Source organism: Lycorma delicatula, chromosome 3, assembly GCF_047948215.1.
Source record: "Lycorma delicatula isolate Av1 chromosome 3, ASM4794821v1, whole genome shotgun sequence".
In the NCBI taxonomy this organism is placed as follows: Eukaryota; Metazoa; Arthropoda; class Insecta; order Hemiptera; family Fulgoridae; genus Lycorma; species Lycorma delicatula.
The window spans coordinates 186,051,117-186,339,474 of NC_134457.1; the positions used below are offsets into that span (position 1 = coordinate 186,051,117).

General features: G+C 30.6%; 6 protein-coding genes across 7 annotated transcripts in view; 3 read left to right on the forward strand and 3 right to left on the reverse strand.

Annotated features, from left to right (window-relative positions):
- Nucleotides 1–11,638: 11,638 nt before the first annotated feature.
- Nucleotides 11,639–114,024, reverse strand: Polr3A (RNA polymerase III subunit A). The gene is made up of 27 exons (XM_075361195.1): nt 113,883–114,024; nt 90,115–90,250; nt 86,067–86,216; nt 82,119–82,371; nt 80,146–80,386; nt 78,972–79,149; nt 74,719–74,856; nt 69,386–69,583; nt 68,996–69,120; nt 66,151–66,262; nt 65,812–66,009; nt 58,665–58,800; nt 53,185–53,434; nt 50,620–50,819; nt 48,071–48,184; nt 47,716–47,873; nt 42,814–42,922; nt 38,319–38,487; nt 36,267–36,424; nt 31,036–31,153; nt 28,141–28,270; nt 25,251–25,369; nt 24,859–25,006; nt 17,480–17,664; nt 16,014–16,182; nt 14,851–14,985; nt 11,639–12,044 (listed from the first exon to the last, which is right to left on the reverse strand). Exons 1-27 carry the CDS (start codon nt 113,924–113,926, stop codon nt 11,979–11,981), a joined length of 4,137 nt encoding a protein of 1,378 aa, XP_075217310.1. The 5' UTR covers nt 113,927–114,024; the 3' UTR covers nt 11,639–11,978.
- A 10,108-nt stretch (nt 114,025–124,132) lies between these two features.
- CtsB (Cathepsin B) lies at nt 124,133–144,780 on the forward strand. The gene is made up of 7 exons (XM_075361196.1): nt 124,133–124,291; nt 125,596–125,760; nt 128,797–129,009; nt 131,657–131,857; nt 134,718–134,862; nt 139,306–139,422; nt 144,138–144,780. The coding sequence occupies exons 2-7, from the start codon at nt 125,602–125,604 to the stop codon at nt 144,338–144,340; spliced, it is 1,038 nt and encodes a 345-aa protein (XP_075217311.1). The 5' UTR covers nt 124,133–124,291; nt 125,596–125,601; the 3' UTR covers nt 144,341–144,780.
- A 5,006-nt stretch (nt 144,781–149,786) lies between these two features.
- nompB (intraflagellar transport protein 88-like protein nompB) lies at nt 149,787–195,323 on the reverse strand. The gene is made up of 16 exons (XM_075359058.1): nt 195,164–195,323; nt 191,061–191,108; nt 188,126–188,310; nt 187,024–187,219; nt 183,577–183,794; nt 180,787–180,896; nt 177,545–177,663; nt 167,962–168,109; nt 166,563–166,759; nt 164,250–164,436; nt 162,164–162,311; nt 160,068–160,179; nt 158,743–158,977; nt 155,081–155,206; nt 151,457–151,657; nt 149,787–149,928 (listed from the first exon to the last, which is right to left on the reverse strand). Exons 1-16 carry the CDS (start codon nt 195,314–195,316, stop codon nt 149,801–149,803), a joined length of 2,511 nt encoding a protein of 836 aa, XP_075215173.1. The 5' UTR covers nt 195,317–195,323; the 3' UTR covers nt 149,787–149,800.
- A 649-nt stretch (nt 195,324–195,972) lies between these two features.
- eIF1A (eukaryotic translation initiation factor 1A) lies at nt 195,973–221,250 on the forward strand. The gene is made up of 6 exons (XM_075361197.1): nt 195,973–196,110; nt 205,218–205,301; nt 205,486–205,589; nt 209,966–210,098; nt 215,883–215,986; nt 219,894–221,250. The coding sequence occupies exons 1-6, from the start codon at nt 196,095–196,097 to the stop codon at nt 219,897–219,899; spliced, it is 447 nt and encodes a 148-aa protein (XP_075217312.1). The 5' UTR covers nt 195,973–196,094; the 3' UTR covers nt 219,900–221,250.
- Nucleotides 221,251–234,722: 13,472 nt separating this feature from the next.
- On the reverse strand, nt 234,723–273,367 carry ash2 (Set1/Ash2 histone methyltransferase complex subunit ash2). 2 transcript variants are annotated; one of them, XM_075361198.1, is made up of 11 exons: nt 273,287–273,351; nt 272,526–272,831; nt 266,606–266,784; nt 262,204–262,376; nt 255,317–255,488; nt 254,663–254,871; nt 246,166–246,343; nt 242,754–242,898; nt 242,484–242,619; nt 240,024–240,281; nt 234,723–234,974 (listed from the first exon to the last, which is right to left on the reverse strand). In XM_075361198.1, the coding sequence occupies exons 1-11, from the start codon at nt 273,301–273,303 to the stop codon at nt 234,870–234,872; spliced, it is 1,878 nt and encodes a 625-aa protein (XP_075217313.1). In that variant the 5' UTR covers nt 273,304–273,351; the 3' UTR covers nt 234,723–234,869. The 2 variants fall into 2 exon arrangements, with proteins under 2 accessions (XP_075217313.1, XP_075217314.1); XM_075361199.1 differs by having other exon boundaries at nt 234,724–234,974; nt 273,276–273,367.
- Nucleotides 273,368–273,570: 203 nt separating this feature from the next.
- The window catches only part of LOC142322288 (protein DOP1 homolog), a 236,467-nt gene continuing 221,679 nt past the window's right edge, over nt 273,571–288,358 (forward strand). Inside the window, exons 1-2 of the mRNA XM_075361200.1 lie at nt 273,571–273,728; nt 283,211–283,301. Of these exons, the coding sequence (XP_075217315.1) occupies nt 273,673–273,728; nt 283,211–283,301 (147 nt within the window). The 5' untranslated portion in view covers nt 273,571–273,672. The remainder of the gene's footprint in view (nt 273,729–283,210; nt 283,302–288,358) is intronic.

A 288,358-nucleotide genomic window follows, 5' to 3' on the forward strand; every position in this document is an offset into this window, starting at 1 on the left:
TTATTATTTATAAGCACATAGGATCGCTTTAGTCACTCCATTATCCATGTCTCCTCAGTGGGATTGTTTGGGACTTGTGGTCCTACCAGTACTTTTTCATACATTTCAATCTTTGTGCCCTTTCTAGTATTGAAAATGTTCGTGTTGTGATTTTTCAAGTCAAGATTGTACTTTACTAGCCATTTCAGAATTCTTGAATCTTGCATCCTCATGATATGTCCAAAGAATCCTAGTCTACTCTTATGCATGGTGATGTAGAGTACATTATGCAGAGTACAATGAGGTGACTTACATTATATTTCTCAATGAAGTTTACAGTGCCATTGCAATTTGTTGTTTCGGCACTACTGTCAATGTGTACTTGTACAAAATCAATGTCCAGGAGGAGAAAATTCAACTCAAATAAGAGTATTCTTGTGGAATTTTTTCCTATTTAAACATTCCTTAAGTGAATCAAACAGATGGCTATCTAACGGTACTAAATATAGGCTACAGGGAAGTAGGATCATTTTGCTTGAGCTCTAGTATTATTTCATTAGTTAAAATGATAAGACTGAGGAGCCATAGTCCTGCTTGAAACAAAAAAGACTACAGAACTTCCTCTTGGAGCAAATTATAGTAGTTACATTTCCTTTTTAATCAAAGTAGTTTGTTATAAAAAAGATTCCAGGTATGATATATCCTGTGAATCCCAAAAGATATTTTTCATTATTTTCCTGGTGAAATTAAGTGAGACAATAAATTTAATTTTTTAAGCATATGTTTTTATTGAAATAATTTTACTCAACCTTATGTTACTTAATTCTAGTATGAAATATATTCTTTAGCTTTAATAATATTATTTTTTTATTTGTTCTGCCACTGATTTCAGAAAATTACAAAAGATATTTTTCACATATGATACCACACTTTTTAATTAACTGCTATTTGATTTAGCACTCCATTTTGGTAAGGCATATCTCAATATATTCCATAAATTGTCAATTCAGTTTAAAGCTGGAAAATTTCCAGGTCAATGAAGTTGTTTTCTTGCATAAAAGTTTTGAATTGTGGTTATAGTGCATGATTGCATTAAAAAGTGCCCCCACAGCTCTCACAAGCATTTGGCCAAATAGTATAATTTTTCTTATAATTACAGGCCCACTAATGTGAAATAACCCCCAAAACATATTTTTTAGAGGGTACTTAATAGTCTACTGAAGATGTTCGCCTCTCACTGGATTATCATTACTACATCAGTCAATAATTGTTTTCAATTCTTGTACTAAAAAGTGTGATTCATCATAAAATATTACTACTATAATCACTACAACTTCAGGATTTTGATTTCTGACCCAAAAAAATGTTTTTCTTTATTGCAGGTGCTAGTAACTGTTTTTTCATTGGCTTTCTGGCCTTTTGCCCTGCTTCAATAAGCCTATTCCATATTACTGGTGAATCATTGTTAACACCAGTAGCAAATAAATCTCTCTAAAGGTGCCTTACTTGACCTCTAAGGATGAATTTTACTATTCTTAGTAGAATTTTAGCCATCCTAAGAATTATTTTATGTTTTTGTCCACACTTGTTTTTTCCTTTTAGAGAAAATGTTCGTATATCACTTGTGTTCATAAACCGCCTGCATCAGTAATGCCTCTTGCATACATAAATAGAATGGCCACTAAAAGCAAAAATTTTTGTTTTGTTTGATGGAAATAGTAACTATTTCTAAACACAAATCATAAAAATCAAACCATAAACACATACATCTTCAAAACTTGCCCTGAACTGTGACATAGTAGATGTTATATGAAAAGGTCAAGCAAGACAGTCAAGGTCAATCTCCTACAGTATCCCAAAAAGTTAAAACTTGTTTCAGACAACCATCCTCTGTAAAATTAAAATTTAATGAAAAAATTGACTTGTCCCAATTAATTTGCAACCCATTGAAAATATCATTAAATATGGGTTATTTTATAGAGTCCAAAAGTTAGTTTCTATCTTTTACTTTTTTTTTAATTGTAGATCTTATTTTATAATGTAGCTGCTAATGAGACTTTATAATTTGGCAGAACTTAAGAGCAGCTAGCTAGGTTTACTAAGTGAAATTTAAAATTATCTCTTACTATTGTTTTTACACCCAACATTTAAAGTTTTTAATTCACATATTTTCAGTTTCATAAAGTTTTTGCATCATTAAGATATTGATCTTTTTATTTTTTCTTCCTATCTTAAAAAATTGTATGCTGTTCAGTAAACCAATGGCAGACATACCTTATAATAGTAGCATAAAATATATACAAAGGGCTTTTATAGATGAAAATTATAGCTGTATTTTCATGATGTCTTTATCTTATTGAGGAGTCCTGGATAAGGATTACTGAAAACTACAATAATCAATTACACTGAGAGAAATTATTATCTGTATATAATATTGTACTTATAATATGATACAGAACATTTTTTAACAATGTCTAGAGCTTTAAAAGTCAGGATCTAATTGGTAAAAAAAAGTGCCACTTCTGTAAATACTTTTTATGAGTAAATGTAATTTAAAAATTACTTCTGCTATATTGTTGACATTTTTAAAAAATTCATTTCAGAAAACCAATATTGAGTTGGCAGTTAATTAGATAAATTAAATGTAATATTAAAAAAATTTACCTTAAATTATTATTTTTATATAATTAAGGATTCAATGATGTTATATAAAGTAGTGAAACCCTTAAAATAGCTATCTGGAATACAATTATTGAAAACTTTCCAAGAATTTGCGACTTTTTAACCATAAATTTACTATGTGGTAAACTAACCAAATAATTTGTTTTATCACTGCAACTTTTAAGTCTACAAACATGAAGTCTAGATATAGCACTGTTTAGAATAACACAATAAAAATGTATGTATTAAGATCTATTACACTAATATAAAATGTTTTTAATCTCTTACGAAATTATTTCTTAACAATTTGTTTGTTTTAACTGTTTTAACCTAATAACAGAAGTAATTAACGAATAAAGAACAACTTACTTTGAAAAGGGTTGTCAATGAAAGAGATGAGTTCTCACAAATATGAGATCTCAATACACACATTCCATCTTCAGTTATTTGAATAATGATACTAATCTTGATGTCAGCTGATTTAACTTACTTAAAAAAAAACACCATAAGTCTGCAGTAATAAAAAAACTTGCATAGTTCATTTACAGTTAACAGCAAATTTTTGAATATGTTATATTTTGATAACCATATGTTAACAATAGTTATTTTAACTGGCTCATCAAATTAATTTCAGGTCGGAAAACCCTTAATATCTTCAAGAAATTGAACAACAGCACATTTTTTATTGTCATACACCTAATTTCCCAGCAGTTTTATTTTTTAATTATTAAACGTGGTCTCATCAACTTATTAAATTTCAAAACCTATTTTTCAGTGCCAATTACTAAAAATCACAATTTGTAAGTAATTTTTCAATGTCTTACATTTTAAAAATGATGTTCTGTTTTACAGTATAAAATACTGAAGAATTGGCTGTTAATTAGACATAAATTAAATGTAATATTAAAAAAATTTACCTTAAAATATTTTTGTATTAATATTTTTTACTTTTGCCCAATGAATTTAGGTGTGAGTAGCAGGATGACAACTAATTATCACAACTGTTACATATAAGAACTACCTGAAGTTTGAGATTAAGTATTAGTTTTTCTTATATTCATTTAAAATAAATCATTTTGCACATCTTCAGTGTTTTGAATATGATATCAGAGTTGATGATCTTCATCATATGATGATCCTCTTTTACTGACTACTTGAAAAACTAATTGTTGCCATTTGAAAACAGATAACAGATAAACGACACTCATATGTCATTTCTTGACTACTCTAAATTTTCATTATCTTTTTAATACTTTCCTCTGATCTCCAATTTTGTAATTTTCTACAAGCTGTTATTTTTTATTTTCTTCCATTCAGAAACCAAGTAATTCCAAATGTAATATTCAAACTTATTCTACAATCTTTAAAATCAACCAATTCACTCAATTTGGTTTTCCAGAATTCAACAACAATAAAACACTTTTATGAAACATCCAAATCATGAAAAGTCTGATGCATAATCAATTTATGGAAATCAACTGCTGCTTTTCAAACCTCCCCTAAGATTTATTTTACTAACGATTTATTTAAACTAATGTAAGTTTTCACTTATTTCAGTTTTTGTGACTGATTTTAAAATCAACTTCACAGACAGTCCTAACATGGACTTTGGCAACATACATAATAATTTTTTTTTTCATATGTCTATTTCAAAACAGATGTGATATAAAGATAGTTTAAACATACAACTTTTAAAATGCAATATAAAAAGATGTAGACAGCTACATTTTATGTTATAAAATGTAGTTCTCTGCATTTTCATATAACAATGGTGGAGGCGCCTTCCTTGGTAAAATATTCCGAAGGTAAAGTAGTCCCCCATTCGGATCTCCGGGTGGGGACTACAAAGGAAGGAATCACCAGAAAATTAAAAAATAACATTCTACAAGTCAGACAGTGGAATGTTAGAAGTCTAAAAAAAGGTTGGTAGGTTAGAAAATTTAAAGAGGGAAATGGATAGGATAAATTTAGATGTAGTAGGAATCAGCGAGGTTCGGTGAGAAGAGGAAAACGACTTTTGGTCAGATGATTTTAGATTAATTAACTCAGCTTCAAATAATAGGCAGGCAGAAGTAGGTTTCGTAATGAACAAGAAGATAGGGAAGAGAGTAGAGTATTTCAAAATGCATAGCGATAGAGTCATTGTAATAAGGATAAAATCGAAACCTAACCTAATCTGAATATAACTATTGTTAACGTCTATATGCCTACAAGTGCCCATGATGATGATGATGTAGAGTGTGTATACGAAGAAACTGACAAAGCAATTAAACACATAAAAGAAGATGAAAATTTAATAATAGTTGGAGATTGGAATGTAAGCACTGGAAAAGGCAAGGAAGGAAATATAATGGGTGAATATGGGCTGGGCAAAAGAAATGAAAGAGGGGGCCGACTTATAGAATATTGTACGAATTATAATTTAGTAATTGCCAACACCCAGTTTAAAAATCATAATAAGGATGAGTTATTTAATTTTACTAATCTACAGGAACTGGTTTAATGAACATGATTTTGGCCACAGGTGTTTTATCTTGTTTCATGTTCTTTAATTTCTCAGAATGAATTCCCGTGATTTTCCACGTGAGACATGGAAAATCAGATAATTTGGATTTAAAAATAGTCTAGCCCATGGCCCTAATGACTAATGTAGAGAGTAGTTTGTGCTGAAGAACTTCAAAAATCGTCAATATGTTTCAAAAATATAGGATGAAGGTTCCTAATATATTGCCATTATATGATGGAAGAATCATTAACTGTATTCCACATAATGTCTTACAATCTGCCATAATCTTTCATAAGCACATGAAAAATAATTTTATTCAGAAAAATTATTATTTTTTAATGTCTGTTAATAACTTTCCGGATAGGATAAATGTAGATGTAGTAGGAATTAGTGAGGTTCGGTAGGAAGAGGAAGGCGACATTTGGTCAGGTGATTTTAGATTAATTAACTCAGCTTCAAATAATGGGCAGGCAGGAGTAGGTTCCATAATGAACAAGAAGATAGGGAAGGGAGTACAGTATTTCAAAACGCGTAGCGATAGAATCATTATAATAAGGATAAAATCAAAAACCTAAACCGACAACGATTGTTAACGTCTATATGCCTACAAACACCCATGATGATGATGAGATAGAGTGTGTATACGAAGAGATTGATGAAGCAATTAAACACGTAAAAGGAGATGAAAATTTAATAATAGTTGGAGATTGGAATGCAAGCATTGGAAAAGGCAAGGAAGGAAATATAGTGGGTGAATACGGGCTGGGCAAAAGGAATGAAAGAGGGGACCGACTTATAGAGTTTTGCACGAAGTATATATAATTTAGTAATTCCCAACACCCATTTTAAAAATCATAATAGAAGAATATACACTTGGAAAAAGCCAGGCGATACTGCAAGGTATCAGATAGATTATATCATGGTTAAGCAAAGATTTAGAAATCAACTTGTTGACTGCAAAACTTACCCTGGAGCAGACATTGATAGCGACCATAATTTGGTGATAATGAAATGTAGATTGGGGTTTAAAAACCTGAAGAAAAGGTGTCAGATGAATCGGTGGAATTTAGAGAAGCTTGAGGAAGAGGAGGTAAAGAAGATTTTTGAGGAGGACATCGCAAGAGGTCATCGCAAAAAGATAAGGTAGAAAATGTAGAAGAAGAATGGGAGAATGTTAAAAAGGAAATTCTTAAATCAGCAGAAGCAAACTTAGGAGGAATAAAGAGAACTAGTAGAAAACCTTGGGTTTCAGACGATATATTGCAGCTGATGGATGAACGTAGAAAATATAAGAATGCTAGTGATGAAGAAAGTAAAAGGAACTATCGGCAATTAAGAAATGCTATAAAACAAAAGGAAGTGCAAACTGGTGAAAGAAGAGTGGATTAAAGAAAAGTGTTCAGAAGTGGAAAGAGAAATGAACATTGGTAAAATAGACGGAGCATACAGGAAAGTTAAGGAAAATTTCGGGGTACATAAATTAAAATCTAATAATGTGTTAAACAAAGATGGTACACCAATATGTAATACGAAAGGTAAAGTCGATAGATGGGTGGAATATATTGAAGAGTTATACGGAGGAAATGAATTAGAAAATGGTGTTATAGAGGAAGAAGAGGAAGTTGAGGAGGATGAAATGGGAGAAACAATACTGAGATCTGAATTTAAGAGAGCATTAAAAGATTTGAATGGCAGAAAGGCTCCTGGAATAGACGGAATACCTGTAGAATTACTGCGCAGTGCAGGTGAGGAAGCTATTGATAGATTACACAAACTGGTGTGTAATATTTATGAAAAAGGGGAAGTCCTGTCAGACTTCAAAAAGTGTTATAGTGTGAAGAATACAGAACAATTAACTTAACTAGCCATGCATAAAAAATCTTAACTAGAATTCTGTACAGAAAAATTGGGAGGAGAGTGGAAGAAGTGTTAGGAGAAGACAAATTTGGTTTCAGGAAAAGTATAGGGAGATGGGAAGCAATTTTAGGGCTCAGATTAATAGTAGAAGGAAGATTAAAGAAAAACAGGCCAACATACGTGGCATTTATCGACCTAGAAAAGGCATTTGATAACATAGACTGGAATAAAATGTTCAGCATTTTAAAAAAATTTGGGATTCAAGTATAAAGATAGAAGAATGATTGCTAACATTTACAGGAACCAAACAGCAACAGTAATAATTGAAGAACATAAGAAAGGGAGTCTGACAAGGATGTTCCCTACCCCTGTTACTTTTTAATCTTTACATAGAACTAGCAGTTAATGATGTTAAAGAACAATTTAGATCCAGAGTAACATTACAAGGTGAAAAGATAAAGATTCTACAATTTGCTGATGATATAGTAATTCTAGCTGAGAGTAAAAAGGATTTAGAAGGAACAATGAATGGCATGGATGAAGTCCTATGCAAGAACTACTGCATGAAAATAAACAATAACAAAACGAAAGTAATGAAATGTATTAGAAATAATGAAGATGGATCACTGAATGTAAAAATAGGAAGAGAAAAGATTATGATGGTAGAAGAATTTTGTTATTTGGGAAGTAGAATTACTGAAGATGGATGAAGTAGGAGCAAAGTAAAATGCTGAATAGCATAGGCGAAATGAGCCTTCAGTCAGAAGTGTCAGGAAAAGATTTTTGAAAGTATATGTTTGGAGCATAGCCTTATATGGAAGTAAAACTTGGACGATTGGAGTACCTGAGAAGAAAAGATTAGAAGATTTTGAAATGTGGTGCTATAGGAGAATGTTAAAAATCAGAAGGATGGATAAAGTGACAAATGAAGAGGTGCTGTGGCAAATCGAAGAAAAAAGAAGCATTTGGAAAAATATAGTTAAAAGAAGAGACACACATATAGGCTACATATTAAAACATCCTGGAATAGTCGCTTTAATATTGGAGGGACAGGTAGAAGGAAAAAATGTGTAGCCAGGCAAGGTTTGGAATATTAAAACAAATTGTTAGGGATGTAGGATGTACAGAGTATACCAAAATGAAACGACTAGCATTAGATAGGAAATCTTGGAGATCTGTATAACACCAGTCAAATGACTGAAGAAAAAAAATAAAAAGCAACTATAAATTAAATTGTTTCTCTAAACAAATCTAAGATTCTATGGAATAAAATCTTTTCACTTCAAAAAATCATAAACTCACTATAAAATAATATTTCACACTAAAAATGTGTAGCAACACCTAAAAAAAAAATTTTATTAAACTACATTCAGTTAAACCTATACAAAAAATGAATTACAACACAAAATGAATTATTCTATCGATAAAGATTTGAAAATTGTCATAATCAACAAAATGATTATTACAACTGGCATTAAAAAATAAATTAGTTCCAGTCAATACAACATACAAATTGGTTTAGCAAGTTTATCCCATTTTGCAATTGTTGGCACATCAGACACAAATCATACGTTTCATCAATTTGCAATTGCAATGCTGCAGAAATATGGAAAAAGACTTTGCACTTATTTTCCAGCCACTCAAAGAGTATTATTTAAAAATATACAAAACAATTTGGGATCCAAAATTTTACTTGCCAATGCTAGTAAACGATGTCTTTAAAACTACTGAACAGACTTCAATATTCAAAAATATTGATACAAAGAGAGAAATCTAAAGATTAAAAATTATTCGTCATGCTATTGAAACTCTTCATTTATCAGTTAATGATGAAAGCTTTGATTATTACTCTTAATAAGAAATTAAAAGCTTAATAAAATTAAAAGGTTAATTAGAATTAAGTTATTCTTATCAAAATGACAAAGAAAAAATGACAGGGCTGTTAGTGAGTTCTTGAATTACTTCACATCAGTATGGTTAGGATTCATTATTACTGGTATGAAGGTGCATCTAAATATACACTTTCTATAAACAATGGACAAATAAACAATGAATATAAAAATCTAATATTGCACAAAAAAAATTATTTTTGTGCAATATTAGAGCCAGCCAAATATGACGTGAAAAGCAATTAACCTAAATAAAAGTCAAAGTCATAAGAACAAGGGAATCTAAATTATTTTATCTCTAAATTGGCTTAATGTAAACCATTATTTTCAAAAGAAGTTACAAATTTCATATACTCTTTTTTTTTACTGTAAACTGTTTAAAAAAAAAGATTACTGATGCAAAATCGCTTGCTCTTAAATAAATTTATTGTAAATGAACCTTTTTTTTATAAACCTCGCATAATAATGCGCTTACTGGCTGAATGAAGGAACATAGAATTGCTGATTTGGAGGAATGTGCCACTTGATTGGTAATGATGAGTGAAGAAATCAAGATTTAGAAATAATGTAGTAGGAGCTTGTTGTAGAATCCAAATTATTTTTCATGCAATTTATTACCAATATTTCCTATACCCCTTATTAACTATATTCATGTACAAATTATTAGAGAGGGGTTTTTATTTTTAATCATCAGGAGATCTACTGGAATAAGATACTCCTCATAGTTCTTCATAATGAATCATTTTATATCCCTATCTTCTTTAATCTTAATTTAGTTAATAACATCCTTCTTTTATATCTGTATATTTATTTATTTATGAAGGGAAAGTTTTATTTATTTAAAATGGAGAAATTTACAGAATTAGGACTTTTCAGATGCATAGCATTTGACATTTTTCATCTAAAACTTATTTAATTCCAAGAAGATAAAAGAAGATTTTTTCACTGATTTGCAATAAAATATATGTAAAGATAAATAACAAAAAAAACTGGTAATAAAGAATAAAAATGGTTATGACTACACAGCACAGATATAAATATACACGCACACAGAGAATATCATGTTGTGGCTTTTATATTATGCTATTAACATAAGGATCTCAAGAAAGTAATAAACACTTATGCATAACACTTAACAGCAAATATCCCACTGGTAGTGCCAAATCAGTAGGTAGGTCTGCTGTTGTATGTTATATCAGTGAGATTCAAGTTTTGTGACAGTGTTTCTGTTTTCCTGAACATTTACAACTTGTGAAAAATAGAAAATCCTCCCAATGTAAAATTTAAAGAGTGATCATACATTTACAAGTGATGTAAGGGATGTAAGGTATGGGATGCGTCTCAAGAAACCTCTCCCATGTAAATGTCAACCACACATTCACGAAGTGTAGCTACAGCTTGCTACATGGTGCATCCTGTTCTCATAGAAGCGGCTCTGGCGACCGAGTGGCCATCGGTATAAATGACTTCCAACTCCCTTCTGCTAAGTTGCCAATCAGAGGCTGCCAAGTGCCAATAGCCTCTGATGAGGGTGGATGAGCGGGTAGAAGAAAGGACACTCTATTGCCCTGGGGGTGAGAAATTGCCCCTGAAGGTGGATGAATCACCAGATCAATAGCATTGGAATGGAATGGGAAACTACTGCATTAAAGATTATTAAGGATATCCTTAGTCGATCATGGTACGGGATGGACCTTTTTGTAAAAAATTCCAGAGGTAAAGCTTCCCCTTATTCGTATCTGTGGGAGAGGAATACAACAAGGTTTCATGCTAATGAAGAAGTAATAAAGTATGGACACAGAAAGGATAACTGAGCAGACAGGACTGAAAAAATGAAAAAGAAAACAGGAAGTATGATAATAAGAATAGGAACATGGAATGTACTGACACTACTACAAAAGATTACGCTTGAAAAAGTAAAACAAGAAATGATTAGAAATAAATTAGACATATTTGAAATGAGATGGGGAGGAAGTGGAGAAATTGTTGAGTGAGGACTTCCACTTGTACTACTCGAGTGCCGAAAGTAGTGGGAGGAATGGAGTTGGTGTATTAATAAAAAAGAAACTAGTAGGAAAAGTAATTAAAGTGGAATATGTTATGATCAACTGATGATGACAAGGATAGAATATAAAGATCTTTTAATAATTTAATTATATATGCCAACATCACAGTATACTGAAGAAGAAGCTGATGAGTATTATGGAAAGCTGGAAAATATACTAGAGAAAGAAAGTAAAAAGGCATTTGTATTGATGATGGGAGGGTGGAATGCTGTGGTTGGTGAGGGACAAGAAGGCAAGATAATAGGAAAATATAGTTTAGGTAATAGAAACAAAAGAGAACATTTGGATGGGAAATTTACAATCACCCACTATATAGTCCAGACTTAGCTCCTTCTCACTACCATTTGTTTGGGAAATTGAAAGAATTTTTAAGTGGTAAGCAATTCACAGGTGACAATGGACTTAAAATTGCTGTTATCAGTGGCTAAATGGACTGGCAGCAGAAGAATATGATGAGGATATACTGGAGCTGGTGTACTACTACATTCATGTGGTGATTATATAGAGAAGTAGTATAAGGTATGTAGTTCAAGAGAAATAAAAAATATTTATAAAGTTTTCAGAATAAACTTTTTACAATGAAACTGTCTTTATTTTAGAGATGACTTGTCAGGGTACTGCAATGCAGGTAGAATTTTCTTCCTGTAATGTTCCAAAAACCAGGGAGTTGATTAATGTGATATGTGCAACTTTCTTTATTTGCTTTAAAATATCTACAAAAATCTTTACAAAATCATCTGATCTGTAGAAAGCTAAACAATGCAATTTCTTAACTGAATTTGTATGAATATGCATATCCTGTACTATTCCATCACTATTTACTCTACTCCCTTTTTTGTGCTGTTACCATCATTCATAATACTTTAAATTAATGAAAAATAATAAATAAATATAAAACATATCATTTACTTCCACTCAGTAATGCCAGCATGTACAAATTATTTATTAGAACTAATAAACAATCTATATTAAACTTAAATCAGGAATCAGCCTTAAATTCAAAACTTTTCTTGCTGACAGTTACTCATGATATAATGGATTATCAAACAGAAGTGATCTTGACTGTAGTCGGTTACTGCGGTCTGTTGTAATCTTAATTAAGGAATAATGGCTATGTAAAAATAATAAATTTAAGTTAAAATTACAAATTAAAAAAAACCCTTTGAAAATAAACCTGTATTGAAGGTGCTACCCAAACATTTCTGAAATTGTAATTACCTCTACATTGCTGTTATCAACTTCTTCAGCTAGTGCTGCTACTATACCTCTTGAATCTCTTTCACTGCATCAAATCATTCACTTTGAGGTTCACTTTGGAAATTAGAGAAAGCCACATAAGGCTAGGTCAATACGGTAAACAGAATGAGGAGGGTTAGGAGTGACAGATGCATCTCTCTGAGTTTATGAATATGATATTCTAAGGATCAAAGCCTTTTCCACAATAAATTACTCTGACAAACTTTATGGTCAAGTCTTACATGATACACCTAAAGCTTCATAATCACTGTAAATTGATTTGTCAACAATCTTCAAAAATCTTTTCACAATCTTTGTTAACACTTCCATTGTTGATGCTAGTTGAAGGATGTGCAAAAGAGTCAATACCTCTATTGAATATTTGCATCTTTTTGAAATACTTAAACTGTTACAAGTCTGAGTTTGAACAACCAAAAGCTTGATTCAAAATTTTGTATCATTGCCACTATTTTTCTGAGTTTAAAAATACAAAAAAAACAGGACATTTTAATTACAGGAATTATTGAGTAGTACCTTATATATTAACTGATAAAACACTGATGAGTGTTTATGTTTTACAGTATATCACTATCTGAAACAAGTAACAACATTTTTACCTCTGAATTTCCACACACTGCACTGTCATATCAGTGAATTCATAAAATTAATTTTACTGTTTAAGTCATATACCATATGGTAAATGCCAAAGGCTGGTTAAGTTTAGTATAATGAATATAAAACAGTACTTATCAACTTTACTTTTAGTACAGTAATTTACTTTTCAAAGTACTAAATATTATAGAAGGAAAACTTGGATAAATTAAGAAAATTATGATCTATTCTGAAAATTCTAATGATATGAAGTTTAACACCCCATAGACAAGAATAAAGAAAGAAAACCAAAGTAAAAGAAAAAAGGTCTTCTTGAAGGACTGCACTCGCTGTGTTCCATAATGTTGTTAATTGACATGCTTGATCGACCTGAGGTAAACCAATGTAAATACAAGGGTTATTCTTTTTTCAAGGTCCAATCGGTCACAAAATTAAAACCACAGTGAAAATAACAAATTTTTTATTTGTAACAAGTACTTACCATACATATTTCTCTACATAGTTGCCACTCCGATTTAGACATTTGTCGTAGTGTGGTACCAACTTTCCAATACCCTCGTCGTAGAATGGAGCTGCCTCTGTTTTCAGCCATGTTTCTACGCTGGTCTGCGCTCGTTGTCTGTGCCAAAATGTTGTCCTCCTAGCCAGCATTTCATTTGAGCAAAGAGGTGAAAATCAGATGGAGCCAAGTCTGGGCTGTATGGTGGGTGATCAAACAATTCCCAACGAAAATGCTGCAGGAGCTTCTTTGTTACAGCTACAGTGTGTGGCTGAGCATTGTCATGGAGAAAGACAATGCCTGATGACAACATTCCTCTCCACTTATCCTGAATTGCCCTTCGTAGACGTTGAAGAGCCACGCAGTATGCAGCTGCAGTGATGGTCGTGCCACGTTCCATGAATTCCATCAAGAGAACTCCATTCCGATCCCAGAACACAGTAACCATACACTTTCTGTTGGAGAAGGTTTGCTTGAACTTCTTTGGTTTACTGGGAGAATGAGAATGCATCCACTGTTTGGACTGTTCTTTTGTTTCTTCAGTTTCGAAATGGACCCATGTCTCATCCCCTGTGACAATTTTGTTCAAAAAATCTTCTCCTTCATTGTGGTAACGCTGGAGAAACATTAGGGAGGCGTCCATTCTCATTGTTTTGTGATGGTCAGATCACAAAACAATGGCATCTTGGGAACCCATCTCACACACAGTTTGCGGTACTGAAGTCTCTCACTCACAATGGTGTAGAGAGCTGACCTTGAAATTTCAGGAAACGAATCACTCAATACAGAAATTGTGAACCAACGATTTTCTCGAATTGCCTCATCCACTTGCTCAACGAGATCATTGGTTGACACTCGCTCCTTCCCTGACCGCCTGCATCATGAACATCTGTACGTCCTGCTTTAAAGTTCTGCACCATTGTCGCACTTTGCTATCACTCATTGAAGTTTCACCGTACAGATTACTTATTCGTCGATGAATCAGCTGCATTACACCCCTCAGCCTAAAGAAATCGAATTACCGCATGCACTTCACACTTGGCGGGAGATTCTATTGTTGTCGATATGTTTATGTGCTAGCTGCGTGTTCAGAACTAGACGAAGTGACGCGGCGTGATTGAAGGCCATACTAGAGACGCTGCACAACATATATGCGCTTGGTTCATCTGATTTTTGCGTGGGTTTTTATTTCGCAACCGATCGGACCTTGAAAAAAAATAACCCTCGTATGTTGCACATGACACAAACTTTTCTTGAATGCTTCTTTTAACATTTTGTAAGCTGATTTTTTTTTAAACAAATACAAAATTAAATCGTGTAACGTTGATCAATATTTTTTTTCCATGGTAGGCAATTACCAGACACATGTTATGCACTGACCACAGTCACTCAATGACTACAACAATCAACTTGAAATTGGCATGAGAAGTTGAAAATACATTATAACTATCTTTGTTTATCTGTCTATACTGCTACTCAAATACTATTAAATAATAATTTATATATATATAAACAGTAAAAATAATAATAGATAATGAAAGGATATTTATGAAGCAATTTGAAAAGACCAGTTCCAATTGACATAGGAATCCCTAGAATAATAGATTCAGAAACTCCAGAAACTTCATCAGTTTGTCCATAGTACGCAGCATCAAATAAGTGATCAGCAGTCTTTTCAAACTGAAACATTAAAAATATAAATAAGAACAATCAGAAGTTAATAAAAAATGAACTTAATACAATGAATACCTAATTCAGCCAAAACAGTTAAAAAACAGAACATCTACTCTAAAAAAAAAAAAATCTAATCACATACTAATAAGAATACAACAATCTCATGCAATTAAATAACAAATATTATTTCAGTTCAGAAATTTAATTACAAATTAAACAATTTCATGATGATGCTATTACAATAATTGAAAAACTAACAAAATTAAATTACAAATGCTGGAAGAGAATCAAGGTGCAACCATGTCAAGAATATAAACATCTTGTTTGTCTTGGGAACCTGTAATTGATAATGACATTTTCAATGGCATTATTAATGTAAATGGTGATAGCAATGATAGCGTTTTAAGTGATGATTGTGATTTAAATAGCAGTGATTAAACAAGTGATGATGAGTTATTAGGAATTAAAACATTATGATTTGATTTGATAAGTAGTAGTTCGATCAATGTTCATACATAGTACAAAACTTCCTGCACTACTTCTCCTCCATTGTTCTTTCTCCTACATTAATCACTTTCCCTTGAAATTTATTGTGGTTTGCAACAAGCTTTATAAACAATTGGTTATGGCATCCATACACAACTTAAGGGAATATTGACATTTTTTTATAACATTAAGATATAATGCCTTTTGGGCCACATAGCAAAATTAAATTTATCCACTTTATACTTGGGAAGTAGGCTAAATACATGAAAGGTAGAATAATAAATAAATTATAACACATAACAAAAAGGAATGGCTAGGGAATAGCATCAAACCAGTCATAACTGACAACCAAAATAATACTTAACATTGAAACAGTTACTTTATTTTATAAGAAAATATATGTTGAAGAAAATATAATATCTCTGAGGTCATATCATTAAAGAAAAATAACAAACAAATGAAGAAAATGAAATAAAACCAATTATCATTAGATTACTATAATCATTTATAAAACACATGGATTTTGAGAATAAATTGATTTTACTTACAGATGCAAGGTTAAGAACTGATTCTTTCATTTTGGCAAGTCCATGTCGGGTAATACCAAGAACCTCTCCTCTACTGGTCATTAAATCAGCAACTAACATTGAATGTCTATGATCTATGCTCATACCATGACTTTCCATAACAACTTTAATTTCCTTCATTATTGTTTGCCTTATAAAAAAAAGGAATAAATACATAAGTACATATCATAGTGAAATACATTTATTTATGTAATTATTTATCCTTTCAATAACTACAAGCTTAAATCTAATTACAGCCACTTTATGTTTTTATGGTGGTGATGACATAAATCTACATTCTGTATTAGTCTAAACTGCTAATTCTTTCTGGAAAAAATTCAAAGCATTACTAGCTCTTGAATATGATTAACATTTGGACAGTACAAGAGTATCTTGTATAATATAAATATATTAAAAAATAAAGATATAAATATCCACTTTTAGTAGTTCCTTATATGCTGTCTTCACATTTATTTTCACACTTTTCTATCTGCAAAGGCATCATTTCATTTTCATATTTTCTATACCTAAAATAACAATTGATTATTGCAAAGCTTAATTTGGTTTATTTTCATGTTATAAAATTCATTTTTATAAGCATTTCAATTTGGCATTAACTGGTAGAAAAAAATTAGAATTCATTTTATTTTTAATGATAATTAAAAATGTTGTTTACTGAATGTAACAGATAATAACTTTAAAAAAAACACTTATATCACCCAACAAACTATAAACAGCTGCACATGCAGGTATGATACACATATCCATCAATATCAATAAATATGATTTGTACATCCTTAATAAAACTTAAATATTTCAAAATACAAGGGGCATCCAGAAAGTAACTTACATTTTGAAATAAAAAAACCTACCAAATTAAAAAAAAGAAATTTTATTATATACATTTGAAAGGGACAATCTTAAAGTATTTTTCTACATAGTCGCCATTTAAATTGAGACACGTATCATAACAATGCACAAGCTTTTCAATTCCTTCTCTGTAGAAATGTTGTGTAGAAACATTTTGATGCCAAGATGGCTCTATCCCCACCCATCTCCATGCTAGGCACAAATGTAAATTACTTTCTGGACCGCCCTTGCAAATTGTTAAATATGATTTCTATTTAAATTTCTGCAACTGTTTATTTCTGAATAACGCATATTTGAAATTGTCAATCTATGTAAATGTTAAATGTTTTTTTTTAAATTTTAAAACAAAAACAAAGATGGAAAAAAATAATAAACCTATCAATGCATGATTGCATTGTCCCCTGTGCAATGTGCAGTGTAGGTGTGTGTGTAGCTACATATCAGGCAATAGGTTGTTGATAATATAATGGATGCCAGCTGACAGGTCCAATTAACAAATTTAACAAAACACTTGAAAATAATTGAAAGCTGTCAACAAACTTCAAAATTAAAAAAAAAAATATATAAATAGAAATTACCGAGCAGCTTCAATTCCTAATGTATGAAATACTTGATAAGTATTATTAGACCAAGTTCGTGTGCCTTTTACTCCTGGTGTTGCAATTACTTCTCTCAAATTGTCACCTTCAACAAGAAGTTTATACCGCTTTTCATCGCCCACCTCTTTTTCATGAATTACAGCACGATTTACAGAAGGAATTCCCTGAAAATTTCAAAGTTATATACATCAGCCAAATTACTTTCTTTACAAAGAATTAATCTTTCTGTACCTAAGTATTCTAAACATTTCATAGGAGAAAAAAAGAGTAAGTACAGAGCATTAATATTTCTACACACAAGTTCAACATATAAAGTTTAATTATTACATGACAGTCTCATTTTAGGTTAATAGGTAGAATAGAATGTTCAAAATATTTTACACTTAGATGAAATATACTTACAAGAAAATCAGGTTTTGTTCAAGTAAGTGACTTTTAGTAATTTCTATATAGTTGTTCTAGATCCTTAACAATTTTTTTTTTTTAGTCGTATTCAAATACTTGATAAGCATTACGAGGGAATATCCGATTTATAACAAAAACAAGAAATGGAGTGGAATTAAAATTTTAAAATAACAAACTCAAAATAGAATTACAACTCGTGTAAGTAAACAAAGGGATCAGTGATAAAACAGTTAAAATAATTGTGAGTGAAATAATTTTAAAAAATTGCAATAAGAAACAAAGAGATAAAGGAAGAAAGTAAAAGAAGAGAAAGTAATCGATGTAATAAGTATACATCAATAAGTAAAATAATCAATAAAATAATTAATGAGTCTGTTCTGTATGTGGTATACATATATTTTAATAGACTGAAAATTAACAAATACTATAAAAATTGAATGACATCAATACACAATTTATGATGATACACACAAAGTTTGTGTGGAATACAGCTGGTTGTAGAGATCACATGTTCAATCAGCTTCAAGAGGATTTTGTGGAGTGGAAGTGAATGCACATGCAAAACACATTCACATGCACATATGCAACACTTTTCCCACCAAAATTAAAGATATAACATATTTAAGTTTGATTCCTACATCATTTATTTATTTATTTCAAAGGGTTATTACTAGTAAAACAATGTTATTAAGTTTATTGATCTATTGAATTCATCACTGAAAACATAACTAAAACTTATAATAAAGAAATATTTAATCCGGCATACAAACCGAATAACTACATAATAAAATATTTAAAAAACAATAAAAAAAAAACAAAATAAGCATCTGTAAGGAATTTATAATTAATTAAATGTAATGAATATGATGCTATTTATACAGCGAAAACAAATAACTACTTTAAAACCAGATTTCTTGAACATTATCATAATTACAAAAATAAATTAGGTTTATCTAATGTGGCAGACTAATAAACAACAAACATTCTATTTCTGATATTAACACAAATTTAGAAATATTAGAATTTAATAAAGATGAAAAAATTAAATATACTAGAAAAAATACTAAGAATAATATATAAATACAAACAAATTTCAATTTGATAACAATCAGACCGTTTGAGAGAGATGTTCTAATAAAAATTGCATCAGATAGCAGCACTCATGTAAAGTAACATGCAATTATTATTAACTTAGTATTTTTATTTTTATTATGCAATAATGGAATTGTTTCAATCATAACTGAGGATGCACGATCCCATGAAAGTACTTTCATGAAAAATTGAAGTAAGATATGTCTTACCTCAATATTCTGTACTAGGTGGTTTATTTAATTAGAATTTTAGGTAATTGTGAGCCTGAACGTCCTCTCAACCTTAATCTTTTTCAAATTGAAGTATGTTGAAAAATAAAATATATAATTAATAAAAATTCAAGTTTCAAAAGTCAGAAGAGTGATATTACCTAAATATTCTTCCTCAGAATCTGTAATGTCAGTAGCGTTGTTATCAGCTGTTTTGGGCAACTCCATCACATAGTCAGGACACAATGAAGCAAGACTGGAACATAAATAATGAACTCGGGTCTTGTAGTGCCTTTATTTTCTTTTGAAAAAGAACTCTGCGAGATGCCCGTGCAAATGATGCTTAGGCGCTCTCTGTCCTCCCATGTCTGGCAGGCAAACACAACCTGCTCTGGAGTATCCAGTTCCCCACAGAATAAACAGAAGGGGTCATCATCTGCCCTCTTTCATGTATGCAGGTATACCTGGAATATGCTGTGGCCAGACAGGAACTGGTTCAAGCAATAGGAGACCTCACCAAACCTACGGCTGACCTATGGCTTCACCCACCAGATCAGCCAGTGTATCCACTGCCAGGTGAAGGACCGATCCCATCGAGTCTGCCAATCGTGAAACAATCGATCCAGCATCTCAGTCTAACAGTTCCTTGGAGAAGTCCAATTCTCATGGCAGCAAGCTGCTGAAATGGAGGAACCCCAACAACAAGCAACACCGCTTTGGTTGAAACGGAAGAAAACGCAGATACTATGCAAAGAGCAATCCTTCTCTGTACACTCTCAAGCATGCGTTGATTCTCATCACACATCATCGCTTGCGACCAAATCACAACACCATACAAAAGTATCGAGTTTATCACATGACCATAGTGTCTACTTGAGTCTCAAGGGCCGGCCACATTACCCAGTAGACTACTCAAGGCAGTGACCACTGCTCCTGCTTTTTCTGATGCTTCCCTGATGTGCAGAGTGAAGGAGTGGCGGTGATCCAAGCACACTCTTAAATATCTCGCTGCCTCCACCTGAGCTATGAGAATGTCACCAACCTTAATCTGTAGCAGAGGTAAGGGACGCCTACCAGCCAGCAGCTGAACATCCGGAGAGTCTTGCTTCATGGCCCATTGGAAGGATCTCCTGGTTGCCTACGCCTCCTACCTGAGGTAAGCAATCTTAGTAGTCCATCAGTAGGTGTGACATGAAGGGTTGCATGAAACCAAATCATCATCTGCCGTCGCACAATCATCTTGGATCATGGCCACCGTGGCCATGATAGCTGAGCTTGAATCATTTCCCCAAACTGGATACAGCCACGTTTGGATACAATTTTCCTTCCCGGTCACAAGATTCCCGTGGAATATCGCATTGCAAACTCAACGAATAGGTGAGCCTTGCAGAACTGAACACATGTGTCCTAACCCCCAGCACCTAAAGCACCATTCTTCCGGGTCTCAAATTCAGGCAATGTACCCAGCCTATCTTCACCCGTTGTGCAATTAGTTGTTTAGCTACCCCAAAAAATTTTTTTTTTATGTCGTGATGATGGTGGCATTTTGCGTCCTACCAAACGCAGGGCAGAGGAAGATCTTCAAGATCTTATATATTTAAGACAGTAAATGGGCTCTCTCAATTTCAGATCCAACAGAAATTCCGGCCTACTACCACAGATGACCGACTTCAGGGCTGCAGCCTTCTCGGGGCCTCTCATCCATATACACATTTCACCTTCGCTGTCTTGCCATAAGGACAGGATGTCTCAAACTTCCTGATTCGCCAATGACTGCTTGACTTGCTTCACTAAGTCAGCATATGACTGTCCGGCAGATTGAACAACTGTGCTGTTTTCCACCTCAGCTGGCGTACATCGCACCGGACAGGCGACAGCATCACGTCTTCCAGTCGTAACCTGCTGTTGCATCATCTTGACTCCAGAGCCCAACTGGTTAAATAAATACAGGACCAGTCTCTCAATACATCGAACCCGAAAAAAGACAGGCTTGGCTGTTTCTCGACCAATGTCTCTCAGTGGCCTTAGAGTTTTTTGAGACTCACCGCTTCTCCAGCTTTGGCATTATAAAATTTAGTGAAGTGCCATGAAGACGGCTGAGCCACCCCTTGGTGGTTCAGCCAGAAACTGGGAAACTGTCCTCCACGATGTCTCCGGCAGCAGCTCCAAAGCACATCCCATGACCGCCATCAGACGTGGAAGTAGAAAGATCCAAGAATTGGCACATATCCATTGCAGTTGTTGACTTCTCAGCTACCTGGATCACCTGAGCCATCATATCATTTGGCCAGGCCATACTCACTGCCTCTATTAACTCCTCATCAGAAAGTGATCAGGACAAAATGTCCTCTTCAATCCATGGTCCCTCAGGGGGGGGGGGGAGTCCCAATCCTAACCCATGAGGGAGCAGGAGCACCCTCTTTCACTGCAGAAGTCTCCAATAGGGGCGGTGTCCAGGCCACACCCGACAGCCGTCTCTCCATCAGCAACATCTGTTCCAAGGCAATTTTGATGCCCTACTTCATGTTTGGGCATTCCTGTACCAGGCCATATACTTTTTCCACTGCACCAAATAGTTCCCAAAGGGCCATAACAGCACCAGGACCTCCCAACACCGGGGCTCCTCTTCTTGTGATACCTGAAGGTCCATGTCCTCTGCCTCCCAGCACCCTGTCCATCCAGCAGGAGTAGCACTATACACCTGGAGTTTCTGTTTTGGAACGGTCAACAGTGGAGTCTGCAAATTTGATCGTTTATTATGTAATTTCAGCTCTCTCACAAAGCCCTCCTACATACCCACCTCACTAGTGGCCGGGGTTGTGCCAGACCACGTGACAAACCGGCCTTCTCAGCATGCGGATGGCTATCTGCTACCTCTCCAATCTAACCTACCCTTTCTGACAACTACTATCTGTACTATATGTTTGTACTAGTTTGTGATTGTCCATCATATTCCAATATAAGAGATTTTAAGTTGAGGGTGTTCAGGCTCACAATTACCAAATTTTAATATATATATATATATATATATTTTTTTTTTCACAACTTTTATATATAAATGGATAATTATATATATATTTCCAGCAACTCAGTACACTGGAAAAATCTATGACTGAATGGGTGAACAACAAATGAAATATATCATCCTTACTACAGATATTAATTATTTTAGCAACCACTTATTTACACTAGATTCTCATATATAAAATATCATTCATTCAAGAACTCCATTAATACAACTTCATTAAAAAACTGTTATAATTTAAGAGAAATGGTATTTAACTGTATTTATAGTAAACACACTTGACAATTGTACCAAACACATGTAAACACAGCTGTATATAAAAAATGTAGACATAAGATGCATTGTCATATAGATTATACAGCAGAACCAATAGTGATAGCTAAGAAACTGTATCAAACATTTGGTTTGATATAGTATTTGCTGTACATGTATTTTAATCTAACATATGTTTTCTTTCATTGATTTGTTGAGTTTAATGCCTCTTCTAAACTTGTTGATAATCTTATACAACCATGAACTTTTGATGCTTACTAATCTATTTAAAATTCAGTTAAAGATTTTCTTAACTATGTAGGCAGACTAGTCTTTGAATGCTCTGATATGCTCAATTATTTTGTCAAAGTATAGGTCTTATAAAAGTTTAATATTTAATCTAGAATCAAATTATCAAGACATAAGACTTATTATTTTTTTAAGTGATTCTGCATATGAACAAATCATTTAAGACAAAAATGAAAATTTTCAGCTTTTTAGGTTTCCCAGATTCTAGATTATGGGGTGTAAAAAATTATGTAATATAGTAAATTGCAATCATCTTAATGAATCATCCCAGTACAAGTTTAAAGGAAGAAAGGTAATGCTCTAAAATACATTAATGAAGTATGAATAAAAATATAAAATAAAAAAGTAGTAAAATCAAATTATATATATATATATATATATATATATATATCATATATATATATATATATATATATATCATTATATATATATATATATATATATATATATATATATATATATTAGCTGTAATTAAAGCAAAAAGCAGATCCTTGCAATTGATAAATAAATACAAAATTATCAGAAATGCTTATTTAACAGAGTAAGTTACTTTCTGGATTATATAATCTTGGTTTGGCATTATTTTAGTTTTTTCCTTAATTTCGTTTTGTTTTATTTCTTTACATGAATTGTAAAATTCAGTTTATTTTTTTTTGTTTTGTATTAATAATTAACAATAATTTTTAAAATTTGAGAATAACTTATCCACTTTATTTACTAAACTGATTATTTTTTTACTTTAATAGATCATTTTTTTTTATTACAACTGTAGCTGTTTGTTAAATCCATTCCAATCATTTTATGATTTCAAGTTGAAGTATTTTATTTAATTTAGGCTGAGATTGTTTGTTTGTTTTTGTTTCATTATTATTTTTTCTAGTAAATCTGTAATGTTGTTAAATCTTTTATGTTCAGAAAACTCCTGCATGCTGATTGCAGTACAGACATAAATTTCTCTGCTAATTTTATACACAGTAACTTTTTCTTTCAGTGAACAATTTTTATACAGTGGCTTTGTTTTACTACAATAAAGAAGTTATTTTTATTATCATTTCTCAATTTATGATACACTATTAAAAAAGAAATAATAAATATTTTACAGCATAATGCAGCCAATTAAATTAATAAGAAAATTTAAAAAATAGCCAATTAAATAATTTTTTATTTATTTTATGATAATAATACATAGAAAAATTTGAATGTTAAATGAATATGTTGAAACTATGGAGAATTATATTGATTGAATATAATTATATGTAACATAAGGAATTCACTTATTTAAGAAATAGTTTAAATGATTTCTATTTTAGTTGAGTAGGATGGTTCATTTTCCATTCTACTTGCTTTTCTAACAATAATATCTGCACACTAATCAGTTTTTAGTCTATTTATTACATAAACTTAGAAATCGTGTCACATTATAAATAATGTGATAAATGAAAAACTTACATGTGGTTGTAAGCTTTCAACCTAGTTACATCAAATTTTGATAACAACATTCCTATGGAAAGTTATTAACAGACATTAAAAAATAATAATTTTTCTGAATAAAATTATTTTTCATGTGCTCTATTAGATTATGGCAGATTGTAAGACATTATGTGAAATACAGTTAATGATTCTTCCATCATATAATGGCAGTATATTAGTACCTTCATCCTATATTTTTGAAACATATCGACGATTTTTGAAGTTCTTCAGCACAAACTACTCTCTATATAGTCATTAGGGCCCTGGGCTAGACAATTTTTAAATCCAAATTATCTGATTTTCCATGTCTCACATGGAAAATCACGGGAATTATCATTCTGAGAAATTAAAGAACATGAAACAAGATAAAACGCCTGTGGCCAAAATCATGTTCATTAAACCAGTTCCTGTAGATTAGTAAATTAAATAACTCCTTCGGAATTTGTTTAATATGACAGGTAAAACAGGCTGTCAAAAAAACTATAGTGTGGATGATGTATTGTAATTTCTGAATGAACTAATAACCTAATAATTATTGTATGTAGATGTACTGTACCTTGGTTACAATTCTATGGATATATTACAATTATACACACCTTTATAACAACATCAGGCAAAGTCTCTTTTAAATGCTCAATCTGTGAATCAATACTTCCTTTGACAGCAGATGGTTTGACAGTTAGCACTCCTTGACTCTGCACTTCTACCTGGGCCGGTTTTAGATGCAACTTTGAAGTACAAATACTGTGGAAAAGATGCTGAATTACTAACTGGAATTACAAATCTATTAAAGTTAAATTAATCAATAACATTTAAAGCACTGATTAATTGGGAATAAAAAACCCTCTAACTCACAAAAAAATCTGCCATTACTATAATTAAGCGTTATTATAATGTTTATTTTTTTATAAAAGTAGAATTACTTTATTGCTAGCAATAAAAAAATTAACACTGTAATCACAGTTAAAAAAAAAAGATATTGACTTGCCTGTATCTAATAGATTCGGCATCAACTTCAAGTTTCAGTAGTCTAATTCTTTCAATATCAAGTTTAATAATTATCAAACTTTCATATGGTAGATGTGCACATTCTAAATATTCAGTGACCTAAGGCAAACAAAAAATAAATTACAAAATAAAATGTCACTATTAGAACAATTTTCACATTTGTATAAAATAAGTTCAATATTCTTCAATAAAAAAATTTCTGGTAGAATAAGAAATTTTTGCATTAGCAATAAATTGTATCAAAGCACAGTACAGTAGTCATCTCTTATTGATAGTACATACCAAGGCCTGCTACAGACATGTGAAACCATGGACAACAGTAAATCTTATACAGATGTTTTCCTTTTTTATATACTTGAAAAATAAAAATAAAATACAGCTGATTTCCAATAATCCACGTATTACTTACATCAATTTTCTGCATATGTTTTTGAACAAAGTTTAAAATGCAGAAATAAACTTTTTTCAGAATTACTGAAAAAATTAAATTAAAATCAAAACGAATTACTTTTCAACAACTTTATAATATCTTTAATTTTAATAAATTAGTACTTATAAATTTCATGATGTAAACCAGAATTAGATTTTAAAGAAAATTGGGCTGAAGTACAGGAAAAGAAGACATTTACAATCTGCTCAAAAAGCAGATAGCAATGATGAGAATAGAAAGTGAAGAAAAATGGAATCTGAATCAGAAATGATTCAGATTCCTGCTGCTTTTCAACTTGTATGCAGAAGAATCAATAAAAGTACTGAAACAGATTTGAAACTAGATAAAAAACTGTTCAAGAAAAAAGAATAAAAATTTTGATATTCGCTGATGATAGTTTTCTTGAAAAATGAATAAGAAAAAATCCTGAATGAACAGATTTAATGCTAGGAAAGAAATTCAATTTCAAAGTAAACCAAAGGTAATGAAATATGATAGAAAAGATGATAATAAAAGGAGAACATTTAGATAATAGATGTTGTATAATTTTGTATTTAGGAAGTAAAATCACAAAAGAAGGTAAAGATAGATAGCAGAGATTTAGCTTTTATATAAGAAAACTGTCTGCTAATATTTAAAGTAGATCTATAGATTAGAAAGATTTTTTTAATATACGTGAGAGAATCTCTGTAGTCTATTTTCATTATAGGGTAAAATTGAGCTTAAAACTTTCACTTGTTTCCTTAATCTTGGGTAGGTAAAGGATTTCTTCAGTAAACATATTTTTAATCTGAAAGTACTTTCTATAAAATTTATTTTACTCTTTCTACCACATGTAGTCATGATATACAGAGTAGTTTTTCTATGAAGTTTAAAAGGCTTATTTTAAAAGTTTTTGATGAACCTTCACAGAAAACTAAAGCCATTTCACGGTTCTTAAATACGAGTGCAAATTTCTTTTAGATCTGTTTGGCTACAATTAATTATTTCATAAATAAATAATTGAAAATTATCATTCACTAATTGTAGATATTTAAATGTTTGTCAAAATTTTTTGCATCTCCTTACTGTTACCAGGTATCTAATGGCTTTTGTCTGTAGCCTAAAAGCTATTATTAAATTTTGTTTAGATGATGGTTCCCAAAAGAATATTGAGTATTGCAGAGATGAATTATCAAAACATACTGCTCTGATAAATTTATCATCAGTAAGCCTAGATATTAATCTTAGATCACATATATTTGAACTTTTAGTTTTGATAACGATCCTATATTGGAGGAACATCTACTGTATTGGAATAAGCTGCAAAGCATAAGCATTATGCTTTTGTGGCTCCAATGGCCTCTCAAGTAAGTTGCTTAAAGGTAAACGCTGCACAATCTAATGCTACAGTTGGTTATTCCAAAAGAAAATATAAACAAGCATTACACCTTAAAACTTTGCTAATGATAACTATTCTGCAATAAAATTACCAATATTGACAACATTGTTCTATTATTTCTCACACATACATAAGTATGTGACATTTTGTCACATACTTTTAAAATTATTATTATTTATAAGTAATCGTAAATTTATAGTATATTAATATTTATATTTATAAGTAATTTACTTAGAAATTTATAAATAAATTATTATTTAAAGTTATTAGTATTTAAATAACTTTTAAAGTTATTTATTTATAAGTTAGATTAATTTTTGATTAATAAATTACACAGTATGAGATGTTGCCTAGCAGATAATTCTCCAAAAGTATATATATATATAACATTTATATAAGCAGTGAATCTTATTAATGATGCATCATCAACATAAAATATTCCTCTACACTGTTCAGTCACTGATAGTAGCATATTTATATGTATTAAAAACAGAACGCTTCAATTGGAGTATTGAACGCTTCAATACTCCAGCTAACATCTCAATAAAAAATGGATAGATAATTCCTTATCAATGCCAATCTTAGTTTATCTCTTTCTTATGTCGTATAAAAAACAATGAATAAAAGTACTTCAGAAAAATATGCTTTTGTAGTATAGTACACTTTAGATGCCGTCTGCTATAGCGAATCAACATTTAGTAGTGATTAACAAAGAAAGGTGTAAAAAAAAATCAATCTGTAGAACCACTAGTCTACAAGTTATTGAAAATGATATAATACTAAACAAATAAAAGACATTGGCGTCAGGGCAACTTAACTATAAAATGCTGATGTATAAATTTGTGCACATTAAAGTAAATTGGAAAAATCCATAAAACATACCTTATATATATTATTTTATCCCATATTGTACTACAAATTAGACTGCACCTCAATGTAGCATGCATCAATTGCAACTAACCATCAGCACAGATTCATGATAAATAAAGTTATTTAGAAATAAACATTTATCTAAAAGTTATCAAATTTATAACATAAAGAAATTATTAATCAAATTACCTCTCCAAGAGTTGTTTTCTCAATTCGTCCTTTGACTCTTCTGGCAAATTCAGGGTCAGTATCATTTTCAAGATGTGCTGTGATTATAGGTGTACTAATTGTTTTACTTGCATTGATTATTTCTTTTATCCTATATAAAAATAATCAATTTTTAGTAACTCAATAAAAGCATAAGAATTTGTTCAGTACATACACAAGGAGAACTTATTAGATGAAAAATAAAACATGCTGAAATTGCACAATATGCTTACAGAAACACATGTGATCACACACAACAAACATAAGTAAATGCCATTCATTCACTTTCATATGTTTATTGTAATTAGACTCACTGTAGGTGATTAGTAACCAGTACTATTTAATTTCAATAACATCATTAATGTTAATAGAAAAGGTTATGTCAAACAAAAGAGCTTTATCAAAATCAAGTTACACGTAAAATTCAGATACAAGAAATGGTAACAAATCACAAAACAGTGTACAGGTAAATTTCAAAGAGCACAATGAAAGCAAACACCAACACATTATTTTTTTATCCAAACTAAAGGTCACCATCAATGAAGTCATCAGAGTAACTAATAAACTCAGAAAATTATACACAATGCAAAAATTTATATTTAAAAAAATGTATATACACCTTCAGTTTCAAATAATTGACCAAATAGAATCACTTAATATATCAACTTAATTAAAACATATTAAAAGAACATCTGATTAAAAACATATGCAACTAAAAATCAAATACCTAAAGAACCATATTATATGTTTTAAAAAACAAAATTACAATGTATAAAAAAGAATTCTTTCTTATAAGTATAATTAAAATTGTTTGAAGGTAAGTAAAAAAAAAGTTAAATAAGACTCTCATGTTTTTTATGAGTGAAACAATTTTAACCATTAGATTTATGATTACAAAAAGGAATATGTAATTTTACAAAAGGAGGTCAAATGTAATTTCATAAGCTTTAAATAAAATAAGTGGGTAACCATAAAAAAAATATATAGTCTAATTTTCTGCAATGAGTTAAATGCAAGAGTTGAAATCTTTCATTTTTAGACAAGAATTGAATTTCATCGTTACAACTTTTGTGATGAAAATTTTAATTTAAAAAAAACATTATATACAGAGTGATTTAGTTGGAAAGGAAATCAATAATTTGGTAACTGATTCTAGAGCTTGAAATAAGTAAAAAGGTTATATGTCTGAAAACGCTTTGTTATAAAGTTACATCTAGAGAAAGATTTTGCCCGAATTCAGTATCTTATGTGAAATTAAACTTTGAAATCAATTGCTTTGTAAGCTTTGAAATTAATTTGAATACTACTTATTGCTGTCATAAAATTGTGGTTACTTGTTAATAATAAATGTTAGATGTTTTTGGCATAATTTTGACTGTTACAAGATAATTTTGAGAATAAAGTTATGATATGTTTGTTGTACTCTAAACTGTACCTACACTTTTCCAATCAAATCTGAATTTAATAAAGTGAAATTTCGATTTGAATTGTTTGTTTTGAAATAATGCTGCATCTCTTCACTCATGTAGAATATGCTGATATGATTTTTGTATATGGCTTTTGCAATGGAAGTGCTCCAGCTGCAATGTAAGAATACGGATGTTAAGTATCCTCGACAAGTAGTTCCAAATCGTAAAATATTTTTCAGAATTTTTAATCATTTTCGTGAGAATGGTACACTTCCCAGTATTCATGTTTCATATTAACATTAATCAGTACATGGTGATGAAAGGGAAAACATTCTTCAGGTGGTACAGCTTAGTCCTATAATGAGCACGTAAAGAATTTCTACACAACTCAACATTCCAAAAAGTACAGTATGGAGGACATGAGATGTGCACGAACTGCATCCTTATCATGCTCAACACCTTCAAAGCAAAGTTCAACACCTTCAGCTTGGTGACGAAGCCAGAAAACTGCAGTTTGTCAATTGGTAAACAATAATTACATTTAATTCTGTTATTATTATTTTTGAACAAATCTACTTTTACCCATACAGATACATTTCCTTTTTTCAAACTGTAGAATTGGTTCAGAGTGTTTTAACCAGCAAATTTTTCTGTTTTATGTTGAATATCATGAAAACTACAGGATATACTTCTGAGACTGGTTTTATTGACTTTTCAGGTCAAAAAATATAAGAAACCGTCAAGTTTATCCCTTACATAATGCCTTAAAAATTTCAGTGTTACCTCATTTCACTAGAGGAACTGAAATCAAGGCGAAATTTAAAAAAAAACAGTCAGCTGACAGCATAAAACAGTCAGTGATAAACACTTCATAAAAATAATGCACAATTTCAAAAAAAAAAATAAAAACATTTTCAGTTAGGAAAGTTCTACCTTATTAAAATTTATTTTTTATTATGAACAGTTATAGTTCATTGATTAAAGTGTGCCATAAAAAGCCCATTACAAAAAAAAAAATTAAGAGTTTAAGTCACACTGAAGGAAATTTCATCTATTTGAATGACTCATTACTTGATCCATTGTTTTGTGATGTAACTCATTGTTTTACACATTTGAGTAGGTACTAAAACTTTATTTTTACAACAGCATGTAGTTAAACCAACAACATTATAGAAAATTTTTATGAAATATAGACTTTAGCTATAGAAAATCAGATATAAACAAATAAGTTTACTAAAACAATACTAAAAAATGTATACTAACGAGTATGTTATATATTAAAATTATAATGATACAACACAACTTTAGGCAGCAATAACTTTAAAAATAATATAAGACTATTTTGAAAATGTAATCTGATTTAGCATGAAAAAATACTACATAAAACATCCACTTCTTTTCAGTTCCAAGTGTGTTTATGATTGTTAATAAAATACAGCATATAAAAGGAGTATTGAATTTAAAATACCTTGGTACACCTTGAGTTATGTTCATAGAAGCAACACCAGCAAAATGGAAAGTTTTTAATGTCATTTGTGTACCAGGTTCCCCAATACTCTGTGCTGCCAAGGCTCCAACAGCTGTCCCTGAAATATGAAAAAAAATTTACCTCACACTCAACACAAGGAAACTTATTTATTCTTTTAGTAAACTGCAAGATCAAATCAAATTATATTTTTAATTTTTTTTTAAGATCAAGATTAATTTTTCATCAAGTGGAAAATCCACAGCTTGGCCACAATTTGAACAAAATACCTTCTAGATAAAAAATATAAAGATCACTCCCCTTCCAAAGAAGTCAACAGAATTCTCTTATCTTGAAATAAAACTAATTTTAGGTAAATATTGAAGGATAGAACAGTAGAACTATCGGCAAATAAGTTGGCACAAAAAACTACTAGCACTGACCAAATATTTGGCATGGTACTAGGCCGACTGAAAACATTGTCAGTTTAATGTAGATGATATTTATAATCAAAAATACATACAATGCTATTTAATTAAAACTAGTTTAGTATCCCAATTAATATTGTTATATTAAAATACTTTAAATGATTATTTTTTCCACCCACTTTAATGCTGTAGCTCGCAAATTCCAAAGTCACTGTTGTCAGTATATTCTAAAGATCTCATGTCCGATTCTGAATTCACATTTATCACAAAATTGTCAATGTGCACAACATATAAATGTTCATCTTCAATGTATTTTTTTTCAACACTGACAACACGCTTGCAGAGATTGTTTCACTCAGCTTCAGACACTTTATGAAATTCCTCTTCTGCTAACTTAAGAATGTCTGACATGTTAAAAGTTGCATTTCTCTTAGCTATTTGCCCCTTCACTTAACTTCAAATCATTTCAATGGCATTTAAGTCAAGGTGATAAGGTGGCAGCCGTAGAACTTTATGACCATCATTTTCAAAAATGTCATCTATTAGAAATTTGTTTTTATTTTTATTTTTATCATATAACTCAGTCTTTGTCACGGTGGAGAACAGTTAATTTGTTGTTTGGCTAACCATTTTATCATTGCTTTTTAAAGACTTAGAATTTGGCTGCTTTTGTAGCAGAATGATATGATAAGATGCGTTATCTAATACAATGACCGACCGAGGTGGCAAGTTGGGAATACACTTCTCCTATAACCATTTCGTGTATTTTTTGGAATCCATCGATTAGTGACAATCTCCTTTCTTATTTGACTCATACATAAGTAAAGCATTGTTAATGAATCCTTTATTACAGCCAGCATGAACAATTATTAATAGTTAGCTCTTGAGATACTGGGTTTTCAGTCCCTCATGAAGGTTTGTTGTGTTTACCCATGATTTTGGTGTCTTTGATCTGTGTACACAATCGGTCTTTCTTCTTTGTGAAACAGGTTAATTTGATGAAGAAATTTCATTCTTTATATTTTAATGTCATGTCATTCTATCAGCATTATCCAGATGTATTCTGTTTTTTTTTTTCTATCTAAATCCCACTTTACATTAATATCTCCTTAAGATGTTTCATTCCTTTTGAAATTAATTTCACTTTCACAGGCTTTTTGCATAATTCTCTTCACAGTATGAATGCATTTTTCAGTTACGAAAAATGTATTTATTAAATGCCTTAAAAACATCTGTGTCAAACAAATCTAAATTGCACACAGCACTGGGTGATTTACAAGTTTTCTCGGCAAAACAAACACAGATGGCTTCTCAGTTTCATTTGATTTCCCTTCTGCTATAATTTTTTGGATCGTTCATTTTCATTTTAATGCTTTTTTCACTTGAACAACCATATTCAGCACTTCAGTTTTCCTCATTATTCTAGTTCCAGCATTGCTTTGTAAAAATAAATTATAAACATTGAATACAATTTCCAGTGGCTGACTATGAACTACTGTACCTTTTCCTCCTAACATAAGAATTTCAAAAAACAATAACTGTATTGAAAAATTAAAAATTTAAATGACTGAATTATGACAAAGACTTAAATGAAAACAACACACAACAAATAATAAAAATAAATCACTAACTGCTATTCACCTCATTAAGTAAAATATACACTGCACTAAATGTTTTTATAATAAACACTTCTAGAACATAATTATGAGGCATATTTATAAAGTAGGGGCTGTCAGCTTATATTTAAATATTGTGGGTCTTAACACAGTTTCATGCATGCAAGGCCATCTATCAGCTAATTAAAAATTCACTGCAGTTGTTGTTTTAATTTAGTAGTCATTTGCCTGCTGGTGAATGCAGATCGCTATGTCCGTGACAATTGTTTCTCCCTCCAGTTGTGAAGTGTGTGCTGTGATTCGATTTTTGTGTGCAAAAGGATCTTCAGCTGCTGAAATTCATTGGCAGTTGTGCCTAGTATATGGACCTACAGTAATGAGTGAAGGAAAAGTTAGACAATGGTGTTGAGACTTTAAAAATGGCTACACAAATGTGTATGATGAAGAGTGAAGTGGCAGACCAGTATTCAGACTGACAAAATCATTGAACTGAAAGCTGCTATGTGATTGGTGATTGAAGATTAGTGCTCTTGCTGAATTTCTGCATGTTGGACGCACTTCTATCTACAAGTCTGTCACAGAAAAGCTCGGATATCACAAATTGTGTGCAAGGTGGGTACCAAAAAATGCTCACCAATCAACACAAAGAGCAAAGAATGTGCAGTGGACAAGCGTTTTTGGACCACTATCGACAAGATAGAGACGAATTGTTTTCCCAGATTGTTACAGGCGACAAGACGTGGATATCCTACACAAATGCAGAATCAAAATAACAGTCAATGCAGTGGCAGCATTCAAGTTCCCCAAAATTGAAAAAGCTTAAGCAATCTCTGTACTTGAGTCAAAAAATGTTGGCTACCATTTTTGAGGACAAAAAGAGCATAATTTTACTTGATTTCATGGAACGTGGATCAGCAATTACAGCTGATGTGTACTGCAAAATGTTTACCAAACTGAGATGTGCAATCCAAAATTGGCGATGCTGCAAACTGTCCAGCATAATCCACTCCTACAACAATGCACATCCTCACACCGCTGCCTTAACCAAGAAGGAGATTCAAAATTTTCATTGGGTACTTTTTCTGACTACCAATTATGTGGAAAAGTGAAGTAAATATGAAGTAAACTAAAACTGTAAGTAAAACCTTTTCTCACGAGTTAATTTTTTTAATGACCAAATGGTCCTTACTTTATGAATATGCCTCGTACAAGTGATGTGTGACATATAATTCTTCACAGCACAATGATTAGAGTAGATTAAAAATAAGTAAATGAAATTCTTAGAATTGCGTGTTGTGTTTACAATTCATAAATACCCCATTAGTCATGTATGAGGTCTACTATTATTAGTTGCTGTACAACAGCCAGTAGGCCTAGATCACATCAATATATAATTTAGAGTCAAAGTTAAGTATTATATATGCTACAGCAAGTTTATCAAACCTACTTTTTATATATTACTATATCACAATATACAATTGGAAAATGACAACATTTTTAGTTTGCTTGTAACAGAGGCCGATGCATGCAAAATGCTAGTACACAGGGTTTTCAGTACCTGCACCAACATATGTGCTGATACATTTACAGTGTTTAATTTTTCTAATCGTTCAAGATCTTTCTTGCAAAAAACATTAAAGAAGAACTTCCAACTATTCTAAGTACAGAAGATTTTTCTACTTTATATATTAATCATTAATCATAAATTAAAACAAAAATTAATTAACTATGAAAATCCCCCTCCATTAAGTGAGTGCAGAACTCATCAATTATTTTCAATTATAATGTTTTCTAATAATTATTTTTATAAGGGTACAAAATCTTTTAAAAATAAATTTGGCTGCAAGAAGGATGTATGATGTACCAACCAGTGTGTCAAAGAATAATGCTATTCAGCTTGCACTTTGCCTGAGTCACTAATCTTTTTTTTAGGACAGAGATTTATCACAAAGTCTTGAAAATTACAGATAATTCCTAAATATAAGAAAAAAGAATCAAAAAATTATTCCAACAATTATTGACTAGTCTATTTGTAACCTACGAAATTAATTCAAACAGAGGTGATTTATAACAAATTTATGAATTTTTCCAAATTATAAATTATTTCACTTCCTGTCAGTATGACACAGATCGCAGCAAGTTATCGGGATAGCTTTAAATGATTTCTTTAGGTAGACTGTTTACTTCTTTGGGTGCATAAGTGTCATGAAGGCATTCTGTAACCTGTACAGTGAATTTAATTATGCAGATATATAGATTATCATGGATTGCTATTTTTCACAATACTTTGAACTGAACTGGTTTATATCCTATTTATCTGATGGTAAGCAGAAAGCTTGTGAAAAATGGTGCAAGACATTTCTCAGTTTGGAAAAACCGCAATTACAGAGTGCTAGAGAAATTTATAATAGACCCAATGTTCTTCTTAATAATAATTTCATTCACATTTGGCTTAGAAGTCCATTTATAATTTACATATGGAATTACTGTGTGGGGTAGTTCTTCTGGGAGTAAGAGAGAAATGTCCAAAATAAATAATTTATATAATAAGTAATTAGTTTAATAGAATATTACATAAATTACTATTATCATTAAAAAAACAACATTGCCGAGTCTAATCATACCAGAAGTTTTAACCTGCATTAATAATAACGATGATGATGATTTAAAAGAAATACTATAATTTAAATATAGCATCAGGAAATTAAACCTTATAGAGCAAAAACGTACAATGATTTCATCTGAAAGAAGCCATAGGAGAAATACCCATATAAGTAATACTATAGGTAGGGGTCAGCTTGCCAGAAGTCTTGAGGCCATTGAATTCTTCAAAATTTAAAAGGTGTATATAACAAGTGTTTTCAGGTAAAATAAAATAAATTTACAACTTTTGAAAAATTATCCAGATTTTTAATCAGTTTTTGTTAAAATAATAATAATAATGTATATCTATTTTAAGTTATTTGTATCCATGTTCATTTTAAGATAATCACACAAAATCTACCAATTCTGTCACAACTTAATTTGCAAAAGAAATATAATTACATAAATAAAATAATAGCTTAATCTTTATACATTTCCCACTACAAATCTTGGAATTTCAGTGCCACTGATTTCATATAAAAATTTATTAAAAAGCCATAAAAGGGAAAACAATCAAAAGATAAAATTACCTGATTAAGATAATTACCTGGTTCTATTTTAGCATGCATGTATTTATCACGACATGTATGGAAAAATTGTATCAACTGCGATATTGTCACCCTTTCCAATTCTTTAATAACTGGTATATCACCTCTACCTTCTGTTAACCATGCTATCTTTCTTGCAACACCTTCCATAAATTTTCTATAAAATATTTATAAAAAAAAATTTTTAATTATTGTAAACATATAAAAAACAATATAACAATTAAAGCTATTAAAAAATGTTAATATTAAAAAAAAATATCTTAATATTACATATTAATTCAATATGCTATGTTGTTGAAAGTTTTAAGAAAACAAAAAAAAAGTCTAAAAATAAAAATTAATAACTACCAACAGTTTATTAATCCTTAACATGATGGACTTCAAAGGTGGCAAATTAAGGTAGTGTAGGTTAAAAACCAGCTTATAGATAAAAAAACAAGAAAAGAAATTCTAAAGAAGCAATGTGACCAGACTGCTAATGAGAATGGCTAACATGTACAGACAAAATCAGTGACTGTCATATAAAGAAATTATAAGAGAGTCTATCATAAAAATTCTCTAAGTGACAAAGCACACATCACTGGTGTGAACAGTTTTTGGAAACCAAAAGCATTTTGAAAAGACAGTCACCAGGTAGGCCTAAAACAAATACTGAGAACACAAAGAATTTGACTCTTTTTCCAAGAAATTCCAAAAATATCAGCATAGTGTTAGTCATCAACTAAAAATTCCTAAAACAGCTGTCCATGATGTTCATAAATGACTGAAACTTCTTGCTCCATGAATTAAACCTAACAATCATCCACAAAGAGTTCAATTTGTAAAAACCATGAAATGAAAAACCAAGTTAAGAATTCATTTTTACTGATGAAAGCTATCTGCAGAGCATTCTATTTTCTACTGAAGCAACAATTCATGTTTATGGGAGTTGTGAATCACCGTAATTGTGGAGTATGCGATTCAGAAAATCAATATAAATTGGTGGAATTAATCCACAAGTACCTGAAAGTAAATGTCTGGTGTGATATCATACACAATCAAATTTTTGGGCCATATTGTTTTCCATAACAGACTATTATGGACATAGTATACTCGGACATGTTAGACAACTTTAGATTGAAAATATGGAGGGCCAATTTTCCAACAGGATAGAGCCCCTCCAAATCATGTGAAATTGTGCGGATTGTGCTCAACAACAGGTTCTCAGATGGCTGGGTAGGCAGAGAAGCTCCGATCACTTGGCTACCACAAAGTCCTGACTTGACGCTGACAGATGTTTTCTTTTGAGACCACATAAAAAACATCTTATATCAGCAAAAAATATAGTCAATTGACTATCTGTTCTAAAGAAGAATGTAGAAGCAATTCCTGCAGATATGCTCACCAGAGTGTAAAAAGAGATGGTTTATTAATTTGACATCTGCAGGGCTGTAAACATGTTAATATTGAGTTACATTAAAAGTTGAAAAAATTTTAGACTTTGTACTTTCATATAATAAAACACATAGATCGGTAATGTACATGTGTCTAAAACATAATAAATTTAATTTAAAACCATAAAGCTTTATTTGGATATCCAGTATTTCTTCATTTAAAGAATATTCTGCTTAAAGTTATGTGGAAAAAACTTACAATGGCATTTTTTCTTTTATTCAAAAGAAAAAAAATTATTAAAATTTGATCTGGTTAATGGAGAGGAAATCTTGAATTATACTAAACCAAATTTTACATACAGACCAAGTGAATAACTTCCTCCTTTCATGGAAGTTTGTTAAAAAATGTTCAAAGCAAAATAATTATTCAAAGTTAAAATAAAATATTAAATGATAGTTAATGTTTATTAAAAATAATTTTCCAAATATAATACTACAAATAATTGTACCAAAAATTATTAAACAAAGATGAAAAATACCCATAAATTAGCAATCTAACAATATTTATGATTTCAGAAACTTTCTTTTTTTACTCAACAAACACAACAAATAACTTCAAAATATCAGAGATTTAACAGTAATAAATAATTACTGAAACAAATTAAACAACGAACTTACTTTAACTGATCCCGAAATTCTTGGCTACAACAATCAAAGTCGTCTGATTTATATAACTCATTGGTAGCATGTAGTACTTCACTACCTGATAAAGGTGGTTCATCTCTGCTAGGATAACGTGCTCTTACATTTTCCCACACTCGTTTTAATTCAACCGGACATCCATTACCTAGTTAAAACAAGTAAAACTACAAACATTTTCAAATTTTTAGTCAACTTTCAGATAGTAATGGTTCATGTTTAAGTAAATCTGATTGTTATGTTTTATAGTGAGTTAAATACGAATTTTCTTTAAATGACTCTAGTAAATATACATGGTCCTAACCTTATCAATCTTAGATTTTTAGAGCTCTTAAAACATTCATTGTTTTAGCAAATTTCCAAAGAATTTGGAAATTGCTACTGTGCCTGGTCATGTTTTATATATATATATATATATATATATATATATATGTGTGTGTGTGTGTGTGTGTGTGTGTGTGTGTGTGTACAGGATTCTTTAATCGCCCTACCATACGCAAATCTTAACTGATTTTGACGAACTTGGTGGGGAGATGTAAACCTATTGGGAATAGAGCCTTACTGATCTTCAAATGAATCAGTTCACCGGAACCAGATTTAGCCAAAAACAGGGGTTTTGGGTACATTTTCAGCTTTTTTTGTTCTTCTGGGCACATTTTTAACAGATTTTGATGAAACTTGGTAGAATGATGTAAACCTAGTAGAAATACAACCCTGTTGATTTTCAAACAAATTGGTTCACAGAAACCAAATTTAGAGGCAAAAAATGCGGTTTTTGAGTACACTTTCAAGGTTAACTAAAACTCGAAAATCTGCCTTTCTGACACTCTTACTGCGACAGGTTTTTTTACCTACATTTCTGTTAAAAGGATATTTATTTCTTTAAGGTCACATACACCCAAGTTTCTTTATCAAACAACTGAAAATTTTAATAAAATTTTTTATTAGTTAAATTTAATATGACAAATTTAATTTTAATTTAAAATTTAATTCTATATTTTTAAGAACTGCTGTCCATCTACTCTACAACCTGTTCTTATATATATATAATTTTTATAAACAAGAAAATTATATATATTAGAAGAAAGGAAGAATACTCATTTACACAAACTTATAACTGTAGGTATTGCACATCTTGTCTGTGTTGCATTAGCATATATCAGACATGGACAACCTTTTCTAGGACGTGAGCCAAATTATCATTCAGTCTCCAAGTCAAGGGCTGGACCACATTATTAAATGTGAATTATGAAATAAATAATCATTAAAACAAATGTTTACTTCATATTTCAATTATTTTTAATATAATGCTCTGGTAAAAAACTATACATAAATTTTATAATATAATTAACGGCATAATTTAATTAAAGATGGCCTTGTAATTAAATTACGACTATCATTATTGATAATAATATTACTTAAGGATAATTGTACAGAATTTTCAAGGTTTTTATCCATTATTCTTATCTGAATTTTTTATTTATGTTATTTCATCCTTGAAAACAACTGTTCACACATATATGTGCTGCCAAAAAGACAAAAGATTTTTCTTGAAAGACATATAAATTTGTATATTTTTCTTCCACTTCCATCAAATAAAATTTATGAAAATTCTTCAAAGCAATGTTGTTAAATTGTGATTTTAGGAAATTCTTTACGGAAAAAAGCTACACCCTCACATTTTCTGCCCTCAGTTTGATACACACATCTTTCAGACGTATCGATGTATCCGTGAAAGGGCAAATCATCCTGGGGATGGAGGTGACACATTATTAAAGGATTTACTTCCTTTATAAGGATTTCAATATCCTCACAGTGGGAATGGAGACCGCAAACATTCAACTGAATAGTATTTGTAGCCATAGCAAAAACATATTTCCTTTTATATATAGAAATTCTGTGAGCATACTATTTATCAAATACATTCCAGTTTTTCTTTTTTGTTTTTAAGATCTTTAAGAAGTGCTTCACTTCTTCAGGCGGTTCATTTACCACCATAACCTCATAGAAATCTCATGATGGCGTAGAGGATCTGGAAGCCGGGAGAATGGTGGTGCCATTCTAGGCGATGATGTTTTATTAGATCCCTTCACAGGGATCTTGGTTGTTTGCTGCGTAATTGGTGCAGCAGGTGGTGCACCAATGACTGTGGTAGTGTAATGACTGTCATTGAGTTAGATATACCACCATCAGTTTTTATGGTAGAAGTTACCTTCTTAGTGGAGTTCAATGCTGTAATTTCAGCTGATAAGGTCTTTACTTGTTCTGACAAGACTTGGACCAATTTGGTCACTTCTTTACATGATGTGCACTTGTTTTACTTTTGTACATTGTTGGAAAGAGCCTGAACAAAGCTAACATTGGGCTGCACAGGATTCCTCATGTTGAGGGATTTTCTGTATTCCTGATGAGCCACAGGAAATAACACTTTCTGTTCAGTAATAATTCTTATTATCGCCTGTTCTTCCTTATAAATGGACATTCTCAAGATCTTGCCAAGTGAGAATGTTACAATTAACACATTTTTCAACTTCAGTACATGCGCTGCCATCATGTCCTGCACAACTGCAATGTGTAAAAACCTGTTCCTTAATGCAATCAATTTTAGTGCAGCCAAAACCCTAACACTGAAAGCAGCATCTGGTATTTGGTTTGTACGATCACATACGGACAGAGAGGTAGCCTATTTTTATTCATTCAGGGAGGACAGTCCCTGAATACTACAATCAGTGAAGATTCAGAACGTTAGACCAGAAAACATTATAATGAATGTGTTGGTATATCAGCACCATTCTCCTTCCTCATTATCCTCTGAAAAGAAGTGACTGACTGCAGGGACAGTTCCTCTCCTATCTCTGATGGTTTAATACCAGCAAAGTCACAACAAAAGATAACCCCCTTGAAATTTAACTATTGTCCCTGGAATTTAAGTATTCCAGGTATGGTTCCTCCACCACCACCACCACCACCACTACCTCGCTCATCCCTATGGATCTAAGGGCCAGCAGCTTCGTACTGTTCATCATCAGTAACCTCAATGAATAAGGCAGCACTCCTAAGTGTTTTTAACTGATTTTGCAGATCCATACACTGACACTTAGTTATTAAGAAAGGTGAAACCTTTGTTAACAATTTACCTTCTTTCTTATACTTCACAACCGTAAAACATATTATTGATGTTTTAGCATTCACTATGTTATTTCTCTTATCATCATCACCAAACACATCCTCAACTGACAATGTCAATCAAAGTCCCTTTAAACTACCAGGTTTGCTGGTTTTTTCAACTGGACCAACAACCATCAAAGAAGTTTTTAAAGGAACAGACATATTGGTTCCTTGACTATATATGACTACATAAGACTATATATATATATATATATATATAATATAGTGAATATATATATATATATATATATAGTGAAAAGATTCACTATATATATATATATATATATATATATATATATATATATATATATATATAGTGTAAAGTGTTCTGCAGCTCTGTGTGTAGTGGAAGAAAATCTGCAGATGTCAACCCTGAAACATGCCACTACACTAGACAAAGTGACAAAGAGACCATGGAGGGAGAAAACATGGTGAGTTCTGCACAGATTATATGACATCAACTAAATGTGAGTTAGAATACACCACCATAAATTAGACAAACTTCACTGAAAAAGATTCAAAAGAAGTAGGGAGCCAGATTCAGCCAACACTGTAGGAAGTTACCAAAAACATACTGGCAACTTTTATACATAATAGCTGGTGGTAGCATGGATGAAACCAGCCTTCAAGATAAAATATAATATAATCTTTCTTTCACTCACCATCAATATATTTTACTGCTAGTAGCTGTATCTACTAATATACAAAACAAACTGCTAAACCAGCTGTTTAGAGAAATAGTCTTGTCTATTTTTAAACCTAATGTCATTACTGATATAAAATTTTGCCATGACAAAAAAAAATTTTATATGTTCTGTCATAAATGGCAATAAGTGAATTCTAATTAATTATTTATTATTATGAATATATAAACTTCCATAAAGAGAAACATGTATTAATTGTACTACATATAATTTGCTCTTTATTAAATTTGGATGGGTAAACTTAATTAAAGAATTTTTTTTTGACCATTTAAATAGCATGCCTGCATATGTTTGTTCATGCACTGTAAAACAAAGAGAATCTCACATACATTAATTTTATAATTGCTATTCAAAGAGATTGGAAGTACAGATTTCCATATCTATCACAAGTAATCCCTTACTCAGCTGATAATATTACTATCATAATTACGTTTCTTCTAAATAAAAAACATAATCTCAGGAAGAGGAAAAAATTGTAAAATATAATATTTTAAAATTTAGAATAAAATGAACGGTCTTAAAATTTTATGACAGTGGTTTCTAAGAACTATCTAAAAATTCAAACCTACAAACCTTAACTAAACCTAGACTAAATTACAAACCTTCCATATAAGTTGGGTCAAGTCCATCTCCTCCATACAAAAACTGGACAATATCACCGCAAGAATTACGAACAGTCACATCATAATTAAGACATAGATCTTCTAAAGACTAAATGAATAACAGAAACATTAATTAATATGAATAAATTTAATACTAACAAATCAAAAAATGGTCAGAACAATAATGACAGAGTAAAACTAAAAATAGAATACGTAAATAACATATAGTAAGCTCAAAAATTATATTTTAAAAAAATCTTTGCTTATAAGATCATAAAATAACAAACAAATTTATAAAACAAAAGCAACTAGAAGTTAAGTTATGTGTTTTAAAAAAAAAATACAAAAGAATTTCTTCAAACAAGCATATTACATGCCATAATCTTAACAGTTGTTAAGAAATCCAACAAGAGAACCAATTACTTCTGAATATGGCATTCTTGAGAAAATGGTTATCAAAGAATAAAAATCACGTAAAGAGTAAAAAATCTTGTTTCTCATATTCAGTGAGAAACAAGATTAACAAGCCAAATATGGAGTGTTTATAAAAGAACTCCTTGGTTCCAAAAAATCATAAAGAAATAATGGAATCAGTTAAAAGAACTGGTTTTCATATTTATGTTCATTATATTAATAAGTTTTTCATCACAAATATTTCTTGTGGTTGACACCACTATGTGACATTCACTTTGTATCAGGTTAGCAGTCTTATTCTCAGACATGACAACATTGAAGGAAGTTCAATGCGTGATTTGGCTTACTGATACAAGATCAGTTATCACAGTTCAACATATTATCGATGTGAAATGGCATTGCTATGCCTACAAATAAAACAATACTCCAGTGGTTTATTCATTTTAAGGAAATAAAGTGTCTTAAAGGGGAAGTCATCAGGCCTCCCCTTTAAGACACTGCCCATCTGAACAAAATGTGGAATGGATTCAAGCATCTTGCACACATTGCCAGAAAGTAATTAGCAGGACACAGTAGAGTTAAGAATTACTAAATCTGCAGTGTACAAAGTGGTGTACAAATTATTGTAAACTGAAGCAGTCACATTCAGTTGTTCTTTTGCTGCGAGCGTATCATATGGTGCAGATAAAATATTTTATTTTACATGTCCTGTGTAATTCATTCAATAGCGATTTAATTATGATTTTATGAAAAACATTAACTATAGTGTAAAAGGCACACATTATCGGGTAGTTAGAGAATGGTGAAACTAATAAGAACATTACGCTAAAATTATGTGTGAAAAAATTAAGAAAAATTTTGAAACAAATTCTATGAAATCAAAACAATTATGCCCAAGCCAATATATGATGTACACCAAGCACTGTTAAAATGGTTTAAATACCAGAGGACTAGTAATATCCCTATTACTGGCCCTATGTTGCAAGCTAAGGTGAACAATTTTCTGAAAAATTTGGTAAAGTACATGAAATGGTAATTTGGTATATATGAAATGTATCCAAGCTGAAATAACTTCAACTTGGATACAATGGTTTCATCAGCGTCATGATATTGTGTCAGGGAGAATAAATAGTGAGACCACAGCACTTCCAACTGATGTATCAGAAAACTGGCTAGAAACAAAGTGGTCAAAATTAAAAGAGGGCTATTCAGATGAAAAAATCTATAAAGCTGATATGCTGATGAATCCAGTCTTTTTTTTTAAACTGATGCCAGAAAGAATCCTTTGGTTTAATGGTGATTTGTTCAGGTGGAAAATTATCAGAAGAAAGACTAACAGTACTTACTGCTACAAATATGACTGGAACTGACAACAAAAAACTTCTAGTTTTTAGTGCTTTAAAAAGCAATAAATCTCGATGTTTTAAAAATTTGAAATCACTTCTGTTATATACAAAAGTAACAAGAAAGCTTGGATGACAAGTGATATCTTTACATCTTGGTTACAAAAATGGGACCATCAATAAAAGATTGAAAATTACAAAATACTACTACTCACTGGTAACTGTCCGGCTCATCCATACACTGAAAATCTTTTGTATATAATGCTAGCGTTCTTACCACTAAAAACAACAGCAGTCTTACAACCCTTACATCAAGGCATGATCACGTCGGTAAAACTCCACTACAAAAAACACTTAATTTTACAAATGATACAGAATTTGGATCAAAAAACGGAAACATAAATAACTATTCTGGATGCTATAATTATGTTAAAGATATGGAAAGTTTCTCTGCTGACTGTAAAATTGCTTTTCACAAAGGATTTTTACCACAGGCTGATGAAATTACTGGCATTGCATGCAAAGAAGAATCTTTAGCAGAATGGAGCAATAATCTGCAAAACCAATCGTAGTCAAATGCATTGTTCAAAGTTATCAAGAGATTGACAAAGATTTAGAAACACATGAAACTGTAACAGATGATGATGTAGTAGTTTCAGTACTAGCAGAAATAGATGGGGATGTAAGTAATGACAAAAAACATAATGATAGCGACAACAATGAAGACATCAACCCGCCAAATCTTCCAGAAGTTTTAGTGGCAATGAAAATCATTTGTCAATTTCTCAGTTTTACAGTATTTACTAATGAAGAAACAAAGAGTGTTTGTTTTGATCTACAAAAGAACCTTCAAAATATGCATTAACACAAAATGTTTGAAACAAATCAAAATAACATACTTATTGCAGAAAAAAAATTTTTACAATTTTTTTCTATCTTCTTTTAATCTACCATATTTGTATTTATTATTAGTATTTTTGTTCTTTTATATTATTTTACTGTGGAAATAAATTATTATTATTATTTTTAATTTTGATTATTATTATTACTGCATTATTATTACCTGTATTATTACTTATTATTATTACCTGTATAGGTGGCATATTAAAATAGTACCACTAAGCTACATTGGTTATTATGACCTTAAATAATCAGTCCCTTGGAGATCATTATAAACAACATTTACTATATTTGAAATCTGGAAGTTTATTTTTATAAACACTGTACTGTTGCATATCAGGTTCCCAAGCCCTGATATTCTGCCTACTAATGGACCTTCACTCAGTATAGATTCTGACTGAATTTGTAATTAAATCATCACTGAGAAACTAATGCATACCTTTCTTTGGTAATAATGCATGACATATAAAAAGGTTCCTTTCAACAGGGAAATCTTCTCAGACCAGTACACAGTAACAAAGTTTAGATTTAAATTTTAGAGTTAGAAATACCAGAAACTAACATCATAGCAAACAGATATTTATACTATTACCAAACTAAATTGAATTTAAGAGAATTATATAAAATATTTAAGATGTTGAATACATTTTTTAGACTTAATAAAGTAAATAAAATGGTCTAGAATAGGTACACCATACCATAAAAACAATAATGACTATGAATATAAACAATACTTCTACAAAATGTCTTATTAAAGTTAAAAAAGAAGAGAAATGGTAAATATTATTATACTTCAAAGTTTAATGGCAATGAAGTGGTTTAACAACAACAATAACAATAATAATAACAAATGCAATTTGACAATTAACACCCCAGACTGAGATCATTAAAAATCAGACAAAATAAATAAAAAATATTAACACATCATTTGAAATCTCCTTAAAATTTGCTCAAACAGATGATATCAATAAATCTCATCCTTTTCACTACCACTTTTGTTTTAGAAATAAAAACAAAGTTGGCCAATGCTAAAATCTGGGAAGTAGGATGGATGATATAACATACAGATTCCTTGTTTTACATTAGTGCATTTTGCCATGTAAAAGAAACCAGACCAATTTTCCCAAAACCTAGGCTTAACATAGTGAACTGGAGTAGTCAACTACATATTCACTTTTTTTAAATTTATTATTTAATCTGATTCTCCAGACAAATCTACCTTTGACATAAAAAGAAGCAATCAGCATTGTTGTCGCTTATGACATCTGCAATCTCGATTTCTGAGCTTTCAATCTCTTCAGATCTGATGAAGTTCCACTTCGACATTTTGTAGTAAATTCATACATCAAGTAACTTTAACAACCTTAACAATCCAGTTTAGAAGATTTCTATCATCCCTCACCATTTTTATGAATTCAACTGATAAGAAAGCACAATAATTTCTTCAGTATTAACAAAAGAGGAACAAAACATTGATACATTTTTTTTATTTTTTTCAAATTTTTGGCTGAAATCTTGCATACTGTGTCTCTATTAATCTGTGTCATACTTCCTAACTCCCAACTCTCAAATTTGATCTTTAGTCAAAAGTTTTAATCAAGTTCTGCTGATCTTTATGTTTGGGAAGTTGAAGAATAGTTTTCCGTTCACCAACTGTATCAAAATTTCATTTTTTCAACTGCTTATACAGTTGTTCTCAATAAACAGTCTTCACTAAGTATAATTTAAAATTTTTCAAATCTTTTTATAGATATTTTCCTAATTTTATACAAAATCAATTTGTTTCCCTTTTATCAATTTTTAAACTAAAATACACATCAAAAACAAATCTCATCCAAACAATTTTCTCAACTGTGTAAACCACACTAACACCTATAAAACTTGCTCAACTTATAAAAGAAAATTCTCTGACAATTAGTAACGATTGATCTCAAACTAATAGCATCAAAAATAAAACTGTCAATAATTATATTTCCAGTTTTACAAAATGGTTTATTCATATACTGCACCTATTAAAAAACATTACTGAACAAATAAAATGACCATGTTGATAAGCAGTACAAACAAAACGGAACTTTAAAATGATTAAATATTGAACAATTCTCTTCTCAAATTTTAAAGTAAATTGATTAATTTTTAACAATTTACATTTATAAAAATGAAATTAAAAGAGAACATAATCTTCATAAAAAAGTTTTGTTTAACTAAAATATATTTTTTGCAAGAAAGAAAAAATAAACCATACTTTTATCAGTCGTCGCTGCATATATCCAGTTTCTGCAGTTTTAACAGCAGTATCCACTAGACCTTCACGCCCTCCCATAGTGTGGAAGAAAAATTCAGTTGGTGTTAACCCTGAATAGAAACTGTTTTCAACAAATCCTTTAGCAGCAGGAACTTTTGCTACAAAATAGAAAACTAGATCATTAAACTGACCAAAAAAAAGTTAATATATTAGTAATAAACAAGAAAATAGAAAATAAAAATACATGGTAGTAAAGAAAATGATAATATTAATAAGTTGGTTATGTTCATGTTATTATAACATGACAATATATTTTAAAGCAATAAATCTAAGAAACTAGTCATCATTAACTTACAGTGTCGTTCAAAGTGTGGCAATGCTCTGTCTTCAAAACCATCCGGTACACGTTTACCACTAATAGCTTGTTGGCCAACACAAGCAATCATCTGAGAGATATTAATAAACGATCCTAAACAGAAATACTTTTACTTAATATAAACTTTGTGCATAATGTAATTAGATATTTTTAATAATATAAAATGTACCATATATAATCAGGAATTATTGAAAATAGCAAATAAAGAAGCTTGTTTCATTCAACAATGACTTTCTTAAATACACTGTTGCAGTACATCACAGTGTACTATACAACAGTTTTTACAGTGTATTACAACAATTTTTCAAAATGAAGAATTATGGACATGGTTGCATACAATTTTTTTATTTTATTTTATATGAATTTCTCACTGCAGTAACAGAGTTCAGTTTAATTTTAAATATTTACAGTAAATAACATGGTTGCTTAAAATTCAATATGTAATCCTAAATCATCATTCTGGTCAATACAATATTTGTACAGCTAAAATGGAATTTTATTCCATCTATATTTATCTTTAATTGATTAATATTCTTTATAAACATTTACAGTATATAAAACAAGATTATATTTATTTTATTAATACATTTACAAGTAATTACGATGAAGGTAACAACAGAACAGGCATCAGCCCAGATATATCTTCTTAACATTAAACAAATACACAGGTTTTCTCTAATTTACCACAGAAAAAAAAATATATAAAAACAAATAGATAGAAAAACAAGAATGAATTAAGAGAATAAATGAAAATATAAAAAAAAAAAAAAAAAAAACGGGAAAAACCAGCTACATCAGTATTTCTGAACACCCATGTCTGTACTTAAACTATCATTAAACTTCAATAGTCCTGTCAATTACTGAACAATTTAAGAGTCCTTTATATTGCATCTTTACTATACAATATTTTTTTATCACGATTTTGTAAAATGAATTATCAATGTACAGAAGATTTTTTAGTGCAGTTTATATTTTGGTAAGTTTAAAATCTGACATAAATAAAGAACACATTCAATGTTTATTCCTGTTATGTATTAACCTCATTTTTACATTTACATTTATCAATTAAAGGTTAATTTGACATCATTTCATTGTTCTTTTATTTTTTAATTTATTTTTTTGTCATCAATCATTTGATTGTATTAAGGTCTGGTGTTTTTCTCTATTTCTTTTTTTTTCTTAAAACCTACAGTCTTAGTTATCTATTTTAAACATTAAAATTTTTGTCTTCCTCCACAATGTTTACATTCTAAACATCCCTCTATTACTAAATTAAGTAAACTTTATCAAGCTAGTTTGTATTTTTTACTATATTCTGCTAAACATTTCTCTTCACCTACTCATCTTAAGACCTCTTCATTTCTAATTTTACCTATCCAATTAATCCTCAACATCTTTCAGTAACATAACATTTCATAGGTCTCTAATCTTTTCTTTCTGTTTCTCATATTGTCTAAGTCCCTCTATTATCAAGCAATATACTCCACAAATATTTTTTTAGAATATGTTACTAATTCTTAGATCTACATTAGGTACTAGCAACTTCTTTTTTTACTAATAATTTTTTTTTTCATAAAAGGTCTTCTTTACTGTAACAATTGCCATTGAGTTACACCTTACTTTGTCCTACTTTTGAAATTTTTAATACCTAGGCAACAAAATTCTGCACCTTCTGGTGTATTATATTACCTATGTCAATAATCACTCTTTAATAATGTTATAGAATTCTTCTTGTTCTTTCAACTTTCTTTATGTCTTGGAACATAATGCACATTAAATTTCAAACATCTGTTTCATGTTTATTATTTTGCACTTCACAATATTATTGAAGTGCATTAACTAGGAGTGAGGTACAAATGGAGTAACATCTAAAGTACTCCAATGGTAGTGCCATAACTGTAATGATTGTAAATAACTGGATATGAAGTACAAGTCACAATAAAGAAATGACATGTTCAACAACTACAATAAACCCAAGCAATCCATTTAAGTATTATAATAATAGTACACACTGTACAGTATACAAGAGATTGCACAACCTACATGTATTAACATATATTGAAAATTCTTTTACTAAAAATAACAAAATTTCAGCATTTCCAGAGCAAGTTACCTCCAAACATGAAAAATTAGTTCACTACAATCTATAATTAAAAACACAAAATAAACGATTAGAAATTATCTCTAAAATGACATATAAGCATTAACAACAAAAAGGATAGAATAAATGAATGAATACAGTGAAATGTAGGTAGAAATAATAAAAAAAATAAAAGCCCAGTGAAAGTCCACGAATAACTATTGAGATGAGATGAGTATGCATATAAAAATCAAATATTGCATTTACGTACTGAAAACCCACGATAAATCAAAATACCACACTGTTCAAGAACCGTAATAATTAAATAAATATTATAAGATATCTAAAAAACACAAAAATGTTATTAAATTTTTTTTTAAATATAATAAATTTTTTATAAAACGTTTCAATAAGAAGAAAAAGATGTATAATAATTTTAAAATATTACCTTTGGATCCACTCAGGGCCATAATAAGTGGGCTGTTACATGGATGTAGTTCTTTTAAACACGCTTTACCAGCATGATCTCTAATAACAGACAATTCTTTTAATATCACAGCTTCCAGAGTTTCTTCTCCACTACAACCAGGTTGGCAAACTAATCTACCATCCGCAAGTTCTTGAATATATTGGTCACATTTAGAATATCTGTACATAATTCATATCATTAATTTAACAATTATAACAAGGTGCACTAAAATATTAAAATGAGCAATTAAATTAAAAAAAAAAACAATTTTAATTAAAAGAATACCTTACCTTTACAAAACCAATAAAGAAAACCAACTTATATATGTTACATTAAACATACAATGTCATTTGTATATATTTTATTTAAACTTTTAAACCTACCAATCCCAGTGTTTACACATTTATGGTTAGACAAAAGTAACAATTCACTTTCACTTACACTTACACTAGCCGCAAAAGAAAAAAGCATATCTTCAAATCACCTATGCAGGTAATCAATTTTTTTATTCAATAGAATCTTCTGAAAAAATCTGAATATAGCAAAAAAACTTACAATGGAGCAGTGAAAAGAACTTCCCCAATAAAATTAAAAAAATCTTCAAAATCAGTCCATTTAGCGAAAAAGTTTGAATATACGTAAACAAATTTTGTAATAAAATTAAATCCATACATCATTATATCTGCATTATGAATCTGAACTTTTTGTTTTGTTATTTCAATTTTAATTATATTTAAACCACTCAAATTATTTAACAATCTTAACTTCTTAGTGGTCTAAATAATTAACTCTAGATATATTAGTCCATACTGTTTTCAATCTAAGTCAGATTAAATCAAAACCAGCTCTTTTAATTTTACTTATTATAGAAATTACAGTCATTATTCATCACTTAGTCACACTTCTTTGATTTGAATAAAAAGAATTTTTTTCAAAGTCAGAATGAATGTGAATACAAAAAAGGCTTACTTTTTGCATTTTTAGGCTGAAATTTAGTAAAGATTTTATTTTTTTACGAGTTTATATTTACATATTTACTCCCAAAAAAATAACAATGTTAATTTCTAACAAACCTGGATTATTTTTGAGTAATGCAACACAATACCTTGGTTTATAAAAAGGACCTCAACATGCTTCTCCTTTCTAAAAAAATACCAACTCATTTAAAAGATCTTCCTTAATAATTTATATAATACAAGATTTTCTTTTATAAAGCCAATATTATTACTACATAGTGAATTTTTAAATAATACTAATCATTAAAAGAATAAGGGTTATACCTTACCCTGTATTTCATATCACAGATTATTGGGTAATCATTCCTAACCAAGAGAAAAGATGAGGAAAATCTACCTCTTACACCGTTTTTAAAAATTTTTTCTACCTCTTTGAAAAAATCTCCCGTCTTAGCAAAATTCATTTCCCACATAATTGTCAATTCTCCTTTCTTAACAAATGAAAAACATATGTAGTAAAACTAACCAGCCAGTTTTTGTTTAGAAGCGTCATACTGTGCTCAATAGGATCATGTGCACCTCAAGTTCACAGTTATCAGGTGATCCAATTATTTAATAATTGGATCACATCAAATTTACCCATCGCAGCCTAAAATAAATATTAACTTTTTCCAACAGTCACATGTATTCCCTTGACCCATTCCTAGAATTTTTTCTATAATTCAAATAGGTAAAAATTTAAACCTTTTTCATTTTATAAATTGTAACAACCTCAAATTACAAATTGTTTTTTCTCCAACCACCACCCATTTCAAAATGAAAGAACTTTGTTTGTCCTAATTGCAAACAAAATTTGATCATTCCACAAAAATGGTATCATCTAAACACCCAAATATTTATTCTATGGACAACAGAAATACTAATATTATAATTATGGAAATGCTGTCTATCAATTAGCAATAGTAAGTCTACTTGAGAAACCAATCAGCAATAGTTTTTATCAATATTAAAAGTTAGGTATTTACAAGTTATTCAATGTTTTAATTTTTTTAAAACACAGTATTTTATAATTTTGATTATTATCTACCGACATAAACACTATGATCATCTATAAACATATTATCTTAAGCAAATGAATATATATTTTTATCAATTCTAACAATATCTGCTGTAATTAAGATAACAGGTTTTAAAAAAAAAAATTATTTAAAAATATAAAAAACATTCCAGAAAAAAATTAGATTTCATTTAGTCATCTTATAAATTACTTTAATACAATGTAAAATCCATGATAGCATCATTTTACAAACAAACCAACACAAAAGTTTCCATGCAGTAGCAAAATACTGCAAAAAACAAGGATACACCATATAGGGAGTTTTTGTGTTTATAAAAAGAAAAAATATTTTAACATAAACTAACAGAAAAAATGCAGTTTTTTTAACGATGTGTATATCACTAGGATGTAAATGAATTATCCAGGATTATCATCACTGAACAGGATTATACTGAATTAAGGAAAAAAGAAAGGGATTTTTAAAAAATTGTAACAAAGGGAATTAAAACATTAAAAATTGTAATAACTTACCCAGTATTTAGTAATTTTTGTTTAGCTCTTAGAAGCCCAATACCAGGAGTGACATCTCCAATACCAATACTGAATCCTCGATTCATTAGGTAGTAAGAAGCTAATCTACCTAAACGCCACATTGAAGTAGTGGCTGCTGTTTCACCCCAATCTCTCAATAGAACATAAAATATATTATTCTTGCCACCAGAACCTAATGTTGATTTATCCATTGCACCAGCCAACAATTCTGAATTTCTGATAACTACAACTGAAAAAAAACCTCATTAGTCTTTCTAATATTGCCGGGCATAAAATATAAAAGGTAAAAAAACAACCCAATGTTTCCTTCACCAAATAAATTATTAGTATAGGTTTAACCATTAGAATTTGTTTTAATCAATATAAAATACACTATTATTTGTTTTAACTAAACTTAGCAAAGAACAAATCAAAGATAGTTGCAGAATCTCTTTCATGTATTGCTACTATGGTCAACCCTATATATATGGAGGCTGCTTGGCTGCACCACCTACAGTCAAATACTCTAAATGATCTGTGGTTGTACTCAAAGTTTAGGGAGAAAAATACCACCATCAATTTTTTGAGATCACACAACAGAAATCTGAGTTCACCTGCAGGTAACTAAGAGTTGACAACATGCTTAAATTTAAGTAAAAGTAAAATTTAAGGAGGGGCAGGGAAAGTCGTAGGACTCCTACTTCTACTCCATTGTATTGGGCCCATCCTTACTACTTTTCACTGACATTTGATAAACTATAAAAAAATTTGTAGAAAACAAAGTACATGTAGATAATTATGTAAATGATTTCAAAATAATATTAGAATATTCTCCGTACTCCTAATTTTCTACATCACATATATCCTACTATTTACCAAAATAAGAAACCAGAAAAAATTTTAATTAATAGGGACTAAAACAAATTCCTGAATTTTAAAAATTTGCATTTTTTATTATCCTCTAAATCATGGACTGTGTTGGTTGCAATCATTATATAAAATTAGCTTAATAAATAATCAAAAGTTGCAAGAAACATAATGGTTTTTTTGGTAGCGGAACCCATTTTTCTATTTAAATACGACTTTTGTGAAGATGACAAGTATACTGAGTAGGTGAAGCACAAGTTGTCGGAAGTTTCCAAATATTTCTGTTCCTCACCACAATACAGTTGAAACTATATAAAAGATTTTGTGCAACAGGCTTTATTGAAGACTGTGATCAAAGTAGAAGACCACCTAAACTAAATGAACAGAAGCTGCTTGATATTTCAGATGTTACAGGCAAAAGTCCATCGAAGTCAATGCATAAGTAACCACAGCAGCAAGATATCAGACTTTCTTACAGATTTATAAATCAGTAAGAAAAGAACTGAAGATTCTCCCCTGCAAAGCAATGAGTGTTCAATAACTGAAACCTACAGATCATGCCAAAAGACTAAATTATTGTCAATGGTTTAATCATATTATTGGCCAAAATTTCATAGATATTCTCGACAATAAGTTTTTTACAGATGAAGGATGGTTTTACCTGGGAGGGTATGTTAATTCACAAAATACACAGCTGTATCAACAACCAACCCCAATGAATTACATAATCATTACACAAAGCGAAAATTGAAGTCTGGTCAGTGTGAGTAGAACGTGCATTGTAGGTCCAATATTTTTTGAAAATATAGTTAATAATAATGATCGTTATTGTAGTGTTTTAACAAACTTCAATAGTCAGTTAACAGAAGTGGAAATCAAGGTTTGTTCCAACAAGATGGTAGGTACCACAGCATACACAGTTAACATATCAATGACTTTTTTACAAAATGTCTTTGGTGAACAAATCATTTCGAGGGGTTAGTGGTCTGCACAATCTAACTTCCTCAGATTACTTTCTACAGGGAGGGCAGAGAAACAACAGCATATCGCAAGAGACCGTGCATGACTAACTAAAAACCACAATAACAGCATATTCCAGTACATCAACTGGTTAAGTGTTTGAAAATAAATTGCAACGGGTGCACTGATGCATTGATGTTGGAGGAAGTCATTTTCAACACCTTTTATAAACTATTCTAGTTATTGTAATATCTGTTTCTAAGAAAAATGAAATAAAAATACAATAAAATAATTAAGAAACTTTTGTCATTACACTACCATAATTTCAGTGCACAGCAATTTTCCAAACATACTGTATTTCTCAAGTATATCCATTTTTGTATCATTATTACAAATCTCCATATCTCTAAATTATTTTTGCAATCTGTAATACTATGTTTGCATTCTAACAGATGGTTAGCTAATATATGGATGCACCTCTTTTTTTGTTTTTGTACACTGTGTAACGTTCTGTAAATCTTTTTTTAAATGATTTATTGGTTTTAACTATTTACCTATATAAATATTATTACAACTGTTAATTTAAAATTTTGTTTATTTAATTCCTCTCTTTTCTTTTTGATTGGACCATCTAATGATCACGTTGCACAGCTTTAGACTTCTTTTTCCTTTTCCAAAATTGTTTCATTCATTCACAGTGTTTTTCTCTTCTCTCTTTACTCCATTTTAGTTTTTAATTTTTGGCTTTTCTGGAAATTTAGACTCATCTATTACTTTTCTAAATGTGTTTTCTATTTTCAATTATTTCTTCTGAGACATTTAATATTTTTAAATCCTTGTCAACTTAAGTATGTAACTACTTAGTTAGTCTGTTTCTCATCCATTCTGTATAGAAGTCCATAAACTTTAAGTCTTCTTTTTCTTATTGTAGTTTCTATTATTTCCAAATTTCTGTAAATTTCTTCTGAGCTTTTAAGCCTGTATTACCCATTGACGATTTTAGAAGGCTGTGAATTTTTCTTAATATTTATTTTTCTTAATTCCTCTCTATTATTTTTATTTATATTTTTATTTATTATATTTATTTATTTTTTTAAATATTTTATAATGTGATTTTTTTATTTATAAACCTTTTTATATTTATTTTATCATAAACAACAATAATTTTTTTTCTATTATTTTATTTGTGTAATTGTATTTTAGGTATAAACTCTAAGTAATCTTTGTTATTTTTTTGTTGTATTTTGGTATAAATATCTTTGTATTTTTTATTCTGCCTTTTTATAAATTTTTCTATAATATCGCCATTGAAACCATTAAATATAGCTGTCTGTTTTATTTCATATATTTCTTTTTTGAGGTTATTTTTATTGTGTTTTGTATAAGGAATAATTAATTATTATTTAGAGCAATTACTGCTCTAAATATAATGTCTTTATATGTAATAATTTTTTGCGACCGTAGGTGGTTACTCGTAGAATTTAAATCTATTGTAATACTATTTGTTGTGGGTTTTTTTATAAATTGATGTTTCTATTATGTTGTTTATGTTTATTTCAATTTCAATATCTAAAAGGTGTAATTTTCTACTTTGTATGTAAATGTTAAATTTTTATTGTAATTGTTAAGTTTAATTAAAATGATCATGTTCACTATTTGTAGTTGAGTTATATATGACACAATCATTTACATATCTTATCCACAATTTTTGGTGTGTATTTAATACACCATGAATTACTTTATTTTCAAAATCTTATATAAATATCTCAAATGTAATAGTAGATATAGGTAATCTCATTGGAAGCCTTCTGTTTGTAAATAAAAGTCATTTTCATACTCAAAATAATCTTGATGATAAATATTTCTTATAATAGTAATTAATGCATTGGTATATCGTGGGGGTTCATTTAATTCATTATTTCATTTGTCTTGTCAATTGGTATATTAGGGAACTTGTTAGTAATATAAATTACCATTTTTGTGTTCCAATTACCTTAAATAGAATTTAATTTATTTATGTGTTTGTAACCATTTCTTATCTTAGGGTGCACTTACACTGTAAGAAGAGCATGATACAGATCTTTATCAATGTATCTTCAGTAGTTTTTGCTGGGCACCGATGAATCAATCAGTCAGTCAGGACATGTTCTTTTATATATATATTTAATCACACCCTAAGTTCAATTACTATCTATATAGTACTACTATTTAATGAATAGCTTTTATAAAAATTGACCTGTGAATTTATATTAATAAAAAATATTAATCAAAACGAAAAGTTATCAATCTGATCTATTAGATTATATATAAATATATTTATATTGAGGGAAATTTTCTATAAGCATTTAGACAAATTACTAACAAACAGTCCAGCTGAAAAAAAGAAGAGTGAACCAAATAGTACACAAAGTAATGAAAACAAAAAAAAAATTACAATTTGAAAATATAATTTCAGATCTTTTCAAAACCTGGCAAAAATTTTGAAAAGATAAATCTCGATAAATTTTCTAAATTATAATGAATTTCCTTTCTCAGCAGTGTTGCAGATTGTGCTGATTACAGCACAATTTAAAATCAGCATCACTAAAAATTAATACTGAAGCTCATTTTAAATTCATTTCTCTTAATAAAAATAAAAATTGAAAAATTGAGTTATATTAAACATATCATTTTTAACAAATTAAAACTATATATTGTCTTTGTGATCTAGGAATTTAATAGAAAATGTCAAAGTTTAAGATTAATTATATTTTAATAAATTAATTTAAGTTTCTTCTGCTGGATAATTAAAAAAAACCAAATAGACTATTGATAATAAAATGTATATAACTAATTATTAATAATTCTTAGTTATTATTACCAATAATATGAACAGAGTAATAATAATTAACTACTAATATAATTTAGTATTTATACTTTGACCATGTGGTTAATTACTTTATAATTTTTTTTCCATTTATGTTTATAAATTCTACTTGTTTTATATTATTTGGCAATTATGGAAGCCTTTCCTTGAGAGATCTGGGCAACTTTAAATGTCTTACAATATTATAATTTTTTAAATGACTGTTATAGCATTTTTTTGGAGGATATTTTGTGCTTAAGCTTGATGTATTTAATTTAATGGATAATATAATAAATTAATCTCTTAATAATTGCTATTAATGTAATAACAAAAGATGTTAAGGTGTATTACTTAAGGTGTCCCTTTTAATAAATTGAAAATACAATCAGAATAAAAATATTAGATACATGAAAGAGAAATCCATAAAAGAAAGAATTTTATGTTTAATAAAATAAAAGAAGTGGTTTAAAAATTGTTGAAAACACATATATCTAATTAAACAATAATTTCACATTATTTATAAATTACCAACACTGTATGCTGTAGATTTAATAGAAGTATATAAAACTGTTGCTCAGTCAACAGAAGTATATATAAATCTTGCTCAGTCAAATCCTATTTTAATAAAAATAGTTTCTCTATTCAAATAAATAGTACAATGGTTTAAAAATAGCACCATATGATGGCACACTGGACTGAAAGTGATAATTTATTTAAAAAATTAATAAAAATTATTTACTAATAAATATATCACTAAAAGTGAAAATGTTATATAGTAAAGTAATTAATGAAGAAATAAATTACTTACAGGAATCACGTACACATAGTTCTTCATTTGAGGTATAGGCCCTGCCTTTAGTGCGAAGATTTGCTTTAATAGGGCATGTTTTATTAGGCTTAATTAATAGACCAAAAACTTGTTTTCCAGTCCAGAGTACACGAGGCTGAACATAAATAATAAAATAAAAATAGTTATAAATATTATGCACAGACTTCTCCACATAATTTAAACTAAACACTGTGAAAAAGTAATTGTACTCATAAGGTAACAGACTTTTTTCCACTATTTAATCTTTTCAATATTACTTTTGTATCAAGTGACACTGATACACATACTTAATTACACGGCAAAATTTCATTGTTACATACTATTTTTTCCATTTCAATAGTCAACTAATTTCCTTTTCAACTGCCTACTTTAGATCTAAAAATCCATTCCAGTATATTTCAGAAATTATGAATCTTTTTATTTACAAAAAGATAATGTTACTACTATTCCTGTCCTAATCATCATCACTTTCCACGAACTATCAAAATTATCACAATTATGCACTTCAGCATTTATTAAAAACTAAGTAGTTAAAATTAACTACTCAAGGCATCCAAATAACACCAAGAAATAAAAATGGAATACAACTCGAATGACCTTCCTTAATGGTTTACATAACTTGTCAACCTTAAGTAACACAATTCAGGTAATATGATATTCTTCACTGTACTTGTTGACATTAAAATAAAAATATTGTCATAAATTCATTTTAAAGCCAATAAAATATAACAAATGACCTGCCTTATGGATTAGGATCCCTAGCTAGGATTAGGATCCCAGTTGCGGATAAGGGAATGGTCATCAGTGTTGGTTAGCTACAAATAAGACCCAAATAAGACTTGCAGACAGGCAGCAGACAAGGCCTGAAGTGAGGTTGGGTACTATCAAGGAGGAGGGGTTAGAGGAGACCATACAAAATGGATAGTAGGATGTGTAAATTTACTAATAGAAATGTCTGCCAAGGCATTTACATTGTTGGCATCCTGACAGAGGCCAAAGTGATAACTGTGTTATGTTATGAAGTTTAGAGGGTCTAAAAGATGGCCTCCAGCAAAGCCATCCGAGCCCCTGATGGGCAGGAATGGAGGGAATGGTGTGGTCACCGGATCGTCACAAGGGGGTGTTGTTGTTTTCCTCTACAGGGATTACGTTGTCAAGGGAGGTCAAGTCCAACTAAAATTTGCCAAAGTGTCTTGTGACATGGTGAGTATCAGTCACCAGTAAGTACGCTGACTCATCCCTTACGGCGGTGGTGGAAGGACTTGGAGAATGGTAGTGCATAGACAAAAACAGCTGTCAGTAGCTTAGAAATGGCTTTGAGATGAAGCGATCTCATTGTAAGAAGAGTTAAGTAGAAAGAAAAATAAGAGTACAGTTATGATTCAAAGGAAGAACATGGGAAAAGGTATTATTGAAGTGAATGGAAAAATACTTAAAGAAATCAAGGATTTTGTGTATTTGGGGACTGAGACAGAGAAGAACAGAAGACAAGTTCCATTTTTATTAGTTGGAAGTGAGTAGGAGAATAAGACAAGCCAGTGAGTTTTTTCAAGCAGTAAGGGGCTTGATATGGATAAAGATGTCAACAACAAATGTAAGAAAGTGATACTCAAAACATATTATGAACCAACCCTAACATATGGAGTAGACACATTGGTGTTGATAAGTAAGGTGAAAATCGAGAATCAAGGCTATGGAGATGAAATTGTTACGAAGTATGACGATTGGAAAAACAACAAAGAATAAACTGAGGAATGAAGTAGTTAGGTCAACTGTCGGGATGAGTGATACCTAAAAGGGTCGAAAGAAACAGATTGAGGTGGTTTGAACATGTAATGAAAATGTAAAATTCTGTTCAGTTTTGCTGCTCAGAGAGCAGCAAAGATGGAGTATGTAGAATTGCAGCATGGGAGGCAGCACAGAGAGAGACCACAGAAAAAATGGATGGATAAGATGAAGGAAGATAAAGGGAAGACAGTAGAAGATGTACCATTGGTGTAGCTAGAGGAAGTCTAGAAGGATAAACAAAAATGGAGGTTGTTTCTGAGAAGCCCTACTCAACTTGAATTGGATAAAGAGAAGAAGAAAGTATAGCAAATAACGATATAAAACTTATTCTTTAACTAAATTTTCTGTAATTAAATTATTATTATGATGTGAAAACAGTTTCTTATTTTCTTTAACAGCAAAAGTCGTGCAGATCTTCAATTTATATTTTGTAGTTGTAGTATATTTTGTGTTTTGTAGTATGTGATTTATATTTTGTAGTTGTGTATATAACAACTACAAAATATAAATCACAAACATATTTATTTCTATTCAGTTAAATTCAGCAAAAAATTGTTAATTTAGGAAACTGTGTACTCAAAGAACAAAATGAGCTGAAGCACTGCCTTGCTGTACTTAAACGTGTTCCACGACACCCTTTTCTTGAAGTTCAGGAATTAATAGTTATTAATTCCTGAACCTTTCCAACATTTAGAAAGTGCATGCTTCTCTGCAGTTGTGATTCTACCTCAGTAGACTGAAAGTCTTTCAGTTGACATACATAATTATTTCTAACATGAACAGTCCTGCCACTGTGAAAATATTTGGTTATTTAAACTTCTCCCTACAGCTCTCTTCTGGAATTCAGACCTCCCAAGATTTTTTAAACTCTCTTTTGATGATCAATATGAATTACCAGTTTATCATTGATGGATATCTCTAAACTAGAAGGCCAGATGAAAAGTGACATAAAAGAGTTGCTGATGTGCTACCTCCATCATATTTGTGAAACCAATTCTCCTGATTCTTCCCATTACATACATTTCCATATTTATATATGAAATTATGTTTTACACAGTCATTGACATGGGGTGTCCACATTACCTTCATCAATGAAAATGCCAATGCTGGCATCAGTGAATTCTAAATCAGACATTGTTCCAAGTTGTTTCTTTCTGCCAAACAACATTTTCCAGAATGATCAGAGCAAGTGAAAATGTTCAGTCATTAAAAATTTACTGTTATAATTTCTTCTAAAAGAAATAATGAAATTACAATGTAAAAATAGGAGTGTCTTTTCCTGTGACATGTAAATCATAAACAAATTTTTTCTATTAATTTAAATTCATTGGAATCTGTCTGTCTACATGTTCAAAGTATAAATATACATGGGCATTCATGAATGTGTGTATGTGTGTGTGTACATGTGCACGCACACACACACAACATATATATTTAGTAAGATATTTGAAATTCTCTAGTAACTAGATTTAACAATGACTTCAAAAGTTGTTATAGTGAACTGATTACTAAGAAATTAGTTCCCACAATCAAATTAAGATGTATAAAATTGAGGAAAATTTATTTGAGTTGTTGCCAGAGATATTTTTGAGCCACAGTTCTGGGTTCAATATTTTTAAATGAAAGAATAAATAAACACTGAACATACATAAATGTAAACTAGTTTTAATAACTATATGTGTGTGTGTATGTGTAAAACACACACATAATAAATTTAGTAACAGGAGAAAAAAATAATTAAGCTTTTTCTTATAATTAATTTCAATAACAGGGAGTATGGAACATTTATATATATATATATATATATATATATATATATATATATATATAGCCCCATTAAAAAATAAAACTGTTACTCATACAGTAATATCAAAAATGACCTACTTGACACGGATTGAGTCGTAAAGGAAATATTTCCATTACGTTCCATAACACGGGAGGAAAATAATGTAACTGTTTCATGTAGTGACCTAGATTACTTCAGTATTTGTATATTCAATATCACAGGAAGATAATAAGTCATTGAGAAATAAAAACTTGCATGCAAGAACCAGAATACCTCAATTCACCCAACAGCAAGCACTTCAGTGATCACCCTAACAGCCAAACCTGACAGTGTAGAGACAAAGATACCAAACCATTCCAAATAACCAAATGTTATCTAATTAAGACTATACCACACTATTGTATTTTCATGTTGTAAACGCAGCTTCTAATCACGCAACTTGAAAATCCACCCCACAGCTGGCTACACGTGCATGTTTTTTTAATGCGAGCTCAGTCGTTTGTTTGGGCTCTTCAGTACAACAGGAATCCATTTTCAATAAATAAAAATTCTTTTAACATGTTAAGTGCATTATTAATTGTTCACTGATGACATTGTCAACATCAAAGAACATACTGAGTACATCCTATTATAAGCCACAGATCAGTAAAGGGAAAATTTACACTTCTACACAGTAAGCTGAAAGGAAACCCAGACAAATTTTTTAAGTATTACAGAATGACCATATCTTCATTTGAAACACTACTATCTACGGTTGAAGATGCAATTAGAAAAAATGATACTGTAATGCAGGACTATATAAGTGCAGAAGAAAAGCTAGCAACATAGTAAATTTTTTAATTAATTTTTTACAACATAGTATTTTTACAATGGTTTATTTTTCATAAAATTACAATGATCAGTTAATTTTAAAGATTAAGAAAGAACAAAACTGAATCTTCATACAACTGTCTATCTGCTGTTGATAATGCCCTCGACATGGCCGATGACAATGACAGGGTGCTGTTAACAGGGGCTGGAGTTGATGTGCAAGAACTATCACGTGAATTAGGATTTGGATTACTGTACATTTGAATAAATTGTATGATTTGAATTTGAAGCTAAAGTTTGTCACTTGGTTTCATCTTTTTTATACAAGGCAAGTGTTACATCACCTAAATTAGGTAAAAATGTTTACCAACAAACTTTAAACTTGCCATAGCCTATGGCAAGTTCCTAACACTCTGTCTGGACAACCAATGTCCTATGTTTTTTTTTTTTATATAGCTGACAAGCTTTTGCTATGTGTGAAAATGTCATGGGGCCATATCTTGCAAGGAACAAGGAATTAACTTGGCAGCAAAGAGTATATTATAGGCTGTCTAGAGCACGGCGTTGCATTGAATGTGGATTTGACATATTAGCAAATAAATGGCGCATTGTTCATCAACCAATCAACATTAGTATTGATATGGCTGACATCATTATCCAAACATGATGTATGCTTCACAATTTTGTAAGACACTGAAATGGTTACAATTTTGAAGACAATCTGTGAAGTATTCCTGCAATTGGAACAAGAGGAAGCAATATTGGAGTTGAAACAAAGGACAGTTTTAAAAGTTACTTCTGTTCTCCTCCAGGAGAACAGAATTGGACAAAATTGTTCTTGGGCCATTGCAGCTAGGAACTTTATTGGTACAAGTACACAGTACAAGCTAATAACTAGTAAAAGCAATAATTTTGTATCAATTTTTTTTTAATTGTGTACTAGTAAGTTTATGATACTGGTAAGTGTAGTGATAGTTAATGCCCTCTAGTAAATTATAACTTAACCCACTGGTTTGGTCTAGTGGTCTTCCCAAATCAGCTGATTTGGAAGTCGAAGAGTTCCAGCGTTCAAGTCTTAGTAAAGCCAGTACACAGATTTGAATACACAGATTTTTACACAGATTTGAATACTAGACCGTGGGGATACCAGTGTTCTTTGGTGATTGGGTTTCAATTAACCACACATCTCAGAAATGATCGAACTGAGACTGTACAAGACTACACTTAATTTACACTCATACATAACATCCTCATTCATCCTCTGAAGTATTATCTGAAAGGTAATTACCAGAGGCCAAACAGGAAAAAGAAAGGCTAAGTAGGTTATAACTATCACCTACTTACAACTTAGTTGTATAAATTGTAACTTAAAAATAAAATTCAATTTGTTATCACTAGTTATCAACATTAGATCTTGTATTTTCATCCACTGGTCCCATTTTTCACCAATAGCATTCTTAGTTACAGCCATCTAAGCATCTCTTTTTAGTTTACAGATTTTGAAATCATCATGCCTTGTATCGTAAAGATATGGATATTTTTCAATTTCAAAAATGATAAGCTCACTATCCAAGAGTATGATATAATTATTTTAAATATCAAAAACTGAAGAAAAGAACACAAATTTAGGAAAAATAGAAACAGTGATCTGCAAAAGTGTTTTCACACGCATGGCCACTCACTGAGCTTGAAAACTAGCTTGATAAATAGGTCTGGTTACATTCGCCAGTGGGCAACCTTGAGAACGCAACAGTCAAGATCTACGCGAGTGGGAAAACAATCTGCTTCTGATCACATCAATGCTACAGCAGCCATTCTATATTTTGAGTTTGTTTTCACACTGCGTTTTGGTTTGAAAAACTCTCATGTGGCCGTAGCCTTAAACAAGATGAGAATTGATAATGTACAAAACATGTTGTTATAAAGGACTTTATATAAAACATTGTAATGAATTTTGTTTGAACATCACTGTGAAACATGAAATAAATTAAATATATCAGATTATTATTAACTATTTCTTAAATAAAAATGTTTTTTTAAATATTTTATTATATATCTTTATTTGTAAAAAAAAAAACATTTTATAGTAATTAAAATACTATAATAATTATAATTCAAATTTCTAAATAAGACTGAAGTGCTACCACTTCAACCATCTCTATCGTGTGGACGTCCTTTTACCTTCAGTTCAATTCCAGTCAAACAACATTTTTCAATGCTATAAAATTTTCATTTCATATTCCACATAAAAGTTTTCAAATTATGTGGTGAATTAATAATTAAAAAAATAAGGCAAGATACTAGTTGGCATAACAAACTCATGAAATTAATTCGTAAAATGACAATTAACAATGCACGACTGATTTTTACAGAGGCACCTTGAATTCAGGCTCATAATCCATGATGAATTCAAGTTGCTATACATCATTATAAACTGATATGTAATATTCTGAAAAATAACAAATGTTAATATCTTTATAAGTAATCAGTTATCTTCATAAGTATTTAAAAATTAGTATTCAGTTACAGTTCTTATTTTACATTTTAAATGCTATGACAGTGTGTGCTGTGAAAGTAAAGACTTACAGAAAGAAAATATGACACAACATACTCTCTATACCAAACTTTTACTACATTCATAGAATCATAATCATGAAGCAAAGTGAAAGAATATTATACTTACAAAAATTTCAAAAAAGTTTAAGAACAAAAATGTTTCTCTCTGCTAAAAAACATACAAACCTTTAAAATAGTAGGTGGTGGAAGATCAACATTCATATGGATATCATCGCCAGCTAGTAATGTAGCAACTAAATTCATGACTTCAAATTTATCAAGAAAATTATCTTTCTGAGTCAAAAGGTAAGCACCAGTAATAAAATCCTGAGTAGCTGCAATCAGTAGTTCACCATTACGTGGTGTTACCAAGTTTGACTTGTTCTATAAAACGAAACATCAAAAGAAATATAAGCCACTTCATATAACTTAACTAGACAATATATATTAAAAAGAAAACTAATTCTCACCTCAATTTTAACAAAATTACTGATAAAAAATGTATGTTCATAATAGATGACTTACCCCCATTAAAACAAGAGCTTCTGCTCGTGCCTCTTCAGTCTGAGGTAAATGAAGATTCATTTCATCACCATCAAAATCAGCATTATAAGGTGTGCAAACACATTCATTAAATCTAAATAAACAGAAAAATTAGACAGTTTGTAGAGAAAAATTCAAAACATATTTTTTTATTAATTAATTAAACATTATTTATTTTAAGTTATTCCCTCTCTAAGTAATAAGTATTCAACCATTCATGGTTGAATTGTTGAATGGTTGAAGTATTTTAAGATTCTACCAGAAAATCTAAGAAATGATTTTAAAGTCTGAGATTCAATGAAAGGAAAATCCTGATATTCATCTCCCCATGGTACAGAGAGGGCAACAATTGTATATGTTAGTAAATACAAGTGGCTAAGAAATGAAGGGATCAAGTTACTGCTGGTATAACCCCTGGAGGGGACTTTCCCCATTACAAGTGCCAATGGCCTCTTCATAGGGTGGATGAGTGCAGGACACTCTATTGTCCTAGGGGTGGGAAACAGTCCCCTAAAGTGGAGGAACTTTTTAAGGAAGTCATTGGCATTAGAATATAAAGGAAATGGAAAATCACTGTATTAAAGATCCTAGTGATAGCTCCTTGCATTACACTATGATGCTGGCTTCTTCTGTGAAATGTTCTGGTAACAAAATAGCTTCCAATTTAGATCTCTGGGAGAAGCAATAGAAGAAGTTAAAGGACTACTTGCAAATAGGAACATGAAATGTCAAAGCTTTGTTACAGAGCGGAAAGTTAGAGAATCTTAAGAGGGAAATGAAGATAAATAAAATGTATATATTAGGACTGAGTAAGAAAGGTGGGAAGGACAGCATGAAATGACAAGTACGAAATTATCATACTATTTTTTGGAAGAAAGGAAAAAACAGAGTGGAAATAATTATGAGGAATAAAGTACCAAAATGGGTGTAGAAAGTATGTTACATAAATAGTAGATTAATATCGTTAATGATCAGAATGTTACTAAATAATTAGCAACAGTAAAATTTAGCAACCCACACCACTAAAATATTATTAAGAGTCCTAAAATGGAGGTTGGTAAGAATAATGATAAAGAATGCAGGGGAGGAATGGTTTGGTTTCAGGAAAAGGAAAGGAACTAGAGGTACCATTGGACTACTAAGGATGGTTGGAGAAAGGTATTTACAGAAAAGAGGAATAAATCTGTGTTTCATAGATTTAGAGAAGGCATTTGATAGAGTCAAATGGAAAAAATTATGGAGATTCTTAAAGAGAAAAAAGTAAAATAGAAAGATGGAAGTTTAAGTAAAGAACTGTACATGAGACAAACAGCAGCAATGAAAGTAAATAGAATATGACTAACTGAATGGGTTTATATCGAGGAGTTAGGTAAAGATACTACCTCTCACCAACTGTTCAATATTTACATTGAATATATGATAACAAATATATTACAAAAAAAGAGAAGAATGAATAAGTATTGAAGGACAAAAAATAAGCTATATAAGGTTTGCTGACGATATGGCAATTCTCTCTGATGCCACACCCCTGCGCTTCAAAGATTGTTAGCAGTCTTGGAGGAAGGAATGAAAAGAGTATGGAATGAAACTAAATATAAGAAAAATTAAAGTAATGGAAGTAAACAACATAAAGGATTTAGTGGTAAGGTATAAGGTAAATAAAGGAAGAAAGTAAAAATTTACAAGTAACTGGGCACTATGGTGACAGAGGATTAGAATGCAATGGGAAAAAAAGATAGGATAGCGATGGCAAAATAAGCCTTCAGAAAGAAGAGGTATTTACTATGTAGTTAAAGTCTGGACATAGAGTTAAGGAAGATGTTAGCCAAATGTTAAGTATGGAGTGTCTTGCTTTACAGGCGTGAAATCTGGATGTAAGAAGGAGAGGACTGATTGAGGCTTTTGAGATGTGGATATGGACAAGAATGGAGAAAATAAGATGTATGAATAAAATGAGGAATCCAGAATTAAAAATCAGGAATAAGGAAGAAAGAGCACTTTTATGAGTACACAAAAGAGAAGGAAACTGGTTAGGACATATGGGTAGAGGAAGTAGGATCTTGACAACTGCATTGAAAGGGTCAGGTAGAAGGAGAAAGGAAATGAGGAAGAAGGACAAAGTCAATACATGACGTGAAGATTGGAAACTACACAAAGATGGAGAAGGTTTGGGACAGAAACAGATGGAGACAGAGCTGGAAAAAGAAACTTGCCACCAGGCAGAACTTCATGAATATGATTATGTTTTTCATCAACAATAAATAATGTAAAATTTCAAAAACTGCAGAAAAAAGAAAAAATATATTAAAAAGCAAACTGATAAAATATAAATAGTTTTAGACACAACATTTTAATAACAAACCATTCTGAACATTCTGATTCTTACAATGGTCATTTGGTCAATCAATACAGAAATACCTTACGACAACAGTGATATATTCACAGAATGGGAGAGAGTTCCATACATATCTAACCATAACAGAAAACATGCTAAACCTTAAAATCTCACATTTATGAAGTATTGCCATTATATGAAGGGCAGAATATTATATAGAATATTCATAATATTACTAAATATAATAGCAAAGTAGAAGTTTTAATCAAATCACACAGTTATTTTAGGTGATACACAAACAAGATTATATAAATTAATTAGATTTTTGTATTGGACTTGTCTATTCCTTTTTTTACCAATGAAGTAAAGCATAGCTACCCATTTATGACATGACCTACACAATGTATAATTATACAGCCATCTGAATAAAACATTTAGTATTTAAATAAATTTTCACATAAACTACATTTAGCATTTAAAAATAATTTTTACCTGAATGTTCGATGCTCTAAAACCTTAGCTCGATGAGACATAATGCTAAGTTTATGGAGACTTGGCTGTCTATTAAACAAAACTACATCATCATCCCTAAGATGTCTTTCAACTATATCACCCTCCTAAAACAGGAATAGATTACATACAACATATACAACTTATAAAACATCAATTACATAACATATATACCATATATTACATAACAATTATATAACATAAAAGTGAAATTTAACAAAAAGTGAAATTAAAAAATGGTAACTAAATATAAATTTATAATTACAGAATAAAATAAAATTTAAAAATTAATTTATTTAGAGCTACAATATATTTATTGACCACAAATAAACAATAAATTAATGAATATATAAATAAGGAATACAATATTACTTTTAATTCCTGTGCAATTTTGTTTCTATTTCCATAACGTAAGAATGTCTTTAATTTTGAACCCTTGCGCTCCACAAAATTAGCACCTGGATGAACATCTGGTCCATTTATAACTAACTTTTTCATTAATTCTTTGTTAGCAGGATGAACTCGTTCAGGAAATGTTAGGATTTTGGCAACATGAACTGGAACACCAACCTATAACACAAATAAAATTACTGACAGCTGAGTTCACTTTTTAAAAATAAGAAGTATATAAAAAACAAATAATTAAAAATTAATTTAAATAACTTAAGGTGTACCAGATGATATCTGAACATCTGATATACAATCCTCTTTGAACAATGTAAGAAGTATAATTGAGAATTCTTTTACTTGAAGTAATTAAGTTAAAAAGAAAGAAAGCAAACAAATTTGTAATTACTTCTATGAAAAAAAATGTTTATTACTCATCATGAAGACACATCCAACCTAAAAACACGTGTATCTAAATAACCTCTAGACAGTTCAACCATATTATACAGCAGGAGGTTTTAAGCGATAGATTGGGAAAAAAGTGACCTCTATGTTTATAAAATACTCAATATCTTACTACTAAAAGCACTGATATCTGATAAATTATTAAAAATTTATAGAAAATGAAGTACATGATAATTATGTAAATGGTTTCAAAACAATATTAGAATATTTTTCCTACTCCTAATTTTCTATAGCACATTCATCTTACTATTTACCAAAAAAGAAACAAGCAAAGATTATAGTTTATTGGGACTAAACAAAACTTCCTGAATTTAAAAAATTCGAATCATTTTATTATCCTCTAAACCATGGCCTGTGTTGGTCACAATCATTACATTAACATTACTGTAATTCGTAACCTTTAATATAATAAAACACAAAATTAGTACAACATTTATAAGTACATTTTTTAGCACTTCGATTTAAACTTCTGTAAAAAAAAATAAAATAACACTGATATTAATAAAATAAATACAGATATAAAAAAAATTAAATTATTTATACAGAATTAATAAAATACTTAACTTAAATTACCCATTAATTATCTTCCTTTACAACCGGTTTACAAATGATTATGTAAAATATTTTATATTTGTATTCCAAAATAAATATGTTAATTTACTCAAAAACTTATCCCATTTTTCTCTCTAGTTACTGCCCAGAAACATTTGAATTACTAAATTAAAAGAAAGAGATACTGTTCTGCAATCACTAAATGGTGGTCCAGATGTTCATAAAGAAAAGACAAAGTGAGCAAAAGAGATCTATCTTGACATGAGGAAAACCAAATAAATATCCACTTCTATTCAATTAAGATTACTCATAAGAATAAAGTGTTTTTGTACAGAAATATAAAAAGGAAGTATATTATATTTTAAACTTCTGAGTTTATAAAATACTACATTAACTAACTGATAAATGATTTATATGAAAGAGTATTTGAAGCGCTTCTTGAAAAAACACTCATGGCTGGTGTTTGTACCTTTTGTTGGAATGGCCTCTATTTTGCTGGCTGGCAGCAGCTATTAATGCCAATAAACACAATGTATTAATATTATCAATAGTATAAAATAAGTTTTATATGGAACAGGATTAGGAACAAGACTAGGAAGAACGGGAGTAATGCATAGCACATAATCACTATGTCAAATATATTAAAATAATTATTACCAATATGAAAATATAAATAGGTAGATGGAAATATAGAAAGGTAACAGAGTTTAAACAAGAGAAATGAGATATGAAAAGAAGAAAGATATCCTTAATATTGTTATCACTATTATTGCACTAAAAGGCAAGATAGGAAAATTGTAAACATAGAAAACTTAGGTGTAGCTGAAGTGAAATGGATGAATACTCAAAGAATATCTTTTATTTCTACTTATTAAAAAAGAAGGAAAAGAATTGTACAAGTTATTTTGAGTGATGGGAAAGAGGCCAAAAATAAAAACTGTACTCTTCTTACAGCCTCAAACATTGTAATTAAGAGATGAGTAACATCAATGATAGAGAAGTTAAGAATTGAATTCAATAACAAATTAAGAAATTTATACAAGTTTATGCACAAACTGGTAACAAAGAAGGCTAAGAGGAGTTATTACCAACAGCAGTATTATGTTTAGCTTAAATTTCAACAGACAAAATAACTGATAAATAACATTAAAATCAAATATGGAAATAAAAATGAGTATATTCTCATTTTTATTTATATCTTATTTTTATCTTCAGCAAAAATAATAATTTTGCTATAGGAAATACACTACGAAGAAAAACTTGCAAAGACTACCAGATATATCTAGAGAAAAAAACAAAGATTATTTCAATGAAAAAAGAAAGGGAAAGGAAGTTACTAGACATATTTAGACCTTTTGACAGAATTACTGTGTTGTGATAGCAAACATCAAATAGGATGAAGTAAACTATATACTTTCACAGAGAGGTGTAAAAGAAAGATGAAAACTTTTAATCTAATAAGAATAGTGTAAACGTAAACTTCATGAAATTAAACAAGTATTACAACCAGCATCTGTAGAACTGCAACATGAATGTGATGAATTTCTAGAGATTTATTAATTATACAGAAAATGTATGAGGAAAATAAGTAGAAATAAAAGATAAAGGCAAAACCCAAGGTAAATAAATGAATTCATGAATGTTTATTAAAACAACAAAATACATGATATATATGCATTTTGTATGTATATTACTTACTTAAATATATGTAGAATTACATAAAATACAGGTAATATTATAGAAAAAGAAACTCTCCTGTAATTAACCCATTTAGAATAGGTGATATGTAAAACAATTATGACTAAAAAAACCCTAAAATAAAATAGAATTTCAATATAACATCAAAAAAAGCTATCAAATAAAATTGTTAATTTTAAGAAAAATAACAGACAAGGGCAGGCAGTCATTTTTAAAACAGAATTTATTGATATCCTACAAGTGCATCAATAAACTGTTGTAAACTGACAACTGCTCTTGTAAATTAAACTTATTAATTACACAACAGCAATCAAAAATAAGTGAAGAAGGCTGTAGGAGAAATGATGCAAAAGTGGAAAAGAATGCATCTACTACGGTGGTTTGAAAAGTCTATGCAAAAATAAAAACCGCTTAATTTTTCAAGATAAATATTTTTATTTCTCAATGTAGTTCCCTTTTAAGCTTACACATTTCATCCAATGCTGCTCCAGTTTGTTGATTCCTTTCAAATAATAGTATTCCAACTCTGTAAAATAGGCATTTGCTCATGCAATCACCTCATTTGAATAAAATCTTTTTCCTGCCAATCATTTTTTCATGTTGGAGAACAAATAATAGTCCAAAGTAGTTTAGTCTGGAGAACAGGGGGCAGAACACGTTTAAACCCTAATTCTATCAATTTTGCAACCACAACTGCAGAGGATTGAGCAAGTGCATTATTGCGATGGAAAAGAACATCTTTGTGGGCGAATCGTTTATGTTTTTCTTGCACTACGATTTTCAAATGGTCCAATAATGATGCATAGTATTTGCTTGTAATCGTTGAACCTTATTCTAAATAGTCAATGAGGATTAACCCTTTTAAATCCGAAAAGACAGTTGCTGTAATTTTTGTGGTGAAAGGAAAGGCCTTTTCACCTTCTTTGGTGCAGATTCCAAGCTGGCAACCCATCAATTGGATTGTTCCTCGGCCTCAGTCATGTAGTAGTGTATTCATGCTTCATCTTTACAGTGATGAAATGATGCTAAAAATCCCATGAATTTCGCTGAAACAGCAACAAACTGCTCATGGAATACCTCACACAATTTCATTGACAGTCGATTGTGACCAAATCATAAGGACCAGATGATAGTGCACTCATCTTCCGAATAGCTTTTTCATGTTCAAGCATTGATGCAAAATATTATGCACCTTTGCAATCGAGAAGCTCACAGAACTAGCAATTTCATCCCCTTTCACTCTTCTGTCATCCAACACCATATCATGAGCTTTATCAAAATTTTCTGGTAGTGACTTCAAAACAGCGTCCAGAATGATCGACATCACTTGTACTCATATGACACTTTGAAAATGTTGAAACCACTTATTAACTGTTTTAATCAAAAGTACAGATTCACCATAACATTTAACAAGTTTTTCTTTAGTCTCCTGAGGCAATTCATAAAATAATATTTAATCAACTCATAAAACTCTCAACTATTTTTTAAAAATCATTCAACTTTCTCGATTCAAACAGGGGCCAAATACACAGAAGTTAACCAATTTGGTGTGCATTCTTCCAAAAGATGCTACTAACTGAAAATCCCCTCAATATGCACCGGTAGTGCAATATCTTGGACTTTGCACAGACTTTTCAAATTACCCTTATACAGGCAGTACATTCAGTAACTACTGAATTCCTATTGAATTTGCATCCTAACATCTCTTTCAAATACTAACTAAGATAATAAAGATATAACTAAAGATAATAAGATAACTAAGATATAGTAATTCATGCAGAAGAAAATAAAGCAGACTTGCACAATTAAATTTTTAAGAAGTTTGTTAGAGAAACCAAGAAGATAAAGTCAGAAATACAGATGAAAAGAGAAGACAGGAATAGAAAATATCAATGAATGGACAGAAACATCCAGATTTAGATGCATTTGACTATATTCAAAGAACAATGGAAGAAAGCAGCAAAAAATAATATTTTGGGATTAATTAATGAGGAAATGTTCAACAGTTACAGCAAAGTAAAGTTCTAAGGACAGGTAAAGAAAAGTACAATGAGGTGGATAGATAACATTAACATTAAAGTAGTGTTAAATCACAAAATGTGAAACAACAGAAGATGATCAGATTTGACAAGAAACTGATTTTGGAAAGTTAAAGAATAAAAAAGGGAAAGATTTATTCATGCAAAAATTATTGTAAAATGCAGTGGTGCAAATCTATAAATTTAAGAATTCAAATGAATATTTGAGAGTATGCTAATTCAGTAGAAAAGAAAATTAAAGTGAAGTTAATCTTATTTAAACAAACAAAGATGTAATTAAGCAGGTATTCTGTAAAATACTCAAACATTATTGATTATTTCATAATTTTAAATCTCAACTTTTATTTGGATTTTTCTAACATATCTAACACATTTATTTATTGTTCACAGCTAACTTATTTTGTATAACAATCCAAAAATTTACCAAAGATAGAATTTGAAACAAAAAACCTGATCCCCAGGTCTTAAAATATTTAAAGAATGATCTAATCACTGTCTTTATTTTAAAGCAATAATAAAATTAAAGCTATAATACAGTAAATAACAATATTATTACAATAATACCTGTTCAATACGTAGGTTTGGATCCGGAGATATAACAGTACGACTAGAAAAATCTACTCTCTTTCCTGAGAGATTACCACGAAAACGACCCTGCTTTCCCTTAAGTCTTTGTACCAAACCTCTGCTGGATTTTTTAGGCTGAAACAAAGGTGTTAATACTGCATAAAAAAATTTAAAAAAACCTAAATACTCATTAGATTACTAGTTCATTCAATTCTTCTCACATTTTCAAACCTTAGATTGGTTTACAAGTCGTCCACTCTGATAGTTCCTTTGCTTTCTTTATTATCTTTTAGCGAGATACTGAAGAAATTTATGAATTCCTTTATGAAGAAGAGCTAATTACCAAATGGTAGAAGAACTACATTGAAAAACTTTATGATGAAACTTTAAATTTGAATTGTAGATACACAAAGAGGTAAATGGGAATTCAATTATAAGAGATGAAATTAATAAAGCCTTGAGAAGTTGGAGGATAAAAAAGTCCCAGAAGGTTCTTGGAATATTAGCAGATTTCATTAAAGTATGAAGGAGAAAAGATGAAGATAATACTATGGGCTAAGATCAAGACATCTACGGCCTGGGTAAAGTGCTCTAACACATTGAGTAAAGTATCATTGTTACAATCCCTAAGAGAAGTAATATAACTCAATGCAAACAATAATAGAATTTCACCTTAACTACTTCTATTTTAAAGATATTAACAACCATTCTACACAACAGCATTAAAAATAAAATAATCTTTTAGTATAATAATATTATAGTAAATAATCTTTTAAAAATAAAATAAACTTTTAGTTTCACAACTGATGTCATCCATAATTTATTTAATGTATTCTAATCTCATCCTTAAATTTTTGTTTTTTTTTGCCTTTAATTCTTTCTTCCATCATTATCATAAACAATTCTTCATGTTGTAGTTTTCAACAAGTTCAACCTTTCAGATAACTTTACTTTTCCATAAAGATATCCTGCTGCTACCCATCCTGCTCCACTTCATCATTTTAAATCATATCTGTCCATAAAAACTTACATTTCTGAATCTTCAGATCTTCAAAAAAACTAACATTTTTTTGTGAGTGAATCGTTGACAGAAAATCGTTAAAAAAAACACATTTCAAAACTTAAGACCTATCAATCTGTAAGACCGACGATCAAAGATTCACATCAATATAGAGAGATATTCCAGAGGAAACTGTTTACAAACCCCTTCCTTGTTTGAAGACTGGTTCCATGTGATGCAAGTATTTGATACATCTTATTAAATGCTGTTTTAACCTGATTAAGTTTGTTTCTTATGGCTCCTTATTCCCATTGTCTTTGTGATTTTATTTTTCAAGTTTTGTATTTTACTTACTGACGTGTCTGCTATCTTCGGGAGATGTTTAAATTTGGAACTAACTTAATTTCTTCTAGATACCATTACTTTTGTTTTAATAATATTTACCTTCACATTTTATTCTTCACTCAACATCTTTCTGATCAATTTATAAAATTATTCACATCTTATTAATTTTCTGCCATCATAGCAATACCATTGGCAAAGCAAAACAAATTTATTCTTTCTTTCTGTGTTGGTATCTCTTCATTAAGATTTTTCAGTAACTTTCTCAAGATCATCTTTATATACACATTAAACAGTGCTAGTGAAAGATTGCAATCTTGAGTAACCACTTTCTAATTTTTGCTTCTTCTTGAGATATACCACATCTTTTAACTGTTTTCTCACTTCTGTAAAGTTCCCATTTTAATTTATGAACATGGTACATAATTCCCAATTTCTTCAGTATCTCAAACTATTTCTTCCACAATATATTATCAAAATTATTCTTAATGTCAACAAAAGCAAGATGTTTCCATATTCTTTACTACTCTCTTCTCTATTATAAGTCCTAAATCTAAAACTACCTCCCTTACTCCTTTTTTTCTTAAATCCAAATTAGTCTTGAGTTAAGATATTCTCAATTTTTACTTTCAATCTTGTTTAGAATGGCTGTTAATACCTTTAAAACAAAAGTTGTTAAGCTGAGAGTCTGGTATTGCCCACATCAAGTTATATTACTTCACTTAGAGATTGGAACAATTATACCTTACCCAAAGTCTTAGAGCACTTTACCCAGGCTGTAGATGTCTTGAACTGGCCTAAGCAGTACTTCCTTCATCTTTTCTCCTCCAAACTTTAATAAATTCTACTAGTATTCCATGAACCTGGGACTTTTTTGTCCTCAAATTTCTTAAGGCGTTATCAAATTCATCTCTTAAAATTGAATCCCCATTTTCCCTTTTGGGTACCTGAAATTTAAGTATAATTAAGTATTATCAGAAGTTTTTCAATATGATTTTCTACCTTTTGGTAATTAGCTCTTCTTCATAAAGAATTTCATCAACCTTGCCCCCTTTGATATATTTTCTGGACTCAATAAATTATGTAAACTTCTCCTTGCCTGTTTTGCTTTTTTTATCAATTTCATTTTTCAGGGCTCTGCATTTTTTTATTTTTTTATCACTGAATTATTATTATTTACTTTTATCATTGAATTTTTATCATTTAATTATCTTGAAGAGCTATTACCATCTTTCCACTATCATCACAAAGACTTTCTGTAAACCATACTTTTTTATTTTCAGGCTTCTTTCTAAAAGTTGTTTCTTTAGTACCTCACTGTGTACTCTTTTTAATAATTACCCATTCTTCATTCTTTACAACATTCCCATTTCCTCTTGCTTGTTATCAACATTTTCTTCCCAACATTTCATTACAATTTCTTCTTCACTTAACTTGCTGACTTGCCATGTCTTTGTATTCTTTTTTGAAGGTTTTTAACTTCAAAAAGCCAAAAGCAGATTATGATCACAATCAATGCTAGCTCCTAGATAACATGAATGTATTTACACTGGTTTCTAAATTATCTCTCATCAGAATATATTCAATCTTCTCTTATCGCTTGGCATTTTTAAAGTGCAACTTCATCCTGGGTGATGTTCAATGTAAGCAATGATAAATAGTATTTTCTTTAAACAAAAATGATCTAATCTATTTCCTCTTTTTCTATTAATCTCTTTTTCACAAAGCTTCTAGGTATTTCACTATCCTTCACTTCTCCAACAATTTTATCAATATCTCCCATTATTATTATTATTATTAAGTTCTTCACCTTTTATACCTGTAATTAAATTTTCCTTTTCCTCATTATGTTCTCTACTTCTTCAACATCATAACCTGAAGTGGGTACAAACATTTATTAGGATTTCTCTTTCACTACGTTGTTTGTGTCCTTTAAGTCATTTCCCTATATGTCTGTTCAACTTAAACGATGATTAGCAATCATAAGTAATTGGTAATTATCAGTAATGGTTACAAATTACTTATAAATAAATAAATATACATATGTCAAAAATAAAAAAAAAAATACAAATAATTATAAAAATGATGGGTAATGACACTGTTACTATACAATATCTTACAATCAAAAGATATCTTACAATATCTATACAATAAAAATGAATGTTTGTCTGTCCCATATGCGTTCCTATACCACCCATCTGATTGCGATGAAACTTTGGTGAGTTGTGTGCATGCCAGCAAAGGTTTCTGAATTAGTTTGCACCCACTAGGTGGCGCTAGGGTAGAGATATTTAAAAAAATTATATTTATAATCCGATTTGCGAAAGATATTTACAAAACAAACAAATAATATACATACACATTTTCTTCTTCTATGTATATAAAAGGTAATGTTCATATATATGTCCACTGTAAGCTAAAAAACTACTGGACCAATTTATGTGCGGGGAAAATGGGAGAAAGGGGAAAGAGAAAAGGTGAGAGGAAAGGGGTGAGGAAAGGGGGAGGGGAAAAGGGTAAAGGGGCACAGAAACGTGGAAAGAGGAGAAAGGGAAAACTGAAAAGCAAAAGGAAGAAAAGGAAAGAGGAAAAGGGGGAAATGATGAAACAAATATGGAAATAGGGAACAGGGAAACAGAGAAATAGGAAAATAGGGAAAAGAGAAATAGGGTAAAAGTGAAAGATTAAATTTTGTGAAATCCTGTAATGTTTTTATGTTCAAATTTTCAATTGTGTTAATTTAATCTATATCAAATCTAGCAACAGCAAAGAATTGCCAGGTAGCTAGTATGCAATAAATAACAAGCAATATATATATATATATATATATAAAATCAGTGAAATTCTGTTGATGCTCAGCATATTACATGGTGGAAATTATATAATAAATTTTATAATTAAAGCAAACCTGCATGTTGAGAGGGATGCCAGATGTTTCACTGTTTATATATAGAGCACAATGAAGTTGCAAGAATTCCCAGTCTTCATTCATCATTTGTGCTTTTGCACCAGATAATCTATGTTTCATTATAACATCATTAATAAAGACTATTTCAGACAATTTCATTGTGAGATCATCTTCATTCCTGAAAAAAAATTAAATTGTAATAACATGAAAAAAATCAAAGGAAATATAAAACTTCAGCATTTATAAAATTACACTTTACTACACAAACAGAATACTTATTTATATACATAAAAAAAAATGAAACCAAACTAAAAATTTTAAGATCTATCAGAAGAACATGTATGAATATGTATGTAGTTTTTCACTTGACACACCTTTAAATTTTTGTAAAGTAGGGGCTCTCTTTCACTAAGAATGTATAATTTTATTCTGAGCCATATCTTAAATCTAGCTTGATAACAAAAGAATAGCTTCAATCATCATCTTTATAAAGACCTTAATAAATCAATAATTTAGAATATCAGATAGTATCCCAGGAAAAAACCTGGCAACAATCAAATGTTAAAGCAATCAAATAAGATATACTAACTGACTTTCATATTTTCACAATTCATATTTTCACAATGCAGTCCTTAATCAATACTTCTTGAACATCAAGAAATACTCAATCCCAACACTTGATTGAAGTGGAATTTAAATATTTGATGCCACCAGATACGCAAACATTTTTGAACTGTTAGTTTTAAAAATAGTTTAAAATAGATATATCACCACTGTTTAAAATCCAAAATATCATCACTAAAAATGTTCTTTAAAATATTTTAAGTTACAGCAATTTTTACTTTGTTTAAATTACCAGTGCAAACCTCAAGCAAATTGCTGCTTAACATACTAAGAAAAAACATGCAGTGATACACTGATATCAGCCATTGCTACAACTAATAACTGCCACAATACAACTTCAGGAACTTAATTACAGTACTTATATTAGGTGTAGAACTTTAGCACCTTATACATAAACAATAATACTATTCATCCATTATTAAAAAAAACTAGTACACACACACACACGCGCGCGCGCACACACACACACACACACACACACACACCAAATATGGTATAAAATTTAATTATAATAAATATATAGTAGAGGAAATAAATATTGATAACTTACGTTCCAGATTTTAAATCAGATATAACAGAAGGACGAATGCAGATGGGTGGAACTGGAATGCGTGTAAGCATTAAATCAGCAGGTAAAGAAACAGCTGGATTCATTAAAAGTAATGGAATATCTGAAGAAGGAATTGCCTCTAATAATCTTAATACTTCTTGTGGATTCAGTATCATCGACAAACCATGTTTACGACTACTTTCTAATTCAGGGTTGTGTTTAATAACTTCATCATATTCAGCTAAATAAAAAGAGTTTAATGGGATCTAATTACAATCAGCATAACTTATAGCAACCAGCATTATTCATTCAGCAAAATTCATTAATATAATATTTGTACACACACAACAACAATAATAATATAAATGCAAATTGAATTAGTAACCAGTGATACTTCATCCTCCAAATACTAGTTCTTAACTATTACCAGGAATGAAATCAGTAACCAAAATTCTGAAAATCATTATAAATAGGTCTTTTTTTGTTCATATTTTCTACTCTGATTTCTGTTCCATGAAATCACTTCCTGAAAGCATCAAAAGCAAATACATCTCACAAAAAAAAATTTTTGAAAGAGGAATGTAAAATCTACATTTGAAATTTCAAAAGATTTCCTATTTAAAATACCACTTGCTTTATTTAATTTTCATCACTGAGATGTTCGGCTAAAATTCTTAAAACAATTATAAGTTCTTTGAAAGTTAATCATGAATATTTTTCCTTAAACAAGTTCAGAGCCCTATTCAAAATTTAAAAATAAAGTCTTATTCTAAAGTGCCAGAAAGTTTAATGGGTTTAAATTTTTTTCTCAAAGTTTATCACTAAATGCATTCTAAGCAAGTAAATGCTAAAAAAAATCTCTTCTTGTTCAAGAGAAGGATGATATCTGTCTTGATTATTATGTATTGAGAAACGGATAAATATGAAAAAAAAAATTCTTAAAGAATAAAAAACAAAACATATAAGATGGTACATGAAAATCTTTTAAAATATTATATAAATCAACTGTAAAAAATAAGAGACAATAAAATTTTCTAACACTTATCCAATATTTACCAAACTAATGGCCAGATAATGATAAATAAAAGTTAAAAGATGAGTATTAAATTTCATTCACGAACTCATGTACCTTCAACAGATTGTAACTTAGTTTGCAACACAAAATTTTACTACATAAAAATTAATTCAATAAAATATCACTCACTTTAGAACAAATTCCTTAATTTTTAAAAACATTATGCTTATCTCAAGTGATTATTTTTCTCCTCAACTTACTATTATGCAAAAACTATTTAACATAATAAAACTATAAAAGTGTTTCCTAATTAAAAAACAAAAAAATAATCACTCAGAATGAGATTTCACTTTATCTAAGTAATGTAAAATGTCAGAAGTGAATTATGAAAATTTAAATTTACATTATATACATATTTTTTTAAAGGTGCCCAACAGGAGAATACAACAAACTAGCAGAATATATGAAGTGGAAAACTAAGCATTTGTAATGCACAGCATATACTGAACATATATTACTGGAAATTTCTACAAACAATTTCTTATTCTGTAAAGACTACATAAACAATTAAAAGAGAAAATAACTCATCTGACTGACCCATATGATGAACTTTATAATTAATATTCACTAAATCATAAAGAAATTTATAAAAAAAAAATGCACTGTAATGCAACTTGAATGGCTCTGAATGCTAAATAGCAATAATAAAGCATTCTTAACATTTTAGCTCAGCTACAATCTGTGGAACAGAATGCCCACTACATGTTCATAGCATAGTACAAAACAATCCTGTCAACATTTTCAGCCATAACACTAAACATATAACTGCTAGATTATTAATTGACCCCCTTCGTTCTTTTAGATAATTTTAAGTGTTAACAGGAGATTAATTTATTTTATAAGTGCAACCATTCAATAATTCTTAATTTAACACATTTCTTGATAACGTAATACATACCTAACTTTTCTTGAATAACACTTTCAGGTTTCTTTGTCCTATACTTATCATGCATTATTTTTAATAAACCACATTTTTTAACTACACCATTTATATCTCCACAAGCTGGACAAATTGAAACCTTTTTTGCCTTCTCTTGTATTTGTTTACACAATGCCTTTCGACTTAAATATGATAAATTTGGATTTCTAATCTTTTGGAAAAATGAAGCTTTTAGGCTTTCAGGTAAAAGAACTCTTGCGCAAAGTGGATTCTAAAATAAAAAAATATAAATATTAGGTCTTTACTTTTACTTCAACAATACATAATTACTTTTTCATAAAAATAAAAAAAAGTATGAAATTTGTATTTTAATCTGTGAATAAAAAATTACTTTGCACAAAACAAAAATAATACTTTATGAAAACACTATCATAATAAACTAACATAATATAACATTAAATATAAAAAATTAACAAAAAAAATCCACAAAATTTAAAAGTAGAAAGATAAAACAGTAAGAAAAAGCTTACTTTTAATATACTGTCTTCAGTTCAATTACAAGCAGCAAATCAATTTGAAGTTTTAATAACATTTAATTTTAAAAAAACACAGTGTCATACAAATAAAGATTTTTTTTTTTAAAACTCATATAAATAAATGAGATTAGTATAATTTTATTTTTATTATGAATGTCTTGGACATGCTTCACAAGTATATCAAAAAGGAAGACAAAATAAACAAAATGGTTAATAAAAAATGAAAACATCTTGCTGAGAATTGAATCCTAGACCAGTTAATCCAGAACTACTATACTATCTGGACACCTAATCCTTTAATGTACATTTTTAGTTTCCCAAGTAAGAGAATAAATTATAAAAAATTATATAATTTAACTAACAGCAAGAACAGATCCCATTGGAATGGTAAAAGGGTAAGAACAGTATTTTCTGCCTCAAAGAAAAATACAGAAATTTTAATGTATGGGAAATAACTGCAATAAAAATCTTCATGTTTATCCTTAAAATCAGTAGTAGAAATCAATAATCTCTAGTACAAAATTTCTAAAATATATTCTTCATATCATATATTTGATATGGTTTATAAGCAATTTATATTAGAAAAAAAGAAAAACTGAAAATATGAAAAAAAGAGCTGACATTGACAAAATATGGAAAATTAGAAAAACAGATAAATATGCGTAGGATGAGACTGCAACCATCTGACAGGAGCATTAGACATGCAATGATCAGAAAATAAAGATTGCTGTGAAGAGAACAAAGAATAATTCCTGAAAAAAGATTATTTAGGCATATCCAGGAAATGAGGAATTGTTGCAATACTTAACAAAAAGTTAAAGGGGTCAGCTCAATTAAGAATTATAATGTTCAGTAAATACAAAATTGGATGTAACATCTTAGTGCAGTGTCAAACCAACAGCTGTGGTAAATTAGTAGTGTCACCAAGAAGGTAACAAGGATATTTGACTGGTGCACTAAAGAAGTGAAGTTCTGATGTCAGTGTGCAGAGTCGACAACATTTTCACCCAACACTAAACCCTCCCTTCTTCACTCCACTCATCATCCTCAAAAGTAACAGATAAATCACCAACTGGAAAATTACTATATACTATGTACTATGATTGTAATGTAAAGTTTTAACATATATAACTTGCTGATTTTTAATAATCTTAATAACTATTATAATTAAAATATACAGATTTAGTAGCAAATATGTCTAATTTGTTGTATTCACATAAAGACTAAACAAACCTTACTGCAAAAAATAAAATTTTTAAGAATGTATAGTTTTCCTAAAGGAAACATGTCAAAAATTTGGATTAAAAATAGTAATAAGTTATACAATCATTACTACCAGTTTTAGAAAAACTTTTATTGTGTTAAGATATTGTACCAAGAAAATTTCACTTCAGCAAGCTTTTCAACCCTCAATAGTAAGAATGCTGTTCATCAAATTTTTAGAAAACATTTACCATAAAGTACATGAGCGTAAATTTCTGTTCAAATTTATAAAATTTTCTGTAATTTATATCTGGAAATCAGGGACAAAACTCGGGAACAATTAAGTTCTGCCAACTCTTAGATGTCATGAAATATCTGTTCTGTATTAATTAATTAATTTTATTTTTGTATTTATATCCATTATATATTTTCAATCAATTTCTTTTTATTACTTCCTGAATCTGCAAACTATTCGTAATCTTTTTTATCTGTTCTCTGATTGTCTGACAATTGTCACCATTTTCATTTCTGTCCTCGCCTAGTTTTTTCATTCTATGTATAATTTTCATCTGACTTTCATAACTTGTTTCATCATGGAATGTCTTTTAAACTTTTCCCTTCTACTTTTACATTATAATTTTTTAATATTCTTTTGAATCTTAATGCTTGTCATTTTAAACATCCATTGAATTTTCAGAATTTTTCTGTAGTACTATATGGTTTGTTGTTCCTTTATCTATATTTTCACAGCCAAATAATTGCTAGATCGACAAAAGATCTTAAGTAAGTAAATTTGCCTTTCATTGAAGTATGTGAATTTTTTGAAGTTATTTTTAATAAATGATGCTTTTGCCTTATTTATGTTGTTTACAGATATCACTAAAATATTTTATATCTTCGGCAATATCTATCAACTCTAAATAGTATATTGACATTACTGAAAATAATATGCTAAACTACAACTTAATAAACATCATTCATAATTATATTTATAAATAAATTTAGCACAAATAGCACCAACCTAATACATAATAACCATTAGAGTATTACATGTATTATTTTATTATAAAGTAAATAATAAGGAACTTGGCGTATGTTTCATATGCCAAATAGTCTTAAGGGAATTTCTAATAGTAATCTCTTTTTTGAGTATAATTAATTTTTAATATTATACTTTATTTTTCTAAATATATGTATATATTTATTTATTTTTTTAATTAAATGTGAGAAGCACTGTAGTATATGCTTTATAAACCAATAAAATAATGAAAACACAAGATTTCACACAATTTTGTAATTGTAATTTCTTATTATTTTAAATCATGTTAAATTATATGTTTTTATGAAAATAGATATGTAATGTTGATAACATGTTAAATAAAGAAAAGCATTAAAATAACAGTAATAATAATTTTAACAATAAAAACTCTTGCACAGTTCTGTGCAAGAAAACAGACTGTTTTCAACACCTTCAATATTATGCAATCAGAAACACACTGAATTTCAGGGTACAATGCACTACATATGTTCAATTAACAAGTTGGACCCTAAATACAAGCATGAAATTTAAACTCTCTCACCAATGTGATTCATAAGTGCAAAAGAAAAGTTCACCAACACAAAGTCAATTTTTCTAAGTTTTCTTTGTTTTATTTAACTTATCTTATACCACTTTGTTTAAAACTAAATCCTCTACAAGTTCTGTTAAAAAGTTTTATGTGTTTATTACCGAAAAGTTATTGTATGTCAAACATTGAAAAAACAGAATTTTATCCCAATTCATTGGTTTTCACCTAAAATTTCTCAAAAACTACTGCAAATACACATCTGGGAACTATTTTATTCAATTTTTCAGGTAAAATCAATAAGAAATCACTAAATCTGTCCCTTAATTAAAGTCCTAAAAATTTCAATACAACCTCATTTCACCAGGGTAGCTGAAATCCAAGTGAAATCGTTCACTACTGTAACTTGCAAACAAAGCATTTTATAACATATGTTTATATGTACTTTTTCCATTATTTTCAGAGAAGAATAAGTTATGAAAGTCCCAGAAGAACTTTATGATATACTCTGTATATGTACACATTTCAATCTCTCAAAATGATTAATGCCTAATAATAATGACAAAGATATTAAACAAAATAATCAGAAAAATTAACATTTTTCATTCAGTCAGCTATTCATATACTGTATACTGTATACTGTATAGAGAAAAATGTATTACCTTACAGATAGTCTGCAAAACATTTAATACAGAACGGAAGTAACCAACATGAAACACTGGTAACTCGAGATCAATATAACCATAATGACCAATGCAGTCATTCATTCCTTTACCACAAGACTGGCAATTTGCATCTTTTTGATTAGTTCCCTAAAACAAAATATAATCACACAGATGTATATATATATATATATATATATATATAAAATATATAGAAAGAAAGTACAAAATGTAGACAAAGACCTGAGGCCAATAATCTAAAACCAGTCCACCTCATTGTGATCCTGCCAACTGCTGATTTAATTTTATACAGAACTGTTTAATTTTAATGGTTATTACACAATTAAGAATCTGATTTTTACTTATGTTGTTTTCAGTAAAGAATAATCTAAAGATTATAATAATAGAAAAACAATAAAATCAAACTTGGACAGAATAAATACAATTAAAAAACAAATAAATAGGTTACAGTAGAGTAAATAGGTTAGCGTAAATACAATACATAATCTATATATTAAATTTGCGACATGTTAACAATACAGCAACAGAAATAATAACATTATGCATTTTTAAAATAAAAATGGAAATGAAAAAATCATTCTAACCATGTTAATGCACTCCATGTTTTACTAAAGGAACTTTTTCTTCTAATTTTTTAAAATAGATTTAATTTTTACAATCATTCAAAAATAATACAGATTATGTGTTTCAGTAAAATTTGAATTTCTCACTTAAATAGCTAGATTAAAATATACTTGAATGTCACTTGATCTCTCACTTAAAATAATCAGAAAAAATCATAATTAAAATCTTAACTGGTGTTGAGTAAATATCACTTTTCTTGAAATTAATATTAACCCCCCCCCCATACTCAAATATTAAAATAACTATATCATTATTCTAGTCTTATATTAAAATTTTTTATTTATTTATTTCATTACATTCGCATATGACACCATTTATTTTTTATTTTTTGAAAATAACAGGTGAAATAAATATAAAAGCACTAATGAAATATGTTATAAAAATATAAAGGATAAAAAAAAGATAAAGCATTTTGAAAAAGTAATTTTTCAATTTCTGGAACTACTTTACAGTTTTTACACGACTGCCCAAAAAGAAGTGTAATGTTTTTAGTGTGTATGTATGTATGTATAAATGTATGTATGCATGTTTGTTCCACTGTAGCAGCTCAACGACCAAACCGATTTAGATGTATGGCCCTGTGTTGGAACCCTTATAGTACAGGGAATGTTGTAGCTATATATATGTTTAATTGTAACTACAAGGCCAAGAAAAAAAAATCATATATACGATTATAAATGGATAGTATTTTCAGTATCGGTTTATTTGTATAGAAAATGGTTGTGTTTTAAGATCTGCTACGATATTGAATGAATGAATTACGGTAGTAAAATCTATTAACTTATTTTATAACTATAATTACTGTTGTTATTTATTGTTTAAAAACATTTAAGAAAAAAATGATATGATTTTTTGACAGGTTCGATTATGTAATATTTGATTATGTAAGTATGTTCTTTTTACTTTTCTTTTCTGTTTTTTAGCCTCCGGAACCACCGTAAGATATTACTTCAGAGGATGAATGAGGATGACATGTACGACTGTAAATGAAGTGTAGTCTTTTAGTCTCAGGTCAACCGTTCCGGAGATGTGTGGTTAATTGAAACCCAACCACCAAAGAACACCAATATCCACAATCTAGTTTTCAAATTTGTATAAAAGTAACTTTTTCAAGTCGTTTTGAATACTTGCTTGAGATGCTTCATTCTGAACGATTCAGAAATCTCATATCTCATACGCCTAACTAGTGTTTTTACATGACTGCCCAAAAAGTATTTATTGTGTGTAAGTATGTATATTTGTTCCATGTAACAACTCAACGACTGAACCAAGAGTCACCCAAATGCTCTACAATTATCCTATATTAAAGAGCAGTTTTTTTTGACAGTTGTGTTTTTAAAATTTTAATATTTATCTCTTGATCTTAAATAAAATTATTAACTGGTATTGTAATCTAATCCATTTGAAATTTTTATTTTGGAGAATAAGCATTCAAACATATTTAATATTAAATCTGATTGTTTCCGTGTTAAAGGTTAAACTAAAGATGCTAGAGAATCACTATGAATAAACTGATAATCACAACATAATTAAATAATTTAAAAATAATTCTATTAAGCAAGGATACAGATTGTCTCTCCAATGTTCCAAAAAACTTTAGAAGCATTAGAAGTAAAGCTAATGCTTATTTGTCAATTATAATCATCACCTGAACAAACCACTGTGCATATTCAAAGTATACAACAATATTCAAAATATTTATAAATTAAATACTGATATTACTTTAGAAAATTTTAAGTATCTTTGAAGTACAACTTCTCTAACTCATCCTACGATAATTTTTTCACTCTGATAGTTGTATGCATTCCTGATGCCTATGATCTAGCTCTCCCTGCATTCTGTAAGTGTATTAATTTCTAATACTTTTATGTTTAATTTGTAAAAAGTGTACATGTATTTTTCTACTTACTACATCAGTCTTGGCTAGAATCATTTTCTTCCTTCTTTGTTACACTTTTCTTTGTTTCTGCATCAGCGTATTTAGTTATATTACCTACTTCTCAAAATGTTTACATGTGTTTCCCACATTGCTAAAAGAAATTTTCTTTCTAATATTTATTTCAACCAAAGTATTAATATTTATTTTCAAGGCAAATCTGTTACCTATTTATAACAATAGTCTTTTGTACTTGTTTTGTTAGCAAAGATTTTCTATAATTAATAATTTTCTGTCTTAAGTTTCTTCTCCATTAAAATGTATCATTTTTAAAAAAATTTGTTTTATAGTAAATCTCTTCTCCACAACCTTGGCACAAATTTTCTTTTGCTTTTAATCTTTCTGCACGAAATTTCTTTATATTTCTCTTCTGTTCTCCACATCTATCTTTATCAAGTAATATTTATCATATTGTTTACTCAATGAAAATTTTACACTTGGGGGACAAATCTGGACTTTAGGAAGGGTGGTTGAGGATTTCCCATTGCATTTTTTCCAATCTATCCCTTGTAAAATCACGGTGTGTGACCTGGTATTGTCATGGAGAAGGATGACATCTCTGATGAGCAACCCTGTCTTTTGTTTTGATAGGCAGCTTTTGTTGATTGTAGGAGCTGGCAATAGTAAGCCGCATTCACCATTCGTTAATTGTGAAGAAAATCAATGAGTAAAACTTCCCTAGAGTCAAAAAAAATTGTTGCAAGAACTTTTCTGGCCGACAGACAGATTTTTGCCTTCACTGGCCAGAGCCTTGATCCTTCCTTCACTACTCCTTACTTGCCATTTTTGACTCCACAGTGCAATAATGAACCCATGTCTCATCACATGGGATAATACACTTCAAAAAATCGTCCCCTTCTTGCCAAAATTGTTTCAAAAGTCTCTCACAGATCTCAAACCTGACCTGTTTTTGATTTTCAGTCAACAACCACAGAACCCATCAAGCACTAATTTTTCTAAAGTCAAGATGAAGAACAGTGATAATGGATTGAGCACTCCCATAGCTGATAAACACTTCTGATGCGATTTCTTCAACAGTGAACCAGCGATCACCTTTTATAAGCTTTCGAACAGCACAGATGTCAACTGTGAGACTTGACCTTGGGCGTCAATTATGACTTTCATTTTCTGCACTTTCTCACTCATCCTTAAACTGTCTGATCCACATATACACTCGGTTCTGGAGCAGTGTAGCAACCCCAAACTGTACCTTTAAATGAATCAGAATTTTGATAGGTTTAATGCCTTCATTAGTTAAAAACTTTATGATTATATGATATGCAACAGACGACAGATGACATGGCTATACTGACAACAGAACAGAGCAGAGCAAGCTGGTTCCCCCTCTGAACACACTGAACATTAATCCCCCACTCTGCCATCCAGCTCAGAACTGCTTGCTGTGTAGAATAACAAAATTACTGTTTAAATTTGATTCACCCTTGTAGTAAGAAAAAGTGATTTTACCATTCGTCGATCCAAAACACCAAATGGAACAGGTGTTCTCTGCAAATCTTGAGAGTATAAATTCTTGGCAACCACATGTAGGTGAGCCTGTTGCTGCATTTGATGGGCTCCATCCACCCCAAAGTTGACATGGGATCTGAAAAAAAACAAAAAACAAACAACAATTTTATAACACATGAAAGATCACACCATGATTTATTTGTTGGTTAGTTAAAGATGTGCACTACATATCTATTCCAATTAGAAATTTCAGTTATATTTTTGGTAATATGAGGAAAAGAGTAAAATAGTTTCCCCAATTTTTAACTACCTAGAAAAAAATAAAGGAAGGAATTCTTCATCCAATTTGTGTTCCGAAAGCTTGGGAAATGACTAAAATCACTTTTAACTCCAACTACGTAATAAAATCATACATTTCTAAAATGGTTTAAATATTAAAATTAAAATCATCACGGAATAATTCAATCATCTAGTATATAAACACATAATAATAATAATAACAATACTGGATTTACAAAAAAAAAAAAAAAAAAAAATGTTATTTAAATTTGTTGTATCTGTTGAGGTGTACATAGAATGTTTATTTAAAGCAAGAATCAATCAGCAATAAATAAATTTTAATAAAACCTTAACACAATGGTGTTATTTTAAAACGAAATTGCTCTAAAACGTACAAAATAATTTTTCAGTATTTATAAGATAATTAAATAATTTTCAACGTTTGTAAAAAGAAAACCATTGTGCACTCATAAAATATTACTTTTAGTAATTACGTTAGGTTATAGTAACAAATCCATTTTGTTATTAACAAAATCATTTCACTGCCATAACAAACCCTTAGTTACTGAAATACATGATTTTTTATCCATATATAAACAAAGAAATAAGTTTTCACAATGTCCACCATATTTGATTTAGAACAACATTAAATATGCTACATTATACTGTCATCAGAACCAAAGCTATGTGCAAAATATCAACTTTATTTAAGTATATCAAATTTCAATTACTAAATTTGACCTATACAGGATTTTGAACATAAGAAAACCATTAAAAAATATACAGTCTTTTAGTTGGGTACGTGGCCATAGACTGATTCCATATCTTTTTAATTGATAATACCACTAACAACTATGGCAACTCCTGAACAGGAAGCATTCAATGTTTTGCAGCTTGCTAAATGTGAATCTTTAGTTATAGTTTAATAAGTGTTATGTAGAAAGTTCAATTGTGATCCTCCAAGTGACAATAATATTCGTCAATGGCATAATCAGTTTGAATGGGCAGGTGTCTTAGTAAAGGGAAAAGTATAGGTCAAACAATGTTGTCTGAAGAAAAAGTTCAATTGTCAAGAAGCCTTTCCTGCATGGTCCTAAAAAATATGTTAAGTAGGCAAGCTAGTGGCATTGCTAGCAATAATAGGAATACCAGTGATGACAATGTAGAATGTTTTAAGAAAGTGATTGTGTCCATACAGTTTAAAGCTGCTACAAGCTATGAAGCTGATTACTGACTATGCTATGTGTCCCAAGATCATAATTGAAATGTTACTGCATGAAGATAACAACGTTCTTGATCGTATTTTGTTTAGTGATGAGTCAACATTTCATCCAAGTGTAAAATTTAATATACATATGTCCATATCAGAGGGTCAGAAAATCCCTATAAACTCTTACAATCCAAAAGGGACTCTATAAATTTAATGTTCTATGTTCAATATTGTGACAGCAAGTTTACTGTCATTCTTTTTCACTAAAACAAGCCTAACAGGAGCTTCTTATAAAGATATACTGCATACATGGCGCTTTCATTAAATGCAAGATGGACCAGAAAATTTTATATCAATACCTCCTCACTGGCATAACTCTGTATGGGATTGGTTGAATGACAATTTCCCCAACAACTGGACTGGTCGCCCTGATGACAGACTTGTTTGTGGTGGCCTCCAAGGTCATCTAGTATGACCCCATGGGATATTTTTCCTTTGAAGTTATTTAAGGATCTTGTTTATGCATCTCTGAAACTGTAAAAATTTTTAAAAACAACTTCACTTTTTTTTTCCAAACTGAAAGTAAGATAAATTGGCATTTTTCAATTCACCTCCATTCAGGAAAAGTTTGACTGCCAAACATAGAGAGAGCCAATGGCAACCTAAGAACTGTTTAATAGATCAGGAATAACATCTCTAGATAAGAATCAGCTGTTACATTTCCATCAAGAAATCATATCTCACCCATTTTATTTGTATTCCTACACCAAACATGAACCCCAGATGTATTAAATACCTTCTCAATAATTACGAGAGGATCCCACTGGATAATAAACACAGTTACAGTGGTTTATTAAGTCATTTAACTGTGATGCTTGATTATCAGATCATATGACTGTGCCAAAAAATGCGGGTCTGTGCACAAATGAATAATAAATTTCTCAAAAAATTCCCACTTCTGTTAAAATAATCTTCAAACAGTGCATAAAGTAATCTTGATTGAAACTCAATTCCTCATAAATTTTTCTGGATACTTCCAGCCTAATGGAAGCATTTTGATTAATGTTTGACAGCCCTTTAGTAATGACCCGGCAACAAGTTGTTTGTTTTCTCAAATTCAACTACAAAGAGGCTAAAAAATTTCTCTCTATATAAATAAATATGAATTTTTTATCATTAGTTTAATCAATAATTTTACACATAAGATTTACTTTAAATTCCATCTGTATCTGATCCTCAATTGTCTACCAACAGTTTTATCAGTTGCCAAGTGAATTTAGAAATTCTGATCCATGTTGAAGGATCAGTTGTAAAACGAGTCTCTGACAGCAGTTTTCAGCTCATATAAATAACATACACCCAACATACATTCAGTTTTCAGCTCTGTTCAGGTTTCAGTTCAGTTTTCAGCTCATCAACACTCCTTAGTTGCAATTTTTTTATTATTATGCCCCAAGGGACTTGTTAAAGTTGTTAAATCTGGACTTCTAGGTAGCCACTGTATTTCAGAGGCTCTACCGATCCCCACCCTTCAAATTATTAACATAAAAGTTCACATCTAATTAAGCAAAATGAGCTGGAGCTTCATCTCGCAAATGATGACAGTTAATTCCACACCAATCGACCAACAAAGAGTAATGAAATAATTTCAAGTATGTTAAGGTATGAAATGCTGTTAACAGTTCCTTTAAAAGAGAATGGTCCTACCAAATATTTTTCAGATACTGGTGCCCACATCATTACATGTGGTCTGTGGTTTCCTCGTAGAAACTGGTATTTTCTTTACAACAAAGATACACGTTTTGAGATCAATTACTGAGTTAAATGGCACACTTGTCCGAGAAGAAACTGGTTTTCGTGATGAACATTGGGAAAATGCTTTATAAGAGCTTTGCAATAAGTTTTCCGTAAAGCCATGTCCTGGTCAGAAGATAAGATCCGATCGGTCGCAAAATAAAAACCCGCGCAAAAATCAGATGACCTTTGCGCATATGTGTTGCGCAGTGTCTCTAGTATTGCCTTCAATCATTCCACATCACTTTTTTAGTTCTGAACACGCAGCTAGCACATAAACATGTCTACAACAATAGCATCTCCTGCCCAAGTGTGAAGTGCGAGCGGTAATTCGATTTCTTCGGGCCATAAGTAATGTGTAAGGTGAAACTTCAATGAGTGAAAGCAAAGTGCGACAATGGTGCAGGAACTTTAAAGCAGGACGTGCAGATGTTCATGATGCAGGCGATCAAGGAAGAAAGCGAGTGTCAACCCATGATCTTCGAGCGAGTGGATGAGGCAATTCGAGAAAATCGTCGGTTCATTTCTCCAGCGCTACCACAATGTAGGAGAAGATTTTTTGAACAAAATTGTCACAGGGGACAAGACAGGGTCCATTTCGAAACTGAAGAAACAAAAGAACAATCCAAACAGTGGATGCATTCTCATTCTCCCAGTAAACCAAAGAAGTTCAAGCGAACCTTCTCCAACAGAAAGTGTATGGCTACTGTGTTCTGGGACCGGAATGGAGTTCTCTTGGTGGAATTCATGGAACGTGGCACGACCATCACTGCAGCCTCATACTGCGTGACTCTTCAACGTCTACGAAGGCAATTCAGAATAATCGGAGAGGAATGTTGTCATCAGGCATTGTCTTTCTCCATGGCAATGCTCGACCGCACATTACAGCTGTAACAAAGAAGCTCCTGCAGCGTTTTCGTTGGGAAGTGTTTGATCACCCACCATACAGCGCGGACTTGGCTCCATCCGATTTTCACGCCGGCTAGGAGGACAACATTTTGGCACAACATCGAGCTGCAGACCAGCGTAGAAACATGGCTGAAAACACAGGCGGCTCCGTTCTATGACGAGGGTATTGGAAAGTTGTTACCACGCTACGACAAATGTCTAAATCGGAGTGGGGACTATGTATAGAAATAGCGTAACTATGTAGGTACTTGTCACAAATCAATTTTTTTTTTTTATTTTCACTGTGGTTTTAATTTTGTGACCGATCGGACCTTGAAAAAAAATAACCTTCGTAATTTTCGATTGATAATAAATAAATACGCATAGTTATATCAACTGATCAATAACTACAAAACCAAAATTTCTCTCCTGTTACTGTCACAGAATTTAAATCTCATAAGAAAAAACGTCTTTTAGCTCAATATGTATCTCAAAGCAGTGGTAAGGAAGAATAAGAACATCTTGAAATTGACCTCAAGTCCTTGGACTGTAGTTATATTAACAACAATCTCACTGAATGTGAACAATACTCCACAAAATATTACAAATGATAGTATTATTAAAAATAGTATTATTTTTAAATGCTATTATTTTAATACTGATAGTATTATTAAAAATAATACTGAACAAAAGTTAAAAAAACTTTGTGGTGTGTTGCAAGCACAAAATACAAATACAAGTCAAAAATTTATTTGCTAGAGCAAGGCAAAACATGAAAGAAACATAAGATATTTGGGGAGAACAAATCACAAAAAATTTAAAGAACTAAAGAGTAATGATGAGAAAAAGTGCATAAAAATTATAACTCAATGTCCTATCAAAAAATAATGAACAATTTCTTACATATTATTTATAGAATTTGCTTACATTTATATAATTATAATTTTTTAACTTTTATAAGTAAAATTGAGTTATTTTTTAATTTACTTAAAATTACTTTTATTTTTCTTGACTCTTTTTAGACTCAAGAAAAAATCCAGATTCTTAATATTTCCAGAACTTAAAATTACACAAATAAAAAATGTATATTTCATATCAGAGCTTTGCTCACTGAAACTTTTTAATTTGGTACTGCAGTCAATTAAGTTACATTTAAAAACAAAAATGTAAATTTGCCAATTTTTACAACTAAACTTATTTATAATGCTTGCTACTCTTTTTGGTGAAATTACATTGGAACAAATTTAAAAAATTACAAACTTTGCAATCATTACACCCATACAACCAGGAATAACTACTAATAAGGACCATATCCACAAATAAATAATTTAATTGGAGGTTATTATTAGGATTTCTGGAAATGTTATCATCAATGATATAATTTTTATCTTGCAGATGAATTTTTTTAGAACACACTTACCCTAACACATTAATTGTAATAATGCAGGTTTAACAACAGATTGTCCTACTTGTTATACTGCCTGAATAATCCAGCTTTAGTAACTGAACTATATTAGTTAATGAAGAATCCAAAACGTAATAGAAACTGATCATAATTAAACTAACAAATAGTAATGGTAAATAATATCTACTAAAGAGATTGAATATTAGGAAAAAATATTCTTACTTAAATTACATAAATATAATTATATTATCTATGTAATAAACGTAATTTTAAGTAAAGTAATTGTTAGTAAAATAACAATAACATAATTAATAATCACTAAGAAAAGACATTAACCTTATTCTTTTCTTACTCTCTCACAGTTCTTAAATCCTTCAAATTTCTTTTCATCACAATCTGAAGAGCCTAAATATTGAAAACATCACTATTTTTTCTGGGTTTTACTTATTTATTTTTTTAATAACTATTAAAAAAAAAAATAAATAATAAAAATATTAATTAATACTATAAATACTTAAAAATCTTCCTTCAAAAAGTTTTTTTTTTTCAACAGGTAAAAATGGAAGACTTTTTTGGAATAATAAAATACTCTCAAACCATTATTTTGTGAATGTAAATAAGAATAATTCTTATGTAAAATAACAATAAAACGATTTTCTGATAATACTACCAATTCTAAAGTTTGCATTTTTTGTAATAACAAAATATGATTAACATAATCAAAAGTTTTAGCTGCAACTAAAAAAAAACTATGCGGAAGGTGAAGTTTTAATTGCAAAGAACAACTTTTATTTTTCTAGAAACCACACTGAGAATAAAAGATGTTATCAAAGAAATTTATTATTGATTTTAGAAAAATTTTTTAATTTTTTTACCAAAATTTTAGAAACTTTTTAAGAAACACTAATGCGCAATACTTATTTAAATCAAGACTCTCTTTTTTTTAACAGGGAATTAACAATTGTGCTTGATAAGAGATGGTAAATGGCATAGATTCATTCATAATATTAGTTGAGAACTGGGCAATAATCCTGGAACATCCATTACTTTTGAAGGAAAATCAACCCATTCCATCTGAATTCTTATTTTTTACAATTAATAACTCTGTTAATTAAGTAATTATTAATTTCTTCCAAACTTGATTTGTATCTCAGTAGGGTAAAAAATGAAACTGATTTTGACCACTGAAACAAATAATTAGCCTTTCCATAACTATGAGAAATTTTTCTTAAATCAATATTAAAATTACAGTGTAACATACCAATCCTCAGCAACCAGAGACTAGCCAAGTACAAATTAAACTATAGTCAAGAGAATGATAAACTGATCCAAAAAATTGAATTTATGCAAAAAAGGACAAAACTTAGTGACCTCCCAGAATTAGTTACATGAGGCTACACCAGTTACATATTCAATTTAACTGGACTCAACAACTCCAAAAATATTTGGAAAATTAAAATTAAATTAAATTATTAGGATATAAAGAAGATTAAAGATAATTATAATAGCAGTGTAGGAAAAAGAGATAAAGCACTTAACACAGACATAAGACACTTAACCAAGCACATACGCACTTAACTAAAACATAAAATAGTATTTGTAAAGTCCTCTGTAGCAAAAAATTAGTACTTTAAGAAACAGTGAAGGTCATCTGGTGTTAAGAAACTTATAAATAAACAAAAAGTTAACAATTGTGACTTTCAGGAAAATATATCAATCAGCTTAGCTATGGGCATGCTCATCAAAATTTCATGAGTGTGATAATATTATTCCATTTCCTTTAAAATATCCTGCCTTAAGGCTATTCATCTGTACAGTCTGAAATTCAGAAAAATTTTCTAAAATGAATATCATGAGTGCTTTAATATTTCTAGATTGCATGCAAATAATTAATGGCTCATAAAAGTATCCTATTTATTATCTACCATAAATTTATCTTTTTTAAATTTATGATGTTTCTACATTTATAATATTGTCAGTTTGAAATTCAGAATAAGGAATCTTAGTATGAATATCATGAGTGCTTTAATATTTGTAGATTAGATACAAATATAGAAAATATACATAACGATAGAATCCTTGAAATAAGGATAAAATCAAAACCTAAACCGACAACGATTGTTAACGTCTATATGCCTACAAGCGCCCATGATGATGATGAGGTAGAATGTGTACATGAAGAGATTGATGAAGCAATTAAACACGTAAAAGGAGATGAAAATTTAATAATAGTTGGAGATTGGAATGCAAGCATTGGTAAAGGCAAGGAAGGAAATATAGTGGGTGAATACGAGCTGGGCAAAAGGAATGAAAGAGGGGACCGACTTACAGAGTTTTGCACAAAGTATAATTTAGTAATTGCCAACACCCAATTTAAAAATCATAATAGAAGAATATACACTTGGAAAAAGCCAGGAGAAACTGCAAGGTATCAGATAGATTATATCATGGTTAAGCAAAGATTTAGAAATCAACTCGTTGACTGCAAAACTTACCCTGGAGCAGACATTGATAGCGACCATAATTTGGTAATAATGAAATGTAGATTGGGGTTTAAAAACCTGAAGAAAAGGTGTCAGATGAATCGGTGGAATTTAGAGAAGCTTGAGGAAGAGGAGGTAAAGAAGATTTTTGAGGAGGACATCGCAAGAGGTCTGAGTAAAAAAGATAAGGAAGAAAATATAGAAGAAGAATGGGAGAATGTTAAAAAGGAAATTCTTAAATCAGCAGAAGCAAACTTAGGCGGAATAAAGAGAACTGGTAGAAAACCTTGGGTTTCAGACGATATATTGCAGCTGATGGATGAACGTAGAAAATATAAGAATGCTAGTGATGAAGAAAGTAAAAGGAACTATCGACAATTAAGAAATGCTATAAACAGGAAGTGCAAACTAGCGAAATTAGAGTGGATTAAAGAAAAGTGTTCAGAAGTGGAAAGAGAAATGAACATTGGTAAAATAGACGGAGCACACAGGAAAGTTAAGGAAAATTTTCGGGTACATAAATTAAAATCTAATAATATGTTAAACAAGGATGGTACACCAATATATAACTCGAAAGGTAAAGTCGATAGATGGGTGGAATATATTGAAGAGTTATACTGAGGAAATGAATTAGAAAATGGTGTTATAGAGGAAGAAGAGGAAGTTGAGGAGGATGAAATGGGAGAAACAATACTGAGATCTGAATTTAAGAGAGCATTAAAAGATTTAAATGGCAGAAAGGCTCCTGGAATAGACGGAATACCTGTAGAATTACTGCGCAGTGCAGGTGAGGAAGCGATTGATAGATTATACAAACTGGTGTGTAATATTTATGAAAAAGGGGAATTTCCATCAGACTTCAAAAAAAGTGTTACAGTAATGATACCAAAGAAAGCAGGGCCAGATAAATGTGAAGAATATAGAACAATTAGTTTAACTAGTCATGCATCTAAAATCTTAACTATAATTCTATACAGAAGAATTGAGAGGAGAGTGGAGGAAGTGTTAGGAGAAGACCAATTTGGTTTCAGGAAAAGTATAGGGACAAGGGAAGCAATTTTAGGCCTCAGATTATTAGTAGAAGGAAGATTAAAGAAAAACAAACCAACATATTTGGCGTTTATAGACCTAGAAAAGGTATTCGATAACGTAGACTGGAATAAAATGTTCAGCATTTTAAAAAAATTAGGGTTCAAATACATAGATAGAAGAACAATTGCTAACATGTACAGGAACCAAACAGCAACAGTAACAACTGAAGAACATAAGAAAGAAGCCGTAATAAGAAAGGGAGTCCGACAAGGATGTTCCCTATCTCCGTTACTTTTTAATCTTTACATGGAACTAGCAGTTAATGATGTTAAAGAACAATTTAGATTCGGAGTAACAGTACAAGGTGAAAAGATAAAGATGCTACGATTTGCTGATGATATAGTAATTCTAGCCGAGAGTAAAAAGGATTTAGAAGAAACAGTGAACGGCATAGATGAAGTCCTACGCAAGAACTATCGCATGAAAATAAACAAGAACAAAACAAAAGTAATGAAATGTAGTAGTAATAACAAAGATGGACCGCTGAATGTGAAAATAGGAGGAGAAAAGATTATGGAAGTAGAAGAATTTTGTTATTTGGGAAGTAGAATTACTAAAGATGGATGAAGCAGGAGCGATGTAAAATGCCAAATAGCACAAGCTAAACGAGCCTTCAGTAAGAAATATAATTTGTTTACATCAAAAATTAATTTAAATGTCAGGAAAAGATTTTTGAAAGTGTATGTTTGGAGTGTCGCTTTATATGGAAGTGAAACTTGGACAATCAGAGTATCTGAGAAGAAAAGATTAGAAGCTTTTGAAATGTGGTGCTATAGGAGAATGTTAAAAATCAGATGGGTGGATAAAGTGACAAATGAAGAGGTATTGCGGCAAATAGATGAAGAAAGAAGCATTTGGAAAAATATAGTTAAAAGAAGAGACAGACTTATAGGCCACATACTAAGGCATCCTGGAATAGTCACTTTAATATTGGAAGGACAGGTAGAAGGGAAAAATTGTGTAGGCAGGCCACGTTTGGAATATGTAAAACAAATTGTTAGGGATGTAGGATTTAGAGGGTATACTGAAATGAAACGACTAGCACTAGATAGAGAATCTTGGAGAGCTGCATCAAACCAGTCAAATGACTGAAGACAAAAAAAATGATTAGATACAGTTAATGGCCGGTAAAAGTACACTATTTATTATCTCTTATAAATTTTTTCTTTTTTATATTTATGACGTCTCTAGATTTACATCATTGACAGTGTGGTGAATGTTTTTGATTTTTGCTTAACTTTAAAAATATTAATATGTAAAATGATTATAACAGACAGAGATGTTCACATGACAGAAATGAATTACCATTTATTTAATTACTCTTGCAAATTTGATTTTTGTTTATTATTCTGTATTTGTCATTTAATATATTTTGACATTCTTAATAGCGTTCTACTTTTTATTTTATTTGTTAGTATTTAATGGTTATTAAAACTACATTATTTATTATCTCGCAAAGATTTGTTTGTTTTTTTTATATATTTATGACATCTCTAAAATTTATATCATTAACAGTGTGGTGAATGTTTTGATTTTTGTTTAACTTTAAAAATATCAATATGTAATATGATTATAACAGACAGAGATGTTGACATGACAGAAATGAATTAGCATTTATTTAATTACTCTTGCAAATCTGATTTTTGTTTATTATTCTGAATTTGTCATTTAATATATTTTGACATTCTTAATAGTGTTCTACTTTTTATTTCATTTGTTAGTAAATAAAGTTATAAAGACTATCAGTAGTGTATGTTTAGTTTTTATTAATTAATTTTAATGATGTTGCATTTTAACTGATGATGATGAACTATTTTTCTCCAACAATAGTTTTTCTTATTAATAGTGTTAATGAGGCTATCTATGGAAATTCCTAGTTATCCTGATTTTTTTTTCTTTTTCTATTCCTAATGTGTACATCAAAATCTGTTCAAGTTGTAGACAATAACAACCCCTTGGCCCCAAAAAATGTGCTGTTACATAAACTCAGGGCAAGCATTCCTGGGATTTGTGGTTAATTGAACCTCAACCACCACATAGCAGTAGCCCACAATCAAGTACTAATTTCTGAACATAAGTAAATAACCTTTACTATGATTGAACCTCAAAACCTTTAACTACAAAAATCCACTGTTAAACAGCTGATCTGCAATGATGATTTTACCACTAGACAACCAGTGGGTTACCTTTATAAATAAAAATTTGATGTGGACAACATATGACTTCCTTGTATGCCTGTTAAATTACATAAACATATTTTTATTTTTTTTTTTTTTTGAATCGGAGCTTAATAATTATTAACAAATCAATACAATAAAATTTAAAAAAAAGTTAAAAAAAAAGGAGATGAGTTGGATTTGAACTGATGTGCCTTCTTCTTGTAAATTCAAATATTTCATTAAGATTTTATTTAGCTATAACTCTGGAACCAATGAAAATAAGTACCACTTACAATATATTGTTGAAAAGCTCTCAATGGGGGCTTATTTACTGCAGTTAAAAAAAAACACTTTTGGTCCAGCTGATTGCAATCAAAAGGGAATGCACAACTAGATGTTACAACAGTCCTAAATCCAAAATTTCAACATCCTACAGTTAATCGTTTTTGAGTTATGCGAGATGCATGAACATACATACCGATGTCATGCCAAAACTAGTCAAAATGAATTAGTGTCATGGATGGTGAAAATGGATATTTCCATTGAAATCTGAAAACCAAAATTTTTTGCGATCACAATACTTTCTTTACTTCATACAAGGAAGTAAAAACAGAATTTTTCCTATTTTCCTTTTATTTTATTTACTGACAGTATTCTTCTCAGGAGATTATAAGCCTAAAATGAGTTTGACAGCTGATGTTGTCTAGTCTCATGTCCAATTCACTATTGAAATATGGTCTCTAATTAAAATCCAATGTTAAAGTATATCTTTAACATTTTATGGTCTAATCCAATTATTTATGTAAGTAAATTAAAAGCTCTCAGATTCACTCACCACTTATTCTCCCATTCTCGAGTTAGAAGTTGAAATTTAGGATAATTAATTCCAAGATGTCTTGCAAAATTAATTCCAGGGAAAACAAGTAAACATGATTTAAATTAGCAAACCCTTAAGTGGTTAAATGAAATGATTGAAAAGAAGTGCCAAGCTACAACACAGTTCTCACATTTTAAACTAGAAGAAATGTGACCAGTATTTCTTTGTCTTCTCCTCATCAAGGAGAAGACAAAGAAAAACCTCATCATTAATTCTCCCACTTTCTGAATAACAAAGAATATGAAATATGTAATAGTTATTCCAAATAGATTCTTTAAGGTAAAAAAAAATTAGTTTGAGTTATGGCTCCCTATAGGTTAAATTAAACAGGAACAGAGAAAAGGTATCAAGATCAGAAGGGCTGAAAATGCTTCTTTTTTTTTTATTTGCACATATTAACAAGGGAAGCCTTATACTGCTATAATAATTCCATAAATAAGTGGGATTACAGGGTTTATCAGTAAAAAAATTATCCTCCCAGATTTTTATAATTTTCAAGTTGTAATTCCCTCCTCCTAACTGCTAAAAATTTTATCAGAGAATACAAATGTATTTATTTTGTTGGTAGTTTGTACAATAATGGGGATTGATTTAAATTCCTGAAAAAACTGGATCAGTGGTTAGAGATAAGTGGGGTCCTATGTCTTAACCGTAAACTTTATGAAAATTTTATTTGTGTTGGTTTTTAACTAACAAAAAATAACAATGATGGAACTACCTTAGGAAAGAGTAACAACAATTTTTTTTATAGAACCACCAACAATTGGAATTTTATACATTTTCAAACTCTTTTCTGTTTCATATTTCAAAACTTTAATATTTTTCTCTAAATGAAGTTGTAAGGTAAGTATTATTTTCATCCCTTATCTAGGGAATTACAGATCACTTTTTAAAAAAATTATAGAATATTAAATTTAATTTTTTTTTTGCTATTATTCTGCTGCAAATTTCCAAAATTTTTTATCCTATGCTTTCATCTTAATCTCTTGAAGAACATCACTGACAGTTTGTTTTATGTACTGTGGTCAGCTTTTTTCTCTTTGGTTTTTTCCTTCTATCAATCCTTTAATAATGATCTTTTCATTGTATCATAAAATGTGACCAGTTTACAATCTCTTCTTTTAGTTAATGTTTTCCAAAAAAAAACTGCATCATATGTCCTTAAAAGTAACTCTTCCCTGGAAATTTAATCTGTCTATCAAACTTCCATCATCCATCTAATACCATCACACTTTGAAAGATTCTAGTTTACCTTTACTGGTGCTCCAATGTCCATCTTTCATTTTCATCAGCATCACACTCCTCAACATAAAAGGGTTATTTTTTTTCAAGGTCCGATCGATCACGAAATTAAAACCCACAGTGAAAATAAAAAAAATTTTATTTGTAGCAAGTACTTTACATAGTTACGCTATTTCTCTACATAGTCGCCACTCCAATTTAGACATTTGTCATAGCGTGGTAACAACTTTCCAATACCTTCGTCACAGAACGGAGCCGCCTGTGTTTTCAGCCATGTTTCTATGCTGGTCTGCAGCTCGATGTCTGTGCCAAAATGTTGTCCTCCTAGCCAGCATTTCATGTGAGCAAAGAAGTGAAAATCGGATGGAGCCAAGTCCAGGCTGTATGGTGGGTGATCAAACACTTCCCAATGAAAACGCTGCAGGAGCTTCTTTATTACAGCTGCAGTGTGCGGCCGAGCATAGTCATGGAGAAAGACAATGTCTGATGACAACATTCCTCTCCGCTTATTCTGAATTGCCCTTCGTAGACGTTGAAGAGTCATACAGTATGAGGCTGTAGTGATGGTCGTGCCATGTCCATGAATTCCACCAAGAGAACTCCATTCCGGTCCCAGAACACAGTAGCCATACACTTTCTGTTGGAGTAGATTCGCTTGAACTTCTTTGGTTTACTGGGAGAATGAGAATGCACCCACTGTTTGGATTGTTCTTTTGTTTCTTCAGTTTCAAAATGGACCCTGTCTTGTCCCCTGTGGCAATTTTGTTCAAAAAATCTTCTCCTACATTGTGGTAGCGCTGGAGAAATGTTAGGGAGGCGTCCATTCTCATTGTTTTGTGATGGTCGGACAGCATCTTGGGAACCCATCTCACACACACCTAAAAGGTGATACGATTATTACTACACAGTTCTGGGAAAAAGCTAGTAGTAATAAGAAAACTGATATGCGATACAACTTAAGTCAAAAAAGATCTTTATGAGGAGAAAAGTGCTCAACGAAGATGAACTTCCCTGAATGAAACTACTCAACAATAATACAGTTTTATTGTCGAGATGATTTAATAAAACATCCTAAACTCAAGCGAATGTTCTTCCTTCCAGAAGAGATATATAATAATAACAGTCAAAGAAGTATTCACCTTGGAGTTTCCAGAAATCAAAATAAAACAATCAAAGTTCCAAAACTTAGTCCAAAATATGTTCTTTTGTGTTCACAGATGCCTCACAATGTACATTGTCAAAGGAAATGAATTAGAAAATGGTGTTATAGAGGAAGTTGAGGAGGATGAAATGGGAGAAACAATACTGAGATCTGAATTTAAGAGAGCATTAAAAGATTTGAATGGCAGAAAGGCTCCTGGAATAGACGGAATATTTTGAAAGTATATGTTTGGAGTGTCGCTTTATATGGAAGTGAAACTTTGACAATCAGAGTATCTGAGAAGAAAAGATTAGAAGCTTTTGAAATGTGGTGCTACAGGAGAATGTTAAAAATCAGATGGGTGGATAAAGTGACAAATGAAGAGGTATTGCGGCAAATAGATGAAGAAAGAAGCATTTGGAAAAATATAGTTAAAAGAAGAGACAGACTTATAGGCCACATACTAAGGCATCCTGGAATAGTCACTTTAATATTGGAAGGACAGGTAGAAGGGAAAAATTGTGTAGGCAGGCCACGTTTGGAATATGTAAAACAAATTGTTAGGGATGTAGGATGTAGGGGGTATACCAAAATGAAATGACTAGCACTAGATAGGGAATCTTGGAGAGCTGCATCAAACCAGTCAAATGACTGAAGACAAAAAAAAAAGAGGGAAATTATGCTGATTAAGGAGTTCCAGCACTTCGGAAAATTAACTGTGTTTTCAGATGGCTGCGCGGCTCAATTTAAAAATAAATTCACTCTAATCTTGCTTAATGCATTCCAATTTTAGTGTGGAAGGAGATGCTGTTACTGTAGATATTTCTTTGCCACATCACATGGAAAGGGGACAGTAGATGGAATTGGTGGGTGCATAAAGATATTGGTATGGAATGGAGTAAGGACACGGAAATTTACTGTGAGTTCTGCTGAAGATTTCTTTGAATGTGCTAAGTCTGTTGAAAGAGTTCAAGTTGTTTTTATATCATCAGAGAAAGTAACTGAAGGAAGGGAAATGCTGTAAACGAGGTGGGAAAATGTAAGGCCAATCCCAACTTTGCAGTCAAAGCATATGTTTAAAGTGAAGGACTCTGACAGTTTACTTGTTGGACAAACTAGTTTGAGGAGTAGCTCAAAACTTGAGAGATACCAAGTTTTCAAAAGCAAGATGGATATCAATACAGATTCAGATACTGAATCTGGAGATTCAAATGCTAGATCTGAAGATTCAGATATTACATCTGGAGATTTAGATACTGAATCTGGTACAAAACTGAATTCTAATGAAAACTAGGTATGGAGAGCCTAATACATTTGACACATGCAAATTAGAACTCAATGACTTTGTTCTGGTTGAATTTGCAGGTAAGAGGTCAAAGAAATACTTTATTAGCCAAATTGAAGGTAAAGAAACTGATGATTATCAAACAAATTTCTTACGGAAGAAAAGAGATTCTTGGATTTTCTTCTTTCCACAACAAAAGGACAGCAGTCTTGTGTATGCAACTGATATTAGTATGAAGCTATTGAAGCCATCATTAGCAGGTGGCACATTAAGAGCTGCTTCCACCATAGCATTCTGTATGGATTTATCACAATATAATGTAGATTGAAGTTTCTATAGTTTTTATACTATATCTGTGTTATATTTCACAAAAATAAATATAATTATACCTAATTGGTGATTTTTATTCACTTAATGAAACATATTAATAAATAACTCTCAGCAACTCCTGAAAATAACAAACATTGTTGTTAAAAATTGGAGTGTCACACCTGTAATTAAAAACCTCTTTTATTTACAGAAAGTTAGTTAATATTCTTGCCATGGAACATGATCACTGTAGAATGATTTTTCACATTATTACCAGTTAACAGATTAAAGTCTATTAAATTTACACATTTTTACAACAGTAAGAATGCAAGTGGAGTGAGCTGTACATTTTTTGTCATACACAAGAACAAAACAGTGCACTTAGGATATCAGGACAATTTAAAAGAAAACTTTTTAAAAAATAAGAGAATATATACTGCTATATTTATAGTATTGACATCTCATGTTCTTCAAAGTTCTGAATATTGTTACGTGTGTTGTTTAATTCTAAAGAGGGCAAATCCTTGTGAAAGTGTCACACCCATGACAATGAATTCATCCCATAGTATTCTTCCCTACCTGTTAATTTTATATAATAACCACATCATCTGTGAAACAGAGCACCTCCATTTTAACTGTGAATATTAATTTCTACCCTGACTTTAGCCGTGTGTCTAGTGCAACTCCTAAATAAATAATTCTTTAGTCTCATTTAGTGCCTTGTTTATCCAGTATTTCACACATTTTCTTTAAAAAATATGTTTCATTTAAATACCCCAAAACTATCATTAAGAAGTTTTTAACTACTTTTTTTTTTTAATATCTTAGCACAGTTTTGTGTATGTATATAAGTTATTTCTTAACGAAAAATAATTTTTTATTAGACATACATTAATATGCTGTGGGGCTTCCTTCTGCTACAGTTGACGCTGTAAATAAATCCGCTAACCCTGTGAATGATGTTTTGACTGCAGCCTCCAATAATGTGGCTCAGAAAACTGTTTGGACTGTTGTTGGCTCTGAGAAGCGTAAAGGCCCCAAAGTAAAGTCTTTTCTTGAGGGTTCCATTGCTCCGTCTAACCCTAAGAAAAGGGTGAGATCTCGAAATGCTGTTTTTGGGAAAGGCAACGTATGCTGCGATTTGGTTAAGCCCAAGACTAAAGCTCTTTTTGTTTCGAGGTTTAACTCTTCCACCGGGGTTGGTGATATCACCAAGTTGCTAGGGAAACACAACTTTCAACATCTTCAGTGTATTCGTCTGAAGACTAGGTACGATTCGTATAGCTCGTTTCGATTGAAGTTTGTGCTTCGGATTTTGACAGCTTAGTTCGTCCTGAGGTCTGGCCTGTTGGTACGCTGTTGGCTCCATTTTATGATCCGTTGAGGCCTGATGCAGTGTTTGTAGAAAGAGGTTCACGGGAGGATGGATTGCAGCTCGGTAGCGATGGATAAATTGAGGATGATCTACCAAAATGTTCGTGGTTTGAGGACTAAGTAGGATGAAATTTTCGCTTGATTGATTTTCACTTCGATGTGATTGCCTTGACTGATACTTGGCTTAGCGATGAACACTGTAATGTCAATCTGTTCCCAGACTGTTACCATATTTTTCGGGCTGACCGGGATTATGCTGCTTCTTTACTTCAGCGTGGTGGTGGTTCGGCTATTCTTGTAAAATCAAGCATTAGGTGTACGAGGAGGAAGGACCTTGAGACATTTCCTGAAGCTGTGTGGGTTGAGCTAATTCGACCAGGCATGAAGAATTTGTTGGTTTGTGTTATGTATGTTGCTCCGTTTTTGGCTTCAAGTCTCCTCGACCAATTTTGATTTTCTGTATAGGCATGTAGATATTTTAGGCGATTTTAATGTATCTGGAGTGTGCTGGTCTACTAGAAGTCTTCCTGCAAATATTGGGTTTTATGCTAAATGTAAGGCACGATTGGTTTTTGATTTTGTTGACATGATGAACTTGGACGTTTTTACACACGAAACAACGGATCCTCCTTCTGCAATAATGGTTTGGATTTAATGTTGACTAACTGCAGGATTTTCACTAGAGATGCTGAGGCTCTTGTTTGCCCTGATAAGTTCCATCCTCCATTTGAAATTGGGTTCCTTGAAGTCGCAGCCGTTGATGTGGCGGAAACGAGCCTGGTTTTTCGCTATGATCGTGGTGACTATCGTGCGTTGTATGACGATGTGAGGTTTGTTGATTGGTGTAATATTCTCTTAACCGTCGATTTGGAAGAATCGGTTCTGGGTTTACAGAAAATAATTACTGCAGCGATTGATAAACATGTTCCTGCCTTTCGTCCTAAGTCAACCAAATTTCCACCTTGGTTCAATAGGAACATTGTTAATATTCTCAAGAGGAAGAAGGCTGCGCATCGCAGGTTTAGATCTTCTGGTCTGTCGGATGATTATTTCTTATTTTCTCGGCTGCGTAGAGATGTTAAGTATGCGATAGCAGATGCCAGAGTGGTTTGGGCTCGAAAGTGTGAATCTGACCTTTGTTCTAATCCGAGGAATTTTTGGAAATATATTTCTCGACAGAAGTGTAACTATGTGAGGACTCCAGCCCCTATTGTCGATGGAGGGACTATTTCTGATCCTCGGTTGAGTTGTCAGCATTTTGGTGAATATTTTCAATCAGTATACCAGGACTTTCCTACGCAGACTACGTCTGGTATCTCCTGTATCACCAACCATCAGATTCTTGACATTCTGATGGTTTCATCTTCTGACGTATCCAGTGCTATAAACATTCTTAACGCGGATTCCTGCGCTTGTTATCAAAGGTTTAAATGAGATTGTTTCTCCTATCCTGGCTTCCCTGTTTAATTGGAGCTTGTCGTCTTCTTCTTTTCCTTCCTTATGGAAACACGCAGTTATTACTCCTATACCTAAGCCTGGTGTCCCATCTCTGGATAATTTCAGGCCTATTTCTATCCTCGGTACCTCTTCCAAAGTCTTCGAGAGGATTCTATTTGAACATATTTATGACCATGTTCTCCCGATGTTATCGTCATTTCAGCATGGATTTATTAAAGGTCGTTCATCAGCTTCTAATTTGGCCGCCTTTTTGCAGGATTCAGTTAATGCAATTGAGCATAGGGGTCAAGTAGATGTGACATATTTTGATTTTACCAAAGCTTTTGACAAGATGCCCCATCATTTGTTGTTATCAAAAACCAAGAGCTTCGGCTTCAGCGATCGTTTTAATGATTGGCTGTCCTCTTATCTTCGTGACAGGCGTTTTCGGTGCGTTTTGGTGGACAGATGTCTGAGGAATCCTTCTTGGCTAAGTCTGGAGTGCCCCAAGGCTCTGTTTTGGGTCCCCTTCTTTTTATTATTTTTATAAATGATATCGGGGATCTTTTGACGTGCAATTTTCAGATGTTTGCGGATGACGTCAAAATATATTGTCCGATCAGGAATAGTATGGATCACTTGTTGCTACATTTGAATATTAACAAGGTTGTTGAGTGGGCTGACCGCAATTGTATGCCCTTAAATTTTCGAAAGACCAAACATTTGACTTTGTCTCGTAAGACGTCGAGCTCTGTTTTCAGCTATAGGATTGGTACGCACGCTATTGTCGCTGAGACATTGGTTGAAGACCTCGGGATTTTATTTGATACGAAGTTGTATTTTCACGAATATGTTGCTTGGATTGTCAATAAAGCACACCGGGACCTTGGTCTTGTCCTTTGGATTTGTGGACGGTTTAACAATATTTCCAATTGTAACCTGCTGTACAAATCTTTGGTGAGGAGTCGCTTGGAGTACTCGACCGTGGTGTGGAATAGTACACGAGTTTTTGCCTCTGATCTGGTTGAGGGTGTTCAGAATAGGTTCTTGAACTGGATGCGTTTTAAGTTTAGAGATTGTTTTGTTGGCGCTAGTAGAGAGGATATGTTGAGGTGATTAGACCTTTCCAGGTTATCTGATAGAAGAATGTACTTTAACTTGGTTTTCTTTTATAAAGCTCTGCACAATAAACTTCCAACGCGTTACCATGTTGTCTTGCGAAACCAGGCCAGGTCAGTGAGGTCTTTTAGGCAATTTGTGACACCAGTTGGTTCCACCATGTCTCCGATTGAGCGGTGTATCAGTGTTGCAGTGGAGTTCCAGGATAAGCTAAGCTTTTGGGAAGATGAGACGTCCTTCATTAAACATTTGAGAGGGTTACGTGGCGATGGATTATTGTCCTTGGTATACTGCTCACTTTCATGATTTTAAAATTATTGTTTTTTAACGATTATTGCTTATAACTTGTTTTATTTGGAATGCATTAGTAATATTGTGTTTTTGTATGTTTTCATCTATGTGTTTTTATTATCACTCCATAGCTACCGTTTTTAGAGTTCTAATTATAATTTTTTTGTATTTGACTGTATAATTGTTATTATTATTGTTTTGAATATTGTATTTTTAATTTATATATGGGTTGTTGACTTGTGGCTGTTCTTTTGTGATTTTATGTCATATTGTGCAACATACAAAGGTTTTGTGTAACTGTTCTGTTGCACAAACAAAGCAAATAAACAAAAAATAATACTATAATCACTATACATTAAATATTACATATAGATACTTATTCTATATTACATTAAATGTTTGTTGGGTAAAATTAACAAAAATAAAATGACACACAGCTAGTATTTGCCAAAAGAAATTGGACTTTAATTAAAGAAAAAACAACTTAACCTTTTGTTAAATCATAACCTACAATTTATACAAGGAATATCGGCTGAAATTAACATATCAGTTATAATAATACATGACAAATACATAAATATACATTTTCAAATAATCATTTTGAAAAGCTACAAAGCCTGAAAACAAAAGAACATAAAACACCTTTTTTACAATTATAAACTTATAAGCATAACATCAACAAACATAGTGTAACTGGAAATCTGTTGCATTACTGACATATTCTGTAATAGTGAAAATTAGTAATGAACAAATGTCATTAACTTAGAAAAATAACTACTGTAAATCTTATCATTGGCACTAGCCTTTTCTGAATTATGAACATCAACATACTTAGCATTAAATAATTAAAACATGTAATTCTAGTTTATTGTAGAAAAAAGGCCATGATAATATTCCAGTACAAAAAGAGTTAATTACAATATAATCAAATTGAAATGAGTAATCATATAAATAGAGTTCATTTTAGTAATTAAGCTATCTTGAAAATATTTAAGTTTCTTGTGAATTCTGAGCTACTATTTAATTACAAGTCGATTTGATAATAACAATAGTTGGCATTAATAGCACATAAACATGTTACATATGAAAAATAATAACATAACCTTTATCTAAGCCACCTTACGTGACTACACTTGAATGAAGAAATTGCTTTTTAGACCAATCTTGAATTTCAAATTCATAAAGTACAATTAGTTGTGCATTTCACTAATTTTACTAATGACATAACTGTTTAATATAATAAATGATGAATAATTTGAACTTGCCTTAATCACACATAAATATTTGTAAAAAATGATCTCGTGAAATTGAAGTAGACATAAATACATACAGTTTATCCTTGGTGTAGTCTACAATGGCGTATCAAGAAAAACAGAGGTATAACTTTGTTAGCGTAAGTTGAACAAGACGGAGCATCACAGATTGTAATAAGCAGTTTGGAAGATCTTGATTCGATAAATTTGGCTGGTTTGTAGTAACTGAACCACTTTCAACAGAGTACAAGACGATATGGAGACGGAGTATTACCACAGTTATGAGTGCACAAAGGCGACGAGAATAGCCAAGCTATACGAGAGAGAGAGAGAGAAACGTGACCAAGCCACAGGTCCACACACCATGAGAATCTTTCCTGGACTGAAGAAATAGTGGCGTGATGAGAAGAGGGGGAAACAAAGTAGGCAATAGACCGAAGAGAATGTGTGTAGGCAACAAGAGGTAGTGTGCTGGTATTGGTAAGATAAAGAAATTAGCATTAACGGGAAGTTTGGGTACGAAAGAACATATCAACGACTAATTTTATAAGCAAGCAGACCATTAAAAGTTACATAAGATTGATAAATAAATTGCTGAATACAAACAAGTAGAGGAAATGACGTGATCGCAGACAAAGAAAATTAGACTTCTAGGAACTTTGACAACATTAAAATTAGAGATTAACAAAAACAGTTAAGACTAATGTGGTTAAATAGAAATTGCTTTTATGAAACATTGCGACAACAGCAGATAAAATAATAACAAAAACATTATTGGAATAAAACAACTTTACGCATTGGCGTAAACAATGTTCATTCTAAAAACATGAGTGCAAGGCTTTACATATTACATTATATGTTCACTCTGGGAAGTGCAGGACTTTATAAAATTATATACTGAATAAAGCATACAACTGAAACAAACAATTCCTAGGTCTACTATTCTATGAATATCCTGCATAATGCTTACATTATGACTAATACTATACTCTTAATTTTTACATATATATAAATTTTTATAAGTTTATAATTATAAATTTTTATTCAACAAATCAATCTAAAGCAGGTTCTATTATTATTTTCATCTCATTTTTACTAATTTATACCTTGTTAAATTTAAAGAATGAAGTGTAACAGTACTCCAGTTTCACATTGGCAGGGGTTTGAATTTTAAACTCAATGCAATGCTAGAAAGGTAAGCAAAATCATTGTCAAATTCTAATTTAATGTAAGAAAAACTACATACATAATATAAATAATTTTTTTTAGAAATAAATTAAAAATATTGTATAATTTTGTATTGGATAATAACTGTTTCTGATAACTTTACTGATGGGAAAAACAAATAAAAACTGGTAAACCGTGGTTTTTTCCTTATTTTGATTTATCATATGTCCATATTAATTTGACTAATCTTAACATTATTTATTTTATATTTTGTTCGGCAATTAAAATTATACTGACCACAAAAAGCTATAATCCCAGTATTTTAACTCAGCAGTCATTTCACTAACTAAGTCCCTTGTACAGCTTATCCAAGATGGTGTTGTTATTTGAACTCCAATGACATAAGAACACTCGTGACATGGCAATTCAAATCCAGTAAAACATAACTATCCTTTCACTGAATTTTGCAGCATTGTAACAGCTATAATAACTGTTGATCATTTTGAAGCCCCTGTTCTTACTGTCCTTCAAAATTCAATGAAAAAAGAATCTAATCGTTTTAAACAAATCTTGATTTCTTATTGGCTAGTTTCTTATTGGCAAACTCACACTAGTTTACAGTTCAGTATGTACATATAAAATCATCTTACTAGCTCTATGCATTTAATTATACATCTTCCAGATTAGAATACACAATTGGTGTATATCCAATATAATAATAATAAATAGGTGAGAGAGAAGAGTACAACTACTAGGAAGATCACACGAATAGTGCATATTTGATATAACAGTAATAAATAGATGACAGAAAAGAGAGAGGAACTGTACCAGCACAACAAATACTCTTCAAGGGAAAGTGTGTCTCCTATTAGCTAACTTAGCAGCAGAAAAAAAGGTTATATTTTATTTTACATGAAAAAATAAATAACGCCATTACAGCTAAAATACGTATATTTAACTCACATCTTTCTGGCAACATCAGTTTCTCTGTACTGCTCTTTAACCATGTTCAAAATTTCAATTCTACTTCATTAATCTGTATTTTACACTTTAATAACAGCATTCTTTACTACACAACACAGCATAACCTTACTTTTAAGTTTTGTATATCTTCAACGAAGCGTTCATTCGTATAGTAACCATACGTTTATGTTATCCAGCCGCATGAACGCAATCTATGCTATGCACCATTAATAACAACGTGATGAAAAAGTGCTTAATACCTTCTAATATTAATTTGATATCTGAATGTAATATTCAATGATCTAATTAATGGTGGATTGAACGAATCAGTAACAAGAAGATGGTATTTACACCTTTGCCTTATTACCGGTATTCCTATGGATTCCGAAGCCCTGAGCTAAATTTAAAGTTTAAGCTAGTGCATAAATCAGATGGAAAAGTTGAAATTGACGTTATATTCAGTATACAAATAAGTACTTATATATTTACGATGCGTGCTACATGATTTTTTACTAAGTATAGTATAAGTACTTATTACTAAACGCGGCGCGCCAATTCTCCTCCCTTGCACTTTCCTTCTTCTCCTTTATCAATCACTTCCCATTCAAACTTATGTGGTTTGCAACAAGTTCTACTTTCATATGAAAACTGAAGAAATTAGTTGACAAACTTGTTGTTTTGGTAAAATGAATTAGTACATATTCTCGTGTTACAGATTGTAGTAGTTCATATTTGGTTCCAGTCTCTTTATGTCAGGTTTTTTGTTAATCAGGTTATTATAAATATGTGACGTGTTTCAAGCTGCACCACAACATCAACCTGCAAAATTTACACAAAATATTGATTTAAACTAGAATGATTTTGAAAAATTTTAAAAATACAAATACAAAATCACATAAAAGCAACATTCTAAATGAAAAAATAAGTTTTAAAACATTCACTCTTTTCAAATACATCATAAACACCAAAAATCATTCAAACCTAGATCAATAATTCAAATACGTGTACGTATGAGTAATATCCATAGCTTATGGAGGCATTCTATGAAGAAGCTAAACAAAGAATAAAAGCTAGCTCAAAACTGGTAAAAAATTTTTAAAATTTTTTGCTGAAAATAAAGAGTATATGATGTATTCAAATATTTAAAAAAATAATTTTTTTAAATCTTTCTAAAAGTGAAAACTACGTTTATCTTTTTTTTAAATTTGGGAAAATTAAGTCGGTGGTAATTACCTTTAATTTGGCTATGGCCAAAATAACATTAATTCAATTTTAAAATTTTCTATTTAACAATAATGGGCTTCCTGTGAGGGACTGCGTGTGAAGTTAGAGTGGTAAAGTGATGCGAGCACCTCGTGCAAGGCTAAACTAATCCATCATTAACGGGTAACAAACGGGGTGTCCCTGAATCGCTGTTTTGGGAAGTGCAATGGAGTTCACTTATAATATCTCTACAAACAATCGTCCGATTTTCAGAATTCAAACGCGGTATATCTGTCAGTACGTTAAAAGCTAACGTTTGCATGCATCAGATACACTATTGATCTAACAGATCACGTTTATTCGGAAATGTTGTTATATCTTCACAACCAATCTTACGATTTTCAAAATTGAATATTTATTTTCTAAGGTATTTGCTAGTATAATACAAAACCACGATGGAACCAAACCAAAACAAAAATTAAATGATATATTTAGAAAAATCGAGTGGCCTGCGCTACGTCGAGACCAGCGAGCTGCCACAAATGTTATAGAGTTTGAAGACAGTACAGTTAGAGGTAATCCTCTTAGTACTGAATTAAGGATCCGTCCCACTATTGTCGAATTTGAGGTTTTACGGGGACAGGGCAAAGTGGAACGGCATATACTACCACTAATATTGTTCTGGGCTGTGAAGGTGCATAAACTACAAGAGACACCCTAGATAGAGCTGCCGTAGATCTGAGCACTCACATCTTTGTCAATGACCTGCCCTACGTAGTAGCACGTGGAACAATTAGAGAGTTTAGTCAATATTTGTTTGGATCCCAGTAAATTGTATCATTCGCATGATAAATTGTCTCTCAAGGAGCTTAATCGCTTGATAAATCTGTAAGTTTAGTGGTGTATTGATTCGATCAGCTGTTATTTTGGGATTAAGTAGCTAATATAAGTAGTTGTGTGATTTTTTGTGAAATTTTGGTATTTATTATAAGGATTGTGATTTTAAGTTAGAGATTGAATCATTTAATGTGTAAGATTGTTTGAATTTTATTTTATTTTTGTTAATTATATAGTGTAAGGCGTAGGCTAGACTGCATAACATAGTAATGAAAGCCTTGCTATGGATCAGCTTTAGGCCGTTCCAAATAACAACCAATGAGCAAACAGCAGCTGCGAAACTGTAAATGTAAACAACAACAGAAAGCGTGGATTATTAAATTGTTCCAAAAGAGATCCACGGAAGTTATTGCAAAGGAAGTTGATAAGAGATGAGATCATAGAAAATATGAGTGGTTCCTCGAGGAGTAGTAGTGATTCTGATATTACAGACTCTATTACGGTCAATCTGCCATGGCTAATGGTACTGGTATTACGCACTTTAACAGTAACTAACACAATTCTAGAAAATGATATATCTCTTTCAAATCGATTTCATCATCTACCGATGGAGAAGACCAACTTTATTGTTCTACAAAGGAAGAAATTAAACCTCCTTCAATAGTATTATATGGTACTTCGGAAATTATACGAAGCTATATGAGTTGTTGGAATTGGTAGTGGACAAAACAGAATACAATGTAGAAATAATAAACAATAAACAACCTCGACTGTTGTCAAATTATATTGAGAGCTACAAGAAAATAACTCATGTGGTCCGCAAAAATAACCTAACAGGCCATACCTTCACAAGACGTGATGAGAGGGCGTTTCGAATGATATTAAAGAATCTTCACCATTCAATCCCAGTTACAGTTTTGTAGAAGGAGATTGAAAATCAGGGGCACAAAGTTCAGAGCAACGTAAACGCTTGCCACCTAGTAACAAAACAGCCGTTGGCTACTTTTTTCGTAAACCTGGAACCTAGGGATAATAATAGGGATGTGTTCGGAATAAAGTACTTAGCTAACTGTTGTGTTAGATTTAAAACCCAAAGAAAACTCCATGATTAGTACAACATAAGAGGTGTCGGCAATGCGATCACACTAAAAATAATTGCACGAGACCATACCGCTGTGTAAAATGTGCAGGACAAGGATCGCGACTGTCAGAAGACAGATAAAAGTACTCCGACAATTTGTGCTTTAAGCCTTGAGGATCATCCTGCAAATTATAAAGGTTGCAGTGTTTATAAAGAGGTCCTAGAAAGAAAAGAGGAAAAAGGGATGAGTTATGCTCCGAAAAATACCCTTATGAGATCTCAGGATCCGAGACACAAATCGTACAACCTAGACCATGGTGATTTCCCGTCTTTAGGACAGAGGACAACTAGAAATACGAATAATAGTAACTATGACACTCCCAAGTATCATTTCAATCCTCATCCCCGATCCTTCGCTGAAGCAGTGATGGAAAACGATCATAAGAATTCAATTACACACGATAAATTTGAAAAGCTAGCCAGTAACATTGAGTTCTTGATTCCACAGATTGGAAACCTGCTAGGTTTGTTACCAAAGGTATCTTCTGAATTTTTTTGTTAAGGGATTACGTGAAAATAGCAGAATGGAATATCAATAGTGTAATGAACCGAAGGAAAAAACTGGAGACGCTGATCTTCTATGAACTGTTAGATGTCATCCTTATATTGGAAACTCATTTTACTAACAGAAACTATTTAAATATTAGAGGCTGTTCAGTGTGGCTAAATTAGAACATTAGAGGCCGTTCACAACCAATCATCCAGATGGCAGGGCCCGCGGTAATCAGTGATCTTTGTGAATATTTTAGTTCACTTAGGTACTGATTCATTGCGGGAGATGACGAACTCGAAGAATGTAGGGCATTTTCGTGTACGCGAAAATGCCCTACATTCTTCGAAAGTGTCTATCAAAAGGATGCAACTACACGTTATCTCTTGGGTTCAACCGACCTATTGGCATTCAGATCCAACGAATTTTATGTCAAGATTTTTATGTCAGTTCGCGAGTATTGCCTTTTAACACTGTGTGAAAAACAACTACGATTTCACGTCGGATCACTCGCCTGTACTTCTGACAATTAGTATAATGATTGTGAGAAAAGAGGGATCTCTTTTCCTTTACAAAATTGGAAAGGACTGTGTGCAGTATCGTAGTTGGATTGAGGAGAAGCTATCTTTCGATGAAGCGCTGATGATGTGAATGTAGTTACAAGATGCTTAACCGCTTTCATGAAAGAGGCGGCGTAGCGCTCTACATCGTTGGAGGTAAACGGAATGCAACATGGCGCGGACTATCTCAGGGGATTAGGGACCTAGTTATATCAAAGAAAAAGTTTAGAAGGAATTGGAAATAGTTTGAGAGGTCTGAGGACAGGGCGGCAATTAACAGGACGGCCCGCAGATTGAAGGTACTAATAAATATGCATAGGAATGAATCATTTAAAGAATATGTTGAAAGTCTATCTCCTCTGAAGAGAGATGATCATTCTTTGTAGAAGGTGACGAAAAATTCAAGCGATCACCGATCACATTCCTACCGTTAAAAACGACTAATGGTTGGGACTGTAACGACAGCCAAAAGGCTGAGATGTCTGCTAAGCACTTAGGCAAGGTTTTCCTGCCACATGGAAGGAGGTATTGAGGAGGAGATTAGTGACTTCATAAATAGCCTGATCCCTTTATATTTTCCTTTGAGGCCCTTCTAGAACATGGAGATAACACAAGAAGTGAAGAGGATTGAGAACATAACGAGACGTTCCAAGGTTTGAATGCATTAAGCATAGGATGATATTTGCACTACCATCTAGAGCTATTTCTTACATACAGGAACTATTTAATGCAATCTTAGGACAACTCACTACCCATCAGAATGGAAAATATTGAAGATAACTATGATTTTGAAACCTGGCAAACCTTTGCATGAGGTATCTTCATACAGGTCTATAAGTCAACTACCAATTTTATTTAAAATGTTTGAGAAACTGTTCCGCGCAAATTATGGCCAGTGTTAGAAAGCGAAGGAGTGATACCTGACCATCAATTCGGCTTTAGAGGTGATCATACAACAGTGGAACAACCCCATAGAGTTACTAGTGTTATCGTCAAATGTTAGGAGAGAAAAGGTATTGCTCGGCGTCTTTTTTGGATGTAGAACAAGCATTTGACAAAGTTTGATTGTCTGGTCTTCTTTGCAAATTTAAATCGTGCCTGCCACAACCTTATTACTTAATCCTACGCAGCTATCTGAATAATCGCTTCTTACGAGTTAACTACATTCAAGAGATGTCAAAGTTTTTCGACAAAAACTCTGGAGTTCCTTAGGGCTCAGTTCTGGGACTGGTTTTATTCCTGGTCTACGCTGCTGATCTACCTAAACCAGACAGTGTTGCAGTTGCGTCAGATGCAGAAAGTGGCAGTCTTGGCAGGTAACAATAGCCCGAATATAGTCTCAGAGAAATTATAATCTCTACTGGATCCTATCAGTGTTTGGGGTAAATGGAGAATAAAAATAAATTCGACAAAGTCCAGTCACGTAACATTCACAATGGGAAGAAAAGATTGTCCTGAAGTTAATTTAAATGGTCAGGTCAAGTTAATTTAAAAGGGACGTGTTACCTTATGTCAGTAAGGTAAGATACATGGGCTTTTACCTTGATCGCCGTTTAACTTGGAAAGTTAAACGGTCATGCAAGGAAGAAAAGCAAGTTCCTTGACATTAAGTTAAAAAATATGTACTGGATATTGGGTAAGAGATCTCACCTTTCTTTATCCAACAAGATTCAAAGTATGATTCAAATATGTAAAGATTCAAATATGATTTACTAGGCGTTTTTGAAGCCGGTATGAACTTACTGGAGCACAAACATAACAACAATGTGGAGATCGTTCAATGGTTCCAGATTAAAATACTAATCTGGAACCATTACCTGGGAACATAACCCAGGCGCCGTGGTTTGCGAGGAATACTAAACTACACAATTGCATAGGTATTCCATAAGTTCGAGAAGTTAAACGCGTATCGAGATATGTGTCCAGATAGGGGAAGTATGTTAATCATCTAGCTTTGAATTTACTTGACTACAATGAGGATGTTAGGAGGCGTTATTGTGCTGTATTAAAGAGCTCTGAATAGTAATTATTCTATATTAAAGGCCCACCGACTACATTTAAATATTTTCACTGAAGGACAAAATTTTCTTATCGATGTAAGATCTGGTGGTAACTTAATCATTAGACAACCTTAATGCCTGCTATTTCTGCAATATAAAAATATATTTGAACAAATTAAAACTGCCTGAAAGATGATTTGATCACCTATTATTTAATTTAATTAAATACTGCATAACAATCTTTATTCTTTTATTTCCATATCCTGTTTTTTTTTTTTCAGTTCAATTTACTGTAGTTTTTTAGTCGAATTTATTTTTTGGCAGTAGCGTTTTTTAATTTTTATATTTGTTTTATTATTACATTTATTTATAATGTGGCAGCAATTCATATGCTTGGAAGGTAACGCCCAATTATCAAGTATTATATTATAATTGTGTACTTATACTAATAGTATTATACTACTAGTATTCTTAGGAACATGCGCATTTGTATTGTTAAATTGTTATTAAAAATTATTTTAATTAATTATCTAATCATATTTATCTGTAATTCTGTTACATAATTTAAAAAGTTCAAATTTTTATGACTTAATTATAACGTTTTTTTTTTTTTTTTGTCTTCAGTCATTTGACTGGTTTGATGTAGCTCTCCAAGATTCCCTATCTAGTGCTAGTCGTTTCATTTCAGTATACCCTCTACATCCTACATCCCTTATAATTTGTTTTACATATTCCAAACGTGGCCTGCCTACACAATTTTTTCCTTCTACCTGTCCTTCCAATATTAAAGCGACTATTCCAGGATGCCTTAGTATGTGGCCTATAAAAGTCTGTCTCTTCTTTTAACTATATTCTTCTTTCTTCATCTATTTGCCGCAATACCTCTTCATTTGTCACTTTATCCACCCATCTGATTTTTAACATTCTCCTATAGCACCACATTTCAAAAGCTTCTAATCTTTTCTTCTCATTTACTCTGATTGTCCAAGTTTCACTTCTTGTCTGTAAGGCCTATAAGTCTGTCTCTTCTTTTAACTATATTTTTCCAAATGCTTCTTTCTTCATCTATTTGCCGCAATACCTCTTCATTTCTCACTTTATCCACCCATCTGATTTTTAATATTCTCCTATAGCACCACATTTCAAAAGCTTCTAATCTTTTCTTCTCAGATACTCCGATTGTCCAAGTTTCACTTCCATATAAAGCGACACTCCAAACATACACTTTCAAAAATCTTTTCCTGACATTTAAATTAATTTTTGATGTAAACAAATTATATTTCTTACTGAAGGCTCGTTTAGCTTGTGCTATTCGGCATTTTATATCGCTCCTGCTTCGTCCATCTTTAGTAATTCTACTTCCCAAATAACAAAATTCTTCTACCTCCATAATCTTTTCTCCTCCCATTTTCACATTCAGTGGTCCATCTTTGTTATTTCTACTACATTTCATTACTTTTGTTTTGTTCTTGTTGATTTTCATGCAATAGTTCTTGCGTAGGACTTCATCTATGCCGTTCACTGTTTCTTCTAAATCCTTTTTACTCTCGGCTAGAATTACTATATCATCAGCAAATCGTAGCATCTTTATCTTTTCACCTTGTACCGTTACTCCGAATCTAAATTGTTCTTTAACATTATTAACTGCTAGTTCCATGTAAAGATTAAAAGTAACGGAGATAGGGAACATCCTTGTCGGACTCCCTTTCTTATTACGGCTTCTTTCTTATGTTCTTCAATTGTTACTGTTGCTGTTTGGTTCCTGTACATGTTAGCAATTGTTCTTCTATCTCTGTATTTGAACCCTAATTTTTTTAAAATGCTGAACATTTTATTCCAGTCTACGTTATGGAATGCCTTTTCTAGGTCTATAAACGCCAAGTATGTTGGTTTGTTTTTCTTTAATCTTCCTTCTACTATTAATCTGAGGCCTAAAATTGCTTCCCTTGTCCCTGTAGTTTTCCTGAAACCAGATTGGTCTTCTCGTAACACTTCTTCCACTCTCCTCTCAATTCTTCTGTATAGAATTCTAGTTAAGATTTTTGATGCATGACTAGTTAAGCTAATTGTTCTGTATTCTTCACATTTATCTGCCCCTGCTTTCTTTGGTATCATTACTATAACACTTTTTTTGAAGTCTGACGGAAATTCCCCTTTTTCATAAATATTACACACCAGTTTGTATAAACTACCAATCGCTTCCTCACCTGCACTGCGCAGTAATTCTACAGGTATTCCGTCTATTCCAGGAGCCTTTCTGCCATTTAAATCTTTTAATGCTCTCTTAAATTCAGATCTCAGTATTGTTTCTCCCATTTCATCCTCCTCAACTTCCTCTATAACACCATTTTCTAATTCATTTCCTCCGTATAACTCTTCAATATATTCCACCCATCTATCGACTTTACCTTTCGTATTATATATTGGTGTACCATCTTTGTTTAACACATTATTAGATTTTAATTTATGTACCCCAAAATTTTCCTTAACTTTCCTGTATGCTCCGTCTATTTTACCAATGTTCATTTCTCTTTCCACTTCTGAACACTTTTCTTTAATCCACTCTTCTTTCGCTAGTTTGCACTTCCTGTTTATAGCATTTCTTAATTGTCGATAGTTCCTTTTACTTTCTTCATCACTACCATTCTTATATTTTCTACGTTCAAAACCCAAGGTTTTCAACGTCTGAAACCCAAGGTTTTCTACCAGTTCTCTTTATTCCGCCTAAGTTTGCTTCTGCTGATTTAAGAATTTTCTTTTTAACATTCTCCTATTCTTCTTCTACGTTTTCTACCTTATCTTTTTTACTCAGACCTCTTGCGATGTCCTCCTCAAAAATCTTCTTTACTTCCTCTTCCTCAAGCTTCTCTAAATTCCACCGATTCATCTGACACCTTTTCTTCAGGTTTTTAAACCCCAATCTACATTTCATTATCACCAAATTATGGTCGCTATCAATGTCTGCTCCAGGGTAAGTTTTGCAGTCAACGAGTTGATTTCTAAATCTTTGCTTAACCATGATATAATCTATCTGATACCTTGCAGTTTCTCCTGGCTTTTTCCAAGTGTATATTCTTCTATTATGATTTTTAAATTGGGTGTTGGCAATTACTAAATTATACTTTGTGCAAAACTCTATAAGTCGGTCCCCTCTTTCATTCCTTTTGCCCAGCTCGTATTCACCCACTATATTTCCTTCCTTGACTTTTCCAATGCTTGCATTCCAATCTCCAACTATTATTAAATTTTCATCTCCTTTTACGTGTTTAATTGCTTCATCAATCTCTTCGTATACACATTCTACCTCATCATCATCATGGGCGCTTGTAGGCATATAGACGTTAACAATCGTTGTCGGTTTAGGTTTTGATTTTATCCTTATTACAATGATTCTATCGCTATGCGTCTTGAAATACTCCACTCTCCTCCCTATCTTCTTGTTCATCACGAAACCTTCTCCTGCCTGCCCATTATTTGACGCTGTATTTATAACGTTTAAAATTGCAATTGTTAATATTACTTGATTCTTTTTCTCTTTGTTTAAAAATATCGGTTTATGAAATTTCACTATATTTAAGCGATTTAAGATATTTATAATTATTTACTTTTTCTTTTTTTTAAATGTACACTAGCTTCAAAGTTTTGTTTTAGTGTATCATAAAAACATTCTAAACTAATGTTTCCAACTACTTTTTATTTAAATGCAATGTTAGCATTTTCTATATCTTTAGTAACTAATAAATAATTTTTTTTTTTATTTCTTAATATGAGTACATTTTACTGTATATAGAAATTTGATTCAAATGAAATTTTTTACTTATTATTATATGGTTTCCAAAGTTAAACGATTTATTTGGTAGCAGGATAATAAATATTTTTACATTTTCTTCGCTGAAAGTTTAATAGCAGTGACACGCATGCAATGTAATGACGTAGGTTAAAACTTGCATTAATAGCATTACTATTAATTTTTGTCATACAAAAAACATTATTTTTTGGGAGATGGAGGGAATTTTTTTACTTAGGTGTTGTAAAAGTGTCCGATTGGATGTATATAATTGATCATTAGTTCTATAATCGTGATCGTTTGAAGTCGCGTTTCGTACGTGTTACTACTTTAAATAGGCGACCAGTGAGCGATTCTTGTACTACAAGTTATTCGTTGTTCAGCTCATGAGGTGGGTTGTGTTAGAATACATTTTATTTTTTTAAATTTCCGTGATAATTTATTTTTAATATTTTTTATGATGATACTTTTTACAAATATTTAACGATTGAATGATTAAATAAATAAGTAGGTTATTTGTTTTGGAAGTAGTAGTTTGCTAAGTGGTTTGTTTTGTTGTAAACGTAAGGTAAGTTTGCAAAAAATAACTTTTGTAAGAGTTGATATACCTTTTTTTAGGTAGATGTTTGCATATGATGCAGGAATGAGATTGAAGTTTTCAACATTTTCAATTAAATAAAATGTAAAAAATTAAATGGATCATAGAACAAGTAAAAGTACAAATAAGAAGCTTGAGAGTATGTTGGTTTCAAAGAAATAAAGACAAAATTGCCAGAAAGAAGAAATGGAAACTTTGAATACTGTAACATCTGTATGCAGATCTAGTCAAAATGGAATCAGATAATTTTATGATTAAATATTTTTATAAAAAAAAAAAATTATGAATTTTTGAAGAAGTATTATGTAAATTAATATCTCAGTAGTCAGGGTTTCTCTTTCACTATAGAAAAGAAATCTGTGATAAATTTACCTGTATGATAAGCTAAGCATTAATAGGATTTTAAATTGAGGAGCAGCTGTTTGTCGTAAATTCTACAGTACTTTCTGTGCAGCGAGTGGAAAATCAATACTTTACTCAAGGCCTTCAATGCCAAGCCTGTAAATATATATATATTGTTTTAAATCCATTTTTTTTAATATTGTTCAGGAGTTGAAATGAAGAATGTAAAGTGTTTAGGACATCTGGCTTTACCTGATAGGCAACACGTCCAATGGGGCTTTTCATTGAACAATAGGAAATAGAGTTCTGAGACAATCCAGTTGATATAAATTACCTTAAAGATCACCATTAAGTACCATAAGAAAAGTAACTGCTATGCTTGTTGCTACAAGCAAAACAACCTGACCAACAAAACCTGTCTGTTATTGGAAAAGAAAAATTTGAGTTAGGGGATGATCAATTCAATTAGGAATTGCATCTGAACTGATAATCTGATTTTTCTGATATTCTTCTGTTTTATCTGAGTAAATTGTAAGAAAATATGACTTTGTGGCTATTGTGTGTCCATGGCACATGAAACAGTTGCATTGAGCTCTATTTTGATACAAAGCATTTAAATTAAACCTGAATGGTGGATTTTTTGTGTAAAAATTAATTTATAAATGCATCTATTTATGTACTATAGTTTTAAAACTTATCTAAGAAACTTTTTTTCATTAACATACATTATTATGTTTGTTTTTTTAAATTTATAGTACAAGATGACCACTCCACATATCACATTTCTGTTATGCATTACACTAACCTGTAGATTAATTGTTTGTGAACCGACTACTGCTTCTTCAGCACCCAGCCATGAGTTACATCCACTATCTGACGAATTTATCGATCATATAAATTCACTTGCCAAAACATGGAAGGTAAGGTTTTAACTTTTAGTAAATGAGTTTATACTGTATTTATGTTTTAAGTAATTTATTTTTTTATGATTCCTAATTTTTATTTGAACAGTTGTTTATAAAGATTATTACAGTTAGCCTACTTAAAATTTTATTTTTAAAATTATGAAAAAATAAATAACTTGTCAATTGTTATCTTTTCAAATTACAGTTTGCTTAATAATAAATTTTGGATGTTGAATTATTATTTTATGCATAGTAAATAGAGACATTGCTTTTAGGCTTTACGTTCACAAAATTCTAGTCCCAAGACTTTCTCATTATAAAAACCAAGAAGAGTCAATACAATGTCATCCATCAGTTGTTCTTGCTATCAAAAATCTAGAATTTTTTTTATTTCACTTTTATATTAATCTATGCATTTATTTTTTAAAAATGCTGATTTGAAAGTTGAAGTCATGTTGCTCTGCTACTATTACAGGCAATTTGTCATCAAAATAGGCTGTATTTGAAAATCCTTACCTACAGATTGATCTTTTGTCCATGTGTTAGGGGTGATGAGGGAAGCTTAACTCCAGATTTATAACATCTCCCTCCCATAGATTTTTGAAAAATTTGAAAAACTCAAAAAGTTTTTGAAATGCGTTTTTCTCTGAATCTATGCATTTTAGAGAAAAGGTTTTCAAACAAAAACTGTAGAGGACATTCTCCTCTACAATTAATGTCCTTGAAGTTATGCCGTATAATTTGAAATTGAAATACTAGGTGGCGCTGAAGTTGTAAACAACTAGACCGGTTTCGAACACGTGCCCAATTCACAACATTTTCACACTTTCACAAGCTACAGCTCCAAAACTGTAAGTCATACAAGAAAATTGTTTAAATAAAAGGAGAATGTCCTCTTTTTGTTTGAAAACTTTTCTCTAAAATGCATAGATTCAGAGAAAAACGCATTTCAAAAACTTTTTGAGTTTTTAAAAAATCTATGGGTGGGGATGTTAAAAATCTGGAGTTAACATATGGAAAAAAACATCAATCGGTAGGTAAGGATTTTTAAATAAAAATACAAATTGACTGTACTATGACAGATACTCTTAAGTCCCTTCCTTAAGCCTCCTGATTAATATTATTACTACCACCAGTATGAAGACGTACTTTTCCAGGCAACAGATATTTTCTTTTATTATTTACACCTTTACTGTTACTAGTTACAGAAAATTAAAAATCTAGATCCAAGTCATTAAACTTGCTGCCTGAATCCTGCAGCTCTTGTATTATTTATTCAAACTGTATATCAAATTATATTTTTAGAAATATGCTTCCTATTGGCTAAAGGAGCTAGATCTAAAGTTCCTGCTTTTTCATATAGTGGTTCAGCTACAAAGCCTTTCTTCTTCAGCCATGACAAAAACAGATGTCATTTATGGGATAATATGTTTGTGTAGTATAATGATATCAAAAAAAGATTATTATTTTGTTGATTTTAAATAATTCAGAAACCTTACATAGTTTGTACTGAAAATTATAGTGAAAGTAAAAGTGTGAAATATCAAGCTCTACTGTCTGTTTTGCAAAGAATAAAAATAATGTACGACAACAATTTTTCTTCTGCTGTTACTGTCATTGCAGCTGATAAGTTGGTAGAATATTCTTTTAAAATAGAAATGACAATACTTGGAAGCTTTCTGGTGTTTGGAGTATGTAAAGAATTTTCTAAGATCAGTGTGGTACTAGACTTAAAAGACTTGTACAGTTTAAGTATGAGGGTCATTCAAATGTGAACTGGAATTTTTTCCACTTGAACTGAGGAAGAGCAGTGAATGTGGTGGGGTGCTGCTGGTAGTTAGTTGGCTATGTGTGGAGGGGAGCAATCCCCCCCCACACATACTAATTATCACAAAGTTAAATGAAAGATGATAAAGAGAATTATGTCTTCTCTTTTATGTTATTATATACAATCAAGGAGAATGTTATGAAGCAGTTTAGTAGGCTTTTTGTAGCTTCACAAAATTCATGAGGAATCCATGCATTAACCTGGTGTGTTTCACACGTAAATGTCTAACGAGCCTTTTATAGGAGTGCGAGTGGTCCTACACCCACGGCGGTAGGTGATGTCCCATATTGTAGTGAAATTTTTGAGCAGGAGATACCATTTTCCATTGTGCAACGAATTGTTATCCAATTTCTCTCCAACAAAGGTGTCGAATCCTCTGAAATTTGACCCCTGGCATAGTTCAGAGACACTACCCTGTCAGTAACTGAAGTGTTTGATTGGGCCAAAAAATTTTGAAATGAATTGCTTTGAATAAGGAGAAGCATTTTTGGACTGTATTATTACATTTGACAAAACATGGGTTCACCAACAACCCTGGAAAGCAAGAGATTAAGTATAGAGTAGTGGAAAAGAAGGGAGGGGGCACCAATCAAGGCCAAGAAATGCTTGTCAGCTGGAAAAGTTCTGGCAACTGTGTTTAGAACTCAAAAGGTGTACTGCTGTTTGATTTCCTGCATGAACAAAGGATGGTAAATGCCGCACATTACTGTCTTATTTTCTTACATATGTTCTAGATTTTTTTTGTCAAAATTCTGAGGAATTTAATAACATTTTTCATCAAAGAAATCTATGAAGTAATTGTTTACTTGAGATGAATTCTGTGTATGCCTTACCAGTTTATATTTACTGGTTGACTTGTACTGTACATTTTATGGAATTAATTTTTTGAGAGCTGATTCTACTTAATGTGGTAACTTGAAAAAATTAATCCATTGTATATTTTTGAGATTTAAATCGCATCTAAAATGAATTAGAAAAGCGAGGACTGCAGTAAGTTATAATTTTTTTAAGTACTTAATAATATTCATTCTGTTTCTGTATATTTTTTCTCATTAAATTTTTTAAGATTGTGAAACCAGAATTTGAAGGCATAAATTCAATATATTTGTAATGTTATTGTGGTTGTTTACAATCTGTTTGGAAATATTTACAGGCAGGAAGAAAATTCAATATATTTATAATTTTATTGTGGTTGTTTGCAATCTGTTTGGAAATATTTACAGGCAGGAAGAAATTTTCACAAAGACATTCCATTGGGCTATTTGAAAACTTTAATGGGAGTTCATCCTGACTCACATAAAAATAGACTGGAACCTCTAGTACAAGGTGAAGAATCTTTTAAGGACCTTCCAGAAGAATTTGACTCGAGAACTAATTGGCCAAATTGTCCCACTATCAGAGAAATCCGTGACCAAGGCTCATGTGGTTCTTGTTGGGTACGTTATGTTATTATTAATCATAATAGTTTATAGATTTGTATACTATTTTCTGATTTATTAAAGAATAATTCTTTGCTTTTAGTTGAAATTATTAAGATAATTGCTTTTAACATAAATTTGTGACAATATGGTTACAAAAACAGTTTTTTTTTTTCAAGGAAAATATGTGGATGGGTGTGATATAACTCAAAAGCCGTATATGACAGAATGTTACGCTATGAGTGCACTGCTGCTGTGTTTAAAATTAGAAAAAATTAAAAAAATTGTATAATTAAATTGATACAGATCAGTATTTGAGTATAGTACAATATTTATATATATATATATATATATATATATATATATATATATATATTACAATAGGAATATTACAAGTGAATAATATATACTATATCATAAAGGGCTTATTATAATTGAGGTAAGAGTGTGAGGTGCTTCTACAAAAATCAAATTTTCAATTAAATTAATTAAACTTCAGACAAATTTAAGGAATCTGAAAAGTTGTCAGTTTAGTCTCATTTCTTAAAGTATTGGTCAATTCTGCGTACTAGTTAAAATGTGCAAAGTAATGTTGTAAGAAATATGCAATCAAGGAGAATGTTATGAAACAGTTTCTAGTAGGATCAAGGAGAATGTTATGAAGCAGTTTCTAGTAGGCTTATTGCAGCTTCACCAAATGACACGAGGAATCCACGCATTAACTTGGTGTGCTCCATACGTAAATGTCTAAGAAGCCATTTGTCATTATTTGAAGTCTTCATGGTGACTGATACACACTGGTGACATGTACAATGCACAAGCTTTAATGTGATTCACTTCTGTCTAGTACAGCCACCCATTCTGCCAAGCACTCTTCATTAAACATATTAGGAATAAGCATTAACAAGATGAATAATACACTAATTGAGCAGAATTTCTTTGTGTTACATTAGTTCTGTTTGAAATTTCTAACTGGCAAGAAACCCAGCAGAAACCATATTTTATTTGCAATTTTAAGAATAGAATCATGTGTGAATGTCCAGAATTATCAGATGTATAGTTTGAATATCAAATAATATCTAAAACCGTTACTAAATCATAGTGCTGTAGGATGGTTAGATACCTTTATTTATTCATTTAAAAACTTTACTTCATGAAGGATGTGCATTTGTAACCTGGATCGGGTGACTCTTACTTTATCAATTATTTCAAATTTCAAGAGTTTACAAAAGCTAGAAATATTACAAATATGTAATATTGCTTGAAAAATATGTTGCTGGTCTCCTTATTGTCAAAAATAAAACCAGTTTTTTTTTTTAATCTATTTGGTTTAAATTATAATCACCATTGTAGTTTCATCTTAACAGTTCATCAAAATCTTTATGATATACTATTTGGTATTCTTTTGTTAAATATCAATATAAAAAGAAGAGTTCTGGCATGAGGGTTGGTAAAAATGTATATATATATATATATATATATACATCTTTTTTGTTTTTAAGGAAAAATTGCATTTTATATACAGAACATTTCGGGATTACTAGCTGAATTTTAGGAACTGATTCAGGACACCAAAATGAGCAAAAAAGTTCATATTGATGTAAGTCCTATTTTGCTTTGTTTTCCTTCTGGACTGTATTTTGTGATTTTCAACAAAAAGATAATTTCTCATGAAGGGGGAAATCTACTTTAATTAAGTTCAATTTTCTTAATGTTATTTTTCGTAGGATAGTCAGTACTCACAATTGCTGGTAAGTGGATACTCTATTTTTATATAAATAGTTTAATTTAATTTGGCAAATTTGATAAAAAATTTTAAAAATGTCACCTTCAATAATTTCAAATGGTGGCCATCTTATGTTTTAATCTTCAATATCTTTTTGATTATTTATTTAATTAAATTTTTACTTTTACAAAATTTATTAAGCATTTTATTTTGAACAAAATGACACCTCATTTGCAAAATTCGGTTGACAAACATTTGAGTTATTGCAGACAACAAACCCGGCTATATGCTTGTGGACCGCAATGCAAACTGACAATTTTTTGCCTGTTGTTATTTCCTCTACTAAATGTAATAAAAGTTATTAATAATAAGTAATAATGGAAAATTAATAAAAATTATCACATTCCTTTTAATGCGCAAGCTGTCTGCAATAACTCAAGTGTTTGTCAATGGATTTTTACAAATGAGGTGTCATTTTGTTCAAGATGAAATGCTTAATAAATTTTGTAAAATAAAAATTTAATCAAATAATTAGAAAGATATTGAAGATTAAAATATAAAATGGTCTCCATTTTGAAATTTTTAAAGGTGATGTTTTCAAAGTTTTTTATTTTGTAGAACAGGACACTAGTCTTAGATTTACCAGATTTAATGTAGGTTTACCCATTCCTGTGAAATTTTTTTTTGTTGAAAATCACAAAATGATGTCCTGAATCAGTTCCTGAAGTTTGGTTAATTTGTCCCAGAACATTCCGTATATCAGATTTAAACACAGAAATTTTAACCAATTATACCGGACAGCATTTACTTTGCTTGTAACAAGCAGAGATAAAATATGTATTACTTATTTAATAAATATGATACATAAATTCAGTGTCAATTGTTTGATTTAATTTAACAGAGGTTTTAAAATTTATTGTATATTTTGTTACATTCTAGGCTTTTGGAGCTGTTGAATCCATGAGTGATAGAGTTTGTATACATTCAAATGCAACTCAGAATTTCCACTTTTCATCTGAAAATCTTGTAAGTTGTTGTCATTTTTGTGGTTTTGGTTGTAATGGTGGTTTTCCTGGTATGGCTTGGAAACATTGGGTTACCACTGGTATCGTCTCCGGTGGACTTTATGATTCTCATCAGGTAATTTGTATGATTTCATTTCATTAAATTATATATAATATATTTTACCAAAATGAATTATTTTAAGAATCATATTATTCTTTTGTAATGTTAAAAATAAAAACCACCTACTACAGAATATTGAGATAAGAAGCATTTTACTTTAATTTTATTATGAAAGTACTTTCGCAGGATCCCGCATTTTGTTTTGTTTTATTTTTCTTGTTTTGTGAAACTTTTATTGATGTAAGCTACTTCTCTGATTTTAGGAGGTAAAACCAAATGTGTAAGTACACTTTGAACTTTGTAGAATATTACATAAGCTTGATTTTTACAAATTTTGAATTTTGTAAATCTGACTTTTTGGAGTACCCTTTCTGACACATCATTGGTGAAGGAGCTGGCAATTATTTACATTTACAGTGTTACTGCTTTTTATCTTGCAATGCCATGTCACTTTTTAATTTAATTTTTTCAGCATTTCTTGTTCTGTATGATATTACAGGTTTATCATTTCTAGGAATGAATGCATACAGCTGTTTTTTAAAAAGTTATTCTGTATTTGTATAGGTATTAAACGGTTGTCCTTTTGGAAGCATGTTCAATTAACTGATGATGTGTACAGCCTCACATAATGTTCCTGTCTGTTAGGAATAGTCTCATTTTTCTGATACATTTTTATCTTTTCCATTCCTTTGTACTTCATATCCCCTTTTCTTTTCTTTTTTTATTAAAATTTTGAGTACAAAATGTTTAATTTGTATGTCAAACTAATTTTTTTTTTTATAATATGCAAAGTTAAAATGGAAATATTAACCAGTTAGACCTTGATGAAAGGTCTATATAATAAAAATGAAAGGTATATAATAATAGGTGTATGGACAAACTGATCTGTTCCATTTTTCAGTCCAAATATTTTATTTCTTTACATCAATTGTATTTTTCCTCTGACTATTACAATATGTTTTCAGATTAAAAGTTTCTGTTTTCAAATATGTGCGATTCACAATGATAAAAGTTTTTTTTTTTTGAAGAGTTATACTTCTAAAAAATAGTAATTTAATCCATTAGTTTAGCTAACAAGATATGAACCTATACTTGGTTTTCCTAAAGTATAATTAAATAAATATTTTATTTATTTTATAGTGGCAAATTTTGTTACATTTTTTCCACTGAAATAATTATCAAAATTTTTTCTTGAAATAATTACCAAAATGAATATGTGTATTTATTTACAACTATGTAATACCATTTGAAACAAACTCCTTTCTTTTCTCAGCTGGATAAAAAAAATGTGTAGTTATTTTATATTAATGGCAATAAAATAATAATTTACTTACTACCAATAAATCACAAATTTAATCTTTTTTGTATAGATTCATTACTGATGCTTGTTCGTGATGTGCTAATGTTTTATTAACTTTTTAAAATTTTTATTTTATCTTAACCTTTTCTTGTTTGTTTTATCAGTATTATAATTAGTGTTACATAAATGATAGGTTTCAAATTCAGTCCTGAACATTTTAACATCTGTTGAAAGCAAATGATAATTAGAAAAATTAAAATAACATATGCATTTAAACATAAGTAAAATAAACTTTACAAACCTGCTTTATGTTGTAGCAAACATTTTTTAGTTTGAAATTGTTTAAAGATTAATATGTTATATAAAGGTGAATGCTATAAAAATTAAAAATATATTTTACTTTTAAAAATAATTTTTGTCTTGTACAGATTGTGAAATGATTTAATGTAGAAATGTAGATTATGTAAACTATCTACATAAAAGGTTTTAAATTGTCCTGCATATGTAATAAATGTTCATGTATTATTTGTGTTTTACATCCATTTTGATTCAATGTTAATCAGCCAGTTTAATAAACATTAGTAGGTAAAGTTTCATTATTTTCAGTACTGTTTCACTTGCAAATGGCGATCATTCTTGTGGTGAATGTAATATAAGTTATGGAGTATAATATATCTGTGAAAACGTTTTTTTATCTGTGGAGAAACTATGAAATCTCAAAATAATTTTAATAAAGCACATTAAATGGAATAAAACTCAGAAAAAGTCAAGCTTTGAAACAGAGTATAATTAATTTATATTAAGAGATATATACCATTCTAAGGTTTAGAACTGTGTATCCTACATACCATATTTTATTTGTCAAAAGGATTTTTGAGGTAAAGTAATTTTTTTATTTTAATTTTGCGATTTATTGATTATAAAGTTATGCTCACATAATTTTCTGTGTTATCTCCACAGTATGCAATTAAAGGTATTCCAATGAAGTGCATGGATACATTTAGAAAAGTCTTTGTACTCATATAGATAACACTTGCTTATTGACACTATTAAACTGTCAAATATCATTGGCTATATGATATGCTGATCTATGACTTGTATCTATGTGGGTGGCTATTTCATTCAGTGTGAAGCGATAGTTTTCCTGCAGTGTGGCATCATCTGTCATAACAGCCTCTAACATTAGTGTTTGGTATCCCTGACCTAATCAAGGAAAATTGATGCAAAAGTGACGTAAACCTGAACTTCCTAGTCCACTTGCTGTAGTGTTAGATATGCATCACCATATTTATCTTTCATTTATTGATTCACTCCAACAAATTTTATCCTTTTGCTACTTAAAAAAAGAAACCATTACAGAATGCTACAAATGTAGCTGTATCATGACTGTTATTGCATTATACTGCTACCTATCAGTTTTTCTTCAAATTGTGAATATTGTTCCCAACTAATAGAACACTGGCAGTGTTTTGAATTTTCACCACTTTTAAAATTTTTTGTTTGCCTCTCCTTCAGAAATGAAGGTACTGATCATTGTTGCTAATTTTGTTATTTTTTGTGTATGTGATGTTGCAGGGTTGTCAACCTTACCTGATTTCTCCATGTGAACACCATGTTAATGGGACACGTCCACCATGTAAAGAAGGTGGTAAAACTCCAGTATGTGTTAAATCATGTGAAAAGAATTACAATGTTCCTTACAAAAAGGATTTACATCGTGGTATGTACTAGTTAAATAGAGAATAAGTAAAAGTGAACTAGGGAAGGCAAAAATATGTTTTACATTTTAAGGTCTTAATTTTGTTTGTCTTGGACTCTGCAGTTCATCCAGTTTCATGTACATTTTTATGTTTATAACAACTCAAAAGCAGTTAGCTTTATTTAAACAATTTTTATCTTATATAGAAGATTAAGAAAACCTCTTAATAGTTTTTGTTACCTAATTATTGCTTGATTAATTAATATAATATAAAAATGGATTTTTTGAAGGACTGAAATCATCTGTTGGAAAATATTACCTGTATTTAGTATTGAAAATTTTGTATTGGGATTATTAGTAAACATATATTAATTTCATGATGTGGTCTTAATACTCATCAGAATCTGTCTGGAGAATAACAATGGTTTTATATTTAGCCATGCGTGTTTGTTTGTTTGTTTTAAATTTAAAATATGTTTGGTATATACTTAACATAATATTTATTGTACATTACAAAAAAGTAAGAGAAATGCAAATAATTTATTATTTATTTAATAATTTATGAAAAATCAATCATATTACTTTACAATCTCATAAGTTATTGTTAAATCTCGTCATACAAGCATTTGACCTCAGCAAATCATTGACCAGAAAAGCGATAAGAAATTTATTTTGTAATAATAAATTTAATAGAAATTAATTTCTAATTCAGATAAGATTGTTTTCATATATATATATATATATGACAAATATATTACAATAATAAACATGATTTTACAAAAACAGGATATATTTCTCTTAGTATTAAATTATAACAACAAAGATAACAGTTGTTTACTGTTATTGTATTATGCATTTAATTTTGCTGAATCTAGAATGTCAAAATATGGAAGTATCAAATTTTATAAATCACAAAAATACTACTTATTATTTTTTTATTCACAATCATTAGTTCAAGTATTAAGATTTTTTCCCAAACCACTTTTCTTTTTCTGATTCTTTTCCATATTTTCAGGTTAGTCGTTTCTGCAAGTCATCTCCAACTTCATTATTTCCTTATGTTTCTACCTTATATGGAGTTTTATTTATGTTTTATATTAATAAACAATGGATTTTCCAAATTAGTATGTTTTTTATAATAAGACTGACTGAAACAGTTATTTCTTCATAAAATTGAGCGAACAGAACAAGATATTTTCCTTTTCAGAATTTTTTTTGTTCCATCCTAATTTTCAATTTTTTCTAAAAGAACAATAATCCTTAATGTTAAAATTCCTAAAAATAAGTGTTAATATATTGTAATCAATTCAGATTGGTATCTTTCTTACACTACAAACTTAATTTCTTATAAGTAATTGTAATTGGGTAGTTAGCCTGTTGTTGCTTAAATAAATAAAAAGTAAAACTATGAATATTGAATGATGGTTCATGTAGTAATAAATAAATTGCTGTTATGTAATAGTATATTGGACACATTGAAGAAAACAACAAAAAACAATTACTTCTCTTCCTTCCCCTTCCTCCTAGTAAGCCTGGCTTGCGTACTAGTTATTCTTGAGAACAGCTAGCTGTTTTCAGGAAATCACTTGCACTAGTGTCTCATGTATGTTCAGTGACAGCCATTTCATTTTGGCACCTAACAAATAAATTGCTGAGAGCAATCTTATCTAGGTAAGATGATAAAACTGTAGGTTGTAATAATGTCCATGATCATCTGTAATTGTTACCTTGTTGAGAAAATATCACTAGGACATAATCCAAGCCCATGTGTAGTGAACTAAATGAATAAGTAATTGTACTTGCCTTTTTAGTTTATGGAAGTTGCCATTTCTCTTATTATTTAGGATAAATTGAACCCAAGACCAGTTAATTTAGAAGCCAGCATACTGATCATTTCACCAACTGGTTGGTCTCTTCCTTAATTTTTCTTGTTTCATGTATGTATTTTGGTTATGTGACAATAGTGAACTAATTTATATTTGATGTTAAATTAACTATTAACAACAAATAAACAAAAAGAAGGCCAGATAAGGCATGATGTCAAATAAAGGGAGGGGCATTAACTAAAAAAACTGTATAAAGATATCAGAAATTTAAAGATACCAATACAATAAGTATTGACAATGGAGTGGTTCTGAAACGCTCAACATATAATAAAAGAATGAAGCTAAGAAAGGTAAACATTACTCAACATAGAAACTATAGTGATCTTAGCAGAAAAGATAGTAATAATTATTATCTTAATAATAACAATCAATTAATGCCTTCAAATTTATTTTATTTGCTTCTAACTTTGTTTATTATCTTATATATTCAAAACTATTATTATATATATCATTGTTATATTCACTTCAACATTGCACTCAACTTCAACTTCACTTTTATATGCACTTCAACTTCTTCCCTTTTTTTTATACTGTTTTTATATTGTGATATTCTGATCAAAGTTTCCCCTGATCCTTCTAGGCAATTGCTAAGGCATTTCCTTCTGTTGCCTCTAGATTATCAAATTTACCCATTCCTGATACAATCTATGATATTTATTATTATTAATCTGAATTATTTATTTATACAGAGTTTCCTAAAATATAAATAAAGATATGTTTTTAATTAAAAATGTTGCATTCTCAAGAGGTACATTGAACATTTCTGGTCCTGAGAAGGAGTGAGTTAAGTTAGCTGCCAGAGTGGTCAACAAAGGTGATAGGAGGCAGGTTGGCATCAGTTATCATAGGTTAGCTCTGAGAAGAGTCATTTAGTTAGTCTGGGTGCTGTATTTCACAAGTGGCAGCTCACCATCTGGCTGCCGGTCAGAAGACTATAATGGGTTAATTGGCTTCTACTTTTAAGTGGTCCTGTAAAGAGGCTAGAATTCCTGGGCATTGAGTCATTTTCATTTTTCTTCTTGTTTTGTTTAGAGACTTCTGATCGGCTGAGTTGTGTACAATATTGATCTGAATAATGATTATTCTGACAAGTTGTGATGGCTCAGTCCACCATTAGTCATAATACTGAATCAATCAGTAGGCTGTTTTATACTAACTGGGAACAAGTAATTACATGAAATTGGATCTGAGACAATTTGGTATATTATTTAATTATTTGGTTTTTTTATGTGTAGCTAAAGTAATGACACTTGTTCAGAAAAACTTTTTATTTACAGTCCACTTATACATGCACTCTATCACCTTGGAAATAGTTCCCTTGTGGAAGCCACACAACATTTTAAAAAACAGTTTTCCTATTCTTCATAGCAGTGTTGGAACTCAGAAACCAGAATATCCTTCAGATGATTGGTTACATTTTTTTTCTACTATTCCAAATTGGTTTCCTTTGTGGTGTATTTTTAAAGTTGGGAACAGGAAAAAGTTGCAGAGGCTCAAGTCAGGTGAATAAGGTGGTTGAGGAACTACAGGAATGTTTTCCTTTGCCAAAAACTCATTGAGAGTGCAGTGTGACAAGATACATTGTCATAATGCAGCATCCAGTTGTCTTTGATGGCTGGTCTCACGCAGGCAGCTCTTTTCTGCAGTCTTTCAAAAATATTTCTGTAAACATATTGATTTACAGTCTGTCCTGTAAGCAGAAACTTCTTATGGACAATCCCATTACTATTGAAGAAACAAATTAGCATGGTTTTGATTTTTGATTTGCTCATTTTTGCTTTTTTTGGGATGTGGTGAGTTTGAAGTGTGCCACTCCTTGCTATGGCGTTATGTTTCAGGGTCTTACTCAAATATTCAAGATTCATCACCAGTAATAACATTTTTTAGAAAATCAGGGTCAGTTTCAATTCATCCTAGAAGATCATGGCACATTTCCACTCTGTTGTTTTTCTGTTCAACTTTGAGGTTTCTTGGGACCAATTTTGCACAAATTTTTTCCATGTCCAATTTGTTTGTAACAATTTGATGGACTGTGGTATGGTTCAAATTTAGTTGTTCTGCAATCATTCTGACCGTTAAATCATTGGTCATACCGTATCAAGTCTCTGATTCGCTCAACATTTCAGTTTTTTTTTTTGACATTAATTGTCTTTCAGAGCATGGATCGTCCGGACTGATTCCCAGCAATCTGAAAATGCTTTTAACCACCTAAAAACTTGGGCCCGTGACAGAGCATAATCTCCATATGCCCTTTTCAATTTTGAAAAAGTTTCAGTAGCATTCTCACAGAGTAACAAAAAAATTGATTGCACAATGTTGCTCATAATTAGTATTATCATCATTTTTGTTACGCACAACAAAAAATCGTTTCATGTAAAGTTTATTTATGTCTCATGTGGCAACAATGGACTAAAAATATTAATTCCTAATATAAATGAACTGCTCATAAAACCATATGTTTACTAGTAACTTTCAGTGTTGCCATTCTGGCTGCCAAAAAAAATTAGTTTGATACTTTATTTACAGACCTCGTATGTATATTTCTCTATTGTCAGTAATATTTCTTCTTTTTTTATAGGTAGTAAGGCATACTCTATAAATGGTGGTGAGAAAGCTATACAAGCAGAAATATTTAAAAATGGTCCTGTTGAAGGTGCTTTTACTGTTTATGAAGATTTTGTACAATATAAATCTGGTATATGTTATTATTTTATTTTACTAAGTATATAAGTGAAACCTACCATTAAGGTTATTTATAAGATCTCTTTAAAAAAAAAGTCACTTTTTTAAAAAAATTTATCTTAAAACTGATGCAATGTTCATCAGCTCATTAGAATTTGATGGTAGCTTTTGGTTTAATTTATGTAGTAGCAGCTACTGGTGGTGATGTAGTTCTTTGGTATTTATTTGCTTAATAGATTCTTATTTATCTGATTTACAGTATTCATAAATTTTAAACTGTGTTAGTGAGTTTCCTATATGATATTTTTGAAAATTTCATCATATGATTTATATTATTAGTTCAGTTTGAAAATCTGCTCATTTTCCAATTTCGTGGAAACTGTACTTCTAAAGAGCGCTTTTCAAATTATTTGTGCTAACCTTTTTCAAAAGTCTAAAGGAAACATTTTTCATGAATTTAAAAAAAAAAAATAAAAACTCAATGTCCCCTAGAACAATTTCTGTATTGAAAGCAAGTTTTTTATAATTTTTACCAATTAAAAAAAAAATTTATCATAATGTGAATAATTCTTATTTTTATTGATATCTTTGCCCTTAGTGTATTTTATATCAAAAGGTCAAAACCTTATACCAAATATACTGTCTAATAGCTGATAAACACTGAATGTTGTAAAACTTGCTTTATAAAATAAAAAAATGTGATTATAAATGAGAACATTTTTTTTTTCTGGTGTAATATATATATATATCCTTTACGAAATATTTCAATATCATTTTTTTTTTTAAGATTAACATTGCTATGCAGAGGGCTTTTTATGTTAAACTTATCAGTTTTCTCTGTAGGTTTAAAATATTTATTGGTTTTAGTAAGTTTTAATAAAATTATATACAATGAATCATTAATCAATTCCATGTTTGTAGTTAACTATTAATGTCATTTTCTGACTCATGAATATTTATGTCTGACTCATACATTATAATGTTGGTTTGTGACTAATCCAGAACAAACAGCTAACATTTTTATTATAACAGTGATAATGAATCATCTTCATTAAAAAATGCTTAGTTTTAATTGTTAAAAGCTTTACATTACGTGATGTAACTTAATTTTTTAAATGCATTTCGACCTAATATATTTATTTTTTATTTTTATTAATAAATAAAGTATACAAGCCATTAATAAGGTAGAAAGGATGAGCTCGTCCTTTGGATAATTATCATCAGAGGAAGATAATTGATTTAATAGAAAACTACATGACATATATTTGTCATGTTTTAAAATACCAAGAAACAAGAAATCATTATTCATTTTCTATTATATGTGGTTTCACTTGAATTTAGGTCATACAACATGATTAATAAAGCATTATAAATTCACACAATGAATTAAAACTTTCTTTCCTTTCTAATGTGTATATTGCAATTTGTTTAACTATTGAACATTAAGCAACTTCCCAATGGCTCAATGAGATGAGGATGATATGTATATATGACATGTAAATGATGTGTAATCTTGTACAGACTGAGGTCAACCATTCTTGAGACATGAGGTTAATTGAACCTCAACCACCAAAGTACACCAGAAACGTAACTTTTACTAGGGTTTGGAGCCCAGTACCTTCAACTTTAAAGATCATAACACTACAAATATGACTAATAGAGCAATTAAATACACACATAATAAGAAAGTGAAGTTAAATAATGAAATAAATTCCATAAAAATATAGGGGTTGAAAATGGATATGATAATATTTTAATATTTATAAAAAAAAATTACTATCAAAATAACAAAATAATACCAAAGTTAGCATCTCGACTGGATCATGCCATGATATTTTGATTGAAATATTGAACATGCTTCAAGTTGCAGCAAAGTTTACTCATCATTCAATGACCAAACAGCAGAAAAAACATCAAGTGGACATTTGTTGGTAACTTCTTAAACAAGCCAATGGCGATGAAATAGTAATGCAAAGGATCATGATGGGGACGAAACTGGGTTTACGGGTACAACATTGAGACAAAAGTTCAATCATCAAAAAATCATACATTACAAAAATTGCTACTAACACGTAAAGTCAAATATCAATAATATGAAAACTAAACGAGGTAGCAAAAATCCAAGAACATATGGTTACAAAGGATGTTGTGCAGAGTACAATACTGCCAACCACATGTCACTAAATATCTCTGTTGGTGCACAATTAAAAATGTTCAGTTATTTTCTGAACAGACCTTTATACATCTACAGTTACAACTTGTTTTCACGCATTACACTTAATACTTATAACTTCAGAGACATTATTATAATTCTCTAGCATTTTTGGGAAGCGAATGTAAGTTTTAGAATCGTACAAAAACACTGGCACACCCATACTCTTGTGAAATTCATTTTATGTTCTTATTTACCTTTCCTACTAGAGTTCTTTGAATGGTTTGTAACAACCTTCAATGTTTTTAGTTTTTCCTGCACCTGGTAGCCTCTTTTGTTCTCACATTACAGCTTTCATAATTTTTAACTTGTACAATTTCTCCTCGTACCACTGCTTCTATAAACCAGCTTAAGGTTGCTGTAGAATTTAAAGACTGAAGTACCTAGATGAAAATGTGTGAAGAAATAATTTATTGCAAATAAACAGCCTATTATTAAAATGATGGAATTTAAAGATCCAGGGGGTACATGTGTCACCATAAATCGTCTTTTGAAGTAGCTTATTCTGTATATAAAAAATAGTTATTGAGTGTGCATTTGAAATAGACATTTATTTCTTCACGTCTGTGTTTGTTGCTTATTCCTTAGACGTTTCTCTACTTTACCCACTTCTATATGGAATCCATTGCTTGAGTTGTAATCTACCCAAACTTCTCAACAATACTGCCTTTCTAAGGCAATGAAAGGTGTTTTTGATATCAAAATATAAATGTACTATTGATAGAAAATTTTTAATTGAACATTTTTAACACAAGAACCTAATAATTAGAAAATAAGAAAATATTCAAAAATTGTTTACATAAAATCTAAGATCAGGTGAGCATTTTCATTACTAAAAATAAATCATCATAATCATTTAGAGAAAATGGTAAATTTTATTTATGAATGTTAAATGAATGAAAAAATAATTAAAACAGCGATAGTATAAATTAAATTTCCACTTACCAACAATTTAAAAAGGTTGGAAAAAACAATTTAAAAGCCAAAAATTTTAAATTGTTGGCAAGTGGAAATTTAATTTATACAATTGTATTAATACCAACAATGCCAAATGCTTAGTAAATTAAAAAAACAGCATTCATCACTTTATTCATCCATCTTACTTTCACAACAATAGAACAAGCCCCAAGTCCCCAGTCTCTAAAAGCCTCAATCCATATCCTCTCTCTTCCTTTCATCCATGCTTCACCTCCATATGACGAGAACTCCATAAATAGCATCTGGCTAACATCTTCATTAACTAACTAGAAGGTCAGACTTCTACTATATAATAATTCCCTCTTCTTTTTGAAGGCTTCCTTTGTCATTGCCATTCTTCCTTTTATTTTCATTGCATTCTTCCAGTCCTTTTGTCATCATTAATATCACCATTTTTGGATTTAAAATTAATTTGTAAAGATAATAAAATAATATTTGATATTTTTAGAAAGTGTCTGCCCACCGATAGATATCGCCAATCTTTTGTCAATGCCACATAAGATAATATGTGTGTAATGTAGTGATTTACAAAGCAAAAACAAGGTGTTTTTGGTCTAGAAACTTATCATAAAGTGAATCTTATTCAACGTATAGCCTAGTTCATTTTTCTAGAAAAACCACTAAAAAATCCAGAAAAATATTGACAAAAGTTTTTAAGAAAACCACTTTACTTCATAATAATAGAAAATAAGGAATTGAAAAACATGTACATTGGCCTCCATACAGCAGCAAGATAAAAATATTTTTAAAAACACAAATTTAACATTTCTGTAACATCTACAGGATTTGGTGGGAAGTCACTTTACACTGTAATAAATCCAGCTCACCGCTGATATTGCTCACTGCTGCTGGAAAAAGTGGGGAGGATAAGCCATGGTGGAGATCGTCTAGTATATTCATTCGTGTAGGATGACCTTAGTCATAGTCAAGTCTGCAACAATGGCAGGTACAAGTGCATTCACTGTCGAAGAGCATTTTTTAACTTGTATGTGGGTCTACGAATGCCCACACACTGGCAAAACATTACAGACATTAAGAATGACTTCTTTGGGAAATTGTGGTCTCTGTTCTTAAAAACACTGAAAATAACAACCCCGCTAAAAAGTTGAAATCTATGAATTGATTTTTAAAGATAATTACAATTTAGGATGGATGGAATAATTTAAAAAAAAAAAATTGAAATTTGAAAAAAGGAACTGATCTAGATACTGTGGTAGATAAACTATCTTTTTTTACTTTTTTGTTTTTTTGATAGTTTATAGAAATGTATAGGATAAATTGTAGATAACATAAACGGTTGTATATTTCCATATATGTGTTCAATTAATTTTAAAAAAAACCTTTTCCTTCATAAATTTTTAAATTAGATTATATAGTTTATTTCTTGCAAAGTTTTTTCTTAGGATCTCGGATTTATATATTTTGTTTAAATTCTTTGAAGTTACAAGGAAATAAGCAAAATTCTTGAAACATTGCGTGAATTTTATGGAAAAAATAAATCTTTTAAATTTACATTTGCATTAAATTTTTTGTTACAGGAGTATACAATCATGTTACTGGAAAAGCATTAGGAGGTCATGCTATTAGAATAATTGGATGGGGAAAAGAAAATAACACTCCTTACTGGTTAATTGCTAATTCTTGGAATACTGATTGGGGTGACAAAGGTTTATTTAAGATATTACGAGGAAAAGATGAATGTGGCATTGAATCTGAGATAAATGCTGGAATACCCAAATAATATAAAACAGATCTTATATATAGAATACATACAGTATAATTATTTGACATGTTAATTTTAGAATATAAAATTCATGTGTTTATATAATGTTAGATTTTTCACAGTTTCATTCTTATTGCTCAAGAATTTTTTAATTCCTTATAATTAGTGTATAAGAGTACCATCTAGACTAAACATGATGAGCTTTTTGTTTTTGGAATTAAATAGTAATAATAACTTAATTACTGAACATGTTAACATTTTGATTGCTCATGTAAAGTTTTATATAATTTTTTATAGGTATGGTATTTTTTATTTTAAAAACTTATTATTGTGTGATATCAACATGAAATGACAGTAATTTTTATTTTTATTGTGTATTGTATCAAAAATTTATATTGTTTTTTGTAAATTTTATAATCATTATATGAATAAATTGTTATAGTTATGCACAATTGTAATTATTTTTGTTTTATATTTATAGATTGATTATGAATTCTCTGCTCTTAGGAGTGAAGGATCTCAAGAAAACAGCACCACCTCTTTTTCTCCTTTTCATCCTGTATTTTTTTATTATCATGGTTATAGTTAAGTGGCGTTAAAAAGCTTTAATGTTTTAATCATCCACTTAAGAAAAAATTAATAATAATTGAAAAAATTATAAAGTTCATTTTTTGGCTCTGTTTAAATTGTTAAACCAGATCGGTGATCAATTGATACAAACAAATTATAAGCCATTTTGTGTTTTTTTAATTCAAACTTAAAATGGATTTTTTTATTTGACTTTTATAGATGTTGGTAAATTAATATATTTAACATATACCTGTCTAAAGCAGAATCCAAGCAGCATTGATATATACATACAGTGACTCTTTTTAAAATCTTAATTTTTATGTGTTTTTTTTTTTTTAACTTAATGTAAGAACATCAAAGGATAAAATTTATATTACTGACTCTTCCATTAAGCCTTTCACATGGTCTGAAATATTTTTATTGACTGTTTTCTGTTTAAGGTTTTGTTTTACCTGGTAACAGCAATATCCCATTTAATCTGTTTTTAACCTAATCTTCTTTTGTAACACCTATGATCTGTTCAAATTATACTTCACATTATTCTGTTTTATTACTTTTGCATTCAACCTCTTTATTCTCAAAAATGACAAAAGAAAATGAAATCAATTAGAATTATTCAATGGAAGAAATTGTGCCCTTTTTATCTTTCAAAAACATTACCATTAATTAAGTACTTACACTGTAGACTTGTGATATGACTGATGAATTGCACAGAGGAAAGGGATTATTATTACCAATTAAGTATTCTTCCAGCCATGCTATAACACTTTTTTTTATTACTTTTAACCCAAAACTTCCTTGGTTACCTTTTGAATGAATTAACTATATAATTTTCTTTGTATTTTGTAATCCCAATACAATATTATTAAAATAAATATAACTTTAAAATTCTGATATTTTTAATGTCTGTTATAACTTGCCTGGCATTCTAATTAACCCTTTTTTTATATTTTAGTTAGTTGTCTTCATTATTCTGTGTTGTGAAATCATTTAAAATTTTATTGTACTCTATTTTTTCATAATTATTAACTTTCCCACATAAATTACTGCCACAATTAGTTTAATGTATCTTTATTGGTATAAAGGTTTTTTTAAAGAAGTATTATGGTAGAAAAAAGAAAATTATTTAAAAATTCACAGTAAATTTAAGAACACAAAAATTTGAAACTAAAAGAATCGGGTATGAAAAAATAAAACAGCCACAAAATGTAAATTATTTATTTAACTATACATACATTTTTTTAAGAAAGAAGAATTAAAAGAAGTTTTCACCAGTGTTAATGAAAATAAAAACTCATGGAATTTTCATACTGTAAAAAAAAACCATTACACTATTGTGGACATATAGAAAAAGTATTTTTTTTACATTTCATATTATTTTTTCATAGTATATGACAAAATAGAATTTTGATTATTCTGTTAAAAAATATTTTTATTTTGAACTATTCTAATGAAAGAGAATCTTTTTGGAGTTATATTTTTTATTATGGTCTCTTATGTGGTTTTACACATATGAACTAGGAAGATTACATAGATTGCAACAATATGAATGTGCAATAATATGGACTTGATTTATGACCAATTTCCAGAAACTGATTAGGTCACTTTAATGCAGGTCAACTAGTTAAATAGGATAGTTCTATAACTTTTATTTGCCTTATATGCCTTTTTTTGTTAAATTTTCTAATTTGAAATTATCAACTGGAATAAAGGTATCAAATAATCTTTGACTACATTGCTGAGAATGTAATATTCTGAGAAATTATTCAGGCATATTTGCATTCAGCATTTTAAATTGGTGCTATATAAAAATTTTCTTTATTGCTTAGAGAGAGAGTACGTTTGAAATTTAACACATTTGACTGCCATCTCGGTAGCACATAATGTAATCTCTGGAATACTAAGTATTGTCTTAATATTGCATATGGAATAATACTATTCTTTTGGTAACCACTGCATCCTAAGCATCCATATAATGTGTTTATTTTGTTACACATGCACACAGTACAATTCATTATCTGAATGTTGGTTCAAGTAATCATTTTCTTTATTATTATATATTTTTTTTTTTAATGTATGTTACACAATTATCATCTCTGAAATTCTGATAGATTTTTTTTATTTGAAAGAAGAATACTTTCAGAATGGTCTTATATAAATTTTAACCAAATCTAATGGTATAATTAGGAAAATACCGAACAACTTAACAAAACACCAAATGGCTCGACACCCTTAGCTGCTGACCACTTGCACTAGTATTGTGTTGCTCTGTTCCCTGCATGACTAGGATATTAATAACAGTTTATATTAATGTTGTTTAGTCTCCATGGTAATATCGCATTTGTTACTCTATTTTTCTTCCTTAAACAACCATTCCTTTTTTTCTTGGCAAATTTCTTCTAATTCCACATAAATATTAAATCTAAATTTAATATTTACATAAAATTGTGAAAAAGATTTAGGGATTTGCAATCAATCCCTAACTGCAAAATTATAATATAAATATTTATATCTATATTATGCAATAATTAATTATAATTTTGCAATATTAAATAAATAGTCATACAACAAGCTCCCAACCAACATCACCCTATATGAAGTGAGTTAAATATTTTAATTTTTCAATAAATAATATACTATAAGTATTATAAAACTTTTTTTAACAGGGTACACATAATCCTTGTCCAAATGTCTACTCACAATAATGAAACATATGTATTGAATAGATTACACAATCTCATCATTTCTCAGAGCTTTTTCATAATGTGGTCTCTTTATTAACTTATTTGGGTCCAAATCAGACAAGACAATGCCCTCTAAGTTTTAACTCAACTAAGAGCGACATAAATCCACCCCTTAGGATAATTTTTCTTGCCAAGCTCTATCACTGTCCTGTCAAAGAGTTGTACTCTACAGTTTGTGAACAGTTACAGCCCAACTTTAATATTAGAGGTAGCATTCTGTGCTCGACATCTCCGTATCCCTTTGTCACTTGGAATGTTGTACAATCAACTCCAATTACATCAAATGGAATATTGACAATCATCAACTTCTTTCATTCTAAGACCAATAGTTTCATCATCAAATTTTATGAGTACAGCTTTCGGTAACTCTCCTACCTCGCATATAAAGCTGAGGCGGTGAAAACCGCCTCAGCTTGATATGCGACAAACATTTGTGTATTAGACTGATACTATGAGCAAAACTCTCTACTCATTCCATAAGAATCAACTGTTGTACATTCTCATTTATGAGAATCTACATTCTCATTGTTGAGAAGCCTCTGTGGAATATTCATCGCATTTCTTTCTCTATTTTTAATGTAAACAATTATTCCTTTCTTGGCAACTTACCTTTAAACATCGCTGTCTCATTGGAGCTGCACATTTAGTAGTCCTACCCATATTTTAAATATATAATGTATTGTTATGATATATTAAATATAATTTTATATATAGGTACTAGATACCATTAAAAATTGGAAAATAAAATAATTGTAACAAATAAAAATGACTTCAAAAAATAATACTATTAAAAAGTTACAAATAATTATATTTTTATTTATTTAAGTAAAAATGTATTTAAAACAATTTATTTTTCAAGTTGATGCCAACCAACATTAGTTAAACAAAAAACCTATGATCTATAAAATGAAAATCCTACTTCCAATAATGTAAAATTGGTAGAAGTTTTATTATAATAAAATGAGATCTACAAAAATATAATACAACAATAAAATCAATAACAAAAATATGATATAAGAATACTTCATAGATGCTTTGGTACACAGCATCAACAAAGCAATTGGTGATAAATCACCAAGTGATATGCCTCATTATCACCAAGTATATATGCCTTAGCGAACTCAAGATGAGAAATGATCATGAGACGCTCTCTCTTATATGCTCTTGAGATCCAATTTTACATGTGGGAATCCCATTTAGTCGCCTAATGGTCGGTTGAGGTACTAACTTTATGTTTAATTTGTTGGCTAGCACTGACTTCAAAAAAAAGTTATTTGTTGTAAATACTTTTACTTTAGTTAATAAATAAAAATGTAATTATTTGTAACTTTTTAGTAGTATTATTTTTTGAAGTCTGTTTTTATTTTTATTGTTTATAAATTATTTTATTATAATTGCCTATTAAGTGATATATCAATGAAATTATTTGTGTCTTAATCTAGAGATTACTAAAATGAGACATTAAGTAGTCAGTTAAAATAACAAAGTAGTTCAGAAAATACGGATCATTTCTTAAACTAATTTCAATAATTTTTTATAACTTGTACAGTTGTAGAACTTAACATAGTATGTAAGTGAAGTTTCTCAGATCACTGTGTCTAAAATGGCACCTGATAATGTTAAATACTTACAAATTGAAAAGATATGATTTTTATTTCATAATTTTTTAAAAATTCCTGCTGGCTTCAAAGAGTCATAAACCTAAATTTAGTATTTCATACAACAATAACATTAAAAAAATTGCACAAACTGTTTATGAATAAATAAATACTTTATTCAAATCATAACATAATTATACATTATATAGATCAAATTGGAAATGATAGATGTCCTACTTGTCTTCCACAGTTAGAAATTGCTCCAGGATTTCCCTTCAACATAGTGTCATTTTCAGATCTGTATTTCTAACTGCTGAGAGTAACTCTATACACATTTCTTTAGAAATCTTTATTACTAATTTGTTCCAAGCTATACCATAAATATTGCGATTAAATTACAAAAGCTTGAATAAAGTCATGAAGATATAAAAAGGAAAAAGATTATAGTTAAAAAATACTTAGTGTTTCATTCATTCATAATTATAGTACAAACAGTAAGAGTTAATAAAGTATAATAGAAGGATATGAATGTATTTATTAAAAATTTCTCGAAATATATAATATTATTACTCTGGTAACAAATCATCCCCTATTTCTTCATTACCAAATTCATCATACTGATCAGCATTTTTTCTTGATCCAGCAGCTGTCCTTGGCCTTTCAAGTGGTCCTAATGGATCACTGTAACTCGCATCTAAAGAAAAAAAAAAACTACATTAAATTTTTTCTAACTATAGTCTTAATTGTATTTGTATTTTATTTTTAATACTTTTGCTTATAAGCATAAACAATGGTGTTCAAATAAAAAAAAAGTTTTCTCTATTCCTTGCCTAATTGAATCTATAATGTCGGCCTATTATATTATATTTTCAAATATGTTTAAATTAGTAAATTCAATTTACCTATTACAGTTAATGTTTCAATATTTGAGCAGGAATTGTAAAGTAGCATTAAAATGTTACTAGTGTATAAAATTTATCTCAAACAAAAGCTTGACTGCACTCCAAGTACAGTTTGGAAATATATGTTTATTAAAAAGAAGAGTATACATTATTGGACAAAATAATTTTGTCAAGAGGTTGCAGATAGAAAATAAACTTCACGATTAGCAACTGAAAAATTTCTTACCCAGAGATAACAATGCTACATAATCAATCGAATAAAATTATTGGAAAAATGTAGATTTTTCTAATTTCTGCTAAAGGTTGTACAGAAAAATAAAAATTGTAAATAGAAATGCTGAGGTCTTAGGAGAAGCAGAATAGAATAATTATGGACAGGGAAGAGGGAGAGAATGACAAAGAAAGCAAGAGTGAGAGGAGAAAGAGAGTGTATGAGACTAAAGTCCAGCATTTCTTGTATTAAATTATTTTTATTAATAAATGACTTTTATTAATTAAATTATTGTTATTGATATTAATTGTTACATATATTGATAAACAATTTTGAGTTGCTAATCTAAGCCATATAGCAAGGTAGACTGCTGATAAGTAAATAACAATACAATTGTTATTTGTGCACAACAGATTTGGATTTATAGTAATTTTAAACTAAGATTATTTATATCTTGTTTTTATAATTTTTGTTTAAGGAATAATCATTTAGTATCGTAAGCATGTTCCTTTCATACCGGGTGAAAGAATGGGAACAAATTTTTCAGAAATGGTCTGATATGTACCATAAGATATGATGTGACTTCTTTTGCAAGTTTTAGTGACAAACTTTATATATTCATTCTTGTGAATGACAAACTCAACAAAGTTTTGCTTTTTGAGATTTTTTGCCAACGTCTTTGATTACATCAGCACAGTTATATAAAAACAATTTATAACTGTACTTGGTTGTCACCTGAAGAAGCTTTTCTTAAATCCTATCATTCAAAAACTATTTGCTCTAAATTTAACAAAGTACAAGGTACATAATGTTGTTTTTCTGTCAGTGTCTTCTGCGTGGACTGAAGTGTATATTCTATTTTGGCAAAAGCTAGAAGACTAACATCTGTACAAAGACTTCTTCAAATTGACAAATTTTGAAAATGTTCGATAAAGTTCTATACTATTCAGTATTTTATGTAACTGACATTATGTGTAATCTGTACATGCTCTTAACAAATTATTGTTAATATGATCCTTACACCTTATTTAATTGCCTGATTATTAACACTTTAAATCTAATGGAAAAGACAAACTAGTAAATATAAAATTTTTAATTTGAATACTCACCAATATTTCTAAACTGTTGATTGAAAACATCACCAGTAGTTTCTGCAAGTGATATCTTTATTAGTCTTTGATTGGTAATGCTATCTCTTGTTGGAGGAAGAGATCCCTGCTCACCAGAACCTCCTCTTGTAGGTGGTATTGGAGAATCCACTGAAGGACTAGCACCTCCTCTAGATGACCTACCACTGCTTCTTCTTGATCCTTAATAACAGGGTAAAAATTATTAGTAAACATAATTAATTTATTTAAAAATATATCTTTATATACTTTTTTCTCAAATTGTTGCGACGTTGACAGGACGCTCTTGGTTAACAGCATTGCAGTAGATTTTAGAGCGACAGTGGACTGTATGTGTTCATAGATGATGAATGAAGACAACACCTTGTTGATTATTGAAGAATTGTTTAATTGTATGCCGTCTTGGCGGCTTAAAATAATTTTTGTAACATAACACTTGTAACTTATAACTTAACGTTAAGGATAGCAAACATAAACTAAATAAAACTTAAAGTAATGTTCATCCGAACAAGAATTGAGAGAGTCCATCCGGATGCGACCGCCTTGGGTCAGGTATGAGTGCAGACCGGTTAGAAGACGCTGCGTACGGTGCTCGAGGGAGCAGCTTGTGACATAGAGTGGCGTGATGGTCTGGCAGACATAGTTTGCCGTGGGCACCCTAGCCACCGCTAGGTTTCAGCACCCTACGGCAAGAGGGGGTGAAAACGTAACATAAATGTACATATTTATATAGTATTATGATTAGTAGTATTATATAATAAATATAAAATATAACATTTATAAATATACTGGTGTCCCAAATATTATTAACTGTGCATCTGGATCTCAATTAATAAAATTTAATTTAACTTCTTTTTTGATGTCAGCAGTGAAACTACAAATGACTTCCATGTTTTATTGTTGACAATAATTTTTAATTATATAATAATTTATAAATTATATAATGAAGTTTTTATTTAATTCTTTTGTTTCCGGTATGTGACAATTGTTTTAAAACTTGAAGCTCAGATTTTTTTGGTAGAAAATGAGTTATATTGTGGTAGTATTTAAACAGAATACAAGAAGGAAATTTTCATCAAAGATTTCCATATATTCATGTTCCACATCGCAATGTTGTGCGAAATTTGATCAATAAGTTCTAAAAAACTTTGTCAAAGATGCATTCAAGGCCAGAAGCCATCTATCCTGACAGGAAAAGTTAAATGATATTTCTGATAGCCCACTCCTCACAGATCATCTAGTTAATACGGAGATCTCTCAAGTTCCCTAACAGCTTGTGAACATTTGACCTCGTATCGGGGACAGACGTAGAGGACGTGGTCCACTGTAATATCTGTCTCACAATCCGAGCATGTCCTCGAATCCACCAAACAAAACCTAGCCAAATTCGCCTGAAAACCACCATGCCCGGAGAGAAACTGTGTGATATACTGATTGAGGGACATCCATCCAATTGCACCTAAATCAGACACTATAAGAAATACACCATGCGTGTAGCACCAACCTGTGCAGGATTCATCCCACCTCACCTGGCAAGATTGAAGGCCTCAGTCTTCAATCTCCTGCTTTCATTCTGATGTCAACAGATTGTTTACCTTGGAAATATAGCGTTCCCTACGCTCAGCAGCCAAGATATCTGTTGGTTTAACTCCGGCTATAACACAGACTGACTCCCGTGAGACTGTTCTGTAACAGCCAATACAAGGAGTCACTGGGCCTGCAGCAAAATGTCCAAGCAGTACCTAAAAGCTATGCGGTGAGCCCAGACAGGTGCAGCATACAGAATAATAGCTTCGCTGACACCTTTGTAAAGGATACGCATGGTACGGAAATTCAACCCCCAATCGGGATGAATGACTCTACAGATTCCATAAAAAACATCATTTTTTGCTACATACTGTAGATGTTCCTTGAACCGAAAATTCTCATCAAGGACAACACTCAGGTATTTTTGAGTCATAATGTACTGAATGGAAAGACCAGCCATCTGGATCCAGAGTCGTTGATTAGTGGCCAATCAGCTCTTGAGCAACATCAGTGGTTTTTTCTGTAAAAAATCCATCACATGCAGCTTTACACCAGAGGGGGCACACCATCTTGTCCAAATAAAGTTCTGTGATTCATACTGCAGTTCAGGAAAGAGCCATAATTGTAGCATATCAAGATAGTTCATTCTAGATACACTTGCTTACATGATAAAGGAAACATTCAGTTTCAAAACAAAAAACATTCAGTTTTGGGGAGTCTTGTTCACACTGCAACATTTTTTTGTGGATTTTCTAATCCCCAGATATGTACAATATGAGTGTTTACTTTTCAGTTAACATGAAATTGATTCGTCATTGAATACAACACGATAAAGAAAGTCTTTATCATCACAGTGCATCATTTCAAACCTTAATCTGCAGGCTTTAGAGCTTGTAACAGCTCTATATGGATGCAGTCATAAGTGTTTCCTTAAAACTCTCCACACAGACTCTAATTACTAATTCACAGCTAGCCATCCTAACAGATTTCCTAGGACTGCGCACAACAGACTCTCTTACACGTTCAACATTCATCTTCAGACATATTCTCCATCATCCTGTACTCTTCCCTTTATAAATACAGTCAGTGGTTTCAAATTGTTTATACCATCTATGAATGTTATTGTCACTCGGGGAACACAACAGAACACACATTGAACAGTAATTACAGATTCACACTTAGCATCACCGCATAACACAGAATGCTCTCTGTTGGTGGGTTGCCATCTTATATTTACTACTAGCGCTTTCAAGCAGAAGATACAGGAAATTGTTTATGAGCTTGTGCATAGCTAACACTTTTGAGTTGCTCTTTCATTTCATGTATAATTAATGAATGTATGTGAAACTTGGGAAGTATTACAGCTATATTATAGCTTTAAAACCTTGTTATTCATTTTGAAACATACGGTATAGTAAACTCAGAACAGTATTGTAATGAAATTCAATTTTATTGTAATCAGTTGTTTTTGTATTGTCATTTATCTTTTTATTGGCCAATTAAATGATGAAGAAATTGGAGCATCCTTCCAATAAAGTGAATCAATAACACACAATGCAAATGTTTGGCTAAATTTACTGTGAAATTTTTGGGGATAGGATTAATTAATTCAAAGCACATCTGGCCACAGAGATCCCCAGATCTTACACCTACAAATTTTTAAAAATATATAGAGCAATGATATCCTGTTTACAAGAACAAACCTTATATCCTGGATGAACTGAAAAATAAAAATAACTGAATTTGTAAATACAATCACTTCTTTGGTGCTTCAGAGTGTATTTTCAAACATGTTGAGCTTTATTCAGACATTTTTACGAAAACTTTGGTCACACTGAGTATCTTCTCTGATTAAAAATTCATTGTTAAGAAGTATTATTCGTTGTTATTTGAATATAATGGTACAATAAGTTGTATCAATAGTGATACAATAAAGTTTCATCTTGGACACCTGATGTATGTAAATACATAAAATACATGTATAGAGTAAATACATAAAATATATACAATAGTTATAAATGCAACTGACATATGTTACGTCTGTGTGAAAAAAATATTAAAGTTGAATGTTTACATTACCAGATCGGCTACTACCAATTCTTTCTCTTAGTTCTTTGGTTTTTTCAGCTTTTTTCAACTCCAAAGCATAATCTGCTGCTTCTTTCAATCCCAAGTCGCTACACATTCTCACCAAAAACTTCAGGCCTGCAAATGTTTATAATTATAAATAGCTGTTTTGCTCTATTAACATAGTATGGATGACACAAAACTTTCTTTTGGTCCAACTATTATACATAAAAATTAAATAAAACTTTCTTAAATCTCAATTAATAGGATTGATATTTATTTTAAAAGAAATTTGATAAACAATACAGAGTTAAAAATATAGGTAGATAACATAATTTTCAGTCACCAGGATCTGTGAAATTAGAAAATGTTGTCCATTTTGAGTAATCACCAATCAGACTGCCCAAACTAGGAAAAAGTAATAAAATGTTAATAGCAGTCAAAATTGGTTTTTAAATAAGTGAGTGCATCACAAGAAGTAGAAATACTTCCTATTGAGTTGGTTCATAGTAACAGTGATTCTAGATTTGGATTTTATATGAACTATTTGCATTTCATTTTGGTAATAAATTCCATAATTCACAAAAATAAGGTTGAATTTAGCAAAATAGAAAATGAACAAGTTAAAAATTCATTACAATAGCAATGTTATTAAAACATTTATCCTATTTACACAGTTTTTAATATGATTCAAATGTTGATGTAATATTTGAAAATTATTCTGCATATGAATTTTAATAAAAGAGATTTTATAAATTTTGTTTTCCAGTTGCCTGATACCATCTAATCACTATACAGTATGAAAGTAATTTTAATGTATAAAATTACAGTTTTGAATATTACTATACGAGGGTTATTTTTTTTTCAAGGTCCGATCGGTCACGAAATTAAAACCACAGTGAAAATAAAAAATGTTTTATTTGTAACAAGTACTTTACATAGTTACGCTATTTCTCTACGTAGTCGCCAATCCGATTTAGACATTTGTCGTAGCGTGGTACCAAATTTCCAATACCCTCGTCATACAACGGAGCCGCCTGTGTTTCAGCCATGTTTCTACGCTGGTCTGCAACTCGATGTCTGTGTCAAAATGTTGTTCTCCTAGCCGGCATTTCATTTGAGCAAAGAGGTGGAAATTGGATGGAGGCAAGTCCGGGCTGTATGGTGGGTGATCAAACACTTCCCAACGAAAACGCTGCAGGAGCTTCTTTGTTACAGCAAGCAGTGTGCGGCCGAGCATGGTCATGGAGAAAGAAAATGCCTGATGACAACATTCCTCTTCGCTTATTCTGAATTGCCCTTCGTAGACGTTAAAGAGTCACGCAGTATGAGGCTGCAGTGATGGTCGTGCCACGTTCCATGAATTCCACCAAGAGAACTCCATTCCGGTCTCAGAAAACAGTCGCCATACACTTTCTGTTGGAGAAATTTCATTAAACGAATCACTCAATACAGAGATTGTGAACCGACGATTTTCTCGAATTGCCTCATCCACTCGCTCGAAGATCATCGGTTGACACTCGCTTCCTTCCCTGACCGCCTGCATCATGAACATCTACACGTCCTCCTTTAAAGTTCCTGCACCATTGTCGCACTTTGCTGTCACTCATTGAAGTTTCATCGTACACATTACTTATTCGTCGATGAATTTCAGCTGCATTACACCCCTCAGCCTGAAGAAATCGAATTACCGGACGCACTTCACACTTGGTGGAAGATGCTATTGTTGTAGATATGTTTACGTGCTAGCTGCGTGTTCAGAACTAAACGAAGTGACGCGGTGTGATTGAAGGCCATACTAGAGACGCTGCGCAACACATATGCGCAAAGGTTCATTCGATTTTTGCGCGGGTTTCTATTTCTCGCGACCGATCGGACCTTGAAAAAAAATAACCCTCGTACATCTACAGTATTTTTTAATCTAAATTTTTATTAGATAGGAAAAAAATCCTTCCAATAATAATCTGAATGGATAGTATTCATTTTTATATCAATGGGTAATTTTTGATACCCAATAAACTTTTAAAATGTATGTTGAAATGATGACTTTACTAACCCTTTGCCTTCATAAGGAGGAAAGCAGTAGTCTGAAGTAGTAAATTAATGTACAATAATAGCTCATTGATATTATCTCCAAGCTACCATTCTGTTGGCAGGTTCTAATTAATCACACATCCTACTCAATTAAGGTACGGTGGTGACTTTTAGTTTATTTACTAAATAATGCAGTTATTTAGTAATTCCTATTTTGTATCTACACATTCTGTTCTGTTATAAATTTATGTCTGAAAAAAATCATGAACAAACCATTTTAACTATTCAAATGAAGAAATGAATTTGAACTCCTCAATAACAAGCATACCATGCTAGATTTACTGTTGAGTAAAGTGGTTTGCCATTGCCTTCTTTACTGAACTAAGCCTACATTTCAACTTTATAAAGCAACTTCATTCTTCAAAACATTAACTAGCTATAACAACCAACATTATTCAAGAAGAAAGTAACTGATCGGTGACTCTTGAACCTTTTAGGTGGTTTACATATATTATAGTCATAATATAGACTGTACAGATAGTGAAAATAAAATTTTAATGAGCTCCTTTTTCTTATGAGATGTGAATTATACCTTTGTTTTTCAACTCTGTAGGGTAAAAACACATACTTGTAAATCTAATACAAGATTTACAAGTTTTAAGGGGTAAATATTACTTCATTATAGGTGAACATTTTTTATACTTTTGTATATCTTTTGGGCAAAAACAACAATATGCTTACACTATTTAAAATATACTGTCAACAAATGCACTAATTCATATGTGGTAAGGTATAATGATGAAATGAAAAGACTGTTACAAAAAAATTTAATTTATAAGAATCTAAAAATTCCTACATTTAAGATTTATTTATATTTAACATTAATTCCTATATTTTAGATTTAATTCTAAACCTAAAAAGATTTAGATTAAAGAAAATCAATGTAACAGTTATGTAAAAAAAGCAAAGAGAACATTGTAGAGGAATGTTGAAAAAAGTGGTCAGAATTTGATCTCTTGGATGAGATATAAAGTTATTTTTCTAAAATCACTCCTTTTAATTGGTTGATCTAATAAAATAAATATAGTTATATGTAAATTGTCTTATTTAAAAGGTTAAAATGAGTGACAAATCCAGACAATGACATTACAGAAAATAAAAGATCTTAGTTATGACATCTTTATATAATGAAAACACTTTACAGATTAAAACAAATGGAACAGGATTAAAAATGTTTGATATCAAAAACTTGTTGGTGTTGGGTGTAATAACTTTTTGCAATATGTGAATAAATCTTTTTGATAATCCACTTCTTATGTTGTACTTTGAATATGTATTTGCCTTGGCCTCAGTTGCTCAGTTGATGAGAGGGCAATGCAATAGGTAAGGATCTAATCTGACTGTTATTCAAATATTTATGATTATTTAATAAGTAGCTTTTACATTTTTCATATACAACTACTTAAAACTCTGGAAAAAAAAATTAATAATATCTTTAAAAAAATGCCAAATGCCCAAATCTTTGTATTTATCAGAAATAATATACTACAGATTAAAATTATCAACAACCGAGTAAAAAATTATTTATATTCAATACATAATAAATACAAAACTATTAATGAATTAAAATTTATTCTTACACTCAATGTTCTCTGGAAAATCCTTATGTATTTCTTTATAAATATGTAAAGCTTGTTGGTAATTCCCACTGCGTCTATAGCAAGAACCAATCAAGAGACGCCATTTGGGTTCATTTGGTTGCATTAGAGCAGCCCTCTCATAATAAGCAACTGCTTTTTCAGCCACATGTAGAGAAACAAAATAGGCTCCCAACCAGTCCAGAACAACAAAATTAGATGGAAAATGACGAAATGACTGGAAAAGATTAGCATGTATTTTGCTTAATGTTTAGAAATCTTATGATTTTACATACATAAGTGATATAAATATATCAAATTAAAATTAAATTTTAATTTTTTAAGCTTATAACTGCAGAATCTGTGTGTAATTTCAAATACATGTAACAGATGTACATGTTTAGTAAATCTTACTGACCCTACACACCTACAGCTTGCTCCATAACTATAAAAAAATCAGTACTTTTAATAAATTCCATTTCATTTAATAAATATTAATTTATTTATGCTGACAAAAAGGCTTATACCAATTACAGTCACACTGTTTCTTTTTTCTTGTCAAAAGATTAATTTTGTATCAGTGGAAAATAGCAAACATGATGATTCAATCCCCGAATCTTCAGGATAAAAGGCAGAAATGCTATGATTCTGTCCCTGGGGGTCAGTAAATCAAACCTAATTAAACTTAATGACAAACCTAACCAAATTTAAATTAAACAAACTTATTTAATTGAATTCAGTTTTTTCAACTGATTTTACATTAATCATTAGTTACACCAAAGCCACTACTTTAGCACTGTGGTTCTAGCCGAAAGTGGTTTTGCTTAAGTCAGGAAGACAAACGGTTAAAAAGTGTTCCAAAAGAACTTAAGGGAGTAGGATCATTGTCTTACTTATATTTTCTTTTCTTGCTTCATATTTCATAATCTTCAAGTATGTTTTATTTTGTTTAGGAGCATGTTTTTAAACCAAATTGTTTCTGCTAGGTATTTTACACAGCTGAGTTACATATTGTGTGTAGCAAAGAAAAAAAATGCTAGTATAACCAAACAGACTAAATGCATCTTCAGTACAGTCTAGCCTGAAGACTATAATAGCCGAAGAACTCTGTTAATAATCAATTTAGAATAACATAGAGTTCACGATTAGCTCAAATTTTACATCTGTGCCATCCTTTTTTACAAGTGTCCAATACAGAAAATGTAAACAGGATATTCTTACATTTTCTAAACAACGTTTTGATCAGTTGCTTTAGTCATGCTTTATTCATTTCAGTTTCTGGTATAATTAACTTTTTCAAAAGCTACCTTATAGGAAAATGTAGGTACCTCAAAATGATAATGATATGCTTGCTGTTTATCATTTTCACTATCGTATATTTCCCCAATCTTCTGAAGAACTCCAGGATCAGTTGGAACAGTTCCAAGAAGTTGTAGGAACCTGAAAAGCATTTAATCTATATTTGTTTTCTTTATTTTACGAACAAATAATCTAATATATAAATTGATCTAATACATTACTGTTGAAAATGTTTAACATAAATAAGGATAATCAGATAAACAAAACCAACATAAATAACAATCTTTGTTAACAAATCAAAAAAAAACATCTAAACTAATCAAACAAATATGGATAATAAAATATTATTCAGGTTCTGACTGATTCTGAGACGACATTTAAAATACATAATTTTTTTTCAAATTACTGAATTAGTAATTATTGTTCAGACTATGGTAAATCCATAAATATATAAAATAATATGTAATTTAGGTTAGAGTTATGCACTCCAATAATAAATTGACAACCAAAAACATATTGAAATTGAAGTTTTAAAAAAACAAAAACCTAGTTAATTTCAGCCACAACATTACCTAAGATATCACCAGTTCTGGACTAGTTTATGTTTTACAGCTCTGTAAAACATACATAATCAAGGAAATTGTGACAGCATTACATGCAGAGGGTATTTTAGATCATCAGATATGAATCAATCCACCATTAACCTGATGTACCCAAAACGTGGATGACAAATGACCATTTCTTCACAACAACTATCGCGCATTGATGACTTCTATGGCAATATATGTGATATTACTTATTGTTTACAACACTCATCTACTCATATTTGCCAAGTTACCTTTAATGATGTTTATGAGAGTATAGAGTCAGAATGTATAGATAACGTACATGATGAAGATCAGTTGAAACTTCCTTAAATGTCAAATCAGTTGCTTTATTGCCTGCTACTTTCAGGAGTCCATGAACCTAGTAGAAACTTACACATCTATAGCACTTCCAAAGAACGCAAACAACTGACTAAATGTACACAGTTATTGGATGTGTTACATAGTGCTTTTCAAGCAGTTTACTGAATCACAACGCACAAGAACAAGATGGAACCACCTTCAATGTAAAGAGTGACCATTCATACTATTCAGCAGGTAATAAACTGCATTGGAAAACATAAAACTTCAGCAAAAGGTTTTTCCTTGACTAGAGTCTAACAACTTGTGTGATTCAACTAAATATAGATAATTTATTTATAGAATGTAATATATTTGTAGATCCTCAGAAAATTTTGACAATTACTTCTGCTAGATAATCCCCTCTGTCTTTGAGGTGAAATTGTCTTGAGGCTAGATAAATTGTCTTTGAGGTGTTTCACAGCAATCTTCAGTTGATTTATCACAAATACAGAGGTTTTTAATAGTTTGCCCTTCTTCAACAGATCATCAAAAACCATCAATTAAGCACTTTTACACTATCAGTTTCAATACTATTCTCAGTGTTAAAGAGAGGGGTAAACTAGATTTTTCGCTCTAAAATTAACCAACAGAAACATCACAGAATGCAACTTAACTATGAAGGTGATATTTTTTTATAATTGTGCTGATGTTTTTAATAGTGAAATTGAGAAAATTTCTGAGTACTTCAACACCATACTTAAATTAAGAAAAAACATGAAATTTTAGAAAAATTAACAGTAACATTAATAAAGTTATGTGATAAATAAATTGTTTTTATGTAAAAACATCAAATCAATACATATTGCTTATTAAAATTTTTATTTTACATTACAATTTATTAATGGTCTGTTTATTTTACAAAGTTAGCACATGTGCAAGCTCGTAAAGAAAGTATGCTCACTCATTCACTCTCTCTCTCTCTCTCTCTCTTCTCTTTCCCCTCTCACTCCTCTATCTTATTTTATCTTGCATAAATTTTGGGGCTGTATAAATTGTTTATTTCTTTAAAATAAAACTTTGTTACCATGAAAAAGTGGTCTTTAAATTTTATACATTTTGTCTTTAAGACACTTTAAATTTTATACATTTTTCAAAAACAACATTTTAACTACACTACTGCTATTGTAAGTCTGATTTCAGGTGCCAGAAATAGATAAGATAAAATCTTATAACATTACCATTCAACAGCTTGTTCTGTATCCCCTAATAACTCGTGTATGTGACCCAACTGGTAAAGGACATGCGGGTGGTGATTAACAATAGCATGTAATTTTAAAAAGTATTCCAGTGCATCTTCAAATAAACCTTGCTGTTTGCTCACAAGACCTGAAAAAAAACTATGATAATTCTTGGAAATTAACATAATTTTGAATTTTGAAATATTTTTCTTTACCTCAGTTTTTTTTCTTTTTTTGTAAACTTCACTCTAAATCATATCATTTAACACAGATTCAGATATGGGTTAAAAACATCAATCAAATGTTAGGGGCAATTATTTCAATTGAGTGATAACAGTGGGTCAAATCACACGTATGTTATTAGCTTTTATTGTGGTTCATCTGATAGCTTGACTGACCATTTATTCTGTCAGCACTCTAATGTTTACCTTCCTGTGACAAAATTATGTTTGCAAAATTAATCCTACCAGTTCTAAATTCCTGTCTGTGATTAGTTACTTAGTGCTTTCAAAATTCATGATGAATTATGTGAAATTTGTTCACCTTTGTAATAAATTAAGGAAAAGAATGATGAAATGATCTCAGGGTTCATCATAAGTAATTTCATGGAAGTGTCATTTTTCAGTACCAATTCTATGCAGAGTATTTAATAAGTTATATCAAAAAATGTACCAATGTTGAAAATAAACATGTTTAAAGATCATATGTTGCAACATTAGTCACTAATCCTGTCTTCATCATGATGTTTGCATAATGAACCCTTATTTATTTACAAATTGTACAATCCTTAAATTTATTGAATACATTATCACATGATATATCTCAATACTTATTAAACTTCTTGGAAGTCATCCAGAAGAGAGCACACATTGTCTCTTCTCTTTTTCTGTTTAGCCTCCAGAACTGTCATAAGGTATTACTTCAGAGGATGATATGTATGAACATAAATGAAGTGAAATCTTGTACAGTCTCAGGTCGATGATTCCTGAGATGTATGGTTAATAGAAACCCAACCACCAAAGAATATTAGTATCCACTTTGTAGTAATCAAATCTGTATAAAAGTAACTGGCTTTACTAGAATTTGAACTTTAGAACTCTCAACTTCAAAATCAGCTGAATTGCAATGACATGTTCACCACTAAACCAACCTTGTGGGTTACACAGTGTCTCCTGGATCCAGGCATCATCACTAATGCTAACAATTAATTTGGAATGAGTATTATCCATCTGGACAATGATTTTTGTTATATTTTCACCTAAACTTCAACTAGAAGCTATCAGATCCACCTAAATGTTGGATATTTAATAATGGACTTTATTAATACATTACATCAATGGGTCAAAACAATAGTTCATGTACTAGGAGCAATCAACTACATTAAGACAAATAAAAAATTAAAAGCAAACCTAAGCAGCATGAATATCATGGAATGTTTTTTAACTTTTTTTAGAATCAAAAAGATGCAAATTTAGTGAAGTGTATAGAGCCACATAATGTTACAACAACAGAAGACAGTTTAAAGATTAGTCATGCTGTTCAGAACTGGTGATGTAGGATGTTGACATCAGGAATTCTTCATTTTGAGCTTATGCAGACCTTTATCTAAGCAGAAGAGTTAGCTAATCTTATAAGCCTAATCTCTTGTAGACTAAGCTAATCTGATAAGCCTAATCTCTTGTAGACTAACCTCACACCTAGTAATTTCTATATTTTACTTTATCTCAGCTACTGTCTTGGTTCTCGGTAATTCAAGAAGTTGATTATCAGAGAGCTTGTATCTTCCAGTAACAGAATATTTTGATACACAGGGCATAAAGTAAGCACACTTTCTTCAATATAAACAAATTGGTGACTAATTCAAAACAAAAATATTTTCTTTCCATTTATTTTAAAATGACCAACCTGTTCCTTACTTTTGTTAAAAATAATTATTCTGTTGCTGCCTTACACTAATTTAATTCATCACTTAGAACAATTGACAATTAATTTGATAATAATCATTAAAAAAAACTGAAATTTCATCTAAATTTTGGTAAATTTTGAAACATTTATAGAATAACTTAATTAAAAAATATTATCTAACCTAGATTATAAATAGCTTCAATACATGAAGAATCATTTTCTAATGCAATAGTGTACAATTCCTTAGCTCTTTGGAGCTCTCCTTTACTGAAACTACAGTTACCCAGGCTAACATATGCAGCTGCATTATAACCGTCAGCTTCTTTAGACAATTCTCCACATTTTTCTGACTGATCTAAGTCACCTTGCTGAAAAAAAGTTAACATTTATCTGATTATCACTAAATCTTATAAACTGTAGCAAACCTGAAACAAGAGGTTGTCTGCATTACTTTGTAATTTACAACTTAACCCTATTGATTAAGGAGACCTCATTAATTCCTTATCCTTCTCCTCTTATATTTCTTGGATTAACATTTTTCTCATATTTTTCTACACAATGCTTCTTATATTTTGATAATATCCAACCCAGAATTAAAACTCATCACAACAATATGTTTCCAAATTTGTCCATTCATAAGTATAATAACTAATAGTTTGTAAGATCAACTTTCCATTAATGTGATATAATAAAACAAAAATATGATTTCATTAATAGGAAAATTTCTGGTGCTGTATTATATAAATGAATTGGTATTCTCCAACCTGAATCTATTACCCAGTGATTCAAACAAACTCAATTTACTATGTGTATGTACATAAGGTAATCAAAAGTATGCATATGCACATAAGGTAATCAAAAGTAATAGTTCTTTTGGACTATATTTAAAAGAATATACTCCACTTGTGTCTTGATTATTACTTTGCTTGTGAGTTTGCTAAAAGGGAGATTTTTTTATTGAGAAACTTTTGTTTTGTTATCTGGGTGTGATTGAGCTACCAGACAATGGTTGAAAGTTTAGAAAAGAGTTAGAAATATTAGTCATTTTAATTCATATCATTTAAAAGGAAATAAATTATGAGTCTCTCAGCCACATTGCCAGAAAAGTTTAGCAAACTACGTCATAATTGTTTTTTTGAAGAAAAAATTCTGTAAAGGGCCTTATCTGGCCGACCCAGACCCTAATTCAATAATAGCTTCACTATTATTGACAAAAAATAATTGTTAATTTTAATAATTTTTTTATATAAGGGTTCATGAATAATTAAAAACTGAGATTTTTTGTTATTTTTTTGGTGTTTACTCATATGTTTAATAATTATGTTCAAAGTGTTTACTCATATGTTTAATAATAATATTTATGCAATTTTACATTACTAATTTGCATTTTTACATTACTAATTCTCTTCATTTAAAGGGAATTATGGCTACCTCAGTGGTAAGACAAACTACCATATTTATTCACATAAGCCCTGCCACCACATAACATCTGCTAGCTACTTTTGAAATTAATGAAAAACAAAAAAAAATGTTTCATTCAATATATTTCATTTTTGGTATTTTGTTACAGAATAAAGAACTAATAATAGAGACATAACAGTATTAACCCTTAACATACAAGGTGGCTTCATATCTGACATGAGCTTCACAATGTTTGCTCTACCAAAGTTCTATCTATTGTCACATCATAATAAGCTTCAGTACCTTTCCTTGTATGCTTCCTCTAGTGGCAGAGGCAGATATTATAATAAAATTCATCTTTGCTTATGTGTTGTATAACCTTTTAGTCACAGCCACATAGGAAACTGGCTTGTAAAATAATAATTTTTGTGACTGTTTTGTTTTGTTTTTTTGTTTATGAGCTTTTCCCTATTTTTGAATCAGTATTTTTTTAAATGGAAAAGTTATTTGCATTGATGGAAGATATTTTAAGAGAATTTGAGCTCCAGGAAAGGGAAGAATTTGAACTTGGGTGAGGATACATTTTTTTTTATGTAATGGATGTGAGAACAATGTGATGTCAAAGGACAATATTGTAAATGATACTTTCAATGCTGATGATAATCTTCTGATGAAAGAACACACTAATTATTCTTAATTAATTAAAAAATAAATGCTTGCTAATTTTAACTTAATGATAAAATTTAATGATATTACATTGTACTTAATCAGATATAATAAATCATTAATGCACTGATAATTACTCATTCATTATAATGATTTGAATAAAACCGCACCCTGAAATTCTAAATCATGAAAAATTCTGCAGGACTTATGTGAATAAATATGGTATATAATTTTTTTTTGTTACATTTTATAACTTGATTTAAATATTGTGAGGTTTTAGACAATGTTGTTAACCACACAGGAAAGCTCCCGTGGTAAACAATCACTATTTATACTACCTTATGTAACTTTGTGATTATATATTTGCAGCAATTACATTTAGTTTAATAATTTTTAATTTAATCAACATATTTTCTAACAATCATACCAAATAGTGAATGAATGAAAGATTTGCAGCAGCAGTACTTGCTACTTTACTTTCTTTTTTTTGAAATGCTCGCAATGTTTCCAGAGCTTGAGGAAGATCTCCTTGCTTTAAAAACGTCACTGCTCTATTGATTTCTAAATCACCAGCAAGAGGTGCATAGTTTGAATTTTTTATTACATCAACACACCAATTGTAACCTACGAAAAGAAAAAACAAAATTAGCAAATAAAGCAGTTTCACAACATCTACATTAAGTTTGAGTGTGCTACTTAAAACAAGAGTCTGTTGTCACTAAGATACTAAAAAAAAAGAGATGGCTAAGTCCTAGGTAAAATGTTAATTGGATTTTATACCACCTGATTGTTCTCCAAAATGTCTCAGGAAGCAACATTCTAAAAGTTAAAGGGTTTAAAGTAAGGATAAAATAACAGCCAAAGCTGTTTAAACACCAATATTAAACAATGAAACAGCAGTTCTGAATGTAAGGTGTAGTAATTTATAAAAATTAATCAAATTATTAATTTCTATTGAGATTCATGTGGCACAAAATACATATTATACTAGATTTTCCTGATAAAAATAAAGATAAAGGTACTAAATTATAGTAACTAAATACAAGAGGAAAATTTTTAAACATTGGCAGATTAACATATTATCTTTGTTTATTCAAAAATATAAAAATATCATTTGTATATGTATGTACAGGAAAAATTTGCAAACAAAAGAATATTACTCATCTATATCATAAATGACTCTCAGCTTTTCATTCAAAGATTCTGTGTTCATAGATGAGTCAGGTATGGTAATTTTCACATGTTAAGCTTTTATTTTACAAAAACTGATACACACAATAATAACTAAAGTTAAAATTAGACTGGTCCTTAATATTAGGTAAGGTAATAATAATTAATTTGAAGTCAACTTATTTAAATAGGTTTAAGCTAACTGCAATTACTTGCCCACAAAAGAGATATTGTCAAATGAATATTTACCTTAGTTGTTGATACTATTAACACTGTTTTGTAAAATTTCAGTAGATTGACATCTAAACCAAGGAAAGTTATTAACAAGCTATGAAAGGAAACAGGTTAAAAATGCAGTCAAAATCAGAAATAAAAAATTGTCTCAATCTAAAAAGTCAAATCTAAAGTAATAATATTAATACCGAGCATAAAATGCAGTCAAAATCAGAAATAAAAAATTGTCTCAATCTAAAAAGTCAAATCTAAAGTAATACTGTGTATAAAATGCAGTCAAAATCAGAAATAAAAAATTGTTTCAATCTAAAAAGTCAAATCTAAAGTCATAATATTATTACAGAGTATAAAATGCAATCAAAGTCAGAAATCAAAAATTGCCTCAGTATATTCAATTAGTACTGAATCTAAAGCTACATAACCTGCACTAAAATTATCCTCAATGGCAGGAGCAATAAGTTTTGCTGCAGTTAAAATGTTTCTTTCTGCAAGCCGCTTCATTTCTCGTTCCAGTTCATGAAGACTATCATTACGTATAACTTCAAGTAACAGATTAGCAGTAATATCATCCTGCAATCAGAAGAAAAAAATTATTCTAGGAGATATAATAACTATTATTTTTTTTCAAATTTTTAAGTAAATTACTAAGTTTATATAATTAGTAGAATCTTTAACTTTATAAAATAATTATTCATAACGTGGTCAAAAAAATAATAATTTGAAACTGAGATAAAAGTAGGTGAATTAGAATGTATTTTTTAGGTTGAATCTTAAAATGAAATCAATTTTTCTTCCTCAGATTTTTAGTTATGACCCTTTAAAATATTGAGAAACTTCTTAAATAATAGAATACAAAAATAATAATAATTGCAATTAAAATTCCTACCTTTATTTTGCAGACATTTACGTTTATCTTGATTTCTTTTTTCTTATTTTCCTTTTGTTTTTAGTGTAGTGTTCTCTTTTTATCATCCAGCAGTAGTCACTTATCATATATTCATCCCATCTGTCTTGATAACATTGTTCCATCTGCACTCTGTCTTGATGGAACCTTTCTCCTTGTTTGTCGCTGACGTCACCCAAGTTTAAAGGGAAAAAGTCCAAATGAGAATGTAAAAAATTAATTTTCAGTGACATTTTGCAGCCTAAAATTTTGTAGTTCACTTATAAGCTGATCATGGTTTTCAGGTTTTTTTTGTTTTCTAGAAAACCAGTAATGACATTTTGAATGACTTCAATGCTGCTAATTCTTTAGGATTCAGTTTGCTTTCAAATATATTTTCACGAATTAATTTTTTTATTTGTGGCCCAGTGAATAATCCCTCTTTTAATTTGGCTTCACTTAATTGTGAAAAAACCTCAGCTAAATATTTAAAGCTATTTCCATCTTTATCTTATGCTTTTACAAAATTCTTCATCAGGTCTAGTTTTATGTATGGTAAAGTAATACGATCTGCTTCAACAAGGAGAATATTGACAAGAATTTCCTTTTCTTTCCTTTGGGGTAAACTGATCTCTTTTGGCCAGTCTTAACTGCATAGTGTTTATCTGTAGCCCAACTATCCCACAAACACAAGAAACACATATATTTTTTAAAGCCACTGGATACTGAGAAGAGGCCTTATTGCTTTCAGGTCAGGAATGATTCACCATGAGTGTTCATCATACTAAATAGATTTTAAAATTTTGGACATATTTTCCTATGTTTATTTTATTCCTACAGCATGTGCTACTGGCATAGAAGAAAACTTATTTGAGTTATGCAACAATACTGTTTTTAAGCTTCTTTTTGATGAATCTATAAATAAATGCTAAACATGAATAACATATTCATTGTCCAGTTCAGACATTAGCGCCCTAATATCATGGCAGGAACAAATTAAACCATCTCTTCTAAAGTATTTCAGTAAATTTGGTTTTGACTTCTATATTCTGAAATTTTAGTATCCTAGTACAAATTTTAGTATAAATTTCATTCTTTAAAATGTGAACCTTGGAGTTCTGCATGTTATTTCAACAAATACAAGTCATGAATTAGGTCGCTCAGTTCTGCTTTTGTGATGAGGTGAGGTTCAGTATTTGATTCTTCTGGAATGTAATTAACATCTATTGTAGTTGAGGATTCATTGGTTGAGCCTTCTGGGGAATCAGAAATCTCTTTCTAAGAAGTTGGAGCAATCGGAATCTGTAAATCAACACCATGAAGTACTGGTCTCATAGCAGAATGAACATTTGGGTATGCAGTATGCTTTTATTGTTTGAATTGAAACCAGTAACATTTATTAAGCAAAAATAGCAGTCACCATAATGGTTAGTAGTCTGGTTAGTAGTCTTGCCAAATCATAGGTACGCCAAAAGACAAATGCTCTTTTTTCCTTTTAACCACTGGGTTAGTTTAATGTAGCATTTGATGCATGCTACATGTGGAGCCCAAGATTTATCTTGGTCTCCTACAGGACAGTCAAAATAATGTTTGTAAGCAGTTTTCAGCAGATTGATATTTGTTTTCATTGACTTTTCGTGGTGAATTCTCCGCAAACATAACAAAAAATACTCTGAGAATTTTTATAAGCCTGATTTTTATTAACTGTAAAATTTAAAATGTTTAATGAATTACAGAAAATGTAATATAACATATAAAAGTTTACATTTAAAATGTTTTAATGTAAACTGAAATATTACAGAAATACTTAATTATAAAAATAATTAGGTTTTAATTTAAAAATACTTAATTACTTAAATTACTGAAAACTGTTACCATGGAGTGCAATAAAACAGCATGGAACAAATCCCCATACACACTCCCCCACTCACCCATGCACACACACAAATACACACGTACAGATGTGACCATGTACAGGCATGCACAACTTAACAAATCTTATGTTCAATAAAATAATACCAAAAGTTGTTCAGTCATAAAAATCTTTCACAAAATTTATGGCATCACTTATGAAATATCTTTATAATATGTATATGATAAAACCATTACAATTAAAGAACACAGTAAGTCATACCAAGAATTGAACTCATACTGAAGAAAATTCCATCACATTAAATTACTCTACCTGACTCATTGACATGTCTATACATGTCCGGCTTGACATGAAATGACATCATTCAACTGTTATATATCAAATATAGGTCTACAGCATGCATCATAAAATAAGTCAGATGTGAATACTCAAAAACATACAGACGAACTAACTTATTTGTATTGTTTGTTCCATGAATGATGGATCAAATAAATTTAAGGGGTTGTAACTTAAGAATGTTGTGATGGATTGTTTCGGATTACATACATAGATTCAGCATATAAAATGCTGCCACTTCCTGCCTTTTCAGTTCCAAATTTTATGTTGTCCAGTGTAATCATTTGAAGACTGTCTCTATTTAAGACCTTATCATCCTGTGAAATAGTTGTGAAACCCGTCACTGTACATGTGGTATTTAATGATGCTCACCTTATGGTGGTTAGGAAACATCTTTAATATTCAAGAAATTTCATTAATATTGTTTATTTATTTGATTTATTGTTTTGTCAGGTTAGTGCATTTATATATTTTATATCCTTAATGTGTGTTGGGATCATGGTTCTCTAAGCTATGTTTTAAATGTTTATGTTTTTAATACAAATTTAGTTTCTATGTGATGATTTGAAAATACAATATACAGAATCACATACCAAACTAACAAAACATATCTGACAAAAAAGAAACCCAGAATTACAATTAAAAAAATGCAACTACATAACATCAGATGGACTGGATGTATATTCACCCTGAGATACAAACAACACATTTAGGTCAACATAATCAACTTTTGCCAATAACTTAATGTAAATTGGATACATAAAGAAATTTAATCATAACATACACAAAAACACGTTTTAGATATAGTAATAAAAGTCATGAAATCAACACTCTTGAACAATATAAAATTTACAAATATAAACTTACAATAAATAACACTGAAAAATGAACAAAAATAGAGCAAATTTACAGTTTAACCACCCAGAGTTTCAACCACTTTAGGCAGGTACCATAAATAATGTTAACACTATTGCTCCACTGAAGAATTTCATAATTAGCTCTAAAAAGATTTACTGGAAGCACAATGCACAATTTTCATGTAATTTATTAATACATTTCTAAAGTATCATACTGCAGACCAAAAATAGAAAAATAATAATAAAAAAATCACTTTTTAATTACATGGTAATATGGTTTTATCTTTTTGGAATTATGTTTCATTTCACCATATGTTCACCTCTCCTCTTAAAGTGACTGGTTTGTTTAATGTAGGTTTTTATAAAAATTTAAACTGTATTTCATCACACTGATCTACAAAAATTTTTAAGTAACAAAAAATAATTCCTAGTTATGTAATTTAATACCATATTAATAAGAGGGTGTACATATTACCAATGTGATACCAAATAAATTTTTTTTTGGCTTTTAGACTTTGAAAAATTTACTGAATATTTAAAAGATATTTGTGTTCTTATATTATAAATGCGCCAAATCTGCTTTACTAAAAGCATTCAGTAAATCGGTCTAGCAGTACACATATAATAAAATTTATACTTAATTAGATAATTTTGATAGAGATGCAATATTAAAGTTAATTTGTTTCACTACAGAGCATCTTAAGAGAAACGATTAAACTGGTTTTTACATCTCATTATTGTTTAGTCATTTATATGGTCAGTTAATAGGATATGATTGTTATACTCATAAAATGAGGAGATTATCAATACATTGATATGAATATTGTAGATATTCATCTACAATCAAGTCTGAAACCTAATAAATGATTTAATGAGAAAAACTTCTTAATCACAATAAAATAAACTTAAATGATAAAATTGACTGAAGAAATAGAGATTAAAAAATTTAAAAATAATAGTTTTTCAATTCTTTTATTCAGTGCCAAATTAAAAACAACTACCAACACACTAACTATTTAAGAAGTTGAGATTTAAAGAACTGATAAGTATTATTATTCAATTTTATTCCTTAAATTGAAATTTGTCTTATTCTTATTTAAAATATCAATAAACCTAAAAAAATGTTGCTGACTGATAAAAGCTAATTCACAGTAAATGTGATAACAAAAAGCTGACATCTTAATAAAAATACGAAAGAAATGCAAAGCAAAGAAATGTCAGCTACCAAGTATGATCTCAGACTGATATGCCACAATAAGTAATACTTTGTATCTTAAGTTTTTTCCAACTAGTTTTTGAGTGAAAACATTTTAAATATCTAAATCTAATTGGACAGTAAGATATTCATTGTTAAACTATTGCATTATGATATTAAGCAATGATGACTACAAAAAACAAATTAAAAATATTTTTCCCAAACCTTCTATGAATGTTAACATTTTTTTAAAAAGCTTTCTGCCTAAGTTATGTGGAAAACTTATGAATCCACTAGAGGAAATGTTTCTATGAATCATGAGTCACATAATCGGACCATTTGATTAATACATGTATAGCCAAGCAGTTATAGCAAGGCACTAGCAGAGGGGAGTCGATGTACAGCTGTAAACAGGAAAAAGCACCTTGCTAGAATGGCTCTGCTATACAAATGTTTAAAAAAAATACATACAGGTATTTAATTGACAACCTCTTCTTGAGGTCTGTTAAAAATGCTAACCATTTTACAAAATTTTCATATTGTAGCTTTATAAATAAATTAAAAAAGATATTAAATAATTTGATGTGGTTGAAGTTCAACAATGATATCTAGCAGAATTTTTTTTACAAATATTTGAATAGAAATGAAGTTGACAAGGTTTATTTTCCAGTAGAGGCATAATTGCATTTAAGAATGCATTACAATGTAGGAACAGGTTTCTAAAAATCTTATTCAGCAAAGGTCAACATAATACTGTTAGCAAAAGAAGCAGAATGATAAATGAAAAGTTAACTCACTCCCACAGTAAAGAATGCAATGATATAAATCCACTGAACTCAATAATGTTATGTACAAATACAACAACAATGTAGGTCACATCAAAAATCATTTATTTTTACTATACACTCTTGCTTAGAAAACAGCATATTATACAATAAGGAATAAAATACTAAAAATTCACAACAAAAAGGAATTGTACATATGACCTTGTTTAATAACAATCAGTCACAATCTATGCTGCAAACTGCTGAAAAGAGATAATACATAATTACAGTGAGGTCATTTTATCGTGTACATCATTTGCCTAGAACACATACCATTATGTAACCAAGAGTAAGAGTAAGAGATGAATTCCATTAGCTCTGATATCCTACAAAGGGTGTCAAAAAATACAGTGTGAAAGGTTCAGATCTGCCTTCAAGAAAGTGGTCATTTCCGATACTTGCTGTAAACCATTAACAGTTTTGCATAACTAAATTCCATGAATCAAATGCAAGTATCTCTCTATTATAGTCCATACTGAATTATAATGTTATAGTATCATGATGTACACAAATAAATGCATTCAAGATTCAAATCAAATAAATAAAGTTTTCTGATCAGAATCATAATATACTTTCATTATTTTAGAAGTTTATACTTCTTTTATACTTTACATAATATTGTTATATAACGTTAAAAAAAAAATTTTTACATGATAATCCAGTACTACAAGGGCAAGTCAAAAAGTAAAGGGAAATTTTGATTTCCCTCCGAATCACATGTATGGCAGCAATGATTGTTTTGCTATAACTCATAACCTTTATCAGCTGCTTATTGAAAGTATTGTGTCATTGTTAGCTATTTGTGATTGTGTTTAAAAGTCTGTTTAAAATGGATGCTCCTTTGTTTGATTGCACCAAGAAAGAAATGCAAGCAGTGATACGTTTTCTCAGTTCAGAAGGGGTGAAACAGCAGAGATTATTCATCAAATGCAGCTGCAATATGGAGAGAGTTGTTTGAGTATAAGCAAGATCTATGAATGGATTGATCGCTTTAAAAATGGTAGGATTTCTCTCACTGATCAACAGTGGCAAGATAGGCTTTCCACTTCAAAGACTAACAACAACATTGAAGTCATTAAACAAATGATTTTCATTAATCGACAAATTACAGTTGATGACACTGCAAGTGAGTTGAATATAAGTTATGGCTCAACATTTTCAATCATCCATGATTCTTTAAACTTTTGTGCTTGCTGGGTTCCATGACAATTGACCAGCATCCATAAAGAGAATCATTTGAAAATTTCCCAGAAGCTTTTGAAACATTATGAAGATGAAGGAGACTAATTTCTTAAGCGAATAATAGCCATTGATGAGACATGGGTCCATCACTTTGAATCTGATAGTAAGCGATAAAGTTTAGTGTGGAAAAACCTTTCATCTCCCATCGCAGAAAAGTTCAAACTCAGACATCTGCAGGAAAGGTAATGATGCTGATGATATTCTGCAATTTTGGTTTACTTCACACCTAAAGGTCAATCAGTAAACAGTGACAACTACTGTGACGTACTGCATTTACTGAAGAAAAGAATCAAATCCAAAAGACACGGTAGACTTTCTAAAGACGTGATTTTGCTTCAGGATATGGCTCGACTTCATAGGCCCAATAAAACAGTCCTTTGGCTTCAATATCTTGGTTTTGAGCTGCTGAACCACCCCTCCATACAGTCCAAACCTGGCTCCAAGCGATTTTCATCTTTTTGGCCCATTAAAAGAAGAGTTTCAAGAGAATCATTATCCTACCCAAAAATGAAAATGTTTTGGGCCCAAAAATAGCTTATTCTTATGTATTTCCATCTGCTGAATTCAAAAATCATTATAAAAATGACTGATTAGCTAGCTCTTGCTTTGGAGATAAAATGACATTGTCATTTTTTACTCGATCTAAATTTTTAGTTTGGGGATAATTTTGTTTTTGGGGTTGTCACATCTGTTAAATGATAAAACAACGTTCTCCTGCTGTTTGTGGATTGCAGAAATTATTACTATTGTTACTGTGATTTTCATGTTGTTTGTGTTGTAATTAGTGCAGTAATTTCAAGTGCTTTTTAAATAAAAAATTTGTTAAATCAAAATGCCACGAGAATGTGTAAATTCAGTGAATAACTTTAGTTATATTTAAAGTGAAATAACATTTTTGTCACAGAAACGCAGTCTGGCGCCTCTTGTGAAAACTGCTTATAAGCATTATTTTGGTATGAAGGTATGGAACCAGGATAAGTCATGGGCTCCATATATATGTTGTAACTCTTGTTCAGTTATATTATGAAAATGGCTGAAAAATAAAAAACGATCTATGGTGTTTGCTGTGCCTATGGTTTGGCGAGAGCCTACAAACCATACAGATAACTGCTATTTCTGCTTGACTCCACCTATAAAGACAGGATTGTCAATGAAGAAAAGAGGAACAGTTCAATACCCAAATCTTCCATCTGCTATTTGACCTATTCCACATTCAGGTAGTTTACCAGTTCCTATTCTACCCCAAAATTATGAACTTGAAGTAGAAAATTAAGACTGTGGAAAAAGAACCCAACAAGCCTTCCACATCACATGACTCTAATTTTGACAAAAAAGATGATAAACCGCACAGACTGAGTCAAGCGGAATTGAGTGATCTCATTTGATACCTTGATTTGTCGAACGAAAAGGCAGAACTTCTAGGGTCAAGACTACAGCAATGGAATGTTATGCAATGTGATGTCAGGGTTTCACAGTACAGACATCATCATAAAGATCTGGTTTCTTTTTTTGAGAAGAAAAACAATCCTGTTTGCTGTGATGTTGATGGCTTGATGAATGTTTTAATTTGAATCATGATGAAACTGATTGGAGTGAGTCTATTCATACTCCTCCAAACTTAGTTTGAAAACTGTATTATTTCCTAGTAGTTGTTGAATAATGACACAAGAACTGTTGCAGGCAATAAATAAATATAAAAGAAGTTTAATTTTCATGTACTTTTAAATGACACAGCGTTATCAGTCCTGCCAATGGGATATGTTTATTCTCGGAATTAGGAATTAAATAAAAAAATGTATAGTTCATTTCACATATATATATGGTTTACGAGTCGAAATAATCAAATGACATATAGAAGTGTTAAACTTTTATAGTTCATCTCAAAGGAAAGTTGGTCGATATGCAGGAAGTCACTTCAGAAACTGTAAATGTTGCTGTTTTTACACAATGATAAATCAATGAATCTAAACATGGAATATTTAGCTTTTACCCAATAATGACGAAAACTCTGAAACACAACATGAATACCTTTACACAATGGGTAAGAAATATTGGTAAATTGATTAGTTTTTGTTATTAAATGAAATTACTATATGTTAAAGTTATAAAGCTGTAATTATTTTCAATAATTTATTTATGTAAAAGAGAAAAACTTTAAATATACCCACAAATGATTACACATGGATGTGCACATCTACATAAATTTAAATATAATTGTAAAAATATATTATTATTTGTCAGTAAAATAGTGGCTTTAAAATAATCCTCTGTTTAGTCCAATGACCAATTTAACAATGACTTAGAAAAGAATAGTTTATTAAAATTTCATGCTTTATTACAATGAATGGTTAAAAACGTTTGGTCAAACTGGAGGATTATAATTAAAATAAAATTTAAATTAAACAAAAATGTTATTTTTTCCAAACTAGTTTTTATTTTTTAACTAAGATTTGACAAGATATTTTTTATGAATATATATTTTTTAAACTTGTACTGTATATGTCAACTATTAGTATATGTATGTATAATTATCAACATCCATTAAATATACCAAATTATTTTAGAGTTTTATCTCACATGAAATTGTAAAACACTGTAACTGAGTTTGGCAAAATAAAATTATTACACCCTATTAGAAGTACTTTTTTCTGAAAGTAAATTAATTAATTTTAAAATAACATTACATTTTTGTGAAAGGAATAAATATGGACTACCACAGATATGAAAACATGTTATTGGTATATTAAAATAATAATAATAATAAAAATAATAATAATAATAATAAATTCACTTACAGTTGCAGAAATATATTTGTCTTCATCAATATCTAGTGGAACTTCTAATAGCATTTGGAATCCCTGTTTCATTTTTTCTTTTTCATCCAAAGCATAATAGCAAACAATTAAGTGAAAACCTATCAAATTATAAACTACATTAGACAATTCTTTCATCATTTATTTCTCTTAAACTCTTCATTGATGTTTCTTGAATGAAGAAAAAAATTATATGTGTAAGCAAAGTAAGTAATAAAGAGTTAAGTGTTCAATGCGGTAAAAGTGCTTACTGGAGACTAAACTTGTAAGATACAAACTAGATTATAAACTTTCTGTTTGCAACTGGAAGAGCATCTATATATATATATCATATGTCCAAAAAAAGAATTCTGGGGTGTCAAGAATGAACATAGCTTTTATTTTGCAGCAATTAATAGTGTTTTACATATAATCTTGAAGCAACAGAACAATTAGTTTTAGTTTATACATTCTCAGTCAGATAGCAGCTATTTTAGACTGTTGCACAGGCCAAGCTGTTATGAGTCTAGGATTCAGTACCATGGTATCATCACAAGAGAAAGCACAGCGTGAGTATTGGTTCACACAAACAAAATCAACAACAGTCATACAAACAAACATGAGTATATCAGAAATTCTCTGAATGACAAAAGCATAAATAAGTGATGTGAACAACTTTTCAAAACTAGTAATGTTTTGAAAGGACACTCACCAGATAGGCCTAAAATAAGTGCTGAAAACAAAGAAATCTGTCTTTGCAACAAAGTCTAAACCGTTCAGTTTATAGTATTAGTTGTTAACGAAACATTCCTAAAAGCCATGTCCATGATGTTCGCAAGTAATTGAAACTTTGTGTTTAAAAACTGCAACCACAAAGATTTTATCTCTAACAACTATGTTAGACTTCATTTCTGCTGATGAAACCTACCTGCAGCACATTTTACTTTCTGATTAACCAATATCTCATGTTCCTAATAACTTGCCATAACTGTTGAGAATGGAGCTAAGAAAATCCACACAAATTGGTGGAATTCATGCATAACTGTCTGAAAGTGAATGTCTGGTTTTATTATCATGCATAATCAAATTTTTTGGCAATCTTTTCCATAAGTTGACTATTACAGGCATAGTGTACTGGAACATAAAGAATTTTGTGTTTCCAAAGATTGAAAATACAGAAGGCTTAACTTTCCAACAGAATGGATACCCTCCAAATCATGCAGAAATTGTGTGGACTGTGCTCAACCACAGGTACCCAGAAGGCTGGATAGACAGAGAAGTTCTCATTGCTTGGCCACTTCAACATCCCAACATGATGCTGATGGATTTCTTCTTTTGGAACCATGTAAAAGACATCTTATACCAAGAAAAAAATCAAGTCACTTGCCTCCTGACCAGAATAACAGCAGCCATAGAGGCACTTCCTGCAGACATGCTTGCCAGAGTGTGAAATGAGGTGAATTGTTGGTTTCATATTTGTAAGGCTGTGAACAGTGCTCGTATCAAGTATATTAAGAGGTAGAAAAACACTTTTAGACTTTATACATCATGCAATAAAACACATACAATTATGGCTCTATATATTTACGACGTCTGTAAATAAAGTAATGAAACTAGTTTTTTTCTGCAGCCAAGTGGCATCTCTGAAAAGTTACTAGTAAACATATTGTTATATGAACAGCTGATTTATATTAGCTATTTATATATTTAATCTATTATTGAATCTATTATTTATTTAATCTATTATCATGTGAGACGTAAACAAACTTTTTGTGAAACAATTTTTTGTTGTGCGTTACAAATATGAGTGATACTAATTATGGGAAATGTTGTGCAATCAACTTTTGTGTTAATCTCTGTGAGAATGCTTCTGAAACTTTTTCTAAATTGAAAAGGGCATATGGAAATGACACTTTGTCACGAGCCCAAGTTTTTAGGTGTTTTGAAGCATTTACAGATGTCCGGGAATCAGTTGCAAACGATCCACATTCTGGAAGACCATTAATGTCCAAAAAGATGACAATGTTGAGCAAATCAGAGACTTGATACAGTACAACCAGCGATTAACTCAGAATGATTGCAGAACGATTGAATTTGAACCATACCACAGTCCATCAAATTTTGACAAATGAATTGGACATGAAAAAAGTCTGTGCAAAGTTGGTCTCAAAACATCTCACTGTTAAACAGAAAAACAACAGGGTGGAAGTGTGCTGCGATCTTCTAGGGCAAATTGAAACTGATCCTGATTTTCTAAAAAATGTTATTACTGGTGATGAATCTTGGATATTTGAGTTCGACTCTGAAACAAAACGCCAGAGCAAGGAGAGACACACTTCAAACTCACCACGTCTCAAAAAAGCAAAAATGAGCAAATCAAAATCATGCTAATTTGTTTCCTCAATAATAATGGCATTGTTCATAAGTAGTTTTTGCCTATAGGACAGACTGTTAATCAATATGTTCACCGAGAAATTCTTGAAAGACTGCAGAAAAGAATTACCTGAGTCAGACCAGCCATCAAAGACAACCAGATGCATCATGACAATGCATCTTGCCACACTGCACTCAATTAATGAGATGTTGGCAAAGAAAAACATTTCTGTAGTTCCTCAACCACCTTATTCACCTTGAGTCCCTGCAACATTTTCCTGTTCGCGACTTTAAAAAAACACCCCAAAGGACACCATTTTGGAACAGTAGTAAACATAAAAAAAAAAGTAACCGACCAACTGAAGGATATTCCGGTTTCTGAGTTCCAACACTGCTATGAAGAGTGGGACAACCGTCTGAAGCGTTTCTGGGTTCCCGAGCGAACTATTTCGAAGGTGATAGAGTTCATTTATGACTGGAATGTAAATAAAATGTTTTCTGAACTAGTCTCATTACTTTATTTACAGACCTTGTGTGTGAGTGTGAGTGAGTGTATGTGTGTGAGTATGAGTGTGTGTGTGTGTGTGTGTGTGTGCACACGCGTGTGTCTTAAGTGTACATTCATGTTTAAAAAGTGCATCTTTATCAAAATTTCAACTTATGAAACAAAGAAAAAGAGGAATGCAAGGTTAATATTACCATATATAAGTAAAGTTTCTGCTGATTAAATGGGATATGTTACAATTCTAAAAAATTATTAATTTTTTATCTTTAAGTTTTTTTAATACTTAAAGTTCTGTCTTTTCAATGAAATAATGGTAAATCATAAAATAAAAATTGTATACTTTCTATGGAGAATGAAAATAAATAACCTGCTTTGAAGTCTGGTTTTTCTTGCATAATGTATTCTAAACTTGAACATGCTTCATTGAACTGTCCCATCTTAACAAATAGAATAGCAATATTATGCATTATTTTTATTCTGAAACAGATTAGTAACAATAATTAAAATTAAATACTGTTAGCGTTTAATATATAATTTAATCACAGTTAAATGTGAGGTAAAGTGAATAATTGTGAACAATATTAACATATTTATGTAACTGTAATTTACTTCACATTGTTTAACTTAAAAAAATCAATATTTGATATATTACATTGGTCAACACAAATTTGGAGCTGGAAAGGAAGAGAGTGTTTAATATAAAATTTTTCATGGTAAATCAAAATATTTTTTCAAATGCATTTTCAAGTTAGTTTTATCACTCAATAAAACTATATTATAAAATTATAATTTTTGTGTGTAGAAAACAAACTTGTTAATATTGTCTTTGTGTATATATTTATTCATGTTTGATTCTCTGTTTGACAAATGCTGTACACCTGTTACAAGCCACTCTAAAAAAAAATAAATACAGTTGCAATATTAGTTCAAATGTGCATAGGTAAAACGAATCATTCCATTGGATGTAATTTTGTTCTGTGTGACTTCAGCTCTTAATATAACTTGTACATTTTCTGTGGTAGAGGTTTCTATTGTATTCTTTAGTAAAATAATTATAACTGTACATAATTTACATAATAAAGTTTAATGAGATGAAACATTCTTGTACTGAAAACTTTTTTCTGATCTGACACTGTAACTATCTTACATGTGACTGTGTTTTCTTGTACTCCAAAGTGTAAGAATTTAATTAAATATTCAAAAGTGACCTCATATCAGTTTATTTCAGATCATTAAAGCCTTTCTTTCAGGAATTTATTTACAATATAAATAGAAATCATACTTGTAAAAATTGTCCAATTATTTTTTGTTATGGTTACATAGAATTCATCATAAAAAGTCGATATGGAAATCAATATCACCACTGCTGAGAACATTTTTAAACTTTATTTTGATTGTCCTTTGGGAGATGAAGATAAAACCTGGGTTCCAAACATAGCATTGGTGTTATGTTAAATTAAACCAGTGGTTGGAAGGAAAAAATAAGCATTTACCTTCTGAAGTCCCAATGATTTGGCGAGAGCTATCAAACATCATGATGATTGCTACTTTTGATTAAAAAATGTCGCTGATTCTACTTTAAAAAATAAAAACAATATTCTATATCCAAACATGCCATCAGGTATGAGAAGAGATAGAGCATTCATACCAAAAGAATGAAATACTCAATCATACCTCTTCACATAAGCAGAAATCAGTGATTCAGTTTGTCAATTGTGTCTGTTTACATAACAAGTGGAATTCAAGACTCATGCTTGAAGAAGTTAAATTTATTAGATAAACATCACATTGAACTCAAAATTTAATCAAATACTTTACTATGAATTGCTTAATTTGTACCTGGTGTGACATTAATGAACCGATGTTTGATCTGGGTATTATGTTATTGTTTATGATTGGAATTTGTTTACTCATAAAAAAAAACATACAGCATTGTTGTTACATGATTCAAATGAGCTTCCCTCTACACTGTTAGCTTGTGCTGCAAGAATGAAGAAATATGAAGTATGTCACTAACATTAAGTATGATGAACATTTATGGAAAAAATCTGTGGTAATCTGAAAGTTATTGGGCTTCTTCTCAGTCTACAAGATGGCTTTACAAACTACTGCTGTTTCTAGTGTTTACGATATAGCCATGCTCCAATTGACATTACTTAGTTAAAGACTGTCAAAAAGAGGTAATCACTCAGGACTGCGCAAAACATTAGCGTACTCTACTTATTGAGCCTCACCAAGTTATTTTACCACCTTTACATATAAAGCCAGGATTAATGAAAAATGTTGTGGATACATTAAATAAAGGTGGGAAAAGGCTTAAAATATTTAACTCAGGTTTTTCTGCAATTAAGTGATGCTCAATTGAAAGTGGGAATAATCATTCAGCTTGGAATCACAAAATTAATCCATACCCATACATACGTATATGTATAATTTATAATTCGAAGACATTACTTTGTTTCTTAGAAACAAAAAATCTGAAAATAGTGATCTGTTAATAGAGAAACTCTTAATGAACTATAAAAATTTAGTGTTACAGAATAATATTAATAATTAATTTTTTATATTCTCATCTTGACTTCTTCTTCCGTCCAAATTTGGGTGCTGCAAGCAATGATCATAGAGAAGGATCCATAAAAATTTATTGACAACAGAGAACATTTTCAAGACAGATGGTATGCTTCTATGATGAGTAACTACTGCTGATTTTTATAAAGAGTTATCTTGCTGCATAAAAAAAAAAATTTCTCATTTATGTAAACATGCAATTTATGCAAAATACAGGGCAAATTTGCATTTTATTTACTTTTGTCGCTTCTGAAATAATTATTACAAAAAATATTTAAAAAGTGATTATGTCATAACTTATGTAATATAGAGATTGCACAATTAAAGTTTACCTATAATTTATAAGGGTCATAACTAAAGATCTGGTACGATAAAGAAACTGATTTGATTTTTTGATTCACCATTAAATGTTAGAATTAGGTTCACCTGCATATGTTTAGTTCCAAAACTTGTCATTTAATTTGTTGCCAGTGATTGCATCCCTAATTACTTGTACTTTTATTACAAAATATTAATTATATTACATAAAAAGTCATAAATACACAATTATATATAAATTTTGGATAAAATTGCACACAAGAAAAAGTACCTTAAATCTTTATGTGTATTTGGGACCTGATCAAGCGCCATTCTATACATTTTGATTGCTTTAGGATAATGTCCCAACTTAACATAAATATTTCCCATATTAACTTTTAAACGATTTGCATTATGAAACATTTTATTTTTTGTGATGACTTGATATGTATTTAAAGATTCTGTATACATATCATTTGCTGCATACTGATTTGCCAGATTAAACAATACCTAATTTAAAAAAAAAGAAGATTAACACCAACTGACAATAAGCTAAAACATTTTATAAATAATAGTTAAAGATAATAATTTAATATACACATTTTACTTATTTTATTTTTTGAAATCGGCAAATGTTTAACAGCATATAAATAAGATAGTAAACTGAAATAATACTAATTTTATTTTATTATAAATATTGATTCAGTAATATTTGCAATCTAATTCTATGTCTAAAAGTCACCTGATAAGCTTCAGACATTTTATGAAGTTAATTTTCTGAGTTCCAAGATAAGATTAAAATTCACTAACTGTATTTTGAATTATTTTTTCTGTCCATTATTTATCAATTCTTTGATGAATCTATTTTATGCTATGTATTAGAACTATGAGGATGGTGGATGTATGAAGAAAAATTGTATTGATATAATTAAATAGTATCAACTAAAAAAAAATGCAGATACAAACAAAAACATCACATCTGAAAAATTCATAGAATATTACTTTCAATATAAAGGGGTAGTCAAAACTGATACACAGCTTTAGTTTAAATAACACTGTAGTTTGGAAAATAGTAAAGTGAGAATTAGGGACTCAGATGTATTAGGGAATTAAGTAAGCATTTATCCTGTAGTTATAACACACAATAGAGTGATAAATAAAGAATCACATAACAAGTATCACCTTTAACAAGTATTTTACATCTGATTTTAAAAATTGTAAATTTTAGAATATAGTAGATGCACTACAAGGTGCAATGGCTGTGGTAAATATCTACGATCCCCTTATATTCAATATTGTCATAATTGAGAAAAAACACAGAAAATTAAAATCAGTTGCTCATAACAGGAAAATTTCTATATAATTTGGAATATTCTACACACAGCAGATAAAAATGTACACTAATAAACAACTTTCCCAAAATTGTTTTAAAGCTTTATGAAAAAAGCAATGCTTTTTATTGCTAAGTATGCATCATTAATATTTGTTGCTGTGTGGTAACCAGTTCTGGCTTTACAATGGACAGTTCACTATTTATACTTCCCTAGTCAATTTTGTCAGACTCTGGCTGTTCACAGTTGCACGTTTCAGCTTTTGATGACCTGTTAAAAGCCTTAATTTTGTCAAAATAAAATATTCTGTAGAATTAATTGAAAAAAAGAAGCTATTATGTTAACATCAAGAATTTAGACAGTTTCAGTTATATTTGTGTGGTAAATGGTAAAGGTAAATCACAAAATTATTGTTAAGCATGAATGAGAATGGTCAAAATTTTTTCAGATGTACTGTATATATTGTCTTCTTGGCTGAAGAACATTTCTTAGCTACATAAATTATTTACCACATACACCAAAATGTAAAACTTAATCCCACTTCTTACTCCAACCAGAAACACAAGCATATTCTTTCCAGATTGCTTTTTCTTTGTTTTAAATGAAGTTACTCAGTTTACTGAAAAACAAATAAGTGCTTTATAACTTTGATTTATGATATTAAATAATTTAATCCAATTATCATAGTTCATGAAATAAAATTATAATCAACAAACTTAATAAAAATAAAAAATAACAATACATAATTAAAAAAATTCTCTGACAAACACAATTTCATTCAGATTGTATAAATTTGAATTATAAACACACAAATATATGCATAAACATAACTTAAATCCAGTTCACATTCTGAATACATTTTATGTTTATTAGTCAAGACCTAACTGAAAAAAACACTGCCAGGATTAATATCTTCTGACAACAAAGTGAGAACAGTAAGTGGTCACTGAAGATGATTACAAAGTTGGTTGAAAATATTTTAAAGTAAATTATTAAAAAAAAACATTCCATTTATAAAATTTGGTTTGAATTTTTTCAAAATTTTATACTTGCAATGTCCTTAACCATGATAGTCAGAAATGATATTAATATAAAATCTTAATTTTTATAACAGTAGACTAAATCTGACAACCAAACTGTTCAATAGAATCTTTTTTAAAACTTACTTCACAAAATCATATGAAGCACAGGTGTATATGACATATATTAATATATGTAAAATAATATACACAAGTATTTATAAATAAAGATTTATTTTCTTAAGTTATACGATTATATTTTTAAATAAAGATGATTATTTTCAAATGTAAAGAACCCACATCTGAAAATACTTGAACATTATATGTCTGCCTAATAAAAAAAAAAAAAAAAAAAAAAAAAAAAAAAAAAAAACAGCATATACCAGTTTTTTAGAAAGGTAGCAAAAGACAATTGAAAGCATTTTTATGTATAGTTTTTAGAAATGTTTTATTATTCAATTTGGTTTGGTATGTTTTTACAAAACATTAAATTCTAAATATTAATTTCTAAACATTTAAAAGTTTATAGTTTTAAACAGTTTTCATCACAAACAGTTGTGAACAAAACAGCAAAATTTAAAAAAATCGTTTAAAATGATTGTCCCAAAGCTGTTAATAAACCACACAAAACTATAAAATATTAAAACTACATTACATTTTTAATAACATTATAGATTTTTTATATGCATTATAGATTCATTCAAAAACGATTTTCCACCCATTACAAAACAGAAAAACACGAAAAATTTAAGATATTCTAATTAGTACAATTTAAATTTCATGTCTTATATATTAGATCCATAATAAAATCACCATTATAAAAAATGCTCCATGCATATTTAACACATGCTACCAGTAAATGTAATTCCAAATACATTGTACATTTTTAAATTTGAGATCATTGATACAGAAAGTTGGGAATCCATATTCAGATGAACGCATAAAAGAAAATATAGGTTATAAAAAAGAATATTTCATATGTATTTAAAAATCTTCCTTAACTAGGTATATGCAATGTGGAAATATTTTATTCACTTCAGAACAATGTGATTTATACTAAACTAATAAAAATTGCAAGCATTTTAAGTATTACAACTAACAAAAAAGCTTGCAAAATTACAAGCTATTATTTTAATCTGATAAACTCAAAATAGACTGAATATTCTTTTAACTCTCATTGGTTATTCACCAAACTACTAACAAATCCATAGTTCCAACATGGCTCACTGTAAAACTACAATTCTAAATATGAATAAAATTGAATAACATTAAAAGAGCCATATACTCCAATCAGTGAGCAAATTGTGATATAATTGAATTATATATATTAAAATTTTATTATTATAATTCAAGAAATACAAAATACTACAAAAAGGAAATGATTCTTACAGAAAATGTGAGATCTAAGTTATGTGTATCTGATAATCCAGATTGTTCTTGCATTCTTATTAAATTCCTTTCCTTTGATGAAGCTTCTTTTGCTTTATCTAAAGCTACCCTATATTCGCCTCTACTTCTAGCCGTACATGATTCATCTATTAGTTCAGTTATTCGACGTTCTAAACGCTTTATCTTTTCTTCTGGACTGGAAAAAAGATATTTATGTTCAGTAAAAAATAAAAACAAAAACAAATTATTAGTAAAAAAAAAACTGTAAAGGATTAAAGAATTCAGATATAATTATTAGAGAAACAAGTAAACTAAATCTAAGGAAATTTTTAGATCAAAGCTACTAAAAATATTTTCTGTCAGCGACAACTTATCTGGCTCAATATGAAACATATTTTTTTTTTTGATTTTGACATTAATCCATTTTTCAAATATTTTAGGGAATGGAAATTCAGGAAATGGTTTTCTCTCTGAAAATAAAACAGTATGAAACAGGTTCAATAGTAATGTAAAGAGAAACAGGCTGCTGATCATTATGATCACTCCTAAAAACACTGTATATTTTAAAGCTGATACATCAAAGCCAAACTTGTTTAGAAGGAGAATGCGAATTAAATTATTTAAACTGCAGCCTGTACTATATTCTTCTATTGGGTCTAGTTTTTCACTTGTGTAATTTCCAAATTGTAGAACAACGATTGGTTATAAGAAATAAAATTGTTTTCATTTATGTCAATAGATCCAAGTAAATATGCAAACAAATGTATTATAAATAAACAGGTTTTATGATTAAATAAATTTTCTTTACTAGTGAAAGAATGAACCAGAAATTTTCTTCAAATTGCCCTTGGCTTGATTACCTAATTGAAATTGAAATGATTACCATCTTTGCACTTTACTGTCATTCTTTATAAAAAAAAGCACACGTGCTGAATAAATAAACACTATTTCATATAAATAAACACAGTGATATAAGTATACATCTATTTTTATTAGATAACCAAAGTTTCCATTTTCAAAACAGTTAATTTCTTGTACTTCAACCCATTAACAAATTGTTAATCTAGTACCAATTTATATGCAGTCATTCAACTGGTATTACCTTTCTTCAGCTCTTTCAAGTGATGCTGGTTGCATTTTTGATGCCTGATTAAGTGGATCAAACATTTGTGATGATGATCTCTGACTGGTGTATCCTGCTCCTCTAACAGCAGTCATTGGTCGATTTATTGTGTCTTGAACTCCAGTAACAGGCCTTAAAATACTACTTCCAGTTGTCTCTCTTAACTAAGTTGGAAAACAAGATATTAAAAAATCATTTACAAAACATTTACTTAAAATCTAGAAATAATGGCCTTTCAGTTGTTATATAATTATCATTAGTAGGTACTAAGAAATTACTATAATAAAAAATAACAGTTTATTAATTAATTAAGTAAAAAATAATAATGATGAAATAGCAATAAATATTAATTAGGTAATAAATAATAGTTTTCATGAGATAAAAATAAAAACAACTACTGTTTAAAAAAAAAAATAAGTGAATTTTTATGTAATCTGAATCAAAAGTACAAAGTTAGTTTAAAAATATTTTACAGGTTAGGTAAAACAAACCCAAATATAAAAAGACAAGAAATAATATGAAACTTCAATGTCACATCTCTTCTCCTGTGTATTCTAAATTGCAATTTTTCTCTTTACAAATTAGTTTATGAATACTTACTGTTTCAAAGGATTTAGTTATATCTTTGGTGTTTCCAAGAATAGATGCCAATTTTTTACACAAAATCAATGGTAATACAAAAGTTATGAGTATATATCTAAATTTTTAACTTCCTGACTAATGAAGGACCTAACATCAAATACAAAATTGATCTTTACATGATACAGTGGCATTTCATAACAAAATAAATAGATAATTAATTACATGTAGAATTACGTAGAATTAATTACATTTTTATTAGACTGTGCCAAAATGATGTCATAAATGGGGCTAATGCAAGCTCAGTGGTACTCACCCAGAAAAGTACTTTTCCAACCTCTTCAGCTTCTTTATATTTCCATTAGTTCATCCATATGACATAGCTGGAAGCTTTTTCTATTACATATAAATCATGGACTTAATCTTTTACCTCTTTTATATAACTCTCCCAATAGTTCTTATTAGTCCAACTGCACCTTGTTTGCCAAGTAGTTTTTATAAGGTGGGTTGTACTTTTGACTGTTCAAATTTTATTAAAAGTTTTGTTTTGTCTTCAGCCATTTGAGTGGTTTGATGAAGCTCTCAAAGATTCCCTATCTAGTGCCAGTCGTTTCATTTCTATGTCTATCCTATCCTATCGTTTCCTGTCTATCCCAGGAGCCTTCTCCCATTCAGATTTTTTTAATGCTCTATTAAATTCAGATCTCAGTACAGTATCTTCCCTTTTCATTCTTTTCAACCTCCTCCTCTTCCTCATTAACACCAGTTTCTAATTCATTTCCTCTGTATAACTCTTCAATATATTCCACCCAACTATTGAGCTTTGCTTTCGTATTATAAATCAGTACACCATCTTTGTTTACCATATTATTAGATCTTAATTTATGGATCACAAATTTCTCCTTAACTTTCCTATATGCTTTGTCTATTTTACAAATGATCATTTCTCTTTCCACTTCTGAACACTTTTATTTAATCCACTCTTCTTTTGTTAAATTGCACTTCCTGTTTATAGTATTTCTTAATTGTCAATAGTTCCTTTTACCTTCTTCATCACTAACATTCTTATATTTTCTGCGTTCATCCATCAGTTGCAATATATCTTCTCATATCCAAGGTTTCGTTCCACCTAAGTTCACTTCTGCTGATTTAAGAATTTCCTTTTTAACATTCTCCCATTTTTCTTCTATATTTTCTACCTTACAATCTTTACTCAGATCTCTTGCGATGTCCTCCTCAAAATTTTCTTTACCTCCTCTTCCTCAAGCTTCTCTAATTTCACAGACTCATCTGACGCCTTTTCTTCAGGTTTTTACACCCCAATCTACTATCACTACCCCATTATCACTAAATTATGGTCACTATTAATTTCTGCTCCAGGATAAGCTTTGCAGTTGATGAGTTGATTTCTAAATCTTTGTTTAATCATGATATAATCTATCTGATACATTGCACTATCACCTGGTTTTTTCCATGTGTATATTCTTCTATTATGATTTTTAAACTGGTTGTTGGCAATTACTAAATTATATTTCATATCAAAACTCAATGAGTTGGTCTCCTCTTTCATTCCTTTTACCCAGCCCGTATTCACCCACAATAACTGCACTAAGTTCTACATCACATCGATTGAATACACACTCAACCACAACCATAAAAAACACATATAGGTGGAACAAAAGAGAGAATCAACTTATGCAAATTATGTTACAGAAACAGGTCACAGATTAAAAGATACAACCATAACATAAAACATTTTTACAATCACTACATACAAACTACAATTTAATTGAACAATATGATATTTTAAAACATAAATGGTATAACAAAATATGAAAAAGAAATTACAGGACAGATGAAATATGCTGTCTGATTACATACTTAACACGCTTTCTAAGCTTCCTAACCACTTTAAGATACATGGTAAAACAATACATCTGTAATACCCTTAAGGAAAAATTTATTATAATTCTAAAAAGACTTCAGGATGCATATTTCAAGTATTTAGGAGAATATTTTTACAAAATCTATTTTTGTAAAAATAAGAATACTAATGAAGAAAGTAGATAAAAAATTGAACTTCAGCAAAAATTAATACATTATTAATAAAATATCATACATTACATTTGTGTGAGTTGTCATAATTCACATAACAATCATATTCACAACAATATGATTTAATCATCTGATGATGATTAAATATACTTATCTGTTTATATTTATTCATTTATTTGGAATTAACTGTAATCAATAACTTGGTTAAGAATAATAAACACTAACATGGATGTCTATAAAGATGATAAAATTTAAAACTATTATAAATTCTTATACAAACCCCTGTTCCTGTACCAAATCTCATTCCAGATACTGGTTTTGAAGTGAACTAAAAAAAAAAAAAATAAATAAATAAATATAAAAAACATTAAAAATAAAAATATATTATCATATTCTTATATGAAGTGTTAATTCAATTAAAAAGTTATGAATTATGGCTGAAGTTAAATGAGTGAAAAGTTCATAAATAATAAGCGACTTCAATTCCTTATACTTCGTGCCCATACCCAATGAGCAGGTTAAAAACAGATTGTCAAGATGTATCAATATATAGTTATACATAGAGATGTATATAACCATACAGCTATTTATTAAGAATAAGTAACTATTGATGTTACCAAAGGTTGCAGCATTATTTATAGTTATATACATACAAAAACATAATATAACTTTTGTGTAAAAAAATAATACTATAAATAAATAAGTAGATGCTAGCGTGATTTAATAAAGATAGGTGATATCATTTTGTAATAGAAGTGCACAATTTCAACTTTCACAGCAAAGTGATAATATCTCATTCTTTCATCCGAGGGTCCTTAGTTCAAATCTCAGACATTACACTTTTCATATACTACAACATTTTTATTCCATATTCTTACTTATCTAAGCTTACAAATAAGCTTCAAGCTTATTTGATCAATTGATCATCAGATCAAACAAAGATTGTCAGAACACAGTGATCCTCTCACCAGAAGTTTCTTATAATTGCACACAATTCGGATTACAACTATGTTGAGACTTTTGGAGGAGTAGCAGACCCAGTTCTACTTGACAGGCAACTATTTTTCCTGGTTATAGATAATAAAACATTTTATAGAGATTTAGAGCTTGATATAATAACATAGTATTATTATAACGTAGTAATAACATAGTATAATTCCTCAGTAATCCCAAGGCAGAAGCATGACCCTACTAAACCCAACAAAGAGGGAGTTACCTTGCCAGAATGGCGTTACAAATAAATCCAGAGTAGCAGCTGACACAATACATATGGTACAAATCCAAAGAAAATCAGATGAAGGCAAGGAAAGGAGAAAGATGGAGGGAGAGATCAACTCAGAAAAGGGCTTTCTGAATGGGATAGTTTACTGTCATCCAAGAACAACTGTTTATATGTTTTACTATAAACATGTTTATTACATCACTATTAATGTAATAAACAGTATTAACATGATCCTGGTTTATTAAATGAGATCTCATTCACCACAAAAACTGTTATTTTCACTGATCTTGTACTGTAATATATAGTCAGTCAATATGAACATATTTTGTTATGGAGATTTGGTTTTGTTTAATTTAATTTAATGTAAGTTTTTTTCACATTAACCAATAATTTACAGCAACTAAGCTATTGTATCAGTAACTATGTATATAACATTTTTACAGTGCTCAAAACCATAACACTTCACAAAGTATAAAAAAGTAATGTTTTTTGCATATCTTTTTTATGCGTGGTAATATTAACTTCTAGGCATAAAAATAAATGACTAAACATGCCAAAAATTTCAATATACTCCTAAAGACTACTGGAAAAACTAAAACAAACTATTTTGGAACCTCTTTCTGTAAAAAATAAAAGCATAAATCTGTTATTTCTCTAGAAAAAAAAATTATACTTGTTTTGACTCAGTTTAATTGTTAAAAACCATGTCCTGGCACACCATTTTCTGAAAATATGCTCTCTACTTCTCTAAGCTTGCCCTAGGCCTCCAATACAGAAGGAGAAGTTTTTATTTCACTTAATCTTAAGCAAAAGATAAAGATGTTGAACTGTATTTTTCCATTACTTCCTTTTTTTCAGTAAACTTTTAAGTTTGGCATATTTTTTATGTCTAATACCTCTATTTATTCTTGAAGTATTCTAACCTTTACCTTTATTTTCCTTCATCACAAAATTTATTATTGGGTGTCTTAACATATGACCTTGCAACTCAGATCTTCTTTTAGGAAAAATTTGTAGCAAATGTGTTTTCTCTTTACCTAAAATCTCTCATTTTAACTGTTAGTCAAATCAGTTTTCAATCTTCTTCAATGACATGAACTTCAAAAAGTCTCTATTTAGCCTAGCTAGTTTCTCTATTACACATGTTCTGCTGTTTTACAGATTTACACTTCATACAGATATTTAAAAAAACTTTCTAATTCCTCAATCTATGTTTAATATTAGTAAATTCCTATTCTGTATAAAGACTCTCTCCTTTGTAAAAATCTGATTTATAGTTTTCTTGCATTGTCAATTCAGTCTTCTTTTACAATATTACTGTTTAAGTACAAAAATAAAAAAAAAACTGTTTAATTTCTACTATATAATGTTCATCTACCAGAAATATTTAATAAACAAACAATTATTTTAATTTCTGGAGCATTCTCATTTATTTTTAAATTAATTTTCTATCCTTTCATATTATTCATTAATTCTTTTTACAGTTTAGTTTCAGGAAAGAAAAATATCATCAGAAAATTTCAATAGCTTCTTAGTCTTTTCTCACTGTATAGTTATTATGCTCTAAAAACATTTCTTTGAAGTATTTATTGTCTTAAAGTAGAAAAAGAATAGGGACAGATAACATCCTTGCCTCAGTATTTTCTACTTTCTCATCTAGTGCTATAGTTCCATAAGGGAAAACATTGTAATCAGTCCAATTTCCGGCATTTGCAGTTTTCACAGGATCTTTATGTTCTGACATCTGTGGAACCCAAAAAACCAAATGGAAATTTTTGGATGTTAATGTTCATATGTAGGTGTGTTTGGTGTGGGCTTCAAAATTACCTTATATCTCTAGAACTGCTGGATTGATTTTGACCAAACTTAATTAGATTACTTCTATATATGGAGCATTGATACCATTAGATTTTCAACTCAGTAAGGTTGTAGATCAAGTTCACCCTCAGTATCTTGAGATTTCGCCTAATTAAGGTGATATTTTCGTAGGCACATTTGTTAACAATTAACAAATAAAAATATTTGTAAAAAAACTTTTGCAAAATCACACACCCCCCCCACCCCAAAATGCCGTTGTAGTTTACTGGTATGTTGTGATGTCACAGTAAAATTAAATAAATGAATAATATTTAAAGTTTGGGTGGGTCTCGAACTCGATCGCCCTGTTGACTCGTACCTGGTGCGTTAAGCCTCACAACTACACCAGTCTTTTAATAATGATATGGTAGAGATTTCAAATAACAGACTTTAAAATGTAGCCATATTTTTTAATAATGATAAAATCTTGGTTAGTTTCATTATTAAAACAATGAGTATAAGAGGAGTAAGGCAGAATGAAGAGCAATATACAAAATCACATTCAACAAAAGTGATAGGCCAAGAAATTATTAAAAATGGATTCAGTAAAAAATTAATGGGTGAATTAAAAAAGGGAAATAAAGTTATCAGAGAAGAGAAGGTATAACTGATAAGAAAACATTAATTATTAGATAAATGAATATTAAACACAGGAAGTATTCAAAACATGCAAGGCAACAGATTTTCTGGTACACAGTATTATAAAATTGAACATCTGGTGAGGTGAGACATATTAAGCAGTAAAGTTTAAAGTATGCTGGGTATACTTTGTTTAGATACAAAAAAATTGTATCTGAGGACTGCTTATTGTAGGATGGTGTAGCATAATTTGACTGTCTCACGTAATGTTCAAGAACTAGTAAATTGTTTCTTCGTAACAGAATGGCTGCATCTCTGCCTCTCATCCAGAGGTACCAGGTTCAATTCCAAGTCAAGGTTAGGCGTAGCATTTTTCACATGCTACAAATTTCAATGTCATCCATTAGTAACAGTTATCAGGAATCATTTTGTTGTTGCTGTGCATAAAAAAATATACAAATAGACCTTAAGTTTTCTTAAGTAAAAAGGTTTGGAGCCCCTCCAAAGAAAGATAAATAATATACTCAGAAAATTAATGTGCTATAAAAAAATTAATTAATTTAATAAAGTACAATGTAAAAGAAATAATTTTCTTCTAAAAGTAGTTATGCATCAGAGCAACTGTCTATTACGATTTTCTATTTAAGTAACAACACTTATCAAAATTGTTTTTTTTAATAATTAAAATTAATTTTAACAAAAACTATGCCATTCAATTTACTTACTACACCTAGTCGTTTTCCATATGATGATTTAAGTGCTTGTTGGAAAAGTTCATCTTTTTCAAGATCTTTTGTGTTAAAAGCAGAAGGATAATCATTATATCCAGAATACAGATCATCTTCTTCATCTAATGGTGCAATTCTTAAATTCTGCATAACTGAATTTTACCTGAGATACACACAGTACAACCAAAGATTATCTTCTCAAACCCAATGACTTACAAACAAGACCACTAAAGTTTTAAAAATATTATTCTTTGGCAAACATAAGTGTTTTTTCTGTAACTGAATGGAATTACTCTAAAATATGTTAATGCCAAGTTCAACAAAATATTAAAAAAAGCTTAGACAAACAAAAAACTTATTTTGTATTTAATAAAATAATAGACGAAAGTTTAGAGTAGTAAATCTCTTATAGAAAAACGAACTACACATTTCAAGATCGTCTTCGTCTCGTACTAATTTGTTTTTAGTAACCAGGAACGGTTGTTATCAGTGATACCAACATATTTTATATTAGGATTGTAGTATTTTGGATGATTCAGATTTGATTGTATTTTGTTTTTCAAATTTAGCAATAAAATGCATTTTAAAATATATTTTATAGCCAAATTTAAAATGTAATTTAATAATTAAAGAATGCCTTGTAATAAAGTACTGGTTTCTTATAACAGTCAAATGAGTAATTTTTTTATGACGGATTATAGCAAAAGAAAAATAATATCCTGATTAATATAATAAATCATTTATTTAACTGTAGATTTTGAAAGTTCTATGAACTCTTTATCTTTATTAATACAGTTATGATTTGATCACCATCACGTCATTTTCAGTAATGGTGGTTGTGAAATTGTAAAGTGATCGCCAAAATTTATTTAACTTTTCCCGTTGTGTAATTACGAAGTTGCGTTATTTGTGCAATAATTGAAGAGTAATGCCGAAGAATAAAGGTGAGATTTTTGTTAGTAGGTCTGTTTTCTAGGTATGAATAACTAATGTAAACAGTCATATTGTACTTATGAACACTTGTGTAAGCTTGGAACCCTCGTTTTTATTTATTTATCCGAAAGTGTGTTTGTGGTAATTTTTCCGGTCCGTTTTGTAATGTGATATGCCCTGTGCCTTTCGTAATTTTTTTAAACATTTTTTGACTTGTTTGTGATCTTAAACAAAATTCACATTGAATTGTGGTATTTTGATTTTGCACGCGTTTATATTAAAGAAAGGTATTCGAAGAGGGGTGGAGTTAATGCTAAATTCCATTTTCAACGCTTTACAAATAAACTGTTACTTTAGTCATGGTAAAATATTTATCGTGACTTTTTTACCGATTATTGTAATTTGATTTAGATCAAATTTTGTATTTTTAATTTTATGGAACTATCCTAATTAGAATCGGTTATCAGTTTAATTTTCCCTCAGTCGCATACACTTTGATAGGATAATTAATTTTTTATTACTAATAAACTAATTATTTGTTTAATCATTTTATAAACTTAGGTTTATAAAATGATTGAATTGGCATATTATAAATTCCAACAGATACAGATTATAGAGTTGTTACAACCTTCAGTTATGTTCGTTATTAGTAATAAGTCAGGTTAGATCTGTGATTATTTGTCTCTTGATGTCATAATGATTCTGTTGTTTGCCGTTGCAATGCTATTTTTGATAGGGTATTTTTGTTTTTTAAATTTTATTTATATTTTAATTGAAAAGCATTTAAAAGAAGTCACTGTTGGTTTTTTCTTCAGTTGTACTCAATAAATAAGAACACTTATATATTAGTAAAATTTTAGCAGTAAATCAAAACAGGACACAAATTCTGTGTTCTGCACTAATTGTAACAGTAGATTAAAAAATAATAATAAAAATGTAATTGAGAGTTTACTGTTACCATTATTAGTACTTTAATATTTATCACTTAGGCATTTTGCAAAAGTGACTTTTGCTTGGTTTGAACAACATGAATCATGATTATTTTTACTCATTTCTATATAGGAGTCAATAATAAACCATGACTGATTAATTGTATAAATAACAGGTGATGGCATTAAGATGTATTTTTATGTAACAGTTTTTTTTTAATCTGAAGCACTGTTTCATTATTGGCATTTTTGATTTGCTGTTATCAAAGTCTCAAAAATCCATTTTGTACCAAATTTATATTTTGTTGTTTTGCACTAAACACAAGATTTGTACAACCACTTTTATGTAAGATGCAATCTTTTTTAGACAAAAATGTAAATTAATGTCTTCAGCATCAGTAAAAAAACGACCTCAGTCCTGATATAGATAATAGTGTCACTCAAAATTATATACTACATATTTATATTTTAACTCATTTGAGTGCTGCCATTATTTTTGTTAGTTGTTATGTTGACAGTTAAATTAAAAAAAAAAAGAAAAAACTAATGTGATAATGTTGATCCAATTTAATGTAAAATTGATGTTTAAAAGGTGTTAAGAATTAATTTATTATAAGTATTGAATGTGTGAGTTGTCTGAATTTATCTATGACATATTTTTCATGGAGATTGTATAACAAAAATATCATGCGTGTTTTTAATGAATAACATAGTCTTTGCGAAAATTTTATACTAATTAAACAAAAGGTACTGTGTGATGTAGGTTGGGGAACTTAGATTGTGAAATGCTCTATCCAGTTTTTGTACATTGGTATGAATATTGTTCAGTATAATTGATCATAATCTTCTCTCTGGTTGCAGAGTTTTGCTGCTAATGCTATAATCTTTTTCAGTAGCATAGATTTCATAAACTATATGAATCTGCAAGCGTGTTACAGTCATGAAAATTGTTATTTAGCAATTTTCTTTGAAAAAAAGGGATGTGTTTATCATTTTTCAAAAATCTAATTTGGGGGGCAAGGTGGCCAACCAAAAGTTTGTATGAAAATTCTAAAAATCAACAGTATATAGTGAATGATAAAATTGTATTCTAGGAGATGATTCTGGTTCACTTTCTTCAAATTTGATGCAAGATATTGTTACTTTGTCATTTAACTTATTTCTAAGGTACTTACATATTAGCTTGTCAGCTAAACTATAATGATCCTGTAACTTTGGAAATACTTCAAATACTACTTTGGATCATTAAAATATTTTAAATATTAAATATATAAGCGTTATTACTTATAATTATAAATATAAATTAACCTACATTCTTGCTAACCTCGACTAATTAACAATAATTTTTTGATTAATAAATAATTACCATAATTACTGATTTTATTATTTTTTCTCTTCAGTATACCTCCTACATCCCTAACAATTTGTTTTACATATTAAGGATGCCTTAATATGTGGCCTATAAGTGTGTCGCTTCTTTTAACTATATTTTTCCACTTCTTTCTTCATTTGTCACTTTATCATCCACCCTTCTAATTTTTAACATTCTCCTATAGCACCAGATTTCAAAAGCTTCTAATCTTTTCTTCCCAGGTCATTCCCTTGCCCTATACTTTTCCTGAAACCAAATTGGTCCTCTCCTAACACTTCTTCCACTCTCCTCTCAATTCTTCTGTACAGAATTCTAGTTAAGATTTTTTTATGCATGGCTAGTTAAGCTTATTGTTCTGTATTCTTCACATTTATCTGCTCCTTCTTTCATTGGTATCATGACTATAACACTCTTTTTGAAGTCTGACGGAACTTCCCCTTTTTCATTAATATTACACACCAGTCTGTATAATCTATCAATTGCTTCCTCACCTGCACTGCACAGTAATTTACAGGTATTCCGTCTATTCCAGGAGCCTTTCTGCCATTCAAATCTTTTAATGCTCTCTTAAATTCAGATCTCAGTATTGTTTCTCCTCTTTCATCCTCTTTGACTTCCTCTATAACACAGTTTTCTTTCATTTCCTCTATATAACTCTTCAATATATTCCATCCACTTATCGACTTTGCCTTTCGTATTATATATCAGTGTACCATCTTTGTTTAACACATTATTAGATTTTAATTTACATACCCCAAAACTTTCCTTAACTTTCCTGTATGCTCTATCTATTTTACCAATGTTTTTTTCTCTTTCCGCTTTTGAACACTTCATTTATTATTTAAATGCTAAAAAACATTACTGTGTTAACTAGTCGAGGTAAGTGAGCATAGGTTTAGTTTGGTTAAATTATATTTATAAAATAAATAAATATAAATGATTATAAAAATGGTAATGTAATGGTTATATTGGGTGATATTAACAATAACCCAAAAGTTTGCAGTTTATTGGTTGACGGGCTAATATTTAAGTATCTTTTCTAATTAGCAATTTAAGTTTGCCTAACCAAGGTGATTAGCTAATCAATTATAGTATATATTTGCTAGTGTATACACAAGGTTACAAATTTTGCCCTTGAAGATAAGAAGGATGAAGTACAAGAATTTTGTCCACCTGAAAATCATCAATAGTTTACATAAAAATCTTTGTGGATAAAATGAACAACCACCCAAAACTATTTTCTTAGCTTTCTTTGAACTATGTGGTAATGATAGCTTTGTAAAGTTTTTTGTATCCTGAAGGTCCTACTTATAGTAGAATTAAAGGTCTGAAAGGAGGAAACAGGGAAGAATGTCAAAGGTTGGTCTGATATTAAGAATTATCTTTGCATTTGGAGAGGTGTACATGGTGCATCCCAATAATACATAATGTTCTTACCTCTGCCTGCTCTGACATGAAGTTCACATTAGAAGAAATCAAACATTTCCTTTGAAAACTTATTCTAGGTACTTATTCAAAATCCAAGCTGGTAACAACTAGTAAATTCCATATTTCATCTTGGGAGTGTATCATGAACTTGTACTGTGGTTAATTTTTTATGATTTTTATCTAACAAATTATTTTATCATTAAGAAGTAGAGTTTAAATTATTATCTTATCTTGAGGAACTAGTCATCCATTTATATTTTTTCACTATTTTGGGATCTTATAACGGTGAAACTTTTCTAAGAAAAAAGATTGTTTTGTTTGAAATTTTCAGGAGCTAGCACGGACAAATATGGGTCAATCCATTTGAAGTGACCCGGGGTTGATTGCTTGACCAATACAATAAAAATTGAAACTTACCTACTTGTTTCCTCATGTTTTAGGACCTTAAAACTAATTTTAAAAATTTTTATTTAATCAGTTTACCTGTGGCGGCTATTTTTGTTACAGTGCGCACACCTATTTTTGTGATTAGGGTTTATGGAAAAAATCATAACAAAAACTATTGGTCCTGGAAGGATGAAACAAAAATCAAATTTAATCATATTTTCTCAAGGTAATAGTTTGGTTTAGTGGTTTATATATCTCTTCTTTATATGAGAAAATTACCAATAAAGTTGAACATGAAAAATCATGAAACTTCACATTAGGTAAGTTTTTTAAGAGGCAGGAATGACATACATAGTTTTAATTATTTTTTTATATGTAGGTGTATGTTAGTAGTTTTACCATAAATAATGTTACTGGTGATATACGCACCCCTACATTTTTATGAATTTTTGAAAACCAACTTTTTTAAAAAAATTCAAATTTGTCTTCAAATAACTCTGATGGGGTTGGTGATAATCTCAAATTTGCACAACTAGTGTTTTTGTAGATGTTTATGGCAAATAAAAAAGTTTCTTGTGTATTGTACTAATAAAAAAATTATAACTTCTCAAAAATCATGAAGAACTTGTTAAAAGCGATACCATTTTGACTCGCTAAATAAGTGTTCCAAGAGGGTTTCTTGTCTTCTTGCCACTTTAATATTTTTATACTTATTATTATAGTTGAAATAGGCTTGTTTGAACCATTCAACTGCAGTAATCATGTTATAACAGGCGCTTGAAGTCATTTCCAGTTGTCAGGAAAATTCAAGTTCCAACATACTCATTTATGCTTGTTGCATCATTTAGCTTTGAAGTTACAGACTGGTCAGTGCGACATTAGTCAGTGACCTATTCACATCTTTTCAGAGTGTCTCAAATCTCATCCTGCGTTTGCAAGTGTTTATTCAATAAATAAGTTTTACTTAATAATATTATATTTAAAAATGTTAAAATAATTAAATTTTTGATTATTTTCAAGTAATTTCACATAAAACAATGGAATTACTTTGTTCTATAGGAATTTTATGTGGATGAAGAGTGTCATAAAACAGTATGGTACAGTGCCAAAAGAACTCATTAAAATTTATGAATTTAGTGATGAAAAACCAACAACTCATCTTTTTGTGAGTTAATTCAGATATTACTAGTGTTTGTAAATATCATGAAAAAAGGTTTTTGTCAAAATTCAGTCACTTGTACAGTTCAGTTGTGACCATTTGAGAAGTCATAAAAATACAGTTAAGAAAAACTTAAGACAAATAATATTAAAGCAAGCTCTTAAAAAACACTTTTTTCCAAATTTAAATTTATTTCCTGAAAAATATCTTTGTATTAACTGTTTCAAATGTATGTTTATCAGCAGAACAAAGAACTATATGAATGCAAAAACCAAGAGTAATATATTGCCCCACTTCACAATATTGAACAATTGGATGCTGCTTGTAGCATTTTGGGTGTATCTCCTCCATCAAAATTGAAAGAATTAAGCACGGATCAAAGGCTGTCAACATTAAAATTTAAAATAAATAAGGTATCTGAAAAATTAAAAAAGAATCTTGAATTGTGTTTTGACTCAAAAGTTTCTGAAAATGAAAATCCAACTCAATCTTCGCATGAATATGAGGATCTTATTTTAAAACTAAAAGAAAAATGTGTGAAGATAAGGTTAAAATGATCAGTTTACTTCTGTAATCTTGGACGAGATCTAAAATATCAGAGTTCAATGTGTCTGAGCGTTTGGTTAGACTTACTAGAGAATTAGTTAATGAGCAAGGCATTCTATCAGAGTTAGGTAAAAGACATAAAACAGCAACTGGTAACAACACAATTAAAAAAGTTGTGTTATTTTATGTAGATGACAATAATAGCAGGCTGTATGCTGGCAAAAAAGATTGTGTTAACATGTGTGTTGATAGTGTCAAAATGCATAAGCAAAAGTGCCTTGTTCGTAAAACTTAAATGAATTGTATGTCTCCTTTAAAAATGAAAACCCTGAGGAAAAAATTGGAAGATCAAATTTCTGTATACTCTGTTTAAAATGGTGTATGATGCATCTGGGACTCATACTGTTTGTGTTTGCCTCCACCATCAGAACATCAAATTCATGATTGACAGTCCCAGACTTAATGTTGATTATAAGGATGTAGTAGACATTTTTGTTTGTGACAAGGATAACTACAGCTGTATGATGAATGTGTGCACCAAAGTAGGCAGTGCTTGACATGCTCAACTTTTCTGAAGAGTATGATGTGTTGCCAATACAGTAATGTACAAACGGTGGGTAACAGCCGATAGGGAGAGATGATTACTCTTCTTCAGACTAATGATGAGTTTTTTTAATCATTAGTGGAAAAATTGGAAAAACTGAAATCTCACCGTTTTGTGTCAAAATCTCAACTCCAGTTTTTCAATAAGAAAAAGTCAGAATTAGGTGAAGAAGAATGTTTGGTGTGGGCAGACTTTGCAGAAAACTTTTCATTTCTTCAAAATGAGATACAAAGCTTCCATTGAGTCAGCAGCCAAGCCACGGTTCACCCTTTTGTGTTCTATTTCAAGGAAATTATGTGTTACAACACAAAAGTGTCTGTACATTAAGTGATCACTTGAACCATGATACAGCAACATTTTATTGCTTTCAAAATTTTTTAACAGACCATATAAAAGAAAAGTGGATCAGAATGTTAAAAAACTCATCAATTTTACTGACGGTGCTGCAAGTCGGTATAAAAATGAAAAAGAATTTGCTAATTTGTGCAGTCACAAAAAATACTTCGATCTTGAAGCTGAATGGCACTTCTTTGGATCATCCCAAGGGAAAAACGCCTGTGATGGTGTGGGCGAAGCAATAAAGCGATACATTGATGAAATGTATTCATTTTGTAATCACAAGCTGAAAAATATCAAGTATTTTTTTATTAAATCAGTTTTGAAGTGAGATTTCAGAAACTCTATAAACAGTTTAGACTGCTGTGAAAGAGTTGCTTTTACTAGAGCTATTACAAGTATGTTCCTGTGTCAGAAGGTAAGATGTATGTTACTTTACTTCAGACTAAGGAATATGAAGACCAGCCTGTGTCAAGTATTGTACCATTTTCACTTAAGGAAAAAGTCTCTATTGCTTGTGTGTATGATAATCAGTGGTGAATGGGAGAAGTGGTAGATATAGCTTCGAAAATGACGATGTGCAGGTTCATTTTTTTCTATCTAGCTGGACCACATACATCATTTTAATGGTCTCAACAAGACAAAGTGGGATACCAATCTGCAAAGTCCCGGAGAAAGTTGACATCACTTGAACTAACTACAGTGATGGGTCATTATCACACAATTTCGAGAAAATTATCAGAAGAGATATCACAGCTATTGATTAACCACACTAAATAATAAACTTTCATTGCAAAAACAGGCTATTTCATTGAAGAATAATTAAAATTTTGCTATAATTTATTTTTTCTTCAATAGTGTTTACTAAAATAAACCAATATAAAAATAAAAATGGATCCTTAAAAACAGATGTAGGCTATTCATTGAAATCTCAGTTTGGGTAAGTTTTACAAGCATTTTTGAATTGAATTAGGTTACTGGTATTTGTTAAGTTGTCATTAAATTATGACATATCATTAATAATTTAAAGAAACTGTTTTAAAAATATTGAAATGTCAGCTTCAAAACATAGAGGCTAAATATAAAAAGATTAATATGCAAAGACAAGAAACCTCCTTGGAATACTGAGCGAGTCAAAATGGTATCGCTTTAAACTAGTTTTACATGATTTTTGAGTGGTTATAACCTTTTTATTAATATAATACATAAGAAACTTTTTTATTAGCCATAAATATCTACAAAAACACTGCAAGTTGTGAAAATTTGAGACTTTTATTACCAACTCCATCAGAGTTATTTGAAGCCAAAGTTAAAATTAAAAAAAAAATTAGTTTTCAAAAATTCATAAAAATTTAGTGGTAAGTATATCACCAGTAATATTATTCATGGTAAAACTACTAACATATACCTACGTATAAAAAAATGATTCAAACTGTGTAATGTAAGCCATCCCTGCCTCTTGAAAAAATGACCAAAATTGAAATTTCAAAGTTTTTCATGTTCAACTTTATTGGTAATTTTCTCATAGGAAGAAGAGTGATAAGTAAATAAACCAGTGGACCATTCTTTTACCTTGAGAAAATGTGAATAAATTGTTTTTTGTTTCATTCTTCCGGGGGCCAGTAGTTTTTTAGCTATGATTTTTTCACAAATCCTTACAATCACAAAAATAGGTGTGTGCACCATAACAAAGATGGCCGCCACAGGTAAACTGTTTAAATAAAAAAATAAAAATAAAAAATTGTTTTAAGGTTCTGAAATGTGTAGGAAATAAGTGGGTAAGTTACAATTTTTTTTTAATTGGTTAAGCAACTAGCTTATGTTTTTTGGGATTCTTCAAATTGATACCTATATGCAATGATCTGGGTGCTCCTTTTCTGTCCCTTGTGGTTTAATATTAAATCTGATAACCATTAAGAGTTGTTATTTACCCACATTTATATTTTTCAGTGTAATTAATATATAAATATACAAAAATTGACATTTCATTGAGTAATGTTTATTATGTACATGTTTGGTCTTGTTTATTAGTCGGTATTACATTTACTGTAATTTTGTCAGTAATGTTTATAAAATGAGCCATCCTTTTAGTAGGTTACTATAATAGATTTAATTGTTTTTATTTTTAATATAGAAGTAAAAATATGTAACTACACAGTTTTAATTTGGTAATGATGAGAGAACATCATTCTTCTCTTACATTTAAAGGTTTTTAAATTGATTAATTAATTATACTCACCAGAAAAGTGGTGGTGAGAAAAACTATTGTACTGATGAATAATTGTTTTGATAATACAATTTTTTTTTTAAATGTTTGTTCATTATTTGTGTGTAATTATCCTTTACTGTCTTTTTAGGAAAGGGAGGTAAAAACAGAAGAAGGGGAAAAAATGAAAATGAAACTGAGAAAAGAGAATTAGTTTTCAAAGAAGATGGTCAAGGTCAGTTATGTCACCTTTTAATAACTTTTTTTTAATTTAGCTGCAGGATTGTTATTATAAAATATTGAAAAACAGGTGTATGAATATATTAAGTAAACTATTTAAATGACATTCACATAATTTTTTATGACTTATAGTAGCAAAATTTCTTATTTGTAATTCAGTTAATTTTACATTGTTGCAGAATATGCTCAAGTAACAAAAATGTTGGGCAATGGTCGATTGGAAGCTATGTGTTTTGATGGTATGAAGCGACTTTGCCATATACGAGGGAAACTTAGGAAGAAGGTATTTGATTATTTCTAAACATTATTAACTTTAACATATTATTATTAAACAGTATAATACTTTAAATACTAAATATTAGGGTTAAAACTATTTCTGATAATATTTTGGGTTAAATTGCAAATTCTAATAGAAGATTAGGAGATTAAAAGTATTATAAGTGAAATAAGTAAGCCTACAAAGGTGGGGTGAAGAATTCCAGGGCTCGCACAGAGATGCCGTTAGTACATTTAATTTCTCGACAGCGTCGCATGATTCCATTCATCATTAGTTTACTATAAGAGTTTCAAATTGCTGCATCATTTAGTAGAGTTTTTACATTTCGTCATAGTAGAGAATTAGGATGTTTTGGGAAAATGGAAAAACTGGAAATTTGTGCAGTGATTAAATACCTTTTTCTGAAAGGCTTAAATGCATTGAGAGACTTCTCCATCAAATACAACAGTCAAACACGGGGTTGCAGAGTTTAAAATTGGTCATACACGCACTAGCGATGAACTTTTTGCTTGACGCCCTTTTGAAATGATTGTGCTGGAAATCTGGAAATGGTAGAAAGAATGCATAAAATTATTTGGCAGATTGATGAGTGACAGTGAATGAGTTAGCTGAGTCTGTAGGCATGTCAACAGAATGTGTGTGTAATATTTTACATGAACATTTTTTTGGACATGAAAAAGCTGCTGTGAGCTAGATGGGTGCTGCAGTTGCTCATGTCTGACCAAAAACAGTCCAGAAAAAACATTTCAAGTGATTGTACCAAGCTTTTTCAGCGCAATCCAGAATTTTTACATTGAATAGTGACTTGTGATGAGACTTGAGTTCATCAGTATATTCCTGAGATAAAACAATGGGTTGAAAAAGTTCAACGTGCTCCAAAAAAAGGAAAGATGACTTTTCGTGTGAAAAAGTTGCAGCTGTTTTTTGGGGTGCATGTGGAATAATTTTCATTGATTATCTTAAAAATGTGAAAAAATAAATGGCGAATATTATATCACTTTATTACAGCATCTTAGCAATGAAATTAAGGAAAACAACCGCATTAGGCAAAAAAAATTGCTTTTCCATCACAATGCTGCAGCTCTCACTTCAGTCATTGACCTCTGCTCGCCATGACGAATCTGTTTGATAAGAATTTGTTTGCGGTAGTGGTACTCATCACTGTAACCAATTTATATTTGTTCTTTATTTAAATGTTTTGATTTTCGCCTTAAATCTTGATAAGAATTACAATTTATTATTAGTTTCATTATTATTAATACTATTTTGGTAATGAGGATTTTATTGTCCTTGTGAATAAGGTAACACATTTAAATTTATATTAATGTTAAAATTCATTTTTGGTATATGTGATTTCCTTTTTTTTTAATTGAATGTTTCATTAGCCTGTAGGATTTTGTAAAGTCAAATCATTGTTTTTTAGGCATTATAAAAGTCTTCCCTTTTCAGATACCGTATATGTTTATGCTTTGACTGAGGAATATTCCCTTGAGATAATTTACGCGATTATTTTGATAAATATGGTCCGCTCATTGCGATAGTCATGATTATCATCATTATTTGAATGATCTAGTTATTTTTAGAATATTGTGATTATTGTTTATTAAATTGTTTGATCGATACTCTAGGTTGTAGTTTCTCAGTAACAAAATGTCTTTCGATATTAAACCTTTGCTCTCTCATCTGGATTTGTTGTTGTCCAGAATAGCATGAATCATGTTCTTTTAACTTTCCTTCAATTTTTTTTTTCTTCATTACATTGCCAACGCATGATATTTATGATTGAACTCTACCAATTTTTCTTAGATAATCAAAAAGTATTAATTTCAGATTTATTACTTTCTAATTTAGAATCATTAATTTTGTCCATATGGATAAGTGTATTGTGTTTCTTAGCACAAATCTTAAATCAATTTTTTCAATAACATAGATTAATGGAATGGCCTTTCCGTAGATAATTAGAACAACAATTATTATCTCCCAAAAAGATTTTACAATCATCAATGGACAAATTTAAAAATTCTTTACACTGTTATAAATAATGATTTGAGTTACAGAATAAACATTGATTAAAGTTAAATTTAGAATAAAAACTGACATTATTTCTTTTATATTGTTTATTATGATAGTAAAGCATTTGTTAAAAGATTTGGTTGGATTGTTATAATGCTGTCCTTTGGTTTTGTTTTCTGTTTTCACTTGTGTGTTTGAAGTGACTACGTTAATGTTTTCGAGAAGTTTGTATCTCATGTTGAGAAATTCTGAAGTCTATAAAGGTGGAAAACCTTTGATTTGATAATTTCTCATTCCATAGTCTTAAAGTGTTATAATCTAGTTTAGATGTTAGAGATTGGACTACTATAAATTTATATGTATTAACAGGTTTTGTAGGCAATATCGATTTAATACTCTCCCTAGTAAAATGTGTAATATTTAAATTTTAAGTGTTTGTTTCATTAAAAATCCTATTGAGAGGTGGTTCTCTTACAGCCTGTCTTGAATTTTGATTGAGGAAGTATGGTTACTGTGCTCAGTGGGCGTAATCATCTAGTTGAATAGTTTAATGTTCTTAATAATTTTTACAATTTTGTGCATTCATATAAACAACCATGATTGTACTACAGGTACTTCTGTTATTCAGGTCAGCTTCAGAAGTGATGACCCACCGGGTTGGTCTAGTGGTGAACGCGTCTTCCCAAATCAGCTGATTTGGAAGTCGAGAGTTCCAGCGTTCAAGTCCTAGTAAAGCCAGTTATTTTTACACGGATTTGAATACTAGATCGTGGATACCGCCGGTGTTCTTTGGTGGTTGGGTTTCAATTAACCACACATCTCAGGAACGGTCGAACTGAGAATGTACAAGACTACACTTCATTTACACTCATACATATCATCCTCATTCATCCTCTGAAGAATTATCTAAACGGTAGTTACCGGAGGCTAAACAGTAAAGAAAGAAGAAGCTTCAGAAGTGACAAAAAAAAATTGTCCAGTATTTACTAAAATAAAAATAACATTTATTCAATTCATCTTAGGTATTGAGATGCAAAAACGTTTTGCATGTAGTTTACAGTAAATACTGCTGGAAAGTGCAAAGATGTAAAAGTTTTAATTTTTATTAACATGTTGATAGTTTTTGTTGAAAATTTGATCAGTAGAAGAAGTAAGTACTTGTTTATTCATTCAGCAAGTTGTACTATTTTATGGTATTAGTCCAATTATTCCATTTATTATTCAAACGAGTTCTGTTGTTAATTTATTTTTATTAATCGTAGTTTTTTATCGTTTATATTTTATTTTCAAACATATAAATTACGATTAAAATTTTTTGCTGGTCAGGTTATTCTTTAAATTTTTTTTCCCTTTATTCAGCACATTCTCTTTTTTTATTCTGTTTTTGTATATTTCTTGAAGTTAAGAATGCATTATTAATTTAAAGGTTTACAAACTTTTGAATTTTTTGTGTTAAATATGTATTGTAACACTGCAATTTAACCCTTGGAGTCTATGCTTGCATTGTGTGAAATTTATACCTTTTGCGTTGACACTCATATTTGGAAACACTATACTTTTGTGCTAGTTATTTTTTAACACATAACATCTACTAAATTATCTGCTGGTGGTAAGAAATTAGTAAACTAGTAGTGTTATACTTTTTTCTATTTGTGGATGTGGATTCCTAATAGAAATTTTACATTGTTTTTATGTTATTGTGTTATCGTCAGAATTAATCTGTCACACATCTTAGCAATTCCTAGAATTGTACTGATAAAAAAGAAGGTCTTTTGCATGTTAAGTTGTATTCAGTTAAATATCTCTTATTGCCGGCCTCCGTGGTGCGAGTGGTAGTGTCTCGACCTTTCATCTGGAGATCCTGGCTTCAAATCCTGTTCAAGCATGGCATTTTTCATACTCGCTTCAAATCATTCATCTCATTCTCCGAAGCAATACCTAATGGTGGTCCCGGAGGTTAAACAAGAAAAGAAATCTCTTATTACAAGATTTTTACTTACATATTAATGTAAATACTTGTGTTTGGTTATTTAAAATTGGTGTAAATTAAAATTGTTAACCAATTTGCATATAAACACAACACTTGTGTTTGTATTTTTTGTAATGTATAATTTTAGTTAGGAGAACCTTAAACTTTATTGTCAAAGAATGTAATATTGCTTTTTTTGTTAAAAGCCAATTCCAGGTGGGTTGAACTGTATTATTGATTAGGTTGAAATCATTGTATAGTGTATTATATCCAAGTAGACAATTTTTTTCCCTGCTTTCAGTTAGGTAGGTAGTACACAATGAAAACTTGATTAAACTGTCAGCAATTTTCATATAATTTTAAAAAAATTAATATTATAGGTGCATTTTATTTTTAATAGGTTTGGATCAATCAGGGTGATATTATATTGATTGGTCTTAGAGATTATCAGGATGCTAAAGCGGATGTCATTCTTAAATATACTCCTGATGAAGCTAGGAATCTTAAAACTTACGGAGAGTTTCCTGAAACAGGTATTATATTTATTATTTTTAAATAAATCACAACTAAGTTAAAGTTATTGAAAATTTCAGTATGTTACAGCTTAACCCATTCAACCATTTTGATGAGTTTTTCTATATCTGTTAACCTAACTCAGACCCATATTAAGATTTACCTATCTTTCTAGGTTTAGAGTTACTTTGTTTGGTTTTGCACTACCTTTGTAATGCATTAAAACATTTGGATTACAACAAGGAGTGTTGCTAGAGTTAAGTATTACATTACTGACAAACTATATTTCTTTTTACTATACAAAAACTTTGTAGTGATGTTAACAGAAATAGAATTGTTTTAAAATGCATTTTTATCACACTTAGGAAAGGAGATAAAACAATTCTTATTACTGTTTACAAATTTAAGAATTAGAATAAAAATTGTTGCTTCCTTTCCCACATTTAAATATAACTTTTCACTCTTATATTAATTAACTTTTCAATTATTTATATTATTATTTAATATTACATGTGAATAATATTTTATGGTAATAATGGATGTGCCATAGTTATAATTATTCATACTGGTAGTATGAACCTAGTGGTAGTGAATCTACTAGTAGTGAGTAGTATGAATCTGGTAATGCAAGCTTGTTAATTTTAGCAAGTCTTAATTGGGATTTTACCTCAGGACCTGCTTGAAGAGATCATAACATAATAGTAAATTTTGAATGACCAATTAAACACGAACAAAGTTGGTGCCAAATTAGCCCCCAAAAACTTGAAGGAACACAAATGTCTGGAAATAATTTTTCCCTGACATCACAGAACAGCTGACAGTGAAGCCAGACTTGCAGACACATGTTGAGACGGATTTTTCCAATGCAGTCCAGAAAAAAGTCAGTTGACGCATCAGAAAACTTGTGTCACCGAAAATAAAAAAAAGCAAGAATGAGCAAGTTGTAACTAATGTTAATGTTGATCTTTTATATATGTACGTATATCAATGGTACAGTAATAGGTACTACAGGGACAGGCAGTTAACTGACATTTTATTACCTTTAAAGCTGAGCTGAAGAACAAGTGCAGAAGAAGAGACTCAATTTGTGAAAGATAATGATTGGAATTTCCATATATTGACAACACTCCAGTCCACGGTGCACTGTAAAGCAGTATCTAACCGATAAAAAGAGTCCATGTCATCTAATGCAACTTATCCTCTGAACTTCCTTTATGTGACTTTCCATTTTCCAGAGTTGAATTCCACATTCCAGGACTGCAATTTTCAGACAGCAGAAGATATAAAAATGTAAGTGGCATGGTCACTGAGTTGGCTGCAGGTTGACTTGCTTTGCAGCTACCTAAGTGATTTGTATGCATCGTTGATGAACATTTAATACTGTTTCAAACCACATAAAATTTGTAACATAACACAGATAGAGAGGGAGATTATATTGAAGGGGGCTAACAAATAACTTGTAATAATAAACCACATTCTTGCCACCTATCTTAGATGTTATTTAATGGCCATACCTCATACTATGATGTATTATTTTTCTACATTATCATTCACTGCAACACCCTTTTCATAGCATTTTAACTTAATTGTTCGCCTTCAGAAAATTTTCTTGCTGTTAATTTTAAACCAGTTAACTATTATTTCTTTCAGTTCATCATTTTCAAATCTCTGTGATGCAAACCACTATTTAAAATGGAGAAAAAGATAGTAATCACCAGGTATAAGGCCAGAACTTAACCTCTAGGAACAAAAGTTCCTACAGGTGTTGCTTTAAATCTTGACTTGTTTTTTTACATTTGCAGTTGAGCATTTTTATGCTGAAACAAAGTCCTATTTGACAGTTTCCCATATCTTTTGTTTTGAATAGAATAGTACATAAAAGTTATTTACAAATTTTATTATATGTTCAGAATTAATAGTACGTACTTCCATTATCAAGGAAAGCTCCCTGTCTATAACGTTTTTGCTTGGACCTCAGAAATTATGAATGTTACCACTGCATTGATTACAACTTGTTTCAACATAAGTGTACATTATTTCTAAGTTTCCAGTCGTGGGGTTAAGCAATTCATCTTCATTTTGGTTTGTAGTGCTGCAAAAATGATTGAACTGCTACATTTTCCATTGTCATTCTGTTTTTATTTTTGGCATTCAATTGGGTATAATTTTCTGTAATCCAGTTTTTCAATTAAATCATTTTTTTGAGAATTTTTTATTTATTTTTTCCAGCAAATTGTTTGTGACCATTGATGGACAATTGTTACATTCTTCAGTCTGAATATTCATCCAGTCTTCTGTTAACAAACAACACTATTTTTAAGATTTAGGTTCAGACAACATTTTATACATAAACATCAAAATTTGTTTGTTGATTTCAGCAGCAGATTCGTTCTTTACCATTAAGAACTGAAGTTACTGCTTACTGCTTGCACTTTGTGGAACTATTTTATTTTACAGCATATTTCAATTAGGTTGTACACAGTAAGTAATAACATCATTGATTATTGTTTCCACCAGATGACTCTGATACAAGTCAGTATGTAATTCAAGTAGTATCTGTTTTCAAAGAATATTCAGCAGCCATGTTGAAACAGGCCCTAAAAACGTGTTTCCTATTTTACATGTCGTGCCCTAATAGTAGCTTTCAATTTATTTTAGTGGTGTTTTTGACAGGGATAGAGTGTCCCATCTCTTTTGGCTCCTCAATTTAACTGAAATCCTCTTGCACACCACTCAGTAGAGGCATGGTTAATTGTTTGGTACTACCTTTGAGTATTGCAACCGCATTACCTTATGAAGAGTCAACTCTTCATCAACAAGAAATTAATACAAGTAAATAAGATTTTCAAAAAAAAAAAAAAAATAATAAACTGATAAAGAGATAGATTATGCAACAAGCAATCTCTTCTCCTGGTTCTCTAATTGCTTTGTGCTGATATTTCATATGCTAGAGGTCATATTTATTAGAATGATGTGGTATTTTAATGTAAACTTCTCTAAGGACACTCATTTATTGAAATATTCCCTCTTAACAACAAATTTTATTAACTAGGTATTCGTTAATAAAGGATTACTGGTGAAAAGGTTTAGGCACACTAGGTAAAATTTTTATCCATTACCAGAATTGTGCAGTGTGTTGAAGTCATTGCCACTCTCAGTAAGACAATTTTCTTTTAAAACTTAGCTAGATTTAAGGTATGAAAATTTTATAATACTTTTTTCTTAAAAATTGGGAGTATTTATTATCAGTGATGATCATCCATACATTGAAATTTTATGAAACTAACTGTAACAACTGTATGTCATCTGTGATATTAAGCTGCTGGTATCTTGAGTAAAATAATTTTAAGGTGGAAGTTGTAAGAAGTCTTAATAGAAAAAAATCAAAGTCTTCAATATAGAGAATAATAGCTGGTATTAATCATTAATTGTTATTAGTTGATACTATGATGAATGTAGAATCGTGTAAAAAAAAATTAATTGGAAAACATAAGTATAATTTGGTGTATTAAGTTTACAGTAATACACATCCTCAGTTAACATAATACTTATAAGTTAATATTAAATTAAAAGTAGACTACTACTAGTTGATTAATAGACTAGTAAAAAATGTTGGAAAAATAAAAAATAATATTAGTAAAATTATAAAAACTACCAAAGTTCATGCCATTAATATTGAGATTTAATATGTTCAGTTGCATGGAATTTTAAGTACATAGCTTTTATACTGTTTGATTATAAATAGTAAATACAGGGCGTTTCATAATGTTCTTCGGAGTTTCGAAAAGTCATTAACAAAAAACTATTTCACTCATAAGAATAAAACAAGTACTGTACGAAACAGTACTTCAAATAGTTTTTTCCACATATACTAGGCAGTTAGTAAACCATTTGCTCGCTAGACGTTGATAGTAGAGAAAATGGCTGCCATGGGAAGCGAGAAGTCATTTTGTGTGTTAGAAATTCACTTGTCAAAGTCAGTAATTTCTGTGCAACTTGCGTTTCGGTTGAAATTTCATAAGGAGCCACCAAGTGACAATTCAATTCGTGCATGGTATAAACAATTCAGTGAAACTGGTTGCTTGTTTAAGCGAAAATGAACTGGTTGTCCATCAACCTCAGAAGTCAATGTCGAATGTTTCATTCGTAGCCTGTCAAAATCGACTGCGGCTGTAGGCAGAGAATTAGGAATTCTGAAAACAGCAGTGTGGAGAGTTCTCTGTAAACATTTATTATGCAAACTGTACCATCTTCAATTAATCCAGCGTCTTTCTGATGGAGATAAACACGTAGGCTCGATTTTTGTTTACAGTTACAGGAAAAGATGTTGTTAGATGAAGGTTTTCTGAACAAGATAATTTTCAGCGCTGAAGCTACTTTCCATATTAGTGGCAAAGTAAACCGTCATAACGTGCGAGTTTGGGGAACTGAAAACCCACACGCTTATGTGGAACACATTTGGGATTCTCTGAAAGTAAAAGTTTTTGTGCGCTCTCTTGTAAGGCAGTGTATGGGCCATTCTTTTTTATGGAAACAACAGTAACCGGCATGATATACCTGGATATGTTACAATTATGGCTTATGCCTCAGCTACTCAACGACTTCATTTTCCAGCAAGATGGTTGTCCTGCCCATTTTCATAACGAGGTTCGACAGTACCTTAACACAACATTACCTTGGTGCTGGATAGGACGTGTGTGTGAAGAAGACCAGCACATTATGCTGTGGCCACCAAGATCACCAGATCTCATGCCATGTGATTTCTTTCTCTGGGGTTATGTGAAAGATAAGGCCACCAATGCCGCATGATATCGCTGAGCTAAAGGATCGCATAATCAATGCAATCAACTCTATTGAAAATGACATGTTAGAACGAGGTTGACAAGAGCTAGACTTTCATGTTGATGTGTGCCGTGTCACCAGAGGAGCACATATTGAACATTATAGATTTTAACAAAAACTGAGTCCCTGCATCATCTCGTACAACTTTCATTTAGGTAAGTGAAATACTTTTTTTGTACTGAATTTTTGTAACTCCTAAGAACATTATGAAACGCCCTGTATATTTTAAACCATACGAGGCAAAAATTGAATTAGCAGCAGGAATTCAACTGAAGTTGAATTAAGAGCGAAAAGGTTATAAAAATTTTTGAAAATAAACATTGATACAACTCACTATTAATGCAACTTGGATGTCTGACAAAGAGCTTCATACTGACAACTAAAAAAGTTAAGACTTAGATTGTTTCCAGAAATTTCCCTTTTTCTTTAAGGGATTGCTTCCATATGGTTTTGCACAGCCTTCAAATTTTATTGTTTTTGGATCAATTTTGGTTGATACATTGCAGTCAACCTTTATAAACTTGTTTATAACTTTGGTATTTCCATGAAGTTTAAATCAGGTAATCTCCTTTATTGAAACTTTGTTTATTATTGTAAATTAATTTTTAGTTTAGTAAAATCTTTTTATTCAAGTTAAATCAGTATACTTTACAACTATCAATAGTGTATAAATAATGTGAACAAAGTATGAAGTTATTACATAGTTACTATTGGTTAGGTTGCAGATGTCAGCTGAATATAAAAAAAAATTATGGGAATATTCAGGTATGTGGGAGAATAGACCAGTTTTGAGAGGTTTTAAACTTTGATGATGTGCATTTGTGTAAGCATTTAGAAACTTGAAATTGTAATTTTTTCCTATTCATATATTTTTTTGATATGTATTTGTGATTATACTTTTAGGGAATTTCATAATTTTCCTTTTTTGTTATTAAAATGATTTAATCTTATTATTTTTACAGTTCGTATTAACGAAACAGTTACATTTGTCGAAGATGGACTTGATGAAGATATCGAGTTCGGTGATGAAGTTAGTGATGAAGGTGAAGCAGATCCTGTTGATGCTGTAAGTAAATATATATATAAAAATTTTATTTATTTTCAGAAAATTCAATTTCATATTTATTTAATACTAGTACTATACTTGACCATTAAAATCTGCTCTGTTACTTGTGAACTGACTGTTATGTCTGTTCTTTTGAAAGCTTAATGCTGAACATGCTTGTTTTTTTTTTACACCCCCTCCCACGCGCACATACAAACAAATGCTCCAACAGTAGACTTCTTTAATAAGATCTGTAGGAGTGAAAATGGAAATTCATGGTGTATTCGTAACAGAATGCAGAGAGTAATAGCTGGTATTAACCATCGTTTTAAAAAAAAATTGTATCATTATCAAAGTCATTCAAAATTGACATGGTATTAAAAAAAAATTATGCTTTATTAAAATGAAAATATAATGGTGTATTCACAATTGTATTTAAACTTGATTTTTGTTTATTTTGAAAACAAGCTAGTCCTTTTCTGTCAAGTAGCTTTTTAATTTTCTTGTTGATTAAAATTTGAATTTGAAAAAAACATATTTTGCAACTCTAGAAATGTACACAAAAAATTCAAAATGTACATTTTAATAAAATTCTCCGATTCAAACATTTAGATTAATAGATATAGAAGAAAATACAGTTACATATATTTATTCAGCTATTATAAGTTGTTTGTATACATGTAAAACTATTGATGCAACTGTTTGTTTCATGACAAAAACACCCACACAGATGTATAATTGTTTTTAATTCTTAAAGAAATAATTAAAAAAAGTCCCATTACAATTTTAATGGATGGATAATGAAGAATGTTAACAACTAGAGCATATTGAACTGATATGTAATTGAATTGGTATCAGCATGTAATTGGATGGGTCAGAGACAGGGGTGTGGGTACTTTGTATCGGAGGAGGATTCCACTTGTGATCCTCCTCGACATCAAAAATGCCTTTAGAAGTATTCCATGGGATGTAATTATTACAACCCTCAGGGAAAAGAACTTCAGTGGATATCTTGTGGGTGTAATAAACAACTACTTGCATAACAGGAGACTGGCTATTGAAACTGAATATGACTGTAAGTGATTCAGCAAGCACAATGAGGTACTGCAGGGGTTGTTCCTTGGACCGCTCCTGTGGACCCTTGTCTTTGACGGTGTGCTGAGACAATTCCTTGAAGGGGATACTGAATTAGTTGCATATGCAGATGACCTTGCCCTCCTGGTTGCGGAGAAAATTGAGGAGGAAGTGGAGGAACAGGCCATGTGGCAGTTAATGCAGTAAGTGGATGACTTAGGGCTTCAGGCCTGAGTTTATCGCTAAACAAGAATTCAATGGTGGCCATTGTTGGTAAAAGACATGTTTGAGACGCAAGTATATGTTAATGGCATTGGAGTAACCACGTCGGGGTGCCTAAAGTACCTTGGCATGTGGTTGGAGAGGAGCGACTTGTTTAATGTATATGCCCAGAAGACCACTGAAAGAGCAGAAACATTTGTATCTAAATTAAGTTAATGAGTAATCAAAGAGGGCCCTGTTCCTCCAAAAGGAGACTCATCCTGTCTGTGGTCTCCACCATCATGATGTACACGGTTCCTGCTTGGGGTGCGGCCTTACAGAGGAAGAAAAATGTGTAGAAAAACTCTCCTCACTGCAGTGGAGGGCAGCTATCAGCATTACGGCTGCCTATCACACCAATTCTAGAGTTGTGGCTGAAGTGATGTCTGGTGTCCCGCCGATCAGACTTAGGGCTGAGATGGTAATCAGGGTTCACTCTGATATTCCAAAGGTGTATGCAAGAAGAATCATGATTCAGGAATGGCAGGAAGAATGGGATTCTTCATCTAAAGGCCAAAGGACCAAGAAAATGATACCAAGCCTAGACGTATGGCTGGGTAGGGGTTTTGGCGAGGTTGGACATCACCTCTCACAGCTGCCGACTGGGCATGGGGAATTTGAGGTATACTTGTTTAGATTCAACAGAAGAGCCTCTCCCCAGTGTAGATATCGTTGAATAATAGATACTGTAGAACACACAGTATTTAGCTGTACCTGATGGGATGTAGAAAGGTTTAGTCAAGGTCTTACTTGGGTAAGCCCAGAAAATACTGTTGGATTTATCCTCAGAGGTACAAAGGAATGGGAGTAGGTTTCTAAACTCGTATTGGGCATTCTAAGAGCCAAGAATCAAGAACCGAGTGATATGGCTGCTGTCTAACATCAGACTAGAACAGAAGAGGTCTTCATAGGCACAGATGAGCATGTTCAAGTCCTATGTTGCAGGTGAAGCAATGAAGCTGAGCTGATAGAGAGGGGTGAAGGAGAGCCTCCTGCTGAGCTGTCTTGTGTCCCCCCCTAGTGGTGGTGGACGATGGTGATGACGCACTGGGACTCTGGATCACCCAACCTTGAAGGCACCTCCTGGGGCTGCGTAATGCTTAGCTGCTGGAGGCGAGGATCAGTGTGATAGGAGGTTTAGTCAGTAGGGCATAGGCACACATATGCATTCTTAACATCTTGCAGAACCTGTTAGTGAGCCCGACACTTCACCCGTAAAATGGGGGGTTCTCCAACTCATTGAAAAAAGAAAAAAAAGGTGTACCAGGAAGTTACTGCCATATTTTATAGACATAATTCTTTCAACAAAATTATAAAAAAAGTTTTTATTCACATTGGTTTGGAAATGTGTCACTTTTGAGTTACAGCTAGTGAAAGATTTTACTTAGATTTCTTCTGTAAAGGTCAAATAATGTATTCAGTTTTTGGCTCTGCCCACTTCATCTTTTGGGTCAAAAAAACTGATGAAAGAACATGTTAGTGTGAACAGTTTTCTGAGTCATAATCATGATGAAAATCAAGGCTTATAAAATCATTGTTTTTATTAATTAAATGACTAGTATCAGCTGATTCTTTTTTTTTTTAGACAAATGTAAACTTTTATTGGCTAAACTGGCCAGATGTGTTGTTCTTTTCTTACCTTGTTACCAAAGTTTCTGTTTATTTTTATATACTTAAAAAGAAAAATGTGTAATTAATTGTAACAATTGTGTGTGTAATTAAATTATAATTTTACGACTGAATTGTAATTCTACTTGATACTATTGTGAAATCTTTTATGTATATATATCATGTTTGTTAATTGCAAAGTTAATTATTATTTAATGTAATATTTTCTGAAATTGATATGCTGTATGTATTAATATCTTTTTGTCGATACTTTGCTATTTTCTGTCAAGATTATATTATTAAAAGACAATTTATATGCAATATTTTGGGAACTGTTTGATTGCTAAGAACTGTTTATGTGTTTTCCTTTTTTTATTGCAATCGCTACCCAATCCCAGACCCTTGGTTCCTTTCAAAACATAATGCTATAACGAAAACTCGATATAAATTATTAGACTAAATTAATGATTTTGTATGCAGTCTTGGAAAAAAAAATATATATATAATAGGTTCCAGATCTGTATCTTTTGTAGTTTTGATGTTAATAAATGTCAAATTACTGTCTCTACAATCTCCTAACCCAATTTAATCATAACTTTTATTTAAATCATGGTAATGATATTAAATTTTATTGTCTCCTTTTTTTACTACAGAATGCACATTAGTCAGATTTTTTAACTAGTATTACAAAGTCTTAGAAGTCAATACTTATCTCCTTTCTCTCCTAAAACCTAAAATATGATTCTCTCCTAAAGTATGATATTTATTTTTACTAACTAGATTCCTTTTTGTGTTCTTTGTGAAAAGTAAGCACAAAATGATTGCTTTCTGGCAAATCTAATTTCAAGATGCATTGATAAGAAACATGTTAATTAGTTCAGTAATTTCAGAGAACTTATCGCAAAAGTCTTAGTACACCATTTAAGTCATTTAGATATAGTCTATTTTTAATGATAGATTGATAAATTGTTATTTTTTGTTTTAGATCTGATGTTGTCCTTGGCAGAAAGTTAATGAATCCAATAACAATATATCATTAACAGTTGATAATAAACATCCCATATTTATATTTTTCATCAGGTACATAATACGTAGCAACTTTTCACAATTGACTTTTAAATTGTTGTACAATATTATTAAATAATGTTCATTATTGTAGCCTAGCTGCAATGGTATTTTAAATTATATTTTTTAAATTTGGTTATAAAAATTGTTTATCATTATAAAATATTGATATATATAAATTTCTGAAAACATTTTTGCTTTAAGTTTTTGTATGTATGTGAACAAATTGTTTAAAAGTTGTAATAAGTTTCTTGTTTGAAGTTCTTTATAATCTTCCTTTTACATTCAATCTTTTTTTTTTTTTTTAATTTAAAAGTAATTTTTTTCTAAGTAGTTAGTGTATATGATGTATTGTTTCCCGATGTGATAATACAATCTGATTCATGTTAATCCTTGCGTACGTGTTAAATTTTACTGTAATTAGTTTTAGGTAACTATAAATAAAATTGCAGTATAAAGTGAATATCTACACTTTAGTTTAATTCTGAGCTAAGTGTCGTTTCTCCATTGTGTGTAAATATAATTTTTTTTATCATCCACCGTATGTTGTACCTTTTTACCTGATCAGATTTAACTTTCACCTCAACCATTATAAATACTGTATTAAATTTTTCTTTTTCTTTATTTTGTCGACTATTTCTAATATTGTTGATTATGAAAGTGTATAGGATAATGTGGAATGTTAAGTAGATGTATATTTCATTATAAAAAAAATTGGTCAGAGATTATTTTCTTAAATGTATAAATATCTATGTTAATAGGGGATTAATTAATTATTTATTTCTGTTTTTAATTATTAATTTTATTGAGTTAAAAAAAATTTATTAATTTTTGAAAATAATAAATAAATGCTAATTTTGTTAATTATGAAAAGCTCATCCAGTAAAAAATTATAAATTGAGATCTCAAAGTTTTCAGGATTTGTGATTTTCATTTTGTTTGTGAGGGGTATATATAAGTTTCAAAAAGGCATATTGATAATTTTGCACAACATTGTACATCGTATTTTATTTTTTAGGGCCAAATAATATTCATTGTTAAAAAATTGATAAGATCATATTAAAAATCCATATTATTATAAATACTTTTACAAAGTTTTTTTAATCCAAATGTTTATTTAGTTATTTATTGTTATGAAATATGTTGTTAGTATTCTTTTCAATCTTTTTTTTCTCTATCTATAATGTAAATTTCTTTTTTTATTCTGTGGTACAATGATTGTATATAACATAGTTTTTATTTGTTCTTTTATTTACAATAAATTATTTTAACCGGAATGTTTTCCATTTTTAATTTTGTTTACCAGCTTTCAGAAAATGGGTTTGTAGTTTTGCCTGTGTATGTTTAGTATTCTAGATATAATTTGAAATGGCTGGGTCAGTTGAGATATTTAAAATATCAGTAGAATCATTGAAACTAAATTATTATTTTGCATAAACTAACATCAGACCATTTAAAATAATTATCTATTGATATATTTTTAGTTATCTGGATTATTTATTTTTTATGTATTAGAGGTTAATTTGCTGTTTTTAGTATCTTTCAAAATGAAAAGCCATATAAAAGTTTTGTTACAATTTTTTTTTTTGGGAACCTCATAATTTTTGGTGAAATATACCATAATTTCATTGACGCCATCATTTTATAATGAAGTATAATTATCACTAATAATAATAATGATAATACTAGTTAACAACCACTTATAAAATGTTCAGAATTTAATAAAACTTTATTTTCACTACATTCTTTGTCCACCTAATGCTTAAAAATAAAAATGGAATGCTGTTGCACTGTGAATCGCCAAGGTTTTTTTCACTATGTGGGTTGTGCAGTCTTGTTGGAACCAGCAATTGTGTACATCTTCTAGCAGCTCTGTGAAGTCAGTTGTAATCTGCTGATAGTGTTTGCATATATTACTCTTTCCAGAAAAAATATTAGACACTATAAAATAATTCAAAATAATGAACTATTCGCTTCCAAGAAATTGTGCACCATACTGATATTTTCTGAATGACTAAATTAGAGTTTTGTTCATTTCAACATTGGATTATTCCTTGTATGACAGTCCAATCTGCTGAGATAGCCTTCTTGTTGACTTTTCAAGGTTATTGTTTAAAGAATGCATGGGACATCTAATTCTAAAGATTCATCATTTAAAGCTGTTGGCAAGCCAGACCATTTTTATTCATCTGCATTGTTGGTTTCTCTAAAACAAATGGTTATGCATGGTATAGTTATTAACTTATTGGGTAAGTTTGATCAAGGAAAAGTTACAGCAAAGTTTTCTTGGCATTTTAAAAATGACTCCAACTTAAATTACAATCAATAATAAATGTATGTTGAAACTGTAAAATGCATGATAGTCTTTGTATGACACACTTGCCACTGACAGACAAAATAGGAGTGATTACTTGATTGTTGTGCATGTGTTATTGCTATAAATAAAGCATTACTAGTCTACTCATTAGTGACAATTTATAAAGAAATTTCCCACTTCAGTGGATTAATGAATTCAGGAAGGGTAACATTTTTTCACTCGCAGTGCCCTTTTTTATTCATGTTATTTTGTTAAAAGGGATTTTTTTGACTTTGTGTATTTTGTCACACACATATTCTTTTTACATTTAATAATTGTGATTGTTCATAATTTGAAAACAACTAAAATATTAAATAAAGCAAACTATGTTTTACTAAAAAGAATGATTTTTTTTTTGTTAGGCTAGATTTTGCATTTGTGTTCTAAAATGTAAGTTATATTGCTTATTAAACAAATTACTGAACTGTAATTTTAATTGAAATGCTGTTTTTTCCGAGGATTATTTTAACATAGCTAACTCAACTTCCTGAATGTAAAATATATATTTTTTTGAAATTATAAATTTTTTTTGTGAATAAAAATAGAATTTTTATTATTTTGAAGAAAAAATTTATATTAAAAGACATTCATACAAGTGTAGGTTTACAAGGTTTACACATTTAATGGTAAGGTTCTGTTACATAGTCTGTAATTTTTCAGTGTTCCATACATTGTGTATAAAAAGAAAGTTTTCATTTCATCTATAAATAAAAATAAAATGATAAGAGAATAATCATCAATTAATTCCAGAAAAATTCAAGTATTTAATATGTATAAATAATTTAAATGTTCTGCGAACCAAAAAGGTGGCGTGGTGAGGGAATTTTTCTGATACCATTCCTCTCCCTCCCTTACCAAGAAAGATGACTGATCCAATAAGGTTTTGATGGTTTCTTAACTAATCTAGAATTAAATTTTCTATAAAATGTTTTGAATATCAATTTTAATTTCAGTTTTGTAGAAAATTTAATTGTAGTCTGTAAAAGGACTTTGTTGGTCAAAATTGATCAGATCATGCAACCCATTATCTTTGAAATTGTAAGGACTACAGCTGTACTAGCTGCCATTTTTAAAATAAAAATTTTATGAAAGATGATTACATGAACGTCATTCTGCCTAACAGAATAATAAATTTAGTATTCTGATTAAAAGATAAGAATATTCAAAATTCCAAAAGATTTAGTTGAAGCAAGATTGCAGTTCATTCACTTGCCTTTTTTCTTTTCCAGTACAAATTTCAACATTTTTCTAATTAGTTTGTAGTAATTCTATTTTTTATAACCTAATTTTATTAATTTTCTTACATATTGATTTAGTAATGTATTAATTTATTTTAACCTTTTTTCACAGTTATTTCTGCTAAGTATTGAGTGACTCAGAGTTTTATGGTAATATTACAGGAGTTTAATGTAGTTTAAGATGTGGGAGATTAAACATATGTGTCTTATAAACATATGTCCAGAAGTGCTTTAGTTTTCAAGTAAGCTAGTGAAATATTTCACTCTAATTTCTTCTCCAATAATAAAATAAAGCCGTATGAAATGTGGCCCAAATTAACAGATAAATTTGGCAGTTTTATATATTTGTTGACCTGAAAAATTGAAGTCAAAAAAACATTCATGGTTTGCCCTGTTAATTTAATTCTGTTAGTTTGCCAGTAAATATAACAATTTACAGGGAATTTAACTTTGTAAAAAATTGATGTAAATTAGGCAAGTAGAAAACAAAAGTTTTACAAATTCAGCTTTATTTCAAACAAAAAGTCAGAAATGAGGCATAAAACTATTCTGTACATTGTTAAATAGAAAAAATACCCTAAAGATATTAAATTTCTGAAAATTTTTTTCTTCACAAGTTGGCATTAACAGATGGTAGTAATTAACTTTTATGTATCATTTTGACACACCTCAGTTACATGTTATACATATCATTCGGCCGTCTGTTGTGGCGGGAGGGGGGGGGTTGCTTATTGTTCACCAGTTAAAACAGATTGCAATATACACATTAGGAAAAAATAAAATGTACGTGAATAATATTGTATTGTCTAGTTAACAATTAAAAACATAGTTGAATCTACTATTACATGTAAATGGGAGACAACTTGTGTTTGTACACATCCAGAGTTGTCAGATATGCATTATTTTTATTAAAGTAAGTAATACTATTCATTTTATAACAAACATTGTAAAACCCCTCTTGTATTTAAAATTATTTTAATTATGTTTTTATTCTAAGTTTCCACTATGTGTACTGAAAAAGCAGATCCTGTGATAGCACTAAACATAGAGGTAGAGAAAAAGTTAAACAATAATAGAAAAATTAATTTTTTCTATTGTGACATTTTCTTATGAAATTGGATGTACCTGGACAGAAGAGAGAAACAGTGTGAAAAAGTTATAAAATTCTGGAAGTAAATAAAAGAAGTAAAATTATTTCTTATTACTTAAGATTGAAATTTGAAGAAAAAAAAAATTATATAACTAGTTTGAAAATACCATGACAAATATCTAGATCAAATATAAAATGTGTGAGGTATAAAAGTCATTTAGTAACAAATTTGAGAAGTCTAAATGAGTAGATTGTTTGGGATGACAACAGTTTGTAATACAAATACAGAAAATAAGTTATAGCAAATAACTTATATAAGTTATAAATAAGTTACAGCAATAACTTATTTCCTGTTACAGGCACAAGAAAGCTGTCATGTTTAAATGTTTCACAACCTAGTGTGTGATGAACATTAAGGGAGCAACAGTTGTGTCCATTATGTATAACACATATATAAATAATATTTCTTCCAGATCATAAACACAAAATTCCGTTAGTGCTCAATAAAAACATATACACAATCCCAATTTCTTTAGTCGCATTCTAATTACTGATAAATCATTTTTCACAAAAAATGTAATTATCAGCTTTCTCAATGCCAACACGTGGCAGAAATTGCTGATATATATTCTTTTTTTTAAACTTGTGACAGTCAGTCTTTGTTACTATCATCAATCCTTTTTTCTTACCACCAACAGTATCTGCACATATAGATATATTGGGATACAAGGCGTAAAAAATTATTTCATAGAAGCTGCATCAATTATTCACTAGATTCCAGATGCTATGACATGTTTGGAAAGCAAGGCTTCGTTATTTGTGTATGTGTATGTACAAGGGTTATCTGAAGAATTTTGAGCATAACATAGAAAGATGTATTTTTTCTGCCAAATATAGTTTAATTTTTAACAGTCTCCTTTTAAGTTGATACACTTTTTCCAGTGATGCTCTAATATCTTTAACTCTTCAAAATAGTAGCTGGTATCTTTCTTCGCAAAATAGGTGTTTACATACCAGATAACCTCCTCATCCGATGCAAGTGTGTCTCCTCCAAGCGAAACTTTAAGGTTAGGAAACAAGAAAAAGTCGCTTGGGATCAGATCTGGTGAATGTGGTGAGTGATCAACCAATTGAAACTGCAATTTGTGAATTTTAGCAATGGCAACTGTCGAATGTGAGCAGGTGCATTGTCCTGATGGAAAAGCACTTTCTTCTTTTTCAAATGTGATCGTCTTTGTGCAATTTCTGTCTTCAGCTTGTCAAGTAATGATGCATAATACTGTCCTGTTATTGTTTTACCTTTTTGAAGATAATCAATAAACAAAATTCAATTACTGTCCCAAAAAACAGTTGCAATCACCTTCCCAGCCAATGGAACCATCTTCGTATTTTTCAGAGCAGGTTCACCCTTTGCAGTCCGCTGTTTTGTCTCAAGCGTGTAGTGGTGGATACACATTTCATCTACAGTTATGAATCGATGTAAAAAATCTTGACTTTTTTTGCTAAGACTGCTCCAGCAGGACCTTGGAAATGTTCATTCGAATGCATTTTTGGTACAAAGTGAGCAAATGCGTGGGTAGCTTACGCATAAACAATTCTTCAGTTAATATGTGACAAACACATTCTTTCGATTTGCCCACAGCTTCTGTTATCTCTCTAACCTTAATTTGTTGGTCATTTCAGTACCATTTGGTGAACTTTTTCGATGATGTTTGTGGTGGTTGTAGTTTTTGGCTGTCCTGGACGCTCTTCATCAACCAAGCTGATATGACCATGGTTAAATTCAGCTGCCCATCTTTTCATGATGACAAATGATGGGACAGAGTCCCATCATTTGTCATTGTCACTGTAAACAGTGTCCAACTCCGTTTTAATTTACGTAGGTGTATTGCATTTCAAATGAAAGTATTTCATCATGGCATGATAATCAATTTTTTCTATTTTTACAAAAACACTCACAATGACTTACTGAGAAACTATTATCAAACAACAACTGAGCATCCAAAATGGCTGAAATTTTAGTGAATACCTCTTAACGTATCTGTGAATACGTCTCTTAACTTTTGTTGACAAGTGCTGCCATCTTCATGTTGAGGCTCAAAATTTTTCAGACAACCCTTGTGTGCACAGAATGTCTGAAAATTTCCTTAACTAAATTAAATAAAAATACTGATTTAAAGATGAATTTACTCACATCAGCTCTCTACATAGAACCCTTCTGTAGTTATACACTCATTGCATTGCTGGTAGAGCCCGTCAAATACTCTGGAGAAATCACTTTGTGGGAACTGCTCAGTGCAAGCCCTTTGGATGGCCGGAATGTAGTCAAAAAAGCAGCCTTTCATCTTCAACTTGAGTTTTGGGAACAAAAAATAGTTGCTGAAGCAAAGTTGGGTGGTATAAGATGGTGATGGTGTAATGTGTTAAAACTGTTGCCATGTGTGCTGAGGCATTGTGCAAGAGAGTTGTAAGAGTTTTATCAGTTGTACACACACTTTCATAATGTTTTTGTCATGAGCAGCTGTTGATGGCCTCCTGCTTCGATCATCATCATCCAACGACTCTCCATCATCTTTAAATATCTTCCACCAACGTGCATGTTGTAGTAAGAGTTGCAGCTTCATCACCGAACGCTTGCTGTATTATAGAATAAGTTTCAATGAAAGATTTTTGAAATTGAACACAAAATTTTATCGCGCTTCTCTGTTCCATGTTGCTTGCTCGCACAAGGTCACATGAACACAACGTATGCGACCAAATATAACTCAAGACTGGAGTGACAAAATGTGATAAAATTTTTTACACACATTCATCAGACATCGTACTACATAGTATCTTGGCTGTGCAATAGATGGTGCTACTTTTATCGACTACAGAAATTTAGTACGGGAACTTTTCAGACATACTGTGTATATTTAATATATGAAATATGAACACAGTAGATAAACATCTAACTTATTAGGTAAGTTTAACCTAGTGTTTAGGTGGTTTATATTTCATTTATTAAATTTTATTAATGCAGTGGTCAATATATTAATTGGTTATATTTATAAATTTTATATTTTTTGCGATGTCTAGTAGAAACAAGTTTCTAACAAATTTAAAAAGTCTTTCAAAAATAATTTTTTATGGTAGTATCATTTTGTAAAATGTAAACCAAAGGAAAAGTTAAGAATATTTGTGGAAAAAATGATAGTAAAAGATAAATGAAATAATTAATTTTGATATCGATCGATTATTTAAATATTTATGATACTGTTTAACAAATTCATTATCTTATAAAATAAATATAATAATCAAAACATTCTGAATGTAATTGTGCAATTTAAATAAATTTGTTCATTTTATGATAACCGGAAGCTTATAATGATGATGATAATAATAATTAACTGAACCTTGATTATCTGAAAAATTAGTTGCACAAAATATAAAACTTACTTAAATCAATAATATTTAATATATTATATGCAGTAACTGGATTTGAGTTAAATGCAGTTTTTTTTTTGTACTAGCAACATAATTTTGGAGATAAGAGAGCATGTGTTCTTTTAAGAATTCCTTCATCTTTGGAAGAAAAGGACTTTTATTAACTGATAATTGTTTATCAAATTCATTGTTTTATTATAAATATATTAATAATTAACAGTACTTTGTTCATCAGAAAAAATTAGAGTTGCACTTTATAAATCCATAAATTATAAAACTACAGAAATCAGTATCTGCCGATACTTTGTCATGACCTGAGGTTACCTACCAGGTTAATGTAAAAGATGCATGAAGTCAAAAATTAATTTAGCTAACAGGAAATCTATATTTCATTCACTAGAAAATCCACTTTCTCTATTTCAATACTGCATAATCTAAATCTTGTTTTATTAAACTACAATGAACCATAAAATGACAAATATTTGTTGCCATCCACTTGTAATATAACGAACACAAATTTGCATTCCTCATGAAATCAGCTACATTATGGCCGGAACAGATCCTAAATTTGGATGTTATGAACTTCAAAGAGAGCCTAATTTCGATGATTAAGCATTTCTCATCTAAGGAGGTATAAAGTTGATTGAGAAAGAGCGAAACACACATTAAGCGCATGGCTTTGGAAGTTTAAACTAGAGGCTAATATCTGAAATATCTTAGGCAACAATGTATCGATGTTAACGAATGTCTTAGGATTTCTTAAGGCCATGAATATCTGAATTCACATATCTGATTATTCGTATTTTTTTTTTTTTTGTCTTCATTCAATTGACTGGTTTGATGCAGCTCTCCAAGATTCCTTATCTAGTGTTAGTCGTTCCATTTCAGTATACCCCATACATCCTACATCCCTAACAATTTGTTTTACATTTTCAAAATGTTGCCTGCCTGCACAATTTTTTCCTTCTACCTGTCCTTCCAATATTAAAGCGACTATTCCAGGATGCCTTAATATGTGGCCAATAAGTGTGTCTCTTCTTTTAGTTCTAAATGCTTCTTTCTTCGTCAATTTGCTGCAACTCCTCTTCATTTGTCACTTTATCCACCCATCTGATTTTTAACATTCTCCTGTAGCACCACATATCAAAAGCTTCTAATCTTTTCGTCTCAGGTACTCTGATTGTCGAAGTTTCACTTCCGTATAAAGCTATGCTCTAAACGTATACTTTAAAAAATGTTTTCTTGATGTTTAAATTAATTTTTGATATAAACAAATTATATTTCTGACTGAAGGCTCGTTTCGCCTGTGCTATTCAGCATTTTATATCGCTCCTGCTTCGTCCATCTTTAGTAATTCTACTTCCCAAATAACAAAATTCTTCTACCTCCATAATCTTTTCGCTTCCTATTTTTACATTCAGTGGTTCATCTTCGTTATTTCTACTACATTTCATTACTTTCATTTTGTTCTTGTTTATTTTCATGTGTTAGTTCTTGCATAGGACTTCATGCCATTCATTGTTACTTCTAAATCTTTTTTACTCTCCTTAAATATTATTATTCTTAATACGTTCAGAATCATATTCATTGACAATATAAGATATTTCCCAAGATGCCAATTTAAGTAATTTGACGTGCTTTTCATTTTGTGTCTAGTGTTCTTGTATCATACCCAATCAAACTTGAGCCACTCATCTCTCCAGAATAAAATTAGCCAGTTCATGTTGCAGCCTATACTACTGGCATCTTAAAAATCTTTTAACATAATTTAAATATACTTTCATAACATACAATCTTATTAAGCTAATTTTGCTCTCAAGTTTTTTTGTCTTTAGTCATTTGACTGGTTTGATGCAGCTCTCCATGATTCCCTATCTAGTGCCAATCATTTCATTTCGGTATACCCTCTACATCCCACATCCCTAACAATTTGCTTTACATATCCAAATGTTACCTGCCTGCATAATTTTCCCATCTACCTGTCCCTCCAATATCAAAGCGACTATTCCTGGATGCATTAATATGTGGTATATGTCTGCTTCTTCTTTAACTATACTCTTCCAAATGCTTCTTTCTTTATCAATTTGCCGCTATATATCTTCATTTGTCCCTTTATCCACCCATCTGATTTTTAACATTCTCCTATAACTCCACATTTCAAAAGCTTCTAAATTTTTTCTTCTCATAACTTCAATCGTCCAAGTTTCACTTCCATATAAAGCTGCGCTTCAAATATATACTTTCAAAAATGTTTTCCTGACATTTAAATTAATTTTTGATGTAAGCAAATTATATTTCTGATTGAAAGCTCGTTTTGCATTTTATGTCGCTCCTGCTTTTTCCATCTTTAGTAATTCTACTCCCCAAATAACAAAATTCTTTTACCTCCATAATCTTTTCTCTTCCTATTTTTGTATTTAGTTGTCCATCTATATTACTTCTACTACATCTCATTACTTTCGTTTTGTTCTTGTTTATTTTCATGCAGTAGTTTTTGCATAGGACTTCAATAATTATTTCTTCTAATTCTTTTTTACTCTCAGCTAGAATTACTATATTATCAGCTCATCATTATCTTTTCACCTTGCACAGTTACTCCGGATATAAATTATTCTTTAATATCATTAACTGCTAATTCTATGTAAAGATTAAAAAGTAATGGGGATAGGGAACATCCTTGTTGGACTCCCTTTTTTATTACGGCTTCTTTCTTATGTTCTTTGATTATTACTGTTGCAGTTTGGTTCCTGTAAATGTTAGCATCTGTTCTTCTATCTCTATACTGAATCCTAAATGTTTTAAAATAATTAACATTTTATTCCAGTCTATGTTATCAAATGTCTTTTCTAAATCTATAAATGCCATGTGTGTTGGTTTGTTTTTCTTTAATCTTCCTTCTGTTATTAATCTGAGTGTTAAAATTTCTTCACTTATCCTTGTACTTTTCCTGAAATCAAATTTATCTTGTAACACTTCGTCTAGTTAAGATTTTTGATGCATGAGTAGTTAAGCTAATTTTTCTGTATTCTTCACATTTATCTGCTCCTGCCTTTGGTATGATACCAATAACACTTTTTGAAGTCTGATGAAACTTCCCCTTTTTCGTAAATATTACCAGTTTGTATAATCTGTCTATAACTTCCTCATCTGCACTGCACAATAATTCTGCAGGTATTCTGTCTATCCCAGGAGCCCTTCTGCCATTCAAATCTTTTAATGCTCTCTTAAATTCAGATCTCAGTATTGTATCTCTTTTTTCATCCTCTGTAACACTAGTTTCCAATTCATTTTTTCCATATAACTCTTCAATGTATTCCACTCATTTCTCAACCTTTTCTTTCATATAAATCAGTGTACCATCTTTATTTACACATTATTAGATTTTAACTTATGTACTGCAGAATTCTCTGTAATGTTCCTTTACTTTTCATCTATTTTACCAATGATCATTTCTCTTTCCACTTCTGAACACTTCTTTAATCCATTCTTCTTTCGCTAATTTGCACTTCCTGTTTATAGGATTTCTTAATTGTCGATACTTCTATTTACCTTCTTTATCACTAGCATTCTTATTTTTTATATGTTCATCCATCAGCTGCAATATATCCTCCAATATCCAAGGTTTTCTACCAGTTCTGTGTTCCATCTTAGTTCGCTTCTGATTTAAAAATTTCCTCCTTAACATTCTCCCATTCTTCTATATTTTCTACCTTATCTTTTTTACTCAGACCTCTTGCGATGTCCTCCTCAAAAATCTTCTTACCTCCTCTTCCTCCAGCTTTTCTAAATTCCACTGATTCATCCAACACCTTTCAGATATTTAAACCTTAATCTACATTTCATTATCACTAAATTATGGTGGTGATCAATGTCTGCTCTTGGATGTGCTTTGCAGTCCACAAGTTGATTTGTAAATCTTTGTTTAACCATGATATAATCACTCTGATACCTTGCAGTATCACCTGGATATTTTTTATGTCAGATACAAGTTGGTAATTTGATGTATGATTTAAAAGTCTAAACATCCTTTTTTAAAGTACAAGATGCTGGAATTTTTTCAAACCTTTGTTTCCCAAGCTTCATGTCAATACTGACTGTTATTTTTATATTGGCCCTAGAATATATTAATAAATTTACTAGATAAACCCAAAGTAATGCAGCTTAAAAGAAAAGAAAATGCCAATTTATTCATCAAAAGTATCTTAAAATCAATAAAAATGTATACAACTATTTGCCCTCCCAATATCTTTGAACATTAATTTTGTTAAGTAAATTTAAAGTATTTTCTGCCATGAATATGTACCCTTGCATGAAAGCAGCCTGATATTCGTAAGCACTCATTTCTAGGTACCTAAAAAGCAATGTCTGTAAACAATTTTGCAGTTGTATCTTCCTCTGATTAACTATTATTATTAACCTGAGATAGTTCCGTTTGTAAGATGTGGGAAAATGGGATGGGATCTGGTGAAATTTACTAGTACTTCTTTGATTTTATAGGAAACTCTTCATTATGTTTACACTTGTACATGGTGTTCAAATAATTTTTAGCTGTGTAGAGTTCAATATGCAAGTTTCATCTATAAATAAATAAAAAGTGCGCTTTTCACATTCTTTCTTCTTTGTAGCAGTGGAGTACTTGTAAATTAACTTTGTATCAAAGTAATAGAAAACTAAGCTATGCCCACTGTTTTGAGCATACACAAATTTTGTGATGAAATGAAATAAAACATAATTCAATGTGTATATCATATTTGAAATTAAAAGTATTGCTTTACTTTTACACTAAAATTCAATTAGCCTAGATGCTATTTAGGATATAGGATCAATGAACTACATGTCAATACATAATTTAAATAGATTCATACTTAATTAAATCCATTTTATGAATGGATGATTATAAATATTGATAAACTGGAGTGGTATGTCTGTAATTTTGGAGTTAAGAGAGGGTGTTCTTTTAAGAACTCTGTTTTATCTCTGGAAGAAATGAATTTTTATTAACTGATCTACAAATTCAATAATGCTGAATTCATATCAAGTATATCTGCTCTTTTAGAGGTGATAGGTGGATTTGTAGCAGCGTTAACATAGAGAGGATCTAGAAACTAGATTCTTATGTGGGTCTCATGTAATTCCTTCATGGTTATTGCTGTTTCTCACCATCCTCCATAATTCACTCATTTCAATGTCTGTAGTTTTACATCAACCTCCAGAAGTTTAATGTTGAAACCTGCATAGCCAGTACATGTGCTTGTTATAATGTGCGGGAGGGGGGGGGGGAGCTGTTTTCTGTTGTGGCTAGACAGTGCCATATGCCACTGGCCTTTTAAAGTTAGGCTTTCTAATCCCTCCTATAGTATTATATAAGTAACAGTATTGTGATGTCTCATAATGTATGTTCAGTTGACCTAGATGTCTTATGATGCATTACAAAAAAAATTAATGTTGCAGCAGGTGTGCTAAAGTAGACAGAAGAGGTAGTTTTTAACGTACTCTAACTTACAACTTAATATTTCTATTGTTGGTACAAATTTCAACTGAATAAAAAAATAAAAAACCGTGCTTCATAGTTATGCTTTCAGAGTTACCTACCACACTGGTTTTGTATTTTACCTTAATTATCTTCTTACCAATGTTTTTGCATAAAATATTTTCTCACTATTGAAAAAAGAAAAACATGTCTTTCAGATGCTAGACGTGAAAAATTGAATATACTAATTTTATACACTTATACAGTTCAATTTATTTATAAGGTTACTGAATTAACACCTTGCCCTCCAAAACATTTTTTCTAAAGTGTCCCCACAGCTCTTGTAGCCTGCAATGCATCCCCTCGTCATTACAATGACAGCTCCAATTAATAATAATGTAACTTGTCCTGTCAGCTCTCCAGTCCAGCATTGCAGGCCAAAGTTATTTTCCCCAAACACTCATGGCCTGCATTGTGGGCCACGTACCACACATGTAAAATTTTCTTTCATTAGATAATAAACAGTATGGTTCGGCATATTATTGACATTCCCAACTTAAGAGTAATCAAAGTATGAATAATATACTTTGGGTGTTTACTTTTATTTAGAAAATTATTAGTAAAAATGTGCATTTCCTAGCAAGTATAATTTTTTTTGTATATTTTTAAACTTTATTTTTTTATTTGTATGTCTGATTTTATTATTAATATTTTGAAAATAGTAGTTTAATAATTTTGTTAATCACCTAAAACATTAAAAATTTATTTGTCACAAGTATATTTCTATTTTTCATTCCAAACCCTGTTTTAGGCAACTGTCATTAATAATTTTTATTTCAGTAATATATAGGCAGCTATAGTACAATTCCTTTAATCATTTTAAAACAGAAAAATCAAATTAAAAGAATTGATTATTTTAAAATAATTAAAATATGGTTAAACGACACAAACTTTAAATTAGGCATTTACAACCAGTTGGTGCTATGTATTACAAACAAAACTGTACTGGAGTTGTACAGCTGAACTAATATAATTAAAAGAAAACAAATCAGAGCCTGCTGGCTGAACACCACATGGCCTGCAGTGCAGGACACAGGAGTGCAAAGGGTTATTAGTTGTATTTAAGTAGAGTGAAATAAATGCCATTTTGGTTGAAAGCATAAAAACAAAATAAAAAAAAAAAGATTTTGATTTAATGACATGACTTTTTTATTCTAAAAACAAATTGTAAGAGATTTAAAATATTTTTAATGGGACATAGAAAGTTTACAGCTTTTAAAAAAAGAATAAGACACATTCATCAAATTTGTATGTATTTATACGCAATATGTATCTAATCTCAGTTTTCCTTCATTTTCTGTTAAGTATAAAAGATCTGCCATAGTCAACTCACAAAGTGCTTCTTCTGCTTTCTCCCACATCTGTTAAAAAAATTCAGAAATTCAAAACAAATCAATGATTTTAAACTAAAACATTTACCCATAAAAAAGACATTAATATTTTTCAAAATCTATGTTAATATAAGTAATGAAATTTCAGGCAATGCATTAGTCCTCAAAAATGGTAGGTAACAGCCTAAAAAATGATATGAATTCATTTGTAAATATATATTCTATTATAAACAAACAACTACTGGGAACTTGGCCATCAAGCACAAGGATCATTCAATTTTGAATAAATTAACATTGACAGGAGATTCAGTATAATATGCTGTTAGCAATGTCTGTAATAAACATTATTTGCATTGGTAAAGTAAAAATTATTTTAAGAATTAGCCCCAATAAAATCCTGTAAAAAACATCAATGGTGAAATAGCAAAAGTAATGAAACAGTAGAGAAAAGACATCAAAGCATGGCTATTTCACCAATCCCAAAAATTAAAAACATCCTTCTTATCTAATAAAACAGAGAAAAGAAACCATTCTAACACCAAGGAGAATTAAAAGACAACACCAGAAAGACACACTGAAGTCAAAAGAAGAATGATTCAGAAAAACAAAGTTGAGAGACTACTACAAAACCTTCAAACATCAGCTCCAAAAAATACAAACCCCCAACTGTACTAATAAAGAATGAAAACCGCAAACTGATGACCCATAACAATAAAGGCAATGCGGAAATCTTAGCTAAATATTTCAACAAACTCCTAAATTGCAAACAACTGCCAGAACTCCTAATATTAAACTCCAACAACACCAGCAAACATCAACCAGCCCACAATAAAAGAAGTCTACCAAGCACTGGGTGTGATGAAGAATTACAAAGCAGTGGGAGAGATCAGACTTTTGTAGAGATCTTGGAACATGCAGCAAGATCAGTAAAAAATTGCCCTTCATTAACAGCTTGTCAACATCTGGACAAAAGAAGAACTACCAGAACACTGGAAGACAGCCCTTCATCTATCCACCACAAAAAAGGGGACAAAACAGGGGAATCTCACTCCCTAGATACAACATATAAAATTCTTTTAAGAATCATCCTCAACAGGATTGGTTCACAACTCTAGAAAGAACTAGGATACCAGGGATATTTCAGACCCTGGAGGAGCTGTCCAGATGAGATCAAGAGTCTCAAGCTAATAATGAATAACAGGAAAAGAAAGAGACATGGTGATTAACATTTGTAGATTTCAAGAAATCTTATGATTGCATTTACAGAGAATCCCCACTAAAAATTCTAAGACTCCTTGAACTACGTACCAAAGTAATAAACATGATAAAGCTGAACCTCGCAAACACTTAAGTCAAAGTTAAAATTTAGAGATGAGCTCTTGGAATCATTTGAGACCAAAACAAGACTGTGCCACGGTGATGGGCTCTCACCACTATTACTCAACTGTGCTCTAGAAATGGTAATGAAGGAATGGCTTAAAAAATGCCCCTAAAAGTAAAAATAGGCTGAAAAATCAAAACAAACTGTCTTAGTTTTGCAGACTTCGCACTGCTAGCAAACGACCGATGAAGCTAAATCATGCATAATAGAACTTCAAAACATTGCAGATAAAACTGGCCTTAAAATATCTTTCAAAAAGACAGAAATTATGCTCCAAAAACTAACACAACTAAAAGAAGTAAACATAAATGGTAATAAAATCAAAATAGTAACCCAATTTAAATAACTCTGAGAAATAATAACAAACAACTTAAATGAAAAAAGCTCAATTCAAATTAGAAGAAACACTACCTAAAGCTCAAAAATTAACCTGGAACACTTATAAAAAAAATGCCTATCAATAAAAATAAGACTCAACACAGTTCTAAAACCAGAAGTCACTTTGCAGCAGAAACACTCTTCCATCTGAACGAACCCCAGAAAATCCAAAGAAGAATTGGAAGAACCTGCATCAATACAAAGTACCACGACGGGCAGTGATGGATTGTGCCCAACAAAGCTGTGTACAAAGAGTTTTAGAACCTACCACTGATACTATGCATAAAAGTAGGATTCTTTAGACATATCATGAGAATCGTTACCTAAGGGGAAAAGACTCCTACCGCACTGCTGTGGGAAGCTAACCTAGAGATATATATATAGCTGACCACCAGCCAATTAAGGCTCCAAGCGCTTTAATATGGAGGACAGGTACTCGCTGGCATTCAGCGACCTAGGTGTGGCAGCAAATTGCTGTCTTGACAAAATAAAATTTGTGGATGTCATATATATTTTTAGTAGATGGGGTGTGCCTACCCATTTTAGCAAATATATGACAAGTGAGCGGTTGGGACACGTAAGCTGGTGGTGTATGGCACCATGCTTAGCCCGCTCACGCTGTTAGGTAAGCTCTAGGAGCTATTTAGGATACTGGTCGCTAAATGTTTCGAGGCTCAGTAGTCGTTTGTGGCACAGACATTTGGTCGTATGCTTTAGGGTGACCAAATGGGGTGGTGGCGGGAGAAATGCCAAGCAAACCAATATCATGAGGATGCAAGATTCAAGACTTCTGAAACAGCTAGTACAGTTTAATCTCAACTGAAAAACACCAAGAAAGGATGCAGATGGATTAGAGAAATCTGAAGGAAATTGGCCTTACACCAGAAGACACAAATGATAAAATTAAGCAAGGAAATCAAGAACAAAAACACTCGCAAGAAAAAACTCACAACATGAACATTTCAACACTAGAAAGGTCACAAAGTTCGGAATGTATGAAAAAAGTACTGGGCGGACTGCAAGCCCAAACAGTTCCATAGAAGAGACTTGATAATGGACAACAAGGGCATAAAGATCAGAATGTATGAAAAAAGTACTGGGCGGACTGCAAGCCCAAACAGTTCCATAGAAGAGACTTGATAATGGACAACAAGGGCATAAAGATCAGAATGTATGAAAAAAGTACTGGGAGGACTGCAAGCCCAAACAGTCCCGTAGAAGAGACTTGATAATGGATGACTAAAGTTATCTATGCGGTCATAAAAGATGATAATAATAATAAAAACTAAGAAATCTGGATATGAGGATTTCTTCACAAACTAGAGAGAAAAGAAATTTCATGAGTGTTTTAATTAGGGTAACTTGTGAAAAATGAAAAAAATTGTGTTACTACACCTGTCATTTCATCAAAAAAATATGGAAAAGGAGATCAAGACAAAACTATATAAAGTGGAGCATGCATCTGTTAGCTACATTCCAACTCCAACCCTAAAACATACCGTGGAGCTGAGTGTGCCTGTTATGTCAACAGGCTGTTTAACAGCTGAACAAAATAAATTCTACATTAATCATTATTGATAAACTATGGTGATGAAACTGTTGATCAAATAATAATGAAGAGATGGGCAATAAAATTTCATGCTCATTTTATTTTATTGGAAGTTTGTAAAGTTAAAGCTAACTTTGAGGATGAAACCTGCAATGGCTGATCTGTATCTTTGTGATTGATAAGAATCAGAAGGTGGACAACTAACTAATTCAAGTGTCCATCACATCATGCAACAATACATAACCACCCAGCTAGGCATATCAAAAGAACAAGTAGGATGTATTAAGTATGTTAACCATAAAATTTGTTTGTGATTTCTTTGTATATAAACTTACAAACAATAAAAAAAATGTTGCAACAACTCCTAAAATGTTCTTGTGAAGAAGGAGGCAGCTTACTCTTATATTTGACACAAGATGTAAGTTGGGAGTATCATTATGACCCAGAAAAAAGGCAAAGTATAGAAATACTGGTACTTTAGTTCATCACAGTACAAGAAAATCATAATGCAACTCAGCAAAATAACTTCTCTTAGCACTGTTACTCTTTCGTAACTTAAAGTTCAGGTCGTGAGTATAAAGGAGGAAGAGGGGTTCTGCTACGTGAATCAAACATAAGCTTTATCATTATCCTGAACTGAGGCTATATACAGAAATAGTTTTAAGTGAACACAAGAAGTATGATCAGTAATTCAATTTTTGTGGAACAGATTATTCTGAAAGCACTAAACAAGATCAAGATAACAAAAACTGTTATCTGCACTTCACAGTTATCATAACATAATTGAATTATCTTACTGAGTTTGCAATTTTTATACCTAAAAATGGTGTAGTCTGTCAGGTTAGTATGATGAACAAATACAGGAACAGGCATCCTTTCAGATCAACATGTCTTACCCCTACAACTGAAGAAAATTTTGTATGCTAATCAATACACATAACTTAACCTTTTACATGATGTATGTAGACAACTGAATTAGATTCAGTTTTGATGGCCCATTTTCTAGTAGAATTTTTTGTTGCGTCAATCCAGCAATTTCTGAATCCAATTATTTCTGAATTTGAAAAAGAATTGGGCATATCTAAATTATATTAATAACATCTGAAAATTTCAAAGCATTTTTTTTTAGCAAAAATCATGTTGCACTGAAACTAAATACCATACTCAAATTTTATTACAGCTGGCATCTACAATTTATACAAATGTTAAATTGTGCATTATAATTTACAAAGTACATTATTTTAACCATATATCAGTCATGTATAAAAATTAAAACTATTACGATGGATAAGATAATACTTTATTTTGAAACTTACTGAGTATTGTACATTCTGAGATCAATGATATGCAAGTTTTATTATTACTTTTTCAAACATGAAACTGATACTCTAGCCAATTGTCTGGTTTTCATCTCCACTGACACTAGGAGTAACACTGTAAACATAATGCCATCAAAGTGAATTTTCTAGATTTTATATCTGTTCTGCTATTGATGAAGCAAAATCGCAAATTTTTAATCTCAAAGTTTTCTTGGAGAATATAAAGAATAATATAGTCATTAAATTTTTAGAAACTTTCTATTTTCTTGTAGAGTTAAATTTTAAAGCTACTTAACAAATATTTATGCTGCAAAGAAGTTGAAGTTTACCTCCTATAAAATATATACCTTCCCAGAAAATGGAAAATAAGTTCAGAATGTACATAACACATTTTCTTCTGTGATAAAACTGCAATATTAAAATAGTGAAATAAAGTGTAATTTGAAACTTACTCCTCTATAATTATATTCAGATATTTTTGGTGGATACTTAAAATTACGTCCAAAATTAACAGAAACTGTAGCACTTTTATGTATTGATATAGTTGGGTAATAAGAACCGGCATATATATTAACAAATGCATCTCCTTGACATTCACCATTTTTAAAAAATACAATTTTGCTTCCAGGAAGAACTCTCAAGTTTTTTAATGATTCAGAAACTCTGTCTTTTTCTTCATAATATAGATGACTCTTGAATTTAACTAACGGCTGCAACACAAAAATCAAATTAATTTGTTTAAAATAATTATAATTATTAATGATAGGAATATAAATATATAACAAAGATTAATGGATGTCTATATGTAAAAAATAAGTCATATAAGTTAAATCTTGTCAGATTTGAAAGAAAAATGGTTGTTGATATAATTTATGCATTTGGTTCGAGATGAATTCAAGTATTGATTCTGACTCATCAATACTCATTAAGTGTTCTTTGTATCTATGTTTAAATGTACGTCTAGCACAGTTTAATTTGTATTTTCCTTGGCTGTTGCATTCTGCAGTGGGTTTGTTGTATAATCTTGTGTATGGTAATCAAAGTAACAGAGTAGCTGTTCATGAAAATCTGATGATGTATGCTAACATTACTGTTATGTTATGTGTAGCTGAATATAATCATTGAACTTTGTCAGTAACTTTGTAGCAAAGCCATGATACTGACATTGCATAGAAGAGCACCACAACACAGTTTTGAACTGAGCAGAAAGTTTTGAACTTTAGCATCAGATGTGTGTGCACATAATCAGCAGTGGTGTTGCAATGCTGATGTGGACATTCAGAACATTCACATCAGAAAAGAAAGTATGTTCCTCAGCTAGCAAAATTTGAATTGGTGAAGTGAGCTTATCTTTAATGTGACTATCACAGTGTTTTTAATGATGAGCCACTGCATGAAAATATTTGATGGTAGGATTGGTGGTATAAGTGATCTGGCAACTTGTTAAGTACAAAATGTTCTGGGAGCTTGTTAAGTACAAAATGTTCTGGCAGGGTGTTTATTATTGACGAGGTGGCTGAATTTACATGGTAGAAGTTCACAAGAAATCCAACAAAATAGGGCAGTTTATATCAAGAATTAGAGCTTAAGAAAATCAGCGTTTATAAAGTTCTGAAAAATGACTATTTTTATGGTTTACAAACTTCAGTGATTATGCATTCTATTCAAGAAATAAACCAACAGGATATACTTACTTCTGCTGTTGATATACGCAATGAGAGACAACAAAAAATAATTTTCAGTTTTTATGGAACTTAAAACTGAATGCAATATAGTGTTCAGTTGAGCTTTATTTCACATATGTAAGCTAATGAAAAACTACATGCTTCATTGTAGACAAATGTGATAATGTTAAAATGTATGGTGGGCTGTCATACATCATAATAGTAACAGCCCCATTTTTCATTTCAGAACCTACCTACATTATACAATGGTACAACAGCAAATAACTATCTCGGTATGTTGGAAGAATGACACAATTTATTTCCTTTTTATTTGCTTTATTCTATTATTTTTAATAACATGTTGATATTAAGTATGGTTGGTGTTTAGCCATTAATAAATAGTAGAAATTAAAGCATCACTTTTGTTGTGGTAACTAGATCAAATGAGTGAATTAGTAGTAATGACAATGTAAAAAAGCTGCTACTTTACATTGGTTTTTTTTTTGTTTTCGTCATTTGTCTGGTTTGATGCAGCTCCAAGATTACCTGTCTAGTGCCAGCCATTTCATTTTGGTATACTCCCTAAATCCTATATCCCTAACAATTTGTTTTATATATTCCAAACATTACTTACTTGAACAATAGAGAATGAATAGATATGTTTACATTTATGGTAGTTTTGCTAATTATGTTCTATATATTAAGAAAGTATCTAATTATCTTTTTGGATGGGGTAAATTCTAGGAAGCAAATGTTTTCTGTTTCATAAATAAGATGTAACTTATTAATAAATGTGAATAAGTTGATGTCTTACGTTGGCTTTGCATATTCTTAAAAATATTTGTTTCTAAAAGGTGATTGTATACTGTCATTTTATCAATGAATTTAACAACTGTAAGTGAACTTCTTTTCATTTTTTATTTTATTAAAACATTGAAGATAATTTCAACTGAAACCATTTTCCCCTACACAGAATTGGAATAATTTATTCTATGTAAAATAGTGAAATCTTCATTAGTAAATTTTATTATTAACATAAAATTATTTAACACTACAAAAAAAATACACATCTGCTGATCTTCACGGTGGAGTGGTACCATCTCTGCTTTTCATCTGAGATTCCAGGTTCAAATCCTGTCAGGCAAGGTAAACATATTTTATAAGAATAAATATGTATTCAAAACATTAACAAGAAAAATTACAAAAAAAAAATCATTCAAATCAATATTCTATAAAAAAAAAACTAACCCTGTCTTTATATGTTTGAGGAATAAATGGAAAATGTTTATCATCAGGAAGAATAATTAAAAAACCCAATGTGTCTCCTTCACCATATCCAGGACTGTAGTGCTTTCCTCTGCATTCGTGAAACCGTGTACCTTTCCTATACAAAGAAAGAGGAAATATTAATATTTATTTTAATATCTTAAATAATATAGCTATAACAAATAATTAAAAAAAATTTTTTTTTTTTTTTATTCTTTTGTTCTTAATCAAAGGTACACTGTTAATTAGTACCTAGATCTCCATGAATAACCAAATTTATCATATCCTAGAGGTGCTTGTAAGTTGGCATATTCTTGAGCCCATCCTATTCTAGTTGCCGAACCTTCAGGCATTTCTTCTATTGTGGCCTCCCAGTACCATGTACCTCTGCTGGCACCTGAAAAAATCGCTTAAATAAGAATATTACAAAAATATTAAGTACAACAGATACTTAATTAAATAATAATATAAAAAATGCAGGTATAAATTATCTAATAAATTTACATTAAAATTTATTATTTTTGTTAGTTACTAGGTAGTGAAGATAGTACCTTCAGCAAAGTTATGATAGTTAGTAATGAGAAATTGAAAGAAATATTCAAATTACACTTCTTTGGAGATTGCTTTTAATAATTTATATATATCTGACATTTGGTGGGGGGGAATAATGTCTGTGCGTTATCACCCGGAATTTTTTTTTAATAAAAAGGTAAAATAACACTAGAACAATAAAACTAAATAAGACTTAAAACTAATATAAATTATATAATAAAAAATTTAAAACTAAGTTAAAAAAGTAACATAAAACTCAAAACTAATATCACAGATGGGAGTCTTTAAAATATAAAGGCTAAAATAATAGAAAAGGAAACTATATAAAATTTAACTAATTCAGATAGAGAGTACAAAAGGCTCCATCTGACATGGAAATATAAACGCCGTGATTTATATCTTATTTTATTAACTCATGGTCTATGTGTTAATGAATTATTTGAATATTGAAAATATTGTCTTTTAATTTATTTATTACAATTTAACAATCTGCATGTTTGGATGCTATAAGTCATATGTAGATATCTATAAATTAATCAAAATTGAAAAGTCATTCAAGAAAATAGTCAGGTTTCCTGAAGAAACATCCTTACCCAATTGTTTGGCATACAAGGACACAAACTATAAAATTTATACTTCAGAACAAGAGCAGCCCAAGTGCAATATAGGAGGGCTGTCCAGAAAGTAACTTACTTACAGTTTGAAATAAAAAACCAACCAAATAAAAAGAAGAAATTTTATGATATACATTTGAAAGGGACAATCTCAAACTATTTTTTTACATAGTCACCATTTAAATTAAGGCACTTATCATAACAATGCACAAGCTTATCAACTCCTTCACTGTAGAAATCTGTTGTCTTAGATTTTTGGCGCCCATCTTGCACAAAACTTGTGAAACCAAGCTTCCCTGATACAATTTCATGCAGTAAACTTAGTGAAATTTAGAGAAAATGAAGCGAGAGTTAATCGTAATGCAGCAATTTTCACAAATTTATTGTTGATTTTCATCATCAGTTCATCAGTCACAAGGCTAGGGTGACCACTGTAGTCCTCATGAACAATGGTGCGGCCATTTTTAAACTGAATGCACCACTACCTTACTCCACCTTCACTCATTATTCCATCTCCGTATATCTCACAAAGTTGCTGATGAATTTCAATTGGTTTGAGGTTTTTACCAGAAAAACCTAATCACTGAATGTGCCTCACAACTTGTGGGATTTTCTATTGAAGCAGACATTTCTATAATTCGCAACAAAGTAGAAAAACTGCAGTCCACATGTTATGACATTGACATTGATGTGTACTGAGTGTAGAAACGTTTTATTTTCACATTCAGTGTTTTTGTTATTTCTACTACATTTCATTACTTTCATTTTGTTCTTGTTTATTTTCATGCGGTAGTTCTTATGGATTTAGGGTTCTTTAATTTTATGCATTCATTTATTTTTTATATCTATGACATAAGTGTTTGTAGTCTAACAAAAAAAGAATTTCAGACAGAACAAATATTTAAAATTATTTCAATTTAAAAATAAATAGAATTGAGTTAGGCTGATTCTGAGGTATAGAAATTACACAACTACAAAATTATGATATTTGACTTTTCATTAAAAAAAGGAACACAGTCTTACAGAATGCAAATTTAGATTCGGTGAAGAAGGTATACTGCCTTAACCGCCTAAATTCATTATAACCATCTTTCATGCAGATCCATCGACACTATAATGCATTTTATACAATCATATAGTGGGCACAAATACATCCCTAGGATTATGTAAAATATTATAGAATTTGATTTTCAAGAATTCAATCGCACCATTTTTAGTTTTCACTTGTTTGACTAAGAGAAAAAATTCATGTCAGACCCATACATATGTACACTAATAAACTATCAAATGGCACTGAGATAACAATTTAGAAAATCCAGAAGAAAAATAACTAATGAACAATATATATATATGGACATATAACATACGTAGACAAAAATTATGCAATGTTTATCAATTTGAATATTTGTTACATTACTTACACTTTATAAGTATAATCATGACTAAATAATAACTAATATATGAAATGGAATAAAAATATTTATTTTGTAAAGAAATCTGTTCCTTGACAGATCTTAGAGACTTGCATACTCAGTGTACTCTGCTAGGGGGCATCTATCACTCTACTGGTAGGTGCCCCCTAGCATCTGATATTCTGCTTTCTGACAACTGAAGGTTTTCTGATCAGATAAAGCTAAGTCTTTAAATCCCTTAAATGCTGTTTGTATTAATATAAATAATACTGTTCAAATTATTATTGGTAATAACTTGCTTACAACAATGTATTTTCTTGATAAGATCTGATATTCTTTGTTTTATCAATATTCATCTTGTTGAGAAATTTAACATAACAGATAGTATAAAATGACAACAATTCTATAATTTTTTTTAGTTAATTACTATAAAGAATCCTGTACAAATGCTATGGAAAGAAGCTGGTATCTAAAAGACCTACAAGAATTAATTAACTATAAAATTTGTCTCTGTATAAAAAAAACACAATCTAATTTTATGACATATCAAATCAAATACATTCGTATTTAATACAATATTGTTTACACTAGATATTTTCAGTCACTCTGACTGTTGTGAGAAAATCAATCAATAAAAAAAAAAAATAAACAAGTTTTGTTCAGTTTGTCATTATTAATTAATAGTTTTACAATCTTCACAGCTGATTATTAAAAAAAAAAAAAAAAAAAAAAAAAATCATTGCCAAAGCTATAATACCAAATCTGACTAGAATTTGAACTTAAGAATTTGAAGATGAAAGGAAAGGCTAATATGCTACATTCTGTCTTGAGAAGTTGGTAATCAACCTCCATTTGTAACAACACAGTTTTAAAATAACAATACTATACCATCACAACTCACAACTACCATTCATAATGGGTGAGTTTGAGTGTGGCATCATCTAACTGCCATCTAATAATGAATGGAAGGAATATTTGTAAATATTTATTCCATATCTTCAATTACTTTTTACACATTATAAAGTTAATATAATAAATAATATATATTTTATGTTCATAAGGATACACCATAATTGAATTACTGACAATGTGTTGCTCTGACCATACAGTAGCCTTTTTCACCAGTAACTGCTAATCTGTCTTCTGATATCCTCAATTGTGGAGCACGATCATGAAGTGCTAAAAGTACAGATGATGGACTAAGAGTACGATACAGCCAACCAGGTATTGGCTTCCCTGCCCAATCACTGCTCTCATCAAACTCCTAAATAAAATTATATCAAAATGAAGATGATATAATGATTAAAATGATCTCTAATAAAAAAATATCTACTATTACTACATCATGAATATACACAAATCTATATAAAATATGAATGGTTAAATATTTGATAGTTCATTAAATTTTATTATCAATCAATAAATGCTAAATTAAGTATTAACTGAACAGAATCTAACAACTGAAATGCACCTTTTGATCTTTGATCTTAGGTCATCTTGAAACTTGACTCTGTAATAATTTACATATACTCTATAAGGGTCATTCAGTAAATAAAGAAATAAAGATTTGGTCAGAGTAAAACCATTTGAAATTCTATATGTAAGGATCAACATGTGACACCTATCAATTTAGCTCACTGGTGTTGTAATATAGAAATATAGAGGTCTAGACTTCTCATTATGATCACTATCAATAAATGTACAAAACTATCAAAATTTTCTTGTTAATTTTTCTCAATTATTATTCTGCCTACTTTGAAACAATAAAAGAACTATTTGGTATATATATTTCTCTCCACAACCTTATTGTAACATTTTAAAAGTCTCACTGAAAGTATACAAACTTATTTAAAAAAAAGTTAACATTCTTTGCAAAAAAAAAAATATTCAGTGCAATAATACTGATAATAATGTTAAATGTGATAACCACAAGCAAAATTACATTAAATGTTATGGGCAAGTAATAACAAAAAATTATAAATAAATTACTGATATACTGGGCATAGTAAAAAAAAACATTCACTGCAATACTTAAAACGCTTTAAAAAAAGCATTACATAAGATGGTTCGGATAACCATGAATAATGTTATAATGATATCATGAACCTTAATGAAAGATAGTCCTTTACAAATATGTTGTATTAAACTGCGCTTAAAGTGAAAAGAGGAAAGATAAAATATTCTAGCATCAATGGCCTAAAAGTAAATTAATAAATCTTATTTGATTTTAGAAATTTGCTAAATACATTATCTAGAAGAAAAAATTAATTTTTTATTGTATTACACTGTAACTGTAACAAAAGGAAGAGCAGGACTAAAACTCAAACAAAATTTTCACAACATAAAATATTAGGATTATATTGACATAACGGTGCTCCTAGTTTTGTAGCAAGAAATACAACACTAGGACAATTTATTATGAAGGAACGGAGAAATTCCTCCAATATAAATTTTATGGTGCATTCTATAAGTTATTTTCACTGTATTAATTAAAACAAAATGAAATACAAAATACATAATTTTATAAAGTTGCTAATTTTTATACTAATATTACCTTAATGTGTTTATGGTTGATCAGTAATATAAGAATTATTTCAAAATAAACATTAAAAATGTAAAAAAAAAAATATTGTTTCTCTTTAATTAGGTAAATTAAAACTTAATGTCATTGTAATAGAAAATTTCATTCTTTAACTGAATTTGTTTACATTTAAATGACCATATATGAGAAATATTTCGAAATTTTAATTTCATATTTATTTTTATTCCAACAGTTTGCTAATGTATAAAAGCAATTTCTTTATAATTTAAAATTTATGTTTGTATTAATAGAAACCATTTATATACTTGCATAACTGAACTAAATGAATTCCCACATGTCATAGATCTTTAAGTTAACAACCTTGTAATAAACTCTACATTTACTCTATTAATTTATATTAAATATTAAAGGTTTTATGTCATTCATATTATATTTAAAAAATACAGAAATTACAACAAATATTTATAAAAAAACGTTAAATCTATTACCAAAATATCATTCTACCTATATCAACATATTGTAAGACCAGGGTTATAAATTTCTTCCAATTAAGAAGAAAGAGAAAATAACAATGAAAACAAGAATCCAGAAGGAACTGAACTGAATTTGTTCTTTGTAATACAGACAATTGCACCTCCAAAAGCTGTTGTTTGACCAAAAGGGTTACTGGATCAGAAGAATTTATAGAAAAGCAGAAGGGTGCGGACAGTGAAAATTATTCTTAATTAGATGATCTTGGTGTAACTATTATTCTTAATAGGTGATCTTGGTGGCCAGGATTGTGGTCTGCCGTGGCCAACCCATTGCTCTGGAAATTGCTTATTTAAGTATGCTGATATGACATGTAAGTGGGGAGTCACAATTGAGCTAAAAGTATTGGATGCCCCAAGATATTCTGAACCGAACACGCAAGAGGACACCAAAAAGCATTAGTGTATTCACTGTAGCAACAAGTAATAATATTTTGAATGCCACGCCATCAGCTGTGATGCATGTTGACCTTGAACACAGGAAGGGGAACACAACCTGAAGCTGTGAAGGAAATGCAGTTGAGAAAAAGCCAGCCATCTGATGAAGGATGCCAGAATATTCATTGTCAAGGAATATTATGCACAGGGCAGCTCAATCAAATGAGTGCAAGAAATATTCCATGCAGAGCTCAATAGTGATCAGGCCAAGTCACACCTGAGCTTATAAAGAAGTTTGAGCAAACTGGATCTGTCCTTGATAAGAAGCATAAATACACACCTGTGAAAAGGACCAAGGTGAAGAAGGAAGATATTCGCCAGTGAACAAAATACCAATGCATCCATAACGGATTTGCTATACAGGATTGTGGCTTTACAAGAGCTAAAGCCTACAGACTATTACAAATGTGTGCGGTATTGCACATGGGTACTGCAGGAAATCGAAAGTGATTTACTTCATTCAAACCTCTACTTCATGACGGACGAGGCACGGTTCCACCTCAATGTTAATTCACAAAATTCACAATATTGGTCTGTCAAAAACCTACAATAAATAATTGGACAAATGCTGCATATTATAAAATTGGAGTGTGGTGCACTGTGTCAAGGATGAGAATCATTGGACCCACTTTCTTCAGAGACACAGTGAACTCGGTGCATTATATTGCCGACATCTTCCAGCCCTTCATACCAACTGATACCAGATGCGCAACATTTTGCAAATTACCAGCAGGATGGCGTGACAGCACATGCTTCCTTGGAAGCAGTGTACTCATCAATTTTCATACCTGACAGGACTATCTCGAAGGATCTATATGGTTCCACGGTCACCTGATCAATCCAGTTGTGATTTTTATTTGTGGGGCAACCTGAAAGGCAAGGTTTACCAGGACAATCCACAAACTCTTGACACATTGCAACAGAATATACACAACCAGCATCCAACGAGACAAGTTACACTGCCCGTAGAGATGGATGACCCCATGTAAGTAGGTTTTTGTCTTTTATTTACTTGTGTAATAGTGCCTTGTAGTTCATGTGCTCTTTGCTTGCTTTAGGTTCTGTTATTCTTGGACCACCTGTATCTAATAGCAGCGGCAAATTTCCTTAACGAGAATGTCGTTATTAATATGTCCTGGGAGAATCAATGGTCTAATTAGATGATCGTAAACTAGACCACGTACATTGATGCTAGTGTTGGGAATTAGATTCTATTGTCACGTGTTTGACTTCTGCCAAAGTGTGTTCATTGTGAAAATTACTGATGCCGTCCCAAATAAACTGAGCTTCGTCAATAAATAAAATGAACCTGTGTAATCAGTGGTTCATATTCAACTAGTTGCAATATTGTAAATGAAGAGAATTTCTTGTTTGAAGATTTTGTATTCATTGAATATGGTAAGGATACAGCATGCTGTTATGAAAAAAATTGGTTTGTGTGGAACTATGTTTCGCACGAGATTTGAGCATGACAACGTCTTGCAAAGACCGACAATGTTGCGGGCGTGAAGCGCCCGCGATATTCGTCGACATTTGATTGTAATGTCACAAAAAAAACCTGTTATCCTTATGAAGTAAACACATGTTTTTTGAGAAACTGGCGTTGGGCTAGATGAAAATACCAATTAATTAAATTCATCCATTATTTGGATGTTTTAAAAAATTACTTGTTTAAACAAACAAATTGAATCGAAGCGATTGTTTAATTAGCTAATGACACATTAATATTCCATTTTTCATTTCATTTAATAATAATAATAATTAATATTAATAATTTTTGCAAGTTTAAATTGAATGATTTGTTCAAAAATAATTATGAACAATTTGTTATAGAAATAAACTTTAATAAAATCAATGTTGATAAAGTGTCAATTTAAAACGATGAAATTGAAATCATAAATCAAATTCATGAAATTGCTGTTTTTGAAAAGCCCGCCAAAATCTGCTTGACATGATAGTATATTCCATTGCACGACGGTTAGGCGGTTCAACTTGTCATTAAAACTTCTAAATATTTTTAAAACTCGTGTTAAGTAAATAGAACTTCTGGTTAAAAAACTACTACTATTACTATACTATTTATAGTTTTTGCAAGTTTAACTTAAATAATTTGTTTAAATATAATCATGAATAATTAATTATAGAAATAAACTGAACTCAAATCAATGACAATAAATTGTTAATTTGAAATGACGAAATTGAAAATATAAATCAAATTTATGAAATTGCTGCTTTTGAAAAGCCCGCCCTAACCTGTTTGATAAAATAGTAGATTTCCTCACATGGCGGTTGGCCGGTTCACATTGTCATTTTAGACACATTGTTATGACATGTGTGAGGTTAAAAATTAATTTTTAATCTTACATTAATAACAATCATTTACGCACAATCAATTATTTACCTTTATTGCCGCAATTGTTGTGTAATAAACAATGAATACCACGTTATCTTTTCACTTTACTTTATTAATGGTTGACGAAAACAGTTCACGTGTAGGTGTAAGTTGTGTGCTGCCGCTGTCTCTCTTCTACTCTGATGCATGGGTCAATCGAGTGGAAGAGAGATAGATGTTGCACAAACCGAATGCTTAGGCCGATCGTGCCTCTCTCTTGCCCGTGCCGCGCTCTCGCTCGTATGCTCGGCTCAGGCGGAACGGGACAATGAGTCATGCTTTTTCGTGCGTGCTGCCGGCGTTCATCGATTTATAAGACGTTGTCATGTCAAAACTTAATTGAATTACAATAGACTGGGAAACTCCGAACTGCCAGGAAAGGCATCGTGTACTAACAACCAGATTGTGTTGAGTGAATTCAATAATGCTTTCATTAATATCGACATCATGAGGAGCAGAATGGTCATGGTGGGTATTAATGCTGGGAAGTGTACCCATTTCTCACAGTGTGTGCAATGTTCTACTAAATTTTTTAGGATTTGAAACTCTGCAGTTCAGAAAACGACTGATACTGTGTAGCAGCAGTTACACTTGCATCATATATCTCAAAGACACATACCATGTCAGCATATTCCTCAGCCATAAACAACAAAGACATTCTACAGTATGACACCAATTAAAATAGACACACGCACACAAGTGTGCACACACATACATATACACACACTTAATTAAACTACACTTTACTAGCACAATTCAAGCAGTAATGCAGAATATGCAATGCACTGATGACACAACATAAATGCATTGTTGGCCAGATGATTTCTGTGAAACCAACTTAAGAAATCATAATTTCTCTAATTTTCAATTTCTCAGAAAATTTTTCAAATTCGAGAAAGATAAAGACATAAACTAACATTAGAATTGGATTTTTTTATTTTATTCATTTTTAAATCTTATTTTTTTTTTTTTAATACAACACTATTTTTTGTATCATTGCACTTTGTAGGAAAGCAAACATGCTTTATATGTGTCATACGGGACATGCTTTGTTGTCATATGGTAAGTGTTAGTAATAAAATCCAAATTTTTTTAACTTTTATTTGTTTTTTGTTGTGCTATTTTATATTAATTTTCTCAGAATTAAATTCTCTACAAGTTTTCATAATAAATTTTACATAATTATTAGTCATTTAACAAAGTTTTGTATTAAAAATGTATAAAAAAGTGTTTTTAGAAGGAATCAGAACAAAATCTTTTGCAAGCCGTAAGTCGCTAACGAAGTGTTTCCAGACCCATGTTTATAAGAACTTTTTTCATTACTTTTGCTAGTAGAATGAACTCAGACCTTTCAATGTTAAATAACAAAATTTTTTGAGGAAAACTCATAGGATATTTTTCAAAGTACTTAAAAATACTTTTACAATTAACTTTAAAGTCATTAGCATGAAAACTAATGGAGTTATGATGAAAATAAAATGGTTGTCTAGCTTTTTTGGAGAAAAATCAGCAATGAAACAAAATTTTCCACAAGAACTGGAATTGAACGTAATCCTTTCACAATTTACTTTATTTAAGTATTAAAAATATTTTCTAGAAGTTTGACCTATTTGGAACGCCTAGATTTGAAAAAAGGTTGATTCAAATTTGAAAATTTTTTTGAATTTCTTAAAATATTTTCTTTTTTACACATTAATTCAAAAACTAAAAAAAATACGTAAAAAATGCTGCAGTACAAAAATTACATTTTTTTTTTTACTGAAATTTTGGTTTTTTTTATTTCTGTAGAATAAAAATTGATTGAGATATCACCGTTACAAGTTTGCATTTGAGTGCAAGGACCAAGCTTGACTTCCCCAAGCCCTTTAAACTCAAAAATTTCAAAAACAAAGGGCTCAAGGAATCTGAACTTTAGATCCCTTGTAGCTCTTGAAATTCCCTGCAAAATGGTTTTTCGAGCAATTGGATAACTTAAAAATTAAGGAAGATATTGTTGAAAAACCAATTGCATTTTTTCAGCGAAATTTTCAGAGCATGTAAATTTTTATATTCTCGACAATTTCAGAGCATTTATGAATACATGTTAACACATATAAATGTATGTACATATGTATAAGTGTATCCTGAAAATGCCTGTACCAGAAGAACTGCTCCGAATAATATTTTGCAATTGCAAAAAGGATGCAGCGTTACTTGTGGCTGCAGAAAAGTTGAGATTTTTTTTATAACCCTACGTGTATAGAACATGTTCCAGTGCCAATTGTCAAAATTGTCCTCCAATTACTGACTAAGAGGAGGAAGTCGACAGTGATAACAGTCCTTGTGATGATCCATAGTTACAATAATAAAACGTGCTATTATAATGCACATAAAAGTTTTATTTCTCTCCTTTACTCATTTTATAACTTTAATTTTTAATTTTCAGTAAACATGATTATTATTAATTTTAATCATGAGGCTGGTTTGTAAGGTTTGGGATGTTGCAATAAATTATAAATTACATTAACAACAGTAATTCATTATAAATGCACCATTAAAACATTTTAAGTTGTTAAAAACTAATTTTTTTTTGTCATTAGGGTGGATTCTAAGGATTGCAATGTTGTAACACTTCATAAATTATGTTTCAGAATATGGAACAATGTTTAATCTATACATTTAAATGATCTTGAGCTACAGAACACTTACATTATAATTTTAACAATTTTTTTCATAAGAAGTGGTTAAGGTTTGAAATATTGCAATAAATCATAAATTATATTATAAACAATAAAGGGATTTTATTCATTATAAATGCACCATTAAAACATTTAAAACTAATTTTTTTTTTTAATTTCATCATAAGGGGTGGTTTCTAAGGGTAAAATGTAGCATTTTATTATATTATATTATATTATATGAAACGTAGCAAAACATCATACATAAATTATATTCCACAACATAAAAGGATGTTTATTCTACATATTTAAACATGATTTAAATCTATGGTTTTTGAATATTTTTTAACAAGGGGTAGTTTTCACTCTCAAAAAACAAAAACACACATCAGGAACATATAACTTTTGAAGCAGATATAAGCTTAATTACAAAAATTTTCATTAAAATCGATGTCTGAATGAATTCTTAGGTAATAATCTATTTTTACCGCCAAAAACTGGAATACATCTGTCTGCTAGATGAAATACAAATCTAAAAATTAGAGAGATATTTAAAAAATTGTTTTTGTAAAGTTAGTGTTTCATGGTAGAGAAACATGGGTGATAGAAGAGAGCAAAAGGAAAAGAACATATAGGCTTTGAAATATGGTGTTGCAGGAGGATGTTGACAATCAAATGTTTTGATAAAGTGCAAATGAATAAATACTCTTAGACTAACTAGGAAATGAAAGAAGTTTATGCAGAATTTTATAAACAGATCTAATAGGTTATTGGACCATATGTTAAGAGAGCCAATAAATATACAGAAAGTAAAACTTTAAAAGAAGACAAAGGTTGGGATTTACAGGACAGCTAATTGGGATGTAATAATTATGTTGAGATTAAAAAATTAGCGCAAAAAAAAGAAAGAAGGGAGAAAAGCATCAAAAACCAGCCAAATAACAGATGGAAAAAAAGGATCTTCAAATAAATAAAATAACTAAGGGCTATAATAATATCCTTTAACCAATATAACAATGCACACCTGTCTGAATGGAGCATGAGGATCTGGCTCAGCTAAAATGTATCTGTAACCATCCTTATTATAAGGATGTTCCATTGGATATCCATGAGCTGGTAACTTAGGTGCTGATATATCACTAGCACCACGTCCTTTTTTACCAGAACCTGGTCCACCTTCGCCTGGCATTTTACGTTTACCAACTCTCCCTTTCATTCCAGGTGTACTACCAGCTGTTATAAGAGATTGAACAAAATTAAAATAATATGAAAAATAACTTGCATGAATTATCAAATATAAAAAGTTAAATAAAGAACTGAATGTAAATAAAAAAGATTAATATAGATAACAATGTTGCTATGATTTTGGATATCTGTGATCCATTTCTTGCTTATTATTATGAATAATTGGGATTTTTCTGTATAATGTCATTAGAATTTCTTAATACAACAAACAGATATATAAAAATTACAGACCTCAATTTAAAAAAAAATTAATTTTCAATTTTTTTTTTAATTTGAAATTCATGAGATAATTGTGTATGTAACAAATAAGGAAATAAATTAGAACTACTTAGTGATGGCTGAGGAAAGGCCAATGTTAATTTTTAGGTATTTACAGTTAATGCATATATCACATAAATCTCTGGGTAAGTATAAAAAAACAAACAAAACTGACCATGTTGTATTCCCATATCAGTCACTTTAAGATGGCCTCCCTTAATCATTGCTTCATAATTAGGCTTTATTTGTGTTAAATCAGGTGCTGTCAAACTGTACATTGGTCCTTCAGGACCAGAATCATCACATGTAAACAATACATTTGTTTCCTTGATCAGTGTCCTCAAAACCTGTAGAAATGTGCATAATTCACCAATAACAGTATCAAAAACAATAGGTTGAGTCAACATAGTTATACAAAAAACAAAATAATTAGTAATTAATTACTCTAACCTGTTGATGTCTGTGGTGGAGTGATAGCATCTCTGTCTTTCTACCAGACATATCTGGATCACTCCAATATTAATAATTCACTTTGTATGTAGCCAGTGAAACATGGTCCTCATTCTAGCAATCTCTACACAATGTTTTATAAAAAGACTCACATTTTTAAGTTATATTTTAATTAACTTGTTTATAACTGTATATTCCCAGATATTACATATTGACCTCTGGTATGCATATGTATTAAATAGATAATAATAATATATTAAATATACTTCACTTACACAACTGTACATTAGTTATAACTATAGCTCTGTACTAATGTTAAAGCTTTTAATGTAATATATAATCCTGTCCTGAATGTTACAATCTGCAAGGTGTGTTTTTAAAGTAAGGTCCATTTTGAAATAAACCCATACTGTTTTCCAACCCCTCTTCTAAAACCATACTGTTCTTCCTCAATACTGAGCTTTAGAAGAGATGTTGAAAGAAGGGATGCTATAGGACTGCTAAAGAATAACAGGTGAAAGAAATATGGAAAGAAGACAGAGAGAGTAAATTGTACATATCGATCTAGAAAAGGTGTTTTGACAGAGTTTAGATGGGATGAATTACTGTTAATTTTGAATAAGAAGGGAGTTGACTGGAAAGAGAGGTGCCTAATAAAAGAGCTGTACTATAACTAGAGAATAAAAGTGAGAGTAGGAGATGAAATGACAGGAAAAATAGGGATTGGAAGGGAAATCAGGCAGGGAAGCTGCAAATCACAAACACTGTTTGGTATATAACTGGAAGTAATAATTACATGCCATCTGAATGGGAAATGAGTAATAAAGATCCGGTGAAGAAGAATAGAATGTATATGTTTTGCTGATGACATGGCAGTACTGGTGGAGAGCCGAAGTAAATTAAATGAAATGCTTGATGAATTAAATGAAGCTTGCAAAAGTCAGGATAAGAGGATTAACAAAAAAAAAAGACAAAATGTATGGTATTAGATGGAAAAGAGGAGAGGATTAAGATTAAGATAGGAAAAATAAAGTTTTAGAGCAAGTGAAGAAATTTCAATACTTAGATTTATAACTGATGACCTGACTTGCACAATAAAAATTAAAAGAATATCAAGAAGTAAACAGGCATTTAATAAGAAGCTACGTGGAAAGTTAAACTTAGTCTTGAGGAAAATATTAATGAAATGTTTATTTGGAGTATGATGCTATATGGAGCTTAAACATGGACGATGAGAAAGGCAGACAAAAACTGAATTGAGGCATTTGAGATATGGGTGTGGTGCAGAATGATAAATATCAGATGGCAAGAACAAATGAGGAAGTATTAAAGGGAATTTGAGAGAACAAGAAAATGTTAGATGTGATTGACTATAGGATAAGGAATTGACTAAGGCATTGTATGAGAAGGTGTTTATTAGTGGATGTGATAGAAGGCTTGCTGAATGGAAGGAAAGGAAGAGTAAAGAAGAGATTTCAAATGATGGTTCGGATTATGAAAAAGGGAAAATATACTGAAAGAAGTTAGCAAATGATAGAATAAGGTGGAAAGCAGCACCTGTGACAGGACCTGCCTTAATAGCTGAACATTATGAATGAATGAATTTTGTAATAAAAACAAAACTGAAAAATATGAACATACTTTATTACTTATGCATAAACACTATATTCATTTACTACTACTTTTCTAAATAGCTACCTTTAACTTCATCACAGTTTTTGTACTTGTCTCTAGGTTCTTCAAACCCTCTTCAAGAAATTCCATAGCCAGTGATTTAAACCACACAGTAACACCATTTTTCAATTCATCATCAAATCTTTATGAGCAAACTACTGTGTAAGGTGAAGAAAAAGAAAATAATTGTCATTGGGAACTCAGTCAGGGCTATGGGGTGGATGAATGAAGATTTTCCAACAGCCTCAATGTCTGATTTGCCATGCGAGTGGCCAGGCATTGTCATGCAAAAACAAAATCCTGTGGAATAATTCATACATTATTTGTTTATATCAATCTTCTAAGATTTTTCATAACATACATTGGCATTCACAGTAATTTCGTGATCACTAAATTTGACAAGCAAGACATCTTTTGTCACAAAAACCAATAGCTATAAGTTTCTTTGTCAAACATTCTTGTTTGAACTTGAGTCTACTAGATGATGATGAATGTTGCCATCACATTGACTGCTGCTTTGTCTTGAGATTTGCATCGAACATCAGAGAAGAAATCCAGGTTTTATCTCTGGTAACAAGCGATCAAACTATTCATCACCTTCATTTTTGTAACCCCAGAAAAATTCATATGCTGCAGCAAGATATTCTTTTTGCTTGATTTATTATATTTTTCCTTGTTTGTGCTGGTTAACATCTTTGGCACTTATTCAGCATACAATTTTTTAAAAACCCAGTTTTTCAATCAAAAGTTCATAAATCAAGGATATGAAACATCAAAGACAACTGTGAAATGGTGAAGCACTGGTTTTTTCAACTTTTCAATCAAATCAATCATTATCACCAACAGCTGGCCACTATGTTCTTCATCATGAACATTCAGTTCCCCTTCTTAAATGAATGGTCAACTCTAGCATCACTCATAATATCTGGCTCCTAAATGTCACAAATTTACCTGTGAATTTCAGCCACAGAATTGCTTTTTCAATTAAAAATTGGATTACTCCTCATCCTTCATACTTGGCAGGATCAAGAATTGTAGAACACATAAACAGATGAATATAAACAACTAACTACAAACTGACTAAACTATTGTTGCTAACAACTGACTATTGATTGAATTAATTGAGTAATGTAAGTACTATCTGTTTACATATTATATATATATGCTGCAAAATTGTCAAAATGCATACTTTTAAAAAATGCCTAATATTACATTAAAAAAGGTCATGCAATCATTTTTCATTTTATTACAAAATAATTAAACAATCTTAAAAAATTAAAAAAAAACTAAAAGTGTTATAATGTATATTAAAACAGTGTAAACTGAATTTTTTAATCACTATACCAATTTAATATACATTCTCAGTACTTAACAGGAAAATTTTAACTACAGGTTTAATATAGTATAAAATATTGATATACATTGTTGACAGTGCAGCTATCACAGAAAAATGATGAGCTCAGTCTAAAAGCACACAGAAGATATATAATGAAGATATATTTGTTCAATTAAACAAGCAAATAAATTAGCTGTAATGAATAAAGTTAATTGGAAAATCTAAAAATATCTACTGACATTTTGTTTTATAAGAATTTTTATATAAATTTTTTATTTTCTTTTTTGTGTAGCAAGAATTTTAATTTTTATCAAGAAGAATTTACTTATTCTTATATAATGATATTTTCTCCTCTAAAATAGTCCCCCAGGAGATGCAACACACTTACCCTGGTGTTTCTTTCAATCCTCAAAAAAGTTTTTACTATAGCCTTAAGTTTACCAAGTGATTTTTTTTATTTTATCTATTGCTTCAGAAGATGAATGAGGTTGATATGTATGAATGTGAATGAAGTGTAGTCTTATACAGTCTTAGGTTGACCACTCCTGAGAAATGTGGTTAATTGAAACCTAACCACCAAAAATCACTGGTATCCATGACCTAGTGTATCATGCCTGGAGAAAATTTTGGCTACAAGATCAGTTTAGAGTTATTTTTGGCTAAATAATCACTAATTAATAATACAGTGTGAGCTGGTACAATATCCAAGAATTCTTTGCCCACATTTGCGGTAATTCTTTTCAGATTGCTTCACTTTTTTTTTTTGTCTTCAGTCATTTGACTAGTTTGATGCTGCTCTCCAAGATTCCCTATCTAGTGCTATTCGTTTCATTTCAGTATACCCTCTACATCCTACACCCCTAACAATTTGTTTTACATATTCCAAACGTGGCCTGCCTACACAATTTTTTCCTTCTACCTGTCCTTCCAATATTAAAGCGACTATTCCAGGATGCCTTAGTATGTGGCCTATAAGTCTGTCTCTTCTTTTAACTATATTTTTCTAAATGCTTCTTTCTTCATCTATTTGCCGCAATACCTCTTCATTTGTCACTTTATCCACCCATCTGATTTTTAACATTCTCCTATAGCACCACATTTCAAAAGCTTCTAATCTTTTCTTCTCAGATACTCCGATTGTCCAAGTTTCACTTCCATATAAAGCGACACTCCAAACATACACTTTCAAAAATCTTTTCCTAACATTTAAATTAATGGCAAAAAATTCCCACTTATAGGTTACGTAATACTTGTTTGTTAACCTACAACCTTTGTAAGGTTATAAATAAATATATTTTTTCCAGTTGTCCGAATATCTAAAACTAATTTTTTTCTTCTAGCTGAACTTAGCCATTATTCTTAATAAATTTTAAAAAGTAAGATCTGTAGTCAATTTAATTCCATATTTATATAAATTTACTTTTTAACAGTGTTTACTGTTTTCCAACCTTCCACAATCAAATGGTCAGGAATCTCAAAAAATGTTTTACTAGAGAGGAACACTGAACAAATTCAAAATTTTTCTTAGAAAAGATTTTATTGCTTTTTTTGTAATCGAAAAAAAAACAACAGGGAATGGTTTAACATTTGACTGAACTTGGTGTGCTTTTTTCATCTTGGTTCTTCAGGAAGCTACCATTGTGATAACTGGACCCTTATCTCAATATCATAAGCATACATTGACATCTGAGTAATTTTTAGTCTTCAACAATGCCAGCTAACAACTGTTCTGCGATGTTGCTTTTGTTGAAAATTCAACAGTTTTAAAACAGAATTATTACTACTCATTTCATACCCAAAGTTGTTTCACATGAGCCATAATAAATTCCCACCTCTTTAGTGACTTCACTAATAGTACTTGGAAGATTATTGATCACAATGTCCTACATTCTGTTGATATTTTTATTTGTTCTTGGTGTGCTAGGACATCCAACCTTTTTGTTGTCTTCAAAACCTTATTGAAATCATTTGTACCACTCATAAACTATTTCTGTCAAGAAACATCTTTGCCAGAAGTATTTTTTAACACCTTAAATACTTCACTGCACTTTATTCCATTTTTAATACAAATATTGTGTTACATCATTTTTAAACAAAATAAAATCACCAATAATACATTGCCACATAATAAAATACATTCTCACTACTTAGGAGGAAAATTTTAAATACAGGTTTAGAAAAATTTTTACAGAAAAATTATGAGCTCAGTCAAAAAGCACACAGAAGTAAAAAAAAATTGTTATTTTTTTATCACACCTCATAAGTAATGAGTTAAATTATATAAAAAGTACATAGCTGATAAGACAAAAAGAAAGTAAAAATAAAAAAAATTAATATGTAACTTCAAGTGCAGGCATTTTGGAAATAGATTACTGAAAATTTTATCTCTATCTAATTGGTGACTCTGAGAACAGCCACATACAATGATTGTAATTATTTTTTGCTATCAAACAATAAAAACATTTTACGGTTTTATGTTTATTAATAACAAAGGATACTTAAATCTAATAACTAATGTTTTACCTTAAATGTTCATGTGTTGCCGGTTAAAGAAAAGTTTTAGTTTTATATACTAATTTTTTGAAAACAAAAATATAAATTTTTTTTGAAAACAGTATTATTAAAGAGACTTTTTCCCAAAAATTGCTATCATTTTTTTGAGAACTGAAGCCTATGAAATTGTAATAATTCTGCTTATTTTTTTTCTTTAAATTCTAGCAGTTTCTTAATTAAAATTCTTTAATTTTAGCAGTCTGACCTAACCCATCTATGAAAAGTTTTTTTTTTTTTTTACTTAAAGTGAATTTTACCACTTTACAAAAAGTAAAGAAAAAATATTAAAAAAGAAATAAAACCTTTTCTAAGAAAAATTTTGAATTTGTTCAGTGTTCCTTTCTAGTAAAAATTTTTTTGAGATTCCTAACCATTTGATTGTGGAAGGTTGGAAAAAACTGTTAAAAAGTAAATTTATATAAATATGGAATTAAATTGTCTACAGATCTTACTTTTTAAAATTTATTAAGAATAATCGCTAGTTCAGCTAGAGAAAAAAAATAGTTTTGGATATTCAGACAACTGGAAAAAAATGTATTTATTTAAACAATTTTTCATAAAGAAATTAAACTGTCAGGATGTGTAAATAGCACACCAGAACACTACAGTAAAAACTTTACATAAAAATACCTAACATAAATTATTAAAAAAATCTTATATTTTTAGAATTTATTCAGTTTAAATTTTATTTTATCTTACATTTTAAAATTTATTATTTATTGACTAGTTCAGCTAGCAAATATTACTTTCAAACTCAGTTAGTGCAGGCAAAACTGGAGAACAATAACTCCTTAGGCAGATCTAAGGAGATACTGTTCACTTTATGTGTAACAGCAAACTATAATACAGTAAAAAAATTATATATAAAAAAAGTGAAAAAGAGTTAGTGAAAAATTACAAATTTTACTTCAATAAAGAACAACAAAATTCACTTAAATAAAATAACTTTATTGAGAATTAATTAGATAATGAAATCACTCAAGAATATTTATATAAAATTAGGTTTTAAAACCAAATATTTAAAACACAAATTTTAAGTCGTAACTTACAGTTGCATGCCAAGATTGAGTTACACGACGAGGTATGGTTGTCATTCCCTCCCAATGTGACTCTATAAATGGTATTATATGTTTATCTTTTGAAAAACATGTTTGCGGTGTTCCTTCCTTAATACTTTGCTGCATTAAATTCCCGAGTGCTGTTACACACATCTGTGGAAAAACTGTAAAACACCATGAAGTAAACTAATTGAAACACCTAATAACAATTATATATAAAATAATACAAATGGCCACAAACATGGGAAGTCATTTCTTCTTTGGTTATGTTCAAATATACAGACAACTAAAGCTATATTTTTAATACTTCAAAACATAAGTACTTCAATTTCTGCTAATTATAATTAAATTCTTAATGATATACAGGTGAACATAAATTATTCAGCGCATTTTAGGGGTTAATAAAAAATGAACAAAACAATGTAGAGCATATTGATTTTTTTTCCAAATATTAGTGTAAGTACTACAGTTACTGATGACCTTCAATAAACATGCCAGCATGATGTAACAACAGGGTGGGGATTGTCAGTTGAATAATGGCTACTGTGCAGAAGAAAGCAATATGTGTCATATGGTTTCAAGAAAACGAATTTGTTATTACTGTTTGTAGATGTTTTCGTTTAGAGTACGGCCTAGTACGGAGTATGGTCCTCCTAATAAACATTGGTATCAGCAGTTTAAGGATACAGGAAATAGACAAATAAGGTGCTGGCAAACCTCTTGTCTCCAAAGAAATTGTAGATTGAGTAAAAAAAAACTTTTTGAGAAGCCTGGATAAATCGACTCATTGTGTGTGTTTAGAATTGAGACTACTGCAATCGACAAATGTAAAGATTCCACATAAGTAACTTATAAGATTCTACATAAATAACTTCATCCATATAAAATTCAGTTGGTGCATGCAACTGAAGATGAGGATAAACCATGTCGTTACAATTTTGTTCTGGACATTCTTGATAAAATATACGAAGACAATGCATTTTTAGAAAAGCAATCTTCTTTGATGAAGCTACCTTCCATGTTTCTGATCACATTAACAGTCATAATTGTTGGATTTGGGAACCCATAACTGTCTGAGTGAGAACCCTCATGCTGTTTAACAGACAATGGTGAGAAATTTAATATCATCTAGACATTTTACGCACCAAAATGCTTATGTGGAACTTGTCTGAAGTTAATAAGTGCTGTAAACAAAACCTATTTGTTTATAATGCCTGTTTAACAATAAAACATGCACGTAAGTACATTGCTTTATTTTTTTTTATTAACACTTAAAATGAGCTCAATAATTTATGATCACTCTATATAATAATAAAAATCCTTCTTTATACATAATCAAATTATTTAGTTTTTTGTTACCTATGTAGTTCTGCAACTTAACTAGCAATAAAAATGAACTTTTTTAAAATTAGAGATCTACACTAAGAGAGATACAAGCCTGTAAAATAGAAAACTGGAAGAGAATGGATCGAACCAATTTGAAGTATTTGTAAATTTTTATGCATACATCATAATGTTTGTGTGCATGCATACTTATACATTTGTTTGTTTGTATTGTTTCCTTAAAACTCAAGAACCACTGGGCTAATCTGAATGAATATTTTATGAATAAATTTGATTAATGAATATAATATATAGTAAAATAATGCAACAAATAAATAAATAATGTACCAGAACTTATCATGTAGATACCATTATAAAACAATATATTCTTCTCCCTTAATGTTATAAGTCTTATGGTAAATTTCTGTACTGATAATAATAAAAACTAATAAAAAATCTTTTATTCTCAATAATTTGTTCAAACCTATTAATATGGTCAAACATTCTATGATAGGTTATCTCCAAAGTAAAGACAGTTTCATTGTAAAAAAAATTTATTCTAAAACTTTATAAATATTTTTTATTTTTCTTAAGCTGCATAACTTATACTACTTCTCTATATAATCGCTACATGAATCAAGATATTTATCATAGTGATACACCAGCTTCAATATACCCTTGTATTCTTCTGCTGCCCATCCATTTAGCCATTGATTAATAGCATTTTTAAGTTCATCATCACCCATAAATTGCTTACTACTCAAAAATTCTTTCAATTTCCCAAACAAATGGTAATCAGAAGGAGCTAAGTCTGAACTGTATGGTGGGTGATCATAAATTCCCATCCAAATGTTCTCAGTAAATCATGTGTAAGACCTGCAACATGTGGATGTATATTATCATGCCGCAGGATGACACCGTTGGTCAGCCGCGAACATTGCTGATTTTCAATGGCGCACCGTAACTTATATAGAGTTTCGCAGTAGGCTTCTGCATTTATAGTTGTTCCACATGGCTTGAAATCAATCAGCAATATGCCAAACTGATCCCAAAAGACTGTGGCCATCAGTTTGCATCCAAATGGCAGTGGCTTGACATTTGCTGGTCTGGATGGTGATTGAGGATGATGCTATTCACTTGACTGCCGTTTTCTCTCTGGTGTGTAGTACAAAATCCATGTTTCATCGCCGGCAACAATTGAATTAAGGAATTCATCACCTTTTTCTGTGTAGTGCATCAAAAATTCCAAAGCAAATCCCATTCTGATTTTTTTGTGATGTTCTGTTAAGATGTGCGGCATCCAACATGTACAAACCTTTCTGAAGTCTAAAATGGTCATGAACAATGCGCGACCAATAACAGCTCTTGAAACATCAGGAAAAAGAAGGGCCAAGTCAGAAATCGTTGAGCGATGATCTTTTCTGATTTCATCATAGACGCATTTCAACAAGTCCTTGGTGATTATCGAGGGCCACCTGAACATTCTTTACATAAGCATTAATTCTGTTATTTCTAAACCTTTCACAGCATTTTCGAACGTTTCTTTCATTCATTACAATATCACCGTACACAGCAACTGACTACCTATGAATTTCAGCTGGCTTTGATGGTTTAAAAACATATGACTCCACGTATTTCACAGTCGGTGGCAACATCGATCTTCCTATTCATTTTATAATGTAATAATTCATACGTAATCAAAGATACTACAACACAACAACTTACAGACAACAATGCAGTGTGTACATTACTAGCGTGGCCATGAACGACACAGGTTCGCCAACCTTGAGAGAAATTTTCCAGTGGTCTTTACTTTAGAGATATCATCATACTTTCAATGAAGACTGCTCAACCAACAGCATACTGGTAGCAGTAACAAACAGTAGAATTTTGGTATCAATTTTGTCAGCACAAGTTAACCTGCAATGTTTCGTGATGTTACCTGTTAATACTGGAGAATAGCTTTGTACTAACTGACAGTTACATAATAAGTTAGATAAGTAGTAACATTTGATAAAAGTGACCATGTTTCAAAACGACCAGTTTCTTCAGGTTCAGTTTCTAAATTTAAAAAATAATCCAGTGCAACTGAAACAACTTCAAATCTTAAACACCGCAAGATTCCACACTCTTTCATTACAAATATTCAGAACATCAACACTGGAATCATTCTTTTGCCTTAATGCAGCTAATTATACCATTTAAGTGAATGACAGTAGGTTCTACATTTGTGAGTGAATCATGTAAAATAAATGTGACTTTTATCCTTAGGGATAATTTAACTATTAACTTATGTACTTAGTATTATACTGAATAATATTTCAATAATTACAGTAAAGAGGATTTAACATGAAGTTGACTGATGTAATAGATAACACAAAATATTTTATATTAATATATATATATATATATATATATATAGTATTATACAACCCCAGACATTCATTTGTACTAATTTAAACTACAAAGATGGGATGAATGAAATGTTAGGTGAAAAAATGCCAAATTCTTGCTAGGAATCAAACCTGATTGAAAGCCAATATGCTAACTTAAAATACACCAATTGGCCGATCTATTTTTAACATTACTCCAGTTCCAACAATGCAGGTATTTCAGTTAAAAGTCTTATATTAGTATGGATAACACAAAACAAAGGTTTAATTAAAAAAAATAACAGTTAAATGAAAATTGTTTGAAACAAAGACAATGGTTTCTCATAAACACTCATGTATACAGCATCTAGATGCCATAATAAGTACAGACACATCCAATATCTTTCCTGCTCAGAGGAAAAACAGATTCTTCATACTGAATGAATTCTTTGAACCTATTAAAATGTTTGTTGTTTGCAGATTAGCAGCAACAAGGTTGGAATTATTTAAGCAACTATATAAAAATTGCCAACAAATATTTCTCATTTTAACTGTTCTGAATCTCATGACATCTATCTGTAATTAGCAGTATATATTAATCTCAGCATTAAAGTTTTATAAACATAAAACGACTAATCTTAAATAAAATCAGAGTTTAATTATAGTTCAACATTCTAAAACAACAAAAAGAAACTTACTAGCTTGATTTTTCTTAAAGCTCTCAAGTCCAGTAGGTGAACAATTCTTGCACATGAAAACATAATTCATCATAAAAGGTACCAATTTACCTAACTGATATCCAATACATGATTCATGGAACCATCTGTTACAACTTGCACATAGTAGCTCTATAATATTTAAGTTGCGTTCTTTACCACTGAAAAAAAGAAAAAAATATATAAAGGACATTTGATTTAAAATTACACCAACTAAACAATAAATTTCAGTCTGCAAAATACCTAGTGCTAGTGCTTAATAAGATAAGTGAATGTCTTCAAAAGATCCTGCAAATGAATCTTATGACACATGAATAATCTACATTAAGAAACACAGTGTAAAAATACAATAAAGTTATTGTAATACATGTTTATTAATGTGGCTAAACCCATAGCAGCATGTTGTAGTAAACCCATTGGGTTGGTCTAGTGGTGAACTTGTCATCACAAATCAACTGATTTCAAAGTCGAGAGTACTAAGGTTCAAATCCTAGTAAAGGCAATTACTTTTATACGGATTTGAATACTAGGTTGTGGATACCGGTGTTGTTTGGTGGTTGGATTTCAATTAACCACACATCTCAGGAAGAATCGACCTGAGACTGTACAAGACTACTCTTCATTCATTCATATCATCCTCATTCATCCTCTTAAGTAATACCTTACAGTGGTTCTGGAGACTAAACAGAAAAAGAGAGAGCATATTGTAGTGAATTGAATAAGGATGCAAACTGATGTTATATCATAAAAAAAACATTCTGAATGGCCAATTTTTCAAATCATTTCGGTAACAAATATTTACAGCAATCTTATTGGTACCATTTTTGATTCTGTACAATAAATGTTTTTAACAATTTGTATTTTTTCCATCATTAAATTAGATGAAGACTCCTTGACTTCCAAAATTTACTTATCAATTAACCATCACACTGGAAACTTATTTATTGTCTACAAGTATATGATATTGTAACAAGACCTGCATAATGGACCTGAGGAATGGATTCCTACCAATTAAGAAGAAAGTAGTAGAAAATATAATAATGGGAGAATCCAGAAAAGGGCCAGATAAGGACCTTTTTAGTAAAGATAACAGGTCCATTTAAAAATCGTCCTGTGTAATACTGGCCACTGACACACCTAAAGAAATGTTGTTCCGTGAGAAGAGTTACCATACCAGGTTTGGAATTTCATGGGAAAATGTGAGGATGGACAATATTCTCACATATCGAGTTGGGTCCGATCCTGCAGGTAAACAGGGTAGTAGATACTACACAGAAGACCAGTTAATAATCAGTTCTGTGAGATGTCAGTCTGCAAGGAGAGTGCTGCAATAGAGTTTTAATGCAATTTTGAAGCGAGAGTATTCTGTGAGGAGGGCAGTGAAGGAACGAATTTCTAGTATGTACAAAGTTCGATGCGATTAAGGTGACGTCACAAGTAATTCCAGTATATGAAAACAAGACGTGGTTCAGTAAGTTACTGTTAGACTATAAGTGAAAGAAATAATGTACTAAATTTCATTCATAAATTGTTAGGATCGTTTTATTTGTGAACAGCAAAGGTGTTTATAGTAAAAGAATTTTATATTTGTCTTACCTATTGTACTTCTGTTGTTAATACAAGACTATTGGTTAGAAGTGTTAAGACTAGTGGTCATGCTAATGTCTTTTGTCAATGCAAATGAATTTTATTTTTCAATATTTAACTCCTGTAAATAAATTCTAATGATTACTTTAAATTTTGTTTTGTATGCAATCACTGTTTATTGTTACTATTATTGACATTATTACTGCGGTTGTGATTATTACTTTTTTTTTTGTCTTCAGTCATTTGACTGGTTTGATGCAGCTCTCCAAGATTCCCTATCTAGTGCTAGTCGTTTCATTTCAGTATACCCTCTACATCCTACATCCCTAACAATTTGTTTTACATATTCCAAACGTGGCCTGCCTACACAATTTTTTCCTTCTACCTGTCCTTCCAATATTAAAGCGACTATTCCAGGATGTCTTAGTATGTGGCCCATTAGTCTGTCTCTTCTTTTAGCTATATTTTTCCAAATGCTTCTTTCTTCATCTATTTGCCGCAATACCTCTTCATTTGTCACTTTATCCACCCATCTGATTTTTAACATTCTCCTATAGCACCACATTTCAAAAGCTTCTAATCTTTTCTTCTCAGATACTCCGATTGTCCAAGCTTCACTTCCAAATAAAGCGACACCCCAAACATATACTTTCAAAAATTTTTTCCTGACATTTAAATTAATTTTTGATATAAACAAATTATATTTCTGATTGAAGGCTCGTTTCGCTTGTGCTATTCGGCATTTTATATCGCTTCTGCTTCGTCCATCTTTAGTAATTCTACTTCCCAAATAACAAAATTCTTCTACCTCCATAATCTTTTCTCCTCCTATTTTCACATTCATTGGTCCATCTTTGTTATTTATAATACATTTCATTACTTTTGCTTTGTATTTGTTTATTTTCATGCGATAGTTCTTGCGTAGGACTTCATCTATGCCATTCATTGTTTCTTCTAAATCCTTTTTACTCTCGGCTAGAATTACTATATCATCAGCAAATCGTAGCATCTTTATCTTTTCACCTTGTACTGTTACTCCGAATCTAAATTGTTCTTTAACATAATTAACTGCAAGTTCCATGTAAAGATTAAAAAGTAACGGAGATAGGGAACATCCTTGTCGGACTCCCTTTCTTATTACGGCTTCTTTCTTATGTTCTTCAATTGTTACTGTTGCTGTTTGGTTCCTGTACATGTTAGCAATTGTTCTTCTATCTCTGTATTTGAACCCTAATTTTTTTAAAATGCTGAAAATTTTATTCCAGTCTACATTATCGAATGCCTTTTCTAGGTCTATAAATGCCAAGTATGTTGGTTTGTTTTTCTTTAATCTTCCTTCTTCTATTAATCTGAGGCCTAAAATTGCTTCCCTTGTCCCTATACTTTTCCTGAAACCAAATCGGTCTTCTCCTAACACTTCTTCCACTCTCCTCTCAATTCTTCTGTATAGAATTCTAGTTAAGATTTTTGATGCATGACTAGTTAAACTAATTGTTCTGTATTCTTCACATTTATCTGCCCCTACTTTCTTTGATATCATGACTATAACACTTTTTTTGAAGTCTGACGGAAATTCCCCTTTTTCATAAATATTACACACCAGTTTGTATAATCTATCAATCGCTTCCTCACCTGCACTGCACAGTAATTCTACAGGTATTCCATCTATTCCAGGAGCCTTTCTGCCATTTACATCTTTTAATGCTCTCTTAAATTCAGATCTCAGTATTGTTTCTCCCATTTCTCTCTTCTTCCTCTATAACACCATTTTCTAATTCATTTCCTCCGTATAACTCTTCAATATATTCCACCCATCTATCGACTTTACCTTTCGTATTATATATTGGTGTACCATCTTTGTTTAACACATTATTAGATTTTAATTTATGTACCCCAAAATTTTCCTTAACTTTCCTGTATGCTCCGTCTATTTTACCAATGTTCATTTCTCTTTCCACTTCTGAACACATTTCTGTAATCCACTCTTCCTTCTCCAGTTTGCACTTCCTGTTTATAGCATTTCTTAATTGTCGGTAGTTCCTTTTACTTTCTTCATCACTGGCATTCTTATATTTTCTACGTTCATCCATCAGCTGCAATATATCATCTGAAACCCAAGGTTTTCTACCAGTTCTCTTTGTTCCACCTAAGTTCACTTCTGCTGATTTAATAATTTCCTTTTTAACATTCTCCCATTCTTCTTCTACATTTTCTACCTTATCTTTTTTACTCATACCTCTTGCGATGCCCTCCTAAAAAATCTTCTTTACCTCCTCTTCCTCAAGCTTCTCTAAATTCCACCGATTCATCTGACACCTTTTCTTCAGGTTTTTAAATCCCAATTTACATTTCATTATCACCAAATTATGGTCGCTATCAATGTCTGCTCCAAGGTAAGTTTTGCAGTCAACGAATTGATTCCTAAATCTTTGCTTAACCATGATATAATCTATCTGATACCTTGCAGTATCGCCTGGCTTTTTCCAAGTGTATATTCTTCTATTATGATTTTTAAATTGGGTGTTGGCAATTACTAAATTATACTTTGTGCAAACCTATATGTCCCCTCTTTCATTCCTTTTGCCCAGCCCGTATTCACCTACTATATTTCCTTCCTTGCCCTTTCCAATGCTTGCATTCCAATCTCCAACTATTATTAAATTTTCATCTCCTTTTACGTGTTTAATTGCTTCATCAATTTCTTTGTATACACACTCTACCTCATCATCATCATGGGCGCTTGTAGGCATATAGACATTAACAATCGTTGTCGGTTTAGGTTTTGATTTTATCCTTATTACAATGATTCTATTGCTATGCGTTTTGAAATATTCTACTCTCTTCCCTATCTTCTTGTTCATTATGAAACCTACTCCAGCCTGCCCATTATTTGAAGCTGAGTTTATTATTCTAAAATCACCTGACCAAAAGTCGCCTTCCTCTTCCCACCGAACCTCACTAATTGCTACTACATCCACATTTATCCTATCCATTTCTCTTTTTAAATTTTCCAGCCTACCAATCTTTTTTAAACTTCTAACATTCCACGCTCCGACTCGTAGAATGTTATCTTTTAATTTTGGTGACCCCCTCCTTAGTAGTCATTAAATAAACATTTTCAATTGTCAATCTCTCAATATCCTGATTGAGACATGAACACAGAGCAATATTTTAGTACAGTATATCAAATATTATGGGACTAACATATATACATATGTATTATGGGACACATATACATATGTATGTTACTATTAGTATTTAATTCTCAATTGAACAGGATTCAATATAGGTTTTTTAATCAGTATTCATTAGATAAAGATGTACATCATGTTCCCAAATATTTTTGAAAGATGATACTAGATACACTAGTTACCAAATTTCAAATAAAATCTTTTTGAGTGATCAAAAATATTTGTATGGGTAATATTAAAAAAAATTGGACTACTCTTTTAATCACCCTTTCAATGTTATTTGTTATCCATATCCACAATTAAAATGAGTAACAATCTTTAACTATCATTTTACTATATTACTCTAACAAGAAAAATTAAACATTTATAAATCAAATAAAGAGAAAAAATCATGTTTAAGTTTAAATAAATATTTTTAAACCTAAAACCCTGGTCTGAAATAAAAGTATAATCTAAAGTAAAAATAATAAAGCCTTTGAAATTTAACAATTTGCTTGAAAACTGTAATGAACAAGTGGAAGGTAATTTTAAAGCGAGGCCAATTTAATCAAACATTAATTTTAAAATTACCTTATTATATTGTTAATATCTGGTAAATATGACTGCATAATATATTTGCTGATGTATTACATTTGGATAAATACGGGAATAACATTATATTTTCTATGTATTCTGCTTACAAAGGTACATCCTGTTTTTACATTAATATTTTTATTCTTAGATAATAAATTGTCCAACTTAAGATGCTAATTTGCATCAGTCCCTTGAAAATTGTATTAGTTTTTAAGCTTGTTTAATCTTAGATGATAAAGGAGACTGTGCAATTCAAGATTACTTTTACATTAACATTTTAATTATTCTGCCTTAAAGCAATTGAAATACAGGCTAAAAAATTATCTTTCTCAACACAAATAATTAACTAATGAAGTAATTTGTATCTACAATGCAAAAAAAAATTGAATTGTTTGAGATAATGTTTAGCTAATACTTTGATAAAAATGTTCCAAGAAAACAGACATTTGGGAAGATTATAAATAACAATTATAAGTAATAATTTACCAATCAACCATATGAAAATTTATAATAATAAATTCAGATAAACTGAACATAAACATAAAACTTACCAGTAACAATTTCCTTCTCTTTCACTTTTAACAACCATCTGATTGGTGTTATTTGTTGGAACTACCTCGGTTACAGCAGAAGATTTCTCTTCATCTTTTGTATCAATAGGCTCACTTTTTATAACTGGGTTAACTTCAATAACAGTATGTTCAGAATGTGTTCCATCTCCTTCAACTGGAAGTAATGAAGCTGCTGGTGACACTTCCGTAACAGTTTCTGCAATAGGAGGACTATTCTCTTTATCAATTGGTTTTTCTATTTCTGGAAGCGGAGATGTGAGGGTATTTAGTTCTGATAGATCAGACCTACAAAAAAAGGTAACTAAATTTTATTATTTAGAATTACGTATATGTACAACAATAATTATAGTTTACTCTTAAGTTTTATACTTAAAACCCCAATAAATCACTCAAAAAAAAAAAAACTGTAAAATCTAGTAATTTTAATAAATATTAATACTGTTTCATTATCTCTAATAACCGTTGGATGTAATACAACAAATATATTTTTCAATAAATTAAATAACAGGACATCGTTTAATTACTTATTTTTGCATTAAACAAATTTGTAAAAAAGTGGCAATGGTTTACCGCTAAATACAATAAACAATGCAAATGAGAGGTTATGTTTACAAAAATGAAACTCCTTAGAAGACGAATTTTCAAAACCTATAAAAGAGTATTACACACAGTTTAAATACATTTTAATTAACCCACAACATGTTCAATAGAGAATAGTAAAAAAATTACATTTTTCTCACTCAAAAATCTTTAGCATCAACCCAACATCAGTTCTCCGAGTACGCTGGACGTATCAGCTGAGTCAGGTTGACACTAAAAACTGTAACATTTTACACCAAGCAGAAAAATAAGATAAATAGTATTACTTGGTATATGCAACACATTAGGAAGATTCAAAATATTCTATATTAGCTTGAAAAATATATATTTACAGCATATGCAATACTTAACTATTTCATCGGAAAGTTTATAAAGTGGCTGCAGTGTTTTCATAATCATATGAAAGAAGTAAAAGAAATGTGGTGAAACGTTACTAAGTTTTCGTAACCTCTCGTCATGGAGATAAAATAGTGTAAAATTTTTTTGTCTTTACATAGATTTAATACCATTTTAATGTGATACAAAAATGGGTTCAATCGCATTGGAAGAGTATGAACTTATGAAAGATTCGAAATACAGAGTGTAAGTATTGATGTTGTATAAGATAGGGGTATTGTAGACTGACGTTTTCCTTGAATGTTGTTTTTACATTCGTTTGATTAACTTTTCTTAAAAACTGTTTGTTCGTAAGTTTGTTAAATTTATAACTGATTGATTTTCCCAAGTTTTACTACTTGTGTTACATCTTGCTAGTTTATATTTATTTGCCGACATTTTTTTTTTTTTGAGTGTTTTTGTTTACCAAATGTGCCTTGTAGTACCTCAGATTAAATTGCCTGAACAAATTCTTATTAACTATTCGTAGTACCTGTAATTGGTAAATTTGTTTGTAAAGTTTTAGTAGTACCTATTTATAATTAAATTCTCTTTACCTGGCATATGTTTATTGTTTGTTGTGTCTTGTTTTGTTATCTTTAGATTATATGGTTCCGTTTATAGATGACAAATTGCTTCATTGTAAAAAGGTAGTTGGAAATTTACAAATTGCTGTATAATTTCTACAAAGTACTTGTTTTAAGTACTATATCTTTTTAACTAACTCATTAATGTTTCTTTTTTAATTATAGATATTAATGGTTGCAGTATTTTATTTTTGTAATTTTTTTATTAAAGTTTGATAAATATATAGTCTGCTATGTAATCAAAAATATAATCTACTAGTTTTAGTCATAACCAAAGGAACTTAACAAGCTAGTAAGTTATTATACACTACCCAGAATCAGCAGTTTAAGGTTTACATTTTTATATCCAATCTACATTTTTATAAACATTAAGTTATCAAAGAATATTTGTTGTCTCACAAATGTAATTAATTATTTTACAAACTTAAAACTTTTTACGTTTGGAATATGGAAAAGAAATTGTTAGGATGTAGGGGATTTACCGAAATGAAATGACTAGCACCAGATAAAGCTTGGAGAGTTGTATCAAACAGTCAAATGACTTAAGACAATTACATAAATTGTTAAGATGATTATAATATTTCTTAGTTTAAGGTCTAGCTTAATTTTTTTTTTACAGAAAGCTAATGTACTTAAAAGAATTATTTTTATTGTCCACCTTATCAAATTTTGTTTTTGAAGTGAAATTAGGTTGTGATCTAATGACCAGGTCACTGAGCTTGGTAAAACTTGTCTTAAATTAACCGAGTAGGCGTAGTTACTGTATTTTTGCTGTGTTGCACACAGTTACATCACTGTGATATCTGGTGTAAATTTAAAGGGTTGGTTGTTTTTATGTAACATTGTGGATTTCATGGTAGTTCTGAGTAATCCCTGTTCTACTTTAAAATCCTTATATGAGTGAGTATATATGGTACTAGTGACCACTTGAATGAGATAGCACCAAAACTGGATAAACAAAGGAAATGGTAACATGGCTGGCTAGCAAGCGATGAGTTTGTGAAAGTCCACAACAGAAGTTTCTGCTTTCTCTGCTGTCTTTTAGATATAATCACTTGTATCCTAGTCGTTTAGAAACTGCTTTGAATGTGAATAAGTTAGTAAATAGTGGTTGTGAAGTATCCTGCTGGTGAGTTTTGTAGAACTTTCTTCTGATTACAGGGCTTCATTTACGAACATGATCTGCTGTCCCCATAGTTAATGTTCTAGCCTGCCCTTTAATGGCATTGAACAAAGAAAATTATTCCTTTCCATTAATCAAATAGATAAGAGAAGAGGGGTTGTTATACAAAGAAAGTTGCATGCTCAGTGTTGAAAATTTATTTCACTATATATACTATGTGGTTTAAAAATTATGATTTCAAAAAAAATGCTTGTTGGTTTTGTTGAGACCTCAAAATTATTATTTTATAAACTCAGTGTGCAAGATAATTTGATTGTTGATTGGAGCAGTTACTGTCTTAAAGTAAGTTTAGTTTTATTAGCGTTTTAGTCTCAATGTATTGGAGGAGGGGGACATTTTTTAAATAAATTAAAAGAAAAATGTAATCACAGGTGCATTATTGAAAGTGTTTGGCAAGATTTTATTTTTATTTTTTTTAGTACTGGTTGCCACAAGATCGCAAAACCCATACCTCTGTCAAAATACTGGAACCATAGAAACACAGTTATTTCCTGTTTCCATAAACAATAGTAATATGTAAGAAAAGTATATTGTCTTCCAGGCATTGTAGAAATGTGAAAAAGATTTGAAAGGGAGTTAGGAATTTCTCAAAACTACCATAAATTCCATTACATTCCAAATTGTTGAAAGGCATAGTCTTCAAAGAATTCTCTTATTTAACCATACTGGTGCCAACATGAAAGAACTTGCACAAAGTTGAAATGTTGTAGCGAGGTGTAGTAAGGTTGAGTTAACATGTAGTTGGATAAGATAACATCAAAATTCATTGAATTAATCAGTTTAGTTTTTTTAATGTTCAAAAGGCAACATTCCAACTACACAGGTAAACTTAAGAGCTATTATTCAGACTATTTATTTAGGGATGTTGGAAATGTGTAGAGTAGGAAGATGATTGGCTATAGCCAACTATCAGGACTAATACGTTTGTATTAAAAGAATTTAAAGTGATTATCTTTAGTGGGTCACTTAGAGAACATCTCAGTTATGTTGGTCTAAAACAACTCTGATGGCAAAAATATTTGTGTGGTTTGGAAACTGATATACATTTTAACGATGATGTTAATAATTAGGAAATAAGTAAAAGTACTTTTTTAGATCTTGTTGAGGATAGAGTTTGTGAAACATTGGTTGGCTGTGAAGAGACCAGATTAAGGAATGACTATTGAAAGAGTACAGTCTTGTAACCTTCATGTCATCAGGCTCATAATTTTTCACAGATTTTTGAGGGTGTCAACTAAGAATTGTTGGTTAATATTTTTGTTATCTTACTACTACTGCTAGTAGTATAGTAGTAGTTTCTATACTTCTAGTGTGGTATAACTCAAATAGTAAAAGCTTAGTCCTTACTTGATCTTCAGTTTTATTTGTAGTTGAAGCAACAAATAATTACAGTTCTATTTTCTAATGAATATTCTTCATTTCCCGAAGTTGCTATACATTATGATTGTGTTTTTTTGTGAAATATTACAGTGCTAAAATAGTCTCCTAACTTGATATGCAAAGATTAGTCATTTAAAGAATAATAATCATATACCCTGGAATTTGAATATGAGTTGCTTGAAGTTTAAAATTAAAGGATAAACAGATAAGGAGGTAGGTTAAATTGAAATAAAATAAATGGGCAGTTATTTAAATTAGTAAAGTAGAGCAGATTGGAACTTCATTATTTTAATTCATTCACAGGGAGAAATCCTATCATTTTTTAAAACAATCAATCCACTTGTAGGTCTTGCTTTCTCTCGGACAACTCTTTCTGTAATTGAGAAAATGTATTGCTTCTCACATATCTTCCTTACTGCAGTCGACAAAGAAACAAATCTTTTAAATTGATTTTTAATCAGAACTACAAACAGAGAGCAATGAAACAATACTTCTAATGAGTAGGTGATACAGACACCGTGTTGTGGTAGATGTCTCGCATTGAAGGGAAATAAAAATTTCCCTGTATTTTTTGACTTTCCCTCATTTTAATATGGATGGGTCGTATCATTCTGAAGCAAGTTGACATGTACATTATTTTAGTTCTCTGTAATGAAAAATATGGAAGTCTAGAATGTTCAGCAAAATAGCAGTTAGTTTACCTCTGCTTTATGTAATTGTTTTATTTTAAGAGAGGAAATAAAAGATACACAAACAAACTAGTGTTTAAATTTTTTGGTTGCAATTGTGAATTGTTCTGTTCGAAGCACAAGATTAGGTTATAAATACAGAAGAATTTGAAGAGGACTGTATACTCCAACAGCTTTAAGGAAGAAGCAGGCTGCTAAATAAGGTTAACAATAGAATGATTGGTGGAAAGCTACTAGGTAAGGGTAATTTCAAGCTTGTCTCTGAGATAGCATGAAAACATGAGAGGCAAGTTTTGTCCTTTCCCTTATATTAAAGATGGTCCAAGAAAAACAACCATTAACATGACATTTTAACAGTGGCAGGTCTAGTTTACTGCGGGTCAGGATTAGCTAATTTTGCTGTTCCTGTAGTGTTATTATTGGTGCCCCTCACTGTTAATGGTCTGTCTTTAAAGTGATTAGGAAAGCTTTTTAATATCTAATAAAGTATTATTACTTATTCAATTCTCAATCCATTATTGATGCAATATCATTAGATTTCTGGTCTGCAAGTGCAATATTCCATCAGACATGTTGCTGTAATAAATCAATTCTTTACATACTCTTAAATGTCCTCAATTCATAACAGAACCTTCACTTCTACAGATAACACACACACAAAAGATGTGAAGATTTTCATCCTGAAAAGATATTCTGCAAGGCAGTCATGACCCATAATCATCCTGAATTCTGTCACAGATTCCCTTTGAGGGGTTTCAAGAATTATATTTTCACCATTAATTAGAGTTATATACTGTTTACCTTCCATCTGAGTAGTTATTCACTAATTCAGGAACTTTCATTTAAACCTTTGGTTTATAACATTATTAATGGAGTGGTAAAGACTAAGCTACATGTTTTGATCATCATTGTTCAGGTTCCTCACTCTGCCAATGAGTTAGCCTTCTCATTTCCTTCAATTCCAATGTGAGATGGTATGCATTGAAAGATAACTGAAACTGAACAGACCAAAGTACTTGTAATTACCACACTTCTGTAATTGCTAGCCCTCATATATCTAATTAATCTCTGGGAGAGAGTATATAAGAGAGAATACTTGTAAAAGGTTTTCTCTGTACTAACCATCATGCCATTCTCCCAGGGTCAGTTGGTTAGAGTAGTAAGAGATGTATTCATTGTGGTTGTTGATATTTATTTTTTATAATGAAACTCACATAACAAGATTGTCCGCATAAAGTACTGTCCTGATCCCTTCTCTTTTCTCTAGGACAGTTGGCAAGTTGTTGATTATGATATTGAATATGGCTGGGCTCAGTACAACTCCCTGAGGAACACCAACATTTTGTTTCCTTAAACCCAATAACATACTGTTGACCCTTCAACAACTGTTCATCAACTGTTGGTTGATGAATAAGCCATCTTAACATATTCCCCCCTAACATAACAGTTGCACAGCTTTTCGTATCACTTCATTTTCCAAATAAGAGTTACATGTACCTTTTTTATTCACAAAAATCACCAGGATCGTTTCAGATTTAGCCAGAGAATCCTTGATTTCCTGGCTGAACCATAAAGGTTGTGTGGTCAATTGGTATTACCTGAAGCCTGCCTGCTCCTGTCAAATAATAGTCCTGCTTTTAAGGAAATGGATGAGCCTAGCATTTACCATTCTCTTCATCACTTATTATTATTTTGGCTTTAGCCAAAATGTTGATTAGAATAATTTGGCAGAAGCTGGAAAGAGATTCAGGAGATTTTTTGGATTTTAGAATTGGTACTATTATTCTCCTATTATCCTCCAGGATGCTGGGATATCTGATTTCCATATTTGATTAAATAGTGACAGCAGCATCCATCACGTAACCAGCCTAAGGTTTTTGAGAAATTCTGCTACTATCCTATTCCAACCAGGTGTCTTTTTGTTATTTTGGAAGTGGATAGTCCTTTCAACTTCCTGCACGGTGAACTCATCATTGAAGATATCTTGACATTTGTTGTTCCAAGCCCCTAACATTTGTTGCTTTATATGTTTCTATTGCCCCTTGAGTTCTTTTGGCAGCTGTATGTGCTTTGTAAGTATTTGTTAAGGACTTTTGTAAGTACCCTCCTCAAGGGTACTTACAAAAGTACCCTTTTATAAGTTTATATTAATGTAATATTTATATCTTCCTCCAGCCACTGATGACTGGCTGCTTACATGATTCTTAACTACCATCCAAGGAAGATATAAATTTGGAGACTTTCTTGATTTGGCCCTATAGTTAAGAGTACCCAGAAACTTGGAAAAGTTATCCTTTTTTTTTATTTGATCACCTCTTGTCTCATTACTGCTGCCTTACACCTCCATTCAGTGACATTCCACACCAGTTTGGTTCTCTCCACTTTCTTCCTGGTTTCTTCTCATTCATTTCTCAGTCTTGACAAGGACTTTGTCCAGAAGGGCTTGTAATTGTAGACCTTACCCTTGGGTACCTTCACTATAAGGCAGCATAGTTTTTGGGCGTTATTATCAGCGGATGATTTGATGAAATCAAAGTTGTCTGCAGCTAGCTTTTCTTTCAGATCTGTCTCAAATTTTTGCTAGTTTGCTTTCTTGAAATTCCAGTTGCACTTACTCTTAAGACATCCTGTTCCCTTCCTCCCATCAAGCCTTTTGTAAATATCATACGATGACCACAACCAGTGATTTTTTTCTGTCCTGCAATGGACATAAGTGGAGACCAGAGTTAAATCTGGATTCATTATTGATACATTGTAATGCAAGTATGTAGGTGTATCAGTGGCATTATATAGGAACTGTATGCAGTTTGTTGACAGTCTTGAATTGCCTTGCCAGCACTGTTTGTGTCTTTGTACTCTATATTGGGAAAATGTGCATTGAAATTACCTACAATTAAAGTTTTATCATCTAGATTTATAAAACTGGTATCGGGCACATTGTTTGATGGGTTGTACAATCCATATATTTGAAAGTGTTGTCTTTACCCACAAATCTACTTTAACCACTCAAAAATCAATACTATTCATACATTTAATTTTAAACTAATTCATCAATCCTTTTCGGTACACCAACTAGGATATCATTGGCAACTTGAGATTTTTAGAGAAGGTGCATCTGGTAGTTACTGAAGATAAAATATTTTAATGTGCTTGTAGTGTTAGCTTCTAGGATTATAAATACAGAAATGTCTTCCTCCTGTAATGTTTTCTGCAATTCTGTCTTAAAATGACATTCTGTCTCATGTTTTACCTTAAACATATCAATCCTAAGCTATTTGATCTTTATGTATCCCCCTCTCAGCCCTCACAACCGAATGGGGGCCTGCTTTTTGTCCAGATTGATTACCATCAAGATCTGCTATCTTGACCTAACTAAGCCATATAGCATTACCAGGGTGCACTACAAGGATGTGGCTTACACTTCATTCCATAATCTAATTAAGCATTGATCTCCATTGAATTTGTTCATTTATTATGACATTTTGTCAAATTATTATTTATAAAATTTGTGTTGATCTAGCATGGGAGAGATCTTGGCTTTTATGTTCAATGTAATATATATGCAGTTTGCTTGTATGAAGATATTTGTGCTGGTTTATCTGTGTTAAATGTGATACCTTGCAAAACAATAAGTAACCTTCTCCTTTGAAAATGTTGGGAAGTTTGAGGTTTTTTTTTTTATTGACATAGTTTTATGCCCTATGTGATTTCACATCATAGGATAGCATTCTTTTGGAGTGGAGGATTTAAGTGGGTATTTTTTGAAGATGATATATAGCAATTCACAGGGAAACTTATATTTTTTTCCAATCTGTAAAGTCAGTAACTGATAAACAGTAAACTGATGACTTTCCAAGTTCAACATGCTCAAGTCTGCAATTCAGTTTTCATTACAAAAATAATAATTTTGCAATTATATATACATTTTTATAATTAATATACAGGATTTCAGTTTTTGATGTAAAACTAATTTTTTTTTTTACTGTCCTTAATTTTTTGATTATTGTTTAACATAACTTTTATCAGCAAAAGCCTATCAAAGAAATAGTTACTTTTTAAAATAAATGTTAATTTTTCATTCATAGCTTCTGTTGGATAGATATTTTATGTTGACTGAAATAGTATTATGTAACAAATCAGTCATCATGATTCTTGTTTTTTGAAGAGTTTAAATAATTTAATCATTAAAGCATAATTTGAGCAAGCTACAATTAATATTTTACATAAAAATTAAGATGTTTGCCATTTTGAAATTTGTTGCGTAAATACCAGATTTCTTTCTTGTAGGAAATGTTGGTTTAAATGTACAATCAAATTTTATAAAATATGCTAGTTGTTACTGTAATTATAAACACAAACAATCAGTTAGAAAAAAAATTGTGTGACATGATTGCTGTATTAAATGTATTTTTTAGATAGAATGACTGTGAGGATTATTTGCTACTTTTTTTATTACCTTTAGGTTTATGAATGCATGCCATAATAAAGATTCTTTCTTATCATTAAATGTTATTTTAAATAATGTGCTGTGTTGTATTAAATGTTTAGTAATAATATTAAGAATTATATGTGATAGCATTTTATATAGAAACAATAGTGCCCTATTATTTAATAAATCTGTTGTTATTTTTATAATATGTAGCTCTTATAAGTGTTTATTTTATTTGATCAGATTTTTTCTTTTATTTTGAAATAATATTAATATAAAAAAAAAAAAAAATCTTTGTTTCTCTCTCTGCTCTTAATAAGCTCTGCCAGGAACTGGTGGATAGATTTGAATGGTATATTTGTGTTCCTTAAGTTTCAGAACAACTTTACCAATTGTCATGAAAGTGGTATCAAACAATTTGTTTTGATCACAAGGGTGCAACTTTAGATATATGATAATTTTTTGTTGTTGGACTGTTTCTTTAGTTATTTTAAACTTAAAAACTGGGTATACCTTATCAAAGTGATTAAAAAATAGATTTCAAAAATCCATATTTATTAGATTCTTTAACTATTTATTTCTGGAAAAAGTAGTAGTACTTTTTAATATTACAGTTAATTTAAGATATTTATAATTTAATAAAATAATTAAACTAGGTAGAACTTAATTTAATAGTTAAAAATAACCACATATTTTAAATTAAATTAATAATTGCGGTTTCAGAAAAGAGTTTTGCAACACTTAAAAAAAATATATTGAATTTATTTGAATTCATATTCATGTCAAACTATTTGTATATGTTTTATGAGTGAAGTTAGCTAGGTTAATGCAAATTAATATAAAGAATTAGTGTTAGTTTTATGATTGCAATTTAGTATTTCTGTGAAGTCCAATTAACAATTTCCATGCTCGAGTATTCTGTATCAATAGTCTTGTAGTTTTCTTTCAATTCTTTTATAAAAAAAATTATTTAATTGGTTTTGTAACTATGTATTTCTGTTATTAAACAACCCGTTTTTTTAGTCAGTTGTGATAATGAATTTTGTTTGATTATTTTATATTAATGATTCTATTTATGGTTTTCCTTATTTACCTTATCAGTTATTAAATTTAAAACAAAAATTATTTCTTAATAATTTTACCATGTCTTTCATCTATATTATTATTTCATTCAGTTTTAAATACCAGTTGATTTTATATAAACAGGGTCCTTTATGTACTTTGTAATAAAATTATTTTTTTTTATGAATTGAAAAATAAATATATTATCAGCTAACAATTCCTTATTTCTTGTATAAATTATATAATGATACCCATTTAACATTGTTGTTCTATTTTTCTATTTCTTTTTTTGAAAATGCATGTGTTTGGAATTTTAAATAGCTCTTTTTATTTATATATTTTTTAAAATTTGTTTACAGATATGTTCAAGCAGTTGATAAAGCACTAAAAAGTTTTGAGTATTCTAGCGAATGGGCTGATTTAATATCTGCACTTGGAAAGTTAAATAAGGTATTTATTTTATAGATGAACAGTGTATGTAATTATCATGTATTATTGCCTTGCCAATTGGAATGATTGTTTATGTTCTGGGATATTTTCAAAAATATGCTTATGACATACTGGGAAACAGGTTGTATGTTATCTTGCATGGAGATCTTGCCAAATTAAAGAATATTTGCTCATCCTGAGACAGATTACCGATTCTGAATTCATTTCTAGACAGTCTAGAATTCTTATGACTGATTTTTTTCTAAAGTAGCAAACGTAGAAAAAAGTGATAATTAATATGTTGGATAAACAGGAAAGGATAAAATTATGCAAACAGATAAAATTATTATTTCCTGTAATTATTTTATGTAAGCAGAGGGATTGTTGGATAGAAAAAGTGATTATACTTTTTTTGTCAGCCATGACAGAAATTACAAAGTAAGATTTTGACTAAAAAACAATTATGGTATTGGTGAAGGTAATAAATTTAAGTTCTAACTCATAAGGAGGCATCACAGCAAAATAATGACAAAACATTCTTGTTTACAATGTATTTTCAGACATCTTTTTTTAGATTCTGTATTTTTAAACTCAAAATCTTTGAGTGGATTGGTTGTAACTCGCTAGCTCTTTTGGGTAGGGGGAAGCTGTCAAAAAACAATTTTCATGGTACACTGGTGAACCAAACTGAGAAATTATAATGTATCATTGAGGCCACCTCCATTTGCAATTTGAAGTATGTCAAGAATTTAATCTTTTCAAGCCTCTCAGAGATTTACCGGTCAAAAAACTTCTTTTTGAAAGTGTATGTGGATGTATGTAATAAATGCAAAATGTAACAAAGTTTATTTTATTTTAGGATCCAAAAATAAAGTGATGGGCTTTTTTCCTCCCGTGCATTCAAAAAGCCAGAGGAACATTTAGACATTTGAGTTAGATTTACCCCATGGATGCAGTATCCCACCCATATTTGTATATGTATCTATAGAAAGTCTCATATTGAAAGAATTTTAGAAATAAATATTTTTGCACTTCATGCTAACTCCATTTGACAGTTCTCCATCAGGAGGCGTAAATCTGAAGAAAACTTTTCTTGAAGAGATGAAATGAGTGAAAAAAATAAATGTCATTTTTGGTACCAGTTGGAAAGTAGGTAAAATTTTTTATTTCTGGTCAAATACTTATTTTTTCTGGAAGGACTAGTACCTCATGAAATGTTATACAAAGTACTGAATGATGTTCAAGTGAAAAAATGTTAATGAATTTTTTTTTGTTATATACTTCCTGAAAACCATGGGGAAATTAACAATTTAGCATAAAATGTTGCTTATTCCTTATTAGTGTTACTAAAATTTATTATCGATTGTTGGTATTTATCCGTACTTCATACTCTGTTACAAGTTATTTCATCAGACTTTACACTGTTTTGGAACAAGTTTAAAAGGAAATTGATTTAACAGCTCACATAAGACTTGATTTTGGGGATATTCCATTTTAATTCAACAAATGATCAATGCCTCACTATTTTTGATTTTGATGATATTTGGTATATGATAAATACCCACCTTGTAGAGGTCAAAAAGTATTTTAAAAAATGTTTTTCTTGAGTAATAGACTATTTTCTAACTCGCCAACAGGTAAAAACAGCCATTCTCATCATTTTTTCCATGAGCCTGTAGCATTCCTGTGTCACATCGTACAGAGACTCAAAAAGGACTTTTTGGAAAGAGGAAAGATGGAACTTCATTGTAGTGTACTCACAATTCATTTTGTTACGTAACCAAATCTTGTAATGTGTACCGAAGTTATATTTGCAAATTTTTTTTTTTTTTCAAATTTTGGGTCCAAAATAAATAATAAAGGGGTTAGGTTAACAGACCTGTTTTTTACCTTTTAACTCTTAGTTATCAGTAGTACTTATAAAAAAAAAAATTGGACTGTTACCAAGTGTCCTTCATTAAAAAAATGGCTGCCAAATTGTAAGATATTGAAAATGTCTCATTTTTGGGTCCCAAAAACCACATGTGGGACATTTGGCAAAACTCTGACATTTTTACAGCAGTAAGTACTTTTTATTTACTTCACCATATAAAATTTATTTTGTTACTCAAAGGGGTTGACAAGTAATGAAAAGCCATCAAAACTGCTAAAAACACTGATCTAACTGTAAAAAACGTATCCAAAAAAAATCCCTTTCAGCAAGAAAATATGGAGGTAGATTTCACTGGTGGTAAGTGGGGATAAAAAAGATTTCCACCTTAAAGTTAAGAAAAACTTCAAATTTACTCAATGGCTGCATGTAAAAACATTTCACATGTTTAGCATACGACAAGCCCCATTTTTTTACAATTCCAGCAAAATTTTGGTCATTCCTTGCTATAAGGGTTGGTCATATCAAAAATTGTTACAGACAAAAATTTTAGGTAATGTTTAGAGGACTAACAACCACTTTAAAACGATTCAGTACTGTGCCAATTAAGGGAGGTGTGATTTTTTTAGTCTTCAAAACCCCCATTTTATCCACCCTCTGGGCCAGTGGTTGGTGATAACAAAAAACTTTCCTTAGATAAGTTTTGCCCCAAGGAGTGGCCAATGCTGGCGAGAGCAATCTCCGCCATTATAAGAGGGCGCCTGGTAGCCAAAAGTACCAGGCTATCTGTAAGGCTGCAACTAAGCAGAAAAGGCGACTTCAGGGAAGTACAGAGTTTTCTGCATTCCAAGGGAGTCTCCTTTCACTCCTTTCAGCTCCCAAAAGATAGGGAGCTCAAAGTGGTTATCCGGGGCATCCCTTATGGGGCCACCCCAGAAGAGGTAAAAGAGGAGCTGACCTCGCTTGGTTACGAGGCAGTTTCAGTTAAAAAGCTGACAACAAGGGATGGAAGGGAGATCCCCCCACGTGCCTCGTCGCCTTAAAACGAACGCCAGCCACCAGGGGCATTTATGACCTGGAAAACCTATTGTATTGTAGAATTAAGGTGACCGCATTTGTGTCTCGAGGGGGTCCGCCCCAATGCCACAGATGCCAAAAGTTCGGCCACTCGTCGAACTATTGCCGCAGGGCACAGCTCTGCGTGAAATGTGGTGGAGACCACGACACGTCGACGTGTCTGAAGCCGCGCGAAAAGCCTGCCTCGTGTGCATACTGTAAGGGGCCGCACCCAGCCAATTACAGGGGCTATCCTTATTATAAGGAGCAGCTTAACAAGCAAAAGGGCACCAAGAAAACGTCCGCTGTTACTGACGGACGTAGCTGGGCACGAGTTGCCCAGCTAGACCGAGGCTCTGTCAAACAGCTCTACGGAAAGTCCACGAGGCCTATCCGTAATAATCTCTCACCTCACGTCTCTGATGCTATAGCAGGAAAGCGCCGACTGAGGAGGAGATACCGAATCACTCTGTCCCCCGATGATAAAAGGGGTTTTTATATTCAAACGGACAGAGTGAAACAGCTGCTGGCACAACATCGAGAGGATTCCTGGAACGAATGCCTCGGTCTCAGACGATCACTCCTCGGTGTTCAGGCTAAACAAAAAACTACGAGAAGGAAAGAAGCCCTGCCACCCGGTTGTGGGGCAACTTTTAGCATACTCGGAGGCGGACAGGGCGGAGGTTTTCACCGACACACTGGAGAACCAATTTATTCGAAACCGCCCCTCCCGCCCCGAATGACGACCTCACAACCGAGGTGGAGTCCTTCCTCGTAGATTATTTAGTACAGATGTAGGACGCCCCCATTAGAAATAGACCAAGTCACTGAGGCGGAGGTTTCCGCTGCAATCAAAGCCACACGCCCCGACAAGCTCCGGGTGTTGACGGGATCGGTGCCCTCGCATTCCGGAATGTTCCACCCGCTCTTATAGCGACCATAACCACAATATTCACGTGTATTTTTTACGTTTGATATCTTCCGAATTGCTGGAAAACTGCAAAGGCCTACCCAAACCTGGGAAAAGTCTGTTCTTTCCCCAGCATTACAGGCCAATTTCCTTATTACCAGTGTTGTCAAAGCTATTCGAAAGGATTTTTCTGGATAGACTTAGGCGACATTTGGGAAAAGGAGTACCGCCTGAGTAATTTGGGCTCCTGAGTAATTAGGGAGGGCCACTCGACGACCCTCCAACTGGTTAAAATAATCGAAAGTCTTGTCGGAGGCCTAAATAGAAAAGCGGTAACTGCAACCGTTTTTCTAGATGTGGCTAAAGCCTTTGACAAAGTTTGGCATAGCGGCTTGCTGTATAAACTCGCACATACGACGATTCCCTGTCGCTATGTCAGATTGAAACGGTCTTATTTACTAGACCGACAATTTGTTGTACGCGTAGGGGGAGCAATCTCCTCCACCAGAGACGTAGCCGCTGGAGTCCCCCAAGGAGTAGTGCTTTCGCCGTTCTTGTACACTGCGTACGTCAACGAAATGGCGCTGTCGGAAGGAGTCAAAACAGCTCTATACGCAGACGACACGGCATATTATTATGAATCCGGAAGTGTAGATTACGCGATCGAGAGACTCCAACGGAAACTGGATCTATTAGAGCCGTGGCTCGATATGTGGAGAATCAAGGTCAACAGTGAAAAATCGGTGGCAGTGATGTTTACATACAAGACACATGCTCCAGCCAGGCAGCTGGAAATCTCAGGAGAGAAAATCCCCTTTGGGAAAACAGTCAAGTACCTGGGAGTAGTCCTGGACAAACGTCTTACCTTAGGAAAACATGTTAAATATGTGACCCGAAGGGCAAAGGCCGCCAGGGCCTCACCATACCCAGTACTGAACAGTGCCAGCCCATATACACTGGCGACCAAATTGCTCATTTTTCGGCTATACGTCCTGCCAATTCTAAGATATGCTTACGCGGCATGGGGAGCTTTGTTGAACTCCACACTTCAAAAGAAATTAGAAGCCGTCCAAAACATAGCGTTGCGGACGATATTTGGTTCGTCAGAAACGTCACTCTTCGGTACGATGCGGGAGTACACACCTTATCCGAGGTGGGAGTGGCGCAGGCATGCAGACTGTTCGGGAGAGCGGCCGTGTCCGAACACGGCCATCTCCGGGACATCTGCCGAGAGGACCGTAC

What these genes read in the sequence shown, in the direction of transcription:
- CtsB (XM_075361196.1), top strand. Translation starts at nt 125,602, where the DNA reads ATGACCACTCCACATATCACATTTCTGTTATGCATTACACTAACCTGT. An exon ending in GCTCATGTGGTTCTTGTTGG is followed by an intron (nt 129,010 to 131,656) that starts GTACGTTATGTT and finishes GTTACATTCTAG; the next exon opens with GCTTTTGGAGCTGTTGAATC. An exon ending in GACTTTATGATTCTCATCAG is followed by an intron (nt 131,858 to 134,717) that starts GTAATTTGTATG and finishes GTGATGTTGCAG; the next exon opens with GGTTGTCAACCTTACCTGAT.
- eIF1A (XM_075361197.1), top strand. An exon ending in TTTCAAAGAAGATGGTCAAG is followed by an intron (nt 205,302 to 205,485) that starts GTCAGTTATGTC and finishes ACATTGTTGCAG; the next exon opens with AATATGCTCAAGTAACAAAA. An exon ending in CGGAGAGTTTCCTGAAACAG is followed by an intron (nt 210,099 to 215,882) that starts GTATTATATTTA and finishes TTATTTTTACAG; the next exon opens with TTCGTATTAACGAAACAGTT.
- nompB (XM_075359058.1), bottom strand. Translation starts at nt 195,316, where the DNA reads ATGCAGAATTTAAGAATTGCACCATTAGATGAAGAAGATGATCTGTAT. An exon ending in ACAAATATATTTCTGCAACT is followed by an intron (nt 168,110 to 177,544) that starts GTAAGTGAATTT and finishes TTCTGATTGCAG; the next exon opens with GATGATATTACTGCTAATCT. An exon ending in TTTTCCAGAGAACATTGAGT is followed by an intron (nt 155,207 to 158,742) that starts GTAAGAATAAAT and finishes AAACATTTGCAG; the next exon opens with GCCTGAAGTTTTTGGTGAGA.
- Polr3A (XM_075361195.1), bottom strand. Translation starts at nt 113,926, where the DNA reads ATGGTTAAAGAGCAGTACAGAGAAACTGATGTTGCCAGAAAGAT. An exon ending in TGTTATTCAAGAAAAGTTAG is followed by an intron (nt 80,387 to 82,118) that starts GTATGTATTACG and finishes CTTTTTATTTAG; the next exon opens with CTGAATATGATGAAGTTATT. An exon ending in TGCCTGATGTTGTTATAAAG is followed by an intron (nt 17,665 to 24,858) that starts GTGTGTATAATT and finishes TGAAATTTTCAG; the next exon opens with GGAATTCCTTCTGTAAATCG.
- ash2 (XM_075361198.1), bottom strand. An exon ending in GGTTATTCATGGAGATCTAG is followed by an intron (nt 242,620 to 242,753) that starts GTACTAATTAAC and finishes TTCTTTGTATAG; the next exon opens with GAAAGGTACACGGTTTCACG. An exon ending in CTCAAACATATAAAGACAGG is followed by an intron (nt 240,282 to 242,483) that starts GTTAGTTTTTTT and finishes TTTGTGTTGCAG; the next exon opens with CCGTTAGTTAAATTCAAGAG.